The following is a 288,358-nucleotide window of genomic DNA, read 5'->3' as shown; positions in this document are numbered from 1 at the left end:
CCAAGCTCATAAATCCTAAAAGGATCTGTTCATACAAACACTTGGTTTCTCTTCACCTTTGCTGTTGCTCCTCAGTCTCACCCATCCATCCATCCACTTTCAAAAACCGTTTTGTCATTTTCGGGGTCACGGGGTTGCCAGAGCCTAACCCGGCTACACGTGGGCGAAGGCAGGGTACACCTTCGACAGGTTGCCAGTCTACTGCAGGGTCACAATAACACACCCACACACACTAGTCATGAACTGTATTTTCACTGTAATGTCACACTTTGCCAGATGATGGCGCTCTCTAATGGTAAGACATTAAATTCACCAGAGATTTTTTTTTTACGTTTTGATGTGAATGCGTAGCATTTTTCAATCACTTTTCCATTGAAAAACAATGTATCCAGGTTTATAGATGCCTCAAGTTTGAGGTTGCCGTGGCTACATTGTGAAGAGGCGGAGTCATAAGACATAAAACTACATTGCACTGAGGTTGTTGAGATTTTTTTCTCATGTGCTGCTTCAGGCATTAGTGTCTTTGAAGCAAACTAACTGTACAGTTCATTGTGCATCCACAAGAGCATCCCTCTGTTGGCCAGAGTTTAAAAATAGACCTTCAAATGCATCTCTTCATGGATTCCTCTTCTAACATTAAAAGCATACATTCATCTTTTTTGTGCAGAGCAACATATGAGCCAAGCAGCAGCTCGGACTCTCCTTCTGTGCCGCCACATGAGGCCCGCAGGCGCAGAACTGAGCCGTGGGTCAGCTGGGTCAGAGCCCAACATACACTCAATGCAGCTATAAAAAACATGTTAATATGCCGAAATACTTGACGAAAACGTGAACATTTATCTGTGCCCATTCAATCTTTTCAATTCATTTTATTCCATGATGTATTTTACAGAAATTACTGTTGACCACGTTCATCTGTAAAAGTGCTTTAAAGCTCACTGAATCTTAACCCTTGTGCTATCCTATGACTCCACCCTTACATTGACGTGTTATCCCATGTGCCACAACTCGCTTCTCTCCACTATATACCGACACGTTACAAAAAGCCCATCAGAGAAACAATACTAGGGCAAAAAGGAAGAATTGTAACGTTAAAAAGGAGCGGGTGTTTTCAGACAATGGTGTGGGTGACATGAATCCAACAATCCCAAAGCTCAAGCAGTGTTCCCACTCAGGGACTGATGGGTGTTCGGACTCCCTGCCGCGCAGAATGAGGGGGTGGATTAAAAAAAGCAGCAAAGGGCTAGAGGAGGATCAGCCGATTAGTATGTCTTGACAGAGAAAATGTGTCAGAGCCGTCCTCCTGTTGTGTTAATTTCTCTTGTAGTTTGTTAAACTGAACTTTTTGGACCATTTTTTCCCTTTAATAAAAATGCATCTTTGCAGATGACATTTCTCAGGTTTTTTTACAGAAAACTTCTGACTGCAATCTAGTTTTGGGGAAGAAATCGCAGAAAATACACTTTTATATCTACCTAATCTACCCTTCAAATTAAAAACAGATCATGACATTTTACTTTAACATTTTCTGAGATTTTCCTCAATCACTGTTTCTATTTCTTTCCTGGAGAAATAAACTTCCTTCCAGCATCAGGCCGCATAGGTGGCATTTACTGAAGCCGGGCTGTATGAAAAATTCATAACTCGATCACTGTCTGATTGCTCTGGACACAATTTTACAAGCACTGACGGGTTTCTGAGTTGAGCCATCCACATAGGAACAATTTCCATGCAGATTCTTCATGCATTTTTCCTGATCAGCCAACCTATGGCATGTCATGACATTCTGATTGTGATCGCTGTGCAGACAGATGGAAAACAGGTATTAGAGCAGCTCCATGCATACATAATCTCTGCTCGTCTGGAGTGCAATGATCTGTGAGCGATCCGCAAAAATCACCTGCAGATTTTCAAACGAAAACCTAAAATGATGACTCAAGATGACTAAATCCTGGATGAAGATGGACTTTCATTTAACACAGAGAAACAGAAACTGATGACTCAAAAGGATCTAAAAAATGATCTAGAAACATCAGTCACAACACTATTAGCCTATTAGAATAAGGAGTTTAACAATTAATTGATGTCTACTTGGTATTTACTTCATGAGCTATACTGTTCTTTGAATCCACTTAGACAAATACTGTACATACTTCTGAAGCTGAGGATTACCAGAGGGATGTTAGTGACTTACATTTAAAGTATATATTCTTATAGATGTGTGTTAGAGTCTAACAACTCTCATATGTGAAGGACTTTTCTCAGTTTTAGAAGGGGTTGTCTTTCAGTCGTGATCCGAATATATTAAAGGTTCTGAAGCTGAGAAAAGCAGCTAATGTTGCAGATCAGACCAAAGCTGCTTTGAAATCCGAGTTCAGAGAGCACCAACAATTCCAAGTCATCAATACAGTACACAGATTTATTTTTAGGGTAAAGGTCAACTTCCTAACAAAGCAGTCAATGGGAATTTTCTCCTTTGTAAAAAAAAAAAAAATCTGCCTCCAGTGGTCATCTGAGGAACTGCAACAGTTAAACGATTTTTTTTTTTTTCTTATTGACTTTGAATCTGGGTATGAAAGGAGGGTGACTGCTTGAAATGGATGAAAAATATTTAACTGTAAAGAAGTGAAATTCACACTCCGATCATCGTTTGACCTGTTGTGAAAGCGTTCCCAGTGGTCTGCGATTATGCCGTCTTTAGGTCAAATCAAAAAACCTGCGTCGTTTTCTAGGACATAGTTTCTGCAGAGTGGCAGTAGCCCTTGAGTTCTGGCACAGAAGTAAGCCTGCACTCATTTCCCATAATCCCTTTGTTTACACTCTCTCCCGCAGGCTTACAGCCTGCCACAATCCCAAACTAACTTTAGAGGGGCAACAACAACGACAAGCAATTTTAGAGATTTCCAGACGTACAGTTTGGAGCCAGATTCCAGTTCAGATGAGAAAAACACGTACATGGATCTATTTGTCCAAAAGTAGATGCAAAAATAACCCCTGATTACTTTTTTATTAACCGCTTAATTGTAAATCATATCATCCGAATAAGTCCAGATTCTCTTCCCAACATTTTAATCATGGTCTGTGTTTGGACTGAGGCCAGTCGCATCTGAGATGTAACTGAATGTTCTTCTGCTGTTGGTAAAATGTTGGATTAAGTTTACAATAATCTCCATTTACATAACTTTAAAAGGATTGGGGGCATTTTAGCACAAAAGCAAGGTCAATGACAGCCCCAACAAACCAAATGTGCTCCTGTTTTCGTTTCATGAAATGATACACTCATTCAGGTCAAATGATAATGAGCTTGGATTAACTTCCTGTTGGTCAACAGTGTTCAAGCTCTCACAACAGGACTACCAATGAAGAATTTTAATGAAACTGTTTATGGAACTGACCTTGAAACAGGGACTCTGATCTTTATACATCCCTGAGCTGCTTCAACTCAGTTCCGTCAAATCTTTGTTCCCATGATAAAACAGAGAGAATTTCCAAATCTAAGGCATAGCCCTCATGAAGGGCTTTATCTGAAAGTTAGACTGAACTGCAGATGACTGCCTCATCTTGACTGAACCCAATGCTCTCTCAGGCCTGTCAGTCTCTGTAATCGTCTGCAAAACTTGAGACATCTAAATTTAGAAAGTGTCGAGGCCAGTGGGTTTGCTGGCTGCACCAAAACAAAAGGTAGCTCAAAGCGAACACATTATGATATATGATGAATATGGATTGTTTTCCTAATACAACTGGAATCCTGTCATAATTTTACCTTTTCAAAATGAAAGCTTCTGTTTTACCTTCATGTGAAAAGGAATCAGCCTCTCTTCTGTGCTGCAGAGATGTTCTTTTACTCCAGACCAGTTCATGAGGGCTTGTGGGGGTCATTAGTCTATCATTATCTCTCTGATGGGTTTATCACCTTTTAATAAGTCCCTCTGTACTAAATACTTTGCTTTGCTGGAAGTCATTATCCTGCTTTATGACCCCATTCAGGCCAAACTGTCACTTTTTTTTATAAAAATGTTCTTCTTTTACAATTTTTTGCCAAGTCTCAAATCTGTGTAACATCTCCAACTTAATGTTAAGTCAATGTCCTGAAGGAGTTTGCATGTGGTATTTTATTTTGCTGCTCAATTCAACTCAAGTTTTTATGTCTTTTAGAAGCAGCTCCGAGTTAATCAGAGAAAATGTCAATGCAGTTCAACTAAAATGTATGTCAGGTATCAGATTCTAAGACAGTAAGTCCAGTCCTGAGTCACCTTGGTCCCAAGTCTCCTTGAGTGGACATACCTTTGACTGTATAGGACAACTGGAATTGGGTGTGATGTCACCCATAGAAGATGACTTACTTCCCGCTCCAATCAAACAAAGTCAAGGGACTCGCCATTCTTTCAGAATACGGACGGGGCTTTTTTGGAGCCAGACAACGTCAGAAAGCACTTGTTGGTCCGGAATCTGTCAATCAAACATGTAGCATGTTCAACTTAAGACCAGATACTTTTTATGAGGCATCTTATTGGTCAGTTTAAAGTTTTAGTTTTAAAAAATGTTGTAAAAAAAAATAGGAAAAAGCAAGAACATGTTAAAAAAAAGGTAGCAGAGCAACAATGGTGGTTCTGACAAAGAGAATGACTGAGCAATGTATGTTCTGCACTATAGGGCAATGAATGTTTTATATTCAAACTTATGTCATATATCAGGTGCATTAAGCAAGACAATAGAGTCAGAGAAGAATCTGTCATTCCATCTCACTTTATTAATTGCGTTCACAGCTGTTTGTAACATGCTACACGTTAGCCGCCTTAGCATATTTACAATACCTGTAACTCACAACCTTGTTTGCAACATGCAAAAAAAAAAACAGATTGATAAAAAGCAAAACAAATAGCATTGTGATCATGCTAACTCTCAACCGTGTTAGTAACTGGTAAAAAAAAAAAGGTCCAACACCGCTACACGTTAAACGTGTTAGCACGTTTACAACAACACCCGGCCTTGTTAACAATTCGTAAACAAAAACTGACATTTTGACAGAGCGCCGTGTTACTCTCAAAGTCGCTTCGACATCAGTAAACACAACCAATTTAAAAAGCACAAGTCATTTTTTTTTTAAATTAAGAATTTTAAATTAAGAAGTGTGCTTTTTAGTGCAGAAAATACAGTAATAGCTGTCTATGTGGTTTTGGCCTCTCGAAACAGGTACTTCCTGTTTGGATTGCGATGAGGGGTGGGGTCACTCAGTCCGGTTTTTACATAAAGCACAGACTCTTCCTGGACCCGATCGTTTTCGTGGATCAGGCAAGGCTAGTGTTTAGAGTGCAGGTTTCTAGAGGATGACTCAGAATGCGTGAACAGACTAAAACAACGCTTTGGGGTTGTTTTTTGTGGGTAATTTACATTATAATACACTTAAAAGCTCAAAAAGTTAATTTTGCACGATTTAGGCCCTTTAAAAGGTTTTTTGTTGGTAAACCAACTTTTTGTTAGCTTAATAACCATCTCTGGGTTTTTATTTTAACCATCTGACTTTCCATTGATGAGTGCATAGAAGCTGGCAGAGACAGGAATAATCTGCGGCTGCATGTTCCAGGGTCACGTCTGAACTGCGCTCACACAGCTGTTGCTTGAAAATTAGAATTCAGAGTTGTGGGTTAATAAGCAGTCAGTGATCAGTGTTGTGTGTTTAACATCCCAGCTGCTTCTGCAAAGCTTATGTAAGGGTTAAAAAAGACGTGCCCGGTGCAGATGAATGCATCTCCAGCACACTGGTGTGTGTCACAGAAATGTGTCTTTACATCTTTTTGTACACTTAGTTGATCATCTGTTCCTTGCGCGTGTTTGTATGTGTTTTGTGGCTCTTGTGTCTGTTGCTAGGCAAAAGTTTACAGCTGCAGCATGTCTACAGCCAGTGGTGACAGTCTAGGAAACTCTTGGACCAATGAGGCGGCTCAGAGTCCATACACGCCAATTATTTGACGGAGGCTGTTGAACATTTATAGTTTTCAGTGCCTTCATGCATTTTCTTGAAGTGCAGGTTTCTACCACGGCATTAATCGCTAACACTCATACCACAGTCTGCTTTATTTGACATGGCAGATCTGCCATCACTGTGCGCAAAGACACGAGGAAACATCTGTTGATATTTTTCCTCGCACAGCCCCATCACTGTACAACTCTGCTCAAACAGATCCAACGCTCGTTCTGGTTCCTTCAGAGGCAAACAAGAATTTGAGCTAAACCTGCTTTAAATATTCAACATATTATGTAAGATCATGCAAGAACCAGGGAGGGGGGGTTATTAGTGGGGAGGGGAGACACGCCAAACAATGAATATTTGACGAAGGCCTCACGCTTCGATGCTTTTTTCCTACATTTAGCTTTCACTTTGGTTTCATGAGAGAGGAGCAGTCACTGCCGGGAATGTTTAAGACGAGGGTCTAACTATCTGCTGCATGTTTTTTGAGGTCACCAGAGTTTTGTCGTTTTGTCCGTAACCACAAAACTCCAATTATCAGATTATTTCAATTATTGTTAAGGCCATTTTCTTCTTCTTTGTGGTGGTTGGTGACGTCGTTGCATTTGGATTCAGAAAACTTCTCAGAATTCGGATTTTATAAAAACCTGACCAGTGTCTTCAGATGTTATATTTGCCCAAAGTCATTAGTCTAACTTCTACAGTTTCAATGGATCCTGGAGTTGGATCTTCTGTGAAAAGGTGGATTGTTGTCTATGTAGTTGAGTTACTTTGTGTCTAAGTTTTGCAGTTTCAAAGGAGGTTTGACTTGTCGATTCTCCTCATCTGTTCCCTTTTTTTTTAATAGTTTCTGTTGGGCCGAATCCGAGTTGCTTACCTACCCCCTAAGGCTCTTCCCTCTTGCTCCAATTGTAGGGGTATTTGGAGTTGTGGTTGTGTCTGAACAGGTGTTTTTATGGAGGAGCCGTAGCAACTTAGGGCTGGATGTCCCTTCACCGGTAGGGGGATTCTTGTTGCGCTGCAGCGCAGAAGAGAAACGCATTTCTTCACGTAGGATGTGCTTTGTAGCACAAAATTTTCCATTAAAATGTGAGTATAGAGTTTTTGTTTTTGCATGACTTTTTAAAGTGATAAAACCAATTTATTTTCTGTGTGCTGGCAGCTACGGGCTAACGTAGATGACCAGCGACTATTGATGAAAGTTAAGCTGTTGTAACATCTCAAATTAAAAACATTCATTTTTCTATATCTTTCTGTTTGGAGGAATCAATGTAGGGAGAAGCTGTAGGGGTAGGGAAGCAATTCAAATTTGGCCTTAGAGCCTAGATTTACAGATTATCTTTGTCATTCTTTTTTCTTTCTTGTTTCTGGCTTTTGCAGTTTAGTTGAATTTTTTAAAGTGTTTGTCAAGTTTATGTTCGTCCAAGAAAGTTTCCAGTTCCCGCCACAAACCCGGTCTTTGGCTTCGGGTACCGCACCAATTCTGATATCAACTGTCATGTAACACAAGTGTTGAATTGTTGATGTATCAGACACACAAATGTCACATTTCACAACACAAAGGAAAAACACAAAGCCAAGCCACGTCTTGAAGTGTTTGAGGCGAAGAGTCTGTCCACATCTGTCAGTGAATCTGTGCACAAGAAGAGGACAAAACAGCCTTTAGGCTGAAACAAAGATGAGGTCAAGACAACAACAAGCCAAGATCAACATGAGGCCAAGAACAAGACAGTAGGAGAGACGACGCCTGGCTTCATGGGGTGTAACAAAAACAAAGAGCAATGAGCACAAACTATAAGAAAAAGAAAAGTAGACAGAGCAGTGAACCCTGTTGTCTCACTGATGGAAAGATAACATCCGACCCCTGTAGGAATAGCCAAATAGAAACATCCCATAAATTTATTGAGTCTTTAAATATAAAGTTATTTTTACCAGCCCTCCTTAACCCTGTATCACCAGACCTTTAGCTCCAGTCTTGACAGTCCTTTAACAACTAGAGCTATTCAATTGTGTATGAAATGAAACACATCCATAGCTCCCTCTCTTCGTCAGCCCGTGACCCTCCCCGGCAACCGCAAAACATTGAGACAGAGGACCGGGTAGGACCACATCACAGAGAAGGATAGGACCGCTCTAACAGTAATTCCTCACTCAGGTTTCAAAGTCATCGAGGGAAAGGTGGACACCCCATTGAGAGAAGCCGGCAGCTTGTTGATATGGGCGCAGAAAAAACCCTAAACTGTGAGACACAGAAGAACACAAACAGACTCGTTCAGATGTCCATGTAACACCAGGTGAAACAGCTCCATCAGAGACTGTTTGATAGAAAATGAAACTCTCTGTCTCTTTTTTTTTTTTTTACAACAATAGATTGTACTAGAACTCCAGCAGTTCTGATGAAATTGATGGCTCATCGTGGTGACAGCATTGTGCTTCTGTAATCACAGCCTGTCTGCATCTTTTGTTCTGATCCTCTACAAGAACCAGAGGAAGGACGTGTGATTAGACAGAAGAAGCAGGCAAAGACAAAAAGGTGTCTTTTTGATTGTTTTAAGCTGTCCGTGATGCAGCAGCGATGCAGCAGGGATGCAGCACATCATTCAGCGTAGACTCACCAATCTACCTTTATGGAGTTCAGTGCAAACTGGGATCATGCTAGGTCTGGAGGTTCTCTCATCGCTCAGAACCCCTTTTCCTCACTGTAATCTTTTCTCACCAAAGATTCAGTGTTGGTTCTGTGTTGGTGTCAGTCCGAGAGTTCAGAAAGCGTTTGTATGTCAAGTTATGCTTCTGACCTGGCGACATTCTCGTTCGGATCTTCTTCTTTCCCCTAGCTTGCAGTCTTCAGCTGACTCATTATGATTTGTCCCATTGTCAACCTTGGTTCTGTCCTTGACCAAGTTAGAACTTGGTCCAAATTCTTTAATCCTCCAGAAGCCTGAAGCTGTGTTCACTTTGAACTTGATTCGCGTGTCAGGAGCGGCCAATTTGAATTTTAAGTCAGTGGCACAGACGTGATCAGAGGCCGTACGGCACGGTTTAAGCATGCATTGGGCGAGATTTGAGCGGTGAGGAAGGATTTGAGCAGTGTGGGCAAAGCTCAAATATTTGAATCATTTTTCCATGCATTTTTTCAACCTGCTGTGTCCCTTTCAGATTAAATGAGTTTCTGGGGCCGTCCCGGCTACTGTTGGGAAAAGGCAGGCGCGCCCGTACAGTTTGTCAGTCGGTCGCAGCGTATTCGTCGCGCGGCGAAAGAGGGGCGGCTGACGTGAACTTGACACATGAATCAAGTTTGGTGTGAACACAGCTTTAGACACAACTGCCCTTACAGGTGGACATGGTCTGACTGCAGGCGTAACATGGGTCAACTTGTTCAGGTGGCCCGCAGGAAACCTTTCCTGCTGTGGGCTGCAAGTCGTAATTTACACTTAGACAACAAGTAAGAGGACGTAAGGGTGAAGTAGGTGAGACGCAGGTGTGTCGTAGGGATTTTACTTTTTTTGGTTCCTGCGAAACCCAGCGCAAGGAAGCCATTAGCGCTGTTCCGCTTATAAGTACACACTTCTTACACATAAACTAAACTCTGACTGTTAGAAATGAGGAAATTAAACAATCAGAGTTTAGGTTAAATGGACATCCTATGGACCTACGTACGGGTGTGCACTTCCGCATCACATGCACACCCTATGCATGCAGTATTTGTGTGCTGTCAGTAAGCAGTCAGTCACCCCTTATTAATGGCGGATGTGGTGTAAGGCCACTGTACCACAGCATCACCTGTATGGAAGTGTGTCCCACTTCCACTATCCAAACGGAAAAATTGAAGATACTCTTACCACAAACACAACAATGGTCCATTCAACTTTTATGCCACCCTTGAGGCGGCTGCAGGAGCCTCAGGAACTGTAAGAAAAACCTGTGTTCCCTTTATGATGCATCCGCTAATCTCCACAACCATCTGCAGACCCCAACAACCCAAAAGCCTGAAGCACCTGTACAAGTCAACCCTCCATACAAGTGCATGTGACAAAAGCTTTAACTGAATGCAATTTAACCCCTGTGCTATCTTAGATGACCCCACCCTTACACCGTGACAAAGGTGGATAAAGGTGGAAAGATTTCATGTAATCCATGGACACCAGTGAAGATCACAAATCATTGAAGAAAAAAGGTTCAGCGCACTGTCTAGTGGGTCTAGATGACCCAACTCCCAATGTTACAGTGCCTAGGATAGCACAAGGGTTACATAGACAAATCAGTAAAGCATTACTTAATGAGAGTTTCAAGCTGCTGTTGTTGGGAAAAAATTTAGGGTGCAGACTGGGAAAACCAAGACTACCTCATCTTCACCCTACATCACATGGACAGACTCCAGCAACCTGATGACCCAAAACAGGTTTTTTTTTCCCTTTCCACCTTTTGGGGTCGTCACAGCCTTCAATGATTCGCACAGGTGGTTTGGTAGAGAGTTTTTAATGCCAGATGCCCTTCCTGACACAACCCTGTATTTTTGAGGGAGACCCAAATAGGCAGCAGTGCAAAGGGAACCCACACTGGATTTTTACCTCATTGCACGCCCTAGTAATGGAACCCAGGTTTCCTGAGTGACAGCCAACTGAGCTATCCAGCCGCTTCAGAATAGGGTGGATGCTTTTTCCATGGACACCATGAGGATTCTCTGTGTCCCTTATCTAACCGCTCTGAGGTGGACGGAATTAATGAGTTACAAATGCCATTAAATAACATGAATCTCTCCATTTAGATGGAGTTTATGTTTAACGGCCCTTCCTCTGTGTGACAAAGGAAGAAAGAGGAACAGATCAATATTTGCTGTTTGACTGAACCTTTTCACATTTGTCCTTGTTCTTCTGCTCCCATCAATAGCTGGAAAACTGCAGGTCCTCAGAGGCAGCATGTAACAGTGAGTCAGTGTGTGAGTCAGAGGACCGGAATCAAACTTCTGGAAGATCCAAGGCCACATCTCCTGTTGATTGTTAGGCAACAGGAAAAACAATAATTCCAATCTGATGAGAACAGGGAAGTTTTTATCATGCTGCTGGTTATCATGGCGTCAAATGCCATAAAATAATCCCTTTCTTCTAATTTTTTAGTCAATCATTTAAATCATTGTTTGAAAACTAAAGTAAATGGAGCCAGATCAGTTTATTAATTAGCCACTTATTGCATCTCTTTTCACTCTTGTTAAAATAGACAAAAAAAATAAAATATAAAGTAAAATATCCACTTTGTTAAATTAATTTTTAACAAAATTGTGCTTGACATGAAAATGGTCTTTTGGCTGATGGGATTATTAAATGTTAAGCTTTTCAACTGTATTAACAAGTGTGTTAAAACAACTGATATCCATGTTGATCCCTCCATGTTTCCCCGCTTTTCTACCTTCCTCCGAGGCCCAAAGCGCTTTACAGTCACAAACCCGTTCCCTGTTCACATGCACATTCACGCGCTGGTGGCGGCTCAGCTGCCGAACACTAGCGCCAACCTTCCACCAGGTGGGGAGTGGGTGAGGTGGGAATCGAACATGCAATCTTCCAATCAGACGGCTTCTGCCCTTCCGCTGCACGTCTAAATGTTTTTAGAAGTGCGTTTAAATTGGCCAATAAGAACAAAAATTATTTCGGAAAGCATTTTCAACATATCTGTGTCAAACTAACATTGTTTAAGAAAAAGAACAGTCATGTATGGTGGAAGTAGTGTGATTATGTGGGATTGCTTGCCCTGATTGATTAAAGACGTAAATGAAATTTATGCTGATACCAGAAAATCCTGACAGAGAATGTCCTCCATACGTCAAAGATCCCAAACTCTAAGAGCAATTGGCTTTGATTATTGTGCAGAGGTGGAGTGCATGATTGCAGGTTCCCCTCCCGCCTGCGTTGAATTGTCCTTGGGTAAGACACAGAACCCCTCATTTCTCCTGGTGGTTGAGGTTGGTGCCAGCTGAGCCACCATCAGTGTGCGAATGAGACTGTGACCGTAAAGTGCTTTGGGGCCTTCAAGGAAGATTTTCACGGTTTTAGTTTCCTTGCTTTTGTGTTCTAGTTGTCTTTTGTTTCTGTCATGTTTTGAGTTCAGTTTCCTGTTTTATTTTGAAAGGTTTCCTGTGTTGCTGTTGTTTCGAGTTTTACTTTTGTCCCCATCTGCCCTCATTGTTTCCACCTGTGTCTGGTCAGTCCTGCATGTATTTAAGTCCTGTCTTCCCTTCCTCCTGTGCTGATCCATAGTCTCATGTTAGTTTGTTCTCGAGTTCCTGTGTCGTTGTAATCTAAGTCTTGAGTTTGCTTGCATGCTGCAGTGGAGGTTTGTTTACTTTTGGACTTTCAGTTATTAAAGACCCTTTTGCCTGGAACCTCCTGCCTCCTCCTCCTCCTCTCTGTGCCTGGGTGCTTCCCTCATTGCCCCTCGTAACAAAGATAGAAATGGGCCACATAACTAGACGCCGTTATCCAAAGTCACCAGCAGGGGAATTCTACGAGTTCTGGTCAAAAGTCTAGACGTAAATCTCAGATTCTGTTTTCTAACCAGAACAGCCACAAAAAAAACCAAAAACATCCCAAAACACGAACTTCTCAACAAACTGCTGCAGCTACTGTCACTGATCCCCAAACCGTGTATTATTGGGCTGCTTCTGAAGCCTGCATCTTTGGAGGATGTTTTAGTTTAGAAACACAGTTGCATAATAAAAGTGGTTTCAGGGTTGTAGTGGTTAGCGCTTTTGCCTCACATTTTGGACCTTTCTGCGTGGAGTTTGCATGTTCTTATTGTGCATGCGAGGGTTTTTTATCCAGGCACTTCAGCTCACTGTAAGAGTCCAAAAACATGCTTAATAAGTTGATTGATGATTCAAAATTGTCCCTAGGTGTGCATTTGAGAGTGTGTGGCCCTGTGACGGAGTGCCGACTATGTGTGTACCCCACCTTCACCCAACAGTAGCTGGGATAGGCTCCAGCAACCCCATGATCCTGAAAGGGACTAAGTGGGTTCTAAAGATGGATGGATGTTTTTGGATTTGAATCCGTGTTGGGCGTTGTTCAGTATTTGCATTATTTTCTATTTAACTCCTAAAAAAGAAACCACGTTTGCCTCAATTCTTCTCAGTTGATGCATTAACATCACTTTTTAAAATATTTATGAAAGATTTGAAAATGTGTTATCTGGTTATATTTAAAGCACTCATAAAAATGAGTGTTTGTGTCTCTTATGGGTGGAATAGCATGGAGCATCTCAGTCCTGGTGTCCATTTTCGGATCCAACTCTGAATTATTTTCTCTTTGTTCATGAAAAATAAAACTGACTCGCACAAGAATAACAGTTTCTTACATTTTATTACTGTTGCACCATTTATACAAGTACATATAATTTTGAATGCATCAAATTTCCATATCATCTTTTCTGTTTATTTGAACAAACGTGTTGTGTGGAAATAGCAGTGGTGAGACATGGAATGAAAATATCAACTGTAGTTTCCATGGATACAAACCGAGAAATTATTATTTACTCTTTTTTTTCTTTTCTTTTTTTTTTTACTTTTTTTTTCTCACTTGACCAAAAAGACAGGACGACAGGTTCACCCAACCACAGACATGCAATTTACCGAGTCAAGAGAGGAAGAAAAACTGAACGGAGAGACACACGGCGCTCCTCCAGTGATGCTCTGTTGGTTTCTGCTACGGTTTGACGAGTGCTGGGAGGAAGACGCCGTGAGTCGGATGGATGGATGGATGGATGGATGGATGGATGGATGGATGGATGGATGGATGGCTGGCATGACCACACGTATCTCTGCCTTGATACAAAGGTGGTAAAAGAGGAAAGTTGGTCTGGAATGGGGGTGGATTTTCCCTCAGGATTTTCCCTCAGGGTGAATCCGATTAGGGGAAAAGAATCATGGAACCATAATTTACACGACTTGCTGCAGATGTTGACCTTTACATCTAACTTTTTTCTACACACGATTCTGCCAACTCTAATTTATGTATTTTTAGACTCCAAAATGCAAAGCAAACACTTTCTCTTCGCCTGTACTTCTATGTAATTTCTGCAGTGGGGGGGGGGCTAAAGCAGGGGTGTCAAACGGGAGGCCTCGAAGGCCGGCTTCCTGCTGGTTTTCCAGAAATCATGACTTATCCGCTGCTGAAAACCTTGATCAGGTGTGTTTAGCTAAGACGGAGGTTTGTCAAACATGTCAAACCGACCTTCAAGGCCTGAAGTTTTTATAAACCCTGCCCTAAACTCTTTAGGCTGGGAAACTAAAGGGCTTTTGATGTGAACCGCACAGCACCAACACACGCTTCAATAGACACCGAGCTACAACGTTCTCGTTTCTGAAGTCCGTCTGCTCATCATTGGGTTCGGAAATAAGACTTTTCTACCAAAGTCTTGGATGTCTACAACCATGGTTTGGTCCCAAAACAGATGCTTTTGTGTTCTGCAGGGCGGGAAACACAAACCACAGAGTGAAGATGATCAGGAGGTATCTGAGTGCTGGTTCTGTTCACTATCTCATAGTTGGGATTGAGGATGAGAGATCTGCTTTCTAAGATCTTTCCAGCTGAAGTGTTTTGCAGATTCCATCTGTATTACAAACGTTTAAAAAAACCACTAGAATATATCTAAGGGTTCCAGTACAAAACGTAGAAGTCTATCTGAAAAAATCCCTACGACTGGAGGACATCTAAGAGTGTTTTGCTTTGCCAAGAAAGGCGGTTTTAATCCTGAAAGATCTAAGAAAAGCCTGAACTTCCTCCACTGAAATAAACACATATTTTCTCTGTTTCTAATGTTTCCAAAAGGAGGCAAAGAGGTGTTTGGACAGCAACAAAAGGGGGAATCACTGCACTGCATCAGAAAACAACACTCTCTAGAAGAGGATAAGGATTGGATGAAGCAAGGCTGAAGAGTGGACTGATGGAAGTCCAGCTGGTACTTAGACCCCTCCCCTGTCCTCAACCGTGGACATCCGAGGAGCGGGGAGGGTGAATGTGGGCCGGGAATGGGAACCTGGGCCGAGGTTCGGTGAGGATGGCGGAGGTGGGATGGCAACAAAGACTCGTATCAAAGTTCAAATACTACAGCAGAAAAAATAGAATAAAACATAACAATAATAATAGCAATAATCTTCTGCAGTGGCTCCAGTCCTCAACAAATCATCACCTTCATCATTTCAATTATTATTATTATTGTTATTATCATAATATTGGCGGGCTAGTAAATTCACCTTCTTGGTTTTTTTTCTTCTTCATGGTTGCTGAGTTAGATAATTTATTTCTTCATTTCCGAAAAGAAGCTGTCCATTAATCTTGAACTGCTACGGTTTGATCCTTGCTTGGTGCCTCTGTGGCGTTCGCTTCCTTGGCCGGGGGTTCGGCAGCTGGTGTAGAGCTAGGCGCAGCGGCGGCATCCTTTGCTGGGGCGAGAGCCTCCGTGGGTTTGGGCTCAGCAGCTGGGGGCACAGCTTTGGCTGCTGGTGCTGCGGGGGCCTCAGTCTTTTTGGCGTTGGCCTCACCTTTGTTCTCTGTCACCGGGGCGGGCGCCGCAGCCTTAGGCTCAGGCTCCTTGGCTGCGGGGGCTGACTCTTTGGCTGGGGCCGCAGCGGCTGGTTTCTCCTCGGCTTTGGCGGGCTCTGCTGACTTGGGGGACTCGGTTTTCGGCTCAGCGTTGGTGGCAGGTTTTTCAGACTCCTTTGCTGCGGGTGTTGCATTCTTTTCCCCATCTGCCGTGGCATCGGCGGCGGGTGGATCCTTGGCTGCCGTGTCGTTCACTGCCTCATTGGCGTCGGTGGCTGCTGAAGCCTCGTCTTTCTTGTCTTTCGGTACTTCGCTCTCCTCGGCAGAGGCGCCCTCTGCTTTGGCGTCCTTGTCTTTGGTCTTCTCATCGTTGACACTGTATCCCTTCTTCTTTTTGCTGAGCTTTCCTCCCATTTTGGATCTCTGGAAAAGAAGATAACAGTTTAGGAGTCTCATCAAATTTAGCTACAAAACGCTGTGTTGAGAAAACTTGACTTCCAACAATGACTCCTAAGTATTTGAGTATAGACATAAAGTATCCTTGGTAGGCCTGCATAGTAAATCGCAAATTTATCGTCATCACAACATCAGCCTGTGCGATACAAGTATCGCAAAAGTCCATATAGGCCGTAACAAATGGGTACCTTAAATGTTAACACACATGCTAAAACAATCTCATGGCAGCTTGAAGTATTTAACGAATCAAATGGAGGCGTTTATGCATTTGCTCATGCGGATGGAGCCCTTACATTGACAACAAATCAAATGGAGCCCTTTTATGTTAGATGTCTGCCCCCTCTGTAGACATGGGTCATTTGGAGTTCAATTTAAGTCATTCTGACTTTTATTTCAGCAAAACTGGTGAAAAAAATAATGTATTGGTTGTTTTTTGGATTGCAAGTCATATCGTCATTGCCATATTGATCACAAATAGTGCACGTCGCAAGTATTGCTTATATTGCGCAGCCCTAATCCAAAGGTGAAAATAAATATTTTCACAGGAAATCTTGAGTCGCTTGATAGAAGTGATCAACCCAGAAATGCTTTGAGTACTGGACTGAAATCCACCTCTAACATCTACAGATCATACAGCAACAAAAAATCAGAAAAAAACACAAATCTCGACAGTCTTTACATGTATTACTGAAGGAAAGTCAAGTTTATTCTTAAAGGGCCTTTATCACGCAAAGTCAACTTTTTGAACTTAGAGCTGTATCATAGTGTTAAATCTTGACCAAAGCCTTATTTTGATCCATTTAAACATTTCTGAGCATTCCTTTAAACCCTGCTCTCTGAGCACCAGACCCTCCCAACCCACAGAAATTAGCTTTTTTTTCACATCGTGACGTCGATCAGTGAGAACAGCCCCTTCCAAGAAGAGTCAAAACCAACAGCAGGCTTACAAACACACCCACTTTCTCCACGGAGCTAGCATTGATTAGCAAAATGCTTTCATTGCACAATATGCACATTCATCTTTGCAAAACTTTGGATGTTGTTCGTTTTCATGTGCGAAACACAGACCCGTAGCCGAGGCCGACTTTAGGGTGATGTCATGAAATGGCATCACCCTAAAGAGAGAGAGATCGAGTCGTTTTACCTCCTGGTAGGAAAATAAACTGCAAAAATAAAACATATTTTATTTAAACAATCTTTCTCTTGTGTGCCAAAGGTAATATATCATCATATATATGGATATAGTTTACTCTGAAAGGCTTAAGAAAAGCATGACATAGACTTTATACACAAGCTTTCAATTTAGCAAACAATAACATAAAGATTTTGCCAGAAACAACCAAAAGTCTTGACACACGCACAGCCCAACAGGATTTTTTGGTGTTCCTCAACAATGTCCAGTACTTTTTCTCCTTGTCTGGACTTTACTAGAATATCGAACTTGGTGCAGATACTTGTCTTTCTGCCCAAAGTCCCCTTCTGGCTCCTACCAACAATTTCTTCAATCTGTCTTTTACACTGTGTATTTGACAGCCAGAAAGCCCTATCAGTGAAATATTGATTTAAGTAATCTCTCATAAAACACATAAAACATGAAAAAACACATTTATTCATGTGCAGATACATGGAACACATCCAGTATTGAAACTCTTGAAGAATATAAACTTTTGTTTTATGCTGCTCATCTCCTGTAAATCTAACATCTCACTGGTGAGCATGTTAGAAAAGATCCCTGCAGGAATTCCTCTAAGTCCATAAGAAGTAAAACCACACGTGTTCAACTGAAAGTGGATTAATAGACTGTTTTTGACTTCCAAATAGAAGATAGAAGGTAATAAATCTTTTTGCTGATAAAAGCTCAATTCCAGGGGGATCTGGTTGATCTGCATTCAACAACTCTGCTTGATGTATTTTCAAAAAGACGTGAACTTGTACAGTATTTTGGGGTAATAAGTAACACTGGAAATGGCTGGTTGGCTCAGTTGGCTGCATGTAAGACTGACACATGGGAAACCAGGGTTCCTTTCCCAGGGGGAGGCATAAAAATCTCTGCCAAACCGCCTGTGTGAATCAGTGAAAGCTGATTCGCTGTGGCGACCCATGAAGGAATATGCTGAAAGGTGGACAATAAGTAATACTGAAAATATCCCAATGCAGAAGTTCTTAATCGTTTGCTGAACGATGGTGTTTGATGGCACCTGTCAAGATCTGGCCCCTCCCACCTGTAGATCAAGTCATCATTTCATTCACCTGTTGCCCTGATTGCTTTAAAACTTCCCTCTAGCATCTAGCGATGTCTAAAAAAAACTTTTAAGCACCTTTCATATTTACTGCTTCGTGGCTCCTTATGAATTCACTAGAATTAGGCCCCAGAAGCCAAACGTATTAGACTGGCACATGGGAATCTTGGGTTCGATCCCCAGCAATCCTCATCCAGTGCGGGTCCTTGAACAAGACTGTTTGCGCTATTGCCTAACTGTGAAGCAACAAGGGGCCTACATTGGGATCCCCCATAGAAAACATAAAAACAAAGGACAGATCGAGGTTTGACGTCACCCATAGAAATGGCCTTACCTCCAGCTCTCGCGAAATGAGGCAAAATCCCTCACCATTGCTTCCTGATAGAGGCGCCTCCATGTTGAAACCAGTCAACGGGGATCGGTCCGAGTCCTTCTAAGTCATCGTATCTATGAAAATGGCAACAGAAGTTGCCATATATAGGATGACTCAAAGCGAATAGGACGAATCACTGTTGACAGGTTTCAACATGGCGGCCCCCGAATCAGGAGGCAATGGTTCTTCTTATTTGAGAACACGAGAAGGGAGGGGTTGAGCTGTCCATTGTTTTTCCAGGCAATGAGATCCCCCTGTGCCGGTCCCCATACCAGATAAGACACAGGTTGTAAAAAAAAATCTCTGCCAACTCACTTGTGTTAGTCAGTAAAAGTTGATTCGCTGTGGCGACCCCTGATGGGATAAGCCGAAAGGTGAACAACAACATAGATTTCAAATAAGCAGCAAATACTTAAAAAGAGATTTAACCCTACAAAGCAAACAGATCTGCAAGGTCGCAGCCAACCCTGAAGGCCGTCTGCAAGCCCACTCCCAGGTCCACGTTCCCCAAACATGAGTGGAACCCACAGATTACTGGCATAGCCTCTAAGCTGGAGACCTTTGAGCAGAGAGATCACCATCTGTCCTCCTCGCAGGAACACGGCACACTCTGACTGTGATGGTGATGTACACGCAACAAATCGGCAAAGTCTCACAGTCTTTAGTTTTTACTGAACAACCTGCAACACTATTCCCTAACCAGTTTTCAATGGTTTTGTGCAACTGATACAGTTTTTAGGGTTAAGAAAAAGATATATGTTGTTACATAAATGTTGTCTATCAGTCAGCAAATTTGTATTAATAGGTCATAAGCTGTGTATCACATACTGCAATACTGTTACATTTGTGAGACACGTGCCTGTATCTCAGCTTGTAGACGGGAAACTGATTTTGGGTTGAGCTCTAAAGTTGACTTTATCATCATAAATGTCAAAGGGTGTGAGGACTTGGATCTCCGATTTGGAATTTTTGATTATACTTTCTTTGTTCTTGTCATGTTCTGTTTTCAGGTTTCCCACTCAGTCACACCGGGTCTAGGTCGCCAATCATCTATAGCTGTCTTTGTTAGTAATAATGATCCTAATTGAATCGCTTAATTCACAAGGGGCTCAAGTCAACAATTGTTCAAAATAGAGATATTATATGTTCTATGGTCTTCAAGGGAAAAGCTATCTGATTATGTACAAAAAAGTCTGTTGTAATGTATTGACTATACTTGACATTTAAAATGCATTAAGTGTAAAATTCCTGGACTTGCGTCTCTCTTGCATGGGTTTAGCTTTATCCCATAGATGGCAGCACTAGTTATTCAATATGGCAGCGCCCCTGTTTAATTCAAGAAGGGTCAAGTCCAGAGACTTTAGTTTGCCAGTCCTCTGAAATTATAAAAGTGAGGTGCTTCATATTATAGCATTTGTAAGCTATGAACTGGTGCTAAATCTGGGTAAAGTATTAAGCATTTGGTGTAGCCTCCCTTTAAGCCATGCAATTAAAATCATTTCCTGGAAAAACAAACCTCTTGGACTTCGGCCCCTTTTGAACTAACCGATTCAATTACAGTATAATGAATGGTTTCCCGTTCTAAAGCGTCAGACCCTCTGCTTTGTTACTCTTTAGTTGCTCCTTTGGTCTTGTCATGTCTAAGTTTGTTAATGTTAAGGTTTCTGCCACTAAGCCAAGCCAACCAAGCCTGCCTGGTCTTCTGCACTTCGAGGTTCTACCCCACCATTTCCTGACAAAGCGTACTTTCAGACCGAGGGAGTCCTTAAGACTTGAACTGCAAAATTTGTCAAAAAACTAATTTTTGACTTTCTTTTACATCTGCCGATTGGTTCATTGGTTGTCTGCCTGTAATTGTTCACGCTAGAGATGGAGTCACCTCGCCGCCACTGAGTGACTTCCTCCACTATCAATGCGGCACTCCCGTGAGAGTCCGGCGCTCGGTGTCTGCCTCATCTTTATACCAACCACAAAGAAGCTCTCTCTACTGCCTCGCACCATTTGACTCCCGGCTTGCGCTGCCAGGACAATGACTCACAATCGTATGTGCAGACAAAGGGGGATTGAACAAAAAGGCAGGCTTCTCGCCGCGAGCCGTGAGGTTTTAGTTGTTTGAAGAGCTGAGGCAGGGCCCAGACAACCTGGAGAAAATACTCCCCGCTGCACAAAAGCAACTGGCAGGCGGGTACATGGAATGGCAAGGAAGGAAGATAACGTAAGCTCACAGCAGGAAGCAATTCATTTACGTCCAGAAAAATGGGAGGAGCTTCATTAGACTGTATGGCAAGTTGTAGATACCCGTTTAGAAGACATAGTTTTCAAGATTTAAAGATGTAAAGATTCTGATTTTCTTTTGCTGAACTAAAAATATTTGTTCTTAAGCCATAGGTCTTTAGGGATCCACTTGGTGACAAATACGACACTGAGTGGGATTCCTATGATTTGTAGTTCCACCTACAAGGGAGACATTTTTGAATAGAAGTGCCTTTTAGCACAACTCAGATTTGTGGAACGTCCTTCTCTTTTGTTTATTACTATGCTACAACCCTACTGATTTAGAGCAACACACAGAAATTAGATCATACCTTTGTTACTTCAGGATTATTCTGCTGTAATAACTAATCATCTGGTGGTTCTTGGATTTGGCCTCAAATTGACCCATAATTCTGATGAGACTACAGGGTTTCATTCTTTAGGGTTAATACTTCTATAGTTACTTAAGGAAGCGGTCCCTAACCTTCAGGCCATGGACCGGTACCAGTCCATGAAACAGTTGGTATCGGGCTGCAAAAAAAAAAAAAAAAAAAAAAAACTCAATTTTTTCCGTTTTATTTATAACTTTATTTTGAAGGAAGTTTTATTTATCTATTTACTGAATTCTCCCTCAAAACATCTAATTCATTCTTGACCCATGTCAAGTCATGGAAAGTTTTGTTTTAAAGTAAAGGAGCCGTGAGGAAACAGAAGGAGAGCCTTTGACTTCAAAATAAAGGTATTCTCTATTTTAAAGATAAAAATCAAATCAAATTTAAAGCAGCTGCAGATATTTTATAGAAGATGAAGATAAACTTCATCCTCAAAATTGAAGGGAAACTGGAAACTATAGGAAAAAATCAGATGCACACTTCAGCCTCGTACGGACCGATTCATTAAAATATCGTCTGACAATAAACCGGTCCGTCACCTGAGAACCACTGACTTAAAGTACGCTGTCCTGCTTGTGTTTCAGCTCCTGTTCTCCTACCAACGCATGACAATCAGTCATCAGACAATCAGAAGATTCAGTGGCTGAGGTGGTCTTTTTGCACAGCGGACTATGCGTCTCTGCATTTCAGTGTATTCATCATTGCAACAGTTCTGTCTTTGGTCTTATCTTTTGATGTTTCTTTGTTTTTTGCATTTTTTTGTGTCTTTCCTGTCCCTTCTGATTTGGAATACTGGAGGTTGAAAGATAGAAATTTACTACAAATACCTTCTTTGACCCTTTTGGATGGAGGGTCACAGCTTGAAAATGCAGGACTAGCAGGATCATACCTTCATGAGCCTATTAAACCCACCAGGGTGCCTTTGAGCAAGGCCCCATCCTGTGTCAAAACTCAGAGAAATGTGCGAGACACTGTGATGGGGCACAGGTGAAATCCTCCTGGGCAGGTTGGAGGACAGTGAAGATGAAGATGAGGAAGAACGCTGGTCTAGAATGATCACTTTGTGTAAATGTGAAGCTAAAAATGAGCAGAAGTCTCTGGATGGACAGATGGCTCGGTTCTCTTCCGATTTTTCCTCCAACTCTCACCGTTTCTGGCGAGTCATCTGTCACGGGCCCCCGTGCCAACTGCTGCTCCGCTTCAACCTTCGAGTTGCCACACACCCCCACCACCACCTAGGAACAGATTCCACCCCATCTCTGCCTCACTTCATCTGCACTCATAGAAAGGACTTAAGGACTTCCAGTTCCTCGTGAAATGGTTTCCTCTATCCAGCAGATGGGGGGGGAGGTGTCTCCAGGAAGTCCGGGATCTCTGCAAATCCTCGGTCACTGAGCTGCTGTCAACCTGGCGAGCCCGGCAGGTTCTGCGTTCCCGCCGTTCAAGCTGACACCTTAAAGGTTAGGGCTGTCACCGCCCGCCCCCCCCCCGGTCCCACTCACACTCGCTGTGTTTCCACGCCGGCTGGGAAATCGAGGTGACAGGAGAAAACAGGAGGAGAAAAGCACAAAGCTTTTTTTCCCCTTTCATATATATATATATATTTATATATATTTGAAATCCTGTCAAAAGGATCTATTTTTGCTTCTGCATTTGCATGATTAGAACAGGAAGCCAGAAGCTCATTAGCACGAGCATCTCAAATCGGAATCTTTTCTGCTGTTTTCCTTCACAGCAGGATCCTGTTTTTCACCTGGAACATCTGCGGAAACTCTCCTTCCCTCCCACCCATCACCCCTTTTTTCTCTCTGCAAACTAAAACGTCAAATATTTTGCCCTGAACCGTATGAAAGCACATGGACACGCGCCGTCCAGCTGGCAGTTCTAATACGAGCTCCGTTTCGCCAAACTGCAGTAGGCCGGTGGGGGGGTGAGAGGATGGGCGGGACAACTGGAGCAGAAAATCTGGCCCTGCCAAACAAACACAAATAAGAAAACACTCTCTCTGCTCAGCACTGACATGGGAGAAAACATGGAGGTGAAGGATCCTGGGGGAGAAAATCCCCACGGAAGAATAGATTTAGTACATCTCCTGGTTCTGATGGAGGCTTCTTCTAGGACAGGTTCTGGCAGGAGTTCAATTTAAATTTGCCTCTGAGTTGCGGGCGGGAGTGCTGGCGCAAAAATATGATCTTTTTCCAGAAATCAGAAATGAAATTGTACGTTTAATTTTCTGTTATATAATGTTATATTATGGATGGGTTAAGACTCACTGCACTTGTCTCAGACAGAAATGAACATTTTCACACTTTTCTCTCTTTTAAACTGTCAAACTTCAAATCTCTATAGAAAAACATGTCCAGTATTATAGAACGAAAAGAAAGCTCTGCCAGCGATTAAAGGTTTATGTACAATTGCAAACTGCCCAAATTCTGTGCACGAGAAGAGATTGATTGACAATCAGGATGCAGAACACAATGCACTGTAAAAGAAAAATGTTTTTTCTTTTCTTTTTCATAAAGGATGCCAAATTGTACCAAAAAAACTCACGGAAAAGGTGAACCGTGATCCAGTGAGGGAAGGCTGTACACAGCTCTTTTGTGGAATTACAAACATGTTTCTTGTCTGACATTAAGTTTAAATAAATAGAAGATTTTAACAGTTTTAAGTTAAATAATGCATATAACCCCAGAAAAGATGCACATATATTCTTTATATTGTGTTCCCAGCACATTTTCATAAAGGTGAAGTAAAATAGGTTTGCCTTTTTCAAAAAATTTTATAGTTTTCCCAAAAACCAAAGAACAACACCTTATCCAAGCAGGGCCTTCATCAAATTCTGCACAAAAAAAGTATAAAGACTTTATAAAATCGCGAAAAAAGTTATTTACTTTTCTTCCTTTGTAAACTTTTTTTGATTTCCTTGACAGGAACATGTAGATGAAACCCCAAAAATACAGGTTCAAAGTTCAAATAAAACACAAAGTTCACCACAATGGCTTGACCGCTTTTGTTATTTTAGACCACTTGATGTCAAAGCAAATGAAGCTTCAAGAAGCTTTTCCCTTTAGTGAATCACTTTGACATTAAATTGATTTAAATGCTTCGTGAGGCTTCATCATTCTTGGTAAAGGCAAGATAACAGAAACTTTATCCAAACTGGAGCAGTTTTCAAAGGATACATTTTAAAAAACAACCAAGAACCTGCACTTAAAACAATTAAAAGAACTAACAATTTCAGGACAGAATCAATAAAGATCTGACTAGTAACAGCAAAAATCATGGACTTATATTGACTAGAATATGAATAAGACAGCAAAATCAGCAGAAAGGAACTAACGGGATAAAAGGCAAAGAAGAGGAAACAAAGTCCACTGGATTTTACCAGAACAGAAAACCCTTTTATTGTGAAAGTTGAGTGCTGAGTTACAGACAAAAGATGGTTTGCTTTCCACTCAATAGACTTTAGCGCCCTTGATTCTTTAAAAAAAATATTTAAAGTCAAGTATGCTTTCTACTTTTCCAGCTGTAAACTCCAAAATAAATAAATAAAAATAAAGCAGACAAACCGAAAGCAAAAACGATGCAAAGCTAGATCCCGATTCTCTGAGGCCCGCAGAGCTGTTTTTTGCACCTTCTTTGCATGATGTTTGCATGCTTTTCATATTGCTGTGTGGGTTTTTTCCCATGTTTTGGATTTGACTCCATGTTCATAACATGGAAATTGTCCTTTCATTGAGCCTTTTCTGAAAAAGGCTATTGAGGACTCTGACGTTTTTCAAAAGAAATGATTATAACAGATACCGCTTCCAATGCTAACAAGTGTTTCATCAGCCGTGCCGAGAAATTACCATAAACAGAATTTCATCTTATAGTGGTGAAGATCAGTTTATGAAAGGGCACGAGGCTAAATGCTAAAACACTGTTTTGTATAAATGTTTTCCCCATAGAATAAGAATTTGTGAGACGTTTAAATGCATGAACCCTAATTTCTCTAAACTTTAACAATGGACCATCAAGCCGTCCAGTATGTACAGATCCTGCATTTTGCACATCTTAATTATACGACGAATTTTCAGGAAAATACAGAACTTGAAGTCAATGGTGGGCTGACAGTCCAGCCTTAGGGAGGAGGGTACAGTTACATGTTTGCTAGACTTAACAAAACCTAGTCAATCTCCTTCAGGAATCTCAGTGTTGCTGGAGCCTATCCTATTGTTGAGCAAAGTCGGAGTACATCCTGGACTCTGTTGCATCGCTAACCCCATTCACATGAACACCTTGGTATTAACCCCTGTGCTATCTTAGATGACCCCACCCTTACACTGACGTGTTCTCCCTACCATGAAAAAGGTGGATAAAGGTGGAAAGATTTCATGTAATCCATGGACACCAGTGAAGATCACAAATCATTGAAGAAAAAAGGTTCAGGGCACTGTCTAGTGGGTCTAGATGACCTAACTCCCAATGTTAAAGTGCTTAAGATAGCACAAGGGTTACGGTAACAGGGGGGAAATCAACATTACAATAGAAGTGTCAGGTAAAGGTTTTATGGTTTGGGCTGTTTTCCCTCCCCAGGCTTTAACATCAAGCAGCTACATTTCGTAACCGGAACAGCATTTTGCTTTCGAGCCCTTCCTGGGTAACTGACTGCCTGTCAGCCTGCCCCCAAAGCAGAGAAAATCCCAAAGACGAGTGTGTTAGAAAAATTTCCACAAACATGCACACATGTGCATTGGTGTTTAAAGGATCAATTTTTAAATTGGCAGAGCTTGAAAAAACGCCTGCGCTGGAAATGGATATTGATCGGAGCGACGACAAAGAGACGCTGTGCCCTCAACTGCTGCTAACCAGTCAGAAGATGCCGGCAGCTTGGCTGAAAGCCAGCGGGGCTCTTTTCTGCTTTCGTCGAGACATTTAACGGCCAACAGAAAATCTTTTCCAATGCTTTGTTTGCTGGAGGAAACTGAAGGCAGACCAAACAAACGGAAACTGATTTTGAGCGTCTCTCTGGACCCGGTGACATTTTCATGTATTCTCCCCCCTCAGACAGGCACATGACCACCAAGTCTGCAAAGCTCTGAGGAAACTTCACAATTCAGACCTTATATGCAAACCAATTTACCAATATGTAAAGCATTGATTGGTTTTGATGCTTTTACTGGTGTGGACCAGCCACAAGTGTGACGTTAACAGCTTCAGTCTGCTAGAAGAAGATGCTTTTAAATAATATAACCTTTGTCACTGGACATCATCTGGTATTTAACCAAATTTCCCTGGGCTGGAATTAATGTAACAGTCACTGAACTGTTAATTTGATAATTCAGTAGCTATTATAAAATTCTGTCAATGGAGTTTGAATGGACATTTTAAGAACCAACTGTTTTTTTATTAGAGAACCTTTTTACAGGAGGACATGTGTTGGTCATGTTAACATCAGACATCAATCCTTTAACACCAGTGTTTACATTATTTATGGAGAAAGGTAGCTTTGGACATGCAACACTTGACATTGGTTGATCGCATTAACGGTCAAAGATGTAGCGCATGCGCAAAGAGCCTGTGTTCTTTGCGCACATTGCAAAACTGAGTCTAATTGTGTCACTGAGTTCTGAGACGGAGATGTTCATTCACAGTTTTATATCCTCCCGTCTCGATTATTGCAACTCCATCTTCACATGTTTAAGTAAAAAATCTCTAGAACGGCTCCAGGTTGTCCAGAACGCTGCTGCCAGGCTTTTAACCAAGTCATCCAAGTTCTCACACATCACCCCGTTGTTAAGGCAGCTGCACTGGCTCCCCATCCACTACAGAGTGGATTTTAAAATCCTGGTCTTAACATACAGAACTCTTAATGACCAAGCACCATTCTACATAAAAGACCTGGTGCAGCCATACACTCCCAGCAGGTCACTGAGGTCATGTGACCAGGGTCTGCTGGCTGTTAAGAGAACCCGGTTAAAAACTAAAGGAGACAGAGCCTTTGCCGCAGTGGCCCCATCCCTCTGGAACTCTCTTCCTCTCAGCCTCAGATCTGTGGACTCAGTGTTTTCTTTTAAAAAGCAGCTAAAAACATATCTTTTTAAAATAGCTTTTTCTTAATTTCTTTTTAACATGTGTTTTTACTGTGTTTTACTGTTGTTTTATCGTGTTGTACTGTGAAGCACTTTGTGATTTTTATCTGGAAAGGTGCTATACAAATAAAGTTTATTATTATTATTGTTATTTAGGTGTTGCAGGTGTTAAAGGGCTGAAATACTTTTCCATGTAGCAGTACAGTACACTTTGTACTAACGTCTGGATTTTTTTGTGAGCAATACTGCTTTTGCTTGTTGACTGTATTCTTTGTCGTTGTTCTTGCACAAATTATAAATAAAGTTGTATTGTCCATTATTGGAACTGGTCGGAACAGGACGTTGTGCTAGAAAAATACCGCAACCGCGTCTCATCTGACACTCCTCATAAGGAGGTGCAGGGATGTTGTTGTTGGTGCAACACGGGGAGCTGGCATTCTTTACAAACACCTGTTATCTGATCTATATCAACCTTCCTTTGTCCAAACCACAACCATGCAGCAGAATCTGCTACTTTTTTAGGAACAAGGGCTGCGGTTTGGGTTGACTGGTCATTTTGTTTGAACCAATTCAGGTTAAAAACGTGTCTGCTTCCTTCTTCCTTCCATGTAAACCTTCTGCACGTTTTACATTTTCATGTAAAATAGTACTGTAAAGCATAACTGTGACGTAAATGATGGATATTTTCAATCATCAATCCTTCAATCCAGCTTCAATTCGACAGGTATTTGTGTTCATTCCTAAAATGTATGTGTGTAGATCAGCTTTAATAAGAATAAAAGAAGGATAAAAGAATGAACTTTACATGAATTTCTGTTGGCTGATTTAACAAAGAATATTTGAAATAGCGGTAAAGGAAAACAGCCATTGCCTGTAGTTTCTTCCATGCAATGTGCTGCTCTATTGTTCCTGTTTAGTTGACTCAGCACGCAGTGAGATGCTTTGTTCTGCCTCTGCAGGTATCATTACAGTCCTGCATGAGGCGGCATGCGATGGTGCTGGTCTGAGGGCGGCTGCTAAGGCGTGGCTGTCTGTTTCTGGCTGCTGCTTGTAGCTGTGGCTGAATGCTGGAGACCATGTGACACGCCGGGGGCTTCTCTGTCTCCAGCCTTATCCGAGTCTCTTCTGTCTGGGAATAAAGAAAAAAGAGGAAAAAAAACAGAGCGAGCGGCCGGAGCGCCGAGCACGTCTGACAAATTCAATCAGTCACATTAAGTGCAGGGTGGAGGGGATCTGCTGTCTCTGCAAGAGGCCTCAGCGGACACCTCTGACGCGAGTGTTCGATACTTTTAGTCTGCCAGCAGCTTAATTAAGACCAAGATTTGTTTTTGCCATCTAGGTTTAACTGCTCGAAAGCCACGTTTAAAAAAAAAAAAGACTTATTCTCAATTCCACCTGCTTTTTGTGAGCGTATATTCAGCTTTGACAACCCAACTGCAGAAGCTCTTTCTTCTCTCCAACTTTCATCTTTTCATTGACATTTTCCTCACAAACGCACCCATCTGTGTGGATCCTATACTATCCATAAGCTGCTGCAGCTTCAGCCGCACCTACTCCATCACTTAAGTGAGCCTGAAAGGCTGACCCGGATGTGTCAGAAAACAACGGAGTCTTTCAGCCTTTTTTTTTGTTTTTTTTCCAGCAGAAACAGGGCCGCAGGCTTCGCTGCTTTTTTCAATAACTCAGGCAGAAATGACAAAATACTCCAGTCTGCTGCGCAAAGAGAGGAAATGTCTGTGACTGTTGGACTGCAGGAAGAAAAAACCCACAAAATAAATGCAACCCAACATGCAGCCGACTTCTGAATTCTGAACATCAGCGAGCATCCTTACTAACCATTTTTAAAAAACCTCTTCAAAACCAATTTTATGGCCAACTAGTAAACCCAGCAAGAGGCTCTGCTCTGGTGCACTGTTTTATTTTGCTTTTAAACTGTGTTACGTTTTTGCTATTTAAGCCTCTTATCCTCTCAATTGTTTTGGTGTTTGAGCTTTTAAAGTACGCTGTCTCCCTTGACTGAGGTCAGGTTAAGGCATCATTGACATAAACTGATCAGTTTCAGAGATGGCGTCAATATTTCCTGATCAAGAATAACTCCAATAGTTTCTGACAAAAGTCCAAAACTACGGTAGCTCTAATGGTCAGAAACAGCTGGAAGTGGGCCAACTGGGTCTGGAAATGGAGCCCCTTTTTAGAAATAATGTTTTATTTTCACTTAAGTCTTGAATTCTAATGTCAGAAGATGATGGTTTCTGTGAAATGCCTCAAAAGGGAGCTTCACTCATCAAATTTGAAAATGTTTTGTCTTTAACCCTTGTGCAATCCTAAGCACTTTAACTTTGGGAGTTGGGTCATCTAGACCCACTAGTCAGTGCTCTGAACCTTTTTTCTTCAATGATTTGTGATCTTCACTGGTGTCCATGGATTACATGAAATCTTTCCACCTTTATCCACCTTTGTCATGGTAGGGAGAACACGTCAATGTAAGGGTGGGGTCATCTAAGATAGCACAAAGCTGAAACTCGGATCAATGGTTAAGAAATCTTTTTTATCTGTTTTTACATAACAGGTGATTTAAGCCTAACAAAGGTGAAACTTTTGTTGATAAAAGTATTTAATGAGAAGCTATAAAAAATCTTTTTGTAACTAAAAAAAAGTGATCTAAATGAATTTACAAGACAATGAATGAGATATATAGATAGATTGGCTTTATTATTTATTTATTTATTTATTAATTTATTATTGAATTTGCTTTTTTTTTTTTTTTAACCCAGGCGTACTTGTGTGCATTGTTTTATACCAGTTTAATGATCCTTTGTTCTGTAATACAAACTATAAATTTTAAACGAATAAATCCAAAAACTCTTTAGGAGTCTTTAAAGAAAAAGCCTTTGTAGCTGAAAGTTTAAGATGTCTGGAACTCATGTACCCCTGATTTAGATCAGAGCAGTTTTCAACATCAAACTGTCTTTTCTTCAGAAAAGAAAAAATATAATTTCATTTTGTCGCTTCTATCTAGACTATAATAGCATGAGAGCGACAAAATGCTAACTTTTTTAGGAGGGAAGACCTAAAGAGTTTAGTTTTAGAATAAAAAATCCTTTTTGATGAAAAAACACCAAAACCGTGATTTAAGTTTTGAGAAAACTTGGCTTTTTGTTGCCTCTGGTCTGGCAGCTATGTTAGTACGGTTCTAACCACAGACATGTGTTCATTATGTTGCTAATCTCTGATGCCAAATTTACGATTCTGAAGAGAGAAGATAAAACCTAAAGTGGCTTCTTGAGTGTGTATTTTAAAGCAAAGACAACAAAGTTAACAATAAAAGAAAGAAATATTCTAATAACACATTAATAAAATAAAAACCAAAGTGCTCTCTTTTAAAAACTGCTTCTAGTGGTCATTTGAGGATTTGCCACATTAGGAACTACCTGGTTTGCCTTGAATTCTGGACTGAAAAAACATAGTTAGGATTTAACCTTTCTTTGTTGCCTCACTTAAATTTTAAACATGTTGAAAAAAATCAACACAAGGAAATTTGTCTCACAATATGATCACTGGTGTCTCAAACCCGTCTTAAACTTGTCTCAGCCTCATCTCAAAGGTGTCTTAAACTCACATTAAACCTGCCCTACACTCGTCTAAATTTCGTCTCAGACTGGCTTCCTGTAGGTTTACAAACATCAGAAAATGCTACCGAGGTGCAGGACTCACAACTTTGTTGCGTTAATGAAGGAGATGAGCAAACTTTAATTAGCACATCAAGACAACACCAACAAAAATAACCCTTTAGACTGTCGTGTGCAAATGCATTTTTTTCACCGGTGGTTACACACAAGTTTTATCAAATCTGAGTTGCAATTTTGCTAACATAGGGCTGCACGGTAGAGCAGTGCCTAGCGCCCTACCCTCACAGCAATAAGGCCGCACCTGGCGGGGACCCACGCATGGCATGTTCTCCCTGTGTATGTGTGGGTTTTCCCCAGGGACTCTGGTTTCATAGGTGAATTGACAACTCTAAATTGTCCTTATGTGTGAAAGTGTGTGTGTGTGCAAGGGTGTGTGATTGTATCCCTGTGACAGACTGGCGACCTGCCCAGGATGTACCCCAACTTTGACCTACAGTGGCCGAGTTAAGCTCGGGCAGCCCCGTGACCCTGCAAGGGTTAAGAAAATGCTAATCCAAAAATCCACACTCATGGACTGAATTTGAAAGAAGCTGTCTAGCATTTATTAACACTATAGCAAGTAACACAAAAAAATGTAACGTTTAAAACTTCACAGGCAGTTGTGTCTCTAAATGGTGGTGATCGGTTGATCAGTGACCCATGAGTTCCGTCTGAAAGTTTCCTGTTCAGATTTCTGCACAAATGATTTACAAATTATCAAAGCTGCTGGAGGAATCTTTACAATGTCCTCCAAAAAACCTCCAGTTTTCTGCAACATACATGAATATGACCCATACCTGAACTCTTGTCTGCTAAACACATTCCAGATGGTTGGAGTGGAGAAAAAGAAGCTAGGAGCACGCACCAAATCTTCTTGGAAGAAATCAAATATATGTGCAAAGCTTTGGTTTCAGAGTCAAGAGTTCAGCTCTGAGTTTCTCTCCCACGGGAGATGTTGAAGGAGGGAACACGGGTGAAGGTATGTGTGGAAGCTAGAACTGGAATCTTAACTGAATTCAGAAAGAGATTTATGAACGCTTGGTCTATGGAGGCTCTCCTCCTCAAGATCTGGACGTTTATGAAGACACCTCAACATGTAATCAGCAGATGTTTTCTTGAAACATGTCTGAAAAACCTCCTTCCTGCTCCAGACGGATCCTCGGGTTAGAACCAAGAACAGTCAAAAAGGCTTCTGACCCCAACGGTATCAAGAAAAGAATGAAAAGAACTTTTGAAGTAAATACCTTTAAGAGGCAAAGTTCATGAGCAAACAAGTCCAAGTTTCAAGAGTTTTTGATGTCTTGACACACATGAGAGGTGAGAACATCACACTTACCAACATGCCTGAAGGCCTTTACAGTTCATGTGGCTGAAACCGGACAACAGCCAGTTTTGTAGCATTGCTATAACTACTTAGGGAATGAGATAGACAATTTTAAATGAACAACTTGGGAAATCTCTACATAAAATCCTTAAATTAGATTTTTCTTTTGATGCCATATTCTTGTACTTGTGAAGCTCAAAACTGCTTTATCAGATTTTTCACTAGAGATTGGGTAAATAAATGTATTGGTCAAGGTTCGTTTAAATCTACTCAGAAGGAAACGAGTTATAATGATTTAGTGTTTACTAAGAAAAGGTGTTCTTTGAATGGAAATCTCATAAATGAAGTCAAAGTGATTCATTGCTGCATCTGTCTGTAATGACCCTCTGGTCACACATATGCAGAACATTTCCAATAACATCTTTCAACTCTTTTGGACGAATGGACATCACCTCCAGATCTGCTCCATTCCTACACAACTGCTGCTGAAACCAGCTAGGGCAGTGATTAGAAACACAGCTGCTTTGTGCTGATATGCAATACTTTACAGTAGTGAAGTACTTACGCAATCACCGGGAATCAGCTGATTTATGTTGATAACGTAAATGGTCAAAAAGCTTCACAGACACATTTGGGTGTTGCCGGTGACATCTCCGGTGTTAAAGGGTAAATAGAATCACTAAAGCTTAGGGTTTATTCAGACTAGAAAAATCCTCTGTTCCAGATCGAGTCCCAAACGTTTTGTTTGGTCTGTATTCAGACCGGCAGCAAGCGGACCATTCTGTTCGGGACCATAGCTTGTAAACAATACAACGTGACTAAAGATATCTTCAGTCATTGGCCAGGAACAAGACAAAGACGAATGCGCTGCGCTTTACAATTCTTATCGGGACAGTTAACTTATTCAAACTTTATATGTAAATTACCAGTTTTGCACGTCAGGAACTCAATATTTCACTTGTTACTTCGGCACAGCAGAGGCTGTAAGGCGGTTACTGGCAAGGTGACGTGCTGTGTGTGCTTTAACTCAGAGGTTACTAGCAACTGCAGTGATGAGGAGACGTCGGGTATGAAAGTATGCTGATGAGTGTTTATGACATATACTGTAGATTGTTCGGGAAAACAGGGAGAAGCAATTTGTTGTTTTGATGAGCCTACCTTCATCCAACCACAATTCTATGAGTTGCTGTGTCTCATCGTTGTGGTATTATGGAGTTATTTCGAGAGAAACACCTCCACAGATGGGTCGTGGTCCTGGACCAGGAACCGCTTGGCTGAAAATGTGTTCCGGATAATCAAGGGACACAAACTGTGGTTCACTTTCATTTTTCTGTTTTAATCCTCTCTGCTGTATTTCCTATAATCCTCTACGTCCCTCTAAAATAGTGTGGTCCTAGTCTTATTGATGCATTCACATGCAGTTTGGCCACAGCAACACGTCTCTGTCCGAGGGCTTTCTGGACAAATCTCCCCCACCGTTCTGTGCTTCTGTGCACAGGCATTAGGGTTGGGGGAATGGGAAGAATCAAAAAATGTCTGCTTATGTGGAACATTACTTCTTTAACTAACCCAAAAATGTACACTAATATCAAGAAGTTTCAGGTTAAAATGAGATAAAACAACATTCTATGCTAAGTGTCTGCTAATTTAAGTTTAAAATCTGTGTTTAACTGCAGCCCTAACAGTAATTTAGCTGTGAAATCGGTAGAAATCTACTTATGTTTATGTTGTTAGAAGATTTCTTTCTTTAAATAATGTTATGTACAACAGAAACCAGGAAATAAACTCCAGCCGGTTAGCCGACGTGACTGTCTTTGTGTTTCAATCATTAACGCCGTGTTTAGCGTCTCTAGCGTCTTGCATTGAGGCGCCACTTTCCTCAGTGGAGCTTTTTATTTTCATCTTCATGCCTGCGCTCGCTCTGTTGCCGCCTCATTCATCTCCTTGTGGTTTTGGACATCCTGCTGCAGCAGCATCTTTTCTCTTTAATGAAGCCGATTCCTTTCTGCGTTCACCTGCCCGCTTCCTGCTGAAGTCTGCATTTGGCTCTGCGGCATGAAAAGATCTCCAGTTTGGTCCCAGTTTCACAGAGAGGCAGTCTGACGTTTGAATAAAGATGAGTGGAGAAGCTTTCCATTGATAACAGACACAAAGATCCTGTTTCAAAAGGAGACGGATGAACTGCATCACCTACATGTACATATTTGGACTTTTTCACAAAAGATATTTGGTTTGTGTTTTTTTTAAAGTGGTCCTTTAAAATTCAAACTTATTAGCTACAACTTTCCAGCATAAATTTAGCTTATTTTAATAGAAACTCCTTTAACAGGCACCACTAAATCACTGCGTAATATTCAGTTTCAGCTTGACCTGCGGTGTGCTTCAGCCACAAACTGTAAAATATATATATTTTTAAATGTCCACCTCTAGCTCCTTTTAGCTGCACGTCCACTCTGTTGATGGAGTCAGATTTAATTTGATGCAATAAAGAGCCGCTCTTTGGCAGTCATCCATTTCCTGATAGGGCTGACAGAGAAGCGGCTGCTGCCAAAGCCCTAACACAATAAACACGGAACACACACAGAAAAATGACACAAAATGGTTTCCAAGGAGTGAGAAACTCTTCTGATCCGTGCATGAAAGAGGATCTGCAAAAACTCTGAAAGGAACACTGTAACTTTCAAATAATAAACTTTATTCTGTAAAGTTTTCAAAAAATGAAGCAGTGAAGTGCATTCAAACTCTACAGCCTAATTGTTTATTTGTTTTCTTGAATAGCAGACTTGGAGGTTCTTAATTTTTTACGTACTAAATTTATTATTTTTCAATAAAAAGAATCTTAAAAGGTAAGAAATGGATCATAGATGAGGAAGTGTTTTGTTTTAGTGATGTACAGACATTTTGATTGTTTTCTTTGGTATCTTTTAAACTGGATTTTAATCTGCTGGTTTAATAAAAGTGACACATAAAAGAGCATTTAAAGGTGTCCAAATACAGGCCTCAATGTGCCTGTATGTTTTCCAACCAACCTGCCATTGAAGCTCCTTCTTGGCTAAACACACCTGAACCAGGTAATCAGCAGCAGATAAAGCAGGACCTCTGGAAAACCAGCAGGAGGCCGGCCCTCGAGGGCAAAGTTATAATAGTTTCGGATTTTTTATTAGTTTTAGTTTTTATTTCGTTTTGAATTTTTGTTTTTAAATTTATTTAGTTTTAATTAGTTTTTAGAGGCAGTTACTAGTTTTACTTAGTTTTTATTTTTTGAAATTGCTTCGTTTTAGTTTAGTTTTTATTAGTTTTAGTGTTAGTTTTAGTTTTTTCTTTTTTTTTGTAAATTAGGATATTTGTCAGGTGCATGATGCAAAATCACCAGAATAAGTATTTTATAATAAAAACTCAATCAAAGATACATTTTGAAACAGTTATTCTTCAGAGGACACAAGGACAACCATCCTTAAATTAAAATACAACAGCCGATAACAGCATTACGTTACGTGCTCTCGCTTCTTTTTCGGGGGAGGGCGGGCGACAGGCTAGCTTGTTTAGGTACTGTTGATTTGCGTTTTTGTGTGCGCCTTTTAAGTGTACTTTTAGATTCGTAGGGTTTTTCCCTTTGAGGAGCGTTCCACAAATTTTGTCTCCTGCTTCGACTACAAGGCACTTACTTTAGTTTTCGACGCTGTTATATTCAAAAAAGTCCCAAATAGGACTCTGCCGCTTTCTCCCAACTTTCAATGCAGCCATCACGCTCATGTAAATGTCTATGACCACGCTAGCTGGCAGTATCTGACAGACATCATGTGACGTCACAGACTACGTGATGCCGTAGGGGTTAAATACACAGTAAAACTAGCAGCATGAAGTAAATAGATTTCATTTCAACCCAAAAGACTTATGTATTAACAAAGACGAAAACGAAGGATTTTTTGGGGTTAATATTAGTTAGTATCAGTTCGTTTTATACACACAAAAAACAGTTTTAGTTAGTTTTCGTTTTTTTTAAAACTCTAGTTTTTATTTTTATTTCAGTTAACGAAAAGGTTTTTTCAGTTCTAGTTTTAGTTTTTTCGTTCGTTTTCATTAACTATAATAACCTTGCTCGAGGGCCTGAAGGAGATCACATTACGTTAAATAAACAAAGAGGAAAGACCTCATAATAGTAAAGGCTTTTTATATAAGGGCTGTACAGTCCAGCTTAATAATGACATCCTCTTTATTGAGCCATAAAAAAGTAAAACAGCTAAATCAGCAAATAATGACCAAAAAATGAGATTAGGCAGCATCTAAACTGAAAAACAGTTTTGGTTTGATCTCACAGGAACATTCAGTACGAGCCGCGTCATTTAAAACTTGTTATGGATTAACTATTTCTCTAACAGGAAGTCTGATCTGATTCACCCACGAGTTTGATAAATGTTCCTGCCTTAGATCAACACCATAAATCAGTTACCAATGAGAAGCAGAGGCCAACTTCCCCACTGTGACCCGTTGCTGAAAAAACTTTAGACCATGGTCAAAAACCAAAGAGATCGGATGTAGTCTGATTCACCATCTTCTTTCCACAGATCACCATCTACCAAAACGTATGCGTCCCATGATATGATAAAGCACAAAGGGTTTGTGTTATTTAATACATTTATAGGCAATATTAATTGAACATGTGACTTTAATGTGATGGGACTGCCTGCTTATTTCCACAGACGTCACATACATCCCTGCGGCATCGTTATGCTGTATCGGTTCTGCTGAGTCCCAAAGACCGCCCATCCGTTGGGCGAAGGTGGGGTACACCCTTTGACTATAAGAGAGCTGGGACGAGCGAGTGTGGCGTCACCCACAACAATCCAATGAAATGAAGTAAATTCAGTCGCCGTTTTTCTCCGAATGCGGACACCCCCATTTGGAGCCAGACATGATTAGTGAGCAGTGATTAGTCTGAGTCTGTCTGAACCTGTATTTCTATGGTAACTACTGTGGCCAATCAGGAGTGAGCTTGTTGGAAGTGCCCAGCCCTTTCACTGAAAGCAGGCTTGAGGGAATCTGTCATCTGAGGTGGGGGCCAGCGTTACAGGATTAATAAACACCTCAAGGAAAAGTGTACTTTTTAAAAAAACTCATAGAAGGTCTTTTCAGAAGCACAACTGAGAGCTTAAGTGTGTGAAGACACACACACAGACACACAAACAGTTTACTATTGACAAATGAGCACAGTGTGTCTGAGAAATGTGCAACCTCTGACCAGACTGCAGTTTCGCTCTGGCTAAAGCACACAAACACACACATAGGCCTGAAGGTTGCCATTAAGAAAACAAAACAGGCTCTTCCTCACAAAACATAAACTTGAGCAGCCAGCCAGCACTGAGGAGAAAAGGGAAGCAGAGGTCCTCAGTCATTCCCAGATAAGACCTGGAAGTCTGTACCTGCAGCACAAACACACCAGAACGTTTCCAATGCCTTTCCTTCCAAACATTCAGTGTTACAAAAATGGTACAACTACTTTTAAACACTTTTTACAAAGTGAGTCATGACAGTATTTTGAAAACTTGGATTGACAAGGAGGGAATTATCTGAAAAACCAGAAGAACGGGAAAGTATCAGGTTACGTTTTGGTCAAAAGACAAATTACCAGAAAAGTTTCCATTGCATGAAATATTTGTAACTCTATATTTGGACCAATGATAAAACTTTGACCTTTAGCTCCTTTGTTGACATTCTAATAACTACTGTTCATACATTTAACAGAATTTCAGCACATTCTGATGCAGAGAAAAGCGCCCACTTCCAATGCTTCCACGTTCAAAACTCTCGTCTCCATGTGTAACCACACAAGTTCCTATGACCGATTTCAGGCTCGACGTACAAAACGTTTGGCCACTGAATGAAAGTTAAGCCAGGTCAAACTTTGACCAATCAGGGACTTGGATTTGGAAGGGACAAGTCAATGGCGTTCCTATCAAATCACGAAAATGTCAATTGTTTGAAAATTGATTATGGAGGACAAATTAGTAATTAGGGTTTGTGCCCAGCTGGAATTCTATGACACCAAGTCTTTCATATAATGGAATAGAGCCGTGAAAGCAAAGGCCTGGACCAAGATTCACCAGATTTGTACTACTTTGACATTTCCGACCAAACCTTTTTCTAACTATAGGGAGGGGTCATGCGGTAGTAAGCGGCTTTGGCTGCTTTTCCAGTGTGAACACCATGGGCTACACATGTATTCAAAAAAACCTGTGTGTAGCGGTTCCTTGAACGCGCATCAAATGTTGGGTGTGTCCATAGCTTTATAGAGGTAATTCTCATAATTGTAATGCTTTTTAAAGATGTAAGAACCATACTGAAAATGGAAAACCACAGTTTCCTGTGTTACTGTTTAGCTGTTCATCACAGTGTACATATTTTAACATATTCGTCAATTCATTGACTTTTTTTGTTAATCAACTCTGATGTTAAAGGATTCAGTTGATGAAATGGTTGAGCTTTAGCTCCTGGCAATAAGTGCTGTGAGGCTCATGGAAGAAAAGGTTTATTTTTAGGCTACTGTAAGGTTATTTTAAGACAAAGAGGATAATTAACTCAACTCAACTTTGTTTATATAGCACTTTTATACAACAGCAGTTGACACAAAGTGCGAAACACAAGAAATAAAAGAAAACAAACACTAAAACACGTTAAAACACAAGATTAATTATAAGGAGATGAAACAATAACAAGAAAACTAAAATAACAGAAGTCTTATGTTGGATTAAAAGCCAGAGCATAAAAATGCGTTTTCAAACAGGTTTTTAAAATGGGCACTGATGGAGCTTCTCTTATGGGCAGCAGCAAAGTGTTCCAAAGCTTTGGAGCAGCGACAGCAAAAGCTTTGCCCCCTCTGAGCTTCCGTCTGGACCTCGGTACCTCCAGAAGCAGCGGATCAGCTGATCTGAGGCACCGGGCTAGGAGGGCAACAATCCCTAAAATGCACAGGCAGCCAGTGGAGTGCTGCTAAAATCGGCATTATGTGGTCTCTCATACGTCCTCCAACCAGGAGACAGGCAGCTGCATTTTGAACATGTTGGAGAAGTGAGAGAGACGACTGGCTGAGTCCAAAATAAAGAGAATTACAGTAATCCATCTGGGACCTGATGAACTGGATTACCGTTTCAAAATGTGCAGCTGTTAAGAACGGTTTTACCTTTACAAGCAGCAAGCCTTGGCGAAGATTTAAAAAGCTTGACATCAGCATTGAGCTTATTTGCTGAGCCCGTTTAAAATCACTGTCCAATTTAAAACCCAAGTTAGAAACAGTTGGTTTTAAAAAGCCAGTCAAAGGACCCAAAACCACTGGGGACAGTCCACTAAAATCATTCGGTCCAAAAACTAAAACTTCACTTTTCTTACATCCTTAAAGTTGAAAAAGATTTAGAGAAAGAATAGATTGGGTTAACTGATGAAATACGGCAAGTAACTTAAATTTAAAAAGGCCTTTATGAGTCATAAGTTAAATGAAAAAACTCCAGAAATGAATGAAATCTCAACAAGTGGCCGATTTTTCTGTTGCTGAACCTCCTGATAATCCAAAGCCCCAGGTGGCTCTGAGTCATCACTTATTTAGAGGAACACCAGCAAAGAAGAACATGTTTAACCAGATGCCACAGGGAGGAAGTCCCTTCCAGTAAACAAGAAAAACTTACTTCTGGTTTCACTTATGAAGCAGCAGGTCATCTTCAATGACTCTTCAATGACTCGCCACTAAAAAAACTGAATAAGGAAGAGATGACAACTCATTCCTGTTCAGACCCTTCTTTTCTTTAAAAAGAAAAAAAAAGATCCAGCAAAAGTCTGACTCAGCAAATCTGATCATGAAGCCGCTTCAGGATTCGTTTAGGGGGTGATTTACTCATGATGAGAATCACCACGGATCTCATTGCTGTGTCCTGCAGACAGCTAGACAGCTGACTGCACAACTTCATGGGTGAGTCACAGCCAACGCAACACATCTAAGACACCCAGGAACTGATGAGCATGCCAAGTTTCCATGGTAACGGTGGGGGTCTGAATGAAGAAGATCTCCTTCTCTTTGGTCTTGGGTCTTATACACTCTACCTTCTACCTCTAGAAGCTCATCAAGAGAATGCCAAGAGTGTGCAAAGCAGTAATCAAAGCCAAAGGTGGCTACTTTGAAGAACCTACAATATGACATATTTTCAGTTGTTTCACACTTTTTTAATATGTATATAATTCCACGTGTTAATTCACAGTTTTGATGCCTTCAGTGTGAATCTACAATTTTCATAGTCATGAAAATAAAGAAAACTCTTTGAATGAGAAGGTGTGTCCAAACTACTTGCAGCTTAAATTACGAGGAGATCCTAAGGTACATTAATGCCAAATTTGGTACTACAAAATTAATAACCGGCTCCAATACTAGTGAGCAGAACACTGAGACAGCAGCCTTTCCTCCCACACATTTAACACATGATATTACGCTAAACATTCATTCATTCATTCATTCATTCATTCATTCATTATCCCCAGAACTTTATTCCAACATCTTTTTGCCATTCTGCTTTGGTCTAGAAAGGCTTTCCTTCGTCATCCACTCTATTCCCACTCACTATGTTTTTTTTTTTTTTTTTTTCTTTTCTTTTAAAGTAAATTTTACGTTGATTATTTCTATGATGTATTGTGATTTTAATGCATTTTTCTGTTTTGTGAAGCACCTTGAATTACTTTGTGTACGAATTGTGCTATACAAATAAACTTGCCTTGCCTATGTAAATGTCATACCATGACCACAACAGATCTGTACCACCTTTCAGGTTTGGGCTTTTAGTAACAGAGGGAAAACAGCTTTGTCTGCCAGCAGCAGTACAGAAAGTGGAGGTCAAACAATAATAAAAACCCCTAATGTGCTTGAGATGACTCAAAGACCTTGGCAAGATGAAAGACTTGGTACTCTACTGTCTTTGGCTTCCCACAGTTTGGAATTCTTTCCCTGAGTAAAGCAAAGATAAGCCAGGTCACTCTGAACCACAGAGATGACTAACGCTCTGCAGACATAGAAAAAAAACTGTAAAGTGAGGTTAGGTATCTCTTATGGTATTTTTTACCCAGACAAACAGAGAAGATAACCTCCCCAGTAAAAACAGACATTTGGTTAACCTTATTGCTAGCTTGATGGTACAAAAACAAACTTTTGTCTAATAAAACTATAGTTTAAGAGCTTAACCCATAAAATCAACAATGAAAATGTGTTTATATCATAGATGTCACCTCATTTATGAACTTTGAATGTAAATGCAAACACAGGAGGCAGTTGTTAAGCCACAGGTGGAACTAAAATTGTGTTTTGTTTCCTCTCTGCATGTTTTTGTGTTGCACACTATTGTATAGTTGTCCAATTGTTACATAAATAGCGTAGCTCAAATAAAAAGGTTCGAGGCCTTACAGTAAAGTGATTTTTTATGCTGTTGTGTTAGCGCGTTAACGCTAACAGGATTCTAGCTAGCTCCCGTCTGTTTATTTAAATATGAGAACCATTTCTCTTCTTTTTGTATACCCTAGAGCCATAAAGAATTGATATATTAACATGTTTAGAATTTAATACTATTTTCTATCTGAGTAAGACTAATTTGTTAAATTTAGATTTATTTGTGAAATTTTGGCCCTAAACTAATTTTGTTTGGTTTTAAATAAGCCAAGTCACCAATTTAAACTCGCATTAGTAACATTTATTTGGGTATTATTTGTTTATAAAGTCATTAAAAGATTTTCTTTCCAAAAAAAAAGAAAGAAAGTAAGGAAATCACCAAATAAATTAAAAGTGAAATTAATTTAGGAACTTGATAAATCGATGTTTTAAAAAATTAATCAATTTGACTAATTGTTGTCTTGCACCTAGCTGTATTGGATTTCTAAAGGTTACATAGATTTAAAATTAGATTTACAAAGTCATACAAGAAGGCAAATCAAAAGCTTATCCATACATATTAATGAAAGTGTGATTTTGCTAAAAACTCAACTGTTATAGAAAAAACATCAAAGAAAATGTCTCTCTGCTTCTTTTAAAGTTGATGTGGTTAAAAAAAATCAAAAATAGATATTTCCGAATAATTGTGTGTAATTATCTAATCCAAAATAGTAATAAATAAATTAAAATCACTGCATCTCATGAACACCTTTGGCTTGAAGACTTAAACTGATTAATGTTTTTCTTCAGAATTTGTGGATTTGCTAATTATGTCACATCGTTTTATTCTTAGGTAATGACAAGAATTCACCTACACAGAGCCTACACTGATATTTAGTGAGTTACGTTTTTTTAATTATAATTTTGTTTATTTTACACCTTGCAGGTTTATTCAGCTTTAACTGACCTTTGAATAAAGGTAGAACTGTTTTACAATGTCGGCCAACAGTAAGTAAGAAATCGTAAAAGTTATTTTTTAAATTAACTGAAAAGTTGAAAGTTGTTGTTTATAAATGTACAGATTTGCTGCACAGTAAAGCTGAATAAAAAAACTAAAATATACCAGTCTGAAAGTAGGTTGCAGCTGCATGCGTTCACTACTTCTTTATTAAAACTTCTACGTGCGTAACCCACCATCATTTCTTTCAGTTTTTATGTTTTCTTAGAACAGAAACAGTTGACAAAATATGCAACCATGATGAAGTGAATTCCAGCATCTGACATGCTTTAGTTTGAAAGCTGCTTGTCTTTGAGAGACGAAATAAAAAAATAAAAAAAAGTTTTTTTAAAAGAACTGCAAATTTCATGGGAATTTGACCAAAGGATGTTGGCTGCAGGCTTGTTGTCCATATTTCTCCACAAAAACTGGACATTTTCTTTCACAGAAATGCTCTCATCTATCTGTCCTCCCTGTGTGTTTCTTGCTGCATTTCACAAATGTAAAAGTCTTGACAATTTTAGCTTTTAAACTCCTGTACAAGGGAAATTTCAACGAAGGAAGTCTTCAACATCTTAACAGGAACATTGGTTCTCTTTATGGGATGAGCAATTGATGAAATTAGTGCGCAAAGCAAAAGAGCAGCTCAAATTAGCATTTTTCCACCCCCACGTGAAAATTCCACGTATCTGGATGCTCGCAAACCGCTGGTTCTGAAATAGCCGCAAAGCCTGCGGGAAATCACAGATCTCTGGGAATAGAAAGTGGATCCAGTTCATACAAAGTGGGAGGTTTTCTCCTGAAAACACAATCACTTATTACCAATAGGATTTTTCCACATGGAGCTTTTAAAAAAATCCATCAAACAAGCTCCTTTACTGGGTTTTTTTTTCTGACAGGAGACTCTTGTTTGTAAAGGTTTATTGAAAAAAGAATTTGGCTCTCATTTCACTAAGGCAAGAATCCCACAAAGTCTTAGATACTTGTTCTCTGCTGGGTTTCATCTACATACAAATTCTTACTTGTCTCCTATTGACATGACTTGCAGTATCATTAAGTTTACTTTTATCTAAAAAACATTGTTGCAGTGAATTGGAAATGATGCATTTGTTGTTTTGCTATTTGTTCATGTATCTGAAGTTATATCTTCTTTGCAATATTGCTCACTAATATCACACATTTTCTTCCTGCATTGTTGTTGTTTTCATCCACTTGGTGACAATTGTTCTTTAAAGGTGCAAAGGGCTGAGAGCTTTTTCTCTGATATTAAATGTTTGGATTCATCTGAAAAGGCTGAGGCCAGGGGTCTAAGCTGTGTTGGCTTTGGGACAACATTGAGCAACAGGAAGACACGCGTGTTATCGTAACTGCAGGGTCACACGTCACCGCGCTGAGCTACAGATTAAGAAACCAAGTTTGACGTGTCTGAAAAGCACCAACAACTTCATCTTGAACAGAGGAAGCTCTGTGAACCACAGCCACCACACACAGGAACCTCAGAGCATCAGATCGTCCCGGCGTGAAAAACAGAAACCCATCATTCACATCTGACCGCTGAAGGCCGCGGCGCAGGAAGAGGACATAAACAGGAGTGCTAAAGGCCGAGGATTTAGGACGCTGATAGATTTCCTCTTATCGAAAAAGTCATCGCTTCTTTATCTGAGGGTGCAAAAGTAGACGCTAGGATTTAAGAAGCAGTCGCTATGTGTGTATGGAGAAAAAAACTGCAAAACACCACCTTCTATTTGAGTTTTTATGAATCTAGCATGAACTCACATTTATGATACCAGATTCAAATAATAAACATGGCTATCAACTAAAAAACTAATAAATGAAAACTAAACATTGGACTAAATCAGGAGGAAAAGACCCAATGTGGGGTTGAGTGCTGTAGTTTTTGGTCTTGTTCTGTTTGCTGTTTTTTGTTTTTGTTTTGTGGAGCTTTGTATTTTTCAGCATTATCTGATGACGGGATTGTTTTCTAACATGAACATGATATTAAAGTCGGCCCCGTTCAGGACCTGAAAGATGATCACGTAACTTTATGAAATTTTGTTGCTCAGTAGTGTTTTAGAAACCTGATGGATGGAGATTCAGGAAAAGGACAAAATTCGCTCCAGTCAACCAGCATTAAGAACATAATTTTAGAAAAAAATGGCTAAAACTGACAAAAGTCTAACGTAAATGGTTAAAAGCATGTTCATCTCTATAGAGAATAAAAGTGAAAGAAAAATATCTACTTCTATTGAACCCATGAAATCACTAAATTTTGGGTGGGGATATTTATATCTTCTCATAGTCGCTTAAATACATTTTTCAAACTAATTCCTATTTTGTTGCTGCTGAAGACAAACAGCCCAAACAGACTTGTTCTTGGCTCCGTATCAGGCCTTTGGAGTTTTTTTTTTTTTTTTGGTTTTCAATTTGCTGCAGTTTTCCACTTGTGCAGTTACATGTCACAATTTCCTAAAAGCCGGAGCTTCTCAGTTCATAATCTAAGATTAGGAGCAATTACACATTTTTTATTTTTTTTTCAAAACAAAAGCAACAGAAGAAAAGCTTAGAAATGTTTATTTGAAGCTGACGTCTGGAGTGCAGAAAAATTTGGATAATACGTCTTTTAAACATCTAGCATTCATTTTTTTTACATTTTATTATTTGTAACAGAGACGTTAGCTATCAGGTATCAACAAAGCCCAAATTGTTGTAACTCCAGAACAAACCAGTATCAGACTAAAATCTGGATGGAGATCAGTGATGAACAGGGCAGGCTTATCCTTCGAGTGCTCTGGATGCTGCCAATCCCCTGAAAGCTCATGGAGGCCCTAAATCACGCTGTGCACTGCAGTCCACTCAGTCTGTCAAAGGCGCCCTGAATCATCTCAATTAGAAAAGCTACAGAAAACCGCCAAAACGCCACCGTGTTTTCATCCGGACGCATCTGCCAAAGCCATTTATTTATGAAACCAGTTATTAATGCAAGATCTCTGCTTCAAAGAGGAACAAAGCAGCCCACGATGAAGAGCGAGTCCACATCAACTGATGACGCCTCCAAGTGCTGGGAGCTCTCAGATCTACATCAATCATGAATTATTTGATGTACTTTTTAACAGAATGCGTTAGCTGAGATGGATTATATGGAATATCCTTCCGGATCTCAATGCAAATGGAAAACCACAAAACATTGAACGGAAATCAAGTCTTCAAAAATCTTCAGTTTGAGGATGTGCTGTAAAGCTTTAACAGTTTTCACAGCTGGGTTGTTCATTTCTGTCTTCAGACAGTCAGCTTTGTTCTTTGGTCCTGAAAGTCCTGATGTTTCTGCAATTGAACCCTGCTACAGTTTACTGCTGTGTGACTGCCAACTTAAACGTCATGCATTTTTAAGTGTGTATCGTCAAAAATAAAGAAAGAAAAGTGTAAAAAAAAAAAAAAGTTCATATCTGATGATGTTTATGGAGGCCGTGGTCAGTCGGACAGTTCTGGCAGGCCACAGCTCTTACAGTCTCATGACCAACCTCGCTAAGACCAAATGCGGGCCAGTCTAAGCTACATTTTCCTACAATGCACAACAAACCGCATATTTATCGTTATCGCCATATCAAGCTGTGCAATATGCACATATCACAAAACATGGTGGAAATTGTAATAAATGGTTACCTTAAATGTGCTAAAACAATCCTATGTTAGCTTGAAATATTTAACAAATCAATTAAATCCATTCAAGCATTTGACCAATCAATTGGACCCTTTCACGTTGTTGACCAATTGGATGGAGCTTTTTATGTTAGATGTTCGCCTCCTATGTGGACTAGGGTCAGTTGGAGTAGAACTTAAGTTGTTTAGACTCTTATTTAAATTCAACTGTCGCAGTTAAATGGAATTGATGTTTTTTGGTTGTTTTACTGTTTGCTCATGTCTCGCAAGTTATATCGCCATTGCAATATTGATCACTAATATCGCATATCGCAAGTTTTCCTCATATCGTGCAGCCCTACTTTCATATGTTTAGTATAAGGAAAAACCCTTAAATTTGCACACTAAACTGTCATGAATAGAAAAAAGAACCAGTTGCATTTATGACAATAGATTTGTTGCAAAAAGTATTGTCCATCTGTAAAAAGGTTTCGTGTACTTGTAATAAGAGATTTGTGTGTCTGTAAAACATTTTAGGATTTGTAGAGAAAAATTGTCCGTCCGTTAAAATGTTCTGTACCTGTAAAAAGAAATGTGTGTAAATGTGTGTATCTGTAAAGCCGTTTCATCACTGTAGAAAAACTGTTTAATGGAGTCACAATTTTCTTCTAAAACTACAAAATCTCTGTACAGACTGACAATTTCTTTTCTACAGATACAGAACATTTGTATATGCGCTAAACATGGGTTTTGTTTGCGCTTTTATCATATGGTGTTCACATTAGACTGTCGCTACCTTTGTGCAAAATGTCAAAATGGTGCAAATCTCACACATCTTGGCTCCGGCTTTTTTTTCTTTCAAAGCTCAATTACGATAAATGAAAGACTTGGTGTCCTTTAATTCTGGCACAAACTGCAAATATTAAATTCTCCTTCACGATGAATATTTAAACGGTTGGTACTTCCATGTTTTGAGAAGGACGCCATCCATATGCACTACCGAGTCCCTGACTGGTCCAAGTTCAATTGATTCAACTTTTGACGCCTGCACGGTCACCCCGCATTTTCTACGGAGAGCCCAAATTTGTGTAGTGGCGCTTGGACACGTGGGTTTTGAATGCAAAAGCCTGAAACCCGTATAAACATGCGTTAACGTGAACTTTTCATTGAAAGCGGTCAGTCAAATGTGCGTTTTCAGGCCAGGTGTGAGTGTAGCATTACAGGTAGTTCTACAACAGATCTAACCTCATCTGTACAAAAACAATCAATCATCAGAGTGATGCTACAGGTAGTCAAGTTCTTTCAACCTGTCAACTTCACCAGATTTTGCCAGAAAGTTGTTTGTTTTTATCTTTACATTTGGCATGACGTCTGGTAACAGTTTTTTTCATATATATATTATGCTGACCTCCATTCTTATTTTCAGAAGCATTTAATAAATTATTTCTTTAAGCAGTAAAGCATGAAAGCAGCGCCTGGCACTTCCTCGTCTCTTCCCTGCCCACATACTCAGGTATGTGTTTGTTCTGTGTGAGCAGCAAAATGCACCATAAAGGGAAAGTATTCAAATAATGTGCAGAACAAAGCCGCCGTACAGAAAATGCAAACACAGCTGAGCACACAAACCTCTGTCCTCCTGACGGCGGTCCAGTTGATGAAACACCCTTTAACGCTGGTGCTGTGTGCAAACATGACGTGATTTGACGTGCTGGATTCACTTTAGGGTGGGTTCCTCTGAAAACGTGCACCCGGACCCCCGCCTTTGAATTCTGCACCAGCGGGCAAGAGACGTCCATGACAGCCCCCCAAGCCTCTCGTCCTCACAGCATGTTTTGATGGATGCCGGGGAGGGGCGTAGGGTTTGTAAGGAGAGGAAGATGGAGGTGGCTGCCACGACAGTTTGGAGACGGAATGATTGGCACCTCCAGTCCATCCCATCCCTGCTCAGGGTTGGCGCTGGTTTGGCGTGTCATGGAGCGGCTTATCTCACGTGTGTGTCATGAATGTTGGAAATTTACAGCTCATCAGCGGGTGGAAGCCCGATTTACTGCACAGCGCATAAACAAAGGAAAATTAAAATCTGATAACGTATTTTTTTTTATGGCTGGAGGGCAGAATTAAAGCGCGATATGACTAAAGGCTTGGAGGAAAGTGTTGCTTTGACTCTGAAAACCTAGTTAGACTTGACTGACGTGAAGCTATCTGTCCTGAAAAAATGAAGGGAAATGGAGCCAGCATTAGAATGAATGTTTTATGGAGATGGAGGAAGTCAGTGCAGAAGCCGTCCCACACAGATGTCCTTGTCACTGCTGGTGCTGTACTAGAACTTTGTGTCTCACTCAAACTATACAAACTGATGTTGACTGGATCCAACGGTAAAACTTTATTTTAACCTCACATTGGTCATATTTATTTACTCAATGCACCTTTTGGATGACAAAGTATTCATTTAAGGAAAATAAATTTTAGTCAGAGTAGAGTCCAGACATTTCCAGAACACTCTGAAACCCATCCATCCATTTTTTTAACCCGCTTGTTCCTGGTCAAGAGTCGCTGGAGCCCATCACAGCTACTTTTTGGCAAAGGTGATTTTCAAAGGAGGATTTGCTGATGACTTTGGACTATGGTTCTGGTCTGATGAAGAACACTCATTCAGATTGTCCAGCAAAGAACAGAAATTACAGTTCTAGCCCCATACCATCATACTACCACCGTTTCTGCTAGTTGCTCTGACATTCTGTATTTTTGTCCTTCCAGTCTTCATGATTCTATTTTTTTTAGATTTCTACTGATCTAGTTTTCTCCGCACACCGATCGATGTCATTCATAAATTGAATCTGAAAGCGTCAAAACTTTCTTAAATCTAAACCAAAGTAGTCCAAATGTTTTGCTGGACGACACCGTGAGGTGTTGAATTCTGGAGGAACGAATTCCCTCCAAACAGAAACAAGAACACAACCCCAAAAGGGAGATTCCAGCTGACGTGGAGGTGTATTTACCCTTTATTGCTCAGCATTTTTTTTGCACCAATAATGTTAGGTTGGGGGTGTGAGGGTTGAAAGCTAGCGGGAGGGCACACTGGATGAATTTCTATGAAACTCCTGCTGCTCTGCAGAAACTATGTCCTAGAAAACGACACGTTTTTTGATTTTGTCAAGTAAAAAATGGCATAATCATGATTAAAAGACCACTGGAAACGCTTTTAAAAGAGATCAAAAGATGATCGGAGTGGGACTTTGAAATGACAGATGTTGCTTCCCACAGTGTCTGTTACCAATGATTCGCAGCCCTACATGTGTGCTGAACTTCCTCCTCCAGTTGACACATTCACTGAAACACTGGGATGTGTGAGTCGACATCGCTGACACTGGAGTAGCTCCTGATCAAGCGTGGATCTGTGTTTGCGCTCAGGCCTCACTCCCAGCAGGGGGTAATCGCATTAGCATTATCATTTCCCTGCGAACGGCAAACGCAGCACCAGAACACGACGTAATTACTTTTGTTCCTCACTTCATGTCTTTGGTTTGCATGATTGCCTGCTGCTGGTTCCCTCGCCTGCAGTGGTTTGGAACTCCGCCCCCATTGAGTGTTTTGTTTTATGTGGTTACAAACTCTTGACTGAACGTTTGCCGTCACAGAGGTTTAGTGTCTACGACTTTGACCTAATGGCTCAATGTGAGCAAGCAGGCGCCGGGAAAATGTCTCCAACAGTGAAAACAGGAGTGTTGATACGGCAGACGTTCCGGCAGACCGCAGTCCAAGTCTGTGACAGGTTGAGTAATTGAGGAAGGGTTCATTCTAATTACTGCTTAGCTGTTTCCTGGCGGAATTGTCCGACGACAGCAAGACCACTGCCGAGTAATCTGCCGATGTCAGGTGAGGATGTCAGCTTCACCTGGCCCCCCACCCAGCACCGCCCGAGGACGGTTCCTGAGCACAGTGTGTCTTTTCTCTCCGTCAGCTCGCCTTCTATCTCTCGTGTCAATCAATAGCACTGCAGTGCTGGGCCACCGCGAGCAGCTCTGCTCCTCCGGCGTCCCACACGACCTCCTTTCCATCTGTCTGCGTGGGTCCCTGAGGCCCCGAGCTGGAGCCAGACGCGGTCCAGCATCAATCAATATCTCAACAGAACGGGACTTTCGAAGCAGCTTGGAGCCAACTCATGTTCCCAGTTGCTCTTAGTTTCAATTAATTTCTGAATTTTGGCCAATTTGCCGCAAACAAGGATTTCCTACAGTAAGGACTTTATTCCTGAAATACCCACAAGCCCCATGGTAGAAATGGTAGTAATGTCTCGATTTGCAGACACTATTATTCCAAGACTCCCTGCTTGGAGGGCTAAATGGTGGCGGCATGGAGAGGGGCTGCGTTAAGGAATGAATTATGATCTGGCCTTGGAGTTAGGAAAACCAAACAGTAACTGAAGGTTTTGACCTTTGATTTAGCGCCACATGGCCTCAAACTCTTGGTGTCAATGACCCATGACGGTCATCTCCGCTGTGCTACAGTTTAACTAGACATTAAGCATGTCGTCTTGAATCAGTGAGAGGTGAGATCCAAGCTGTCTGCTCAAACCAGATCCTTCCCCTTCTTGCTTGTGAGCCCTGAGAATGGTGGGCAACAACCCTTTGCTGCTTCCTGGGGATTTTTGCTTGATGTTCATGATCCGCTTTTCCTCGTGAGATCCGACTGCGCATGAAAACGTAAAGTACCTCACCCAGAATCATCTTCCAAATCTTCTTCTCCCGTCAGTCGTGGTGCGTGAAGAAGGGCGAAGACTCTCTGAGACGTTTCAATGAGGCTGCAGATGAGCGTAGAAACAGCTCCGGCTGAGAGCTACTGCCCACGCCGAGCAGACAGGCAGCCCCCCCCCAGCTCTGCATTTCTCTCCTCAGAATATCTGTCCTCAAGTTCCTGCTGCCAGCAAACCCAGTGACTTCAGAGGCGCCAACACTCGGCAGCATACACACGCCAGAGCGTCTTTTGCTATTTGAAATAAAAGATCTTGCAGCTTTTTGCATCAAAGATTTGTGTCACAATTTTAATGTCATTTCTCTATTAATAGAAAAAATCAGTAAAGCTTTAGTCACATGCACTCTTTGAGCTTCTCCACCTGCAAGCCGCATCCCTGATGATCTATTGGTTCTTCATGAAGCCTTATGGCACATGTGTCAAACTCAAGGCCCGGGGGCCAAATGTGGCCCTCCATGTCATTTTATGTGGTCTGCAAGAGCATAAAAGATTTTATTTCTTAAAATAAAAAATAAAAAATTGGTGTGTATTTATTCATATCTAGGGGGAATTGGACTTGAAATATCGGATTGGGCAACTATACATTTGGACTTAAACACTGTCCATATAACCAAACCTGACAGAATCAAATTTAAAAGGATTTATGCTAGAATAACAAGCAAATATATGTTTTCTATGCAACTGTAATTGTCACTTTAAAAAGTTATAGTAAATAAATAATGAGTTATATAACATAAAGGAGTAGTTACATTTATTTTTCATTGCATTTAGTTACATGTATAAGTTATATCTGGCCCTTTGAGGACAGACACTATGCTGATGTGGCCCTCAGTGAAAATGAGTTTGACAGTCCTGCTTTAAGGGAACCCCGCTCCAAAAGAACGGTCATCTTCTGGACGAGTCTGTCTCGTCTGGATCGAGCAGCACCTCTCAGCGCTGCGTCTGACCCCTGACACCGGCACGTCTTCATCCCGCAGCCAGGATCTAAATTGGATGTGGCGGCCGTTTGCTGTCTCCAGCCAAAAAGTTAGCCTGGGAGGGTTAGACAGGAAGGGGTCGGCCATGCTGAGTGGCGGGCCAGGCGAGGACGTGGGACAAAGTGGACTGTGAACTCCCACTGACCCGGAAAAGGAGCCAGTGGGGAGAAGATGCAGGACAACGATTATTCAGCACAATAGAGGCAACAGCACGCTCATCGTTGGTCATTCTGCAACATCCCTTCACCTTTTTTTATTTTAGAATAAAATAAATCAATTCAGTAGATAAAAAACGTATTATAATTACAAATAAAAACTTGCCCGAGCTACCTACCGGATCCTGTCAAATATCAAATTTAAGAACACCAGCGTGTTCAGTTTTCAGGAAAACAGTTCATTACTGTAAGTGTGGGCTCAAAACCCGCCTATCCAGTGACTTCTCGCCATTGCACGCCGCCCACACACCGCTGAGTGTTTCTGACAGGCCCTTGATTACGCCTCACATTACAGGAGAGAAAAATCCAGCCAGAGATATTGTTGCAGTTCTGCTCCCCTCCTCAGTCTCTCCGTGTTGATGGGAGCTGACAGATCTGGGACTGCAGCACAAAGGCGGGCGAGGCCAAACACCTAAGAGTCCAAAACTCTGCTACAGCGCCTCGTTATTTCCAGACCAGTGTTGGTACCAATTTAGAGACAGGAGGAGGGAGAAAGCAAACGCACACAAAGAAAGATGTCTGAGACAAACACCATTGATGCTGGATTCTTCATAATCGAACCACAGAAGCAGGATTTCTAACCAAGATAGCTGAAGAACCGATGAGTTAGGAATCTGCAGGATTTTATTTTAAAAAATTTAGAGAAATTCATCCTCTTTTTTTGCCGCTGAACCAGAAAGAACCATAAAACCAGAATATAAAAATGTAGAAAGTTTTATTCAGATACCAATTATCATAATTAAAATGACCTATGTTAGATTCTAAAATTATTCTAAAATAGGTCATGATTAATACAATTTTGATCTATTTTAAAATCATTCTTAGTGGTCTTTTGATTAGGATTATGCTGCTGTTTTTCATCGTATTCAAAAACCTGTTGGCTTTTCTAGGACATAGTTTCTGCAGAGCGGCAGGAGTTCTTTCGAATTTCACCTCTGAGTTTTGTTGTGGCAAAGCAACCCTCTTTGACTCTTAGCTCTCTATTTACACTCACTCCCGTCTCTTGTTTTTTGGAAAAAAAAAAAAATACACTCTCTCCCACTAGCTTACAGCCCCTCCCACTCCAGCCTAACATTAGCGGTGCAACAAAAACGGCGAGCAACGTTGGAGCTGTACAGTTTGGAGCCAGATTCCAGCTCAGACGAGGAACACAGAGTCGGACATGGATCTAGTCGTGGACGCATCAGAATGGAGCGGAGCAGAGAGCTTGTGGCCCCGCCCAGCATATTTTCTACGTCACAAATACGATCTTTTTCCTACAGCCTTACGATTTAAATAAAGAAATATCCAAATATTAAGCTTAATTGTCTTTTTTTATTTCCTCTATCATTAGAAAAACAGCAAAAAACACTATTTTCAGCATCTTTAAATCTCTAAATGTAATTGGTGAGAGCTAGTTTACAAGTTGCTCCTCCCCTTGGCCTCCTTCAATTGGCTGCCACTGTTCAGCAGCTTTCTGATTGGATGATGCTCAAGGTGATGACAAAAAATGCAGATTTTTTATAATTACCGGTAAAGATAAAGACGTAAAAAACCTTTTTTTACTGCTTCTACATGCTTATGCAGTAGAACAGGTGAAATCTGTGATGTAGGGTTACAGATGTTTGACAGCTGGAAAACTCCTCAGTAGACACACTTTTCTCAGATAAACATTTTCACACTTTTTTTATTTCGTTTAAACTCTCAAAGTTCAAACTTTCGTAGAAAACTAAGTCCAGTATTGGAGAATATAAAACAAAGATTTGATCACAATTGAAGATTTGTGAGATTGATTGACAAGAACAAAATACAAGAACGCCCTGAAAAAAAATCTGTGAAACAGCGAGAATGCAAACGAGAATGCAAAAGTTGAACCGCAACATCGCGTGGGAACATTGCACTACATCGTCTATTGCATAAAACCTGTTCCAACTTTTTTATCTTTCTGTCAAATGAGAAACTAATTCCTTCACTGGTCACCTGGAAAAGCGGCGGAAACTCTGGGATTGGGCTGTGACTGGATCGTCTCCTGTGGAAACAAAATGGCTTTTCTGTCGTCTCTGTGAGCTGAGAAGAGCTTCCCTCTGATCTATAATTCACACTGCATCCCCAAATCCGAAAAACCTATGCTGTTAATAATTGAGTCCTGCATCTAACAGGAGAAATAACCTCAAAACACGATTGCCACAAATTTCTGTAGGTTTGAATGACGCTGAATCCCGAAAATGGGAATAAGAGGCTGAAATAGTCGTGTGCCAAAAGGCAGATATTTGCATAGATTTGGATTTGTGAGCAAAGCCTGGTGTGGATTGGCTGTGAAAAAGCCAGAACTGTGACCATCTGCTGCACATTCAGGAAGAAATCAGCCTCCTCCTCGAACACGGGGTCAGGCTATGGGGTCGCCCGTTATCTGCCCCAGCCAACTGATTAAAGGGCGACTGAGTGGATTTGGGATTCAGCGCAGAGGAGGAATGAGTTTTCTGAGTTCATTCCCTCCCCACCGCGGTACAGATCTGATAGTCATGTCGCTGTTGGTTTGAGCTGTAATTTTCTGGAAGACGAACGGCGATGTGACAGATTGTTCTGGCGATGGACGCGCCGCAGCGGCATCAAAGCGGACTCCACACTTCTACCTTCCTTTGCTGCAGAAGTAAAACTCTCAAAAAAAAGCTTTATGCTTGAGAAAAAAGTAGGGGTGACTCTTTTGAGCCAAGGGGGGGGCAAAAGAGGACTTCACTGAGGTGACTGTGACAGCTCTGGGTGAGAATGTGACAGCTTGAAAGACGATAAACGGGGTTGGATTGGTCACTTAAGGCCTTCTTCCTGATCCGTCTTTGTTCTGCTGCACTTTGACACCAAAATGAAGCCAAAAAAAAGAAGTTTAGAGTCATTTCAGACAAAGTCCGGCTTCCTCAGTGAGGAAAGTAAAACCTTTGACTTCCTCATTCCTGACATGGACAGTGAAAGATCAGTAAAGCCAGCAGCTTCGGCTAACCACATCTGAACGCCACAGATGTCAATCAGCTCCAGTTTCACCCCAGTTCGTCAAGAAATTTGAAGCAGAACAACATTTTCCTCTGCTGGTAGCCAAACTCTGAGCTGCTATGAATCCTTTTTTTAGCTTTTGCCGCTCAGGATGACTTCAAATAAACTTTACAAATAAAGATAAAAGCACACAAAAGGCTAGAGTAGCTAACATATCCTCTTTTCCCCCCCACAATGCATTTTTTTATTCCAACTTTTTTTTTAAATTAGTTCCTTATTTACCAATGTAAACAGGAAATGACTGAAAGAATCGCGCACATTAAATGTAATGTGGCTAAACTTTAATGATCGTCTTCAATGATCGTTAAATTGATTGCTAAATTATGGTATAGATCTTTTAACACCAGAGATGTCACCGGTGGCGTCTAAATAAGAAAGTCTCTTTGAAATACTGTACTTCTTTGACCATTCAGATCCACGTTAATCTGCTGATTCTGACGCAGAAACAAAGAGGCTCGTCGTATTAGCATTGTGCCAGTATGCAACACATTACAGTAAGAGTTGCATATAAAACACAAAGATGCTTTTCTCTGTGACAGGATCATTAGGTCTGTCCGAATTCCCACCCTAACCCCTACATAGTGCACTATATAGTGCATTCGCCATTTCTAGTGCTGTCTGGATCTACAATTCCAAAACCGAGTGCCATGGAAACCAGTGTGCATTGATGCACACTAGATCGGCGAATATAGACCACAATGCATTGTGTCAGAACATTTATTTTACCAAAAAAATGTATTTAAATGTATTATTATAATAAACCATCAACATTTTTATCTTCAAAAGAGAGAGGACTCATAAATGATCGTCGCAAAATACCCATATTGATTAGATTTTCACTTCATAAAATCGATGACGTCATATCCGCCATTTTAAAAAAAGAAGTAGTGAGCATGGAGTCCGAATTGCTTTTAAAATTCACGGCACTACATAGCGCCGCTCTATCTCGTTTTTTAGTAGTTAGGGGTCAGGGTGGAAATTCGGACACAACGATTGAATGTGTAAACCATTCACTGCTGTAAAGCGTTGCAAATCAACACAGAGCTGCTTATCTCCTCTCCAGAATCTGTTGGAATTATGGTAATTTGGTAGGCGGTTGAAGAGTCACGGTAGTCAAAAGAATGTTAGCTCTGGTGCTAAAAGGTTCCGTCATTTTGTAGCAAAGCCAACGCCAACTAGCCATTTTGGCTACATCTTGTTCTCGATAAAACTTTACTTCGAAAGCGAGGACGCTTGGGTTTTTTTGATTTTCTGAGACAAAGTTTTGGTGGTATATCTGTTTAAAATGAGCAACATTCGGCGAGAAGCAGAGTTGAGTCGCCAGCCAACATGGACTCAAGCTTTTTTTGGTCAAAGCAGAAATGTGAAGGCATTCATGAAGACTTCCTTTCACAGAGAAACTACTTCGTTACAAAGCTTAGTCCAATGCAAAGATGCTCTGATTATACGACATAAATAAGCTTACATCCTGGTTTCTCAAACATTTTTCACTCGCGGCATATCGGCGCAAACCCGCTTTTCTCCGTCTCGGAATATGTTGAAGGTCGGTTAATTGGGTAAAAAGCGGTCAAAGAGTTGCGATAGGTCAATGTGCGTTTTATAGGTGTTACCGGTGACGTTGCCATTGGTGACGGGTTAAAAACTGCACTGAAACGGACCCTTAACCATGGTGCTATCCTATGACACCACCCCCCCCCTTACATTGATGTTTTCTCCCTACCATGACAAAGGTGGATAAAGGTGGAAAGATTTCATGTAATCCATGGACACCAGTGAAGATCACAAATCATTGAAGAAAAAAGGTTCAGAGCACTGTCTAGTGGGTCTAGATGACCCAACTCCCAATGCTAAAGTGCCTAGGATAGCACAAGGGTTAACATATGATCATCCGTGTGTTTTCATTTTCCTGGTTTTCTTTTGCAGTTTGAGTGGCGAACATGTTTAATTAAAAACACTTGAACAACTAACTCTTCTTAATATCAAACACAAAAAACAATAGAGCAGTTTCATGGTTACTTTGTGCAACATTTGGTCCATTTCTGGACAATCCTCAGTAGATTTCAGCTCAATATGGACATGACAGTACTATAGAGAATATCACAACTGTGGAGAAATAACTTATAACAAACTGATGTCATTTCTCTGTGCTCGGACTTTAAAAACCTTAAACATTTTTTGGTGACAGAACGATGTTTTATTGTCGTGTGATGGAGGGTATAAATATTTTAGAGGAAGTACGTGTAACACTGGCTCAGTTACAGGAGAACAAGCTTTTTTTTTTTTTTAACCCTGAAAGCTGTTGCCTCGTGGCTTCTTTTAGCTAAAAGCATCTTGTGCATCATTTCACACCTTCAAATAGAGCAGGAAATGCTGCAAACTCACCAAAAATAGACTCAAATGTCCTGAGGTGACAAAAGCGTGTGTGGAACTTTAACATCATATTTTCCTTTTTGGGGGTGTTTGTATTAAAAAGTTACAGGTTAGCAGGTTGAATTGCCCCTATAAGGCTCTCACTTTGGCCCAGAGTTAAGGAGGTATGAGACGGGTGGAGGAAGGCGGAGGCGGAGCCTCGCTTTACCGCTGCTGCAGAAGCGATGAGTCACCGTCGAGACTCCTCATCAAGTTACTGTTAGTCTGTGTGCGGCCAGATGAATGAACTAGACCTAACACTGATCGCCATGCCAGAGTGGTTACCATGGCAACTATTTTAATAGACCATTACTGCAAAAAATTCAAAGAGCTGAAATCAGCAAAGGCGTCATTTATGGAGTTTTTATCAAGCTAAATGACCTGATAACGATGCTCAAGGATCAAATGATAGAAGTTCTGCCGCATGTGGAATTTAATACCAAAGTTCTACGTGGTTCTGTTGGAGCTGGCGGTCCAGAAATGAAAAGCTAACACTTTTTTCTTATGGTTTTCAGCACTTTTGTCAAAATCTTCCGACAAATCCCATTTATATGATCTATTAATACAATCTAAATCATCAGAAATTGTGATTTTTCTTTTTTTTTCTGTCTGAATGGAATAAACCACAAATACTTCCTGTTATATAAACCCATTGGTTCCAATTGAACATTTCAACCAAAAGTTCAGAAAAGTCACAACAGAATGATGAAATTCACCACACAGGTTCTAACCCACACTAACAAGTGGGACATAACAGCAAAAGAACTTTAGGCAGCTTTTCTGGAAGGATCACTTTCATTTCTGCTTTGGTCAGCTTCATCTACAGACACATAACATCAAAAAGTAATAAACTGAAGGAAGCTTTAGCAGATTTTTAGTGGTTATAAAAATATGATCTTCCACATGAAGCCAAAACCAAATCGTTCACATATTTTACGAAACACCAGTAAAACTGATCACAAAAACCATTTTTCTGGAATGCTAAAGGTTACAGCGTGCTGTTTTGTGGGAGGAACTCTTTCATTTGAACATGTAAAGAAAACCCAACCCTCCCAACCAACCAATCAGGAGGAAGTTTCTCTGCAACCACAGTTGGGATGAACAGGTTTTCTCTTAAATGAAGGAAAAACCCTGAAGAAATGGGTCAGAGGTCAAGCTGATGAGTTGATGCTTTACTGATCGATCAGCAGAAAAGCTGTTTGCTGCTTCTCTCACATCTCACTTTGCTGTATTTCCAGTTGGATCTTTGACTGTATAAGAGACCTGGAGCGAGTGAGTGTGATGTCACAGTAGATGTGAGTAAGCAGCGATTGGGCCGAGTCGTTCTGGAACAACCAATCAGGAGTGAGCTTGTTGGAAGTCCACACCCCTACCACTTAAAATCGGACTACACAAAATCTGTCAAAGGTTTCGAACGTTGGATGTGAAACCACATACTTTTATTGATGCATCTGATTGGTCAGTTTATAACTTAAGTAACTTTTACTACAGAAAAAAAATGTGAAAAAAATTAGGATAAGTTAAAAAAAAAGTGTCACAGCAAGAATGGTTAACAGAATGACTGAGTTATAGGCGTCTATGGCATTTTGGACTTTTGGAACCAGCGGGTACTTCCTGTTTGGAACATGCACATGGAGGGGTCACTCAGTCCGGTTCTCATGTACAGTCATTGATTGGACACAAGACTCCCAGATATAAAAACACCCAGCCTTATTTAAATCGGACAATTTTTAAGAGTTAAATAAAGTCATAAAAGGATCATGATCGCAAAATAGATTAGGTTAAGAATAAAATAGCAGAAAAAATAATAAAAATCAACCAAATGGCATCTTAAAATAATGTCCTAGAAATTTGATCAAATAAAAAATGCTACATTTTTCTAATGAGTCCTCCACTTTATATCATGCAAGGATCAACTCAGCAACAGTTATATGGGTTGAACATTTTCGATTTTAAGGAGCTTAATGCAAAAATGTTCATTTATAACAGCCTTATATAGGCAGACACAGGAATGCACTAATTCACTGAGGTTGTGGGGTGATTTAAAAAAAAAAAGAAATATAGATGTGCAAAAACCAAAGCAGATAATTTCTCACTTTATGGCTCTAACAGAGGAAAAAGCTACAGATGTCAATAAAAAAAGTAAATCTTTTGATTTATATAAAGTATCCTCCATAAATCATTTTAAATGCACCCCCACCGATACGTGCGCGCGTGCACGCACACAATAAATCTGACCAGGTTCATGCAGCGCTTGTGCACCAATTCAAAAAAATTCGCGCGCCAGGAGCATTTTATTATTGCTCATCTTTTTTTTTCATTTTGGAGTAAAATCCAGTTTACACTGAAATGAGCCTCTTCCATCCTGTTTTTTGTTCTCTCCTCCATCATTGATAGTCAAGGTGGCATCTCTCCCATCCACACCCTACAGCCAGTGCGCATGCGCCCCGCGGTGAACAAAGGACCGGACAATGAAGGTGTCGGAGGATGAAGAGGGGGAGAAAGATGAGGGTGGCTGATAAAGTTTGACTCCGCAGTAGGGGGAAAAATCTGTCTATGAGGAAAAGAAAAAAAACATAAATGAGCTCGAGGCGCGGGGCGAGAAAAAGAGGAGGGGAGAATGCACGTGCACCCTCGGTCCTCCATCACACCCCTTTCTCCTCCTCCTCCTCCTCCTCCTCCTCCTCCTCCTCTTGTCATCCCAAACTCCCCTTTTTCCCTCTTGGTTGCAATCGCAGAGAAAACATCAAAAAGAAATGATTAGATGTGAGAAATGACAGCTAGAAGAAGCCGCGTGGACTCAGGCGCGCTCCCGCCTTCTATGGATGAGAATTCTGACAAAACCCCATAAAAAGGGCTCCTCACACCCCCTCATCAGACGGGGAGCGCGCGGAAACTCTCTATCAGTGATCGATGATTGATGACAGCGTGCGTTAGGAAGTCAAAAGTCCTTTTTCTGAGGAAAAAGTGGGGAAAACGTGAGCGCGTGCACGCTAGCGGTACACACCCCTTTGTGAGCACGCGCTCAAAAGGAAAAATGGGTTGTTAAAATAAAATGGTGTTCTTTTTTCACATTTTGAAACCCTTTTAGTTGTTTTTTTTAACCTTAGAACATTTGTCTCGTGCCTCCATTCACGCGCGCGTTATAAACACACCAGCTCAAACAAAAAGAAAAACCTGTGTTTTTTAAAGAAAAGGAAGAAAGCAGTAAGAACATGAATGTAAAGAAGGAGCGCTCTTACCGTGCACACCAATTCCCTGCGCTCGCGCTGCTCTCCTCGCGGTCTCCACTCGCGGTGGCTGCGTTTCCCCCCCTTTTTTTGCGGCTCTTCCGCGCGCGCAGCAGCTCGTGCTTGCTTGACGGTGCGGCTCCGTGCACGCGCGGGCGCTGTGCTAAACACTGTTCCGGCGTGCGTGTTTGAGCGTGTCCGTGATTTCCTGAAGATGCTCGACAGATGCGTGGTGCGTTCAGGGTTTTCACGGCGGCATGTTCCTCTACCAACTCCTACCGAAAATAAATTCCTGGTTTTCAGTTTCATTAAAAAAAATTACACTTGTCATACAAAAAGTCCGGAAGTTGTTTCCCTTCATATTTTTCCGGACATAAACTGAGATCCTGACAGCGCGTTCGTTGCCTTCGCGCGCCCCCTGCCCCCCGCAGCCCGTCACTGGAGGACCTGTTGGTCTGTGATGCTTTGAGAGGAACTTATGAGAGGAAGTCATCTCGACGCCTTATATCCGACGCTACCTACAGATAGACGCTGAAAAAATGTTTCTGCTGCAAAAAAGAAAAGTCGATTTTTATTGTGTTGACATAAGCAGCAGAACAGGAAGCTGAGGTTGGTGTGACTGTAAGATGGAGACCAGAAGAACTGATCCAGCAGCCAGTGCAGAAACCTGATCATGTGTGTGACATGTGTGTTTTACAGTTAGCAGTGCAGAAAATTATCTGCAGGATCTTGATTCTCCAGGCTCGTAAAGCTGGTAATGAACCTCTGCAGGCAACTAAGATGTGACATTTTTTACACCCAAATTATAAAAACGTGGTTTTAAATTTAAAAGTCAATTACTTGTGATTTTCAAGACGTTTCTCATGAATTACAGATAATAATTTAGTTTGGGATTCCAGTTTTTTTCTTGTATGCAGTACCTACAGTTGGTCACTAGATGGCAATGTTTATAAATGAAACTCAATTTTTGCAGCAAGAATAGCCCTGAATGGCTTGAGTCTCCCCTTTTCATGAAACCTTTATAATGTCAATGTTTGTGGTTTCATAGTTTTAAATAATCTATAATTAAATTTATAATAATGGAGGTAGACGAAGATAACTTTACAAATAAAACCTAAAATAATTCTAGAGAAAGCCATTCATTCACCTTTTTTCTGAAGCTGCTTAATCCTTTTTGGTGTCATGGGGCTGCTGGAGCCTATCCCAGCTACTGTTGGGCGAAGGTGGGGTTCACACACTCACATGCAGACCTATTTGAATGGACTTAAGTGTTTTTGTCATTTTTAATCATCTTGTTGCATTTTTCTCATGGAGGACGTGTATATGAAGAAAGTAAGATTAAAAATGTAAGTATTTTTATTCAAATTTTGGTGCAGATCAATGCACCAAGGGCTTCCTCTTAACCAGGAAGAGAAACGCTTAAAAAAAATAAACAAGCAACAAATATGAAACTGTGAAATGCTGGACCGTGAGCTAAGACACAGCAAAATGGCAAAAAGTCTGAGGAACAGTCACTCCTGAATACTGTGGCTCACAGGTGGGCTGAATGACAGGTATTAGGAACACCAGGTGGAGAATGGAGAGCATGCAAAGTTTGCCATGACACCCATAGACGTCTATAGAGAAATAAACAGCTGTTTATTAGTTTTATTAGTCAGTATAACCATTGTTGTTCTACTACTCTTTTAAAGGGCCTATATCAAGCAGAACCAACTTTTTTGAGGTTTTGAGTGTATTATAATTTTAATTCTCACAAAAAACAACCCCAAAGTGGGGTCCTAGCCCCCCTGTAGCTCCACCCCTGGTCAAAGATAACATATTACTGTAGAAATGGATTTAGTTTACTCTGATCTTCTTGCTAATCCTAATTTTTTTTCTCATATTTGTTCTGTAGCTCAGGTTCTAAACTGACCAATCAGATGCTTTTATGTGGTTTCACGTCAAACATTTAAAACATTTGGTTGACAGATTCTCTGTAGTCTGCTTTCAGGTGGTAGGGGTGTGGCCTTCCAACGAGCTCACTCCTGATTGGTGAGTGGTCGATCCAGATCGACTCAGCCCACTCGCTGCTCACTCACGTCAACTGGATCCAACATGTTGGCATCCATGTCGCGAAAAAAATGGAGACTGAATTGACTTCATTTGGTTGGAGCCGGAGGAAAACCATTTTCTATGTGTGACATCACACTCACTCGATCCTGTGCTAGTATATTATCCCTTATGCTATCCAAGGCACACTAACGTTGGGAGTGGGGTCCTCTGGAACACACAAGACAGCGCGCTTTTTGAATTATCTTTACTGTTGTCCATGGCATGAAATTCTGTCCACCTTTGTCCAGGGAGGGATAACACATCAGTGTAAGGTGGTGGAAACAAGATAGCACAAATAGAGTCAATTGTGATAATAAAGTATCTATAAGTAGATCATTACTTTTGTTATTAATTTTTTTTTTCTTGTCACTGTGGTTGCTGTAAAAAATCAAATCCTGGTTGCTTTATTGGGCTGCATGCTCCTAAAATCTCAAGAGTTAAAAAAAAAACTTCTTTGAACCATCAAAGTGCCTTTCTGTTCTTTTCCCTCAACTTTTTTTCCAGGAACAGGTATTTGTGCCTTGAAAACGTGCACGTTTGGCTCGGCTGCTCTGTGGGATTAAGGCAGGAAGAAGGTGGGATCAAACAGAGGTCAGTTTGTTCTGGATGATGCTGCACCCTAACCTCGGCCGACCTCAGATGACCTCTGGGCCGCGTTGCTGATAAGTCCTGCATGGAAGCAGAGCCTTCAGATCCTTCAGAGCGTCTACAAACACTGTTTGCCTCAAAGGGTCGGGTCAGTCAAATGGAAATAAAGCTCAGCGAAGGTCGCACAGTTTTAGTGTTGGCCAGAAAAAACACTGACAGGAAGCAGGACTCGGCTGAAGATGAAACAAGATAAAGGTCATTGACTGCTGTTTGTTATAAACTGAACTCTCCAGTGTGAGTACACACTATAACCGTAACTGGGTTTTCTTTGGAGACCCACTACAATGAAAATCATGTTTTTGGAGTTTTTAACACATTCATGTAGTTTTGTTTCTCACGACGGAGGACTTTTATGAATATTAAAAATGTCTTTCTGAGTACTTCCTTATTTAAATTGTTGTGAATGAGGAGCAGAAATCATATGCCCTTTGAAAAAGATTGTATTTGTGGCGTAGAAAATATGGTGGGCGGGTCACAAGCATCATTCTGTACCCGACTTGTGTACGTACGTCTTTGTTTTCCTTGTCTGAACTAGCATCTGGCTCAAAATTTTACGGCTGGATAGCTCCAATTTGGTTGCAGCGGTAATGTTAGGTTGGGGGTGTTAGGGGCTGTAAGCCAGTGTTTCCCAACTCTGGTCCTCAGGGCACAGTGACCTGCATGTGTTCCATGTTGCCCTGCTTAACCCTTGTGCTATCTTAGATGACCCCACCCTTACATTGACGTGTTCTTCCTACCATGACAAAGGTGGATAAAGGTGGAAAGATTTCATGTAATCCATGGACACCAGTGAGGTTCTAAAATCATTGAAGAAAAAAGGTTCAGAGCACTGTTTAGTGGGTCTAAATGACCCAACCCTCAATGTTAACGTGCCTAGGATAGCATTAGGGTTACACACACCCGAGAATGGGAGTCATCAAAGGCAGATGTGCTTGAACAGGGTAGGATTGAAAAAAGGCAGAACAGTGTTCCACAAGCACAAGGTATAGGGAAGACTGTTAAATCTACATCCTGAAAACAACACAGTTTCTTTTTTAGTTGACCTAAAAGTGAAATAGTCATAATTAAAAGACCACCGGGAACGCTTCTATGATAGATGGTAAAGTGGGTCTCCAATCTCTATTTTTTGAAGGTAAAAAGTTTACAAACTGGACAAAAAGCTGTTTGCACTATAGTAATCGCTATCAGGAGACAATTTAACTCTAAAAGTTGTTTGTTTGTTTACTGAAAAACGTCTTTCGCAAAATTGAAGGAACAGTGTTATTTTCGCAGCTCTCCAGGTCCTTTTTGTCGATCACTACCAGGGAGAATCATAGTCTATATCCACCAGATCCAGCCAATCAGCAGCTAGAAGAGCAGAGATTTCTGGAATCAGGCAGCTCATCCAAACAAGGAGCAGAGACCACAGGGCTGTAGGAATCAGCTGAGTGACATTGACAAAGTTTGAGTGACTGCTGTGGCCAAGAGACCGCCTCAAGACTCATGTTGGCTCTTTCACGATCCCACAAGAGGAAGAGAGGCCGAACAGAGACAAAATGGTATCTTAGAAATATCTCAACGAAGCCCTAAATATTAGATAAAAATGCATTGAAGAATAGATAAAAAGTTGTTGGTTATTGTGAGGATTGTGAACTTTGGTTTGTTTTTTGTCTGTTATGTTGTTGGTCATGTTCTGTCTTGAATTACCCCTCAGTCACAAAAGTTTCTGGTTTTCATGTTTCACAGCTCTTTATTTTAGTTTATTATCCTCAGTCTAAAAACAGTCGAAAGTGTCTGGTTTTCAGTTCTTCCTTGTCAGGTCATCTGCTCTGTTCTGTTGAGTCACTTTTTTTGTCTTGCCATGGGTTTTTGTTTTTAAGTTGGTTAAATTTCTAACTTTCTGTCATCAAGCCTAGTGTCCTGCATTTTGGGTCCTTCACCACCAGTTCCAGAGCTGACCACCTTAGACCCAGCAGGTGAATGTCCTCCCAACTCGTTCCTGAGGGGGATGCTTCCTGTTCCTGTGAAGGGTCACGGGGGCCGCTCCACTGCATGTGTCTGTGCCTGTGGAGGGTCATCGGGGCCGCTCTACTTCACGTGTCTAATGCTGTGGAAGGGTCACCAGGTTGCTCTACTTCTTGTGTCTATTCTTGTGGAGGATCACCGGGGCGCTCCACTCTATGTGTCTATTCCTGTGGAGGGTCATCGGGGCCGCTCTACTTCACGTGTCTAATGCTGTGGAAGGGTCACCAGGTTGCTCTACTTCTTGTGTCTATTCTTGGGGAGGATCACCGGGGCGCTCCACTCTATGTGTCTATTCCTGTGGTGGGTCACCGGAGCCGCTCTACTTCACGTGTCTATTCCTGTGGTGGGTCACCGGAGCCGCTCTACTTCATGTGTCTATTCCTGTGGAGGGTCACTCTACTTCATGTGTCTATTCCTGTGGTGGGTCACCGGAGCCGCTCTACTTCACGTGTCTATTCCTGTGGTGGGTCACCGGAGCCGCTCTACTTCACGTGTCTATTCCTGTGGTGGGTCACCGGAGCCGCTCTACTTCACGTGTCTATTCCTGTGGAGGGTCACTCTACTTCATGTGTCTATTCTTGTGGAGGGTCATCGGGGCCGCTCTACTTCACGTGTCTATTGCTGTGGAAGGGTCACCAGGTTGCTCTACTTCTTGTGTCTATTCTTGTGGAGGATCACCGGGGCGCTCCACTCTATGTGTCTATTCCTGTGGTGGGTCACCGGAGCCGCTCTACTTCACGTGTCTATTCCTGTGGTGGGTCACCGGAGCCGCTCTACTTCACGTGTCTATTCCTGTGGTGGGTCACCGGAGCCGCTCTACTTCACGTGTCTATTCCTGTGGTGGGTCACCGGAGCCGCTCTACTTCACGTGTCTATTCCTGTGGAGGGTCACTCTACTTCATGTGTCTATTCTTGTGGAGAATCACCGGGGCGCTCTACTCTATGTGTCTATTTCTGTGGAGGGTCACCGGGGATGCTCAGGGTGAACTCTGGTCTGGTTTTTGTCGGTTAGTTATGTAATGGTTCTTGTCATGCTCTGTTTTGAATTGACCCTCAGTCACACCAGTTTCAGGTCCAGTTAAGTGTCTGGTTTTCCGTTCTTCCTTGTCAGTTCATCTGATCTGTTCTGTTGGGTCAACTTTTTGTCTTGCCATGAGTTTTTGACTCAAAATGTATTGATGTCTAAGTTTCCGTCACCAAGCCTGGTCTCCTTCATTTTGGGTACTTCGCCATTAGTTCTTGACAGTCATCTTAACTTTTTCTTTTTATTATCTTCATCAACTTCACTCCTGAATTATTGAAGATGTTATGTTAACTTCTCCTATCTCATCTTCTTCGAATGCTTCTCCTGTTCATGGTCACAGGGATGCTAGAGCCTTTACAAGATACTGGAGGGTGAAAGTGGGGTACACCCTGGACGGTTTGCCAGTCCACCATAGGACAACATAAAAACAAACAACCACGCACACTCACATTAACACCTGACGGATTTACCAACTGACCATGAAGCACGTTTCAGATTGTGGGAAGAAGCCAAAGGACACAGCTGGGAATTGAAACAGAGTCATCTCGCTGTGCAGCAAAGAAGGCCAAAACACCACCATGCAGCCCATTACGTCAGCAAAAAATCAGTTGTTTCAAAAGATGTAGGTGTTTAGGACAGATAGACCAAATTAACTAAAAAGTTTAAGTTTTTTGCAGCCACCCGTGGGAGGGGCTGAGTCATCTTCCAATGGAGAGAAATATCTATTTTTATCCAGATAGAAAAGTGTTACGGACCAGACCTTATCAACATGACTTGGAAATAACAGTCCATACTTCACAAAAAATGTAGTTGTCACTACAACTAGTGAGTCTCGAGCTTCAAGGTTCAAAGAAAGATGTAAAAAATTATGACATATTTACAGTTATAAATAAGACCAATGTTTTTCCATAATATAATTTTATTTTTACCAATGACAACAAATCATGAAGAAGAACACATCCGCTTGTCATTGCCAGAGTGTCTTTGCCACATTTAAGCCTTGGTTGAGATAAAGAACAGGATCAGGAACAGAAACAATTTAATGGCTGCTTTGAACCGTTAATTTTAAATTTGTTTTTGACAGCTCCGTTCATTTTCAATCGAAGATGTTCAAAACAAGCAGAGATCAAGCGGACCACAAACAACCGTTTTCTTCTCCTTCAGCCTTTTCATTTGCAGCAGCGTTTCCTCACCTTTGACCAAGAGGACTGCAACACAGCCAAAGCTCTTCTGAGGAAGACGAGGCCTGAGGTCACAGGAAGAAAAACGACCGCTTCAAACAACGCAGGTGATTTCAAGACAAGCTTTGAGGCTCGGAGTTCTGCTGATCCGGTGGAGACAAGTCAGGACAGACAGTTTACGCTGTTAAGAAGCTCTGATCTGGCAGCACAGGCTCTCCCAAACATCTGTCATGACCAATTTGACTGAAATAAGTTTTTAATCTGTTTCTCTTTAAAGAATTTTGTTATGTTTTTTATTCCAAGACTTTAGTGTTCGTTAATATGTAACGTGTCCTTTTCTCTTCCGTCCATGGCACAACAAAAGAGCTTGTTGGTGGGTGGTCAAGATTATCATCAACAGTAGGAGGCCGTTAGAGACCCTTTTGACTGAAAATCCCTTTATTTTGCATCTCCTGCCTTTTTCTTTTATTCTGAAGTCCACTGGGGTCCTTCAGAGGGGCCTGGAGTACCAGGGGGGGTTCCAGCTCCTGCTAATGAGGCTTCAGGGTTGCTGAAGGTATTTGGAGGAACAATTTGTCCAGGGGCTGACTCTACCTTTTATAGAGAGTAACTCCAAACTCAAAAGATGTTTCTGGAATCTGCAGATGAAGTCACTGTCTGTGGCGCTTCATCTGGAACAGTTTGGCAGCGGCGGCTGCATATATATGTGAGATCCTCCAGTGCACATGAGGAGTCGTCATAAAGGATTTGCAGTAAACTCTAAAAACTAATACTGCACATTACTTTATTAAAAAAGTGAGTTCAAACTGAGTAGATGCACCTCAAATACTGTGTAAACCACATAGAAAATATTTGCAGAAAGAATTGAAGGAATTGACTTGATCTAACTGAAACCATTCACAGGAGATAACTTAAAAAATGAGCTGACTATCAAGAAAATCTATTTAACACTTTAAAAAGTAATACTGCACATTATTTAATTAATTAAGTGAAGCATTTTTACACTTTAAAATATTGAGTAAATATACAAGCTCTTAAATCAGACAAAACACATGATTATTGAGTAAATTTGCTTAATATTTTCAATTCCATTTGCAATGAAGTCATTTGGCACCTCACTCATACTTGGTGATGACAGAGGCGTGGTGCCAGTTTGCACCTATGGTCCCTCTGGCCATCACAGGGACATTCGTTCCCACTCACACACCAGTGGAGCCACCTCGGAGGCAGAGAGGGTGAAGTGTCTAGCCCAAGGACACAACAACAATTGACTGAGGAGAGCTGGGATTGAACTCCCGACCCATGGTCATTGGACAACCTGCTCAGCCACTGCTGCCCAAATTAAATCATCTACCGGTACTTTCCTTAAGTGGTTATTTCTGCTGATGAAAAGCTCATTCTGAACACAGAGTGAATGCTCGAACTTATCTACACAACATGCCAGCATACATCAACCTAGAGGACAAGGTTCGGCCGGTACTTGTTGAGTCCGATGAGTTGGCGACTGTAAAAGTCATGATGGCCTAAAACTTTAAAGCTTTCCACGGGTGCTCCCACCTGGCGTGAGAATGGATTATGACTCTAGTCCCAAACCTGTCTCCAAAAAACGTCAAACAACATATTGAAATTATACAAAATATTCCAAGTGGCATAACCTGTAAAATAATTCTATTAGTAACATAAAGTAGCTGCTGCAATGTTAATACAATTCTATTCAATTCAATGTTATTTATAAACAATATTTAAAAACCTCAGTTAGCCAAAGTTCTGTACAGCATTAAACAGGAGAAATTCCAGACTGACATATAAAAACCAAAATAAATCAATTTTAGTGTTATTAATATAAAACATTACATAAAACATAACTATACAATTATAAAAGCAATTAAAACAACAACTTGTAATTTAGAATATTTAGAACTCAAATACAGAAATATATCATAATAAAATAAAATAAAAGCCAAAAATATAGCCAATAAGATAAAAGTAAACGTTAATCAGACAGGAAATTAACAAGCTAATGTAGTTTATGTTCGTGATAATCATATTTCTGAATTGATATTTTATGCTCACGCTTAGTTTCTTAAACTATGGAGGCTAATGCCAACATTACTTACCGTAGTATCAGGTTGACAGTTCTGTTCGAGGACCCGCCCATCCCGCTGTCAGTCAATCTGTCTCTGTCTCTGTCTGATGTGACTTCTGCTTGTTTGATTTAGATTATTTAAGTTTAGGTGGATTTCTAACAAAGTTGAGTTAAATTCTATAATAATTACAATTTTTTTTAACTAATTTAAGTTTGTAGTTCATTCTAAAAAAAGTTACTGAAAATTATATTTCAAATGAAAACATTTTAAATGATTCATTTTGTTACTTGAACATTTGTTTATTTTGAACACATCAACTTATTTATCACATGTTCATTTTACACAAATGCTCTTTTGTTGCAGGGAACTCAAATAGTCTTCACGCCGATATTCACCAATTTTATTATGAATTCATAACCATGTTTTTCTGCACCCTTGAAATGTTTCTTTTGGAGTGTATGTACCCTTACCTCCCTCTAGGTCAGGGGTGTCAAACATACGGCCCTCCCAGATGGTTTAATCTGGCCCAGTCATGAAGAGTAAAAATTATAAGGATGTTTTTAAAAAAAAAAACACGGACGTTTGCAGTTCATTCCTGCGGCGAGTTTTGATTTTTGTTTCACTTTAGACCATCAAGCTGAAAAACTATTCAATTTTTCCAGAGGCAAAGAAATCTTTGACATGCAACAAACATTTTATATATATACCGTGTATGTATATATATATATATATATATATATATATATATATATATATATATATATATATAGCATACCATGCACGTTTTTTTTAAACTTTAGAAAGAAAGAAAGTCCCACTATCTGTCACACACCTAGGTGTGTGAAATTTATTCTCTGCATTTGACCCATCCCCTGGGGGAGCAGTGAGCTGCAGACGAGCCGCACCCGAGAGTAAGCCACGTTAGGAGTCTCTCCCAAGGACCCGCACAGGGTGATGTTAATTGCTCCATTACCATTGTTCATTCCCCACCAGGAATCGAATCCTGGATTCCTGCGTGGCAGCCCTTTACCTCACCAACCGAGCCAGCCAGCCGCTTGGTCTGCATGGTCCACCTTAAAGTGTATAATAATGTTCATTCCTCACGAAAACAAAGCCCCAAAGCGGTATTTAAATGCACACTGTGCACATCAATCTTTGCAAAAGTTTGAATGTTGTTTGTCTTCGTTGGCAAAATGCAGGCACGCCGCCACGTCTGACTCTAGGTTGACGTCAGGAAATGAGCGGCACCCACAAGGAGCAAAAGGCGGTGCCTCAGAGATCAAGTCGTCTGACTTCCAGGCAGGAAAATGAGCTATAAAAATAACTGATATTTAATAAAAACGTTTTCTTTTGTGTGCAAAGGTAATACACCATCATATACATTGAAATAGTTTACAGTAATATAAAAGGGTTCAGAATAGCATGGTATAGGCCCTTTAATTAGATTTATTTTAATTAGTTTACCTCCATAATGTGTATTTTTTCTGTGGTGGGACGATTAACATATTAATTTATTTTTTTTGGTTAGTTCTTCTGCAAAACTCATTTTTTACAGGCCTACATCACACATCTAAAATTTTAATTAAAAATATAATTGAAATAAACACCATTGCAATAGGAGTCTAAAATGAACTTTAAATAAACAGAATTCCTGCAGAACAAGTTTTAGTTGTCAAATAAATTAGTATAAATGAATCTAAATCTTAAAACGTTGAATGTTTGCAAAAACTGACATTTATTTTTGATTATGAAAAAGGTGAGGAATGACAACTTGAAACAAACAGAGGATTTTGTATGTTTTTTTTTTTTTGGTCTGTTGTAATTTAGAGACTTTGTTAGGAAACAGCAGATTAAAAAACTTTTGGAAGAATCTATTGGTGATCAGTTGGACATAGCGCTGCAGTGGTTAACATATTGCATGTAACATTTAAAATTGCACACATAGCCGTGGGGAGAAATGAACAATGGTGGCATTCCGTCCAGCATTGATGGTGCAATAGTTGAAATGAGGACACGAACTGAATATTTTGCCTCTTGTAACCCTTGTACTATCCTAGGCACTTTTACATTGGGAGTTGGGTCATCTAGACCCACTAGACAGTGCCCTGAACCTTTTTTCCTTCAATGATTTGTGATCTTCACTGGTGTCCATGGATTACATGAAATCTTTCCACCTTTATCCACCTTTATCATGGTAGGGAGAACACATCAATGTAAGGGTGGGGTCATCTAAGATAGCACAAGGGTTAATAACAGGTTAAATTTAATAACAGAGTTAATCAAAGGAATGTTTGGTTTCAACGTATTCTATTCTTACTCTGCAAAAACAACAAGCAACTCCAAAATGAGTTTTAATCTTTGGACATGAATGGAGACAAACATGAACTTAGATGGAAACTCAGCACGCCGGGTAAAGCTCAGGATGAGGCGTGCAGATGGGAGCCTCACGCTAATGGTAGCTTTCCCGGCTCAGCACCAACATGTCAGCACCTCAGTTTTTGACACAAAAGGCCAGGGGCGGAGCAGCAATCCAGCTAATGTGAGTTTTAAAGAAGAGGTGGAGCTCATAGATTGAGGCTAAATGCAGTTTGGCCCCAATTATTTAATCTTAAATACAGATGAAGCATGGCTGACGGGGGAATGATACACACAGGGGTTGCACACCTGAGACAAACACTGACATTGGTGAAACTTCGCACATGCTCAGAACCAGACAAAAAGTGCATGTCAGTGGAAAGGAGACCTCCCTCTTAAAAAGTGCATCACCTGCAAATGCCACAGAGACAAAAGCTTTGAAACCTATCATTTCCTCTCAAATACACACTGAGGGTGAAGGTCAGAGGGCAGCTGGCTGCTCTGCTGATCTCCTTCAGGTCGAGCACTGAGTGCTGAAGACTGCAAGGGGAGGTCAGGGTCCAAAGCATCAGGGGTCAAACGTCTAATTGCACGGCAATGAATGAAGTCACACACACATGGATACACACACAAACACACACAAATAACTAGCTACAAAGAAGTTAGTGCAAGTAAGTAGTCTAAAACTAGCATGTTAATGTTTAACCATATAACTAAATAATAGATAATAAACGAAAAAAACATTTTTAATAAACATCTTGGCTTATAGTTTGACATAACTTTGCTGCTTTAGTTGTCTTACAATAGTCACAGAGTGCATGATTTAACATTTAAAAATGAAATACACTTTTTCCAACACAAAACCATCTTTTGCTCCTGATCTTAATATCATGTTTAACTTTTTTGATACACTCAGTGATATATTTACCGATTTTCAGCTTTTTTTATTTTTATTTTTCAATTAACAAACACATTAGCTGTTTGTGCCACCTTTCGAAAAACCTTTAAGCACAAAGTCAAAGTTGTGGAGATTGAATGTACTTTTTTGAGTTAGGATACAACTTTAGATGTTGTAGATTTTAAAGGTATTTAATGTATATTAGATTTACAAGTAGAAAAAAATATTATTATTTTTTTTAACTTGTCCTGTCCAACAGCTGAGCACACAGAGAGGAGCTAAAGGCCTCTTGTGTTGGACATATTTTAGAGTTACAACAGGGGGTTCTGGATTTTCTAACACACTAGGTGTTTATTTGTATAAACTCCTTTTGTAATTTAGGCTAAAGTCTATTTATATTGATTACATTTGTCTCCTTTTTTTTTTTTCGGACCGGACTGAAAAGAAGAAGCAGAGGAAAGAAGCGATGTTGGAGACAGGGGGTAAGGGCACAGAAGAAAGGGGGAAAAGGGGATTTAAGGAAATCTGGAGGAGGATTAGAGATGTGGTGGTGGTGGGGGGGTACAATCGTTAATCAACAAGACGTGTGTCCACGCACATATACTCAAATGTTACAAACGTACCTGTTGGCTCCAAAAATCTTCATGTACAATCATGTCAACATGTACTCAACACAACCACCGTTCATGCACATGTGTATACAAACCAACACAAAGCAAGAGAGCAAGGTTTTTGCCTTGTTTTTTTCTACCTGTGTCCTTTTTTAATTAGAAACTATATATTAAGCTTTTATGACTCTTTATTTTTTATGTATTTTATCAGTATAAACAAGTATTTAGCATCTTCTATTACAGTCCTTAGTACGACAGAGTTTTATGGCCACACAAATATTGCGAGATTTAAAGTCGTAAATTTACAAACTGAGAAATTGAATTTTAAGCTTAATTTCCTTTCCCATGGTTATGAGAAAAATGCCGGAAGAACATGTTAAAAACATCAGAAACAGCATTTGCATTGGAGTGCGCATGTGCGTCTGTTTTATCTATTCCTTGACCGTTATAGCAGGTTTATTTTAATGAAGAATCTGAGTGGAATTGATGTATTTCTGTCATGTTCGGGAGCTTCAGACCTCCACATGGTGACAGCAGGAGGAGTAAGTGAGACGGCATCAGAGGAGGAGGAGGAGGAGGAGGAGGAACGGGGGCAGGGGGCGGAGCTTGGGCAGCATTGTCCCGTTTGACTGACTGAGTCGTGCGGGTTTCCAAAGTTTCACCGGCGACTCTGTGGTGTGCTCGCTCGCCTGCGAAGGTTCGGCCCGCGGGTCCAGAGACACGGAGGTTCGGAGGCAGGCCCGGAGGAGGAGGAGGAGGAGGTCCAACCGCAGGAGGAGCCCGCATGCGTTAAAGGGGCTCCCAGGGTCCTTCCTGCTGGATGAGTGACTCAGGAGACAAAGACAGAGTAACTTCAGTCGTGTGCGCGTCTGCAGCGGTTGTCAGGAGGAAGAGGATGCGCTGAAGATCCCCTCTTGTTGACTTGGAATCGAACCGACAACTTATGCCTGCACGGGCGCGCGCCGTCCACGCAGCAGTCCTCCTGGATTAAACTCAGCCGGGGCGATGGATAACTTCTTCACGGAGGTAAGAAGCATGTTGCATCCCACGGGTATAATCACACCTATAGGTGTGACGCGTGCGCACTAGGGAGCAATGCTGTCGCTTCTGAATAGTAAAGCAGTCATAGAGGTCTCAGAGGAGGTCTGAGGTGCAACTCTGCAACATGAAACATCACAGGAACTTTTCCTGGTGGGGGTGTAGGGGGGGTCCCAGTGGAGCTGTGGTATTTCCGTACCTCTTTTTCTAGTTTCCTTCCAGAAAAAAAACATGTAAAGCTATTATTAGAGCTTTTTGGCAACATGGATGTTATCTCTGAGGACAGTCTGGATTGGGGCTGGGGGAGGAGTGGGGGTTAGTTCTGCTCATTTTACAGCTCAATCTTTGCTGTTTAAACTTGACAATAAAAAGCTTTTGATTTAAAGTCTTTTGGTGCAGAAACAAAACACACACTGTACAAATCAACAGGTAGGCTGGTGATTCTGTTGAAACTGTGCCTTTATTGTTCCAATAAACTTTATTGAGAGGTTACTGCTGCCAGAAGACTTGTAGACTTCACTCAGGTGATCACAGCTGACTCATTGGGGCTCCTGTCACTGCCCCCCGCTGACGTCTCAGGCTCAGGTTGGTTTGGCGCAGCGGTTTAAATCCAGTTTCTTCACCTTATTGGTTCTCCTGCTTTGTTGTTTATTTTTTATTTTTTCAAAAGCCTGCAGTGCTTCGGAGGAGCCGAAGGTCACTCGGCATCACGCCAGCTCACAGGAGCTGCAGAGTTTTCCCCTCCACGTGCCCGACCCATGATGAGCTTTCAGCACTTCTTGAAGTCAGTCTCTCCTCGGGAGCTGGAGATAGCTACCGCTCCCCAGAGCGAAGGAGGAAGCAGGCGGGCAATCAACTCAAATGTTGGCCTTCGTATCAGTCGGCTAATCACAGCTGGAACAAAGAGGCCAGTCTTCAAGGAAGAAAACGCTTGACGAGGAAGTAAAGCTGCGTCAGTCTGAGCAGAGAGGAAGCTGGAGTGTTGATAGTTGGAGTTAGGAGAGCTCTGGTCTGGGAAGCTCCATCAGAAGCCGTGGTCTTCTCCGTCATTCCAGCTCTGACTCTACGATCCGCACTAGATGGGATGCATTCGGGAGTAGCTGTTGTTGAGTAGAGGGGCCCTTTGCTTATGCAAGAGTCTAAATATTAACGTCTAATCTTGATGAGGATGCTGCTGCTGTGCTGTGGGTGCAAACAGAGCAAACATCTTCACGGTCTCTCCTGGGGTTTTGGTTTGGCTCATTAGGGCCTGATGCAACTTGCACTAGTAGGACTTCCCGTGTCCCAAGGCGTCTCTGGCGGTTATTGTTTTCTCTGCAGATAGGAAAGAAAAAAGACGTGAAGGATATCATGATATCGTCCAACCACTTCTCTCCATGCTTTCTTCTAGGCCAGTTCTGCTGGCAGCGCTGTCGGTGTATGTGTGTCATGACCGTGCTGGAATATTATGGATATCTGCCAGCGGCAAGCTGGTCAAGAGCATTTTCCTATTAGAAAAAGACAACCCGACTAAAGAAACTTGATGTAAAAAGTGGGAGGTGTCAGATAACACAAGTACAATGCAGGCTTTAAACCATGACGTTTGCGTTGGATACATTTCTACACCCCAGCTTAAAGCAAAGTGTTTTCAGGTGAAACATAGTCTGCCATCTGATGGCACTTTAGCAAAGAAGCACAACCAAAACAATATGGATTCAACTAAAACAGTAGAGTTACAACCATTGAGTGAGAACTGGACTCTCGCATTCAAAATGGGAAGTACCGTCCTGCCAGAATCCCATCCATAGAGAAATAAACAGCTATTATTAATCAGTCAATCTATTGGTTAGAAGAACAACCATTCTCAATCAGTTTATTCATGATTTTTTTTCTGTAGTGCAAAGTATTGAAGTTAAATACAGACCAGGTGCCTCAATAAAAGTACGTGGTCTCACAGCAAACGTTTAAAGCGTTTGATTGACAGATCCTCCAGAGTCCGGTTTCAAGTGGTTGGAGTGTGGCCTTCAGACAAGCTCACTCCTGATTGGAGACTCTGACTTATGGTTCCAACATGGCAAAGTCTGTGTGGCAAAACAATGATGACTGATTGAAACCGTTATTTTTAACGGTTGAAAGCAGAAGCAAGTTCTTTTCTATGGGGGACGTCACACTCACTCAGTCCAGTTCTCGCATACTGTCAATAGTCGGAACTAATTAGTTGTACCAGTTCCGGTTTCTTAATAAAGAGGATGATACTTTGTAAAAAAAAAATCTAAACAGAGTTGTAGACAGATATAGTCTTTTATAAATATTTATAAAGTAAGAACAATCATATTTCTGAGGAACACCACATGTTAGATGTTTTGTAGACAAATGCCGGGAAACCAGATTTAGATGGTTTGGACATGTTGACATGTTGAGAGGAGGAACAGTGATCATGTTGGTAAAAGGATCCTGAGGTTGAAGATAACAAGACAGAGGACGTTTACGGATGTAAGGAAGGGGAATGTGAGGATGATTGGTGCTAGCAAGGACGATGCAGAAAATAGGGTTAGATGGAGGCAGATTCACTGTAGTGACCACTAAAGGAAGCAAGAAGAAGACATTACATTTGCTGAAACTTTTTTACACACAGTTGGTTCCTCTAACAGACTACGACTGTCTAATAATCACATCCTGTTCTTCTGCCAGGATACGACTTTGTCTCACAGCACTAACCGAACATCGTCTGAAATTTCATGGCATTTGTTGATCACAACTCTGTCTACCTTGAACCCCTAACATTTATGGGTGTCATGACATCATAGTTTTGGGAGGGTATGACATGGTCTTTCAGCTGCCCAGTACAACTATAGACCAGCCTGAGCGATTCATAGGAGTTTTGGGTCATAAGGCTTGCTCAAAGGCATTGCAGTTGGGCCAAACACTCCCGAGCTTCTGCTGGTTCCATGGCTTGAACCAACAACCCTCCAGCTGGAGAGCTTTGTCCCTAAATGCTGGGCAACCACTGCTTACTACTGCCAAAATAGATCTGCAGCTGACCAAAGCCAAAGAGGCCTTCACAAGTAAACAGCAACACCTACTGCTAGGAACAATACGACACAGACACGGTGTCTTTCACTTTCCTCCACCAAGGTGTAATATCTGCAGACAGCAGAGAAGAGTCAAAGTCCGGACTGGAAAGTCGGGTTGGTGTGTTCATGCTAGATGTTATCAAACTCATTCCTCCTTGTTTTTCCGCATGACAACATTTCCGGTTGTTGCTTTTTTTTGAAATCTCACGAACACTCCTTAAAAATGAAAACCGACTTCAGCGCTTGAGTCCTTCTTTTACCGCCATTTTTCAAATGTGTTCATCAGACAGCAGAATCTACCCGCTCTTCCATTTCCCTTGTGTACCTTTGACTCTTCCACTCTGCTGACAACAGCAATAAGAATGTGCGAAGCCGCCCTCCGTGTTGTAGGGGGCGTGGTCTTCAAAGAAGCCGAAACACTTTGGGTATGATGTTCATCAGGTCAAAGCTGGACCTGGCAGCACTGCTAAGTCTCTTAAGGGTTTTGATGAAGAGTGGAGATGCTGCCTTCAACAGGAGCTTCCTGCTCTCTAATTATAGGGCTGCAGCCAAAACCGCTCCTCTAAATAAACTCAGACTGCTGCTTTTCACCACTCAGTCATTCTGGTGAAGCACGAGCCGGCCTTTCCCGTCCAGGGAATGCTTCACCTCTTATACCGTTTGGTCACTACGGGTCCAACTTGACCCAAAATGTGCTTGGGAGACCCGCAGCTCAACGTTTGTCTTGTTCAGTGTCCCGTGAAAAGCCTTGTTGTGGGAGACAGGAGGACCTGCAGAGCGTGTTTGTGTTGACACTGCGATCTCTGTCTGTGACGGTTGGAGGGTTTGTTTTTATTTGAATTGGAGGGTGTGGAGCGCAGCGAGCTTCACCTGCCCACCAATCGGAGAGCAGTTCTGCTTCTGTCGAGTCTTTGCAGTAAACGAAGCAGGTCAGAGATAAGTCGGGCTTCGGGAAGCTCACCTGCCCCGAGGGGTATTTAAAGTCAGGTTATTATGCCGGATCATGCCATGTAAATGTTTTCTCTACTTCCAGAGTTTATGTTGGTAGCGCTTCATTAAATCTGGAATCAAATTGACATTTACATGTTTGTATTGAAACTTAAAAATGGCTTTCCAAATTTTGAGCAAGTGCAGACTATTTCCTATTTTACTCACTAAAAACAGAAACAATCAAAGATCTGGGAAATTTTGAATAAATTCCTTGTTAATCTGATAAATCCCTAATTTTGGCCAATGTTTGTGCCAGATTTTCTCGCTCCAGCTTCTTGATTTAATTTCAAACCAGTCTTAAACAGGAAGTCAGTCAGTTGCCATATTTTCCACACTTAAAAGCCTGAATTTTCTTTCCAAAAAACAACAGTGCGCTTCTGTAATCCGGAGTCTGTAGATTAAATCTACTTGTTCTTACTGGTGTAAAGCAATTTTCAGAAGTACACGGCTCTCCGTAGAAATACTTGGTTGGGGATTATTGTGAATACGCTAAGGCACCTCACTTGTAGCGGCGGAGGACTGTTTAGTTTTAAGGCCCGTACACACCGGGACGAATATTCGCCAGGCGTTATTCGCCAGCGTTTTTCGCCACGTCTTTTGTGTTCACACCCAGGCGATTTTCGCTGACGATGAGCCGAGCGAACATGCAATTACCTTCCCTGACATTAGATGGCGCTTAATGTAAACAGAAATACTCCTGTACACAAGGTGGCGCTGCGCAACTTTACGCTTCTTAAAGTCGCTTTTCACTCAGAAGAAGAGAGCAAGTATTTACGCGCTTGTCAGAATCATACAAAGAAAACATGAATATTTCAAGCATCAGTAGCTCCAACTGGTACTTGGTAAGGGGATATTTAAGAATGTCCGTCATTATTTCTTCGCGGCAGTGTAGACGCTACATGGCCTCTAACTTCTTCGCTGGTATGTGTGCTCAGCAAGGCAGTTTTGTGTTTGAGCGCCCCCAAGTTGTGTTTTACTGTAACTTCAAAAGCTCCAGACACGTGTGCAAAAGCGCCATTCTCATTGGTCGAATAGATTTTGACGCGACGCGTCGAAAAAAAAAAAACGAACCCGAGGCGTTTTTTTTTTTGGGCGCTTGGCGTTTTTTCGCCTCTGTGTGCACACTCACATTGGTGCCCTTTGTTTAGTCACGAGGCGTTAAACGTCGGCGAAAATCGCCGGCGAAATTCGTCCCGGTGTGAACAGGCCTTTACGTGTTACTAACAAGAAGTCACAGTAACATTTGTTCAGTGGTATCAGTCTGTTATTTTACGTGTTGCAAACAAGGTCAGGAGTGATAAGTATTGCAAATATGCTAATGCATCTAACACTTCTAACGGGTAGCATGTTACATAAAGTTTTACAGTTACTATGAACACGGTTGAAAGGCCTATATATCATTCAAAATTAACTTTTTGAGCTTTTAGGTGTATTATAATGTTCATTCCTCTTTATAAACAACCCCAAATCGGTGTTTTGATCCATTCAGGCATTTCTGAATATTCCTCTAAAAACCTGATCTCTGAGCACCAGCCCCTCCAAATCCAGAAAAACAAGCATGTTCTTGAATTGTGATGAAGACAAGTGAAGAACTGCCCCTTCGAGGAAGTGTCTGCGCTGCCAGCACCGCCCACAGGCTAACTCACACACTCAAACACACTTTCTCCACAAAGCTAGCGGCTAACGCTTTCCTTTTAAATGCACAATTTGCACATCCATCTTTGCAAAATTTGGATGTTTTTTGTTTTGGTGGGAGAAAGGCAGCCGAGGTCGGCTCTAGGCTGACGTCATGAAATGGGCGTCACCCACATGGCGGTGGCTCAGAGATAGTGTCGTCTTACATCAGGATTGGAAAATTAACCCCGAAAATAACATGTATTTCATTCAAAATTTGTATAGTTTATTCTAAAAGGCTTACAGAAAAAAGGATATTGGCCCTTTAATAAATTTTGATCTACTGACTGACCTTTTTCGGACTATTTTGTCTCGCTTAATGGGCCTTATAATTCTGTGCGGCTAATATATGACATAATTTTGAAATTATACCCTTCATTGACGGTGTGCCTTATAATCTGGTGTGCCCCATAGTACGGAAAATACAATACTCTTGAGTAATTACATGAGTTTGGATGGGGAAAAATGTTCTACACATTTTTTTTGGAGGTTTAAATTCTTCTCCATTAAAGTTTTAGTTTTCATGAAGGTTGGACTTCCTGTGCTCAAATGTTAACAATTTCAGGTCTATATTCTGCCTTCAATGTCTGCATTTGTCATTTAAAAGCCATAAAAAGTAATTGCCCAATCATAGACTTTAGACGCCCATAACACAAAGTCCCACTCTATTTAACCTAGCAACAGTTTTATGATGATCATAAGCAGAGGAGGCTCATGCTTTCATTTCCTCCCTCAGTTTTCTCCTGGACTTGTTGAAATGCTGAAACTCGACACCCGTGGAGCTGGGGGGAGTTCAGACAGCCTGCAGATTTGTCGTTTGTTTGCCACAGACGGCCCCCGGGCCTTGATGTCATTTAAGAACCGCCGTGTTACACGTCCAAGGCAATGTTTTCTGTTCTCTAGAGTTTCCTTCAACAAGTCACCATTAGGAGTCGGGGGAATGCTGGAAAAACACCACTATCTGTGGTTTTCTTTACATGTCATGGTCACAGATTCCTGTCATTACAGGAATTTTCTCCTGGCATTCCAGTTTGTTTGTTAACGATACGACCCATTTTTACCAAGAACTAAAAACCTTCTTATAAACTTCAATGTTTACAACCTCCTAAACGTAAGTGCCACATGTGAACTTTATTCACAACTAACAAGTGGAGAAGGTCTTTAAAACTCCCCAGTTAGACCCAACAGAAACATACAGAGAAAAGGGAAGCAGGGACTCCTAACTGCTTGAGCCTTTAAAGTTGGGTTGATTTGTTGGATGAGAAAGTAATTTAAATATTAATTTATTTACTTTTTCCAGAGGAAAAGGACTGTACACACTGGTCACTTATTTATCGCGATGTTCTAAAAAATAACCGCGATATGTGAAATCTGCAAAGTAGGTTTTATAGGTGGTTTAAAATCCCTTAATAAACACTTTCTACACTTTTCTCAGACAGACTTGACATTTTCACACTTTTCTCACTTTTTCAAACTCTCAAAGTTCAAACCTTTGCAGAAAATGAAACAACTAATAACTGCTCGCAATCAACTCTGGCAAACTGAACGCACTCTGCACAGGAGACACAGCACGGAGGTAACTGATTGACAAGGTCAAAAGCCAATCAGAACACTGTATGTTGGACCAATATAACCAAATGGGAAATGATCTGTCTTTTTTCAAACACACAAGCACATTATCTGAAACAAAACAGTCATATAATATGCTTTGACTACACTACTCAGAATGCCCACTGGGGCCAAGAGGCAGGCAGTTGGTCAGATGGATTGTTGGGAAGTTTTTCTGTTGAACTGGGTTCATATTTACCTCCTTAATCTGCCTTTGCAAAGAGTGCCACCTTACAGATATGTCAAACGTTATGTAGATGAACTCCCAACATTGTTCACTTTTAACACATAAACGACAAAACGATACAAGACTTTTTTGGAATTCATTATATTGAAGCACAGAACCTGACTCCACAATGCTTCTATGGTAGCTGTAATGCTCCCAACAATTCATCAAGTGGTGCGACTTCGTAGTTCACTAAAGTTGTACTAAAACACTTTGATAGATTTTTGAGCGCCGAGTACCACAAAAAATCGGTTTCAGGTCAGTAAACACAACCAGAATTAAACGGATTCTTAAAACTGCCTCTGTCTTTAAAGGGCCTATGTCATGCTATTCTTAAGCCTTTCAAAGTAAACTATATTCATATATGTGATGATATATTACCTGTGGAACACGTAAGAAGAATTTTTAAAATGAAATATGAGTTATTTTGCTACCCGGAAGATTTCTGAGTTACCGCCTTGTGGGTGTTGCCCACTTCATGACCTCAACCTAGAGCTGGCCTCTGCTGCGTGTCCACGTTTCGCTCACTTAAAAAAACAACATTTGAACTTTTGCAAAGATGGATGTGGATATTGTCCATGTAAAATGAAAGCCTTTTGGCGATCACCGCTAGATAGTGTGTGTGTGTGTGTCAGCCTGGGGGCGGTACTTGCAGGGCAGACTCTTCCTGAAAAGGGCGGTTCTTCACTTTGTGACGTCACAATGTTAGAACCCGCTTGTTGTCGTGGATTGGGAGGGGCTGGTGCTCAGAGAGCAGGTTTGTGGAGGAAAACTCAGAAATGTGGGAACGGTATCAAAATACCGCTTTGGGGATGTTTTTTGTTTAAAATTAACATAATACACTTAAAAGCTCAAAAAGTTGATTTTGTCTGACAAAGGCCCTTTAAAACCTGATTGTATTTATTTCCCATTTGTTAAAAGATGTTTCTGAGTTTTTCCTTAAGTAGAAATGAGGTAACCACCAGGATCAAATGGCCGGACTAGACGTCTGTGGTTAATGGGTTCTTTGATATTTTGCAACAGTCCATGACTGTCCTGACTCGTAATACTTTCATTACCATGATGGACGAACCTTCATGGAACAAACCCGAACCCAAAGTCTTGCCTTATTGTAAACATTTGGTTGAATTTGGAACAAAAAATGTCTTTCCATATTCTCATGGTGACATACTTTTTCCCAGCATCACTTTGGTGTAGAAGGGAAGAAGAAGAAAAAAGGCCAAGAATAACTGCTAGCTGAGTTTAAATGTAGCTCCTGAGTTAACAGCTACTCGGAGTCTGGACATGAGCCAGAGCGGTCTGCACTCAGTCTGTAGCTTTTTCCTGCTCAGCTGGCAAAGTGCAGACGGGACAACTGGGACTGTGGGAAATCAAACAAAGCCAGAACTGCAGGTCCAGACAACAGGTCTCTTTATTTAAAATCCCTACATTTTCTCTCATTTATCTAGATTTTTTTTTTTTTTTTTTTTTTTTGGGGGGGGGGCTTATCAGGCTTTATATGAAAACAAGAGGAGGTGGTTGGTAAATCACAGCATTTAACTTCAGCTGAAATAAAAATCTTCAAAGAATCAGAATAAAAGCAACAAAAAATGTTTTAGTGTCGCCAAAGCACCATAAAATTGTGTAGCATAAGAAAAAAGGTCAGTTTGTTGGACAACTGTCCCAACATTTGGGAGGTTTTCTGTGATTTCCAGCATTTTTAAAACAAAAAAAGTGAATGCCACGTCATGGAGGCAGATTACCCCCCAGAAAATTGTTTTAAATCAAGATGGCTCAAACATTTTCTTACGAGTTTGGACAAATATTAGAGCTGCCACTGAAGATTAGTCTGGTGAAAAGTCCGTCCAAGCACAACTGGGAAGCCATTCATGCTGGATCCTGGAAGATTCTCTGGCATTCTGAGAAACAAATCAAAAATGACCCAAACTAAACAAACCTTACACCTTCATTCTGACCCCGCGGTCTCCAAATTCCAGAAGAAAGAGATCCCTACAGGAAGGGTCCGTGGGATGGCAGCCATCTGTGTGCCGGTTCATCGGATGTCAAGGTCAGAGTCGGCGTTGCACTCCAGGGTGGCATTAAGGCGCCTCTCACTCATCTTTTGACTGTAAACACAAGGGTGTGTAGATTAGGATTCGAGGATAAGAATTAAAATTGTCTTCCAGATAAACTGCTTAACCTGGTTAAGCTTCCTGAAGGGTTTATCTGCCAGTGCCTGAGGGAGCAGTGTCTGTTGGTCCTGCTGAAAAAAGGACCCGCATTGGGGGAATGGTCTCTTTTTGTGCTTTTTGCTTGTTCCTAAACATAAAAATACACGGATTGCCCTTTGACCAAAGAGATGGACATGTATTTTATGAAAATAGAAGTTTCAGATGAAAGCATTAGCGCTTCTAAAAAGTTGAATGGAAATTCGAGGCACCAGGTTATCACACAACAGATCAAGTCTCTCCTCCAGGCTGCTCCCTGTTCCCTTCTCTACCTCTGCCGGTTCCAAGCCCGGATAATTCTTCACTCTACTCGTCTGTTTTTGGTTTTTACTCTGAACTTTCTCACAGAGGTGCTGCAAGTCTGCACTCGCCTGAACAAGAACTCATTCACCTCATTAGCGTCTGGCGTGGATATTTGTGGTGAAACCTCCTGAATAGAAGTGAAAGTTTCTCGCCATAAGCAGAAAAAGGCGTCTAGATATTTGAGATGAGATGCTTGTTACCTGCTGTAATATACTTTCTACATTTCTCCACTGTGTACTTTCGGGTCTTCTATTCATATCCTGATTAGTCATTTTCTTCTTTATTTATATTTGTCTTTCACAAACCTGATCCTCAAGGCTCAACATGTTTTCTATATCACTATGTTGAAACACATTTGTGAGATTTTTCTAATGATGGAAGACATATCTCAAAAAAAGGAAGCTTGAAAATGTTTGCATTCCTGAGTAGTTATTATAATCTTTGTGAATAAGGGCAGACAAAAAAAATGCAGTTTGAAAACGATCATATTTGCGACGAGGAAAATACGCTGGTTGTGCCACAAGCTCCCTGCTCCGCTCCATTCTGATGCTGCTACTTGTAGACGAATAGATCCATTAACGCAATTTGTTTTCCTCGTCTGAGCTGGGATCTGGCTCATAACAGTACTGCTGGATAGCTTCAATATTATTCACCGTTTTTGTTGCGTGAGGGGCTGTTAGCTAGCAGAAGAGCATGTAAACAGAGACAAATTTCTAATGAACCACTGCCGCCCTCCAGAAACTATGTCCTAGAAAGCAACACCGGTTTAGGATTTTTTTCATCATATTTATAAGACGACTTTGGAAAAAGATCAAAAGATGATTCAAGTGGGACTTAAAATGTTGATTCTTTTTAAAATATTTTTTATTTATCTTACAAACCACTTTAATTTGGTCACGAAAAACTTTTTGCACATTTAGCGGTCGACCATCAGAAGGTTGCAGGTTCGATTCCTGCCTCGCCTGCCCATATGTTGGGCCAGACACTAACACCACCTTGCCTCTGGCGGAAGGTTGACGCCAGGATTCCGCAGCGGCGCCGCCATCAGTGTGTGAATGTGTGAATGGGACTGTGAAGGCCTTTGGCCTTTGAGGAAGGTAGAAAAAAACGCCATTGTTACAATGATCCTTTTTTTGTCATCAAAATAATCTAAAAGCTGTTTTTGCTAAAAAATAAATAAATAAATGAATCACTTAGTAAAGCTCAATTTGATTTTGATTAATCAATGTTTTTTAAACGTGATGTCATGTGACTAAAATGTGGTAAACTGCCGTCTCTCTACTAATTGATAATGACAGATGCTGTTTCCCAATAATTGATCAAATAATTGAAACACTGCAACGCAAAAGAAATAATGTTTTTACCAGGATTATTTTTTAAACTGTGCAAATTTTAAACTTGAAAAAAATTGAAAATGCAACTAATACATCAATCCTCTAAGGCAGTGGTTCCAGACCTCTTCTAGACTACGACCCCGGTTTGAAATTAGACAGTTCTTTTTATGGACTGTCCTGTATGTGCCTGAACTTTTTGTTAGCCTCCAGTTTCCCTCAACTTTTTGGGAGATTTTTCTGGTTAGGAGTTCTGTGCAGATTTTTCAGATACAGCATGTAGGACTAGAATCCGTGCTAAGATGTAGCTGCAGCTCAGTAGTACGATGTTTGTACCGTCATCATTCTCATGGAGGGTCTTCTGCGAACCTTCGCAGTAACACTGGAATCTGTGACTCGCCACATGGGGGCCATTTCATGGTTGGACAGAGGCTGGGGGTATAATAAAGAGGAAAAAAAAAACAGTAAAATGAGGAGTGGGGCCGGTTGGCTGAACTGACACTGATCCACTAATCCTAATTCGTCCTGTGGCTGCGTGGTTCCCTGCTGATGAAATGCTCAATTAAAACCTGCTGTCAAAGTTTGTGGATTACAACACATTTGACTGAACACTATGAAAATTTATTAAGGAAAAACAAAAAGTCTAAATATAACATTGTAATGGAGGGACAGGTTTGAGCAGGACGAGTCTGGATATGTTAGTTCTTACTTCCGCACGCCGGGTTTGCGTTCGTCCCAGCTGTCACTGATGAGAAATCTAGAGGAAGCGTTCCATTCAAGTTTGATTTCTCACCCCAGCATTTTTTATTTATTTTTTACGATGCATATCTGAAGGCGCTGTTCACTTGTACTCAGGTCGTACACACCTGACGCCCAAAACTAACCGCACATAAAATTGATTGATTTATGAATTGCGGCAGTAAATTAGCAGAGAAAACTGCAGGAAGGAAGCGATTTTCCACGTTTAGAGCAGAACAAAATGCCTTAAAGGCATGCCTGGGGCAGTTGTCAGGTCAAGCATAAGGAAATGTGGAGGAAGGTTCTTTCTGGGATTCAAGAGTGATGAATTTTCTTGACAAGTACAGCCTGTGTTCAGAACTCGTTGGTTCCCTAGTTTCTTGTGTTTCCTTAAAAAAACTGTTGCTTTAAAGGGCCTTTAATTTGGTGAGCTGTAAACTCTACATAACAGAGACAGTTAATCAATAGCTGCGTTTCCTTTGACTATAAATTTACACAAATTGAATGGAAATACAACAAGTTTGAAAAAAACTCGCATTAATCGGAAAAAGTTTTTGCTCTTAGAGGAGGTGGTTTTTGAGATGTATCGAAATTGACATATTTTGCAAATCTGCCATGGAAACACTTTATTCAAATTAAATGAGTCATGTGACCGGAAGACACCAGATGCACAGCGGGCGCCACAACAGCATCACACACCTCATCAGAAGTTTAGCGTGGCGTGCCAACCAACCATGATTTTCCGCAATCATCAGGAGCTCGCCGCTCCACGGCCTGAATAAGACGCCAACGTCTCCTTTGATAGATGATAATGAGTGCCAGTGGCGTGGCAGAAATGGGAAAGTACGTGCTTTAAATCACTGTTCACATCCATTACAATGCGTTTGGTTTATCGTCTGAGTTGGTTTGTGTTTATTCACATAATTGAGATTTAATGAAAACACTGTAATTGTGAAATTGTGTTTTTGCACATACATGTACTGGAAACACAGCTACTGACCAGGGAAGGACATTTTGTGGGATTTGTTTGCCTTTACAATGGTTCTTTATGGAATGCACACTAGAAAATCAAGCACTTGAAATGATTTAAATCTTTGGTCTTGTCCAAATTACTTTAAATCACTGTAAGTATTGTGAATTTGACTTGGGATTGAGTCTGTCTGTCTGTCTACAATAATTGTAAAAAAAACTTATAAGAAATCCTTAAAAAGAGCATCTGCTGAATGCTCTGGAAATTAATTATGAATATATTATATTGGGCATCCACATTTTTGCATCTCTGAATGTTTTCCTTAAAACATCGATTTCAATTTAATGCTACATTTACTGAATCTTGAAAGACCTTTTATCTTATGCTTTGATAAATGGCATATACTGTACATACCGCTTTTCTACCTTCGTAGAATGCCCAAAGTGGTTCACAGCTACATTTACCCATACACACAAACAGTTACACACTGATGGCAGCTTTGCTGCCGAACCCTGTCGCCAACCTATAACCAATGTGGGGTTCAGTGTCGTGACCAAGGACACTTCCATGCATGGGCCGGCAAGGTGCAGATGATATTCTAGTTTATCTATACCACTTCAAGTAAAATAATAAATAAGTAATATAACTTACCTTTAATGAAGAGTCATTGTTTGCTTTGTCATTACAGCGAAAGTTGATTATATGGCTAGTTCATGTCACATATATTTTTCAAATTTTGCCTAATCAGAAGCCTTATTCCTCTATCAGCTTTTAACTAATACATTTCTTTGCCCCTAATTTCCCACCACATTTTATGAGGGTCTGGTGTCTTCTAAAACTCTACAAAAAAATAGATTTGGAATTTCCCCCTGATGAATAAATGACTTGTGTTGTAGCAGTCATACACATCCTGAGTGGAGCATGGATTCAGCAGCAAAGAGAAAAGGGTTTCCACTTTCAAAACTGATCGTTAGAGCTTGAGTGGCTTCACTGTTTGTATGGATGAAGCATGTGGAGCTTTTGGGTTGTTCGGTTCTTTTTCAAATGCAAAATACACACACACACACACAATGCAACTGTGCTGACAAAGTTCAACCCCGAAAACGCCAAACCTCCTTTTTCCCTCATAAACTCGCTCTCGTGTAACGCTGCGAGCTTGTGAGAGTGCAGGTCTCATCTCTGAGCTCTAGTCATCTGCCTCATTGAACAAGATACAGTGTTTATTTAGACCAAGGCAAAGAATGTGTGTGACAAACTTAAAATAAAATCATTAAACAGTTTACTTATCAGTAATTTAAATATGAGACACATACTGGGTCCATTTCGTTTTATGTGGTTTTAATAACTTGGAGACTTTGGAAACCAGAAACGCTCTGCCTTCACTTTAGCACATGTTGATTCTATTGATCTTGTTGAGCAGAAAACTGGTTGGTATCTCAAATTCTCTTTCATTGTTACTTACAGTGGGACAGCAGTGGTCTATGTGTTTTTTTCCCCCTTTTTATTGTTATACCTCAGTGAAATATGTTCACTTTAACCCTTTAACATCAGGCATGTCACCAATGACACCTACCGTATTTTCCGGACTATAAGTCGCCCTTTTTTTCATAGTTTGGCAAGGGGTGCGACTTATACTCCGCAGCGACTTATATTAGAAATAAATTGAAATAAATACATTGTTAACCCTCCTGTTATGTACATTTATGAGGAACAGAGATGATGTTCCTGGGTCAATTTGATGTATGAGGTATGTTAAGTGTTAAGAGTATGTTAAGTGACTCAGAGAATCAGCAAACTTTTTTTTACAGTAAGATCTTGAAGGCTAAGGACATAATATTCTATTTTCCAATGATTGCATAGATTCAGAAATGCAATAAAAATGATTACATTCTACAAATACAGGAAAAAAACAGAGTATTAGTTGGCCAATGATGCTTCATGAAAGGAATAAATAAATAAGTTTGAGAAAAAATTACTGTGAAATTATTAGATAAACAGTCTGCTATGATTGTGTTATATAAGGTTGTGAAAGTTAAAATGCGACTTATAGTCCAGTGCGACTTATCTGTGTTTTTTTCTACTTTATAATGCATTTTTGGGCTGGTGCGACTTATACTCCGGTGCGACTTATAGTCCGGAAAATACGATATTCTCTTTGACGGACCGAAACTATTCGATTGTTCCAGCTCTCCCACAACTGCTTTATGCTTACAACCTAAATCAGGTGTGTTCAGTCAATCGGGATGTGGAATCAGTCAGCTAATCAGCAGCAAGCAGGTCAGGGAGGACTGGAGAACAGGCAGGGTTGAGGCTCTTCAGGACCAGGGTTGGCCGGCCCTTTCCACCAATAGCAATAAAAAGCCGCCTTTTCTCTACCACAGAACCAGCCGATTTACTTTGATTGTGTAAAACTCTTCATTAGTGTAGTGTAATGTGTAAAGCTGTTTTTCTTAGCTTCAGAATCCGCTGGAATTATGTTAATTGTGTGTTAAAGCGTTCTGGTAATTGACAAATTGACATTCTGAGCTGGTTTTTGCTGCCATTCCCTGATGGGATATGCTAAACGCCTTAGCTGTAACATTCATGTATGCTGTTCAAATAGGAAACCCGGGTGGATTTGCTGACAGAAGGATGTCAAAGTTTCACATGCCAGTTTCATGTCAGTCCTAGCCATGGGAAACGGGGAAAAACGCTGTTTAAGTGTCCTTGATTAATGCTTCCCTAAAGTTAAGCGGTTCGAAGTCTGAATAAGCTGACTGATCATTTAGGCAAACAGATTTACAGCTCTGTTCATTTTTTAACCCTTGTTTATATGTTTGCTCGGCTCATTGTGGCGTGAGAAAAGTTGATGGATGAATGAAACATTTGTTCCTGGTGGGCTTGCTGGTTTCAACTCTAAATTCCTAAGAGTTTGGACTTGTTTAGAGTTCATTCGGTGATGGGAAACTCTCCTGGTTTTTAGATTTTAATCAGATGGAGTCATACTTGAGATTTGGACACAAAAACAAACTTTAATTTTGATTTACGTCCTGGTCTACCAGTGAGATTCATCTCTACATAGCTTCCATTAAGTTCATATCATAATTTGAATATGGAAGTGTTTCATTTGGTATGGTTGTTTTCAGAGTGGATACTCCAAAGGCAAAATATTTTTTAATAAACACATATTTTTGTGGCTCAAAGCTCAGAAATCCTTGTTTTAAAGATGTTCCAGCAGCTGCTGAAGCTTTCAAACAGACTGACTATCAAACCTTCACAGGCCAAACCACCACAACCATCAGTCTTCCTCATGAGGATGTTTGGCGACTCAGAATCTGTTCCAGAAAGTCATGAGAAGAAGTAAAAGGCTCCCTGTGTTTATTTCTCACACAGAATCGTGCAAACACACCAAGACAGAACAAACAAGGTTATCTCTGGAGTTTAGTGGGTCAGGCTGCCTCAGAGGGATTTTATGATGGAAAAACTCAGGAACCTTTTTTTTTTTTTTGGTTAATGCCAAGCCTGTAATGAGAAATGGCTAACTCCCTTGTCAGAGGTGGGGGGTCAGCTGCAACTTCAGTTGCTGTTATGGGCTTGTCTTCAGAACATGGTGGCGTTAAAGGAGAAGAACAGCTTCTGTCATCTTATCGTGGACGTTTATTAAAAGTCCATGGATCTTTAATTTGTCTTTGAATGCTCACCTTCTGTCTATTAACTCCCAGTTATCTATTTCTGGGTCACGAGGGCGGCAATTTATTCAGAGGCCCAGTATCCTTTAGTGTGAGCTGTTGGGAAAGTTTTCTCTCACTCTTTATTACTTTAGCCACTTAAAAAAAATCTACCAAACTTTGATTTAAGGTCATGTGTTTTGTTTCATTTTCATAATCAGAAATCCAGAGAGACCTTCCACTCGGTTGTATGATTGCAGCCTTGGTTTGCGTAAGCCTCGTCCCATTACTGATGGAAAATAAAAACATTCAAGAGTGGTCCTCCCAAATAAAACCTGTGCCCAACCAAGACCCAAGCAAACCGCCACATTTTGCTTTAAACTTGAAGCAATTTCCGAATGTTGCAGTTTCTCCCCGAACCACAGGAGACTGGTTCAAAATTTCCCATTGACTCTAAAGCAGTACATAACACTTAAATACACGTTTAGGCACAGGCTTTTCCCTTCACTTTACTTCACACAAAATGACCTTTTTTCTGCTGGACAGAGTTGGGCGGTGTGAACTTTATGGCCACTCCACTTCATGCTTCGTATTTGCCTTTTTCTTAACCCCGTAATACTGGAACTCAAGCTTCAGTGTAGCCGTTCTTTGAAATACTGCAATAAATGTAATTCCAACTGATTCTGAACATCAGCATTGTGGTGATATGCAACACTGTACAGCAGTGAAGTGTTTACGTAAATTACAAATTCAGAATCCGTTAGAAGTACGGGATTTGGGTAAACAGTAAACTAACCCGCCAGCGACAGCTGTGGTATTAAAAGGTCAAAGTAGAAACAATTAAGATCGACACACACCAGCCTAACCGTAAGGACCCACTCCGAAACTCTTTTTATCAATTGTAAAAGCGTTCCCAGTGGGCTTAATCAGGATCATGCGGTAATTAGTCCAACACAAAACAAAAAACAGTTTTTCTAGGTCCGGCACTGGTTCATTAGAAATGCACCTCTGAATTGTGGGTGGGACAGTTAGTGCGATGTAAGCCTGCCCAAACTTCCCATCATCCCTTTGTTTAGGCCCTCTTCCACTACCCACAACAGTATTGGTGCAACAAAAATGGCGAGCAATATTGGAGCTATCCAGCCGTTTCGTTTTGGTCCAGATGTCAGATCAAACTAGGAAAAAAAAGACGCACATGATCCAGTCGTCTACAAGTTGATGCCTCAGAGTGGAGCGGAGCAAGGAGCCTGTGGCCCACCGATTGTCACACCTAGAGGCTTTTTCAAATGGCATGTTTTTTGTCTGCTCCTAATTCACAGTGATTTGAATAAAGAAGTACTCATAAATGCAATTTTCAGAATAATTTTCTTAATTTACGTCCTCCATCCTAAGACAAATGCTACAAGAACATCTTAAAACACCAAAAAGACTATTTTCATTGGAGTGCATCTTTAAATGCTCATAACTATAGATCACTATATGAACTATTTTGTTTATAATCTTCCAAGAAATGGAAAAAATGAAGTAAAAATATAAAAGTTTCTTTTTCGTTTTTCACTATAGTCTGTTCTGTAAAGCATGTAGTGGTTTGCAGTTTGGTTCATATGGTGATTTTATACTAAGTGACCTTTAGCCCCTGAAACTTGTTACCTAGTTGATGTCTCTAGCTCTTTGGAGAGCTGGCCTCATGTCAGTCCTGAGCACGATTACAGGATCCCACAAACCAAACAAAGCAGAGTTGGGAGTCAGATGTCTTCTGGTGTCAGAAGGCTTTTAATTTTGCTGAGAGTCCACAGGAATGCAGAATGTGACCCCATGTCTGTGAAGAAACGTCCACCGCACTCAAGGACAGAAGCAGATGTGCTAACCCAGATTTTCACCATTCCGACAAATTAGAAAACAAGCTGAGATGTTTCTGACGGAGCTTTGTTTGTGGTGACACTGCTTCACAATATACAGGCCATCAATTGTGGGATTTAACCAGCAGCTGAGGACATAAATGTCTGTTGGTGCTTTCAGGTCCCAGTGAGGTACTGCTTTAATTTCTGCAGCCACACAGTGACTTTTGAAGGATACAATTGCCTCGTTGCATACATGAGGTGCCTGTTCTTTGTCTCCGAAGAGAACCTGAGACAGGAAGACGGTGTTTATATTCCCACAGTTGCCGGTGCAGCCGGTCTGCCATGCCAGGCCGCTGCAGCTGGAACCCACATGGGTCCTGCCGTCCCGACTGGCCGCCTGCAGCTCCCAGGTTTCATACTAACATGTAGAAATACTCCTTGGAAGCTCGTGCGCCACTTTGTGTGCTTTGTTTTTATTTCTTTTATGTTTTTTTTTTGTCAGCCCCATTTTCACACACTTGTACAAACAGTTCAAACTGAAGGAATGACTGTGCGCACACAAACACAGGCAGAAAGTAGGTCAGGTGGGCTTTGGTGAATGAAGTTTGGACATCTCCTCTGACCCGAGCTCAGTTAGTTCAGCTTCGTCATTGTTGATCTTGAGCTGTTGAAAGGTCAAGAGGTTTTCCTCCTCTGACTTGAGATTTCTCCGCCTGTTTGAGTTTGGCTTTTGCTTCAGAGGCGCACAGAAATCCCTTCCTGATGGATGTTCCTAAAGACTCATGAGTCGCAGTCAAGACGTTTACTTTGTCTGTAGCAGCTCAATCTAATTTTCCTCTGATGGTTTCGGACTGTTTTATTGAGGGGTTTGATTCTTCCATGTTCTCAAACCGTCCTCCAGTTTGATTTCCAACATGAACACATGTACACCAACTCCTCTTTCCAGCCTGGCTTTGATCCGACTTTGTGTCAAAGTGCCTAAATGGGGAAAAACTGGCTATATTTAAACCAGAGCCCGGCTTCCTGTGGTCTGGTCTGACTTAGAAAAATCTGGAAAGCATAATCTGGATTGTTGGAGAGAGGAGACAATGCAGAAACACTGATCTTCATTCTTTGGGATGGGAAAACAGTGTGGAGATTCATTGCATTGATTGAATACTTCAACCAAGGTTCTAACTTCCCATTGGACCATATCCCACAAAAGAGAAAAACAGAAAGGATCCTGTGCAGTATGGTAGTTTTCAGTTAAAGACTCGCTCTGATCATCTTTTGATGTATTTTAAAAGCGTTCCCAGTGGCTTTTTCAGTTAAATAAAAAAAAACGTGTTGTTTTTGAGGACATAGTTTCTGTTTATGACCTGGAAAAGGGGAATTCCTATCATGGGAGTTTGGAATCACCTGATCCAACTAATCAGCAGAAAGTAGAGCTAAAAAAAAATCCTTCGCTGGGATAGAAAAAAAAAGAAGCTTTTTAATCAATATTTTATGTATGCCAAATCATTGAAGTAACTTCTCCTAAAAGATTCAGGAAAAACCAGGACCTTTGATGGCAGAACAGGAGAAAATTCTAATGATCCGTACTTGCAAACAAAAGCCCAGTTTTTGTGTGGACACTGCTTTTGTGAGTCAGCGAGGAGGAGAAAACCCAGAAGCTGTCCACAATTGTGATTAGGAGCTGAGCTTGTGGGCCTCACAAACACCCACCAAACCGTGAATTTACATCCAAACTGCATTCAAGCTGCCACCAACACTCCTAAGTGGACCAAAAGTTACCCCGGAAAAGCAGGAAGCTCATTAACAAAGATCCCAGTCCAGACAGGAAGTGTGATGGAATTTCTCCACCTCTTTTGAACGTGTTCCTCTCTTTGGCATGAAGAGAAAAGCGAGTTTACGTTGGATGGTTGGAAGCCTCTCGGCTTGTTTTATGTGGCTGCCTTGTAATGGGAAACCAGACTTCGTCAGCCGCCAGGTGCTGGCCCTAAATAACCAGGAAATTCAAAGAAAAGCAGTGAATGTGGAAAAGGTCACAGTGCACAGGTGCTCAGACTGCCACATAAAACCACTTTAGCTCTTTAGTTTTTTAGAAGCTTTTTCAGAGATCTGAAGGAGATGGATTAGTTGAACCAAGCGTCTTTACCTCCTTTTTTCTCTGAGTTTTTGTTTCATTCTAAAGAGAACAAAGGAGGCAAATCAAGTTACTACTTTAGCTGGTCTGTAACAGCGAAACAGTCAACAGGAATTCAGCAGTGACTTTCCAGAATGCCCAAAAGGCCACACAGTTGATGCTGGTGAATAAAGTTGTTACTGTTTTTGCTTCTCCAGCTTGGAAACTGAAAAGTGAAGCTAAATTACTTATTTGTGGTGAAGGTTTTGGGGTCATTCCAAGGTAAAACGTTTTCCTCACAGTTTTGTTATCCAGTGACAGTCCAGAGGAAACCCTTCAAAAGCACAGCAACTACACAGAAAAAGGTTGGCGATGGTTTTAAGAACACCGGCTGCTTTGCTTTGATTTGTACGATGGTTTTGTTTCCTAGTTTTTTGGCAAAAGCTTGGACGGCAAATAATTCCATCAGTTAGTTGAGTGTCTTTAATATTTTTAATAGGTCGACCAAAAGAAGTGGCAAATTTAAAAAGGTGGGAGGCCCCGCCTTAATAAGCGTCTGACATTATCCATTTTAATTAGAATTATGACACATAAAGCGCGATGCTATAGAAACGAATAAGCATTACACTAGGGGGCGCTGTTTTGCAATTTAAACTTTTTATTTTAATTAACCGAAAGCAAACCATATGTTAAATTGTTATTTTTTTAATATTGTGTAGTAAATTGCAAAATGGATTGTCATTTGAATTTTTCCATCAAAAACCCGTGACAATTTAAAATGTAATTGACTTTGTTTATATTAGATTTTTTTTTATTGTTTTATTAAAATGTAATTTGTAAGACTGAAATCTAAATTGCAAAATGTATTTTTATATTTCAAGCCTGAATTGCATATTACTTAGAATTATGACTCAAAAAACTATACATTTTTTTTCTTCTCCTGCTTCACCAGATTGGAATAAAGAAATACTGAGAAAAGAAAGTTTTAATTTTGAATTCTTTTATGTATGTCATCATGAGAAAAATGCTACAAGAACATGTTAAAATTACGATTTTCATTGGAGTCTGTCTTCATGTACATTTTAGTAAGTAAAGTTTCTGAGTCAAAATACTTTCATCTTTGTGAAAGTGCAAAAACATAGATTGACTGAGGCTTGAAAACATAAATGTATGCAGTCATGCAGAAATGAAGCTAATTTCAGTGTTTTTTCTGATAAACATCTCAAGCAATTTTTCAGGAAGGCAACAATAGCACTTTTACAACGCTTGGTTTGGTCTTAAAAAGCCTTAAATGTAACTTCCTGTAGACTCACTCTAAAAAGAGCTGCCGTTGGTATTTTGTAATAATTTTGTTCCATTTCCAAGACTTCAAGCTTCCAGTTCAGAACAGCTGTTTTCATCATCCACTCAAACTCGGCCCTTTTTGTTGCAGCCTTCCAGGGAATCACCAAGATTTCCTAATGTGGGAGCAAAGAAAGCTGCACGTTTCTTCTGTGTTGTGTTCAGTTCTGCAAAGACAACAGCACATCCTGTTTACTGGCATCCCAGGGAATGTCGCCCTCAGATTAGTCAGAACGCTCTGCTGTTCAGCATAAAGAGACCTGTTGAGACTGAAGAGATGCTGACCTGAACAAGAGGATGATGATGAGGATGGGAATGATGATGATGATGATGCTAACTGTGACTCAAGTGCAGACAAACAAAAGCTGGCAGTCATCTGGACTCTGTGAAGAAGCCCAAATGAGTCAAAATCAGCAATTTGTTTGTTAAATTCTGATAACTGGCTTCCTTCTTTTTCGCTGCATGATCTTTATGGCTTCACACTGCAGGGCTTAATGCTCCGATTTAAAAAAAAAAATTCGATTCTTTTGCAAGGCTGCTCACATTTCCAATTAAATGCGAACTTTTTTGATCTCCTGTGTGACCGTGAAATGACCCAGAAGTGACCCGCATGCGCAGAATAGTACTCAAGGGTGAACGACGTCACTGTTGTTTGCGGAAGTAGCTAACGGTAACAATGGATGTCACCAACAGTGTTGTCAAAGCGGAGCTCTTTTTGCATTATTAAATTCATTTTCACAAAGGAGCCAGCACAATTACGATCTTCTCATTTTAAGAAGGCATTGGAGCTGGGATAGTCTGTGCTGATATTTTTTCTAAATGATGGATTGTTTATTTATGATCTCATAAAGTGCAGCTGTTTTCCTGCATTACCTGCTGTCTTTATGTCAAATACTGACACCACCGCCCACTGTTAAATTTGCGCCCCGGACAATGGCCCGTATTACCTGTGGCTAAAACCGCTACTACTGCCCCCCCCCCCCCCCCCCCCCCCCCCCCCTGGCATCGCATCCACTATTTGAGAAGCACTGATTTAAAGGCACATTTCTTCAAAACCGCTCGCTTCAGACACAAGTCTGTAGGAGGAAAGACTTGATGGTTCAACGCCATTGAAGTCCAGATCTGGGAATTTCTTCATATCTAATCTTTTAATCATCTTTGTCAGTGACTCTGCTTCAGTGAAACTTCTTAATCCCAGCTGAGTCATCAAATCCCACCATTTCATCCAGAAGGCGTCCCTCACTCCGACATGCTTTGACAACTACCCAAAAAGAAAAGAAAACATTTTAAAATTGCGAAAGCACGTCTGGAAAGTGACAGTTTGACGGGATGTCGGCATGAAATTCCAGTATTCTCCCACACACGTGGAACAGCGGAACAGGCGTGTTACTAGTGGCGGTTCACGCAAGTTCCGGCGTCCGACAGGCTGGCAGAACACAGTTTGGGAAGTGCTGACTCATCAGATGATAAGCAGGTACAAGCCCTCATCCCAAGTCAAGGAAAACGGGAAAATCTGGATTATGAAAACATGGATAAATGGATTTTAAACACCTAGGAGTTCAACCACAACTTTACCCCTTGTGTATTGGGTGTTGGGTCATCTAGACCCACTAGACAGTGCGCTGAACCTTTTTCTTCAATGATTTGTGATCTTCACTGGTGTCCATGGATTACATGAAATCCTCTCCACCTTTATCCATCTTTGTCATGGTAGTAATAACACGTCAATGTAAGAGTGGGGTCATCTAAGATAGCACAAGGGTTAACAGAAATCTAAAATGTGTACAGCTCCATCCCCATAAGCCCTTGTGGTGTCTTTCTGAAGGTTTGGATTGAGTTTCAGTCACAACTGCCCTTATGGGGAAATATAGGCTGTCTAGAGGCAAATAAATGGTACGGGGTACGCAGGTGGCCTGCACAAAATATCAAGGCTGTAGACCGCTCATTGACCCTGTTAAGAGAAAATGTTCATGCACTTTTTTTTTCTCTGGGCAGGCTGGTAGCGACACGTCGTAGATAAAACATGTAGGGGTAAAGTAGGAGGAAATAGTTCAGATAGAACAGATTTTTTACTTTTTCAATTCCCCTATATCCTGTTAATGGCGCAAGGAGCCCATAAGGAGTTGGCACTCACACCTAGAGTGTGGCATACGACAGTCGTAAGTGCGTGTAACAAATACTTCACGAAACACTTAGCACACACAACACTGGTACGTTCCATTTTCAGCAAACCTCAGAGGAACTGCAAGACACAGCTGCACTCCCATTAAGATGTTCAACCGTCTGTCGTCTCTACAACCAGACGGCCTAAAAACCGACAGCACCCGTATAGCGGGTTGACCAGTGTGTGCATGCATTTTGCGAGATCTCACAAAATGGGATACAAGAAATAGCTTTTGCTTTGAGGGTTTGATGCCTCAGGAAAACAGTTTTTCAGACAGAAGTTGGGTAAAGTGAGACCAGATAGGAACAATGAACTGTCATGTGGAGCATGTAAACACGTCCATGAACACCAGTGTTTGCTGGCAAACTCTGCTCTGCGGTTCTGCTGTGTTTGAGGCTGTCGCTCTGAACTTTTGAAATGAAGTCTGCTGAAATGTCCAAGCAGACAGGCGTCCAAGCCTCTCCTAAGTCAGCTGCACGCTGACACGGATCCACCCTACAGCTGCTCGGCAGATCCACACAGACGCGCCTTCTAATTACCCCAAAGCAGCTGAGGAGAGTTTCATCTCAGCGAATTTCACGAGGTTTGAGGATTTAGTGTGGGAAAGTGCTGCTCTTTGGTTCAAGGCGTCCTGAAAGCATATCTGTGGAGCTCAGAGGTTTTTTCTTCCATCGCTGGATCCTCGCCGGGGCGTCATTGTTAAAATGCTTCTCCATAACATGATCGTTGACAACAGGGGGACGCTGAGCAGCTGCTTCCTGTAGTGCATCCACTCATCACTTTTGTCCCGCCCCCTCTCTGACACCGGAGTCCACCGCGACCTCTGACCTCCCCCGCCAACAACCGCTTTTGTTAATAATTCAGGCCCACCAGGTGTTATGGACTGGCAGGAGGTTTTTCCTTGCTTAGGGAGCAAACAAGAATAAACTTAGAGCCATCAGAGCTCAAAGTGTGTTATTGGAACGTCAAAAGACCAAATGATGAACAATAAACAGAGATAAAAGAACAATAAAAATGTATTAGAGCTTCAGTAAATAGGAAAGCTCCTTCCTGATGATTTGTCAAAAACCATCAACATCAGAGCTGCTCTATTGAGAGACTAATAAACCACAATAATCAGATGTTCTTTATCTGTGACAGCAATTTTAGATAGAAATTTACTACAAATATGATTATTATTTTTTCTTCTAAAGATCATTAGCTATAGAGTACATGCCAGGATTTTCCTTTGCACCTAAATGGGTTTAAAACCTTGCAGTCTGGACTAAAGTAGAGGATTTAGCTTGATGCCTTCAAGTCGCTCCTCTTTGATTCACGATCGGAGCAAACCGATCCTCCCTGACCTCGCGATGACACATCTAGAAAATAAAAACAACACTTGGACCGCACACTGGCCCTCTGACTGACAGCCATCTAAGAGCTGAGTCTGGACTCCGAATATATTCCGACCACAGATCCGAGCGGCTTTGGATGACGTCATCAGTGGAGAACGAAAGGCTGAGCCACAAAGTGGGAGAAGGTTCTTAAAAATGGAGAGTGTGGTCAGGGCTAGCTGGAAGGTCTGGATGAAAGAGATGTCTTTGTTCAAACGTGAACCTGAGCTGTTTTCTGTTGCCTGCTTTTCCCTGACAGTTAATGTAAGTCATACTAGAACCTGGAAGCACCTTAAAAAGCTTACCTTTAAGGGCCTGACATTTACCCTAAATGTAAATAAAGGCAACACTACAATGGCAGATTGCTGCTCAGAAGACTTGCTAGGCAAATTTTTCTGGGCCATTAAGGTGAGGCGGCCAACATCCTTCAGCTTTGCATAGTGTCATTTGATAGAATGGTAATGACGTTAAAGTGAGTCCATCTGTCATTCTGGTCCTTGTGGTTCGTAAAACCCAACCTGAACACGTTTGAGGGTCTTGGACCTGGAGGAAAAAGCACAAACCGAAATGGTGTTTCTCCTAACAAATTTGCTGTTTGACCATAGTTTTTTTTGTCTGGTGTGTTAAAAACGTTGTCAAATAATGACATTTGCTTCTATGTCAGCTTCTCATCATTAATGAACAACCCTGGGAGTATTTCAGGCAGGCAACTCTAGCAGTGCGTTTACCTGGTTCCTCCTCCCTGCTGGCGGTTCAGTCTAATCAACTCACCTGTTCAGCGTCCTACTTAAGTTCCAGGTGCGGTCCAATCCCTCTTCATCCATTTCCGCGAGCTCTGGGTTCGTCACCGCACCCTCCTCCCTGGCTTTCACCTGTGAGCTCCGTTAGGGGTATTTTAATACCCAAAGCTTTCTATGGAGATCTTTGTTTTATGAATCTGAACGGAGCCTTATGCCAAACTAAAAGAAGTATGGAAATACATTTTCTGTACCGCATGAGTTGTCTGACTAAAATGGTTATTGAGCAACTTTTCAGGAAGTTTACATTGTGTCATCTAAACAGCTTAATACCTGATCCCTTAGTCAAGGAAAATAAGACTTAAGGAAGCTGCTTTACACATAAGTCATCAAAGTATAGTTGGCTTCTTTTGACGCGGCTTAATTTGCTGCTCGTCCAAAAATGTGTTTATAAACCCAATTGTCTCCCCACATGTGGGAGGAGCTACTGTCAAAACATTTAACCTCATCACAACATGGAAGCAGTGACAGTATATGTCGCTTACAATGCATTAAAGACACAAAGAATGTTGAGAGATCAGGTTTATTTATTTTGAAGAGCTCTACAAAAGCATCAGTGATCACGTCTCCATGTCTGCATTCATGACGTCATTAAGAGATTCTCCCAGTACGGGGAGCTTCACCATCTAATGCAGGAACGCCGTCCTAATGACGGCCGATTTCAACGCTTCTTCTGTGACCCAGTTTGACAACACGCTGTCCCGCATTAGTCCTTATTATTTTTGCCGAGTTATTTTTCCTCATTTTCAATGCCTGCCTAACTCGTCCAGCCTCAGGAGACAACGGAGGACGCTGGACAGTCCCAATCATTTAACTTCTTTTATTTTCCACCAAGAATAGATGAGAGCTTGAAAACCTTAAAATAAACAAACATGATTAAACAGATAAGATAATACTGTGCCGTTTAACTACTTTTCTTGTTTTTTACTGTTCCATCAAATATCAGAAATTGAACTATACATACCAACGGCGTCCAGATGCCAAAAAAGTCATACAAGCATTGAAATGTTTGTCTCTCAGGAGCTCACCATGACTGCCAGACAAAACCCTCACCTGCACACTGTCACCTAATTTAAGCCTTCTTCTTACCTCCACCTACTGGGTAGGGGTCACACTCCCTCTACACTGCCCCCTGCAGCTGTGGAGGTGTACCCTACCTGGAACAAATATCTAACTCAATGTCAGGAGCAAAATAAAGAAAATAACAAAGGAGAATAGATAAATATTAATTGTCTTCATACTAATAAGACAAAGATTCTAAAGTTTAGGAGGAAAACAAACGGCCACAAACAGATTCTCCTCCATGTTTGTTTTGGACTCCACCCGCTGATTGCGTCATCAGCACGTCACTGGCCAAAACTGAGTTCCTGATTGGTTGACACTTCACAAATTCCTCACCAAATTCAGCTGTTTGGACTCTGGAAACTTTGTGAAACGAATCCGCTACACCACCACGCCTAACGCACAAAACGCACCACAGGACGTCTGGACACGTCTGTAAATTGACCTAACAATGAGCCTGGACACTCGGTATGAACGCAGCTTTAGCTCTTCATGTGAAGCTTGATGCCCTTATTAAGGATCGCGATGAGAATGTGTTTTGTGTCTGAAATTGGAATAAGAACAATTTCACCACAACATCCACAATTCCAGGAAAAGACTAAAAAACCCTTTTCCAATGCAACATTGGAGAGTTCAGTTTGTGTAATACCTAAATAACAGTCCAAAAAGCTGGGGGAAGGTTGTAGCAACACCAGCAGCTTCAGTCATGCAGGGGTGCAGGACCAGTGCTTCATCCGCACGCTTGTAACCGAGCCAGAGTATTGCAGCCCAAAGAAAACTATAATTGTAATTTAAATTTAGTTTAATCAGCAACTCAGCAGCCTCTGAGATGAGTTTATGTGCAATGCTGCAGCTGACCTGCGAGTTCCTGGAGTGGTAGGTCATCCACGTGCGCCCCTGCTGCATAAATGGGAGTTTCCATCTGCAAGTGTGCACTCCGGCATGAGTTCTCCCTTGTCCTTCATCGTCTTCATCAGTTTTCCCACAAAGGGCCTCTGCAATTCAACACTCTGGGAATGGCGAAGAGGAGTAAACAGGCATTTTGGAGAGGGTTACCGTTTCCCAACGTAAATCCATTTAATAAATCAAAACTGCTGCTGTGGTTATTCGAAGGCCCAACTGAGATTGGGCCTCAGAAATGATCCCTGCTGAACCTGTGGCATGTTTTAATAAAGAACAGAGAAGGGGAACTTGGTTCTGGATTATGGACAGATAGTCTGAATATTCAGAAGGAGCTGGATGTGGCTGCAGAAGCTTCACACTCACAGATGGTTTCATTTAACTCACGAAATAGCTGAGTTTAGCACTCTACTCCTAAACTAAAACACTAGAATTCAGTGATATATATTTTTTTTTAATTTCCTGATGGCCTGATGGGTTTCTTTGGGAGCAACAACTGCATATTAATTTCAGGGACATCATTTTTTTTTTTTTTTTTCAGGCGTTTGGGGCTGGCAGGCTCTCTGCTTTTAGAGCTGAGTGGTCGGTGGCGCTGCTCACCGATCTGGGTGGTTACCGGGTTTGTAACGTCTAATTAGGTACATTAAGGTCTGGAAATTCAATAAGCAGGAGCTGAAGTTTGGGCAGCACTTGTGATGACAAATGATGTGCACTCCGACATTGAAGCAAATGCTGTCTGGGACGCCATGGACCAACGGAGCACAGAGACAAACTCATGTTCCTTTTTTTCTTTCTTTTCCATTTTATCCAAAGCAGATGGCAGAACTTCCCAAAGAGAACTTAGTTTTCTGAGCAGAAGAATTCAGTTTGGGGTGAAGTTTTTATAAAGGATCTTTTCACAGTAGAGATACTTTTCGATAGATGCATAAAGGATTAAGAAGAGATGAAGATTTTAAGTGTCTCTTCAATGTTGGATGCTTTTGAGTGAATTACATTTTTCTCCGTGATTATAAAAAAAAAAACTTTTCGTGTTTTCCTTTTCCTCTGTTTCAAGTACTGGTATATTTTAAAATCTATACACTGGTTGGTTTTTATGTTTCATTTCTGCACTAGAAGCTTGATTTCTCGTAGTCAAGGACGACTCTGAACAGAGAATTTCAAACATGCTAACAGTATTTGATAGCAATTCAAGATCTGGAAATGTTTCAGGTAAGGGAAGAGATTCCTATGGGGGACATGAAGAAGAGAAAGTAGTGGAATTGTATTCCCTCATTGTCAAACTTTTGGTGTCTGTGCTAATAATTGACTGTATAAGAGAACTTGTGTAAGCGAGTGGGACGTCACTTACAGAAAACGCCTTACTTCCGGCTCCAACGAAATGGAGTCAATTCAGTCGCCATTTTTCTGCGATGCAGATGCCGCCAAACGATGTTAGTCAGTAGTGATTGGTCCGAGTCAGTCTGAGTCAATGCTTCTATGGGAACTACTATCGCCAATCAGGAGTGAGTTTGTTGGAAGTCCACACGGGAGAATCTGTCAATCAAACATTTTGGATGTTTGGGGTGGGGCCCAATGGGCGCCACTTGCTTTTATTGTGGGATTGAAATGGATGATTTGGGCAGTTTATAACTTGAATAACCTGCGACAAAGAAAAATATATAACGAAAAAACAAATAAAATTAGCAAAAACATGTTAAAAGCTGTTTACTTCTCTATAGAAGTCAATGGGATTTTGGCTTCTTGGAGCCGGGGAGTGCTTCCTGTTTGGAACGCGAGGGAGGAGGAGTTACTCAGTCCAGGTCTATCATACAGTCACTGGTGTTGATGTGTGTAATGATGTACGATACCCAAACTCTCAGAGTAGTAGTGAACATTTCCACTCCAGCTTCAGCAGTAGTGAAGTGAAAGTGCTGATGGCTCTCATGTTTGTTGATTCTTTCTCTTCAGCTTTTGTTTTGGATCACTCATTCTTGGCTCCTTTGACACCGTCACAGACTGTTCTCCGAGTCAACACAAGAACTAAAACCTGTCTCTGAAACTCCTGTCCTTCAAATTCCATATCCCTTCTCTGCATAACTGCAGCTGATTGCTTTCTCTGCAGACGTTCACAGTTATTCCTTTATTTCCTCTGGGCTCTGCATTTACCCAGCGAACCCCGGTTCTCTCATTATTCCTATTGTGTTATCACATGGAGGGGGTCTGAAAACATTTCCTCCAGTTAAAGAAAGACGCCTCAAACAGTCTGACGTCTTCTGTGAAACGACTAAATGCAGGAAGGAACATTTTTCACGTTTGGTTGAAGTCTTCTCTCTAAGAAAAGCCTGGAAATCAGTTTTTCTATTATGAAAACAGAAGTCTTATCAGACCCGCCCTTCTTAGCTGGATCTTTGTTCACTTTATTGTCCTATCAAACTTGATAGGTTCAGGCGAAATCATGCCGTCTTTAGCCTGGGAACTCCTTGTTTTTTTGTTAGTCGAAGTTTTCCCACATTTAAAGGAAAGCTCAAACTTTGACATTAATGTCTGTTGTCCAGATTTCCATAAACCCTGTGCTGTTTTCTTTTCTTATTGTGGTTCTAGCTTTAAGCTTTAGCAGTACAACATTTTAAACACGTGGATATGACACTTGTGGGTGTTTTAGCATTGTATACGATAGAGGAGACTGCATTGTTTCTTTGAAACATCTGCTTTGGACGGATTTGTTTGTTAAAGCAGAATGCAGAGGAGCTGACCTGTGATCAGTCGCTTCAGATTAAAAAAAAGAGCAAAGGCTTTTTTCAGACATAAAAAAAACAATGTTTGATGCTCCGTTTCTGAACCAGTGTTCACCTTTGTTCTTCTTAAAACACTTTAAATCACCCTTTTCTCCTCTCAGACATCCATGTTGAGCTTCTATAAACACGAAGTAGACGATTTGGTCTTTTTTGGTCTTCTGCAGGCGGGACGGATCATCATCTTCATCATTCAGCATTGTTGAGAAAGTGCAATTATTGTACAGCAGAGATGCCTGAAAGTCGTCGTCAAAACTCCAGTAGGTTGTGCTGAAATGATGAGAGGGCACTGGAATAAAACTCAAAAACAAAACATCAAGTCTCAAACTAGGTATCATCCTTTATGGCTTATGGGTGGATACAACTCTCTGCGGGAGGAAAATGGGCAAACCTGTACGAGACACGCAGAAAATATCTGTTTTATTCTACAGGTATTCTGTGGGCCACAGCTCAATGTACCTGTGGTAGAGTGTGCACCCTGAGATTAGAAGGATGTAAGTTCAAATCCACGACCGAGTCATACCAAAGAGTCTGAAAATGCCTCCCTGCTTGATTAAGGGGTTGGACTGGGAAGGCAAACCAGCAAATGATTCCCGATCATGGCTGTGTCTGCAACTCACCGCTCACCCGGGGGATGGTTCAAATGTGGAGAACAAATTTCAGACACCTAGGCGTGTGACAACCAATGGGACTTTGTCTGATCGTAGTGAACACTTGATATGCTACATACTATACGCAAAGGTGAAGTAGGTGGGACGCAGATGCATCGTACAGGTTTTTTACATTTCTCAACCGCCCTAAATCCTGTGGACTGTGCAAGGGTTCTTAGGTGCTTTTCATGTGATAAGTCTGTACTCCTTGCATACTACGAAGGATTGTCTTTTTCATTCCTTCCGACAGCCTATGTCTAGGGTTGTTGTGACAAATGTTGTACTAATGATTAGTCTTGCGTAAGGGCACAGTGTTTTCTATTGGCATGCTAGGATCGACAGTTCGTAGCAAACACTTACATGTATATAACATGCAAGACTAAAACAGGGAGAAGCAGGTCAGTCGCAGGAGTGTCGTACGGATTTTTCATTTCTCCTCACTACGACCCTTTATGCACCCGGAAAATCCAAAATCCCACAGTTCCCTTTCAGGTCAACCCCTGTATGGGTGCAGGTGACTATGAGATGAGATCATGTTTTTTTTTTTTTTTAGCCTCCTGATGACAAGACTCAACTTGTTAAGGAAACATCTTAGAATCATCCCCACTTTGTCTGTCATGGTTTGTACTTTGGGGTCAGATGTGCCCTGGTACAGAAGTACGGTGGCTTGTAAGTCAGTCCTAATTGCTGATTGTTGGGTTTTGTGTCTGATCAGAGCAGATCGCCCATGTTTTGTTTTCCTGTGATTTTCAACAGCTTTAAAATGGTTCATTTACTAAAACTTTAGCCAGAAAGTTCTTGCAAAATTTCAGTTTGAAGGCAGCAGCAGAGGGGCTGCAGCTGCTGGGGGAGAGAGCCTGCTTTGTTGCACAAGTGGTGCAGACGAGGTGAAAGGTCAGAACCTGCTGCTTGGATTATTGACGGAAAACAGCTGGACCTCTCCTGCTTCTTCACGTTTTCGCTCTGGCCAGGCTTTACATGCACTGGCTGCATGTTTCTCTCACAGGCGGTCACTGGGGGGGGGAGTGATGCTTGTTGGCTAGAGTGAGAATGCAACGTCAAACCCTCACAGACATTCCCATTGAGGGCTCTCATAGATGGCATGTCTATGGTGAAGAACAAGACTCAGTTTGTTGCACCAGAGGAAGTGGAATCTCTCAGACGAGACAGCTGCTCATTTCCAACCCCGATGGCGTACGAACGCCCCCCCCTGTCTTTGGCACCCTGCAGAGAGAGCTTCAGACGCTCGTGTAGAGGCTATGGAGACAGGTCAGTGCTTTCAGGTCAGGAGGTCTGTGTTTTGGTTCTACCTGGGAAGGGCTAACAAGCTGGAAATAAAGGCCAGGAAGAAGATTCCCTCTGGATAATGGATGCTGTTTGCCAAAGAACAGAATGATTGCAGAACCTGAGAAGCAACAGCAGATATGAGCTGCAGGAGCCATATCTCCTCTCCAGAGTCTTGAGCGTCTTCTGGTTTAAGTCTTGCTCGGATGAGCCTCCATTTGGTTTCACGTTAGTGTTGGGAAGTGAACTTCTTAGCAGGTGGATCTTAGAGGATCCTAAAATTGGGTTTTGATCTGAGAAATATGGAAAATGTTATAAGATAAAGGATCATTCATAGTTTCCTGTGACCTCACATTGTTACCGTGAGCGCCCCCTGAAGTCCAGAAAGCTGCAGCCCGCCGTCTGTTAGGGGTGGAGCCTGTCCATTTGTTCCTGCTACAGTAGTGGCTTGCCTGATAATAAAAACAAGACCTAATCATATATTAAAGTTGCACTTCAATCATTTTTTGATCTATTGTGAAAGTGTTGTGGTTACACTGTTTTTAGCCAAAATCAAAGAACCTTTGTCGTTTTCCAGATCATACACTGCATGTTTAAAAGGGCAATGTGATTGTCCAGTGAAATGAATAAAGAAACAAACAAAAAAGAAATCTAAACTGTCTGTTACTGTAGACACATAAGTATCGGTATCGGCAAATTTAGGCTATCGGCCACAGTTGCAGGGGAAATATTGGTTATTGGTATCGGCCAGAAAAAATTATTTCGGCCCATCCCTAGTTTTAAGCCTAAAGTTAAAAAAATCAAATAAACAATTTAATTTGGATCATCAAATTTCTCATATTGATGATTCTAAATTGTTTCTTGGGTGTAAGTGTGTGGCTGTGTTGGGTGCACCACACACCAGCTAGGATAGGCTCCAGCAACCCTGTGATCTGTGACCTAGAAAAGGATTGAATGTGTTGGTTGGATGGATGGATGGATGGGTGGATGGATGGGTGGATGGATGGATAAGTAGATAAATAAATGGATGGAAGATAATTAAATGGATGGATGGATGTATGGGTGGGAGGGTGGATGGATGGATGGATGGATGGGTGGGAAGGTGGATGGATGGATGGATGGATGGATGGGTGGGTGGATGGATGGATGGGTGGGAGGGTGGATGGATGGATGGATGGATGGATGTATGGGTGGGAGGGTGGATGGATGGATGGATGGATGGGTGGGAAGGTGGATGGATGGATGGATGGATGGATGGGTGGGTGGATGGATGGATGGGTGGGAGGGTGGATGGATGGATGGATGGATGGATGTATGGGTGGGAGGGTGGATGGATGGATGGATGGATGGGTGGGAGGGTGGATGGATGGATGGATGGATGGATGGATGGATGGGTGGGTGGGAGGGTGGATGGATGGATGGATGGATGGATGGATGGATGGATGGATGGATGGATGGATGGATGGATGGATGGATGGATGGATGGATGGGTGGGAGGGTGGATGGATGGATGGATGGATGGGTGGGAGGGTGGATGGATGGATGGATGGATGGATGGATGGATGGATGGATGGATGGATGGATGGATGGATGGATGGATGGTCTTGTCTTTGAATGTATCTGAAGAATCCCTTCTTTCAGTTCTGGTGTTGAATTCATGACGGGAGGTTTGGAAGGTTGTGGTCTTCATTTTCAGATGCTCTTAAGTTGGCTCCTTTACGACACTGATGCTGTTCGTCTGCATCCTCTCCACCTCGTGAGCGTGTCACCTGTCCTGTGTAATCATTTTTGTGTGGCCACGACTCATGCCCCTAAAGCGCACCTCCTTCCATTAACGGACATTTCAGTGTTTGTTTTCTTGAGTTTATCATTAACTACAGAGGAGTCCAGACAGTCAGCAGTGATGGATGAGGGGGAGTGGACGGGAAGGAGAGAGGGTGGGGGGGGCCTGAGAAGATTAGAGGAGAAGGGCACAATGAGAGCCTCCTCCTCGTCTGTCAGCACAAAGAGGCACACGCCGCCTGCAAACAACAGGAGTGTGCCCGCTTGTGCGATGGGGGGGGTCTTGTAAAGTGTGCCGAGGGGGAATCTGGATGGCGGCGGCAGATTCCTGCCGGAGCTGGAGCGCGGGAAGAATGTCCACAGAGCTCTGTGCTCGCCACAGTGGAGCATCTCCCTTTGTTTGCTCTCTTTTTGGAGCATCAAAGAGCCGAGGTCAGCCCTTCTGATGCCTCACTCGCAGTTTTCCTCTTTGTTCCACAAAACCAACAGCTTCACCTGACTGTCAGCATTAAAGGAGGGGCGGGAGGGGGGGCTACTCTGTGTCGCATTTTTTATCTCCTCAGGAGATCACAGAGGCTTTTAATCATGCCGCTAAACTCCACACATGGGGGGGGCAAACAGGCAGACTGATCCACTGCTGACTGTGCAGACCTGAGCTTTACTCCCACCTGTTTTCTGCCTGTCCACAATCATCCGTCCAGGTGGGATGTGTGTGTGTGTGTGTGTGTGGGGGGGGGCACTCCACTTCACTCCAGGGTTTTTCTTTGCGCATCACAAACAGTTCCACCACAAAATTCAGAAATCTGTGACAGCAAAGAAACACTTTTCAGTCAGACTGTCTCCTTAATTGTTGAAGCCTCTTCCTCTGCAAATGTGCAGCCTTTGACACAGTTGACCACTCTATCCTTTTAAACAGACTTCATGGTTGGAATTACTGGGACAGCTTTTAGTTGGTTTAAATCCTACCTCACAGATAGAGATTTTATTGTTAATTTAAATGATTTCTCATCTGAAAGGCACAAACTGACTTGTGGGGTGCCTCAAGGCTCCATCCTGGGTCCCACACTTTTTAATCTTTACATGCTTCCACTTGGTAATGTCATCAGTAGACACGGCATTAACTTTCATAGCTATGCTGATGACACTCAACTGTATGTAGCTGTGTCTCCTGATGACACTGGACCCCTGGATAACCTTTTAAACTGTATTTTAGATATTAAAATGTGGATGGGAGAGAACTTTTTGCGGCTCAATCAGGACAAGACTGAAGTCTTGGTTATCGGTTCTGAAGCTGAGAGAGATAGGGTCCAATTTTATCTGTCAACCCACTTTATGCACATATGTGATACAGTAAGGAACCTCGGTGTGATTTTAGATGCAGATCTTAGCTTTGAAAAACACGTCAATCAAGTAACTAAGACTGCATTTTACCATCTCAGAAATATCGCCCGAGTGAGACCCTTTCTCTCTAGAGCCAGTGCTGAAATCTTAATTCATGCTTTTATTTCATCAAGATTAGATTACTGTAATGCCCTCTTTTCTGGGGTAAAGAAAACCACTCTCAATCGCCTGCAGCTAGTCCAGAACTCTGCTGCACGCCTTTTAACGAGAACCAGGAAGAGGGAGCACATTACACCAATCTTAAAATCTTTGCACTGGCTCCCTATCGGCTTCATGATTTTTTAAGATTCCTTTAATAGTTTTTAAGACAGTCCATAAGCTTTTAGCTTATGAACCTCCTAGAGCCCTTAGATCCTCAGGTGCGGGCCTGCTGATGGTCCCTAGAGTCAAGACAAAAATCCATGGTGAGGCCTCGTTTAGACACTACGGACCTCGTCTGTGGAACAGCCTGCCTGAGGATGTGAGGGCCTCATCCTCTGTTGAGGTTTTTAAAAAGAAACTAAAGACTTATCTATTTAACTTAGCTTTTAATTAGATCTTATATGTGGTATCTTTACTCTTAAATTTTGTATGCTATTTTATCAAATATTTATTTGTTTAATGTCTTTTACTCCTTTTATATCTTAACTTATTCTAACTTATATTTTAGACTTTTTTTAAATTAATTAATTAATTTATTTATTTATTTTAGGCACTAAATCATCTTATCTTATTTTATTTTAAGTAATAGTTGCATATTTTAACCGTTTTTATATTTTAACTTTCTTATTTTATTATTTTTACATTTTAGACTGTTTGAGTGTTTTCTCACCCTTGGCCGGGGTGTTAGTGTTCGGGCTCCAAGAGATTTTGGCCATGCTTGTCCTCTGGCATCTCTTGTTCTGACTCCCCGGGCTGCCGGGCCTGGTGCGCCCATGTTTGGTGCTCTGGGCCTGGGGGTTGGGGGTCTCTGGGGCGTTGGGTGCTGGGGATGAGTTGTGCTCGTGTTGCATACATGCTGACACCCCGGCCAACAGGAGGACAGGGCGGACGGCGCCTTCTGGGTTCTCTTTTCTTAAGCTCTGTCATTTCTCTTTTACATGTGCTTGTTTTTGTGTGTTTTATTATGAGTGGCTTATTTAATGATTTTATTTCATATATGGGGTTTGTTTTTATTGTATTCTTGTTTTTTTTTTTTTTTTTATTGGAAAGCACTTTGAGCTGTCTGTTTGACATGAAAGGTGCTTTACAAATAAAATTAATTTGAATTTGAAATTAATTTGAAATGTCTGATGTACCGGTTAGTGATCTGGGGGGGTGGGGGTGCTCCTGTGTGGCCTCAGGCAGAGAGAAACCCGAAACTCCATCAGATTTGTTTGGATTGGAACAGATTCTCTGTTTTTGCTCAGAGAAAGGTCACTGCCTTGGTATTCCCATGGCAACCTCAGATGCAGGTTAACAGAATCCTGCAGCAGCTGGACGTGAATTCAATCTGATACGTTGTTATTTTCTCGCAGATTTGTTTGCTTCTGATCCCCCTTATTCTCGTTTTCTTCACTGTTGGCGGCGTGTAGTGACGTGTCTTCACTAACATGCTCTTCTCTCTCCTCAGGGTGACCGAGTGTGGTTACGGGAGGAGGAGCAGTACCTCCCCAGCACCGTGTCCTCCTGCTCCGGGGGGGTGGTTGTCTTTGCCACCGACTATGGCCAGGTAACCGATGGAACGAACGGTAGAAGATCATGTCTCCACAACTCTGAATTCACATTGCCTTCGTTAGATGATGTTGACCCGGTCAGGTACTGCAGGTTTTTGGGTTGTCCAGGCCTGTATAGGGATGGAGAGAGGAACGGCTGCATCTTTAGTGTGTCGATCAGTTCCCTTGAGGCTCATGCGGCCACCTTAAGGATGAAAATGGAACACATCATTGGTGTATTTTAAGTGTATCATGAAGTATTTGTAAGGATAATGTAAGCTGCACGCACTTATGGCTGTCTTACGGTGCTCTTACACCACACTTATAGTCAATTGAATGCTAAATGCTGAATGCAAGGGGTTTGTAGGTGATATATAAGAGCCCGTAGGATACCCACGCAAATCACACTCTGGTTTACTAGTTTCTAACAGTCAGGATGCATGCAAGGAGTCCACACTTATCATGGGGAAAGCGTTAATGGGCTCTTTGCACAGTCAGCCGAGTCTGGGTGAGGTCAAAAAATTGAAAAATCTATATGTCGTGCCTATGTCTCACCTACTTCCCCCCATGACCTGTCGTCTGCAGCATGCCCCTAGAAAAAAATGTCCATTCACCAAGCGGACTACGGCTTTGATATTCCGTGTGAGCCACCTGTGTCCCCCAAACAGGTTCACACATTTTTCACCTGCAGACAGCCCGCATCTACCTCTACGGGTATCTGTGACTCAGGCTCAAACAACATGATGATGTCCTTTTGACAAGGTCCTTCCAAAGACGGGAACGCCTCTTACTTATTTCTGCGCCTCAAAGGAGGATGCTTGTCCTCTACTCCTCGTCTCATGGTGAACAGAAAGCAAAGGCTTATAGAGATCTTCCCATAATTTGGGATCAGTTCAAGATGCTGCAAATCCCCTAAACCCCATCTGGTTCTGCATGACGTCTTTGATCCGCGTGTTGTCACAACAGAGAAACAAGAGGATTGGGGGGGGGAGTCAGATGGTGCTCGGGTCACCGTTGTTGCCATGTATGGTTAGGGTCGAGTCTCACAAATGAACTTGAATCCACTCATGCAGGACTTTCTGAGGTCAGTGGCTGGTGTTTACTTTCAGCTCCACATTTTTACATTTATTAGATTTTGGAATTCTGTTCACCTTTCAGCGTATCCCATCGGGGTCACCACAGCGAATCAGCTTTCCGTGATTCACACAGGTGGTTTGGCAGAGACTTTTACACCGGATGCCCTTCCTGACACAACCCTGTAGTTTATCTGGCGTGACGGAGGAGGAGGAGGGTCTCAGACAGTAAAGACCTTGAATGTTGGGGAAAACACACCAAAGAACACTGGTCTACCTTTCTGTTAGTACTGGCCCAAACTAATATGAACTGCAATCAAGATCAATGCAGGTAGTGTGTGCTTGGGCGTTTTTTTTTTAACAATATTTTTTCTGCTTGTGAAAGTATGCAAACGTTTATGGTAGCCTTTTATTGTGTTTTACGCCGTCTATTGTGATAAGCATCTTGCACAAGCTGATATTAAAGATTTTGAAACAAAGATTATTTGTTTAATACAAAAGAAAAATGACTTGACAATGGCATTTAGTCCCACCTTTTTGTGCCCCATAATGTTATTTTTACAGTGTTCATTATGGTAAGGCCATGTACACACTAGGCATGTGTGGCATGTTCAAGAACGCGCTGAATGTGGATTTTTAATGCGCTTTTAGCAGATGGTGTTCATGCTGGACTGTCGCTAATCTAAACTGAAATGTTGAAGTGGTGCAAATTTTGCCCCAGGGCTTTTATTTCGCCTGCATTCTGATATGTGGAAAAACTTGGTGTCATATAATTTTGGCTGGGCACAAACTGTAAGTAATTTCTCCTTCAAAATGAATTTCTAAATGGTTGGACAGCATTCATATGTCACTCCTAAACCTAACCCAAGGTCCTGATTGGTCAAAGTTAAACTGGTTTAACATTTGACGCTCGCATAACCGCCAAACGTTTTGTACATAGAGCCCAAAACAGATGACAAAAATCATGAAGCTACGCGTAAATGTGATTGTTTTAAACACGGAAGCCTAAAATGCGCATATACGTGCGTTTACATATACTTTTCATTGGAGGCAGTTGCTTGAACTGAACATTCGCAAGCCTGGTGCGACTTTAGATCAACACTTTATTTTAACCTTTTTAAGGGACAAAAGATTGACTTCCAAAATATCTTGATAAGTCTGTCCAACATATTGTTTTTTTCCAAAAAGTTTGTATCTATGAGTGCTTTCATTTTAAAGATGAAAAAAAATGTTTTGGCAGATCAAACAACTATTTTGACAACCGGCCACTTGTGGGCGAAGGCAAACAACTATCTATTGGAATAATATCTAAAAATCTGAAATTTGTGAAAGAATATGTTTTTTCTGGAAAAGTCAAATCATCAATTTTTCCATCTGTGTGACAAACACATCTCTAGAGGAACATGAAGTCATCAGCATTATGAGTGTACTTTAATCAAATAGGCTAAGCCTCAAATCCTATTTTAATTGTATTTAATACAGTTGTAGCTGTAACCAAAGCAGAAATGTCCACCCACATCCAGACTCCATCACTACCACATGGATCTTGAGAAAAAAAACAAGTTCTTCTCACACTTGTGGTGAGATCCAACGACCCCTGTGGAACCCGGGAAAGATTTCCTCTGAGTTCAGCCTTTTTGTCAGTTGTTCTGAGTTACACCACGGCCTTCCTGTGCTGACAGCTCCAACAAAGACTTCCTGTTTGGAAGTAGAAGGTTAGGGCCTGCGAATGTGGTCACTGGGGGATTTAGAGTCGTGTTGAGCTGGAATATTGTCCCCAAGATTTACAGATTACAGATTAAGTCATTCTTATCTTCTGGGTGGAGTTTACTGGAGTTTGTATAGGAAATATTTTCATTAGAGACTTTTATTTGATCAATTTCAATGATTGGTTGGGTTTACATTGATTAAACAGAGCAAACGGTTGACTTTTTCTGCTGCCAGACATCAGATAACTGGGGATTATAATCCTGTACGGCCACAGGAATTTAGCACCAGTTTGCTGAAAGAACGTGCTAATCTATCTGGTTGCATTGTATTGATCTGAACAGACGGTTTTGGGTTTATTTTTAAGGTTTTTGTTTTATTTCTCTAACTTCCTTCCTGTTGTCCTCAAAGCTTCAGTGAAAAAGAAATCAATCCAGAGTCATTGTTTTTGTGATTGACATTTAAATTATTATCTGTATTTTCTTTCTTCTGTTTAACCAAAAGATTTTCACTTAATCGTTTACAAAATAAAACAACCATATTAGAAGTCATTTTGTTTCTTTTTATGTTATTTTATTGACTTTTTTTTTATTCTAAATTCTGTGGATTATCCCTAAATGTTTATATTGATTTAAATTCAAGGTGCACTTCTGTGCTGAGTGTTGCTGCCAAACTACTGGACCCATTCGATTTTCATCCTCGAGTGTGTGATTGGATTCAGCTCAACATGAATCTTTTCCTCAAGCTTAGAGGTTGGACCATGAACTCTGTGGACTGAGTGAGTGAGACGTCACCCACGGAAAACAATTTACTTCCAGCTCCAACCACATGAAGTCAATTTGGTCGCCATTTTTACACGATACGGATTTCTGAACCAAAAAATTGTCGGTATGCAGTGATTTGTCCGAATCGATCTGAGTCATCATTTCTATGGCAACCGACGAGGCATCTGATTGATCTGTTTATGTCTTGAATAATTTGAATTGAAGAAAAATATAATTAAATAAATGAGGATTAGCAAGAACATGTTAAAAAAGTTGCAGAGTGAGGAGGGTTAGAGTAATAGCGGATTATTTCTCTCTGGCTTCTTGGGATGAGCAGGTTTTTTCTGTTTGGAACGCCGGGGGGGGAGGGGTCACTCAGTCCAGCTCTTTTATACAGTCAGTGGGTTGGACATAATCATGGTTTCACAACAGCAGGGCAGTGGCGGTGTTCTCTGCTGCTGTTTCTATGGAAACAGTAACTCTATGACCCTCTTGTGGTGTTGGAGACCACTGGTTCTGGTTTCAAGGGTGGGGGCAATGAACAGCTCATGGGTGCAGGTTCCTCTGGTGTTGCTCTGACTTTATTGTTTTTGACAGTGAAAACAGACCCCTTCCACCCCCATGACTCCAGGACAAAGCCAGAGATGAAAAGTATTCAAAGAGCACCTGTTGCTTTTAAAGATGACGGGGGGTGGGGAGATTACCTGCCTGTCAAGGGGAGTTTGTAGACATGCGAGAGGTGGAGATGCCTGAATCCAGCTAAAACTGTTAACGCTAATAGCTTCCATGATGTTAACACAACGAAAAACAAATGGAGGCTGAAGATTCACGATGACCCCGTTACCTGCATCCCACATTTTACTATCAACACATTACGACCTATCGCTTTGTCACAACTGCCCTTCTGGGTTTATACGGGCGGTTTGCGGATAAAAAATGAACAACCTTGGGAGAATCTCAGGCAGGAAGCTCAGCAGTGTGTTTACACCTACCTTGTGGACAGTTCAGCCCAATTAACTCACCTGTTCCGTGACCTACTTAACTCTTGTGCTATCTTATGTGGTCAAAATGACCCCACCCTTACATTGACATATTCTCCCTACCATGACAAAGGTGGATAAAGGTGAAGAGGATTTCCTGTAATCCATGGAAACCAGTGAAGATCACAAATCATTGAAGAAAAAAGGTTTTGTGGGGTCTAGATGACCCAACTCCCAATGTCAAAGTGCCTTGGACAGCACAAGGGCTAAAGAACCAGGTGTGTGCTCTACACCCTCTGTCATACATTTGTCGCCCCCCCTCTCCCACTTCCACCTGTGAGCTCCGTTAGGGGTAGTTTTATGGAAGATCTTGTTTTATTGTATCTGAACGGAGCCTTATGCCAAACTAAAAGAAAAATCTGGAAAATAAAGCTTTCTCTACTGCACGAGTTGTCTGACTGAAATGGGTAAGACTATAGGGGCCTCGCAGGTATCGCAAATATCAAGATCGTGGAGTACCTGTCGAGTCCATCGACTGAAAATATTCATCCACATTTTTTTATGGACATACCGCAGGTGGCAGGTTGTAGCCAACATTAACACAACATGCAAGTGTAACTAAGTGTGTCCTTGCTTGCCCTGTACAGGTTTGCCAATTTATCGGCCATGAATAGCCCATATCTAGCAGCAAGGATAGCAAAAAGGATTGTTTTCCACAGAATTAGACACCTGTCAACAAATTATTGGAATCCCTCGTCAGTTCGTTTATTTTACATGTTGTAGCCTCCAGCTGTTCTTCGAAAGTGTCCATCAACTTAACTGCATGATGGTCTTCCTATCCTATAACTTCGCTGCCTTTCGTCTTTGAATTTAGATATATCACACTCATGGCTGACTGGAAGGTTTTTTATCTTGGCGATGTGTTGTACATATTTAATTCTTTGTTCTAAGTCCAGAAGATCCTGAACTCTGTGGGTAAACTTCTCAAGATCTTCAGTTTGAAACACAAACAAACTTCAGAGGAGCAAACGGAGGTTGTTTTCCTCTCAGCACTAACATTTATCCGGAATGGGACAGGACTGAAGGTCATGGCATCAACAAGAACGTCCGTCCTGATATTCTACTCAGTGAAGACCAACTGATGGATAGATCAGGAGGAAATTCTCTGTTAAGGATTCAGTTTTCAGTCTGGTTTGAATTCACTTTCCTGGTCTGTGTGAGTGAGAACAGCAGGTTTTATCCTGACTAATCCAGGAACAGATCCTGTTGATCCAGAAGCCCCTGACCCCCCCATCTTCAGAGATTTACTCCTGCAGCATCTGCCGCTCCACTTATCGGCTGACCCCTGTAGTTTTGGTTTTGGGATGCCGGAACCCCATTCGTGTCTTCAAAGATGTAGTAATTATTTGAACATTTGCTCCTCCTGATTGGATTGAGCTAAAAAAGGAAAGAGTTTTTACTTTTGAGCCTCTTAGGTTGAAGAGAATGAAAAACTCCACAAACCACATTAAAGTCCCACTCCAATCATCTTTTGATCTATTGTAAAGCGTTCTCAGTATTCATGAGAATAAAATAAAGGTTTTGTTTTTCTGGGACGTAGTTTCTGCAGAGTAGCAGGAGTTTATCAGAAATTTGGCAGCAGATCAGGGCAGACTTGAGGTTTGGTAAATATGACTTTATGAGGAAAAGCAAACTTTGGAAGTGTAAGTTAAAAAAATATTAATTGAAGATTTTCTTTAAAAACGGAGTGGAAATTTGTGCTTAATTTCCAGATGTTCCACCACCCTTATTCTTTTAATTATAAATAGGAAAGATCTGTATAATTTTGCTGTTGTTTTAAGTCAAAATCTCCAATCTGTCTGCAAAGAATGTATGAAATTAACAACAATACAGATTAATGGTAATTTTACACCACTTTGGACAAAAATCACAGAAAATCTGCTAAGATTTACAGTTTTTGACAGTAATACTCTCTAAAAAATTGCTTAATTCCAGGACAGTTCTAGTTAAGGTATAAAACCAACAGCACTAAGGATCTAACTTTATTTTTCCTTATATTCAGTCAATTTGAGTTTGACTTGTTACACTTTGTTTGATTAAATATATATATTTTTTCTTTTAAATTGGTGGAAACATTTAAATGATTTCGGCTATTTGTGTCCAATAGGAAATTTCTAAACTGAACCAAAGTCCACAAATCATTGGGATAAAAAACAAACAAACAACTGATTTGTTCTTCTCTGCAACAAAGATTAGAACAGGAGGGTTCCTCTGATATTATTCCTGCTGCTCCAGCCTGAGGTGTTTTACTGCTGGCTGTAAATAAAGCCAACTACGGGGCTCGTCTAACAGGTCAGATCTGCGGTTTGCTGGTTCACCTCCGAGTCAAAGGAAACTCGGACTCGCTTCAGGTTTTATTTGCGAACATCCGTGTGTCTTTGTAGCGCTTTCACCTGGATGGGACAATGAATCTGTCAGGACGGGCGGGTCTTTCTACAGTCAGAGAAGCGTTGCTTCCTCCTGCGGTGTCACTGCGGGAGGAATGTGGGAAATGATGTCTGGCAGGATGCTGGGGGGCGTTTTGGGTGTTAATGTGTGAGGTCACATGTGAGCGACTCTTCACACAGAAGCCGCCTTTCTTTGGAGCTGCAGCTACAGCTGCTCCAGAAACCTCCAGGGTCACCTGATGAGGAACAGGCTCCATTTGAATTTCTCTCGTGGTTAAAAACCAGATTACTGATCCAAGAGAAGAACAAAAAAGAAATGCAGCAAACAGCAACACTTACATCCAAGACCAGAAATCGTAAAAATGTGCGATAAATGTGTTTAAAATGACCACAAAATGACTGAAACGTCTATTTGTTCATGGGAGAAATCATCTGTCCTTACATTTGATGGACTTGTTTAATGTCTCTTGAATAATGTGTATCAGAGAAAAATTGCAGCGATGTTCTGCAGGGTTTGATCATTTCTTATCGGTTCTGCAGAGCACCTAAAATCTTCTGAAGCCATTTTGCTAAACTTTTGCAGACCTGCTGCAGCTTTTATGCAGACTTTCTGCAACCTCACTGCAGACCTACAGTCCTACTACAGATCCTGTGTAGACCTCTTACAGATCCCTCCTAAATCTTCAACAGACATCCTGCAGACCCACTGTACCCTCTGCAGTGGAAACCACCTGATCTCCTCCTGCGGAGGCGGGATCAGGCGAGCTGTGCTTGGACCTTCCTGACCTTTCCCTATGAGCAGAGAGGTGTTGGCCAGTAACGAGCAGACAAATATTTGCAGGACAAACACGCCTCCTTGTGTGAACACAACACAAACTGCCATTACGTTTCCATACTTTTGTTGGAGACGCAGCCTCAGATCTAATTGTTTCTGTCTAGCATCTTTGTGTTTTGGGCTGTTTACTCTGGGCGGTCAAATGTGAACGTTAGAAAGCGAATGCTTAAAAGATCAGTAACTTTAAAATACTTCAGTTCCAGCTTACAGAAAATCTTAGTACTGATCCAAATCAGCTTAAAAGTTTATTTTTGAGGAAAGTGAATCATATTTTCAGGACTTTTTCTGCAGCAGCTTAGTTAGCAGTTCATCTCTGGCTTTATCTATGATAATTTACCTTAAGTCCAAAAGTTAGACTTTAGTTTTTTGAAGTAGTTAGTTCATAAATGACTGCTTACACAACACGCCTGCTTTTTTTTTTGTAGCTTCTTAATCAAATTGATGAAACAATTTATTACATTTTGATATTAGTGCTTCGTTTTTAAAATTAATTTGTGTTTCTGTGTGTTTTTTCCGTCAAAGTACAAAGACTAAAATAATCAATATGGGGTTGATATTTGGGGACTAAGATGTTTGATAATTATTACTTTTTAATACCTCTAACTAAAACTTATGGAAGTGCGATGGAGGGCTGTTTACTTCTTTTTTTAAATTATGACTTTAAAGTCCTAAATTTATGAGAAAAAAGGCATAACTAATAAAATAAATGACTTTTATGACTTTTTTCCTCCTAAATTTATGGCTTTAAAACACATACATTTACGAGAAAAAAAAGTCATAAATTGACGGGAAAAAACACCAAATTTGTCTGTTTATCTGAGTCGTGTTCGAAGATGAAAGCTGTGGAGAGTTTTGTGCAGCTTTATTTCTGGATAGGATTCAAAAACAAAGAAATTCTGGACCTTTCTGAACTCAAAATCAAGTTATTGTCAGTGAAGCGGCTTTCCAGGGTTCAGTGTTGGTAAAACTGAGTTTCATATGTGAAACAAGGAGCTCAGAGACACGTCTGGGTGTGGAGGACCTTACGTCATGAACCTGTCATGTGCAGAAGAAACACACGCCTACACACGCCTCCTCCTGCAGATAAAACATCTCGTTTCAACTTTTCAAACACAAAGATGAATGAAAGTAACCTTTAGTATTAGCATAAGAACATTGAAAATGCTAAAAGCTGGGCCTCCTCACACGGAAGCATCACACAGACTTGTGGGTGTGGTCAACTTTGTCAACTTCGCTAAAAAAATTCTGATCTTCGCTTAAATTTATTCTGTTGTTTCGTTTTTATACTTTTGTCTTGTTATAGACACAGACTCCGATCCATTTGTTTATGTTTTTGGCTGTTTACTCTGGTATAATAATCGCTACAATTCTCTTTTTTAGGACTATGACTGTTGTTGTCCTAAGTGAGGAGCTAAGGACGCGTCTACAAATTTGATTACTCAAACACACTGGTTCCCTCGAGAGAAAGAGTAATATTATCAGGGATTTCTGTGGAGTTTGTTTTAACAATCCTGAGTTCTTGGGATGTTTTTGAGATTATTTATTGTGTGTTATTGAGAAACAGTTATTATTTGTCTCGGGTGTTTTCGTCTACTTTTTTGACGGTCCCTGTCTCCGTCTGCAGGTTCACATCAATTCAAACTCCTTCTGTAACTCGTTTTCTGCATCACCACAGACAAAATTAACAGTTCATACTAATTAATAGAACTACATCCAATGTTTTACTCTGTGATGTTTGTTGATAAAGTCAATAGGGGAAAAAAGCAGACTGGCGATATCCGGAACAGCACATAAACAAAGCGAATCACGTCAATAGCCGCATTTCCACTAACTACGAAATTGTGCAAATTAGATTTCCAATAATAAATTACACAAATAAAAACACTACAATTTTGAAAAAACTTGCATTAATCCAAAAAAAAAAAAGCTTTGCTCTTGGAGGAGGTGGCTTTTGCGACGTATTGAAATTTCCACGCACAGGGATAGGTCCCTCAACATCACACAGCTCATCAAAAGTGAAGCGTGTCATGTGGAATTGTTGGATCCACAGGTCTTCTTTAAAACCACCTGCAACGATTTCCCAAAATGTTTTCATCCGTAGCCGCTCCCGGCCTGAATAAAGACGCAGACGTCTCCTTTGGTTGATGATGATGAGCACTAGTGATGTGGCAGAAATTTGAGTGTATCTGCTGTAAACAAAGTATTGTTCACATCCATTACCACGTTTTTGAAAGAATTATCGCGTGAGTTGGTTTGTGTTTATTTGCATAATTAGGATTTAATGGAAACAATGTAATTGGAAAATTGTGTTTTTTTGTCATGTCTAGAATTTCGATAAAGTTTTGTGCACATGTGTCATGGAAGCACAGCTGATGACACGAACACATTGAGGCTTTACTACTTCTAATTGCAGGTCATCTTACAGTTTCATGAGCACATGAGGTTAGTTAGTTTGTAGTTCTTTGCTTTTGTAGTACTTAAAATTATTAGAACAAAATCATAGAAAAAATTATTAACACACTAATAAATAAGAACGAAGATCATGCTTTGTTTTTTGTTTTTTTTGTTTTTTTATTGAATGCAACACGCTTCCCTAATAGCTGCATTCTCATGAAGTAAAAGACAACACTGTTTAAAGCAGAATCTTTTTATGAGTTTTTTTTTATTTTTTTTATCAGTGACGGGACCGTGGGTCAGGATTCACCCCAACATCCGAACCTCTCGTTTGAGTTCACTCATATGTTTCTTCTGCATGTCTAATCTTTAAATCATAAAAAAACAGGGTTTGAGTTCTGACCCTTCGACCTCTAACACGGAGCTGCATTCCTGCGTGAAAAAGTCCCAGCCTTCGCGCCTCCCTGCTTGTGTGGGGTCTATAAGTCAGACAAAGTTTTGAGATAACCGATGGGTCAGCTGTCCTCATGAGTCCTGCTAAAGGAAGTCCACGTGTTCCTGGTTTTAATGAGAACTCTCAGTGAATCCGTCAGTTTCCAGGGAAAGACAAAGAAGATAACATGGTCGTTTCCAGTTCTCTTGTTCCTGCCATTGATCATCATCAGTGTGACATTAGAACATGTGCGTTTCAAACTTTCCTTGTGCTTCCCTAGTTTTAATCAGAGTTTGATCCTGACAAAAGAAAAGTTAACTCTTTACTGAGCTTCCAGTTTGCGCCGTATCTGGGACATCTTTTGCTGTGAATCAGTGGTTCCATTTTTATCAGGAGCTGGGGAGAAGCTCTGATGAAGAGTTTGGATTCTGATGTTCTCTAAAGCCTTACTCCCAGCTACCCTTATGGTTGGATACAGGCTATCTGCGGGCAAAAAATGGGCAAACCTTAACATTATTAAGGTCGTAGACGTAGACTGCTCTGTGAACCCGTACAGCAAAAATGTTTATGCACATTTTCTCCACTCTTTATGTACTGCCCATCTGTACGCTTTTAGGATATGGTGTTCACACTGGACTGTTGCTACGCGATACGGGCTACAGTTGGAAGAGGCTTGGTGCAAAATTTTAAAGTGGTAGAAATCTGGTGAAGCTTAACTCAGGCTTTTTCTTTCACAGCTGTACTCCATTATATGAAAGACTTGATGTCATAGAATTCCAGTCAGGCATAATCCGTAATTATTCATTTCTCCTTCATGATCAATTTTGTAAAGGGTTGGTATTTCCGTGTTTTGGAAAGGACACCACCCATACGCCACTACCAAATCTGAGTCCCTGATTGGCCAAAGTTCAACTGGTATATATTTTAACACGCGTGTTAAAAAACACGGATGTGTTGTACCTAGAGCCCTAAATGGAACTAAAATATTACATTGAGACAAGTAAACATGAGAATGGATCAGCCTAAAACCTGCATTTATGCCATTTATGCACGTTAACATTGACCTTTGATTGAAAAGTGGTGGCTTGAACGGGCATTTCCCCACCCGGTGACAACGTAGCTTTACTTCATAAGTGTGTGCACTTTGCATTACCTTACAAATGCATCTCAATACACTACCATACACGTGACAATTGGACGTTCCATTTTCAACAAGCCTCAAGGGAACTTTGAGACATAACTGCTCTTCCCTAAAGATGCAGCCACTCCTCTCTATGACCCTTCCCTGACCCAGACAAACCAGAAACCCGCAGTACCCGTACGGGTCAACAGTTGTGCGCTTGCATGTGACTTAGGCTTTAGGTATGGATTTATTCTGTGCCAATATCAAACTGACCAATGGACTGGTGCTTCTGTGACCCATGGTTGGGGACCCCTATTCTTATTGATCTTGTGTAAACAGGAAGTGGACGTCCTTCAACTCACAGTGGAATGTTTCCTAAACTTTGACAGAAGAAAGTTCAAAATGAGTAAAAGCTAACTTGAAATGCTTCAAAATATTTGGGCTGAAACCTTTTTTTGTTCTCGGTGCTTTCTTTAGGTGTACACCTACAAGCAGAATGCACTGAGCTGGCAGAAGGTTCAACCCATGCACCACAGCAGCATCAGAGGCGTGGAGGACATGGCGACCCTCGAGGACCTCCACGATGGCGCCATCATGCACAACCTCTTCCTGCGTTACCAGCAGAGACAAATCTATGTAAGTGGCTTCCGGACTGGTCTCTGATTCAGGCTTGATTCCAGGAAGTGGGCCTGAAGTGTGACGGAGTGTTACGAGAATCCTGATCCGATCTGCCTTTCAGAGTGGGGTTTGCGTTGTCGCCGTCTGTTTGTCAGAGCCATACCGCAGTCACCTGTGAACAATTGCACTGGCTCAACCGTCGTGCAACCACAAGGAAGCCTGTGCGAGACAGTCCATGCTTTTTGACTAAAATAAATACTTTGGAAACTTTTAAAAGTAGAATAAAGAAGAAAAACCTCATTTCTGTCGTCTAACAAACGTCTGGCTTAGGTTATCACATTAACAAAGAGGCTCTGCTGACCTCAGTTTGAGTGAAATCGTGGAAGCTCTGCTTCACTGCCAAACAAAGGAATACGTGGAGCAAACGTCCCTGTCCCGTTTCAAACTCATGGATTAATGGACAAACCTGACCCGCCACATTCCTCTGGAGAAGCAGCCGGCGACAAAGGCGGCTTTGTGCTCTCTGCGCGCATCAGCCACACTAACCTTTGACAGATGCCATCTCGTTACTTTAATGACATCTGAATGCTCCCGTATGGTTGAAATTATCCAATCAGTTCATCACAGACGTCCATCTGCAGCCTGACTGCTCTCTTTACCAGAAAAACCAAGTGCAATACAACTGTAATTAGGGGAGAGTTTTGGTGCTAAATTTTAACAGAATTATTCACATTCCAGAACATTTTCCAAAAGGCCACTTTTAGCATACATGTCCACAAGCATGAATAGAGAGTAGTACTGGAAAACATGGAAAACATGGATGATGTTGAGCAAGTAGCATGGGTTTATATGTTTTGGAGAGCTCTACAGCGGTACTGGGAATCAAGTTGCCGTATGTGGGTTAACCAGATCCTTTAGAGACGCTACTTCCGTCTCTCTGTGGCCCAGTTTGAAGAAATTCTGTCCCGCATTAACCCGAGGGGGGAAAATAATTTCTAAAACTGGAGGATCTTCTTGTTCTGGCATCCATGAAAATAAGAAAAACATCATTAACCCGTGGAGCTGGAATGATCGCGCTTGCTACGACGGCACCCACGGAGACTCTGCGTCTACCAGGCGGCTGGTTACAAATCGGTCCGACTCCGTGGACCTTGTGACTGGAGAGCGACCTGTCCAGGCTACCCCGCCTTAGCCCAACAGTGGCTGAAATAGTCTCTGGCGATGCCGCGGGCCCAGCAGGTTGAGAAAATGGATAGGATGGATGGGATTAACCCACTGATCAAGTCACTAAAAACGTCTTTTGGCCACAGCTGAGTTCCTAATTGCCGCCCAAATCGCGCCTCAACGTCTGCCAGACTGACCTGCCACTTGTATCACGTTGCAGGACCTCAGATTGCGCCTTAACATTGAAACGTGACGCCTGTGACCCGCGAATCGCACAAGTGAATGAATCTTTAAAACTAAGTTCAGAAACACATGTTTTTATTGTTAAGAAATAAAAAGTAAAACTGTATTATTCATCCAGAGCCCTAGTTGACAATTCTCTGTCCCCCCATGCCTCCCTGCTCTCTGGCTTTGGGGGCCCCTGTGGCGGTCCTGCTGGCCCTGGCTTGTGTGGCGGGTGTAATTACCCGGCGGGCGGTTTTCTCTGTCTGCTACAGTGTGGGTGTTGGGGGGGGGGGGGGGGGGGGGGGTCCTGGCTGCTGTTGCTGCTGCTGCTGCGGTGGGGGTCTTGGTGTGGGGATGAGTGGGCACTTTCCCTCCTTCTTTTTGCATTCCATCATCCACCTTAGAAGAACAAAAATAACCACTCGAGCACAGGCGTTAGCTCACTTTTGCACAAACAGTTTACGTGGCTGAATGAAATGTTTCACACATGTTAGTCTGAATGCATAAGTATACGTGTGAACATTAGTTGTATTTTTTACATGTTGACTTGTTTGTATGTGAACATTTTTGGAGCAAACAGGTATGTTTATAGCATTTGAGTGTGTCAGGCCCCGCCTCTCTTAGATCTGTTATACATCTAAACTTGACAGTAATGATTATAAACATACAGCAACTTGTTGCTTTATGCTGCTTTATGATTTTACCCCCCGCCCTTCTATAACCACCCTCCTACCCCCCGTCTCTAACATCAGTCTCTCTTCTTCCCTCCTTTTCTTTCCGTCAGGTCCAACAAAAAACTGTTACAAATATAATTAGTATGAATAAAGTTTAGCCCCAAATTCAAAAGGGGTTTATTCAAATACACACATTGTGTGTCAGAAGATTCATAACCCTTTGTTGTTAAGTAAAATATGGCCAACACAAGAGGCCTTCAGCTCTCATCTGTTTGCTCAGCTGTCAGCTGTTGGACAGGACAAGTTAAAAAATATATATATATATATATATATAAATAAATAAATTACAAAAATGTGATACAGACCAGGAAGTACCAAAGAGTGCAGTTCCTCAAAAGACCACTAGAGGGGGGTTGCAACGGTCTCATTTTCCCATTGACTCCAATGTTAAAAATTTGAAATCATGCCAAGAATAAACCTATACAGTTTGTACACTCATTTAGGGACGTGTTGTTAAATGTCAAATGTTCAATGTTAAATGTCTTATATAGAGACACAGAAATTGATACTGATATTATTCAGCCATAGACATGAAAAAACAAATGATTTGTACAGACAAACAAACAAAAATTAATTGAGCCATTCTTATAGAGTGTGGTGCTAAAACAATGGTTGTATACAAATTCCCTCACTAGTTCACTAAAGAGGGCAGGACTGGCCGACCGTGGTCCTCAACAGCTTCAACCCTGCCTGGTTTCCAGCCCTCCCTGGACTGCTTGATGTGGACCTCAATCAGGATGTGGAATCACTTGAGTCAGCCATTCAGCAGAAAGATGGTCAAGGAGAACTGAAAACCTGGCAGGATTGTGGATCTTGAGGACCAGGGTTGGCCAGCGAAGTGTCTGAATCCACAATTCCAAAATCCAGTGCCCTGGAAATTCTCTGTGAAAAACTGGTCACCCACAATGCACTGTGTTTGAGTTAATTATTTATCAGCCAAGTTTTCATCAGCAGAACTCTGTCTTTGTTGCAGACATGGCGCACAGACATCATTAGCCGAGGTCTGAAACTGCAAGAAGCTCCGGTGCAACAGTTTTACAAATCTCAACACTTTTTTTATATCCTTTTGAAAATTAATTTAAAAATTACAGATTTTGTCTCGTTTTAAGCTCATGCTGCACACTGAACTGTTTATTCACAGGAAAAAGTTTTAACAAAATGTGCCACAGTTCTGAAGGCTTGTAGAATTTCAGTTTCCAGCTAATGATGTCTGGGCGCCATCTTGTCTGCAACCAGGTCCCCCTTGCTTTTTTGTGAAATGGATGACATCATATTTGGAATTTATGAAAAATTAAAAGCAGTTAGCATGTGTCCGAATTGAGTTAAAATCCAGAGCGTTGGATAGTCTCAACGCTATGGAGTCTTTCAGGGGTTAGGGAGTGGTGAGGGAACCTGGCCAGTGTGTAACGTCTTTCTACAGTCCAGCTCAGACAGACTGCAGAGGGCGCTGTTCATGAAATCTGAACACTGTGTGCAGCTTCCAGTTGTCGTTTTTTTTCTCCCTGTGAAAATATTGTGCTTGTCTAAAGTGCATTACAGCCACTTCACTTAAGCGCAGTTGAAATTCACCCCGGAGGCCGCGTTCAGCCCTCAGTTGCTGTGATTGTAACCAGCTGTGCCGTGGAACGGTGCACTCATTCGTCTCCCCCGGCAGATTCCAACAAATGAAGCCCCCCCATACCCATACCCACCCCCAGCTCCAGCACCCCCTCACTTCCAGCAGGGGGTCAGTCAGACCAAGAACTCCAAGAATTCCCACCACAGGAATTTTCATCCTGCATTTGAGCCACCATTAGTTATGTGTCACGTTTAAAAATAAGAGAATATTTAAAGGTGAGTTTAATTGTGAACAAAAACAATCTGTAAACACAGTTACAACTGACCAATGAAATATTAGAACCTTTTTGAAAACATTTAAAGTCCTTTTTTATTGCTTACAGTAAACGTAACAGTCCCAAATGTTGATATAAGTTGAGAACAGCGTTTAGCAACACTCCCACAGACGCAGAGAATCCATCTGAGAAATCCTAACTATGCTTGTTTCATGATCCCTTTCTGGGCAAGGCGACACGCGGCAGACATTTATGGGCTTGTTGGAGTTTCAGCTTGACTAATTCACCAAAACCTTCCTTTAGTTTCCAAAAAATCTGTCTCAACTTGAGGAGAAATGAACATGCAAATCCTGTCTCACTGAGATAAGAAACATCTCCATCCCCTTCACTGCAGACCCCCTTAACAGACGTTAACAGAGTGAGCCCCAAAGACCTGCTGTTAGCCCAGACACAAAGTGGAATCTTTGGGCCCCAAATATTTTCATAACTATGAGAGATGACAAAAACTGAAGAACATGGAAAGAAGTCCAGGCCTCACTTGTCTCCAGGAGTTTGGATCTTTCCTTCCCGCGTGTTTTGATACTCATCTCAATGCAGCGTCCATGAGTCAGCACATAAAAATACCAGCTCACTTTGTATTGATACAATACAGTCCAATGCTTTTACCTAAATGGATACAATTTAGATATTTAATATTCATTTGGTGTCTGAAACGATAAATGAAAATGTGTTTTAACAAAGAAACTTTTTTTGTTCTTACTGGCCCTTTTATCTCAAGCAATAAAAACAAAATGCCTATAGGACAAAACAGCTTCAGCAATGAAAACCTGGCATTTTGGGCCTATTAGATGGTTTTGTTCTTTGTAGTTAAATCATGTCATATTAAAATATTCAGGTATTGTTTGCAGTGCTGTGTTAAAAAGAGCTATCATAAGTTTAGTTCACATGACACCCTCACTGGGATTGACCCGACTTGGTAGACGCAAGCTGATTGGAAGTCTTTTTGCTTCCGTCAAATGTAAACAAAAAGACAAAACAGGAAGAGAGTTTGCCAAAACTGATCAATGTTAAACCATTTTTTTAGCTTGTCCTGTCCAACAGCTGGGCAAACAGATGAGAGCTGAAGGCCTCTTGTGTTGGACAGATTTTACTTTAACAACAGGGGTTATTAATCTTCTGACAAACCAGAGGTATGTCTGAATAAACCTCTTTTGTAATCGAGGCCAAACTTCATTTAATTTATTTTAATCATATTTCAAAAGAGGCTTTTGGGAGAATCGTAGAGATGTCCCTTATGGACACTGCAGACGTTGGCACACATGGTGAAACAGTCCAAGAGAACCAGCTGCTAGTTTTGGACCAGAATGTCTGGATTTCTGTTTGGCAGATTAAACCAGAATGGAGAGAAAATGCTGACATATGTTTGAGATCTTAGGAATATGAATAAAAAAAGATTTATTTGTGATACAAAATATGTGCATGAATTAATAAATAGTCTTTGGCAGTTTGGCTCTGGGCCGATCACGTCTGTCATGCTGGTGGGATAAGCTCGGACCATAAATAAAAGTCAAAAAGTTAGGTAAAACCTAGTTGTGTGACATTTGTTCTCCCCATCCCCTGGGGTAGCGGTGAGCTGCAGTCGCGCTCAGGAACTATTTGGTGTTTTAACCCTTCCCAGTCCAATCCCTTAATGCTGCGGGTCAAAGTGGATCCCATTTTTAGAGTCTTTGGAATGAATCTGCCGTGGATATGAACTCACAACTTTCCAGTTTCAGGGGGGACACTCTACCACAGGGGCGCCCAAATCCAGGCCTCAAGGGGCCTACATGTTTTCTTACCATAAAGCTCATTATTGGCTCATCTGTTGTTGATGACCTGATCCAGCAGATAAGGCTGGGTTTCTGTAAAACCTGCTAACTTTACTCACACTTTATTAAATAATGAAGGGAACTATTCTCCAGGTTGGTGGAGCTTATTTGGGATTAAAAAAATCTATGCTGCTGCCTTTTGTCTTTTTACTCCCAGATGTTGAAGGAGATCGTCATTCCTCAGGGTGACATTGTCTCAAAGTTGTGTCTGAATTCTTTCGCCACTTATCTTAGTGGTTTAATCGGTCCATATTGCGACCTTTTCTTTTCACTTTTTGCCTGGTTTTAGCGGCTCAGCTCACAAACTCAGCTGTGGGTGCTCTGAATCCCAGATTTCTTTCCTGATCTTCCGTTGCAGCACAGCGGTTTGGCAACAAAACCACAGACACAGACTCTTGTAGACACTCTCAGATCAAAAAGCAGCTTGTGGAAAACGAATTTACATTTCGGGTTTTGGACAAAGCTGCCTTTTAGCTAAAAGTTTTGATTATTCACAGATGTACAGCAGGAGCTCTCTGTTTTTTCACAGATCTAATCCTGATGTCACTTCCTGTAAAGAATTTTACTCTTCCTGTCAGAAATGCGTATAAATGCACGGAACAAGTGGTGCGAGTGGAGTTTTTAGTGATTCCTTGCATTCTCTGGTTTCTAAATAGGCCTGGCAGAGCCTCCATGTCCATCTGGTGGCGGTTCAGTGATCGTTTTGTCAGGAAGACAGATTTGTCAGGAATCTGGTGGACAGATTGCTTCAAGCTCATTTGATAAGACTTTAAATTGGAGGCTTTTATATTTTTTTAGCTGCTGTTGGGGTGTTGGGTGTGTTTTCTATTTGACCTTTATGGGCAATTGTATCTCAACTTAAAGAAATAAAAAGGTTTTTTTTTCCCAAACACCGCTCCTGCTTTCAGTGAGATGGCCTTTGTTTTTATTTTTTTGTTGTTTTTTTTAAAATGCATTGTGATTGGCTGTATACAATTGTCAATCAATCCCCTCTATCCCGTGTTTCTTATACAGAATCCATTCAGTTTGGCAGCCCCTCCCAACCCAAAAAAACGAGCAGTTCCGCACATTGTGATGTCATAAACTGAGAACCGCCCCTTCAAGGAGGATTCTGCACTGCCAGCATCTTCCCCATTCTAACACACACCTAATTTCTCATTCAAGCTAGCAGTGATCACCAAAACGCTTTCATTTTATGTGCAGAATAATCACAAATGATGTTTTGATGTTTCATCTTTGGATGTGCATATTGGATGAAAATGTGCATATCATTCAGATGTGAATGGCCGACTGTAGCTTGACATCATGAAATGGGTGTCACCCACACGGCGGTGCGTCCGAAATCCATTAGTCTTACTTCCGGATTGGAAAAACTAGGAAAAGAGCTAATTTTTTTTTTTTTAATCGTTCTTTAGTGAGCCAAAGGTAATATATGATCATATACATGGATATAGTTTACTCTGATAGGCTTGAGAAAAACATGATAGATTTAAGAGTTGTTTTATATTAAGTCAACCGTCATACCATGCACCAGTGCTTAAATACTCTTGTGGGATCCCGTTTTCCAAATACTTCTTCTGGCCCTTTTTGTTTTAGAGGGATGTGACCTTTTATTAGTACTTCTCCAAATCTCAAGACAAAATTCCAGGTAAGGCAAAGTCAATGAGGAGTACAAATAATTCCTGTAGGGAACGGAGAGAAATTGCGTGATCATTTGTGCCCGCAGACGGCCCATATCCACCCACTAGAGCAGTTGTGAGTACGGCTTTGAACAGTTTTCACTTTCACACTAGAGCTATAAAGTATCTTGTTGCGCTTATTGTGCGATGAAGCGTTTAGTTTGCCAACAACGGTGTCCAAACGTCCTCATGTTACAACACCAGAGGACATTCCAGAGAGAGAGGAGAACCTCCACCTCTCACACCTGCAGGGATATGAAAACCAAACAGCAGACTGAGCTCAGCTCACTTTAATCACAATCTACATCAAATGTGCAGAAATGTATCGCTGCTGCATACCCCCCCCCACCACCACCACACACACACACACACACACTCCGCACCCCCCTTTACATTTCCTGCCATCAGTCCGTCAGGTTAGTCGGCTCTTTTCTTCTACCGCCGTTGTGTTTTTCCTCCATCTGGTCTTCATTTCCCTCACGGTGAGATTTGCTGCCAGAGATTTTCTCCCCCAGCTCTGCAGTTCCACCATCAGCATCGGCTGGTGCCGTTCTATAAACAGTCAGGAACCTAAACATTTGACTGTGTCAGCTTAACAGCAGGACCTCCTTCCAGAGGTTTCTTCATAGAGACACCCTAATGCTCGCTTTACCAGAACCTTTGTTTTATCGTGGCTGCTTGAACTCAATCAGTCACAGAGTCAGGAAAGCCTTGAAAGCCACAAGCGGTGTTGTACGGCCCACAGGCGCTACCCTCTCCCACCCTCACTGGCTACTACCCACCCCTCACTTTCGCCTTTTGCCCCGTCTACCCTGATCAAAGTTGACAAATTCAAGAAAACACAGCTTTCTCCAAAATGGCGGCTTTTCTGTTGCTTTTATCACCATAGCAACCATTTTATTTTTTTGATTGCCTGGGGTGACAGGTTCATGTAATTTTTAGAAGATTTGGCAAAGGTAAAATTTGGAATTTCCTCGGCAACAGAGGTTCTTTGGTAACCACGCCCACATTTGTAATATGTTGATATCATATGTTACATCATTTCATTGAGCTTCAGCCAACGATTTATGTTATACGTTTTTCAAAATATAAAAATCTGTGAGCAACAAGGAAACGCCACCTTTGCCAGCTCGCCATGCTAACTCTGTTGGCAATGCACAATTTCCAGATCAACATTCTTTTCCTTCAGTAGCTTCCAGATGATGCTCAGGGAGTTAGGAGGTGATGGAATAAATTTCCCTAAACGTTTAAATTTGTATGTGAGCCTAAATGTGACTTTGGTTTTTTATTCATGATGGCAGCCTTTTCCTTGGGTCAACAATCAGGGACACCTGGTTGTGGTTTTGGACTTTAGCCGTCGTTTACTATTTTAAATAATCTGTTTCACCAGGAACTTAGCGCATGCACATTTTGATGAGTGTTTTGCTCAAAGGAGCAGCAAGAAAGAGGAATTGCCGAAACAACAATGTCCTTGCAGTCCAGCCAAAAGGAAACCTGCCGACTTTGAAGCGGCCGTGCTCGCCGGTCAGGTGACCGTGAATCTGGATGCTTTTAAGTGTTTGTGTTGAGAATTTGAGCCTTCTGCCACAGAAACCATGTAAGAGGGAGAAAAAAAAAACACTTTTCTCTGTTTAGCTGGATAATCTCAAGGAGGATTGTGGTGAGGTGCCTTACAAACCCCTCAGGCTGAAAAGGTCTAACAAGTCCTGAATAAAGTGGGTATTTCATTACTTATGTCACCTCTGCGGCACGATCGGGTGTATTTTGATCAGGTTTGGGGTTGTTTGGTGGAGGTGAGTGAAAGGATTTAGCTCTAAGTCGACCGACCAAACGAGTCCTCCAAAGCACAACATTATCCTAAGGAATTTTCCCATGTGAAGAATTCCTCCAGCTCCTGTTGATTTTCCTGATGATGCTTTTCGTGATGGCCTGGAGCATTCTGGGAAATGCAGATAAGTTTTCTCTTTCATTTGTCACGAGGCTGTGGGCCATGTGAAAGGATGGTGGAAGTGCCGCAGGAGAAGCAGGCAGTGTTGAGTTTCACGCAGAGCCGACGTGGAGTTTCTTTAAAGCAGTAGTATTTGGTGTCTCCAGTTTTATTTTTATTAAGTCTGGGACAGGGCAGGTGTCTTTTTTTTCCTTCTAATTGGGAATTGGGTGCACCAATCCAGTCCAGGCTCATGCACATGATATTCTGCCCAAAACCCAAAACTAAGGCAACACACCAACAAGGGACTTGACCTGAGGTCCAAGAACAGGACTGGGATCAACATCAGCAGGCAGAAACATCAACTTGAAATACCTTCCTCGAGGGAAGAGAACACAACAAACTGGCAGAGTGTAGGTGAAGGCATGGAGCTTAAATACACCAGGATCCAGCTGCAATGAAGGATCAATCTAATTCTGGAGGAGTCTGGAGGCTGAGCAGGTATGGCAAGCCATGAAGGCCAAAAAAGGCCCCTAGATCCTGACACTTAATAGTCTTTTCTCTGACAGACATGAAAACAGACCGATTTTAATACTCGTCTGTCTCTTCAAACACTCTCAAAGTTCAAACCTTCATAGAAAAATGAGTCCAGTTTTATAGAAAGACGCCAAAAACCTGCTAGCAAATGAATATGGATCGGGAAAGCTGAATGCATTTCACCACGAGAGCCCAGAAGATCATCGGCTGCCCTCTCCCATCCCTGGAAGAACTGTACATTTCCCGCTCCCTAAAAAAGGTTCCGAAAATTCTGCGGGATCAATCACACCACGGACATTCTCTGTTTGAACTGCTGCCTTCAGGCAGAAGATATAGGACGATTAAAACAAGGACAAACAGATTAAAAAATAGCTTCTATCCAAGAGCCATCGTGGTCTTAAATGCTGCTAAATAAAGTTAATTTATTAGGGAAGCGTGCAATACCTTGACAAGATGTAACCTCCTTTTTATATTTTTGTATCTTATATTGCCTTATTTCCCAGTTTTAGTTTTTTTATTTTAATTTGACTTTTTTATTATTCCACCGGAAAAAATTGCACTGTAATTTTGTTGTACATGTACAATGACAATAAAGATATTACTATTTCTATTTCTACAAGAGACAGTGCGCTGTAAAAAACAAAACAGGAGTATTCAAAAACTGGACTTAAATAAATATTTAAAGTTATGAATATTTCTTGTTTTTAAAGTTGTGCATGAAACTCTTTATTAACATAAATTCAGTAGACATCAGAAAGCTAACCAATCACAGCTCTTTGTGGCTCCAGGCTTCAGTACTTTGAGGCCTAACTCATCCAGAAAAGTTAGTATTGTCTAAGTTAAGACTTTACTAATGATAAAGGTAGCAGGTAAGTCTTTATTATATATTTTATCTAAAAAGAATGTTTATTCCCTGAACTCATAGCCAATAATTGACTTTTGTCTTGTGTTTATATCATTATCTGCTCAGAGGGATTTGTATAATTGGCGTGAAAAATGCAGCAGCTTCTGCCTTCAGTTAGCAGAAAATGTTTCCATTTGGTTTTCTGTCCTCATGGATTGTTATCCCCAAAACAAAGTGGCGCTCTGCAAAAAAAGCACGGAATTAGCACCGTGATCTCCCAGCTCTGCGCTTAATCGTTGCTTACACGGCTGTGATTCGAGTTCTTAGAGCGTGGTTTTTGCTCAGACACGACACAGAGTCCCAGGCAGAAATATTCACCCTATTTTCTTTTTCTGTTCTCCCACATCCAACTAGACTTTTTCACCAAGACACTGAGCCTCCTGCTTTTAATTTCTATGCTTGTTTTAGCAAGACGCGACCTGGAATCTCTGCTCCGATTTAATAAAGTTGAATAGCAGTTTGACTAACTGTATTAGAGGTAATGAAATGATAATAAACAGAGAAAAAATGATGGAGAATATTCAAACGGAAAAATACAGAGAAGTGTATGTTTTCATGGGTCAGCGGGTGGGATTAGCAGGATCACAGAGTCGAGTGGTTTTGACCACAGAAAACAGACGCTCTGCAGACCAGAATGTCCCACCCGCCCTCCCCTTTTATTGTATCTCTTCTCCTGCTGGAGGCGACGGCCTAATGTGCAGCTTTGGGAACAGTGTGCACAGCGTTAACGAGATTTTTGCTCTCAGTCGAAGGTGTACGGACAAAATTTGTAAAGAATTCAATTTAAGAGGAAAAAAAAACATCTGGATTTGTGGTTATTAAGGCCTTTTCAGAACTCTTTCTTTCAAGCTCAATCCTGAATAAAACTTGATCTGCTGTTAAGTTTTTATTTTTGTTTTTTGCTTAGTTCTTGGAAAATATCTGGCTTTTTAATGCTCCATTAAACTTTGCTTTGTATCGTTCCTGATTTTATCCTTGAGAAATTACTGCAAATTATGTTTTTCTGTCGACTAACCAACTTCCCCAAGTCCAGCCTGGAACTCTTTAGTTCAAATTATAATCATCTGCAGTTATACTTGCAGTTTATAGTAATTATATGTGGCTGTGCGGCGCTGTTCTTGGGACCTCCTTGGAGAGCAGCAACAGCGTTACAAAACAAAGCAACAGACACAACGTGGGGGAAGGCGGAAAGGGCAGAGGTGCTGGGGTGGGACTGGGGCATCGGGGTCACATATGAATCACAAAAGTTGCAGGCTCTCGCCTCTGCCTGTAATCACACCCAACACAGCAGACCACAACAACAATCAATCAGTGTCAGACTTGGATCGTGGTTACAGTAGTTTCAATAGTAGTGGCTACAATAGTGTTGAATTAAAATAGGAACCTCCGTAGAAGTTTTTGGACCATGACAACCATAACATTTTTATCATGTTTTGGGCTGAAAAGAAATGTGTTGTCAGTTTTGTGTCTCTATGAGGAAGTATTTTTTAAAATTTCCATAGCAACCGATTTTTAAACTCATTGTGGTAATGTTATTTAAATAATCATTACGACAGCCTTATAAGTAACACTTTCCCTGTCCACCCAACATCAAACTGCACAGAGCCATGCATGTTAGAAAACAAACTCCTCCATGAGTCATTATAATTGAGCATCTAAGCATGTAACAAGACTGGTTGCTAAGGAAAGTTAGAAAAATGACATGCCTATAGGAACATATAAATCTGTAGACATGTTCAACACTGTGAGATGGGAAAAAAGTCATATGGTTGCTATGACCTGTCACCTTCACAAAGGCCACCATTGACTTGTTTATACTCTTCCAAAATGCCTTTTTTTCTCCTGCTAGTGTTGTAAAGCAGCTTCACACTGTTTTCCTGGTTTGAAATGAGTCTTAAGCTAAATTCACAGCACCCTCTGCTACGTGTGTTGAACCAACCACTCTTAATAACAAAGTCTATGCAAACGTACAAAACTCTTGCGTTGGCACATTACTATGCAAGTTCAATGACCGTTTCCTGGCTCTACTGTACGTACAAAGCGCACACCCATTGAACGTGCGTTGAAAGTTAGATCAGTTAAATTCTAATGAATCAGGGACTGTAATTTGGTAGTGATGTTTCAATGGCGCCCTTTTTTTCACGGAAGTGCCAGCAGTTTAAAAATTGATCATAGAGGAGAAATTATATGACGCAAAGTCTTTCATATATCCGAATAGAGCTGTGACAGAAAAACATTTCACACCAAGCCTCTTCCACCTGTAGGTGGTGGACATTAGCTAGTAAAGAATAGAAAAAGAAACAGGAGAATCCCCTCCTTGTCCAGTGTAAACACCAAATGCTAACATGTCCGGTCTGAACGCAGCATCAGACGATCTACCAGCTTTTCATCGCCATGGTTTTCCTGTAAAGAGGGTGTGAAAGCGTCACCAGAAACAGCCTGACAAAGTGATGACGAGCTCTTTCTTCAGCAGCCGTTCTGAGGCACAGTCGACTCCCATAGACAAGTGCTGATGTGCTCCATTCTCCCCCCCTGAGTATTAGTGGATACGTCACTGAAGAGCAGCCAAGATGCCTTTTGGATTTGCAAACGTTCTTCTTCAGCAGTTTGGTTTGTTTCCCTTTGAAAACCGAAGTCTGAAGCTGGTTTTAACCAGAAGCTGCTGCTGAGCTTTCTCGCAAAGTTTTATTAAACTGTTGATGATATGCCACTTCTCCTTAAAAAAGGTTTCATGGTCCTCGGTTTTGCCTGAACAATTAGATTATCTTTTGTGTATTTGGCTCATTTCAACCGTTGTTTTCTCTTCCGCAGCAAATATATTTGCTTATGATTGAGTTTATTTGAGAAAAGTAATTTAAACAGTTCCAGTCATCTAAAGGTGTGTTTTATCATCTGTCCTGCTCTGTAGACGTACATCGGCTCCATCCTGGCCGCAGTTAACCCTTACCAGCTGCTACCTGGTCTGTACGACCGACAGGCCATGGAGATGTACAGCCGCCACCACCTTGGCGAGATCACCCCGCACATCTTTGCAGTCGCCAACGAATGCTACCGGTCGCTGTGGAAGAGGCAACAGAACCAATGCATCCTGATCAGGTGTGTTTTATGTGTTTCCTCTTCTTCTAGAAAGCCCCAACTGTGTTTTTTTTTTTTGTTCTCTAAGGGGCAGCAGAGTCCAAAATGTGCCCGGAACACAACACATTTGACTTTGTCCTTTAAAGTTTTTCTTCTTTATCTCCTTGAAAGTTCCTATTAAGGATATCTGCTCCTCTGCTTTCAGGGCTCGCGATTGAGCCATCAACCATATCTGCCCCCTTTGAATCAACCTTTGTGGTCTTTAGTGTTGATCCAACACTTTGATCAAGTTTCCTGGTTTCTTTGGCTGCACCTCTGACAATCTCTACTCTGCACAGAATCTCTAATCTGTCTCCATCCTCTGTCGGCTGAGTTCCTTCCTCACATCCTTCCTCTTTGCTTTTCAAGTCTGCCTTCAAGCCATTGTTTCATCTGACTTTCAAAACTGCTTCAAAATGATAACATTCAGCCTCCCAGTTTAGCAAAGGCCGGAAACCGGAGAGATTCTTGTGTTTTAGTGTGGGACAACTGCTGGTTTTGTGGTTGTCGAGGTATCCTGAGGACGTGCCTGCTTTGCATTGTTTACGTGTGGTCAGAAGTATTGTTTTCACAAAGAAGTATCCGCAGAGGAAGCTTAACCATGTAGCAACTGTGGTATCTTCTTCACGGGACACATAATTGTGTTCAAAAATATGTGTTTACACGATGTTTCTTATCTTCTCTATGGAAGCCTAAAATAACCGATTATTCCAAAGTTTGCTGGGCAGAGATACAGTAGATCTCCCCTTTTTATGGGAAGTTTGCTAGATGTTATGCACCTTTTAGCATAGGTGAGCCACAGCGAATCAGCTTTCACGGATTCGCACAGGTAGATTTTTATGCTGGATGCCCTTCCTGACACCACCCTGTAATTTATCTGGGCTGGTGACCGGCACTGGGGGACACAGACTTGGGCCCCCTGGAGCGTGAAGGGTCTCGCCCAAGGACCCACACTGGATGAAGCTCATCACGACCCCTGGGAATCGAACCTGGATTTCCCATGTGCCAGGGCTGTGCTTAACCAACTAGTGAGTCTCACAGCTCGAAGTCGCCATGGCAACACTGCTAGTCAGTGGGTAAGTGCCTTAAGCGGCCTTAAAGTGACAGAAGAAACTTTTATAATCCTCAATATGATGCCCCCTCTCCCTCCAGTGGAGTTAGTCACAGTGGTCACAGGTTGTCCACGGGCAGCAAATACGGTAACCTGTAAGGGGCATAAAGTTGGCCTGCACCGTATAGCTAATCGTAGACCCCTGGGTGAACCCGTAGTGCGAAAATGTTCATTCACATTATTTTCTATAGGCATGCTGCGAGCAGCAGGTCATAGCAAAAACCTAAACAACACGTTAGGGCGAATGTTTTTTTTCAATGTACAAAAGAAGAATTAAGAGTAGAACTAGTGATAGACAGTAAAATAATTACTTTTTCAAATTCTTTACAAATTGGGAGGATCAGGCATATAATGAAATGTGAGCAACGTTTTGCATTATTGTGTGTTCTTACAGATCAGTGTGTTGTAGTTGTGAGTCTTAGTCATTTCAAAGAGTTACAGTGACATGGAGCAACAAGTAAATGTGTGTTTGTGTTAGCTGAGGTCAGTGAGAGTAAATCCTAGAAATCACCAGCGAACCTGAATGCAGCAATAGTGAGCTCTTAATGAAAGCACATAAGTGCAGAAATTCCATGCAGCCACTGAATGCATTGCTTGCTGCGACGTAAGTATAAAATCTTCACAATAAAGTCCAAATTAAATGTTTGAACCAACTCTGGGATGATTGTTTGTGGTAGCATTTTTTTGTTCTTTTTTCGGGGGGACAGACACTTAAAAGTCATGGTTGTGAGTTTGAGCCCCCTCTCAAAGACGATGAGCAATGCCTCACCTGCCAAAGTGGCTAGTGACATTGTTTTTCTACCAGCCAAGTTAAAGTCTCTGCAACCCTCACGGGCCTGGACAGCCCAAATGGCCGCGGTACCCTTAGGGGTCAACTTCATACGGGTTCATCTTACTAAGACTTAAGGCCAGGTCCATCCGTGTGTGGAATGTGCTGCCAAATTCTCGGAAACGCCTTTGGAGACGGCTTATGGTGGAGAAGTGGACATTCAATTCCCTAGCAACAGCTCTGGTGGACCTTCCTGATATCAGCATGCCAATTGCACGCTCCCTCAAAACATGCGACATCTGTGGCATTGTGCTGTGTGATACAACTGAAGATTTCAGAGTGGCCTTTTCTTGTGGCCAGTCTAAGGCACACCTGTGCAATAATCATGCTGTCTAATCAGCATCTTGATATGGCACACCTGTGAGGTGGGATGGAATGTCTTGGCAAAGGAGAAGTGCTCACTATCACAGATTTAGACAGATTTGTGAACAATATTTCAGAGAACTGGTTATTTTGTGTATGTGGAAAATGTTTCACATCTTTGAGTTCATACCATAAAAAATGGGAGCAATAACAAAAGTGTTGCGTTTATTTTTTTGGTCAGTGTAGTTACCCTGGGCCTAACAGTCGCACCAAGGCTGCTGCTTTAAACCAACTTCCCATGCTGCACTGCTGCTTTTTACAGCGTGCTGAAGATCACTCTGGGAACCAGCTTTTCTAACCATTAGCTGACACTTCACAAACTCATTTGGGCCTTTTTATTGACACTGGGGATAACAGCACTCACATGCCCCCTTTAAACGCACTAAACTCACTTTATGGGGAGGAAACGCTCTGCTCTCCTGCTCTCCTTTTTACATCCACTGGGTCGCCCAATTCCCTAAATTGTTCATTTATACCCGGACATTTTCAAAAGCCAAAATGTGAGTGGCTTTCTACAACTCATCTCATCCTCATGAAAGGTGGCGTGACACAAATGACTTGATTAAGACTGAAGGACAGATAAAGTTGTTTCTGTCTCACCAGGGTATGAGCCAAAGAGGGTTCTGTTTTCAGGAAGGTTCTCTGAAGCTCTGTGGATTCATTTGGTTTGTTGAACAATAAAAAACTGAAAGCCCCCCCCAAAAATCCTACTGTAAACAATTGGAGGTTATACCGTGATATGGGACTGTATTGCGGGAAAGTCATGCTGGATCTGTGTCAGGATCTGTAAACAGGTTTGCTGGGACGAATATTCTTTTGATTTTTTTTTAACAATTTAAAAGAAAAGTAGAGGTCCGTCTTTTCACTGTTAATGTTGCAGGATTGTTTTTTTCTTGATGACCATTCTTGAGCTCCATCAGCACTGAAACTGAAGGGATTTGCCTCCATGGTTCACATTTACTGTGACGTAAACAAAGATTTCACGCATTCTTTTTTCTGGGATGGCTCGCTTCATGCTCCTCACCGGGACAGAACGGCTCTTTTGTTAGGCTGGACGTTAGACAGAGTGAGGAATATGTAAACACGTAAACACAAACTTGTCCTGATGTGGCGGCGAAGACCTCGATCCACAATGAGGCGTTTTGTTTGCTTAGAAGGATCGTTGCGGGACAAATGGGTCTGTTCCTTCCCGGATCTTTCGAAGGGCTTCTGCAGCCTCCTGCTACTTTTCAGGGATGTCCTTCAGCCAATTTTCCCACCTGTTCCTGAAGCCGCTTAAAAACGAACCGCTTTTGTGTTCAGCGTGTGGATGGCCGCAACAATGCAAATCACAGAGGACAAACCCACCTCTGCCGCCACGCGTTACTTCAAGCACCACAGTGAAAAACACTGTTTTGCTCCCTGAGACTTTTACTGCCTCTGAGCCGTTAATAAGCTGCTAATTGTTGCCTTGAAGCAAAGTGCTAAAACCTCCAGCTGGAGCAGCACCAAACAGCAGCAGATGACGTGCAGATCCCTCTTGAGGGTGGATCTAAACCTAACCCTAACCCTGATTCAGTTTGCTAAACATTCACTTAAGAACACAAAGAATAATCATATTTATTTCAAATGTTTTGGGAGCAACATGAAATTAGTCATCAATGATGGTTTACTGCCAAAATCCGGCATGACTAAAACTAGAGTGATCGAATAAGGTGACAGCATTTTAATAAGGCGAGATCTTAGGAGTTCATAGTCATTGGTGGTCCTTTCAACATCTTTGTGTGCTTGGACATAGACAAATAAACCCCCTAGACTGATACTGGTGAACCTGTACTTTTTTTCTGTGTGAGTTTTCAACTTTTCTTTGGTAAAAAGTAGCAAATTCATGATTTTCCTCTTCAAGTACACGGGAAAGCGGCAGGTGAGGCAGCGTCCGCCACAACCAGCCTGCGCCGCACAAACTGACAGAGCTGCAGCTGAGCCGCGCTTTACTGTTTTGTCTTTCTATCATCACCAAAAATGTGTGTGCCTTTGCCTGAAGGCAGAGGGCACTGGTGTTCCAGAGAATATGACAAGAATAATGGAATTAGTGATAGCAAGTCAAGTGCAACCGTCCAGTTATCCTTCAAAATTGATTCTAAATGGAGGATTACGTGTCTATACTCAGGAACTCGGTCAGACATGTCACTGGTAGTGATCTCCATTGAGACATTGAGACTTTTAAAAGGGCCTATATCATGGAAAATCCATTTTTTGAGCTTTCAAGAGTATCCTAATGTTCATGGCTAGACCATGCTAAAACATTGGTCCATGTGGAGAACAGGTTGGCAAACCATCTAGAATACAGAGAGATCCATGACTTTAAGGATGCTGAGCAACATTATGCAATGAACAACAGTTTTTCTCCCCGTCAGAATCAGCTGATTAATGTTTATCACATAAACAGTCGAATAGTTACAGCATTTCACAAAGCATGTGTCATTTTCCGTCGTCGGCGACATCTCCAGCGTTACAGGGTTAATTAAATTTGCCAAAACGTCACTACAGAACCCTAAATCCTAAAGGAGTAGTATTGTAGTCAATGACAGGAGTCTTGACAAACACGTCGACCATTTTCATGGATCATACCATTGTATCCAGCTCGCACGGGCTTTACCCATCCCGTAAATCCGTGTCTTTTCCAACCGTGACTCTATAGGAAGACGGGCTTTCTCACTGATGCAGCTGATTGGATGTTTTGTGTTTATGTTTGAGGGAATAAATGTTAGAACCTTACATACTTTGCGGCTTCTTAACAATAGAAGCAGATGGACCTGACCTGGTTTGTTTACTCACCACATTTATGAAGTGTGATGAAGGGTTTTTTCGGGACACCCTGAACTAAGGGATCATTCGGAGGGAAGCCCTGCACAGCTGCCGGCGTACGTGGACGGAGTCACAATGACCCACAACGCTCACGGCAAAAGAGAACAAAAAAACAAGCTCTCGTAAAACGCCAAGCACGGCAGCGGCCGACGCGCGCACAAAGGCGGCGCCTCTTGCCATAAATTGCAAGCTGGCACTTTGAGGCCAGGCAGGAAGCTTTCTTGTCGGATTTAAGGGATTGTGGGAAATCAGAGCCAGGCAGGAGTAGGTGAAGGAAACAGTAGCTGGTGAAAAAAGAGAAGGAGGGAGAACCCAGCTCCAATACAAGACCATCTGCTCATTAGGGGATCCCACTGGAGCAGGTACCTGCCCGCGTTCAAACACGCTGCCTTCATGGAGATCCCCCACATGGTTGAGAGCACACATCCGAGCAGTATTCCAAACCACCTACAATGAAGCTCTTGGAAGGCCTCCTGACTTTCATTCATCTCAGTAACTACGAAGAATAAACTGAAGTTTCAAACCTTGAACCTTTCCTGGTTCTGTTGGTTCGGAAGACAAACCATCATACGGTCTTTCACTGCATGATCTAAACGCCTTAGGCCCCGCCCCTTTCAGTTGAACTAATACATCCACTGTTGGACGGCCACATTAGTGTGGCACCTCTGTAATGCTCCCATTCCTATAGTCCGTTTCCAACATCTGGTGGAAAGGCGGGAAGCTGGACGGAGACTGTTGGAGGTTCAACCTCAGTCACTGAAACATGACCAATCACCGGATTGTTTGTTTATTTGTTTGTTTTACATTTTCCAGTTGTTGTCAGTCCACACGTTTTTTGAGAACTAAGAACTCTGGAAGTGCATATTGTCCTCTGTAGAAGCCCAATCCTGCATTTCCGATCCCCTTGTGTCTTGACATGACAATCTTTTCTATTATAACTCACAAAATATTGAGCTGCTTGTTTTAGAATTGAGAACTTCTCCTCAAAGAAAGTCCCAAAGTTTCTGACACTTTCACATTAAATTCAGCCATGTCCAAAGTCCGGCCCGTGGGCAAAATGTGGCCCGCGTTCAAATTTCCCCTGGCCTGCAGGCTCCTGTCATAAAATCAATAACCCTAACCCTAACCCAGCACGTTGATTGGATAAATTCTGTTAGAAGTCATAAACCTGTGGCAACAGCATGCAGTGGGACTTTTCTGTGACACTTTCTAGCTCATTTTTAAAACATTGACTGTAAATAAAATAAACAGATGTGTTTCTCTGATCACAACTGCAGTGTTTTATACTTTGTGTTATTATATATGAGTGGGTGTTTAGTAATGATTAATATATAACATATATGAACCCAGACTTAATGGAGACTAAAGTGTTTTTTTCCAGACTGACTTTTTCTTCATTTCCTTTCTGGTCTTCAAATCTGAAATTCACAGAAGAAGAAAAAAGTTCATTCATCAGTTCATTAGCGTTCAATGTTCAAAGGCTGCAGGTAAATTGGTTGGCCCCGAGAGATTTTCACTTCACCAAATCTGGCCCTCTTTGTGTATACTTTGGACACCTCTGCATTAAATCCATCTTTTTCCCCACATCTCCTGGCGGTAAACATGTAAAACAAACCTTACATCTCTGTCTCGAAGGTTTACAGTTTTCCACAGCATAAAGGCTTAAATCCACCTTTACTGGGGATTTCCACACTCAGGTTTGAAGTGGACTGGAGGAATATTTTAAGGTGCAACACCTTTGTGTCGAACACAGAGACCATCGTCTGGAGGAAATGACCAATCTCATCAGAATAAGCAGAACAATCTGAAGTAACATTTTGAAACATTCAAAAAATATACCCCTGGCAATCAGTATCTTTTTTACTGCACGAGAAAGCAAATGTGTGATTATAGTTGCCATGGCAACAGGATAACTATGTTGCCATCGGATCGTCCCCTCACGTCTTCAATCATATCATATTAAAGTTCATCATTCATTCATAAGAATTGCACTTTCTGGGAAATATTTCTTTTTGTTGCAATAATACAACGTCAGATCTACTGATCAATAAATTCTGTGGGGATTTTTTGCAATAAAAAACAGGTTTTAGTTCATTTTTATAATATGGGATTTGATATTTTTATGAATGAATGTTTCACTGTTTTCCGTTTATATCACTAGTTATGTAGAAATTGATTTCATTTACAAAAAAAATAGACAAATGTTGAAAGAAAAAAACATCTTTGAGTAAATAGAATAGAATTTTGAACTTTTAGATGAAAATCAAATGACTCCAGTGTTTATTACCACCATATTCTTTTAAAGACATTGAACGTGTTTCTCTCAGTTTTCAAAGAATGAACAGTTGTAATCAAAAAAGTGTCACCACTCAGACCCCTCAGTCCCTGACCTCCTGACTCTTTGGATGGGTGGGGGTTAAATGCCACCCTCTCCAGTCTTGTTAATTACTCAGGCATGTGGGGTCACTAAAAGCCCGGCAGCAAAACCTTAAAAAAACAAAACCAAGAGTCTTTCCTCCAGGGATTCTGACAGAATCAATTCGGGTCGCCTCTCAGTTTAGCTTTTGAGATGTTAAATGAGGCATATTGTTGTCCAACACCGCAGCCGCTTTTCATCTGTGTTTACAATCAGTTTGGGACTTAAAGTATTGAAGCTATTTTTTAATCTATAAAAAAATGAATTTATTTTCAATTAGTCCTTTCTTTTGTTTGAAATACTTGTAGAGGCATATATTTATTCATCTTTTTCACACCTCTGGGTAATTTAGAGTTGCCAATTCACCTATGAAGCATGTTTTTGGACGGTGGGAGGAAGCAGAAGATCCCGTAGAAAACCCACGCATGCACGGGGAGAACATGCAAACTTCACACAGAAAGGTCCCCCACTGATGTTCTGGTTCGGGTCCCCCAGCCGCGACTTCAACCGGGGACCTTCTTGCTGTGGCGCAAAAGCGCTAACCACTGCACCACCGTGCAGCTTTTTAGAGGCGTATAAAAATGTTTTAGTTTGCAGAGCATAGCAGATCTGAAGCTTTTTGTTACATTTTCCAAAGAAGGTTTGAAGTAAACCTTGATTTTTTTTTTTAAAAAAGCTGCTGTTATAGGAGTACGGCAGACACTGAGGGTCATTTCTGTTGTAGTTGAACCCTCACAAACAGGATCTGTTGCAGATTTTAAACTCCTACACTAATTATCTTTTGATCTGTTTTCAAAATCGTGTCCAGTGATCTTTCAACCACGATGATGCCATTTTTTAGCCTAAATCCTAAACCTTTGTCTTTTTCTAGGACATAGTTTCTGCAGAGCGACGGTAGATCATTAGAAATCCACCTCTGAGCCGTGGGCCGGACCATTGGCACAAAGCAGCCCTATGTAAATGCTCTTCCACTAGCCTCACACGATCAACCTAACAATACTACCTAATACCTAAACAATACCTAACAGAAATGAGCAATATGGTAGCTATCCAGCTGTACAGTTTTGACTCAGATAACAGATCAGATGAGGAAAACAGAGACGCTCATGGATCTATGTGTCTGCAGGTGGATGCATCAGAATGGAGCAGAGCAGGGGGCTGGTGGCCCGCCCAGTGTATTTTCACAAATAAGTGCTTTTTCAAGCAGCATTTTTTCATCTGCTCCTGATTCACAAGAATTTGAAATGCAGTTTTGAGCTTAATTTTCATTTATATATGTCCTCCATCATCAGAAAAATGCCACAAGAGCATGTTAGAAACGCAGTTTGGCTCTTTAAGCCCAAAATCTATGGTTTTATTTAACAGCGGAGGCTTTAGTTTCATGATATCATGGACCGGTTTTCTTGCAAACACCTTCTCGGTGCTTAGTAGTGTGAGGTTGAATTAAGTGTGGAAGGATTTTTCTCCGTTTCTCCTCCATTGTCAGAAGTCCTGCACTTGAGCAGAGAACACAGGCCTCGGCTTCTCTGGGTGAGCTCCAGCACCGCCGAGGTATTTTGTCCAACCCGCTCAGTTACCCGTCTGTGTGTATCGGGATGGGGGGGGTACCTTGGGTGGCAGCAGCATGTAGAGAGCCAGCGATTAGTAGAACGGCTGACTGCTGATTTAGCTCCATCTGAATGTGTGTGTTCTAGTTTGTGCCGGCTGGCCGGCTGCCCGGGGTCTTTTAACTTCAATTTAACAGCCTTTTCAGACGCAGTCTCATCAGAGTCTGAGCTTTTTAAAATGAGCCGCACACACGAAGTGCTCAGTGCTCCCTGTTGGGCAACAAACAGGGCAGATTCACAACCAGAAATTATTCTTTCAAAATAAAACTTTGTTTAAAAGTCAACCTCTTAAACTGACTGAACTTTCATGAAACGTGCCAGGTCTGTAGTAGGGCAAAAGCAATAAAATCCGGTTTTAAAGCGTCAGCTGAAAAAAAAATAAAAATAAAAGGAAAGTGCAGAAAGAAACTAAACCCACCAATATAATCCATAGTAACCCGTCTGCGGAGAAAAAACTGGTTCAAATTTCAAGGATCCGGAGAACTCAATGAGTCCCTTAGTCTGGATCATAAAACGTTTTATTCCCACAGTCATTGTTATGAATGCTTCACTTTTAAAAGTCTTTGTACTGCATAGTTCTCCTAATAAACCCTTTCTGTCCCAGAGCAGCTGAGAAAGAATCAACCTCACCGGCATTTTCCTGTCCAGTGTCCTGGAAGAAAAAGAACGGTGCTCCTACCAGAAGGAGGGGGGGATAGACTTTCAAGTCTTGTAGCAAAATCTGGAGTATTAGAAAATAATCTTTTTTAAAATAGTCTTTTTACCTTTTTACCCTCAAACGGAAGAATATCAAGGTCATAGACGGCACGGTGAGCCCGTACAGTGATATTGTGCATGAGCAGTTTTTCCATGGGCGTGCTGCTAGCAACAGGTGGTAGCAAACACTTAAACCACACACAGGGTAAAGTGAGGGTGAAGTAGGTGAGACACATGCATGTTATACTTTTTTTTTTCAAGCCCTTCCCCCAAATCCTGGGGACTGTCTCTCCTGGGGAGCCCCCAAAATCCTAGGAGCCCGTAAGTGCTATTTACGTGATAAGTGTCCACTCCTTGTGTGCCCCTTTTGCCCATTCTTTGCCCACAGACTGCTCTTATCTAGCCATAAGGGCAGCTGTGACTAAGACCTTACTAATGTCTAGAGTGTGGCGTAAGGCCGTATGACAGCATCACCCGTACATCATTAGTGCGTTCAATTTACATTACGAAACGTTCATGATGCACTTATGCTATGTTCCATTTTCATTGAGTCTAAACTCTAAAGGGAACTGCGAGACACACCTGCGCTCAACTTACAATGCGGTAAGGTTTCTCTACGACCCTCAAAAACACACAGCACACGTACGGGTCAACCCCCCCGGGTCAACAGTAACATAAGAACTGGAGTGAGCACGTCACGTTCCAAATAGGAAGTACCCGCCGGCCCCAAATAGCCGAAATCTTATAAACTTCTATTGAGAAATAAACAGCTGTTACTCAGAATAACCATTCTTGCTTTGATAATTTTTATTGACATCTTCTCGTTAGTCCTAATGTGGACTAGATTAGAGACAGTGGTCGCCATAGAAATGTAGACGGACCAATCACGGCCTACTGACGACATCTGGTTCCAACATGGTGGCGGACATGTCGCGGAAAAATGGCGACTGAATTGACTTCATTTGGGTGGAACCGGAACCTGAATGTGTGGGATATTAGCTTCAATAAAACACATGATCAGGTTTTTCAGAGTAGCTTCAAATCCCGACTTCCAAATAGAAAAAAACAAATGCAGTTGTGTTGTGCAAAGCAACTTGCACATATTTGAACCCATCAATTGGAACTCTGGAAGTGTTTTTTCTAAACACAGATGACCAGGTATTTTACCCCCAACCAAGAGACTGGCAGGCAGCAGCTCTTCCTCTTGAGCTTCAGCCACAGTCTTGTTGAACGCTTGGTTTCATGATGGGAACATTGCACTGAAGTGGTTCCAAACTGAACTGTTCTGATCCAAGCTGATGTGCTGCTTGGCGTTAAAAAAGTTTTCTTTGTGAAACCAAGTGAAGCTCAGATGAAGGTGAGGTCCACGCCGTACTTTGGTACCTACAACTCTGATAGGCTTGTTTCTCTCATCCACCATGTCCACCTACAAACATCTGGGCTGTAGTTTCTTTGTTCAGTCTTAAAATGCTTCATAAATAGAGTTCATCAATAAAGCGGCGCTCCAGAGGGGAAAAAACAGAGTGTCCCAGAGGTTTCCAGTGCTTCCACATACCTGTCAGTCCTGTCATAACATCCGTGCGCTCGCATCTCAAACTGGTTTCTGTCATGTGCGGCTCTGTCCTGCGTCTCCTGCCTTAAGGGAAATCCTCTCCCTGCCACTCAGTCAGTGTGTGAAAGTTCAGCTGGTTTTACAACATCTGATGGTCCGCGCATGAAAAACATCTGAATTTACAAGTTTTGTTCATCTCCAGGACAACCAGACTCTCAGTCCCTCTTTGAGCTGTCAGAGCGGTCAGGGCAACATGCACGCTTGGTTCCAGTTACACACAAGTGACCGTCGCAGCATATGAACTCATTTCTGTCTGCATGCCGCCAGTTTTATAAATGGAAGGCACCAAAAGATCGCACACTCCTGCCAACTGAGTGTTTCTTTTTTCACTAACGTACCCTCAACCACATGATTTTGTAACCCCGATGGGGCCGGCGTGAAGTTCGATTACCTTGGATGGCAGCCACGTGAAAATCACACACTTTATCTGTGCACATGCTCAGAGCATCTGACAGGGGACGGTTTTTAAACCAGCAGCTTTAAAGGGTGGTTCTTATCTCTGACTTTCATGAAAATGAGAAAAGTTTTTGGAAAAGGAAATGTTTACACAAAATATTGAGAGGAAGTGTCACATGTAGAAAGTGCAGTAAGTGATGTGCATCAAAGAGTTTCCTCCAGCTGGTCCAAAACACGTTTCTGAGCTTAATTCTAAAGGTGTGAGTGTGTGTGTGGCTGTGTGTCTCATTGTGTTACCCCGTGACGGACAGGTGACCCGTCCAGGGTGAACCCCGCCTTCGCTCAAACAGGAAAGTGGCAGATTTCAAGGATGGATGGATGGAATTTTGGGTCACAACTTCTATTCTTTTTTAATGTTTTAGTAACTCAGATTGCAAACCTGTTCATCCAGCTGCTGCACTGTGTGTTTGTGTGTGGGGGGGGGGGTGCCAGTGATATCCGTACTCAGGTCATTATGGCGCAATGGACAGGCAAGGGTCGCACTGCATTTGGGTGGGTCTTACTCTATCTCAGGGGTCCCCAAATCCAGGCATTAAGGGCCGTTGTCCTGCTGGTTTTCCAGAAAATCTACTTTATTTGCTGCTAGTTACCTGAATCAGGTGTGTTTAGCCAATAAAGAGCTCCAATGGCAGGTTGGTTGAAAAACATGTAGGACACCGGCCCTCAAGGCCTGGATTTGGGGACCCCTGTGCTTGAACTCAATAGAACCAAAAAAACAAAAAAAACAGTGGGACACTACAGAAGAATAACTTTCATGTTGGGTGTCAGAACCTGTACTTTACCACTCACCGGAGCTGGGCTGGACGGCGCAGAGGAATGGTGTCTGATAGTTTCTCTCATGGTTCTGGAAAGGCTTCCTGTGGAGATTCATTTCAGAGGTTTTGGTTGGAGTGTCGCTGCAAAGGGGTTCTAATTAACACAACTTGTCAGACGCTCACTGTGCTCCTGTGGGATGCCGGGTTCATGCTAAATGTCACTGTGGGTAAAGAGGGAGGGTCCCTGCAGGGCCTTCACTCTGTCCAGCCTAACATTTACGGATGTCCAACTAATTGCAGCTCGGGTTCTTGATCGTCTGCCAACCGGCTGAGACTGCAGCAAAGTTCTGGTCACTGATCAAAGCGATAAAGTCAAAGAGCTGACAGGGCTTTCCCAGGTCCAGAATCCAGGTCAGGTCTTTGTCCGCAACAGCGTGAGATGACAAATGGAAATGTGAGTCCTGACTGAAGGAAGTTCAGTCGATGATGTTTTATACCTTTTTAATGTTCCGGTTCTGGTTAGAGGAAAATATTGAAAGACTCCTGATAGTTCTTCTCTTTGCAGTTCAAGTTTTGATGTTGGTCATTTAATAAAAAAAAGGTCCAAATTTTAGAATATTGTGTTGAAACATGAAAAGTCAGATCAAAAATATAACCAGAGTGACATAAAAAAATCCTTCTAAAGAAACAAAGTAAGACACAAAATATTAATCTAATGTGCCTAAATCTGTAAAGAAACATAGTTGCTTTGCTAAAAATTTTGTTTCTCTTATATTTTACTTTTTATTTTCTTCCCAATTTTTGAAATATGTCTGAATTTAAAGAAACAATTAGAACCTTTGTATTTTTTATATTTTGGTGATTTGTTACCTATTCTTTAGAGATTACTTCATAAAGATTCTTTGAACTACGTATAAATGTTTTTCAATTATTATTCAGACGTTTTATCCATTTTTTTATCGTCTTTCGTAAATATTTTCCCAACAGTTTCTGTCTGATTTTTATTCTTGTGTTTTTCTAAATGTTCTTTTTCTTGTTAGGAAAAGAAAAATGTTTTGATGTTTGCTGTTAAAAGTCAGATGGTTCACTTGTTGGACATTGTTTGAATTTCTTCCTTTGACTCAAACTTGTGCATCTATCCATTCTAAATGTGCAGAGTGCCACCTAGTGGTCGTTGTGGATAGTTTCCACAGCTCATACGCTCAAGTTTTAGAGTTTAAACACAAATATTGTAAATGCATCAACCTGTATCTATTCTTTTTTTCTTCTCAGTGGAGAAAGTGGAGCCGGCAAAACGGAAAGCACCAAGCTGATCTTGAAGTTTCTCTCCGCCATGAGCCAGCACTCCCTAGAGGTCTCCTGCAGAGACAGAGCTTCCCACGTGGAGGAGGCGCTGCTGGAGAGCAGGTGAGTCTTCATCCCACCAGAAGCCGCCTGGTTAGATAACAGAAGAGCTGACGGCCGACCGCTGCCCCACAGCCCCATCATGGAGGCGTTTGGAAACGCCAAAACCATCTACAACAACAACTCCAGCCGCTTCGGGAAGTTCGTCCAGCTGCATTTCAGCCAGAAGGGCAACATCCAGGGTGGCAGGATAGTGGACTGTATCCTTCTGAACCCTGAAACCCCTCCCTGTGAAAGCAGCCTTCGCTTAACGTCTCCCAAAACCTCATTTCTGAGCAGGAATGAAGTGTTCCAAAGAAAATCCAGATTCATACGTTATTTATGGAAGCCTGACAGCAGCGTTTTCAATTGTGCATTCAAATAAACGAATAACAACTAAAATGGAAAACAAAATTTCTATAATAAATATTATATAATATATATTATTTACCTAAAATAAAACATTCTCTTAGTTATAAAATCACTATTATGTAAATCTTACAGAAAGACTGAATAAAAAAATCAAACGAACAAAATAACAAATTATCCTTAATGATTGCAATTTATTATTTGAGCCGGTTTAGCCCGTGCTGGTTTGCGGCGCGTTCCATCTGTGAAAACAGGGTTCAAATCCAGGCTGCTCCCTATCCCCTTATCTGCTTCTGTGCCGGTCCCCAGCCCAGATAAATTGAGAGGGTTGTGTCAGGAAGGGCATCCAGTGTAAAACATTGCCAAGTTAACCATGCGTCATCCTTGAAGAATGAGTCGCTGTGGCAACCCCTGATGGGAAAAAAGCCAAAAGAGAAAGAAGATTGCAATTTAATATTTGCAAAAATCTTTGACCTAAAAATGTAGGTTACTATTTTTTATTTAAAAAGTGTAATATTGTGATATTTATTTAAAGTCCCACTCCGATCATCTTTTAATTTATTGCTAAAGAGTTCCAAGTGGTTTTTTCGTTATGATTATTTTATGATTTTTTTGCCAAAATCCAAAAACCTGTCGGTTTTTAAAACATAGTTCCTGCAGAGCAGCAGGAGATCATTTGAAATTCACCTCTGAGTTGTGGGCGGGACCACAGGCGTGGAGCAACCCCGCTCCCCTTCCTGTTACCCATAACTGAGAGCTCTTCGTTTACAGCTCCTTCCAACTACTTTAATGTATGATAATAAAGAACATATCTTCTCATTTATATTTACATTCAAATCTGTTGAAATGGATTTACAAAATATTATATTTGAATCGTTATTCTGTGCTTCAGTTGGTTCCATCTTTTTGTTGAATTTGATCAGTTGAATTCCTAAAGTAACACTTTAAGTGTTTTGCTTTAATAAAGTAAATTTGGTTTAATTTGGTCACGTTTAATGCTCTACAGCTCATGTTTAGGCCAAATGTTAGCCGTTTCTGTGTGTCGCTGCAGGTAAAGTGCTTGAAATAAATAGGACGAGTGAAAAAAATGACCTTTTTACGGTTTGTTTCTCTCAAATCACCTGTTTGGTTTTTCTCTTGACTCGTTCGTTTTCCACAACAGACCTCTTGGAAAAGGTAAGTGTGTTTTTTTTGTCTCTCAGTTGCAGGCCTTTCCTAGAAAAAAATTAAAAAAACATCTACAAACACGTTTCTTCTGCAGAACCGAGTCGTGCGTCAGAATCCAGAGGAGAGGAACTACCACATCTTCTACGCCATCTTGGCTGGAGCCAACAGCCAGCAGAGAGGTGAAGCGAAAACCACAGACCCCGCCTTTTCCACCTTAAGAGGGAAACTTTCCTTCAGTGAAGCGCAAAACTTTGGCATTGAAGGAAATCATAATATATATGTTTTGTCTAAAAAAATAAAAAATAAAAATATGCATCAAATCACTTCTGTTCCAAAATTACCTTCATTTAGCATCTAAATGTAAGCAAAAAAGTCTGTTTTTTCTATAGCTGGCAATAGATTCAGGTGTCAAGAGGTTAAAGTACATGTAAAAGTACTACGTATATGAAACCTGTGTAGAAAAAATACAGTTTTTTTGAAAGCAGAAAGCACAGTGGAGGAGGGATGATAATTTGGGCATAATATCTTTTTTTTAATCATATCCCAGAATTGTCCACATTCTGATGTAAGTTAATGTGTCCAACACCTATGGAGAGGTTTGAAACATAACAGAGAACGATGGGATGTGATACCATTTTAACTCTAACCTGGGGTAGAAGTTTAACCCCAGGTAATAGTGATATTGTAATAAAAAAGTAATAGAGTTGTTATTGTGATGCATATATGTGGCAATTTTTCATTTTTAAAAACTAAACTGATGAAAAAATTCAATATATTTTAACTGGAGGTTTTAGTGTCAGTTGGGCTAAGCTAGATGTGTATATTATTTTCTTCATTTACTGTATCCGGTTAGTTGATAAGATGTGCATGGATGAATGATGGGGCGTATTACAGATTTTGAGTGTGTGTTGTTGTGTTTGTGTGGTTACTGTATGTGTGCATTTTTGTGTGTTTGCAGAGGCGTTCGGGTTAACCCACCCTGACAATTATCACTACCTGAGACAGTCCAGCTGCCTCAGTGAGAAGACAATCAACGACAAAGGCACTTTTCAGGAGGTTCTGGTAAATGACAAAGACTTGATTTATGTATTTATTTTTTTCTAACTTGTTCTGTCCAACAACTGAACAAACAGATGAGAGCTGAAGGCCTTTTGTGTTGGACAGGTTTTACTATCCCAAAAAGGGGTTATGAATCTTCAGATAGCCAGTGTGTAAATTTGTATGAACCCCTTTCTGTTCTTTATTTTTTTTTAATTATTTTTTATTTATTTATTACAGTTTGTGTTTTAAGTGTATATACATGTTCTTTTTATTAGGGGAGGAAGAGTGGGAAAGTGTCTGTGTGGGGGTGGGGAGGTAGAAGAAAAAGAAATAAAGAGAGAGGGGGAGACAAGTGTCGAGTTGCTTATTTGAATAGGTTATTATTTGAAGCTGTGAAATATTTATGCTAGATCTGCTGGAAAGACAAATTATTACATCCAAAAGTGAAATTCTGACACTAAGATCAGCGGAAGACATTTGTCCATCGACACACTGTGGAGAGATAAAGCAGACGGAGAGCAGTGTAAGTGGAAGATATCTTCCGTAAATGTCAAATACTAAATGGAAACTAGGAACTGCTTTCTTTTCTCTCACTTTTGTTATCACGTTTGGTCCTTTTGAGCAGCAACTCCTCCCCTTCACCTAAAGGTTTACTTTCCATCCAAACCTCAGAGAGCTCTCTGAAGATCAAAACCTGCTCCAAATGAGAAATGACAACATCTGCTTTTGCTGTTTCACCCAAATGAAAGAAAAACAGAGAAAACTGTCGTTTCTCGTGGTTTCCAGAACGCCATGCGCACGATGCAGTTCACCGAGGAGAACATCAGTGACATCCTGCGCCTCCTGGCCGGGATCCTCCACACGGGGAACATGGAGTTCATGACGGCAGGGGGGGCGCAAATCTCCTCCAAGACAGGTTCGAGCGAACTTCTTTTCTTTTGTTTTTGTTCTTGGAGTTTTGCTCTCTGGAAAGTACGGCAAGCCAGAAGTGACAAACCGTGGTTGTAAAATGCTCCTTTAACCTTCCATAGAATAAAACTATAATGTAGACTAGATAAAGCAGAGTATTTAAAGGTGTCTGTGAAGCAGCAGGACTCATGAATTGCGTTCATGCAGCTCTCAGCTGGACGGCAGAACTTCTCGGGTTGAACTCGGATCAGCTCGCCGAGGTCCTGACCCACCGTTCCATGATCCTCCGGGGCGAGGAGATCTCTACACCTCTTACTGTGGAACAGGTTTGCCTTAAGGACTTTGGAAAAATCCTTTTCTTTTTTTTTTTCTTCATTTGGAAAACGCAAATCTCTAAAACTTTGATCTGTCGTGCCGGCAGGCGGTGGACTCCAGAGACTCCATGGCAATGGCACTTTATTCTCAGTGTTTCAACTGGATCATCCACCAGCTCAACAACCGCATCAGGGGCAAAGAAGACTTCAAATCCATCAGCATCCTGGACATTTTTGGGTTTGAGAACTTTGAGGTTCGTTCCAACTAAAGAAAATTACCTGATTTATTCAAAGAAATCACATTTTGTCTTAAATATTTTGCAGGGCGTGAAAATAAGTCAAATATTTGACAGCGGTGGCCATGTTTTCCTTCCCACAGGTCAACCGCTTTGAGCAGTTCAACATCAACTATGCAAACGAGAAGCTGCAGGAATATTTCAACAAGCACATTTTCTCCTTAGAGCAGCTTGAATACAATAAGTACGTATTTTTCTGGTCATTTTTTCTCTCAAAAATCTTTTAAAAAGTCCAGCTGGTTTACAAAATGTAAGTGTTAACAAGACTTTTCCTTTAGTGTGACCTTTTTGTTTATTGGCCTCAAATGTAATTCAGATATATTGCACACATTTCCACCACTGTCCCAATATCAAGTTGTGTCAATTGTTAAATGAAAAATGTCAAGTGTAAATTGACCACAAAACACAACTTTGCTCAACAAAGATTCCCTAGAACTATGTTTATGGCTCTGCGTTGAAGTTATTTGCGTTTTTAGCTCAGTTGCAAAAGAGCTAAAAACACTTTTGTTCAGCTTCGGTCTAAAACAGACAGGTGTAATACATTTTTAAAAAATAATGACTTTAAAGTCCCAAAATTCATTGCTGTTAAATTATGAGAATAAAGTCATATATTTATGACTTTTAAATTCATAGGCCATAGGCATATAACTTTTTTCTCCTAAATTTACAGGTTTTGTATATTTATGGCTTTAAACACATACATTTCGAGACAAAAAATCTAATTATTTATGACAAAAAAAGTCACACATGTACAATAAAAATAGTCATACATTTACAAGAAAAAGCACCAAAGTCGTCTCTTTATCGGAGTTGTACTCTAAGATGAAAGTTGTGGAGCGTTTTGTGAAGCTTTATTTCTGGATAGGTTTCAAAAACTCAACCTTTTAGTGACTTAGAATCAAATCATTATGGTAAGTGGAGCCGGCTTTCCGGGGTTCGGTGTCGGTAAAGCGGAGTTTCATATGTGAAATAAAGGCTCTGAGACACTTTGCTACTTTATTCTCCTTTTCATTCATATACCAAGAAGTCCGTTTGTCTCATTACGTCATGTAACTCTCATGCGCACAAGAAAACGCCAAAGGGGAATGAAAATAGTGTTACATTCATCCCCTCCTCCATGAAACGCCTTGTTTTAACACAAAACAACAAACCCAGACAGCAAGGCCAAGTGCTGCCATTTGGCTCAAAACTGCACAGCTGGATAGCTCTGAGGTTTTGGGTTTTACTATTCTAATGTTAGCTAGGGGAGGGAATGTACACAAAGGGATTCTGGGATATCTACGTAGGGTTACTTCTACGCCATAACCCAGAGGTGAATTTCTAATGAGCTCCTGCTGCTCTGCAGAAAATATGTCTTTTAAAAAATGACCCAAGCTTTTTGTTTTTTGATAAAAACTGCATCATCATGATTAAAAGACCACTTTTGATCACTCATCTTGCTCTTGACATGTAATTTTAAATCCATTAAACCTGAAAAACCTTGAATGTTTTTCCATGCAGGGAGGGCCTGGTCTGGGTGGACATTAACTGGATGGACAATGGAGAGTGTCTGGATTTGATAGAGAAGGTAGGAACCTGTTTTGTTTATGACTTTAGTATTTAAACCAAAGAAGAAAAAAATGTCGCAGATAAATTTAAAATAAAGTTCAGTCTGCAGTTCCCCATAGACGTGTTAAATATCCATTTGTTACTTTAAAAATTTGAAGAAGAAGAAAAAAAAACGCTAGTTATACCGAGCAATGATTGTAGTTTTGTTCAAAATCCAAAGTTTTATTTTGATGGTTTTGATGTTTCTGCAGAAACTGGGTTTGCTGGCGCTGCTGAACGAGGAGAGCCACTTCCCCAAAGCAACGGATGACACTTTACTGGAGAAACTCCACAGCCAGCACTCAGTAGGTCTAAGCCTCTATGACAGAGTTACAGCTGGCTTAAGGATCATATAAATACTTCATACTATTATTTTATTTCCTAAGTGTTACTTAAACTATTTTAAGTCAGGACACTTTCTAGGTTTTCAGCTCTACAAAAATTTCACCCTTTATTAAGCAATTTTTGCAATTGATGTTGCATTTTCTGTTTAATTATTTTGGCTTTTTAATGTATATTTTTACGTAGCATTGCTCTTTCTTTGGTTTATATTTAACTAATCTAGTATGGTGTTTCCCATTTTTCTAATACATGTTAGTTTTTGCCGTTTTAAAGTTTAATTAGCTTCTTTTTGATCTGCCTCACATTTATTACAGGTTTTTATCCTAAGCTGCGTCAGCAATGATTTCAGCAAAAAACTAAACTTTCGGCCTCGTCACTTTTCTTTGCCAAAATGGTTTTAAGTTGTGTTTTTTTATTCCAAAAAATTGAATTCTTTAGTTATTCATCTTCAAATTAAAGCTGGTAATTGAGGAAGTTGTCCATTGGGTCATAAACTTACAGTTGAGCCACAAAAGACTTTAGTAATTTTCTGTAAAACACAATTGTGTTTACTCTTTGGCTTTTTTGATCTGTTGCTAACACGGTTATAAAATGAACAGTTTCCATGTTTAATGTGAAATTTCTCACATTTCTTTGATTTGATTCTGCAGAAAAACCCGTTTTATGTGAAACCTCGCGTCGCCGTGCACTACTTTGGAGTCAAGCACTATGCAGGGGAGGTATGGAGGCTTCAGACGGCCGCTTCGCCTCAGCCGGCCTGTGTGCCCGGGTGTGTGACGCCCCCTTGCTGCTGTTTGCAGGTGGTGTACGATGTGAGGGGGATGCTGGAGAAGAACAGAGATACTTTCAGAGATGACATCCTGAACATGCTGAGGGAGAGCAGGTGGGCTCAGCGGAGGTTTTCAGATCAAATAGTGGGAGGAGTGGGGAGCCTTTTGGAGAAACCTCCAATGCAGAGGTTTCTCCTGTGACATCAGAGCTCAGGAAGAACTCTTTCTTCTTTACAACATGTTTGTACAGCGGTCCTTAGTTCGTCATAGGACTAAAGATAACCAGCAGCAGACAAAATCCACAAAGAGGTTTCTTCTTTTTACATCTGTCTCATAATTAGGATTATGCTGTTTTAAGCCAAAACCAAAATCGTGAGCCGTTCCTGCAGATTGGCAGTAGTTTGCTCCTGCTGGCGTGGAGAAAGCCTGCCCTGGCTTCCCATCATCCCTTTGTTTACACTCTCTTCTGCTGACTTACAGCCCTTCACCCCTCTAAACTAACATTACCAACAATTTTTTTTCTGCTCCCAATTCAAAACGATTTCAACAAAAAAAAGCTTGAGCTTAATTTTCTCAATACTTCCTCCATCATTTGAGAAATGCTAATGTTAAAAACACCAAAAACTCAACTTTTGGTGAGTCTTTAAGGCTGTACAACTTCTCACTACATACGTGATACACTTTTTTCAGACAGATATGGACCTTTTGACATTGTTTTCTTTTGTTTAAACTCTCAGAATTGAATCCTTTATAGAAAAATGAGACTAGTATTGCAGAAGGAAAACAAAGTTCTGCTCACGATCAAAGATTCCTGCTGAGTTGGCAAATTGAAAGCTTTCTGTACAGGAGACACAGCACGGATAAAGAACAAAATCCTACAAATTTGCACACACAAAAATCTAGACGAACACTGTATTCAAATTTTGACTAAATATAGCTCTGAAAAAACAAAGATGTAGAGAACTGAAAAACAGGCTTAACTTTTTTGGGGCTTTTTTTTGCTGCAAATTCTCTTTCTAATGGCTCTGTGCTTATCAGGTTGGACTTTGTCTACGATCTGTTTGAGCATGTTCTGAGCCGCAACAAGCAGGACACGCTGAAGAGCAGCTCCAAGCGCCGACGGCCCACCGTCAGCTCCCAGTTCAAGGTAAAATGTCCGAAAAAGCTGCATGCGCACCACAAAACCGCCATCTGCAAAAGAGGTGACAGCGGTTCACCACGTGTCGATTAAGTAAAAAGATAACAAGGACGTCAATATGCGAAACTGTTTTTTCTTGCATTTTTGATGACAGACAGGGGAAAGCCTTTATGTGAAGGAATTTTAAAAAAAGTGGAGTTTTATTTTTGAATTTTCTTTTTCCCACATTCCCAGTAAGCATTTTGTGTTAGCATTAGCATTTGTTAGCCTTTATTCGATTTTTGTATTTTATTTTGAAAATAAATCATCTTCGTCACGAAGCTTTTAAGATGAAAGGCACACTTATTTTATTAATCATTTAGTATTTATCATTTAACAGATTTGCCACTGGTTTAGTATGTACAGGCAGGTTTTTGTTCTGCTAAAAAATTTTTGCTTTTTCTGTCTTTGTAGCATATTTTTGGTAAAACAACATTCATGTTTTAATGTAAATTTGATCTATGGTTCTTTGTTTTTAGATGGTAGACTTTCTTGAGATATCTTTTTCTTTGTTTTTGTGGATCTGATCCATCTGAAAATTAGGGCTAAGAGCTTGAAACTCTTTTCTTAGAACTTCTTGAATCTTTGAATCTTGAACTGTTTTATAAAATAAAAGTGCAGCTGAAGTTTTGGACTTTAACGACAGCTGTGTCTAAATTCCCTCCTAACTCCATAAACCCTAAAAGACTATAAAGCCCTGAGTTTTAACTCAATTCTGACACCATCCTCACTACTTTAGTAAAAAAATAAAATAAAAAATATCAACACCAACTATGACGTCACAAATTTCCCAAAGTAAAAACCTAAAATGTATAAACATTTATGAAGATTATTATGAATCTATTGATGTAAACTTAGATGGTTTTTTAGAAAAACTGTATCAGCTTCATTTTCAAATGACAATTGTTCAAACGCAATGCATTGTGGTATGTTTTTGTCTAGTGAGCATCGATGCACACTGGTTTTTCACAGAGACTTCTGGGAAATTTCCAAGGCATTGGATTTTTGAATTGTAGATTCTGATTGGCCAAAAAGAAATGGTGAATGAACTATATAGTTTATATAGGGCACTATGTAGTCAAGAAAGTGGACATCAGTGCTCACTAGATTGGCAAATACAGACCACAATTCATTGCATTTGAACAATTTTTAATGTGAAAATGTATTTTTTTTTATAAACCACCCATGTTTTAATCTTTACAACAATGTAGATTCATAAATATTTTTTGTAAAACGCTTGTGTTTATTAAGTTTTTACTTCGGGAAATCTGCGATGTCACATTTGCCACTTAAAAAAATAAAAAGTAATAAAAAAGTAGTGAGCATGGTGTCCAAGTTGCTTTTTCAAAATCCAAGGCATTAAATAGTCCTGCACTATAATGTTTGTTGGTAGTTAGTGAATTAAGACATGACCTCAGTCTTCTGTAGCCGTTTTGTCGGCCATTTTTCTGCTGTTTATGTAGAGTATCAGCACTGATCAGATCCAGTTTTTGTGGTTTCAGAATGAAGCCTTTTGGCTTTTACTGCCAAAAATACGGTGTTATTTCTATGTTTTCACTGTGCTTTGGCGTGCTTGTCTCCTTTTCAGGTCTCTTTGCACTCCCTGATGGCCACGCTGAGCACATCCAACCCGTACTTCATCCGATGCATCAAACCCAACACACACAAGGTGCGTAACGCCCCGACATGCATGGCCCTGCACGCCGGCCTGCCTTCGGCAAATATTAGCCAGCTGTGATGCAGGAGCACAGAAAATGTCAGTCCCAGGAAAGATTAAAAGCGTCTGGCCCTGCCTCTGACCTTTAACCCCAGGTCACATGGCAACAGACAGGAATCTAAGGGAATGTAAATGATGCAGAAGAGAGAGATTTTCTATTTTCAATCACTCAGTTCTTCTTTTAAGAGTTTGTTCAACTTTGGATTTGTTTTAAGAAAATGTTTTTTATTTTATTTAGGATGCTACAAATCAGGGCTGCCTAAGGGTGGAGCGATTAGCACTCGCACCTCACAGAGAGACGTGGTCCTGCTTAGACCTTTCTGTGTGGAATTAGCATGTTCTTCTAGTGCACATGTGTGCTTTCTCATGCTTATAGGTTAATTGATGGCCCTAAATTGTCCCTGGGTGTGAATGTGAGTGTGTGTGGTTGTGTGACCTTCAATGCACTGGCGACTTGTTCAGGGTGAACCCCGCCTTCACCTGACAGAAGCCAGGATAGATTTCAGTGATGCTGAACTGGAATGGCGTGTTTGGAAAATGAATGGATTCAACAGATCAATGGCTGGGATTATAAAACAACGTGGTTACATAATAGACCTGCGACTGCTGATCTGTTCAGGGTAAACCCCGCCTTCGCCTGACAGTAGCTGGTATAGGCTCCAGCAACCATGTTAAAAATGAATGGAGGCATTCTATAAATGAAGAAAACAACCCCAGATGAACATTTCAGAATATATTGAAATGATGATTCATACATAATATTATGTTCCTGTTAGCCCTGACTGTGAACGTTTCTTTTCTTGTTAAAGCATCAATCTCTGTATCAAAAATCCTCTTCGCTTTCATGCAGATCATTTTCTTGGAGATATAATAATACATGTTCAAACTAGTTCTTCTAAAACATCGCTCACTTTCTTTGCACTTCCACCAGGAAAGCTGGTTTGCTTGTTTCTCCTTTTTCTTCTCAGAGTCATCCATCTGTCATTCAGCCATTCTCTGAAACGTTTGGGACCCACCCAAAAATGTCGTGCAGATTCCTCACCAGAATGTTCTTTGACGTGTGCCACCGCATGAAGTTTAGACACTAAATCAAATGAGTGTTTCTTGGCCATCGCTATTTTGGCTCACAACACAAAAAACTCTGCTCTGACCCCCGGCATCTGCACGACCCAGTGAAGATGGGTGGATCTTAAAGGAGCCCAGCCACTATTAGAGACCTGCTGCTTACTGTAACAAGCACCTCTTAGACCTGAAGTCAATAGGGGCACAATTGGAAGATGAATGGTATGCAAAGCTAAAGATGACTTCTCACACGGGTCTTAAACGGTTTAAAAACTCTCACCATACATAGATATAGATGGAGCTTTTGGATCGAGGGGAAGGGGGGGTATTTTGGAGGGGGTTTTGTGACGGAGTCTGAGCGACAGTGGAAGATGTGTGACGCAGATGAACTGCAGCTGTGCCGTCAGTGAGAGCAGGCCGGACTCTGCCCCGGGGTTTCTGGACTCACACACAGGGTCTTTCTGTTCGTCGCATTCAGGGGGGGAAATGTCGGTGCTTCCTGTTTCAGCAGTGCACGATAAAAGATAGATACATTTTCATTACTTTTTTTTCTTTTTTCGTCTTTTCTTATAAAAAATACTCATTCTGAATTTTCACTCTCCTCAGGAGACAGTTCAAACTTCAAGATTTAGGGATTTAAACACAGAGAAACTTGGTTTTGTGTTTTGAAACTCATCTTGAGTAATTCCCGTGGCCTGCATTCGCCAAAGTTCTTGACTTTTTACCTCAAAACAACCAACATTTATTTAAAGAATGTTACGGTACTCTAGTCTTTTTCTTCTTTAACTGGAATAAATATCACAGGTCCACAGCTTTTTAAAACATGTCAGAGACAATATCTGCAGAGAATTCTGGGAAATGTCCAGGGCTCTCGATTTGGGAATTGTAGATTCAGACAGCACTACAAAATGGCGAACGCACTATATTGTGCACTATGTAGGGGTTAGGGTGGGAATTTGGACATAGCCACTCTCTTTGACCGATGTAGCTGTTGGTCACTTTAGCTAGGACTTTAACATACTGAACCATAGAATTTCATCACAAACACACACGTGGGTGTTTCAGGGTTCTTTAGGAGGACCAGCTGGACCCTCTGCTGCTCTTTAGAAGACAGAACGAGGCCGTCTGGTCCCCTGCCTCCATTCAGATTGAATGTAAACTCGGCTGGATGATGACTTTTGAGTGGAGCTTAATGCAGTGCAGGATGAGGGTGTCAGTGGCTCCCTGGGGAGAGGCTGGGGTCAGGGCGACACGGCACGTGGCTTTAAGAGTCCCCCAGAGACATCTCTGTCATCTGCCCGTGTAAACCAGAGCTACCATGAAGGGACAGCATGACAGCGTAATTAACCCTTTTAGGAAGGATTCAAACAGTTGTTTCAAATGACGAGACAGTTAAAGAAAAGGATGTGTTGTGTTTATTATATCCTTTTGTTAACCGACAGTTAAATGTTTCATTTAAAAGAGTAAAGTACTGATTATTTCAGCTGAATTATTGTTGGGTCAAAGGTGCTGCCTGGTAGAGTGGGACACATGTATGGGGGCGGGGCCTCAACGTTGTGCTTTAGCCTGGAGGGTCATGGGTACTCTGCAGATGGCATGTGCATTGTCTGTGGAAATATCAATATATTGGCAGGATGCGTAATAGCAAAACTGTCTGCGATGAGGAATGAGGACGTTTTTGTGTTTTTGTTTATCTGCAAATGCGACATGAGTTCACACAGACATCAAAAGGCTTTTCGGAAAATTGCTCTTGATGAGTCAACCAACATTTTTTTTTTCAAGTGGATGCATGAATTTGTCCAAACAAATACTTGCTTAGTTTATTCTTACAGCACAGCAGTTTTTTTTATTTTTATAAATGAACTGCAAATGGGTTTATTGAGCCTGCAAACTGTAAATACAGAAAAAGATAGTTAGATGCAGACTTAGGCAGGTAAATGCTTAAAAAGTAGGTAAGTGCAGAGAAACATATAGAGGGGAAAAATCGTATTCAGTCATCCATGTATTCTGCAGGTTCTCCCACTTAAAAAGATTAGAGAGGCCTGTAATTTGTATCATATGTATACCTCAACTATAAGAGACAAAATAAATCCTTAAAATCACATTATTTGTAAAATTATGGTGGAAAATAAATGTTTGGTCACCTGCAAACAAGCAATATTTCTGGCTCTCACAGACCTGTAACTTCTTCTGTAAGAGGATCCTCTGTCCTTCACTCCTCATCTGTATTAATGGCACCTGTTTGAACTGGTTATCTATATAAAAGACACCTGTCCACAACCTCAAACAGTGACACTCCATACTCCACTATGGTCAAGACCAAAGAGCTGTCTAAGGACACCAGAAAAAAAGTGTTGACCTGCACCAGGCTGGGAACACTGAATCTGCAATAGGCAAGCAGCTTGGTGTGAAGAAATCAACTGTGGGAGCAAATATTAGGAAATGGAAGACATGCAAGACCACTGATACAAGACCAAGATCTCACCCCATGTGGTCAAAATGTTCACAAGAATGGTGGGCAAAAATCCCAGAACCACACGGGGCACCTGGTGAATGACCTGCAGAGAGCTGGGACCAAAGGAACAAAGGCTACCATCAGTAACACACTACGCCGCCATGGACTCAAATCCTGCAGCGCCAGACGGGTCGCCCTGCTAAAACTAGTACATATGCAGGACCGTCTAAAGTTTCCTAGAGAGCATTTGGATGATCCAGAAGAGGATTGGGAGAATGTCCTATGGTCAGATGAAACCAAAATGAGACTTTTGGTAAGAACTCTACTCATCGTGTTTGGAGGAGAAGGAATGCTGAGTTGTAAACAAAGAACACCGTACTTACTGTAAAGCATGGGGGTGGAAACATCATGTTTTTAGGCTGTTTTTCAGCAAAGGGACTATGGAAAGCATGAATGGGGCCATGTATCATCAGATTTTAAGTGAAAACCTCCTTCCATCAGCAAGGGTGTTGAAGGTGACACGTGGCTGGGTCTTTCAGCATGACAACGATCCAAAACACGCTGCCTGGATAACAAAGGAGTGGCTTCAAAAGAAGTATTTCAAGGTCCAGGAGTGGCCTAGCCAGTCTCCAGAACTCAACCCCATAGAAAACCTTTGGAGGGAGTTGAAAGTCTGTGTGCCCCACAATATCTTAGAACATCACTGCTCTAGAGGAGATCTGCATGGAGGAATGGGCCAAAATACCAGACACAGCTTGTGAAAACTTTGTTGAGACTTGCAGAAAACCTTTGACTGCTGTCATTGCCAACAAAGTGTATACAACAGAGTATTGAGTTGAACTTTTCTTATTGACCAAATACTTATTTTCCACCATCATTTACAAATAAATTCTTTAAAAATCAGACAAAGTAATTTTCTGGATTTCTTTTCTCATTTGGTCAGTCATAGTTGAGGTATAGCTATGATGAAAATGACAGGCCTCTCTCATCTTTTTAAGTGAAACTTGCATAACTGGTGGCTGACTGAATACTTTTTTGCTCTGTTGTAAAGAATCAGGTATATGCAAAAAGATGCAGTAAGTGTATAACTGGCCCTGAAACTATTTAATGCCAAAAGAAACAGATGCATGCAGAGGAAGAGGAAGGCAGATAAAGAGAGAAACTGGAGGAGACATGAAGAAACGAGTAGATGCAGAAAGTCAGCAGTCGCTGTGGTAAACTGCCATGTTTGAATGTAAACAGCCGAGTGGTTTTCACACAAACGGACACCGTGAGTGGCCGGCACAAATTAGCCCCGGCAGCAGATGCATCTCCATGGCAACCACAGCCCTCCCTCTCCGCTCTCACTCACACTGACAGGGAAGTGGGGAGTGGAGTTGTGGCTTTGAAAGCCTTTGTCTGGCTGTGACAGAGCGTGAGAGGGATTGTGTCAGTCCGAGCTCAGCAGCGGCTGCGAGCCTCACACCGCACTTCTTGGAAGTTTGGTCGTCTTTCTCCCTGACCTGTTGAGTCTGCAGCTGCCATGCAAGGTGAGACCTGATGCATGCTCGCCGGTGCCTGCATGGTGCACGGGGGGTTAAATTCCCTCTGGGGCTGACGTTGTTGTGGTACGACTCCGGGGGATTCAGCAGTTTGCAGTCAGACAGCAGCCAAAGCAGGTTTTTCTGTGTTGATCTTTGATTGACAAGAAGGATCTGCAGGACCAGACCAGGCTTCAGAGCTGCAGGAGGCATTCAGCTTCATCCACAATAATGTTATAGATCCCCATCAAATGTGGGGGCACTTTTCAAAAAGGGGGTGCAGTTGAACTGTGTTAGCTTCCCTGATGAAACACAAGCTTTTATTTTTAAACTGGGACATGACCCACAATGCTCTGCTTATCTTCGCCTTAATTGGACTTGAAGGATTTCAGTCCAGAAAGAAATCCCGATAAATTTAAAGAGGCAGAAGCGACGGAGCCGATGAGGATTGTCATCCAGCCTGGGGGAGTGTGGGGGGGCAGCATTTATTCAGCTCTGCAAAAAAAAGCTGTTTTCTTTTTAATTGGATTACATTTCCGCTTCAGGGTTTTCATTAGAAAGAAAGAAATGTGACACGAGTGTGACTTTAGACTGATTAGTAGCAAATAACCTATACTCAAAATACTAAAGTGTTTATATGAAATCTTCACATTATCCTTTTTATACCTTTTTTTAATTTTTTAGTTTTGTTTCGTTTCAAGTAAATTTAACTATATTTAGTTTGAAATTCTTGCTGACATTAAAACTCAGGATTCCCTCTTCAAACTGGGCAATCCTTGAATCCAAAATGCTTTGGAGTTGGATTTCCAAGCAGAATGTTCCGGGGAGTCCCTCCTAACTTTGTGGAGGAGCCCCAGTAATACTCCCTGCAGAACCCCACCTTTAACCCACAAACCCAAGCAGATTCTGGAATCTAGCCAGATGTCAGCGGAGCCCTTCAGCTGCAAAGGGGTTTTTCAAACTCCAGACCAGTTCACTCTTCTCGGGAGAGTGAAAATGTCAACTGAAAAATGTCAGAAGTTCTTTAGATTTTTGAAAGAAAGAAGTTCTTTCAGTCAGAAGAATCATCGTCAGTTTTTGTTTCCTATCAAAACTCCCTGTGTGACTGAAAAACCTCTACAGCATCAGGACCGGTCATTTCCAAACCATCAAACTTCAAGACCTGCTCAGATGAAAATGATGTTTTTAGTGCTTTTAACATGTTCTTGTGGCATTTTTCTGACGATGGAGGACGTATTTAAAAAAATATAGCTCAAAATTGCATCTGAAATTGTTGTGGATCAGGAGCAGATGAAAAAATGAAGTTGGAAAAGGAGTTTATTTGTGACGTAGAAAATCCACCAGGCGGGCCACAAGCTCCCTGCTTATTCTTAAATCAGAATAAACTAATGCAGCTCTGCAGAAACCATGTTCTAAAAGAACAACAACTGCATCATTAGAAGACTACTGAGAACTTTTAAAATAGATCATATTGATTGACAGTAAAAGTGTTTTTTAGTTTTAAATGAATAAAAATGATTTTCTAAATGGTTCATATCCCCAATTATCAAACCAAACTAAAGAGAAATGTTCACCTTTATACACAGAAAACATCCTGTAAAAGTTCAGCTCTGCATGATTATGTATATGGTAAAGTAGTTTAAACAGTGGTTTGATTCCCCAAAGGCTCAGATTTGTGTGGTCCACCCCCACTCCCACCCCCCACTGGGTGTGCAGAGTTTAGTTGCCGTTTCATTGTGAGTCTGTTTTCTTTTACCCCTGACAGCTGCCTCCCCCTTCTAGGAAAAGATTACCATACCCCCACCCCACCCCACCCACCCACCACCACCTTTGTGTTCCTTAAAGGGCCCCGCCCCCTCTGAATGTGTTAACTGGACATTGGGCCTCTATAGTTGGTTGGTCTGCCTGTGGATGGGAGAGCATCTTCTCAGGGACACGCCCACAATCAGAGGTTTGGCTTTTAGAAGAAACGTTCTGACGTTCTTTGAATGTTCTCTTCTCCAGCTTTGACCTTTTTTTTATTCATGACATAAAGCTTGAAGTAGGAGGGGAAAGTTGATAGGACAACAGGTTTCTAGGAATGTATTTGTTTTTTTGCCTCAAAGTCGGACTTTTGGACCCAAGGGTTTGGTCTTCAGTCTTCAGCTCCAGAGTGTGTGAAAACACACCTTCACCAGGTGAGGTGTGAACATGTCTGAACCCTACCTGTAGGGTTTCTATTGGGTTTATGAGCGCTGAAAACACTTCCTGGGTGCTTCGGTTCCTGACTGGGGTTGAACCTTTTTGCCTCTTTGAGGATGCAAAAGGAGACGGCGTGAGAAAATGTGGTAAACATGCCACCCACACATTGTGTTACTGTCCAGTTTGTGGGCAGGAGTGTGCGTCTGTGACACTCCTTCCAACTGGTCTTCACTTCCTTCAGCTGGAATGAGGAGAAGCTTCCAAACAGACTTGCTGGGTCAGGGCCAGCTTCCGGACACTGCCGGCCCTTGTGCCGCCGCCTCGTGTCCTCATGCAAATTCAAATGAAGCCGACGAGGTCTCCTCTGCGGCCGGTTGGGGGGTGAAAGGCCCCCATTCAGTGGTTCAGTCAAGACCTGCCGGGGAATCAGCCTCCATTCTTCTCAAGCGGTCCATCAATGGACTATCATGGAAGATGGGCCTGATAAAAGCAGCATTACCATCAGGAATAAAAGCCCCCTCTCTGGTTTGAAGCTCCGCCCCCGCAAATGCCCACAGAGGTTAGGGGTCGTGAGGGTCCCCTGGAGAAGGGCTTTAACTCTTCTGTGGAGATAACAGTGATTCAGTGCGGAGTGTTGGGGGGGTAAGGGCGGGTCCTTTCAGCCCTGTCATGGCATGGGTTTTGGGATGCTAGTTTTCAGAATAATAATCATAAACATGAACTTTATTCTATAAAATGGTTTCAGGACTCTAAGATTTGAGGGTGAGGATTTAAATCCGCAAAGTCTGCAGGAGACTTTGAGCTGGAAGGTCATGGACTAAAAATGACAGATCTGCAGGTCTTTGAGGATCAGCTGTTTAAGACTAGTCCCCCGTCACACGTACAGGGTTGACCCATGGAGGGTCGTAGAGAGGAGGGGCCGTGGGTCTTGGAGTTGCCTTAAGGCCACCTTTATGTACGTCCTGAAAATGGAGCGTACCATTGTCGTGCATGTGTTCTAAATGTATCATGAAGTATTCATAATGACGTGCAGATGATGCTGTCATAGTGTGCTCTTATGCCAGACTCCAGTCATTACCTCACCTACTTTACTCGCAGTAGAAAATGTATAGGAACATTTTCGCTCTACTGAATGGTGCATCTTAATTATTTTTTTGCAAGGCCTTCCTAGGAAAAAGAAAATGTTTCGCGTCCCAGCACCCCCCCCCCCCCTTACACACACACACACAGCGACAATATATATTAGGTAAGTATTTATAAAAATTGTGTAAGTATACCTAAAATTCTTTCTTCTAACATTTACGAAAGAAAAACAATAGAAATCCATTTTCAACAAATATTACATTTATTTAGCCACAGAAACCCTGTTCTAGTCTAAAACAGAAAAGAAGCTTAAAGTGCCTGAAACAAAAAAATCTGTTAGTTCTTATTTACTAGAAACATTTTGACCAACTTGAACCATTTGATGCTGAGAAAAATAATTCAATCAATAAATATTAAATGTAATTGATCTAAAACATTAACACAGCAGCACCAAAATATTTAACTTTTTTAGTCGTTTTTCGGTAAAAAACATTGTGCTGATTTTTTTCTAAATGATGGATTGTTAATTTATGATCTCCTAAAGTGCAGCTGTTTTCCTGTATTACCTGCTGCCTTTCGGTCAAATACTGACACCAACTAAATGACAGGCGGACAAAAAATACATTGATGGAAAATAAAAACACGTCATCAAAATGTCTACAATAGTTCATAAAGAATGACATTATTAGCATGAGCTGAGTCATCTACAGGCATGCGGTGATCCTGGTGGTGCACAACAGGCAGCGCTCCACGTGCACGTTCCACCTGCAGCTTGAGCCCACTATCCCTCCCCTTTCCGTCTCACAGGAGCAGTGTGACAGGAGCAGCTGCAGGGACGGCAGTTCACAGTTTCAGGCTGTTGCAAACCCTGTCATATAACAGATAATAGGAAACCAATAGTGACGCAGATTTTTTCCAAGCCCTGAGCCGCTGTCACCACCGACCCCCGTTGAATTTACGCCCCGGACATTTGCCCATATTACCTTTGCCTAAAACCGCTACTACTGCGCGCCCCCCTGGCATCGAATCGGGGCGCGCCCAACTATTTGAGAAGCACTGGTCTACGGCCATGATATCTTTCTGTGTGACCTGCGTAAAGGTTTGTCCAGTTTTTCGCTCGCAGACAGCCTAAGGCAGGTGTGCCTGAGGCCTTACTGAGGGCCGGGGGTATCAGAACCATTACCCAACGCTGCAGAAGGTTCTTGATTCTGACTCTGTTCTCCAGATGCCTGACCACTTCGACCAGACCGTGGTTCTGAACCAGCTCAGATACTCGGGCATGTTGGAAACCGTCAAGATCCGCCGCACCGGCTTTCCCATCCGGAGGCCCTTCCAGGACTTTTGCTCCAGGTTTGTGCCTCAGAAAGACGCTCTGCTGCTGCAAATGCTGGTTATACTCCATATCTTCATCATGAACCACAGGAAGTCCACAGCTGGGTCGTACCTAAAACTTTCAAAATAAAATCCAATTAATTGGAGCATCAAAGCTGGGAGGTTCGGGCTTCATCTGAAGGGACGGTTCAAGTCTGTCTTCTGTGCTGTGGCGTGGTTAAAAACAGAAGTGTGCCAGCGCAGACTCAGATATGTTTGATCTGCTAGATCACAGTTCTTGAAAGTTGTGATATGTCAGTTGTTCTGAACTCCTCTTTTCTAATTTTTCAGGTATAAGGTGCTCATGAGAGGTGTGCTGGTGCCGGATGACCCCAGGGGGCGCTGCATGCAGCTGCTGCACCTCTACGACAGCAGCAGTGTAAGCTGGCAGCTGGGCCGGACCAAGGTGAGTGTCACTGCTTTTATGATCCCTCTCAAGGCAAACGTTGGTAGGTATAACCTATTTACTATTGATATAAAAAGTTGAGGAAAGGAGAGGAAGAACCCATTTTCCCTGTGGGATTACCTGAAAGTGCGCCTCAGGTGCTGATTCTCTGAAAGAACAGATTTGCATTTGTCTGTCGGCACTGAGGCTTCCAGCTAAACCTCCCCGTCTCTCTGCCTGGGGCTAAAGCTGCTGGATCTGCATTCTCCTCCATGACCTTCGTCACTGCCGGTGGATGCCACTTCATTTTGACTGTGGCGCTCTGACCTTTCTGGCCTTGTGTGTCTTCTGCTGACGGACAGAGGGGTGACATCCAGAGATTTTTGGGTTTGCCCTTTTATCTGGAAGGGTTGGGGCCTTCCAACTAGCTCACACCTGTTTAGCGAGAGTGGTTGCCATAGAAACGCTGACTCAGACCGACGCGGACCAATCACTGACGACGTCTGGGTCCAACATGGCGGCAACCGTTAAGTGAAAAAATTGACGACTGAATTGACTTTGGTTAGGACTTGGAGTAAAGCATTTTTAATGGATAGAGTCACACTCAGTCCAGATCTTTTATACAGTCAGTGGGTGTCAGGAGGGACAGATCAGGTCTTTAGGACTGTCAAATGAGATGCCACGCCCACACATTGGCGTTGTATCAGTCAAATCTAATTATTTTAAAGCGCCTATATAATGCTTTCGTCAAGCATTTCAGAGTAAACTATATCCATATAAGAAGTGGCACATGAAGGAATGTTTTTTTATATAAAATATGAGTTATTTTCGCAGCTCATTTTCCTATCTTGAAGTAAGACGACTAGATCTCTGACACCGCCTTTCACTCCGTGTGGGCGCCGCCCATTTCATGATGTCAACCTAGAGCTGGCCTTGGCAGCGTCGTCGAAAAACTTAAAATGAAACTAAAAGGAAGGTGTTTTTGCCGATCACAGCTAGCTCCGCAGAGAAAGTGGGTGTGTCAGTTAGCCTGGGGACGGTGCTGGCAGCGCAGACTCTTCCTGGAAGGGGCTGTTCTCACTTTGTGATGTCACAATGTGAGAACCCCCTCGATTTATTGGAGTGGGAGGGGCTGGTGCTCATTTTGCAGGTCTTCAGAGGAATACTCAGAAATTGATGAATGGATCAAAATACCACTATGGGATTGTTTATAGTGAGGAATGAACATTATAATACACTTTAAAACATTAAAAAAAACTTCCTGCTCAAGAAATATTTCAACTCTTTCCATATTTGCTCGTTCAAAGCAAACACTTCTTTCCACAAAATGTTCACACTTTTAGTCAAGGTCAGTAGACATCTCTGGAAGGCAGACTTGCAGAGGTATAGAAGGTAGATAAAAGTTCACGTTAGCAAAAGTCCTAAAGAGTCCAGAGTTTCCTCCAGTAATGCAGCAGGTTTCGACCTTTAGCCTTTGCTGATCTGTCACTTTTTTTTGCTTCTATTTAATCAAAACACTGCAGTTCTTTGTTATATAAACAGGAATATGTAGAAAACAAGTGTGTATCGTGACTGCCGTCCGCTCTTTACCTTCCAGACTGTCGACAATTGGCCGTTAGCCAACTAACATGGCATGTAAACCCCTAAATCAATTCTCCGCCCTCAGAGGTGTTTGTGGGTATCAGTCAGCTCATTCACACGCGCCGCGTTCAGTGCTGGCGTCCTCTCGGCACGGCCTGACCTGCGCCTGCAGGAGCAGCACGGAGGATCAGAGGGGATCAGACCGAGCTCATTAGCATTTTAATGATTAAAAGGATCAGAGGTTTGCTCTGGTTCAGGAGCTGTTGATGCTTCACTGCAGCTCCTAAACCCTAAAGCGCAAAGAAAACCGCGGTTTCATTCCTTTGTGTCTTTCAGCAGAACCACAACACAAAAAAAAAATTATTCATCGTTTTTAAGCCAAAAACAACACGAGAAAACAATGGAAGTTCAGAATTTTTGTTTTCTTGTACAATTGAAAGGAAAGCAGCTTCTAAAAAACATTTAAAGATATTTAAAGACGAAACTGACCGTCCTTCTGTATTTATAGGAAATAAACATTTAATCATTTAAAAAAGCTGCTTGGTTTTCCTTGGAACATATTGAAGATCTGCATCCCATCAGCCAGAAAAGCAGCTGTTAACCAAAAACTAGTAAATAATCCTGAAGACTCATGAGGTCAAAGGTGAAGGAAAGCTGCAGTCTAAAGCTGGAAAAGTCAGTAAATCAGGAGAAAAGACAAACAATTGAGGCTCACATCCAATCTTTTTTTAGTTGCATCTAAATGTAAATTTTCTGTCATTTGCTCTAATTTGAATTTTCACGACTTTCTTCTGCATGAAAGCTTCTGGCTCTGAGGTTTTTAGTTGAATTGAAACACAAACATTGTGAAAAGCAAACCTCTTTCTTTTCTCTGTTGCTATGGTGACACATCATTCAAAATGGACCAGATCCTTCCTGCTTTGGTTTTAAGACCAACGCTGTTCCAAATATAAAGGAGTTGAAATATAGACAAAAATTCAGTAAATGTTGTCCATAAATCAGGATCCTCTTTATTAGTTTGTACTTTCAAAGGTTCTTTGGAGCCTATGGAAGCTTAACGCTGGCGTGATGTTTGCCTCTGGAGCGGATGCAGTTAAGCTTCAGGCTTCACACCTGAATGTGTGAAAAGCAGCGTTTGATGCTGAAGGTCAAACGGGAAGAAAGAACTGATCCAAAAACCGTTTTATTTTTGCCTCCTCTCCACCCTTAACCATCGTTTTTTCTCTCTCTCGTGTAACCAGATTTAGTTTTATTGTGAATAAAAGTGGACTTTTATTAATAAATGAATGCTTACCTAAAAACTAACAACAAATTTGGATTTGATGGATCGTTATTTCATCCTGGAACTCATCGTCAGTGCAGACGCTGCTTCGCTGTGTCCGCTCATGTGAGGCGGGACCATTGATTGTATAACAGAACTGGACCGAGTGAGCGTGACCTCAACTACAGAAAAGGACTTACTTCCAGCTCCAACCAAATACAGGTCATTCAGGCGCCATTTTGAAATCGACACTCAGCACTGGTTTGTCCGAGTCGGATTGATTCAACGTTTCTATGGGAACCACTCTCACCAATCAGGGGTGAACTTGTTGGAAGGCCACACCCCTTCCACTTGAAAGCAGGCTCTGGAGAATCTGTCAATCAAATGGTCTCATGTGCGGCACCTGATTTCTATCAGTTTATAACTTGAATAACTTACCCTACAGAAAGAAAATATTTGGATTAGCAAGAAAATGAAAAATAGTTATTCTGACCAATAGAATGACTGAGTACAGCTGTTTGTTTCTCTATAGAAGTCTTTGGGATTTTGGCTTCTCTGCAGCAGGTTCTTCCTGATGGAATGCCAGGTGGGAGGGGTCACTCTGTCCAGTTCTCATATACAGTCAATGGGCGGGACTCCTACTTATTTATCCTGCTCCTAAGTGACAAGTTAACCCGTGACGAACTGCTTAGCGCCGTAACTTCCGTGGCGCCTCTCACTCTCCTCCTCCCTCCTAATCGGATTAACCCCAGCGGCCTCCAGAGGGCCCGGCTCCCGCATCAGTGGAGCCCCGTTCGGCTCCTGCAGCGGTGCTGGGAAGTGGGTTCTTTTCTTTAACTCAGGGATGTGGCTGAGTACCCCCCCCCCCCCCCCCCCCCCCCATCTGCAGAAATCTGCAGTCTTTAGCAGCGGGAACAAAAGGAGAGGAGGATTTGGATTTGTTCATTTCTGTTCTTCCTCTGGAAGGCTGTGTCGGACGTTTCATTACATTTCTTTTTTTAAAACAGCACACAGGCCCTTTTTTAAAATTCTAATGGGGTTGTTAATCTTTTATTCCCACTGTGGCTGGAACAGGCGTGAAGCTGAAGGCTGTGTGGGATTCACTCCAGCACATTGGTGTTATGATGAAGAGACTGTGTACCACAGCGGTAGCATCCATTTTTTAAATGTCGGAGAAGAAAATAAAACTGTCAAACATCCAGGTTTTTCTGAGACCGCTGATGCTGCCACCCTAATACTTACAATACTGCTGTTAAGGCCACATGTACCGATACGGGGCGGTTGTGGGTGCTGGGGGGGTTTTGGGCGGTAGAGAGGAGCAGCCACATCTTAAGGGGGCGCAGGTGTGTCTCGCAGTTTCCCTGATGCTCGTACCTTATAGACCCATTCAGATGAAAATGGTGTTTTTAGCTTGTTCTTGTTCTCATGAAAGGAGGACATTTATTAAGAAAAAGTCAAATTAAACCTGCATTTCTGAGTATGTCTTTATTCATATACTTGTAGATTAGGAGCAGACAAAAAAATGGCGTTGGAAAAAGCTTGTAGCAGTGACATAGAGTCTACGGAAAAATCGTCTCTTCATTCTGATGCATATACTTCTACACGACTAGAGCCGTGTACGTCTTTGTTTTCCTCGTCTGAGCTGATATCTGGCTTAAAACTACACGGCTGGATGGCTCCCAGATTGCTCGCCATTTTTGTTGCACCGGTAATGTTAGCTTGGGGTTGTGAAGGGTTGTACACTAGTGAGAGAGAAAGTGCAAACAAAGGCATGATGGGAAATGAGTGCTGGCTTACTCCCCATGGACAGTCTCACCCACAACTCAGAGGTGAATTTCTAATGGACTACAGCAAAACCATCTTTGGTCAGTCTACATCAGGGGTCGGCAACCTGAACCTCTCAAAGAGACATTTGGATCAGTTTCCCACAGAAATGAAAGCACAGGGAGCCGCAACACTAGGTGTGTTGGAAAAAATGTTTTTGCCGACATATCGCGATACTTCATTTGGCAATACTTGTATTGATTCAAAATGCTGTCAGGATATTAATTTAATCTAATTATTTCAATTCTTTATGAGTGTGATGTTTCCTTTGATCTTTTTTCCATTTTCCACAACTTTGAATGGACTTTTCCGTCTGTCAAACACCCAGAGTTCAGATGAATGAGATGATGGAAACAAATTCACTTTGATGCAGACTCATTTCTATTTATTCATTTTCTTTAAATCCAGTAAACCCAATAAATTATATTCATTTAATGGATGACAACAATTTTTGTTAGGAAGCCGCTGTTAGTGTGTCTGGAATCAGAAGCAGTGAGTCTAAGCCCCGCCCCCACCTCTCTACCTGTTTGCTGTTTTTCCCTGTGTGCAACCCCCCCCCCCAGCACTTACCACACAGACAGCGCAACATACGGACATCATAGCAGCAAGGTGACTGGATAGTAGGGGCGCCCTAGAGAAAATTTAAATTATTTTACACGGAAATGGGTGGTTTTGGTCTGGGGAGGGGGGGATTTGGGGGGGGGGGCATTCATGTGTCCCCCTATGATGAGATTATCACTGACTCTATCCAGAAAAACTTTCCATCCCATAACAGACTCTGGTCGGCGTTCACAGCTGCAGACACGCCCCCTCCGCGCGTTCACGCTGCTGTCTCCCTCCTGCCCGCTCGCTCTAAATGACGGTGTTAAAGGCACCACGACAATCTGAGAACATGATAGTTCATTCATCTTCAGCCGTTTTATCCCTTTCGGGGTCACGGGGCTGCCGGAGCCTATCCTAGCCACTTATGGGCGAAGGCAGGGGGCGCCCTGGACAGTTCGCCAGTCTGTATAAATAACATGATAGTTATTTTACAAAAACACAGAGAGCCGCAGCACAGGAATGAAAGCTCCGGAGTAGCCGGTTGCCGACCCCTGGTCTAGTTAGTTGGATCGATTGTGGTGAGTTAGCGTGGCGTGACTGTCAGGAGTGATTTTAGCTTCGAGGCGATCAGAATTAGGTCCCGCCCCAGTCCATGGTTTTAAGTTTTCATTAAAAAAAAAACCATAAAGCTAAAAGGCTGAAGATGCCTTCTTATGAGGGCTTCTTCAGCTCCGTTGGGAATCGTTCTCACCAACCCTGCTGCTGAGGATGCAGCTGTGACAAAGTCAAGCACAACAACAGATCAGGTCAGCTGGGAGCAGGGTAACAACCAAGCGTGTGACAACGATTCAATTCACTGGCGTGGTTGACGATTTGATTCACTTTGGATTTTGGGTTCTTTTAAATGATCCGATTCACTGACTTAAAATCAATCCAGGACATCTTTAGCCAAAACTTCAACCAGTGAGATAAATTCCTGGTACTGAACAGATCAGGTGACCTTTTACCAGATTTTGCATTTCTCGCACAATAATCAAGTGTAAATTAAATATGTGTACAAACAAACATTATAGGGAACATGATTAGAACATTCTAGCACACTGTATGGTCACATGACTGCTAAAGTCAAAGTGTTCCTTTTTTTGTCTTGGGGTGTGTTGTCTGCTGTGATGCATTTAGTCGTTTTTACATTATAATCATAGAAACCTACAATGTCTCACTCCAAATGGTATTTTCCAGTTTGGATTTGATTATTGATTGATCTCATTTTTAATGGTATTGGTTGATACATTCTGCCTCAGACAGATTGATCTGGTTTCATCCTAGGAACAAAAATCGATTCATCGCCATGCCCCTAATGAAAGCCTGGCCAGGCTCGATAGAGGGAGAACAGCTTATAATGTACAATTTGCCACACATTCCTCTGCCGTTGGAGTCCGAGGTTCTGTCAAGCACGTGGAGTCCTTCATCTGTTCAAAATAACCAGAGACCCAAATACAAATCAATAAAAGCTCTACTAAAAACAATAAAACATGCAAACTCCACTAAACAGGCCCTGGAGATAAAGACAAATGCTCCTCCAAAAGGTAATAACGATCCTTTTTAGCACTTTTTGGCTTCATAAAAAGGGTAAGTGGGGGTTCTAAGCTCAGAGAGGGGTGTTTTGCGACCACACTCCTCCGCTGATCCATCTCCCTTTCCCTTTTTTTGATGACTAAGCGTCGTGCTTGGTCGTCCAGTTTCACGGTCCAGAATCTTCCGTTTTTACTCCAGGAAGGGGGCCTCGGGGTGCAGATCTGGAGGACGGGTCACTCCCATATTCTTTTCATCTTCATCGGAAGGAGGCTGCCCACACCCTGGTCCTGGGGTAGCACAGATCCAGGAGGCGTATTACCTCCATCCTGGTCGTAACCTCATTCCTGTCCTCCATGGACATATAAAAGCCAGTAGCTGCCAGGCGCCTGTTGCCTGTTCTGGAATAACATCTGCGAGGAGTTCAAGTATCTCTGAATTTCTGCTCATAGTCCCCCCTTCTAGAGGAAGAAGCCCAAAATTACACAAACAAAGACCCAAACTGGGTTCCCACTTCAGACGGAATCCTGATGAGTTTCTCACCTTCATCTGCTTTGGTTTCATTCACATGTATGGAAAAACTTAAAAGTAGAAGGGTTTAGTTTGGATTATTGGTATCCTTTGGTCTCAGGTGTTCCTGCAGGAGTCTCTGGAGCACCGTCTGGAGAAGCAGAGGGAGGTGGAGGTTCTGAAAGCAGCCATGATCATCCAGGCGCACGTCATGGGCTATGTGGCCAGGTACGGCTCCGTGTCCGCACTCGGACTCGCCATCTGACTCAGGAAAGCCTCCAACACTGCTGTCACCCACGCAGGAAGCAGTACAGGAAGCTGCTGCAGTGCATTGTGGTCATTCAGAAGAACTACAGGGCTTTCTACTGGAGGCGGAGGTTCCTGCTCCTCCGCTGGGCGGCGCTCACCTTCCAGAAGCGTCTGCGGGGACAGCTCGCCCGCCGGGCCTACAGCCAGCTGCTGGAGGAGAGGAGGAGGAGGGAGGAGGAGAAGCGCCGCAGGAGGATGGAGGAAGAGCTGGAGAGGTGGGAAGTTCAGGATTGTGTTCATAGAAAATCTGTCTCTTCACCATTTAACCTGCACATTTTTCCAATGCAGAAGTCTGTTTTCTGCTTTGTGGTTTGAAGATGTTCCCACTGAGGGCAGAAACGTCTTCCATGAATTTTGGAAACTTTTCTGACGTTTGGCTGTGGTTTGATTCTGTGTGTGCAGGGAGAGACAGAAGCTGGAGGCCGAGAGACTCAGCAGAGAGGTATGGAGACCCTGCATCCTCTCCAGGCTCACGCCTGAGTCTGACGGAGGAACCGTCAGAACACGACAGCCAGCCACGGTGTTAAAGCAGGAAACCTAATAGAGGAAAAGCTCAAGCTAGTTGAACAGGGAGCTTGTGCAACATTAAGGTCCCACTCGGATCATATTTTATATAATTTCAAAGCGTTGCCAAAAGGCTTTTAATTATGATTTTGTCATTTTTAGATAGAAAACCAACATATTTTCTAGGACATAGTTTCTGCAGAGCAGCAGTAGTTCATTAGAAATTCACCTCTGAGCTGTGGGCGGGACCGTTGGCATGGACCTCCTTCATTCCTTCAAAGTTTGGCATTTAAATAAAACATGGTATCGTGAACAAACATCCAGACTGACTGAAAGAGTCAAACATATTAGCTTAATGATGCTAGCTGGTTTTTTGGTTTCATGCTAAAGAATTGGCCTCAAATTAGCTTCTTCAAACTGATTGCTAATGTCGAATCATGCTAGCAAAGCTGAGCTGAAATCTCTAAAGCAGTTTGATTTGTGTTTTTCTGCTTTCAGGCTGAAGAAGCCAGAAGACGAGAGGAGTTGGCGTCTTCGGCTTCATCTCAGGCTCCCGTTGAAGAAGCAGCGGCGTCCCCGCAGATCCTGGAGGAGCTGGCATCAGGAGACACCTTGGAGGAGGCGTCTGCTGAGGAAGCGATCCGCCCTCACGAAGCGTCTCAGGTGGAGGAGATCCTGCGGCTAGAGCGGGAGATCCAGGCCCTGCAGAGACAGAAGGAGCAGCAGGAGCTGTCCCTGACAGAGGCCTCCCTGAATCGGCTCCAGCGCCTCCGCGACCAGGAGCTCCGGCGGCTGGAGGACGAAGCCTGCAAAGCGGCGCAACAGTTCCTGGACTCGCTGAACTTTGACGAGATCGACGAATGTGTGAGGAACATTGAGAGCTCTTTGGGTGTGGGAGAAGAAGATGCGAAGCAGAATGGAACAAGGAGGAGGACCGACGAAGAGGAGGTGGATGAGGGCTTCGGGGCGGATGATGAGGCGTTCAAAGACTCGCCAAACCCCAGCGAGCACGGCCATTCGGACGGCCAGCGGACCAGCGGGATCCGAACCAGCGACGACTCCTCTGAGGAAGACCCATACGCCAACGAGGCTGCGATCCCGGCCCTGCCCCCCACCACCCTGCTCCATCAGCCGATGCCCCCACCCGCCGGCCCCCCGGCCTGCCACAGCGTCTCATCCAGCGGGGATTCGGCCTACGGACACCCCAAGGCCGAGTCGGAGGCGCCGTCCGACGACCTGGTGGAGCTGATTCCACCGGACGAGGACTCCGACTACGACCAGGACGACTATGACGAGGGCGCCATCGTCTCCAGCGGCAGCATGGCCTTCTCCAACCCCCGCAGCGAACAGTGGTCCCCCGATTATCGCGGCTCTGTTGGGACGTACAACAGCTCGGGGGCGTACCGCTTCAGCTCAGAGGGGGCTCAGTCATCGGTCAGTTTTTAGGGGATTAGTCTCTATTTCACTCATGTAGACTGGAGCTGCAGGGCTCTGATGAAAATACAGTGGATAAGGTTTAAAAAAATATATCAGTTTCCACTGAATTTACCAAATACTAATCTGATTCTGGTAAATTTAGCAAATAAAATGAACTACATGTGTAAACATTGCAGCTCAGTGGGCTTGTGGTTAGAGTATCTGCCCTGTAACTGGAAGGTTGTGAGTTCAAATCCAGGTCAAGTTATACCAAAGACTCTAGAAGTGAGATCCACTGCCTCCCTGCTTGACATTCAGCATTAAGGGTTTGGATTTGGGGGGTTATACCCCCAAGCACGATGGCATTTGCGGATAACAAATCATGGGACTGTAACTTTAAGTGCATGCTCTTTTTGTGCAGCCTGACTGTTAGAAATTAGCAAATGATTCGTAGTTTTTAGCATTTGCGCGCAATCAGTAAGAACCCACTACTTCCACCTTACTAACAAAAATGCCTGTACGATTGCGTCACTCATACGTCATAAATAAGTACAACTTCCATTATCCCTACAAGTACTTACCACACGCATAACAATGGTACGTTCCAGTTTCATGACGTACCTTAAGGTGGTCATACAAGCCTCAAGTGAACTACAAGACACCCCTGTCCTCCAGGGGCCTGGACAACCAAAAACCTGTGACCAGTGCATAAGATACAGCAAAGGATGGTTGACCAAAGGGTATTTAAGTATGAGGTGGATCCCAACCATTATCCATTTCCTGTAAAATTTAAGTCATAAACTCATTTACCTTGTAAACCCAGCAGGTTGTTGTTGACCCACTGTATTTTCTACCAATCAATCAAAGTTTATTCAGTGGCAATGTGATCCAAACCTGACAGTTATTTGTGACCCTGACTCTTCAGATCAATTAAACATTAGTAGCATTTCAGTTTTCTTAGGCTTGAATCTTTTTCTGTCCAGTTTGAGGACAGCGAGGACGACTTCGACAGGTTCGACACGGATGACGAGCTATCATATCGCCGCGACTCCGTCTACAGCTGCGTCACTCTGCCGTACTTCCACAGCTTCCTGCACATCAAAGGTAAGGCGGATGTCCCGTAAGACAACCTGTACTCCCAGGCCTCTGATGAATGTCGCTGATGGGACTTGGAGTCATTTTAAAGAGCATCAATGAAATGGACACAACCAGAAAAATAGAGATTTTGAGGGAATTTCCTTTAAGAGGATAGAGATTGTTGATGCTTAAAGAAACAAAAGAAAGTCTTAAGCCAGCTGTTCAACACGGAGGTGGAAGGTTTATAATGTGGGTCTGAAGAAGGGTCGAATCATACGATCATGCGCCAGGATAATGATCCAAGGCAGCATCAAATCCACAACCGTGGTAGTCCAGTCCAAGTTCCACGTGTTCTTTGCTCACATGAGTCTGGGGTCCTGGTTCCCGCAGGCGGACTGATGAACACCTGGAAGCGGCGCTGGTGCGTGCTGAAGGATGAGACCTTCCTGTGGTTCCGGGCCAAGCAGGAGGCTCTGAAGCAGGGCTGGCTGCACAAGAAGGGCGGGGGCTCGTCCACGCTGTCCCGCCGCAACTGGAGGCGGCGCTGGTTCGTGCTGCGGCAGAGCAAGCTCATGTACTTCGAGAACGACAGCGAGGAGAAGATGAAGGGGGTTCTGGACATCCACGACGCCAAGTAAGCCGGCCGTGAGATGTCTGAACAGCGAATGTTCCTGGTCGTGAAAAGACGGATCTTTTTCGGAACAACAAGAATTCTTGGTTCTTTTCCAGAGAAATTATAGATAACACGGGCAAAGAGAACGGCATCGACATAGTGATGCCAGAGAGGACCTACCACCTGATTGCAGAGTCTGCAGAGGATGCCAGGTGAGTTTCCACTCCTAAATAAAAGCTGCTATTCAAGCATCTTTAATGCCCCACTCTGATTAAAAAATGCTGTTTTGGGTGTTTTTAACATGTTCTTGTGGCATTTTTCTCATATAAAGGAAAAGTCAAATTAAAATGGGTAAATTTCTGGGTATTTCTTTTATTTAAATCATTGTGAATAATGGGCAGACGAAAAAAATGCAGTTGAAAAAAGCTTGTGGGTGGAGCATAGAAGCTATGATCGGCGAGCCACAAGCTCCCTGCAATGTCATGCGTCCACATGTAGACAAATAGATCCATTTCCTTCGTCTGAGCTGGCATCTGACTCAAAACTGTACGGCTGGTTTGCTCCGATATTGCTCGCCATTTTTGTTGGCATTTTGTTTCACCAGAAACTTCATCCGATTTCTGATCAATCTTGAAGGTCTGTTTGGATAAACGCTGAACCGGAGCTTTTTTAGAGCAGTTTTATCCACGAGTTTCCCAGGGAACAAATGCTTAAACTGGATGTTGTCTCCATGGTTACAGTCAGTGGTTCAGCGTGCTGAGTCAGGTCCACGGCTCCACGGAGCAAGAGATCAGGGAGATGAACGACGAGCAGGCCAACCCCCAGAACGCCGTGGTGAGTACGCACAGACTCAAAGCATTCTGGGAAATGAAGCTGCGACATTGTAGCCTGTTTTATATTATGTTTCCAGCTTTGTGATGGACCTAAACTGTTTTTTTTTCTAAATTGAGAAGATATGTGATAAAAATATGGGTTTTCCTCCCACTCTATGTCTTCCTGTGAGCAGAAATGATTCCACATCTTGACTAGCAGACCTTGCATTATCCCTGCAGGAGGCTGGTGGCTGTTAAAAATGATGAGGAAACTGATTTCCTTTTAGATTTCCACCTGATGTAATTCTGTTCTGCAGACTCGTCTGTGGGAGGACAGGTTGTCAGGGCGCCGACGAAAGGTCAAAGTCATTAAGCACCTCCGGCCCCGTCACCCATTCCTCTCTTATCTGTGTCTCCTCAGGGGACGCTGGATGTGGGGATGATCGATTCGGTTTGTGCGTCAGACAATCCAGAGCGGTGAGCAGAAAAGCCTTCTGGGAAAAACTTTTATGTTTGTAGAAATAAAAACAGTAAATCTGGATATTGTATTCCATAAGTAGTTATTCTGCATCAGAGTTTAGACTTGTCTTCTTCTACTGCAATTCTTCTACAAAAACCTTGATGAACTTGCTCTGGAGCTGCAGGATTTGTCTTTATCTTTTAGCCAAAAGGAACTTTTATCTGAAAAGTTCATCTCTGGAGCTACAACAGCTTCGTTAAACTCTATATTATGTAACTCGACTGTCTCCTCGCAGCCCAAACTCCTTCGTCATGATCACGGCCAACCGCGTGCTGCACTGCAACGCCGACACGCCGGAGGAGATGCACCACTGGATCACGCTGCTGCAGCGCTCCAAAGGAGACGCACGCGTGGACGGACAGGAGTTCATCATCCGAGGTTGGACTCCTGCCACTGTTGCATCTCTGGAGGGGGCGGGGCGCGTCTTGACCACTGCTTGTTCCTCCATTAGGCTGGCTTCACAAAGAGATGAAGAACAGCACCAAAGCATCGCTCAAGCTCAAGAAGCGCTGGTTCCTACTGACCCACAACTCCCTGGACTACTACAAGAGCTCGGAGCGCAGCGCCCTGAAGCTGGGGACGCTGGTGCTGAACAGCCTGTGCTCGGTGGTTCAGCCGGACGAGAAGGTCTTCAGGGAGACCGGTGAGGACCATCCAAGCCACCGCGTAAGCGCCTTGCATCATGCGCGTCTGTTAAGCTGACTCTGCTCCCAAACAGGGTACTGGAACGTGATAGTCTACGGGCGCAAACACTCGTACCGCCTCTACTGTAAGCTGATGACCGAAGCGACGCGTTGGGCCAACGCCATCCAGAACGTCATCGACACCAAAGCTCCCATTGACACGCCCACCCAGCAGCTCATCCTGGACATCCGGGTAAGAACAACCAGAGAGGAAGCAGGAGAGACACCCACATAACAGGAAAACTGATGTCGCGCTCCTCCGCCTGCAGGAAAACTGCCTGAACTCTGAGGTGGTGGAGCAGATCTACAAGAGGAACCCCATCCTTCGCCATAGCAACCACCCACTGCATTCCCCACTGCTGCCGCTGCCCTACGGAGACATCCACCTCACCGGTGAGTCGCACAGATCTACTCGTGAATGAGCTGAACTCCCACTAACCCCCTCATTGGTCTGCTCAGCCCCCCGGAGCAGGAGCTACACCACCCTGCAGGAGGAAGCCCTCAAGGTCTTCAGCTCTCTCCAGCATCTGGACGGGGTGGCAGACCCCATCCCCATCATCCAGGGCATCCTGCAGACGGGCCAGGAGCTCAAACCCCTGCGGGACGAGCTCTACTGTCAGCTGATCAAGCAGACGGCCCGGCCGCCGCAGCCCGACAGCGCCGGCAACCTCTGCAAGTGGAAGATCCTGGCCTGCATGTCCTGCACCTTCGTCCCCAGCAGGAGCATCCTCAGATATCTGAAGTTCCACCTGCGGAGGTGAGCGTGTTTGCTAAAGAGGGGTGGGAAGGGCAAATGAGAGGCTTCGGCGTCAGATGGAAACATCTGTGGTGTGACGTCCGCAGGACGCGGGAGCTCTTCCCCGGAACAGAGATGGATCGTTACGCCGCGTTCGCCTTGGACTCTCTGAAGAAGACTCGGTGCAGGGAGAACGTGCCGTCCCACGAGGAGATCCGCTGCATCGTGGCGCGACACGACATGAGCACCACCGTTCACTGCCACGGAGGAGGCTCCTGCAAGATCACCATCAACTCTCACACCACTGCCGGAGAGGTGGGCGGGGCCTAATCGTCTCTGTCGGGGGCCGGGCGGGTCATCGGGGGGTTTGACCAAAGAGCCGTCAGGAAATGAATCTGTTCAGTCTTAAGTGAAAAAGAGGTCACCAACTCCAACAGAGCCAAAGGTCACATCACTGCCAGGACGTACAAATACGAAAATAAGAATATAAAAAAAAAAGCACCCCTGCTGCTCATCCGCCTTCCTTCAAATTTATAGATTTGTGCTGTAAATACAAAGGAATTTGAAGAATAAGCAGACAATCTTTTCACAAATTTGAGCTTTCTTAGTGTGAACCTTTTTATTTCTATTTTACAATTTGTTCTGTTACTTCATCCTTAAACCCTTAATGTCGAATGTTTCTAATTTGCGACATACTTTTTATTCCAGAAGTCTACCTAGTTTAGCATCACGTTGAACGGAAAAATACGAAAGAATATTTTTGTTATATCACTGGAAATAAATTCAGGCATGAAGGGGTTAAAACCGTTTTTTGTGGCAATGGTTGATTTGGTTTCATTATACAGTATTACACAATAATTGCACGGTGAACCTGAAACAATGTAAAAACACAATCCAGAGTAATACATTTAGTCTTTTTTTACTGCAAAACCCCCCAAAATTGAGATCTAACAACCAAATAAATATATAAAAAAACAAACCAAAAACAAGGTCTAAATAATATTTGATTTTTACATTATGATTCATTATAAACACTTGTGTGGTGTTTTAGGACATAGTTTGTGCAGAGCGGCAGGAGTTCATTAGAAATCTACCTCTGAGTTGTGGGTGGGACTGTAGGTGTGGAACAGCCCAACCCCCCTTCCCCTCCCCACTTCTGAGAGCTCTCTGTTTACACACTCTCCTTCTAGTTTGCAGCATTATTTGGTCTGAATGTGGATGAAAGTGGATTCATCAGAGCGGAGTGGAGAGCTGTTGTTACATAGTTTCTATGTAACATCAGCTCCTTCTCTGCTCCTGATCCACAACGATTTCAATAAAGAAAGACTCAGAAATGGACTTTTGAGCTAAATGTTGTCCTCCATCATCAGATAAACATGTCCTAAACACCATTTTTCTCTATGTGGGGGTTTTACTTTGTTGTAAAAATGTTCCGATGTGTGGTAGCAGTGATGTTTTGTGATCGCTGTTCTTCATGGAGGTGGTGGAGAAGCTGATCCGAGGTCTGGCCATGGAGAACAGCAGGAACATGTTCGCTCTGTTCGAGCACAACGACGCCACGGAAAAAGCCATTGAGAGCCGAACCGTCGTGGCCGACGTGCTCGCCAAGTTCGAAAAGTAAGTGGCCCCGCCTCTTTGTTCTGGAGTCGGAGGCAAGCGTCTGAACGTTAACCTGAACGTTCTGCGGTCTCCAGACTGTCTGCGAGCCCGGAGGAAAACAACACCGGCTGGAAGTTCTATTTCAAGCTCTACTGCTTCTTAGACACGGAAAGTGTTCCCAAAGACAGCGTGGAGTTCGCCTTCATGTTCGAGCAGGTAGAAAAGTTGGATCAATTCTGGGCTGGCTTTGTCCATGTACACCAAAGGTTCTGAAGTTGAGCGTGCATTTTGTTGAGTGTTTTCTGCCTCCTTCAGGCTCATGAGGCGGTCATCCGTGCTCAGTATCCGGCCCCAGAGGAGACTCTGCAGTTCCTGGCTGCCCTCAGGCTCCAGTACCTCCTGGGAGACCACAACCCCCAGGTCAGCTTCCCTGAGATGTCGCAGGTGTTCCCCATGGCGCGCCTACGGGCCCGGGTTCAGAACTCAGCCAAATCCTTCGCCTCGGGAACCGGTTCGGTGGCTGAGCGGTCGGGGACGTCCGAGAGAAAGCGCTCCAGCTTCCTGGAGGGAACTCTGAGGCGGAGCTTCAGGAGCGGCTCCATGAGTCGGCAGAAGCTGGAGGAGGAGAACAGCTTGGAGGCGTGGATGAGAGAAGAGACGGCGGCGGTGAAGACCAGCGTGGTGGACAAGTGGAAGAAACTGCAGGGCATGAACCAGGAGCAGGCCATGGTCAAGTACATGGGTCTGGTGAAGGAGTGGCAGGGATACGGATCCACACTGTTCAACGTTGAGGTGAGCTGGATTTACCTTCACTTTTTTCACTTTTCTTCACTTAAATACAGAACTGTCTTCACTTAAAAGACAATTTCCGAATGGTTCATTTTTGTGATCACTACGTGTTTTTGTATCACAACACAAGTGTAAGTAGTGACTGAAGAAACACTTGTAAACCTTATGTAGGCTAGTAGTTGAAATAATATCCTGAAAGTCTAAAACTACGCTCACACCAAACGTGAATCACGTGTCAAATTTGGGTCTGCTGCCTCTCTTTTGGCGCGTGTCAAATTCACTGCTCGACGCTTGTCTAAAAATACGTTCATAAACCTGATGCTCCTGACACGTGTGGGAGGAGCTACCATCTGTATTTGTAGACGTGTCGTGCATGGAAGACATGTATGATGCTGAGAGATCAGGCCATCTACTGCGGGAGCGGCGCTTTCAGCGGTACGTCCGTGTCCCTGCGACCCAGTTTGTCCCACATTAGTCCTAGGAGGATAAAATATGAATAAGAATAAAATTAGAGGACCTTTTTGTGGTTGTCTAAGGAGGAGAACGATCAGGTTCTCCTTCATGTTGGGTTTGGACTGCAACCAATGACTGAGTCCGTATGACGCCATGTGTCTCCTTTGCCAAAGTTGCAACATTTGAACTCTGAAAACATCACGCCACACCGCCTGAAACACGCTATTGGCAGACCGCCGTGCCACGCCCAACGCTCCAAACGCGACCCAAGACCTCTAATGGTGTTTGTGCGTTGACTTAGCATTGAAACTGTACACCCCTACCGCGTTCAGTGTGAACGTAGCTTAAGACAGCTGAAATGTCAATAATGAAGATGCAAAAGGATGCCTCACATTATCACAGCTACAATGAAAATGAGATTTACAAAAAAAAGAATTCTTTGTAAGAAGCAAAATTACCTGAAAAATTTTAAGGCAGCCGGAAAAAGATTCCTAAAACAGACAAAAGTTCATAAGATGAATCAGATAAAACTGTCAATTTATACATTCAGGCTAAAAAAGTTGCTAAATTCTCTTGCATGGTTTAATGTCCCTTAAATAAAGCTAAAATGCTGAAAAAGCTAAATGTGATGTTGAAAAGAATAAAATGACCAATTTTTTTTGGTTAAATAAAAAAACAAAGATCTCTGAATCCCAAATGTTTGTAATAAGTGAGGTCTAGGTTGCCATTTGAACCCTCGACCTATTCTAAAAACAGCTGCTCAGTGTTTTAGCGACGGATTGAAAAGTTTGCTCATTTTGAAAATACGCTTAGCTAGCCGAAAAAATGAAAAGCAACAGAAAATAAGTCGGATTACGCTTACGGACGTTAAAACAGCTGAAAAAATTAACTTATTGCATTCTCTGTTTCTTATACTCTTTTTTATTTACTACATTTTTTGTTTATATACGTCAAAGTAAGAACTTGGCTTCACTGTTGCTTATGATATTAAACACTTTGAATCTTGAAAAGTAATTTTCCTGAACAAAGTAAATTTTACAAATAACAGGCAGATCGTAGAGGTCGCTGTAGATTTCAGGAGAAATTTGTAGCTTTAGTGCAAAATAATAAAAGCATGGCTTCAGGATCAGAAACAACCTTTTCCTGTTGTTGTCCGGCAGTGTGGGGACGGCTCGTTCCCCTCTGAGCTGTGGCTGGGTGTGAGTCGAGAGGCCATTTCAGTGTACAAGCGGGGCGAGCCGTGGCCTCTGGAGGTGTTCCCGTACGAGCAGATCCTCTCCTTTGGAGCGCCGCTGCCCAACGTCTACAAGATCACAGTGGAGGGTCGAGAGCTGCTCTTTGAAACCCAAATGGTTGGTGGCGAACGACTCTTCCCCTTCCAGCCGGCGTGTTTCCTCTGACGCCATCCTCATAACGGTCTTGGTTTCTCCTACAGGTCATGGACATCGCCAAGCTCATGAAGGCCTACATCAGCATGATTGTGAAGAAGCGCTACAGTAACTGTCAGTCTGTCAGCAGTCACGAGAGCCACTGCAGCGCCTGGTGAAGTCAGCCTTTGAATCGGTGCCGAAGCAGCTTCATCAGGAAACCATGAACTCCAGCTTTTGTTTTGAAAAACTGATCAACGCCTCCCGCAAAGAATGTACCTAGGATGAAGGATCAAAGATCCTGCCTAAAACTCTCAAAATATATATTTACAGTAAGCTCTCAAGGCAAATTCGACTTTTAAAAAGTGTCTTATTTTTTGGAGGAAAGCCACATTTTGAGGTTCTGATTGTATTTTGTCAAAAAAAAAAAGAAAATACAAGAACTTAGGTTGCTCTGATGTTAAAAAAAAATCTCTTGAAGCTCCTCCGAAGCTTTTTCAAAACATGACAGACCGTCTCTAAAGGATCAGGGCTTCACAAGTGCCTGGTCTTGTATTGACAAAGCAACTCAGTTGTGTGTTACGTGACCTAAACAGTGCTCCCATGTTCCCTTTAATGTATTAGCGCACCGCAGAACCCGTCCTCCTGTACAAGTTATTCAAGCTGTGGAACTCTAATCTGTTACATCAGTAAAAAGAACTTGTTTTTGCTTCTCTGTTGATGTAACTTGACTTTCTAGAAGAAAACAGATCTTTTGCAGAAGCTGGAATGTCATGTTTTTTGGGATTACATGAAGCCGTAGAGGAAAAATGTGGAATTTGGTCCGATCTGTACGTTTCAGCATGGATAACTTGTTCGGCCGGACTGTTTGTGGTGAAACATTCCTGCAACATTTCCCTGGAGCTCCGCAGGCGGCAGGTCCATCCAAAGATGCATGTGCAGGTGTTCTTCCACAGTGCCTTCCTGTAAATTGTGTACTTATATTGGTATAATGTGCAATGACATATATAGAATCAAATGGCTGTACATTTCATACTGGAAGTCTTTGCCTTCTGATTGATTATTTCATGATAATTTTTTGGTAACTTTTACATTCATGTTAGCTGTATTTTGTGTTGATCTGAGGATTTTAACAATAAAGTTATGTAATTGGACAGTGGTGTGTGTATGACAAATACAAAAATAATCTCAAAATAAAATGTGCTGTCCAAAAAAAGAAATAGATAAACAAACGAGTTTAGCATGGTATATGCTAATTTAGCTAATAATGTTGCAGCATGTAGCTAACCTTTGCTAATTGAAAAAAAACTAAAAGTTATATACCCTAAGAAACTTTAAAAATAACTGAAAAGTTTACGTGGAATAAAGTTTCAAAAACTTATGAAGGAATTATGCTGAGTACTAGAAATCAGAACATCACATGCAAAAAACAAAATTACCCCCCAAAAAAGTGCAGAATTCTAATGTATCTTTATTAGAATTCTGTATTATCTTATACTAAGTAAAAACATATTTAATTAGCCGGAAAATGTTCAAAAGATCTAAAAATTGCTGAGTAACACAGTTATGATGTGATACATTTGTAAAGAGCATCTGCAAAAATGCTAATGTATGCGCTAAAATAAAGCTAAAAAAGCTCAAATTGACTGAATATAAACCAATTTCAGAATATATACACAAAACCTCAAAAGAACAAAATAAGTTGAATTTTTGTAAGGAAATAGCTGCAGCTCACCTAACAACAGGTTAAATGTTGGACAGTGTAAAATTATAATTTATGCCAAATTATCTTAAAAAGATACAAAAATGATTAGCCAGATTGGCTAATAAAAATGCATTTATATTAATGAAGTGCAAAATGAAATAATACCTTTACTGTAGAAAGTGTGAGAGAGCTGAGAAGATCATTTTCAAACAATACCAGAAATTCAAGCTACAAGCATTACCCTTGTTCTATCCTAGGCATTTTAACATTGGGAGTGGGGTCATCTAGACCCACTAGACAGTGCTCTGAACCTTTTTTCTTCAATGATTTGTGATCTTCACTGGTGTCCATGGATTACATGAAATCTTTCCACCTTTATCCACCTTTGTCATGGTAGGGAGAACACATCAATGTAAGGGTGGGGTCATCTAAGATAGCACAAGGGTTAAACGCTACACAAAGTAAAAAAGTGCGAACAACGAAGAAAACCCCAACAGTCTTTCAAAATAAAAGTGTGAAATGAAACCTTATTCTAATATTCTAGATTAGGAACCTCTGAAAGGAAGCTATAAAATATATAAATTGATTAAAATTGAGTAAATGAATGAATCCTTTTTTATTTGTGACATTAATCTGAACTTTCAGGGTTCATTTTAAAAAGATTAAAAAAGGCTCCACATGGTGCATTGTGCAATATTCTCCAAATAAAAAGATGTTTCTTGTCTGACTGAAGTAAAAGAAAAAATACAAATTTGATCCATTTGTATAAATAATCTTTATACATTACAGTTGAGTTACATTCAAAACAAAGAGGAAAACAGCAAAGACACATTCAAGTAATTTTCGTGCATTGAGACGTCTTCAGCCTCTTAAGGCACCAAAAAAAATTTAAAAAACCCAAAAGAGGCCAAGTCCAAAAATCTGTTCAAAACCCTGCAAACCCACAGACGTAAACTGGAAGCTCCACAGAACACTGTAAAAAAGAATCCCAAAGCTGTGCTTACTCCAGGCCCAGGAACTGATGCCGATGAGACAAACCAGGAAGAGAAGGCTCAAACAAAGACACAGTATGACTGGAAATGATGCAGCGACTTCTGCAGCTTCTCCTTTGTGCATTTAGAAATGTCTGTCACTCCTTTGGAAGTATTTTTCCTTTTTCTGATTTTTCGATCGGATCAGCAGCCAAATTGTGCAAACAGTCTGTATTACAAATACAAATCGGGATAAACCTGTTGAACTTTAACTAGCTGAAGGTAAGGCTGGTGCCCTTAAATGAGAGAAAAACTAGCTATGCTAGCTTTTCTCTCTGTTTCAGATGAGGAATAAAAACTACACGAAAAAAGAAGCAGCAATTCATTTATCCAACTTATTCTTAAACTAAAGTTTAAATAAAAGAAATATAAACCGTTCAAGCTGTCAGGCTTCTGTCGGCATTTAGAAATTATACAATTCCTTCTTAATCTGGCGTAATATAAAAAAAATGAGTTCAAGTAGCTTATTGTACTTCAACACCTAAATGTTAAGAATGAATCTGCATTACATACAGACAACAACATGTTTAAGTTAACATGAGTGACTAGATTTATGAGACTGCATCAAATAACTTTGAAACTTTGGTCCGACTGTTTATCGTTTCAGCTTTTGTAACCTTGTGATTATTGCTTTAGCCTTCAAAAATACGTCTTCAACCAAAATAAAGCTTGATAGCTAACGATAGCTCGCTAGACAGTGTGGGTCAACCATTGACTGCATATGAGACCTGGAATGAGTGACCCCTCCCCCCTCGTGTCCCAAACAGGAAGTACCTGCCGGCTCCAAGAAGCCAAAATCTCATAGACTTCTATTGAGAAATAAACAGCTGTTATTCAGTCATTTTATTTGTCAGAATAACCATTCTTGCGCTACTACTTTTTTTAACTTGTTCTTTAAAATCTTTTTTTTTTCCTTCTGTTTTTTTCTATAGAAGTTTTTCAAGTTATAAACTGACCAATCAAATGCCTCGATAAAAGTATCCCAAAAAATGGCAACCTAACTGATTACATTTTTTTTATGGGTGACGTCACACTCACTCGGTCCAGTTTATGTATACAATCAATGGTGTTAATTAAGGTCAACTTTAAAAAAGCTTCATGCTAACGTAGAACCATCAATCTGCAGTTAACATGACTCGGCAAAAACCAATGAACACATTCAGAGTCCAGACAGAAGAATCCAATTTCAAATCCAAGACTTGGCGAACAAAAAGTGATCAACTTGGTTGCATTTAGTCTGAATTCCACACAGCTTTGGATGCAGCGCTTCGCCGTCGGACTGATGGGTGGATGAAGCCCAAACTCAAACCTTTATGCGTTTGAAAAGCAGTGAGGTGGGTTTGAGGGCCGGCCCCCAGACAGAGAAAAAACAACTCACTTTAAAAAAAAGATTTGGCAACAAGAAAAGTCAAAAAGAGATTCAAACTGCAGCTGTTGGAGTTCTACACAGATGTCACACGAATCACGACCTCTCCAGAGCCCGCGTCCTGGCTCGGGTCATTCCGGGGCAACAGTCTGGGGCAGAACGGGGCCAAGCAGAGGCAGTTCCATGGATGGGGCCCGATCTGGGCGGAATGGACGGGGCTGCTGGGCCCCATAGTGGCCAGAGGCAACCAAAGCGTCCTAGGGGCCACAGATGGGGGGCCAGTGCTGATCTCCTCCATGTCCTTGGCTTTGTCATAACTCTGAACATCCCAGTGAAGATTGACAGCCCGCCAGCGCAAGAAGACGTTGTACACTGCTGCCCCCTCATGGACAATCAGACCTGTTACAATCCAAACATGGAACAAGCAACTCTTTTAAATGTTTTGAAATTTACCTGGACTTTGTAATCTGTATTTAAAAGACTACACCCGCTGGTTTTGCTGCTTTACGTGTTTATATTTTGTAATTTAAAGTTAAAAACTGTTAAAAACTTAAAAAGCCAATTATTAAACCGAAAAACAACGTTGGGATGCTTCTACTTTCATGAGGATTGGTTACGAACTTAAGAGTTTGATTTAATTCCAGTGCTGAGGAGCTCACCAACGCAGACCAGGTCCATGAAGCCGTACATGGCGTAGCAGATCTGGAAGAGGACGTCGCGGCGCTGCCAAATGGCCTGAGGGCTCAGCGCTGACCAGAAGAGCCAGGAGATGCTGGCCACCAGGAAGAGGGAGCCGAGGAGCACGGCGATGATCTGCACCTTCTCCACCAGGGTGATGGTGATGGACTGCCACTGAGGAGACCGGGAAACACCTCAGCTCCAACACAGAGGAGGCAACAAAAACAATTGAAAAATGAAAAGAGACGAGTCTTTCTCACTACATTTAGAAGTGGAGAAAAGAACTAAATCTATGAGTTTAAATTTAGCAGGTTTGTGGAAAACCAAACTAACTTCAGCTGGAAGAGAACTTTGTTGAGTGGAAACCTTTTCATGGTGAAAAGAGTTAGGACCTCTTTGAGGGAGAGAAAAGGTCAAGCCAATAATTAGTGTACAGGGCTCTGGATTTTCAAAATAAAACGCCTCACATGGACCGCTCTCTGAACAGCCACGCCTCTGTTTGGTGGGACCTGCAGTCAGAGGACGGTAACCCAGTGTAAAGAGAGCCGTCTGTGTAAAGCAGGTACATCTACGCTTAGGCTCGGATCATGAGGAAAAGTGAACGCTAGTCGGGCAGAAGTCTGATTAGGGCATTGACCTCAAGTTCAAAACAGGAAGTACACCTGGCTCTAAGAAGCCAAAATCCCAGAGACTTCTATAGAGAAATAAAAAGCTATTAGTCAGAAAAAACATTCTAGCTTTGCTAATGAAAAAAAAATTTCTTTATAATCCTTTAAAAAAGAAAAACTTTTTTTTAATCCAATTTATTCAAGTTATAAACTGACCCATTGGATTCCTCAGTAAAAGAGGTGGTCTCACGTCAAACGTTCGGCACATTTGATTGACGGATGTACGCTTTGCAATGGTGGGAGTGTGGCCTTCCAACAAGCTCACTAGTGATTGTTGAGAGTGGTTGCCATAGAAACATGGACCCAGACCATTGACTGTATATGACAAATGGACTGTGTCATATGCAGTGTGACATGACCCACAGAAAATGGCTTCCCTCCGATTCCAACCAAATGAAGTCAATTCAATCGCCATTATTTTGTGATATTCCACGTTGGAATCAGAAATTGTCAGTATAACTAAGGTCACATTTCCCATAATGCCACTGCCCGGTGACCTAAATGCCAGTTGTTCAGCAAATGTTATCAAAAACTTTTTTTTTTTAAAGTCACGCGGTGGCATGAAATCTTGAAGATTCTGCCGATGCCTCCCCATTGAACGGTGGCAGTTGAATTTGTGACCGTAGCATAAGCAGAGATAGGTCCAAATCGATCTGGCAACCACTCTATCCAATAATTCTATGAACGTTCTGGAATGCGGTGCACGTAGGATTTACAACAGGATGGTACAGAAAGGAGAAACCCTGATTTGGGTTTCATTTAGGACCTGCTTGTGAAGTAAACTGTGAATGTCAGACTTGTGGAGAAAGGGATCCTTTTCCTTACATTCTGCACCAAAGGCTCCTCCCACTTCAGATAAGCCTAAAACGCATCTACAGAAAAGGTGGTTTTTCATTTCATTCTGCAGAAGAAGTGATGCATTTGGCCGTTTCACCTGCCACGGCCTCTTCATGTTGATGGCGATGACCTGGAAGCGGTAGCAGCAGAGCTCGCAGGTCCAGCAGCCGCGCTCACTGATCCACTTCAGCAGGCACTGCTGGTGGGTGTACCTGACGGAGCCGTCGCAGCGGCACGGGTTCATCAGGTCGCCCTGAACAGCACAGACAAAGACGGAGCTTCAGCCATGGATGTTTGTGATGACCAGAAGGTTCGGGTGGAGGATTCTCCGCCCTGCTTCAGTAGCTTCACAAACCAAATGGGCTTTGACCTCTGACCCTAGAGGTTTGCTGCTTTGGGTTTCAGTCTTCAACATGAATCGCATTGTGTCCACCGACCTACTCATGTGTGATGACGTCAACGTGTCAACATGTCAACGTGAGATGACTGACTGGAGAAGAAAAGCTCACATTTTTTTAAAAGATTTCATTTGCTGCGGTTTTATTCAAGTTTGTTCCTTTTTCCAAGCCAGAGGTTGTGCGGATGTACTGACTGCATGAACTGTCATCTTTGTAGTCTGTGTTGTGTTTTTCGTCTGGAACAGATGCTGCATGAACAAAACTTATGTCAAAATCTAAACAACAAAAACACATATTTTATGCATTTATACATTTTATAGATAACCTCTGCAAGGACACCCCCCTCCCCCCATGGCTACACAAAGCACCTCAGATTAGAAATCAAATCTCAAATTACATTCACTGCAGGTTTGAATGTAATGTAATCTGAAAGTAATCCCTTTATTACATTACTAATGTGCTGCATAATTCCTGCATTACTTAGATATAGTTTCAGGATTACTTATAATCTAGATTATTTTGGTTTGCGTAAAAGCAGCAGACAAACTTTTGGAGCTTTGGTTGGTTTAGTCCATAAGAATGAAAATATAATTGATTCACTTTGGAATTACAGAAAACAGAGCAGTTGAGACCCGCGTCTGTCAGAAAGACTCCAAGTGGAAATATTACCAAGATAAAAGAAGATTAGACCCAGAGAACCTAAGAACTATTTTCTTAGAGCTAATTGGAAAAAAAAGGTTAAGTTTATTTTGGGTAAAACAAATAACAAAGCCAAAAAAAAGGAAATAAAGTAACATAAAATAAAGATGAAAATTGACCAAAAAAAATTAAATTAACCTCTTGACACCCAAATAAAAAATATGTATTAAAGAAAATCACTTATGATTTGGCTTTCAAGCAGGTGCTAAGTTAGATTAAATTTGGAGCCGAAGTGGTTTAATAAGAGTCAAGGGGTTAAAAATGTAATAAGAAAGTATGTGAATGAATGAATGAATGAATGAATGAATGAATGAATGAATGAATGAATGAATGAATGAATGAATGAATGAATGAATGAATGAATGAATGAATGAATGAATGAATGAATGAAATTAACCAGGGGCCAACATTGACCTTGTTGTGTTCTCCAGGAGTACTATCACTTCAGTTAACCTCCAACAACAGGCCAGACACATGTTGACTCTTTGTTGAAAGCAGTATATTCATAAAACAAAAAATGTCTCAGTAATTTGTAAAAAAAAAAAAAAAAAAAAGAGTAGAAATTTCCAAAAAGGATTTAATTTATTGATGTTTTTTCTTGTCTTAAAGCCTTGTGTTTTCACTGCATTGAACATTTTAATGCCAAGTTAACTGAACCTGGAACCTGTAACACACTGTATGCCTCTAAGTAAATCAGTAAAGCCTTAGACCTAGTGCAGGCCTAAGGGGTTCATCTTTGGGCATATCCCTTCAGCTTTGCCATAGCGAATGAGCTTATGGTAAATGGTAAATGGCATATACTTATGTAGCGCCTTTCTTCCTACAAGGACAAAGCGCTTTACAGTCACAGACCCATTCACCCAGTCACACACACATTCACTCACACATTCAGACACTGGTGGTGGCTTAAACTGATGTACACGTGAGGTTTGGCAGAGAGTTTTGTTTTATTGTATTTTATTTATACCGGATGCCCTTGCTGACATAACCCTGTATTTTATCCAGGCTGGGGACAGGTACAGGGAGACCCATACCCAGGTCCCCTCATGGCTAGAGGATTGCGTAGTAGTCAGTCAAAAATGCCTTTTTAAGCTTAAATGTATTTAATATATATCCTCCATCATCAGAAAATGCTACAAGAACATTTTAAAAACATGTAGCTTCCTTTCCTCCGCTCAGGAATTTTTTTTAGTTAAACTGGGTTATAAAAGTTTTGACCTCAGTTTGATGTTTTTCTCCGCATTGCGCCGCTTTATAAAAGAAGCACCACAATCTGGACACGGCCTAAAAACACAAACGCCTGTGTGATGACAATCTCCCAGGATGCATCACTTTTTGACACAAATGGATCTTTAATGATTACAAGCAAACCACGTTTCCAGAACTGCCAAGAGAAAACGGATGCAAATGAACTGCTTTAGCTCTAAAACGTCTCCAGATGGTTCAATTCCTTCCAGCCTTCACCTCACTGCTTCCAGAAGGAAAAAGCAGGAAAAATCAACACGCCGGCTGTTTCTGCGTCTTTGATTCATCTCTGCCACAGCAGCTATAGATTATCCCTCAGTCAGCTCAGGATTACATAGAAACTCCGTTTCTGGATCAATGTTGAACCCTGGATTCACATCACATCCTTTTTTATCGATACCCCTTCACAACTTTCCAATCATGGAAAAGTTTTTGTTCTTCCCTCTTGGTCAAACCCTTCCAGCGGGTCATGCATCAAAGAGAACCGAGGATTTGTCCACCAGCGCCATCGCTCACATCAGCGATCATTTCTCCAACAGCAGGAAGAGACGCAACATTAATCACGGCGCCGCCTCCTTCCTCCCTGCTAGCGCTCCACAGCAGACTTCCCTGCTGCTCCGACCTGCCAGCTGAGCTGCGAGCGGCATATTAATAGCAGCTTGAGGTCAGTGGTCAGAGAGGTCATTTTTCCCTCTGCCGCGTTGACCTCGTGGGTTTAAAAGGACCTTGGAGGCTTTCAACTGAATGAACACGTCAGTTATTCACTGAAGCTAGACTGAACCAAACCCAAAGACTGGTTCCACAAGTCCTAAAAACAAGTTACTGAAGCCTAAGTCATGAAAACTCCGGACGGACAAATGATTGTTGAGGTCAAAACAGCAACTTTAAAAAAAAGGTTTGAAAAAAAAGGCTTTGCAACACAGGCGCAGGCCTCAAATAAGGGTAATAACTTCACTCTCTGTTTGATGTTGCCATGGCAACAGCATCCAGTTTGGGTCCACTGAGCTTCTGAAATCAGTCATAAAAGTTCCTGCACGAGTCCTTTAAATATCAGAATTTGGATGAAAGTAACTTAAAAGAAATTATGTTCTCCCCCATGTGTTGTTTGTTTAACCCTTGTGCTATCCTAGGCACTTTAACGTTGGGAGTTGGGTCACCTAGACCCACTAGACAGTGCTCTGAACCTTTTTTCTTCAATGATTTGTGATCTTCACTATGGTGTCCATGGATTACATGAAATCTTTCCTGCTTTTATCCACCTTTGTCATGGTAGGGAGAACACGTCAATGTAAGGTCGGGGTCATCTAAGATAGCACAAGGGTTAAAGAAATGCAATTCAATACAGTTTCGTGAACTAAAATGTAAAAAAAAAAACCACTTATAAATCTTTATATACTTCATCTGATCATCTATTATTCAACAAATATAGAAAATAGCAGACAGAACGATTCCAATGACTCATACATTTCCTAATTGCATAACTTCACAGCGTCGTCATCTGATCACAAAGTGAAGAAGAGAAAAATGTTTCTGTTGTTTTCCAAAAAAGGGCTGTTAAAGATTCAAACTAGGACTTTACCTTTCATGGAAAAGATGCAGTGGAGTTTTGGAATTCCATCAGGATCTACTCAAAGTTTTCCTCCTTTAGCCCTTGTGCCATCCTATGACCCCCCCCCCCCCCCTTACATTGACGTGCTCATATCAATAAAGTTTAGTATAAGTTACAAAAGGGGTTTATTGAAATATACACACTGTGTCAGAAAAATCCTAACCTCATGTTGTAACAGTAAAATATGTCCAACACACTTTTGTCCAGCCTGCAGCTTTGGACCTGAATCAGATAGCAGTCTGGACCCGGAGGCAGAGTCATTCGATTAGCTTTGCTAACAGGCTCGGAGAACAGGATATTCACTTATGCGTCCACCGCCCCGACTCCTCTTTCTCTAAAGCTCCGGCTGGGATCAGTCGTCCCTCCCCGTTTGGCTGTCACGAGCCAAACGGGCCTGCAGAGTGTCAGATTTCAGAGATGGATGGATGGAGTGTTGATTTGTCCCTGCTGGTCCACATCTGCAAGCGTTCTTCTGGGAAGACCTGCAGACAGGCGGACGCTTCGCTCGGGAGCCACGCTCTAAGTGGATTCTATTCCGACATTCCCTCCAAAGTGACGGATGGGAATTCATTCACAAGCAGAATTAAAAAAATGTACTTTTGTGATTTTAGAGGACTAAGTACAAGGGATCCTTATTTTGTGATAAAAAGTTATTAAGTTATTATTGTTTTTGTCTGTTTAAAAAACATAAATCCAGCCTGGCTTCTACCTCACCAAATACTTTACTCCAAGTTCATTTACAGAAAAATTCAAATGCAAACTGGATTACTAAAATCAAATGCCAGAACCACAGATCATGAAAAAGAATGTCACAGTTGCTGTATTTTCCTTCTAGGGGTTGAGTCTCATCTGAATCAAAAGTCTAACAAAAAGCATAAATTGTGATTATAGTTGTGTTTTCATATTTCTTGTGTCAAATTTTAGTGCCTGAATATTTATTTATTTGTTTGTTTTCATCTGGACAGTGTTTTATAGCATGAATAGCGCTTTTTTATAAATAAAATTTGATTTGATATTTTCTAAAAAGTAAAACGTCTTAAACATTAACTGATATTATTTTGTAAGCTTAGTTTTATGTTGCAGAATTTCTTTTACTTTACTCAAAAAAGAGCGGATAAATGTTGCAGAAGGTTTGTTCTCCAGAGATAACTACTATACCTCCAACAGTATTTTTCTTAAAGAAATGTAAGTTTGGAATAAAAAAAATAGATTTTTACATCTTGCAGTGTTTATTTGTAAAATAATGTATTTACAATATTTCTAGAGTCATTTTAGAAGCTGAGTGTTACGGGGTGGCGGCATTATGTTTTGCCCAAACCCCCCAAATTTGTTTGAAACGCCCCTGTCTATGAAAAAACAACAACATTATCTTAAATGAACATGATTCCTGTAGATTTGTTGCGCTGATATGCTTACAGCCATGACGCGCACCTGTCACCTGTCAGAGGGCGGCACCTCACCTGCTCTGCGCCCTGGAAGCAGATCCGGCAGCTGGGGGTGGGGATGCAGGTGTCGCTGCTGCTGTTGGAGGGCATCCCCTGCGCTTTGCAGGACGTGCCCCCTTCCTCGCCGGAGAAAGGCCCCCCGCGGGCCTCCGCAGCTGCGTCCCCGCAGCCGCGGGCCTCCTCCTCCTCGTCTCCGCCATCGGGGTTTTTGGGGCCTCGGGAGCCGAGCACCTCGCTTTCCTCCCGGGTGTGGCGCTGGCTCGAGCCTCCACCCGCCTCCGTCTCCGCCGCGCTCATAATTCCCTGACGCGTGCAGACAGAGGTGCGTCCACGCCGCCTTCAGGCTCCCGGATCCGCAACCGCCTCGCGCGCTCCGGAGTCCCGGGGAGCGTCTCCGCGCAGCTGCCGCGCATCGTCGGTGCGCGCCGGGCGGATCCTCTGCAGTCCCGCGGCTGCCGCTCCTCTGGGCGCAGAGGGGAAACCCGGACCCCCGCAGGGTTCTCTCAGGAGGCTGCGAGGAGCTTCTCCCCGAGGAGGAGCAGAGCCATCAATGTGGAGGAGCAGCCAGAGCAGCCAGAACAGAGGAGCGGCGGGCTCCTGCTCCGGAGCCTCAGGATTCACCTGCTGGGTTAAAGGAGACGCGCTGTCACGGTCAGGGGTGGAGACTGCAGTTCACTCAGTCTGAATGGAGCATCTGTTTACACCAAACCCTTCAAGACAACAAACCAGATAAATAATAATTATTGCTGCCATATTGTCTGGTTTCTAAAAAGGATCCCAAAAAAGACTTTGGTAATGTAAAACACTTAAGTACATTCTAGCAAAAACAAAAATAAAGTATTTTATCCCACATTAGAGGGTGTTTTAAAGAAATGTAGTCCCAAAAATACATTTTTGTTAACTAGTAATTAATATTTATAATTCTGAAATCATTCTACAACCAAACATTTCAAGGAAAAGTACTGGTATTGACACTAGCCCTGTAAGTACTTGGTATTGGATCAATATCCAAATTCCCAGCATCCCTACGGTCAAGTTATTAGACATGGATGAAACATTAAAATGGTTGTTTTCTAGTTACATTTAAAATGAACTAAAATTTATTTTTTTTGGTGTGTGTTTCTTGTATAAAACAAATGAATTCATGACAACTCAGATCGAATCGGCTTCAGGTAAGGAATAGTTCTTGAAGATCTCTTTTGAACGGTTCCAATTCTTGCATTTATGCACCTACGCCCTTCAATTTAAGGCTGAAAGGTATAAGAAGCATAAGCTGTAGTGGTGTCCCAAAGTGTATTTTCCAAGGGGGAGCCTTAGGGACCCACAACTGATGATCCCTCCGCCCCACCATGTGTCTTCACGTTGCTGTGCTCTGAAGCACAGAGGTTTACATTTAAATTGAAGTAATGAGTGAGTTTTTTTTGATTTTTTAGAGTAAAACCGATGTAACATATTCTCAAAGCGCTGGCAGCTAAGCGCTAACGTAAATGACAGGCAACTACTGATGACATCATCACGCAGTAGGAACGTCTTAATTTGAAGTCAGTATTTTTTCCATACGTCTCTGCTTGCTTAGGGAGAAGCTGTAGGGGTAGTGATGTTTTTGGCAAGTTTGGTCACCTTAACTTCTGTCTGGGCCCCGCCAGGCCTCACACTTTAATCTAAAGCATTACTTGGATATCTTTTTCTGTAGTGGCGTCATAAAAATACCAGTTTTATGGTTAGAAGCCTCACCTTCCACACTTTCCCAATCCTCTGTTCTACATAAAAGCACAAAAGGTTTGTGTTTCCCAAGTTCAACCCATCCAAATGGGTTATTCTTAGAATGAGAATAATGAACAAATTGGTTGCTAAGGGAGATTAACATTTGACTTCCATGGAGAAAGTTTACATTTAGCGCACATTTTTGCCACTTCAAGATATAAATAAATAAATAAAAACCTGAGGGGTTTCTATGGAGCAATATCTTTCATAAAGGCCACTCTATGATTCAAAGTGCAGCTTCAACTTCCGTTCTGATGCTAGAAATAAAACAGTTACTCAGGTACTTTAAGGTCAAACAGCTGCTTTAACAGCATCCGGACGGCGTGGAGGCGGGAGCTAATCAAAGCTGCGGTTATCAGCTCCTAAACCCTGTTAGGAAAGGAAGCAGTGAAGGCTGAGTGGAAAGGTCAGCCGTGAACGGAGGGAAAACCTGCATTCAGGTGTCCTTGTTTCTGTGTCTGGACACTTTAACGGTCTGTAGAAGCCTGCCTGCAGGTTGAAAGTAGGCAAAAGGAGTTGGGGCTCCTTTCCTGATCAGGCCTCTAACGTGTCTTTATCAGGGTAGAAGGACTGAGAATGAGCCTTTTGAAGCAGCACCAGCACATCCTTTCTGCTGTTTTATAGCATCCAGTCATCCTTCCCCAGATCGACGTGATAATGAACTTCCTCCCAAGGATCTTCTGCTGGATGTGTTTCCAAGAAGAATCTCCTCTTTTTGCTATCGTTTCAGAGGATGTCCATAAGTTTCCGGAGAGCGGAATTGGAGTAATGGACTCTAATGCAGCAAAGGAAATGATCCACTCATGTCCAATCGCTACCTACGAGGCACCAATCAATAGTGGATCCCCCAGGGCTCGGAGAGAACAGGATCGTGATGAGAGGAAGGGAGCGCCGTCCGACTGACAGACCTCTGAAAGTCTGCTTTGATTCACCAAACAGACTTTAAAGACCCCCGTGGATGTCTGCAGTCCTTCATGTTACACACAACAAACTGTAACAGGAGTCGATGGAGATACATGAAGGAGTCCCTGTATGCCTGTAAGAATAAAGCAGTAAACTAGCTTCTCATCCAGGAATTGGCTTTTTATTCCTACAAGCCATTAGTTCAACAATGGAACAGACCACAAACTAAAAGATTTAATAGTTTATGAATTAGTCAAGCAAATAGTGGGACATTCTCCCATTTTTACAGTAGAAACACTCATGAAATATTTATATTATCTTCACAAATTTGTAAAAAGTCAGTTTTAACCCTTGTGCTATCTTAGATGACCCCACCCTTACATTGGCGTGTTCTCCCTACCATGACAAAGGTGGATAAAGGCGGAAAGATTTCATGTAATCCATGGACACCAGTGAAGATCACAAATCATTGAAGAAAAGAGATTCAGAGCACTGTCTAGTGGGTCTAGATGACCCAACTCCCAATGTTAAAGTGCTTAGGATTGCACAAGGGTTACACCTGACAACAATATTTTTTTGAACTTTCTAATTGACATTCTTGATTCAAACTTTTATTTACTTGTATTTTTAATGTTTGTGTTTGATTAGACTCAATAATATTTTTTCACCAAAATGCATCAATTTCTAACAGAAAATTAAGTTTAATCACCTTTACTTTAAAATTAAAAAATGTTGACAGCTTTCTCAGCCTTTACTATTCATTTTTAGATTTACAATCAAATTGAGTCGTTTTTTTCTTTCTTTCATTTTTCTTCAGGAACATTTCATTGTGTCAGTGTGGAATTTGGGTATGTTAGACTTTCTAAGATTCTCTCTGATCATCTTTTGATCTGTTTTCAAAGCGTTCCCAGTCTTTGGATTATGGTTATGCCAAAATCCAAAAACCTGTGTCGTTTTCCATGACATGGTTTCTGTAGAGCGGCAGTATTTTATTACACTTTGCCTCTGAGTTGTGGATGGAACTGTTAGTGCGGAATCCGCTTTCCACCATCCGTCTGTTTACTCTCTCTCCTGCTATCTCACAAACCCAAAGGTGCAATTCAAATGGCGAGAAAGATTGGAGCTATCCAGCCGTCCAGTTTCGATCCAGATCCAGCTCAGATGAGGAAAACAAAGACAAACATGGATCTAGTCATCTGCAGGAGGATGCATCAGAATGAGGCGGAGCAGCATTTCATTCGTCTGCTCTGATTAACAAAGATATGAGGACAGAAATGCTCAGATTCTTTGTATGCAACCTCCCTCGTGACAAAAATGCCATAAAAACATGTTAAAAAAACCAAATTACAGATTTTCAACACAGTGGGGCTTAGAGGATGTTTATTATATCATTTTAATGCCAATTTTTTTGTCAAAACACACCTGAACAAATGCAATATGGAGGAACGGTTTTATTAAGTTGAAATTAAGATAATTCAAATATAAATCTTGGCGACATTTTTTTTCCAAAGTTAGTTTTGTTTTAATGGTTGACCCATAACTGATCCTAATCAGCATCATAAGGAGGAAAGTTTGATTGTATCTCCAACAAAAACCTCGGATTCCTGTGTCTGAATGCAGAAAGTTCCATGTTCCTACCTTAGAAATGGTTTGTCCACGTTATGATGGTTACCATGGTAACATAAGATTTTAAAAGCATGTGACTTGGTTTAAGAAGAGCATTGTTCCTGCTGCAGGTTTGCTTCTTTTCTGGCTTGAAAACTTCTACTTCCTAAAAACATTCAATAACTCTACAGCTTTGAACTTGATATGTTTTTGGATTAAACTAAAGCACAAATGAAATTCCCGTTTACAGAACATGAGAGAACATAAACTACTTGTAAACTTGTGCTTTTTATTGTTTATGTGAGAAAACAAATATTTCGGCCCTCTGGAGACTTTTATTCTTTCAGCAGCTGGATGTGGTTGCCATGGCAGCACCTTTCTTTCCAGGCTTTCAGTGTGTTCCAGTTGGGATGCTTCTGCACTCCAAACACACACAGAGTGGAAACGTAAAAAGGTTCACGAAGAGTGAAAAGTATTCACGGCTCAGGTGACGCATCAGAAGCATGGAGTTTTTGTTAACATGTCATTGAACCTGTGAGCGGCGTTTTATGACCTGCAGGAGCTGCCCGCCATCACTGCCCCCTGTGAGCCAGCCTGTCAGGCTGAGTGGCTGCTGCAGGCGCCTTCTCGCCAGCTCCCCACGCCACCCCTGTCAGAGCTACACGTGACAAATTGATCAAAATGGTGGCTTTTCTGTTGGTTTTAGCTCCATAGCAACCATGTCGGGGGGGGGGGGGTCTATATAATTGGTCTGTATAATTTGGGTCTGTATAATTTGTAGAAGAACTTCCAAAAAATAAACTTTTGGATTTTCTTAGTAACTGAGGTTATTAATGAGCCACGCCCACTCTCCTAATACTTTCATATCATATTTAATTTCATTCAGCTCGAGCCAAGGATTCATGTGTTACATTTTCACAAGATTCCAGAACAAAAATGTGTGGGCAACAGGGAAACGCCACTGCTACGTCACAATTTCAATCTTACCCAAAAAGCCTTTTTTCCAGCTCGCCATGCTAACGCCGTTCAAAGTCTACAACTTCTAAACCCAGAATTTTTTATCCAGGTAGCTTCTAAATGAAGCTGAAGGAGGCAGAAGGAGATGGATCAAAACCCCTAGGAGGAGTTTCATCCTGTTGCTGGTACTAAAGGTGTTTGTTTTTTTTGTCAACATGGCAGCTGAGGTCAAAGGTCAACGCTAATTCGGTTATGGTTGTGGACGTAACTTGGTGTGTGAAATTTCTCAAACAGAAGTTTGTTTCCCAATTTGTGGAAAAATGTCAAATTTCACTCTTTGCCACACAAGCTTTGGGTTCCGTGGCCATCCCATAATAATATTAAAACTTCTTTTAGATATCCCGACACGTGTTTTGGTTTTATTAGTCGAGTTTTTAGCTTTATGAGATTTTGGCTCCATTCCTTTCTGGTCAGTTTTATCTGCTGTCATCTCTTTTTTCTTGTCGTTTCCTTTACCCAGAATTCCTTTTCCCTGGTTACTAAGCGCATGCAAATTTAGATGAGCTTTTGAGCATCTTTGGGAAATTTGGACTCAAAGGTGCAGTGAAATAGAGGAAACCATCTGGTCCTTGCACGACAGAATGACATCCAAAAATGAATTTACTAAGGAATAGTTGGGATTCTGAGGACCATGATGCTCTTTTTCAGAAAAAAAACTTCCTCTCAAAGTGCTGCAGTGACCCCATTTTCTATACCGGCCTTTGGACTCTGAGGACGAGCAGAAACGGAGACAAAGACACGAAGGCCGTAGGTTAAAGGCTGGGTGAGAACAGGACCGACCCGGCTCCAGCATCACTCCGCCTCCTGCCTGACCTCCACGGCGCTAATGCCTCCCAGCCATCCCTCGTCCTCATCAATTAGTGTCCTCGCCGTCGGCCTGTCTGCGCCGCCCCTCCTGCTCCGCTCTTCCTGTTGACGCCGTCCTACAGCGGCGTGCCCTAAACCTCTGAAACCATCGCGCCGCAAACACACTCTGGGCCTGCAAACAGGAAGCGGACAGGCTGCCAAAGATAAAGTGGAGGACCACAAACAAATGGGAGTAACTGAGCTCGCTAATGTGGCGGTGCGGTGGGTCGGCTTCCTGCCCGAGGACCATCAGTTTCCATGACATCACCTCTGAGAGTCAGACTCACTGAGGCCCGACGTTCACCAGACGAGAAGAAGAAAACTAAAGAGGTCCACGTCACTGCAGCACCAAGGACAGAGGCCAAAGAACGACGATGGAAAAACATTTACAGAAGCTTTACGGTGAGATGTGAGCAATAGTTTAATAAAAATAAAAGTTTTCATAGTCAAAGTCAGCTGATATGGTTCCGATTTCTTTTAGAACGAGCCGATTCACCGACTGGAAACTAATTTAAGAGATCTTTAACCAAAACTTCAACCAGTCTGACTCAGAAATACCTGAATCACAAACAGAGAAGGTGAACTTTTCCAGATTCATCCGATTTCATGCAACAGAATCAAAGTAAATTAAATATGTGAACAAACAGACAAGTAAAAAAGGATGAATGTCGTATCCATCCACATCTTAGTTTCCTGAAGTTCAGCCCGCTGTTGTTTTTCCACATCACAATAATCCAAAGGGAACATTATTAGACATTATCACACGGTGTGGTCACATGACTTTGTGTTTCCACACACTGGACTTTAATGATGGACGGATCGTCTCACGCTGGCCTGTCTGCTGTGTCAGGTCAGTTTTACATTATAGTAAAATAAACCATCAAGTCTCAATCCAAATGGTATTTTCCATAATCAATATAATGGAATTTTTCATTTTAAAATGATTGGTATAGATCAATTCACAGCTTCCCTCAGACTGATGGATCTGGTCATAGGAATATAAATCGATCCATAGATCAAGTTGATTCATCAATACACCCAACTGAACACCGACCAGAGTCTGGGACTCGGATCTGAGCCCCCTGAACGTCAGCAGACCTGAACCTAGACTTAAAGGAAACCACGACCACAAACCTCCCCGCTGTCCTCCAGGCTCCGCCCTCTCCTCTGCAGGTGTCTTGCTTTAGAAATTCAGCTGATTTTTCCTAAATTCTTTCCTTTATTGCATTTTTTATTCAGTGAAGCAAACTGGAGTTTGTACAGCGTGAGGTTTTGGAATCATGCAGACAAATCAAAGCGAAAACTGGGTTGAAAGGAGGAAGCCCGGTTTCTGAAGAACTCCAGTTCTGATGGGTTTTGGGGAGCAACAGAAGTGGAGCTGTGGGCTTCAGAAATCTGATTTTGACCACAGATGACATTAAAGCTGGTGGTAGATCACACGTTAGCCATGTCCCGATCACGTGAGACCTTCAGCGGTCGACTCAAACCTCAGCGTGGAGGCCCGTTCAGAGTCCTGCTGGTTCCGCTCGGGTCGCCTTTTAGAACATGACTTGGGCTCTGAAGTGCTTCTGCAGGTTGGCGTTGTTGCTCATCCCCATCTTCAGCATCCACCTGGACTTCATCCTCTGGACAAACTGCATGTCTCTTTGCCTCTGAAGAGCAGAGCTGCTGCCTAAAATGATACAGAATCCAGCAGAGATTGGTTTTTCATTTTTTTAACGATGTCACAATCAAAAATTCTAGAATCTTAACCCTTTAACCCCAGAGTTTTAGCTCCAGTGCTGACATTCTTTTGACTACTTCAACCTTTTATGCGATGAATGTCATTCTAGTGGATCCTAAAGCGGAGAAAAACAGCTTTTCTAACCAAATGTCATTCATATCTTCCTTAAAACTAAAAATTATTGATGACTCTGTAGTTCCATGAATATGATGCCAAGTATTCATGACGAGTTGATTTCATTAGAATCATTTATTTGTTTTTAAATTGATGGGATTGGAAATATTTCCATTTTAAATTAAATTCTATTACAACTAGTTATCTACATTTTAAGTTCCACTCTATTCTCCAAGTCCTCTCAGTGGTCTTTTACTTGTGATTATGTCATTTATAGGTAAAATCCTGCATTCCAGATCCATCTGACTGACTTCATTTATTGCTCTCATCAATGTTAACTTCCATCTTGGTGAAACTTTGAACACTGAGAACAAAGTGAGAACAAGGTGAACGCCGTCCAAGCGCTTTATGCAGCAGCGAGTCTGTGCTAATCCTGTGAGCACATCTATGGGGATTTCCATTGAAGGTTAGCCTGAAGCTAACGCAGAAAGCTGCTCGCTTCTCCGGTTCACAGGTGTCTGCCTCACCTGCGTCGCCTCCCCAGCCCAGCGCCTTGTATTGCCGGAGGACTCTGCCCACCGCCTTGGTGTTGTGGGTCAGAACCAGCGCTCGCTGCGTCCCAAAGCGCTGCTTGTAGTACCTCACGAGGGAGCGGTGGCCGACCTTTGCACCTGCACAGACAGATCCTCGTCACACGTGGAACGCCTCAAAACTCGCCAGGGTGAGATCTACAGAAACGCTCTTTGACCCAGATTTCTGGATCATGTGATCTGCAGATGCTGATTGACGTCGACAGTCTAAAAACAATGTGAACATGAATAATTTAAAAAGCTCTTTGAACTGCAATAAATGTAGAGAGTTGAAATTTACTAAATGCTAGAAAGCAGAGAAATAAAACAAGGTTGGAAAAACAAAAAGAGATTTTTATGTGCATCTTTTACCCCTTTATTCATTTGGATTTGAGGATCACAGTGATCCTCTGGTGATCCTCAAGTGATCCTCTGTGAGCTCGTGTGTTTGCACAGACACATGAAACAGAGAGTGTTAGCCCGAGGGTCTACGGCGGCTGGGATCGCCCTGTCGTGTCATCGGTGAGGCCCCGGCTTATGCTGACAGCCTGTCGATGCCTGCGCTGCTACAGGACAATTTTTAACAGTCAGACAGGGTCAGGACGCCAGCAGGGGGGCAGGGGGGTGGCAGTCTGAAATCAGCCGATCTTCAGACGATTTTGAGACCTCAGAGACCCTCCCATCAGTCAATTATCGCGCTGCTGTCTTCCTGCGACTGAATTCAATGTGAACTTTTCCTTAAAACGTCGGCATGTGAAAATGCTGAAAAACTGCCGTTTAGTCCGCCGCGCTGCAGCATTTTGGTATTTGTGAGCGTAGTCTTAGCTGAGGGTTCTGCTGAGTAAACCAGCAAAGCAGCAGCAGCTCCGCCCCCAAACATCAGGGGAGTCTAGAGATTTCAAATACGGCAGCAACCTCTTCCAACGGCAAACAGACATTTTACAAAGAGCCGACTCAGAGCGACGGTTCAAAACTCATCTCTGGAACTCCCCCCATGGAATCACCTGATGGGAGAGTCAGCTCCAGCGTGTCCTCATCGTACTCCAGGTTCCCGTCATCAGGCAGCTCTTCCTCCGCCTCCTCCTCCTCCTCTCCCTCCTTCCTGTCAGGGTAGCTGCTCCTGTTTGCACAAACATTCAAAACCTTTTCTTCCAGCTGCACCCTAAGGCGTTTGGCTCATCGGTTAAAGCGGATCACCTGAAGTCGTAGAAGTCTGCGAACTCCAGCGCGGCGTCTCCGTCTGTGAAGAGCTTGCAGTGGCTTTTGTCGGTCATGTGACTCTGAACGGCTTCTGTGGAGTAGAACGAGCGGCCCTTCTCGTTGCACCACAAACACACGTTCCCGGCGCCAACCTTCTCTCCTGTGGAAGAACGGCAGGAAGCTTCAGCAGAAGCTGAAGCTGGGTCAGAGCTCTGAAGCCCGGCTGGACTCACCCAGGTACCGGATGAGGCCCCTGAGGTCCACCAGGAACTCCACGTCCGGGAGGAAGAAGCCGTGGACTTTGGTCATGTGGGCCACGTTCTTCAGGAGAGACTTGGAGTGGTGCGGGCAGAACAGGCAGTCGGTGACGGGGAGGGAGCCAGGCAGGGGGGCGGAGCCTGATGGATCCACAGAGTCACCTTCCTTCTGATCCGCCGCTTCCTCTTCATCTTCGTCCATGTCTTCCTCCTCCTCCTCCATGTCCTCCCACTCCTCTGGAAGATTTGCAGTCAAACAACAACAACTTTAACGGCGGCCTCCACCGACGAGGTTCTGCTGTTTAGGATTCTAGACTTCTTTGGAGGAGGAGAAGCCAAAACAGGAAGGAACTCTTCATGTCAGACTTAAAGGACCGTTTTAGGGTTTCAGCTAAGCCAACATGCTGGTGGTTGGGACTCCAGCTTCTAAAGGCAGATCGTTTAAACCTGTGTAGCACATCGTTCACACAGAGCCTTTAGCACCACACAGAGGAAAGCAATAATCCCATCCATCCAATCCCCCCCCGCCCACTTCCTCCCTCCCCCTGCTCACTTCCTCCACCTCTTTTAGGGAGTTTCTAAGGCCTTCCCAGGCCAGCTGAGGGACTTAGGCTGTGTCCGCATTCCTATGGTTTTGTTGATATTATTATATTTTTATTCTACGTTTATTTTTTTTCAATTTAGTTTTGCTTTACATCATATTTAATTGATTGTTTTTCTGCTTTAACTGTATTGTGTTTTTTATTGTTCAGCGCTTTGTGATTTTATCTGTGAAAGGCGCTATATAAATAAAACTAACTTACTTAAATACATAGTGTGGTCGCCATTTTGTAGTGCTGTCCAAATCTACGGTTCCCAAATCCAGTGCCCTAGAAATTTCCGAGAAGTCTCTGCGAAAAACCAGTATGCTCACTAGAACTGCCAATAAAGACCACGATGCATTGCATTGCATTTAAATTTTTTTAATAAAATATCCATGTTTTTATCTTCAGAACGCTGTGTCTGATCAATAAATGATCGTCGCAAAACGCTCTTTTCAGTGAGATTTTAATTTTATGAAATCTGCGATGTCATATTTGCCGTTTAAAAAAATAAAATAAAGTAGTGAGTGAGGCGTCTGAATTGCTTTCAAAATTCAGGGCACTACCATAGTGCAGCACTATATAGGAGGGATTGGGAGGGAATTCAGATACCCTGCCGGACACACGCGTGTCCTGGGGCTTCCCCAGACGGGGGCTCCGCCCAGTGGGACATGACTGGAACACCTTCCCGAGGAGGAGGTGTTCTGAGGGTCTGGGAGGCATCCGGACCATCCGAACTTTGTGCATTTAACTTCCAATGAGGATTCCATGTAAATGCACATTTTTCTATTTTTCCAAGCAGCAGAGAACTCTACACTTTCGGGTCACGGTTTGTGTCTCTGCGCAGACGTCACATCAGCACCACCTTTTAAAGGACTATGATTTATGAGGAGAAGGGACCAGTTTCATCTCCTTACCCTCCTCAGCTGGTGCTCCTTCCTCCCTGTCTCTCCTCTTCACCTGCTCCTCCAGCCACAGGCTCCTGGGCGGCTGCTCACACCGCTCCGCTCTCCGCTTGGAGGCTCCTTGGGACGGCTGGCCCCCCGTCTGCTTGGCGGGACTGGGCCTCTGCTGCTCTTTGAGGGCCTGCTGCAGCGCCTGGTTCCTCGTGTCGTGATCCACCTTCTCCTCGCCGAGCCCCTTCTCCAGGTTCTTCTCGTTCATCTTCTCCACCTTCCTCTGGGCGGCGAGCAGGGCCTGCTTCTCCGCCTGCTGGTGCTTGTGGGACTGCAGGTGGTTCTGGTGAGCGTTTGCGCTGGAGAACCTCTTGTTGCAGACGCCGCAGACCTCTGTGGCGGTGGACTCGCTCAGCTGCTGCTCGGCGACAGCCCTCTGCAGCAGGACCCGCTCCTGGAAGTTCTCGGCGGTGACGGGCGGCATGTCGGCCACTTTCCGCTTCAGGTTGTACCGGTGCCAGTCGGTTTTGTAGTGCGCCCGCTGGACCTCGCCATCGGCAAAGGTCACTCGGCAGCTGATGCAGGTGTAGGAGGCCATGGACACCTGGAGACCCAAAAGGAGAAAACCGTTTGCTGCCGGGTCACAATAAATACAGAAGTCTTCTGTTTGAAATCAATAAAGGGAAAAGCATAGATCAAAAGCTGTAGAATACAGAGTTAAAAGCAAATGAGGCAAAAAGGTTCAGGACAACTGTAAAAAAAACAAAGACATATAAATATAACAAAAACACATTTTCCCACTGCAGTCATCTTTTGGAAAAGCCTTTCCCGCTGTCTTTTACTTATGATTGTGGCGTTTAAGTCAAAAATCAAGAAACCTGTGTCGTTTTCTAGGACATAGTTTCTGCAGAGTGGCAGTAGTTCTATAGAAATTTACCTATTAAGTTATTGCCCCCCCCCCCCCCCCCCCCATTCCCGTCACCCATAACTGTTTACACTTTTTCCAGCTAGCTTACAGCCTCTCTCCCCCAACTAAACATTAGTGGTGTAATTAAAAAATGGAGAGCAATATTGAAGCCATCCAGCCGTACAGTTTAGATCCAGATGTCAGCTCAGATGAGGAAAACAGAGACGGACACAGATCTAGACGTCTAAGTGGATCCATCAGAATGGAGCGGATCAGAGAGCTCGTGGCTCGCCAACTGCTTCTACGTCACAATCTTTTCCCAAATAATTTATTTCATTTGATCCTGATTCACAAAGATTTGATTATATAATTACTCACAAATGCAAATTTCAGCTAAATTTCATCCTTTATGATTAAAAATCCACAAGAACATTTTTAAAACGCTAAATATGCAAAAAAAAAAAAAGTTAATTTTCCTAATAGATATCATTCACCGTCATTTTAAATCTGCTTTTCGATTTAGATTTCCTTCATTTTAACCTTTCTCGATTTTCCCAGGGGAAAATAAAATCAAAATTAAACTGAAATGAACGTCAGTTGTCAATCATCAAAAGAAACAGAAATAGTTATGGGTTTGTGAAATACTGTATTTAGTTAGAAAACAGGTTGTTTTCAGCAAAAGGAAAAAATTAAATAAAAATGTGGATTAAAATCATAGAAACAGCACCACAAGCAGAGGTTAATCATTTGATTTTCTTTGGCTACAGTTGAATTTTTACAGACTTTAAGCAAGCTAAGCGTCGCCATGAGGAACGAACGGTAGTTAAATAAATCACTAATTTTCACCAAAACAACAACTGTGATATGTACGTATACTTGAAGACTTTATTTGGACATTTACTTACCAACTGTGCCCACTATCAACTTCAAAAGGAACTTTAAATCGATCAAACGTTGATAATTTCCAAGTTTCTGAGCACGAACCACACCAGACCAACATAAAGGTTTCTTCTTTATGCGATTTTAACACAAGGTTTGGATCGATTAGCGCCACCTGCGGTATCGGAGTGTTATATCTTTACAATTTAAAAGGAAATAATTGCGTAAACAGAGCAGACAGTTCATTTATGAAAGAACATTGACTTTAATTCTGAACTTTGAACTTATTGCTCAACTTTTCATGCTGGAATCAATCAGAGAAGCACCAAGATTTCCTCAGTTTTAGTAGAAAAGAGAGATTAGAATCCTGGTTCCTGATCCTCTCCAGTAGATGGCAGTAATGCAGCATTCCTTTGTTTTCTGCAGCTGCTTGAAACTCATGAATTTAAAGCCCCAAAGCCTGAAAACAGGACTTTCTGAAAAGAAGATCAGAATGATCAGAATCTAAAGATTGTCTTTCAGCTTCAGTCCAGTTCAGTGTTCTGTCTGAGCAGCTGATTACACTGAAAACCAGACCTTTGGTGTTTTCAGCTTTTGAATCAAAGTAAAAAAAACTTTTGGATCAAATCTTGAGGAAAACTTCTCATTTGACTGGAATGAAACTGTTTTACTGCAGAAAGTCAAAAGGACACAGACTGACTGACAGAGATGTTTCTGCTCTAAACATGATCTGTGTCATTTCTGGAGTTCCAGGAAAACTGCCTCAGTTCTTCCCTCATATTTTCTTCATCAGATTTCACACAAACTCTGGAATGAAGACAAAAGAATCAGGATGTTTTTATTGTCAGATGATGAGAAACAACTTTTCTCTGAAGAACAAAGAAATGAAAACACAAATCTTCAATCCAAAGTGGAAATGAAGCAAAAAGAAAGAAAACAAAGTTGTAAATGTTCTTCTTTCTACAAACACAATCTTCTCCTTCAGTTTCTTCTCTTGTTGTGTTACAGCTTCCTTCAGTTATAATAATAATAATTAATGGATTAGATTTATCTGCTTTTCCAGACGCTCAAACTTACTGTGTGTCCATTATCCATTCACTCCTCATTCATACTTGGTGATGAATGATGAGTTCACATAACAACAACACAAAAACAGGAACAAAACATTTGTGTGAAATTTGAATTCAAACAGTCAAATCCCAAAGTTCAAAGAAACAACAAGAAAACAGATTTTACTCCAGAAAGTTTGAGATTCATGTTCAAAAATGTCTCAAATCCACATTCTAGGGATTTTTCATTTCTCTCTTTATTTCTGACTACAAACATTACTCCACAGAATATTAACAGTTAAAACGTTTAGTTCAAAATGATCCAAAGCAGAGAAATCACTACAAACAAACATTTCACTTCAACATTTCATAACACACTGAACTTTAAGAACTATTTGAGTTTACAGAACTCTGCTGTGGCTCCATAACCCATCCCCAGTCCAGCATGAAGTGGCTGAGTAAATGTGGTCTGGACTCTGTGGAGGAGAGTCATGCTTTCAGAGACGCTGTAGAAGGACAGAACACCTGCTCTGTGATCCAGGTACACTCCTACTCTGAAGGAAACAGGAGCTGAGATGGAGGTTTTTGTTCTGTTGTGGTTAAACGAGAATCTGTCTGGAGAAGTAAACAATGACCAAGATTTATCATCACAACCAAATGCACTTTCATTTCCAGATCTGCTGATGTTCTTGTATGCGACTCCTACACAAACAAAAAAACCTCTCCTCTCCACCTCCCAGTAACAACGTCCAGTCAGACTCTCTCTACTCAGAACCTGAAATCGATCAGTAAATCTGTCTGGATGATCAGAATCAGACTGAGGTTTTTCCATAAATGTCACTTTTCTGTTTTCCTCTGACAGTAACAGTTGTCTGTGTGCTGTGTTTGGATCCAGTGTGATGTGACATGAATATTTGAAGAAGTCAGCTCTGCTCTTTGGTTCTGGTTCTGGTTCTGGCAGTAAAACATCCACATGAGTGACTGTCAGTGAGATGTTTGTCCATTCCTCTCTCAGAATGTCCTGCAGTTTGTCTCTGAGCTCTGACACAGCTGCTGTCACATCCTCAAAGTATCTCAGAGGACGGACATTGATGCTGGATGAGTGTGTGGACTCACTGAGTGGTGGCAGTGAGGGGTAGTTGAGCAGAAACTGGCTGTGATCCTCTGTGAGTGAGAGCTGCTTCAGCTCAGCGTCTCTCCTCTTCAGCTCAGTGATCTCCTGCTCCAGCTCCTCCTGAAGATCTTTGACTCGACTCACTTCAGTTTGCTGCTGGGATCTGATCTGCTGCTTCACATCACAGCTTCTTTTCTGGATGAGACGGATCATCTCAGTGAAGATCTTCTCACTGTCCTTCACTGTTTGATCAGCAGAGTGATTGATGGCCTCCACCTCCTGTTGAAGCAGCTTCACCTCCTTCTCTCTGTCCTGGATTCTCTGCTGGATTTGTTGTTGACTCTCCTCCAGCTCTCTCTGCCTCTCAGTCCTTTCTGCTGCAGCTGAGACTGTGTCGTGGCCTCTATGTTCATCCACAGAGCAGAGATAACAGATACACTTCTGATCAGTGCGACAGAACATCTTCATCACCTCATCATGACGGGAGCAGATGTTCTCCTGCAGGTTCTTGGAGGGTTCCACCAGCTTGTGTTTCTTGAATGCAGCTGCATCCAAATGAGGCTGAAGGTGTTTCTCACAGTAAGAGGCCAGACAGATCAAACAGGACTTGACGGCTTTCAGTTTTCTTCCAGTGCAGACATCACAGACCACATCTACAGGTCCAGCATAGCAGAGATCAGCAGGAGCAGCTTGGAGTCCAGTCTTCCTCAGCTTCTCTATTATATTTGCTAACATGGTGTTTTTCTTCAGAACAGGTCTCGGTATGAAGGTCTTCCTGCACTGAGGACAGCTGGGGATTCTCTCCTCTTCATCTCAGAATCCTTGAATACACTTCATGCAGTAGCTGTGTCCACAGGGAATAGTCACCGGATCCTTCAGCAGATCCAGACAGATGGAACAGCTGAAGGTTTCTTGATCCAGATCAACTCCTTTCTGCGCCATTTCTCCTCTCAGACACAAAGACTGTGAGAGTTTCACTTCCTCAGAAATCAGTATGATCCTCCCATCAGATGGTTTCACCGTGAGTTCAGCCAATCAGCTTCTTTCTTCTCTTCCTGTTAGTTACGCCCATCATGACAGAGGAGGAACTGCAGTTCTTTCTGCAGTGAAGGTTTCCTCACAGCTCGTTTCCCTTCATGACTTTCAACTTTCAAATATTCTGTCATTAGGAGGATGGATTTCAGGATCAGATTCCAGTTTTTGGTTTCCCAGAAGACTTTATTGCAACTCATAAACATTTATTGGTTTTACCGTCAGTCAAAGATCATAAAAGAGACAAAGTACAAAGTTCTTCATGGTTATCAACAAAACTTCTGTTTACTAATTTGGAAATAGAAATAATTCATCTTCTAGTGAGATTTTATTTGAGGCTGAAAATTTATTAACATATTATAAAGTTTAGTTTTTACTTTTGTTTTTGATGCAGTTTATTTAAACAGTTTATATCTTCTGGTTTAAATGGTCAAAAAACATATGTTAATGAAGGCAAATATAACAAATGAAGCAGAAACACAACAAAATAACAGAAATATAATGAAGAAATTTAAATTCGTTGATCATTTTCTTCAACCAGTTACAGTTTATTATATTACAGTTTAATAGAAAACTTTTTCTAAGTTTTCCTAAAAGTGCTAACATTGTGATTAGCATCATCAAGTGATTCAGGAAAACACATTATTAAAATGCTAATTACTCTAACTATGCTAGCTACGCTAATGTGGCTAAAAGTGCTAACATTGCGATCATCAACTGACTCAGAAAAACACATTACCTAAAATGTTAATCATGCTAACTATGCTAGCTATGCTAATGTAGCTAAAAGTGCTAGCACAGCGATCAGCATCATCAACTGACTCAGAAAAACACATTATCTAAAATGCTAATTATGCTAACTCTGCTAGCTATGCTAATTTGGCTAAAAGTGCTAGCACAGCGATCAGCATCATTAACTTACTCAGAAAAACACATTGCTCCATTGGTGAAAGCCATATGTCATGAGTTGATAAAAAAAACACTTTTTTTCAAAATGGCGGCTTTTCTGTTGATTTTATCTGCATAGCAACCGTTTTATGTTTTGTTCCCCTCGGGAGGACGAACAGATTGATGTCAGTTTCACACGAATTGGAAAAAGTAAACTTTTTGTTGTCCTTAGCAACAGTGGTTTTATGCTTACCACGCCCACATTCCTTATATGTCAATGTCCAGCGTTTTTCATTATGTTCAGTTCCTTACATGGATGCATTCATTCAAATTTCACTGTATTGCATTGAAAGGCATGGGAGTTATAACAGTACGCCACTTTGCTAGCTCGCCACGAGCACGCCGTTCAAAATCTACAACTTATAATTCCAACATTTTTTTCAAAGTAGCTAGCCATTGATGCCCAAAAATTTTCGAGACGATCGATGAAAATTCCAACGACAAGTTCACGTTTGAATCTGGTGGTAAAGGTGTTTTTTATAGAAAATTCAAGATGGCGGCCTTTTCCAGAGGTCAAAGTTTGACGAAACTCCAGAGCTGATTGCAGACTTATACTAGGGACAAGTGTGTCAAATTTCGTGAAAATCCCTCAGAAAAAAGTTCATTTTCCCATATTGTGTTAAAACGCGAAAAACGCAAAATGGCAAATTTTGGCACAAAACGGCCGCCAAACCGTTGGTCATGACGGCAACACGTAATGATTTCAAAACTTTGTTTGGATATGCCCGACAAAGTTATCTGGGTTTCGTTAGCCGATTCTTTAAAAAAAAATCAGAATTTTTGTTTTTTAGCCGAGTCATCACTTTTTTTGCGATGGTTTTTTGTTTACCACGCCCACATTCCTTTATCGATTTTGTCGTATGTGACATCATTTTGTTCAGTGTGGGCCAGGGAACCGCATATATCAGTTTCAGGAAATTCTGATAAAATATGTGCAAGCTAGCTAAAATCGCAACAGTTGCGAATTCGCCACGCGCACGCCTTTCAAGATCTACAACTTCTAATTCCAACATTTTATCCACAGTACCTTGCCATTGATGCCCGAGAAGTTTTCAAAAAGATCGATAAAAATCCCTAGGACGAGTTTTCGTTTGTATCCATTACTAAAGGTGCTTTTTTTGAAAATTCAAGATGGCCGCCCCTTCCCAAGGTCAAAGGTAAACGAAACTTCTCTGGTAGTTGTAGAATCAAGCTGGTGGCACGTGTGTGCAATTTCGTAAAAATCGCTCAAACAAAAGTGTTGTTTTCCCATATTGTCAAAAAACACGAAAATCACCATTTCTCTGTGTTCGCCACAAAATGGCCGCCAAGCCGCAGGTCGTGTGGCCATCCCATAATGATTTCATAACTTCTTTGGGATATCTCCAACACGTGTGTTTTGGTTTTGTTACTGTACTTCAAAATATTTATGGCCCGCAGCAGCAGTCACTAACTGCAAGGACCATATTGTTTTCGCAGTTGGAACGACAACTTCGCCGCCTTTCAGCGAGAATGTGACCCCCGCCGCATGCTCGAAAAGTCACCAAAACGTGCACACATCTGGGATAAATTGCGAATGAATTTTCCACAAAGTCAACGTCACCCCCCCGAAGACGATGACATCACGGCCAGCGATCCCGTCAAAAAAATGAATGGGCCGAAAATTGCATATGGGGCCGAACAAAATGTAGTTCAGAATACAGTTGCGAAACCCAAACACACGTGTTGGGGATATCCCAAAGAAGTTTTGAAATCATTACGGGTCGGCCACACGACCTACGGCCTGGCGGCCATTTTGTGGCGAACTCTGAGAATTGCTGATTTTTGTGTTTTCCCACGATATGGCAAAACAACACTTTTTTTTGAGCGATTTTCATGCAATTGCACACACTTGCTGCCAGCTCCAGTCTACAAACGGCACAGAAGTGTTGTTGACCTTTGACCTTGGGAAAAGGCCGCCATCCTGCATTTAAAAAAAAAAGCCCCTTTAGCGCCACATAAAAACGAAAACTCGTCCTAGGGATTTTTTGCCATTGTCTCGTAACTTCTTTGGCATCCATAGCAAGGTGATCAGGACAAAATATTGGAATTAGAAGTTGTATATTTTGAACGGCGTGCGCGTGGCGGATTCGCAACCGTTGCCATCTTAGCTAGCTCACACATTTTTTAATCGGAATGTCGTAAAGAGGAAATATGCGATTCCCTGGCACACGCTGAACAAAACGATGTCGATAAAGGAATGTGGGGTGGTAAGCAAAAAACCGTCGACAAAAAGACTCGGTCTTTTTGCCGACTCGGCAAAAAGAAAAAAAATCCGGATTTTTTTTAAAGAATCGGCTAACAAAACCCAGATAACTTTGTCCGGTATATCCAAACAAAGTTTTGAAATCATTACGTGTAGGTGACACGACATATGGTTTGGCGGCCATTTTGTGCCAAAATTTGCCATTTGGAGATTTTCGCGTTTTTACACACTATGGAAAAAGGAACTTTTTCCCGAGCGATTTTCATAAAATTTGACTCGCGTGTCCCTAGCCTAAGTCTACAATAACCTCTGGAGTTTCGTCAACCTTTGACCTCGGGAAAAGACCGCCATCTTGAATTTTTCTATAAAAAACACCTTTACCACCGGATTCAAACGTAAACTTGTCGTTGGAATTTTTATCAATCGTCTCGAAAATTTTTGGGCATCAATGGCAAGCTATTCTGAAAAAAATGTTGGACATAGAAGTTGTAGATTTTGAACGGCGTGCGCGTGGCAAGCTAGCAAAGTGGCGCACTCTTATAACTCCCATGCATTTCAATACAATACAGTGAAAATTGAACGCATGCATTCATGCCTGAAACTGCATACATTGAAAAAGACTGGAAATGGACATATAAGGAATGTGGGCGTGGTTAGTATGAAACTGACATCGATCTGTTCGTCATCAAAAGGTGATCAAAACACAAAATGGTTGCTATGGAGATAAAATCAACACAAAAGCCGTCATTTTGAAAAAAAGTGTTTTTTTTTATCAACACATGACATATAGCTTTCACCAATGGAGCAATGTGTTTTTCTAAGTAAGTTAATGATGCTGATCACTATGCTAGCACTTTTAGCTTTGTTAGCATAACTAGCACAGTTAGCATAATTTTCATCTTAAACAATGTGTTTTTCTGAGTCAGTTGATGATGCTGATCGTTATGCTAGCACTTTTAGCCACATTAGCATAGCTAGCAGAGTTAGCATTATTAGCATTTTAGACAATGTGTTTTTCTGAGAGAGTTGATGATGCTGATCGCAATGCTAGCATTTTTAGCCACATTAGCATAGTTAGCATAGTTTACATAATTAGCAAATGCAGCCTCGACTAGTTTTTAATTTGTGGGCAGTGAGGGCAGTGAGGGCAGTGAGGGCGGTGAGGGCGGTGGGGGTGGCGGTGGTGTGTAGAGTTGGGCGTGGAAGGCGGGTTGCGTCAGGGGGCCATACAACGGCGCTTGCGGCTTTAATTTTTTTGGCCCCATAAGCAATTTTCGGCACATTCATTTTTTTTACAGGAACGCTCGCCTTGATGTTATCGTCGGGGAGGGGTGACGTTCTCTTTGCCGAAAATTCATTTTCAATTTATCCCAGGTGTGTGCCAATTTTGGTGAGTTTTCGGGTATGTGGCGGGGGTCAAATTTGAGCTCAAAATGTCCGTAGGAAACAGGAAATGTGATAATGAAACAAAGCAGAAACAATATAGAAGTTTTTGCGGTTAGGATTTCCTATGTATTTCAATGCGGCCTGTCTTTTACTATAGGCTGGGCATGTCTTTTTTGGCTTTAAATCCGTCTTTTGAGGGCTTTTTGGGGCTTTTCCGTGTTTTTGTCGTTGTTTTGCGATTACAATTTTTACATTTTTTCGTTGGTGTTGTGTGTGTGTGTGTGTGTGTTTTTGTTGCGTTACACAATTGTCGTGTCGTTGTGTGCTCTGGGCGACTTTTGACACCATTTTTTGGCGTTTTGACGCGTTTCTTTGACGTTTTGGACTTTTTGAGTGTTCGACACTCGTAGCAGTTACAATATGGTCCTTGCAGTCTGTGACTGCTGCGGGCCATAATAAAACAGTGTTTGTTAAGTAAGACAGAAATATTTGATTTGAATTTAAGATAAATCAAATTTATCTTTTAAAGCCTTTTTTCTTTGAACAGTCTGTAATGTGAACCAATTTCATGTGAACGAAATCTGACAGCTATTTTCCAATTGGAGATAAGGTGTTGGACGCCATCGTGCTGGAGATTCAGTGTTGTCATCCAAATGTTGGCTGCAGGATCATGATGGAACATCTACCATCCAGAAGGTACACATTCAAAGGAAGGCTGGACCTCCAGACAAAATAACATCATGGTAGAGAAACAGCAATGGGAGGGCAAAAAAAAAGAAAAAAGATTAATCCTTGAGGACTGGGGTTGGAGACCTCAGTCCTCCATTCAGATTGCAAGACGGCGTCAGTACAGTGAACCAGCACCCAATCACCTCTGACGTATTGATGGGAGTCAGAGATATTCAGTCAATAATCTCTTTGACAGATGAATTTATTTTCAAATATATTTGGATTTATATTTAATGTATAGGAATGTCATATTACTGTTGGGAAAATAGACAGTAATTGCTTTCCAAATTAGCCACGAGTGACGTCACTCAGTGATGTAATTTCTTGGTGAGCGTAATCCAGTGCGGATCGTTGCTTGACTGCTTGCTCTTGTTTGGCATCAGCCTGATTACTATAGCCTTACTTTAGTGTTATCTGGTTTAATATTCACATTTAGCATTTCTTAGTACACTAGGATATACATTACTGTGTTAGCCGCTTGGAGTCCATTTTACTCTTAATTTGCAAAATAAACTGCTTCTCCTTAGCTCAAAAACCGCTAGCCGTAGCTCATCACTTAACAGGGCTTCCACTTCTTCTGCTTTCCTTTCCTGCCCCATGTGCCATATGTTTAGTGAGGATCTTGCCTCCTTTAGTGAAGATAGTGGTAGATGTGCTAAGTGTAGTCTTGTGTTAGACTTGGAGGCCAGGCTAGAGCAGTTAGAAGCGCGGCTCTGCACAGTGGAAGCTAAGCCGGCTAGCCATGTTGTTACTCGTAGCACGGGCCGCGCTGCCAGGGATAACCCAGTTAGCACCCCAGCGCCTTCCCAGCAGCCGGGAAATATATAGGGGTTTGCACCGGTTGGGAGGAAACATAGTGCTAAACTCAAAAACGAGACTCCACGTCAGTAATAGGTTCTCCCCCCTAAGCGACACACCCGCTGAACCCTCGACTCTGGTCATTGGCTCTTCTGAAGTTAGAATCGTGGAGTTCCCAGCGGCTACAGTCAGATGTTCTCCAGGGGCCAAAGTTGGTGACATTGAGGGAAACCTTAGGATGGTAGCTCAGAGTAAGTCCAGGTTCCGTCGAGTCGTGATTCACGCAGGCGGTAATGATGAGACAATCAGAGGTGGTTAAGTTAAACGTAGCTTCGGTGTGTAAACTTGGTAAGTCAATGTCAGAAACTGTCATTTTCTCTGGCCCCCTGCCAAACTTAGTCAATGATGAAATGTACAACAGGTTTTCATCACTTAACCGCTGGCTTTCTTGATGGTGCCCAGAAAACGGCGTTGGTTTTGTGGATAATTGGAGCGCGTTTTGGGGGAAGCCCGGTCTCATGCGGAGAGATGCCGTCCATCCTACTCTGGACGGTGCCGCTCTTCTTTCTAGGAACATTTCTGTTAGCCTTAGTCTGTTAACCTGACAATCCAGAGACGAGACCCGGGCACAGAGCAGCAGTGTAAAACTCTCCTCTGAGCCTCCCTTAGGGTTAGTGCTGGTGCAAAACCCATGAAAGTCAAGCAGGTCCTATTTTTAGCTTATGTGCTGAAAGACAAGTGAAAGGAGTGAGACACAGAAACCTTACAGTGACAGACACCAGTTCTCTATGACCTCTCAATAACAAGAGGCAGAATTATGATGTAATTAAATGTGATTTATTAAACATTAGATCAATTTCCTCTAAGTTCAGGAAACACAGCATTCATTTTCACTGTTATGTAGATGATACGTAGTTGTATTTCTCCATGAAGCCTGACCAGAATGACCAGATAGAGAAACTGAATGCCTGCATCAGAGACATCAAGACCTGGATGACAATTAATTACCTCCTCCTGAACCCAGAAAAAACTGAGGTCATTATACTAAAAACCTCAGAGATGCTACGTCTGATCAGATAGTCTTACTGGATGGCATATGTATAGCCCCCAATTCCACAGTTAGAAACCTAGGGGTTTTATTTGACCAGGATTTATCATTCAAGGCTCACACATCTCAGGCGTGTAGAACTGCTTTTTTTCACCTCCGGAATGTTGCTAAGATCAGAAATATACTTTCTAAGAGTGGTGCTGAAAAACCCATCCATGCATTTGTTACGTCGAGGCTGGATTACTGTAACTCCTTGTTAGCAGCGTGTCCTAAGAGTTCCTTAAGAAGTCTCCACCTTGTTCAGAACACAGCAGCTAGATTGTTAGCAGGAACTAACAGCAGAGATCACATCACTGCTGTGTTAGTTTCGCTCCATTGGCTCCCAGTTGATTTCTAGAATCAAGTTCAAGATCCTCCTGTTAACCCATAAGGCCTTACACGTTATGGCCCCGTCCTATATCAAAGACCTCACAGTGCCTTACCATCCAATAAGAACACTTCGTTCGCAAAATGCAGGACTGCTTGCGGTTCCTAGAATTAGTTAAAGTACGGTTGGAGGTAGAGCGTTTAGCCACCAAGCCCCTGTTTTATGGAATAAACTCCCAGCTCATGTAAAAGAGGCAGACACAGTTTCTACATTCAAAGTTAGACTGAAAACATTCCTCTTTGGACAGGCTTATTGTCAGACTGGCTATTGTTCAGAGAATATTTACCCTACTGTTAATTTGTTTAAATTAAACTTAACAATAACAATAAAGTTGTTAGTGGGGTGCTAGAAGTTTAAAGCTTGGGAAACCATGGTGCACTGGGGTTCTGTCTTCTATTTTTGTCTACTTCTCCTCTTCTTCTCTCCTCTATTCTTGATAATTTATTTATCATTTTGTTCTCCAAGCCTCTGTTTGGTGCAGTGCGATTCATGTACTGTCCCTCTTTCCCACTCCCCAACGGGGGAGTTCTGTCCTGTGGGAGTGCTTCCAGATCCCAGTTGGCTCATGCGTGCTCCTGTACCTGACTGTGTACCTCGTCTGTGGCTCGCCTCTACTACTACTCCTACACCTTGTTGTGCCCAGTTTAGTTTAGTCTATTTAGTCAATGTTTTAGTATTATCCTATTGAATTCTATGCATTTATGATCCTTTTTGATTGTATGTCTACCTTACGAACCCCACTGAGACGACTGTTGTTCTGAATTTGGGCCATCTAAATAAAATTGAATTGTATCGAATACAAACTCCCACTGTCTACCTTTAAGGCCAAAACAATCTTATGGCAACTTGGCGCATTTAACAAATCAAACAAATGACTCCTCTCCTATGTCGACAAGAGACATTTGGAGTATAATTTTTAAAACCGTTGCAATGACTCTTTTCACTATTTGTTTAAATACAGCAAATTATATTGTTTTAATCACTAAAATTGCATATCACGGGTTTTCCTCATATCGTGCAGCCCTATTTATGAGCTACATGTAATAAATGAGTGAGTTAAAGGCCACAAAGTTCAAAATAAAGGTTTTTTTTTTTAAGCAGTGAGGACTGAGGAGGGACTCTGGAGCTTGCTGGGATTTGGTCACTAAGAAACTGGACCAAATGACTCTCTTAGTTCTAACAGTAGCAGACCCCTGAACTATGCTTTTTGTTGCATACACACTCCTTACCACACCATACTTTATACTCTAATACATATATAAAAAACTTGCCCCTATCACCCTTTCGTGGGTGGTTTCTCACTCAAGCTCGGGTCCTCTACCAGAGGCCTGGGATCTTGAGGGTTCTGCGCAGTATCTTAGCTGTTCCTAGCACTGCGCTTTTCTGGATTGAGATGTCTGAGATCTTTCCAGGTATCTGTTGCAGCCACTCCTCCAGCTTGGGGGTTACTGCCCCGAGTGCTCCAATTACCACAGGCACCACTGTCACCTTCACTTTCCAGGCTTTCTCCAGTTCTTCTCTGAGTCCCTGGTATTTCTCCAGTTTCTCATGTTCCTTCCTCCTGATGTTCCCATCGCTTGGCACTGCCACATCCACCACAACGGCTTTCCTCTGTTCTTTGTCCACCACTACAATGTCTGGTTGGTTCGCCATTACCATCCTATCAGTCTGGATCTGGAAGTCCCACAGAATCTTTGATCTCATTCTCTACCACCTTCGGAGGTGTTTCCCATTTTGACCTTGGGGTTTCCAGTTCATATTCTGCACACATGTTCCTGTATATTATTCCAGCCACTTGATTGTGGCGCTCCATGTATGCTTTACCTGCCAGCATCTTACACCTTGCAGTTATGTGCTGGATTGTTTCAGGCGCCTCTGTGCACAGCCTACACCTTGGGTCTTGTCTGGTGTGGTAGATCTGAGCCTCTATTGTTCTGGTGCTCAGGGCTTGTTCCTGAGCTGCCAGGATGAGTGCTTCAGTGCTGTCCTGTAGGCCAGCCCTTTCTAGCCATTGGTAGGACTTCTTGAAATCAGCCACATCAGTTATGGTCCGGTGGGACATCCCATGCAGGGGTTTGTCCTCCCATGAGGATCTGTCCTCCAGCACTGCATCCTGTGCTCTCTATTGCCTCGGACATTCACTGAGCACACTGTCAGTTGGGGCCTTAAGCTTGATGTAATCATGCATCTTGGATGTTTCATCCAGGAAAGTGGCTTCTACACTCACTAGTCCTTGGCCTCCTTCCTTGCGTCTAGCATACAGTCTCAGGGTGCTGGATTTGTGATGGAACCCTCCATGCATAGTGAGGAGCTTTCGTGTTTTAACATCCGTGGTCTGTATCTCTTCCTTTGGCCATCTTATTATTCCTGCAGGATATTTGATAACGGGCAGTGCATAGCTATTTATGGCCCTGGTCTTGTTGTAGCCATTGAGCTGGCTTCTCATGACTTGCCTTACTCATTGGAGGTATTTAGCTGTTGCAGCTTTCCTTGTTGCCTGCTCCAGGTTGCCATTTGCCTGCGGAATTCCAAGGTACTTGTAACTGTCCTCAATGTCTGCTATTGTTCCTTCTGTGAGTGAGACCCCTCCTGTGTGGACAACCGTGCCTCTCTTTGTCACCATCCGGCTACATTTCTTGAGCCCGAATGACATCCCAATGTCAGTACTGTAGATCCTGGTGGTGTGGATCAGGGAGTCAATGTCACGTTCGCTCTTAGCATATAGCTTGATGTCATCCATGTAGAGGAGGTGACTGATGTTTGCCCCATTTCTGAGTCGGTATCCATAGCCAGTCTTGTTGATTATTTGGCTGAGGGGGTTCAGACCTATGCAGAACAGCAGTGGGGACAGAGCATCACCTTGGTATATCCCACATTTGATGGACACTTGTGCAAGTGGCTTCCCATTGGCTTCAAGGGTGGTTTTCCACAGCTTCATTGAGTTTCCTATGAAGGCTCTTAGAGTCCTGTTGATGTTGTACATCTCCAAGCATTCAGTGATCCATGTGTGTGGCATTGAGTCATAGGCTTTCTTGTAATCAATCCAGGCTGTGCACAGGTTGGTGTGTCGTGACTTGCAGTCTTGAGCGACTGTTCTGTCAACCAGGAGTTGGTGTTTGGCTCCTCTGGAGTCTCTACCAATGCCCTTCTGTGTGTCACTCATGAATTGATCCATGTGCCTATTTATCTTGGTTGCAATGATGCCTGACATGAGCTTCCATGTTGTGGAGAGACAGGTTATTGGCCGGTAGTTGGATGGGACTGCACCCTTTGAGGGATCCTTCTGGATCAGGATCGTTCGCCCTTCTGTTAGCCATTCGGGGTGAGTTCCATCTCTTAGCAGCTGGTTTATTTGTGCTGCCAGGCGCTCGTGGAGTGCAGTGAGCTTCTTTAGCCAGTAGGCATGTATCATGTCAGGGCCCGGTGCTGTCCAGTTCTTCATACCTGAGACTCTTTCTTGGATGTCTGCCACTGTGATGGTTACTGGATTCTGTTCAGGGAGGTTGCTATGTTCTTCTCTCAGAGAGACCAGCCACTGGGCATTGCTGTTATGTGCTGTCTCTTTCTCCCATATACTTTTCCAGTACTGTTCAGTTTCTAGCCTTGGTGGGTCTGCTCGGCTGTTTTGACCCTGCCACTGAGCGTACACTTTCGCAGGTTGAGTTGCGAACAGCCTGTTTATCCGTCTGGCTTCATTGTCTCTTGTGTACCTCTTTAGGCGGCTGCTCAAGGCTAGGAGCCTTTGTTTGGCAGTTTCCAGTGCTTCAGGTATGGGCATCTGGCTGTATCTCTTAGGTACTTGCTTTCTCATTGTACCTCTTTGAGCCTCTGTCAGCTTACTCACATCCTTCCGAGTTGCCTTGATTTTGGCCTCTAACCGTTGCTTCCATGGTGGGTATTGTTTTCTCCCATGGTTACTCTTATAGCCAAGCATCTCAAGGATCACTGCTGCTGAAGTGTAAACCAGTTCATTGGTTTCTGTGATGGTTGTGGTAGGAATTGCCCTCAATGCTTCATTCACAGTTTCCAGTAGACTTTCAGGCGGTACATCACTTAACCGTTGTAGCTGGTGTCGGGGTTGCCAAGTGTTCATTCTAGACATGATCTTGTCTTTCAGGTCAGTTGCTGCCTCGCTCAGCGTAACTGTGGTTGTTGGGGCTGTGTACCCAATCTCAGGGTGGGAGTGTAGTATAGCCTCCTCTCTGACCTGTTGTTCTGGCTCTCCCGGGGTATTGCCATTGTATTGTATCGCTTCAATCTCAAGTTGTGATAGGAGTTGCCGTTTGTGGATGTTAGAGCATTGGGCTACCAGTTGTTTGGCAGTTAGCCTTGATTGTGGGTTTTGAAGCATCCATTCATTCCACATTCTCTGCATGTAACCACGCTGGTTGGGATTACTTGAGTAGTAGCATTCTAACAGAACCTTGTTCTCGCATCTAGTCCATTTCCGTCTTGTTCCAGTAGCCCACTTTCCATCAGAGTGCTCTGGTCCCCCAGCACCTGACGCAGACCTTGTTTGGCCGGGCGACGTCTGAGCCGGCATGACATGTGGTTCATTGTCTCTCATGTTTGTGAGGTAGGCTGTAGCGTAAAGGGTCTTGCCCAAGGACCCTCACTGGGTGATGTTAATTGCTCGCCATTGTTATGGTAATTGCCCCATTTCCATTGTTATGGTAATTGCCCCCATTTACCATTGCCATTATATTGTTCATTCCGCCCCTGGGAATCGAACCAAGGTTTCCTGCGTGACAGTCCTGTACCTTACCAACTGAGCTACCCATATATATATATATATATATATATATATATATATATATATATATATATATATATATATATATATATATATATATTCAAACAAGAAAGGTGGTGGCCTGTGGTCTTCTGTCTAGCGGTGGGCGATAATGGGGATTTGGGTATCAATCTGATACCAAATAATTACAGGGCTAGGATCACTGCTATTGATACTGATACTGTTTCTTTTAATGTTGTTAGAATAATTTCAGAAATACACAATTGTTTGGTAATTAAATGCATGATAAGAGAATACAGGACAGACACCTTTGGCAAATAAAAACGTTACTGAACTAATTATAACAATCTGAACTGAACATACATCAAATATAGAACATTTATAGTAATAATAGCATAATAAGAAGAAAACAGTAGCTAGTGAGAAACAAAGAAAAGCAAAAATCTAAGTAAAACAGCATCACAAACATACATTGTCAGTTTGTTCATTTATAAACTGACAATGTTGCCAGATTGTGTCAGGATTCAGAGACAGATCCAGACGCTGGAACCCGGAAGGAAACACACAGGTAAGTGAATTGGTAAGTAGTGTTTATTTCTCCGTTGAGGGCTTCTGGTGAAGGGTGAGTTTTTGGGCGTGATGAAGCTGGAGATTTTTTTTTTTTTTTTTTTTTAATTTTTTTTAACTTGTCCTGTCCAACAGCTAGGCAAACAGATGAGAGCTGAGGGCCCCTTGTGTTGGACATATTTTATTTTAACAAGAGGGATTATTAATCTTCAGACAAACCAAAAGTATGTCTGAATAAACCCCTTTTGTAATTGAGGCCAAACTTTATTAATTTCAATCATGTTTGAAAATCTTTGGTGTTGGACCGGACGGAAAAGGAAAGAGGGGAAGAAGAGAGAGGGACGCTAGAGAGAGGGGGGGGTAGGGGGTGATAATAGGAGGGGAAGGGGGGTAAGACCATGAAGCAGCATAGAGCAGACAGGTTTACTGGTTGTTTATCATTACGGTACAGTTCAAATGTAGTACAAAAAGGGCGGGGCCTGTTCACACACACTCAAATATTATCAACACACCTGCTAGATGCAAAAATGTCCACATGTCAACATGTACACAAAACAGATAGTGTTCACGAACGCATACCTATGCCTTTAAACCAACTAGTGTGAAATCTTTCATTCATTCAATCATGCAAACTATTAGTGCAAAGGTGAGCTAACACCTGTGCTCAAGTGAGTGTTTATGTTCTTCTAAAATGGATGGTGGAATGTGTAAAGAAGGAGGAGGAGCGCCCAGCCACCCCCACACCCAGACCCCCGCCGCAGCAGCAGCGGCGGCAGCCGGAATTCCCCCAACGCCATACGGGAACAGGCAGGGAACAACCGCCCCCCGGGCGACCAAGACCGCCACCCAGGCCAGGGCCAGCAGGACCGCCGCGAGGCCCCCAGAGCCAGAGAGCAGGGAGGCGCGGAGGGAAAGAGAGCGCCCCCCCAGCCCAGCCAGGAAAGCAGCCCCCCCGCCGCGCCGGAAGAGCCCAACGCAGGGCCCCACCGGAGAGGGACGCCCACAGCCCCAGACGAGCACCCCACCACCACCCAGGAGTTCCGGGCATCCCCCCGCCCCGACCCCAGGTACGAGCCAGGACCCCCCAAGGGAGACCCGCTCCACACAGGCTGGAGATTTTGACACTGCGTGGCTGGAGGTCTTGACGAGGCGTGGCAACCTCAGGAAGCTTCAGAAAGGCTGGAGCTGCTCGTGGTGACTTCCACTAGGGTGACACTTGTGGTGTGCGGGTCCTGAGACAGGGAAACAAGATTAGTAGGGTTCGAGGCAACAAAGACCAAAGCATGAACTTAGACTGGACCAAGTTTAGTCGCCATAAGGAACCAAGGCGTTGAATGCTGGAGCTGAGCTTGATTGAAGTGAGTGGTAACAGCTGGTGGAGTCAGGAGCAGAGCAGAGCAGAGCAGAGGGGGAGGAGAACTGACAGAGGCACCATGACAGATTGGTCAGTTTTTTACCCAATCTGGCAACACTGAAGACAGATTGATGCTTTGCTTGTAATTAAATTCAAATTTTAAATCACTACTTTTCACCTAAAAAACAACTGTAATATCTACGTTTACTTAAAGAGTTTATTTGGACATTTATCCAATCCAATCCACTTTATTTATATAGCACATTTCTCAAACAGGCGGTTTCCAAAGTGCTCTACAGTGACCAAAAACCAGACAAAAGATTCCCATCAAAATAAAAACAAAGTACACCAGTGAAATGAATAAACATAAAATAAAAATAAAAACAGGATAACAACACTGATAAAAACAAAGAGGACCACACAACTCACGCGGTGTTAAAAGCTACAGAATAAAAAATGTTTTACAGTTTTTCTCCAAAGGTTTGGCTCATTTCTTGAAACAGAAATTATATTCTCAAAACAATATGGACAAACCTTCAAACCACTTGGCAATTGTTCACTACAGAATGGCATTTTTCATTAGTTTCATCAAATTGCAAATGTCTTAGTTCATGTCTCAATGTCTCAGTACATCTTTGCAAATGATTGAGTACAGGTAGCCTTCATTTAGCACAATTTCCAAGTGAATAGATCTTGTTGTTCTAAACTGATTGTTGATTCTCAGTCTAATGGTTGTTGGCTCCAAAATGAGTTCATTGTGTAAGTCATCACATGCACAATAGTCTGTTCAATTGTCAAAATCAGTCAAGAACATAATACCATGAATACGATATATGAATCACTTGGAACATTTGATACATTTATTACAGCAATTGACAGTTAGGTGAAACTAGAAATTGACTAACGAAGGAGGATGTCCCAGGCCAGCGAAGGGGCAATATAACTATGTGTGCTGCCATATCTGAGAATGGTGTGGCCACTCACACCATTCTCAGGGTCCCAGCGAGCCAGCCCCCAGGTCGGTCCTACCCATGCACTCACACACACATACTCACAATCATCTGGTTACCCTCCCTACCCCCGCCGCCAAGCAGTAACCCCCCCCCCAGCCGGCCGACCCCCAGCGCCGCATGCCCGCCCCTTCCCGCAGCCGACAGGATACCCATAAGCCCGGCCGCCCTGAGAGGACCAGGCGGGTGAAGACCGGCCGCCCCCCCCGACCCCACCCATGTATGGAGGTGTGGGAGTGCTGTGTGTGTGCTGCAGGTAAAATAGGAGGTCACCAGTGTGGGGGGCTCCACAGCTGCCAAGCCGCAAAGCCCCCCACTCCGGAGTCCCTCTGTGAGTGGTGTGTATTTGCTGTGTGTGTGCTGCTAGCATGCAGTGTGTGTGTCTACAGAGGAAGTTAAAATTGTGGAGGGGGCCAGCGAAAGGTGAGCACGGATGTTTCACCGTGCCCCCCTCCACCAGACCCTCTCCACAAGGCCCTAGATGAATCAGAGTGTCTAATATGCAAGTAAAAAGCGGGGAGGAGGGCGGGTGCCAACGAGAACCCAGAGAGGGGGATCCCCAGTGAGCCCCGCCAGCATACCCCTCCCATCCAGATCCCGGGGCCCTATGTGCCTGTGTGCAATATTTGTTTGGGTGAGAGCGGGGAGGAGCGGGCGGATGGGCACAATCGGGGAGAAGGCTCCCCCGAGCGACCGGCCCCCCAGCCGGCCGCGGTAGGCGACCCCCCTCCCAGAGCGGCCGGGCAGCCAGAAACGCCAAGCCAGCCGCAGTTGGAGGCCAGAACCTCGCGGCGCCGAGAGACAGCCAGCAAGGAAGGGTCCCGGTGCCAGAACAGGGGGGCAGGGGGTCCAGCCCCACCATTCATACCCTGGCCCCCCTAACGACTAGCACACTGCCCCCCCAGGCCCCCCCCAAAAAATAAATAAATAATAAAATAATAATAATATTAATAATAATAATAAAATAATTAATATAGTAATAATAATAATAATAATAATAATAATAATAATAATAATAATAATAATAATAATAATAATAATAATAATAATGAAATAAACCCACCCAAGTGAACCCATTAACCCCTGCTGTGACTGCGGCGTCGACCCCCGGGGGGCCAGGCCACGCGCCAACTACCGGCCACGGGCGAAACACCGGCCACGGGCAGACGACCCCAGAGACCCAAGCCCCCCCCCCAGCCCCCGCCACGGCGACCAGCCACCCAGCACGGCACCCGGCCGCCGTTCCCGGTCAGCCGCACTGCCTACCCTGCGCCCAGAAGGCACCCGCCCAGGAACCCCTGCCAAGTTGCCGGCAGAGTGTGCGCCCCCACCACCACCCCACCCTGGCAACCAGAGCCCCGAGCCGGGAGAACGACAGGCCCGGCAGAGCCCACCCCCCCAAACCCACCCCGGCCCACCCAACCAGCCAGGACCCGGCTCAACCTATCACCATCCCACCCCCACTAGGTGATGTGACTAACCAGCTGGAGCCAGGGAAAGTCTGAAGCCGAAGCATTACGATATCTAAATCAACTAATCTGGTAAGAAGCCGTTGTCCATCTGAACGCGGACGGAGCGTCACCGGCTCAACAAATATTTGACACTGCTTTGTCCTGAGAGACAAAGAAACTTTAAAGAACTGCGTGTAAGTAATATAAAGACTGGGTGTATTTGGGTGGTGGTTTCTGCTAAGGGTGATGTTGTATAATATGTGTATATTTCAAAATAACAAATTAACTGTGTCGTGTTGGAGTTGTTTGGTGTAAATAGAGGAAAAGAAACAAGTACATATGGTGAAGAAAGAAAGAGATCTGTAGATTTCTCTCAAATCTGGATATGTTTGTGTGAGTCAAGGATCACACTAGATGGAGCTTTAACACTGCCTTTATCATCTAAAATGCAGTTATTTTACATCAGACCTTTCAGCTCGCTCCAACATCCAAAAACTAAACTTCCTTTCTACGATGTCCTGTAAGGGTTTTAAGAATATAGACATTCTATCGAATGATCTACATCCCTTCTGGTTAGCTCAAGCCTTCCACCGTTATAAAACAAAATGTCACAAATTGCTTGATGGCTCCAACTTAAAGTAATACATCTTACTGACTTGAAAATATTTAACAGCAAAACAAACATTAACATGTTTTAGCTAGCAATAACATTTGTTTATGTTCAAAACACTTAAACGAAACATTGCTTGTGACAGAACAATACAGACCTAACAGCCTTTAAACAGCTCTTTTTTTTCTGTTCCTTTTAAACACTCATATATCTGGGGTTAGGCTTGCAGTCACGCCCAGAATGTGTTATGTAGTTATCACCTGATGAGTCCTTCGGAGGTGATGTATTGGGCGTGAACTCTGTGAGTGGTTGGCATTGTGACAGAAGTGTGAGCGTTTTCCTTATTCGCTTTGGAGTCAGCTTGAGTTGCATTGTCCGAGTTGTCTGTGAGGTGCGTTGGGTGCAGCTGTTCTGGCACCGGAAGGATGTGGCACCGGTTCCTCCTTTATTCTTTTCCTTATGACTGTATGATGTAGGACAGAACTGGCCAACCGTGGACCTCAAGAGCCTCAACCCTGCCTGTTTTCCTGCTCTCCCTGGACGCTTTCATGCTGACTACCTAAATAAGATGTGTTCAGTCAATCAGGATGCAGAATCACTCTAATCAGCCACAAGGTGGTCAGGGAGGATTGCAAAACAGACAGGGTTGTGGCTCTTGGGGACCAGGGTTGGCCAGCCTGGATGTAGGATCTTGGTTCTGAACAGATGCTTCTTACGACCCCTAGCTTGTCATGACCATGTCTACATCTGAACTGCTTGCCCTTCTGGCAGAGGTGGAAGTGGGTAACTTGACTTGTTGTGACGCTTAAGACTTAGACTGTAGTGCAGGAGTGGCGAACAAGTTTGACACCAAGAGCCGAAGTTTTTCACTGTGAGAGTCAAAGAGCCACACCACACACTGACCTGCCAAGACGTACACACAAAAACACGCAATTAAAGCCATGTTATTTTCCATAAAACACTCCTCTCCCTACAATACAACAGCAAGTATTGTACTTGTGTGCATTTCAAGGAAAGTGTCCACCTTCAATACACACAAGCACCTCTCTCTCATCTCATAAACACACACAAACACAAAAATAGCAAATTAAAATATTCACACAAGCATGCTCAGTCAGGTGTGTTTTCCAAACTACATCTCAGAATTTCTTACCTTGCTGGAGTGATGGGATGATGATCTCAGTGGGATTTCTCTTGTTTCTTGTAATCCTCAACAGATCAGGTTTATATTTAGTTGTAGCCTCTCTGAGCAGCTCCTTTACGTGAGCGTCAGTCAGAACGGACCGATGCTTTGTTTTCACGTGTTTCAAGGTAATAAACAGGGACTGGCAGACATATTGAGGAGAACATAAACAGCAGCTTGAGAGCAGCTCTTTTACACGCGGGTATTTCTCCATTCTCCAAAACGTAACAGGGCCTTCTTTCAAAGAGATTTCCGCTCAATCATCTCAGGTTTGCTCGCTGCCTCATCAGTGACAAGCGGGGATCTCAGGCAGTCAGTCTCTGCATTAAAGGATCCATGAGAAAAGTGATCTTCGGTCGTTTCTGCTGCAGGTCCTCAAACCGCAAAGTAAAGTTTCCGTCCAGCAAGCAGCATCACGTTCTGCTTTATTCATTTGGATTGCAGCCTTCTGCTGTGAGCTCCTCAAAGAAGGAAAGTGGGATGATTGCCGTTTTGAATGTGCACTTTGAAAAGCTCCAACTTGTTGATAAAGGAGGCAATTAGTGTCAGATCAGGAAGAGTTTTTATTTTTTCCCTGGGATACGTTTTGTTCTTTTCTGCCATTAACTATTTTACTGCTTCCAAAAGCTCATAATAATTAACATAGTGACTTGCCATTCCGTTCAGTAAAAAAGTAAGAATGTTCCCATTCTGCCTGTGTTTATTTTTATACTCTGAATATGATGAAACGCAAGAGCCGCATGCTTATTGTCGCGTGTTCGCCACCCCTGCTGTAGTGGTTGAGGTGTTAGGAGTGAAGTGCTTACCGGCAAGGCTATACGGGTCTGTCTGGACATTATTTGTTGAGCCGGAGAGCAAAGTGTTGAGTCACGGGAAGTGCTTCTCATGTTAAGAAGATTGAGGAACACACCAGTCCTGTCTCTATGAGACTTTTCCATGAGTGGTTTTGCACTGAATACTGCCTTCTCAGCAAGACCATTAAATTGTGGATATTTAGGACTGCTTCTGACATGAAGGGTTACATGAGGGATTTTCAATCCCAATGCTTTGCAAAATCCTTGAACATCTGGCTTGTGTTTTGAGTTCCATTGTCTGTGAGAAGAACATGAAAACCATGAACAGCAAAATGTCTCTTTAACTTGCTGATGGCACTGGATGATTTCAAGTCACTCAAAATGTCAACTTTGAACCAGCCTGAGTACGAATCGACAAGCACATGGTAGTGTTTACCATGCCATTCAAAAATGTCAGCTGCCACTGTGGACCAGGGGAGTTTTGGAACTGGGTGTAGGAGAAGTGGCTCCTTTTGCTGTTGTTTCTTTGTGCTGTTGCACACTGCACATAAGAGATACTCCTCTATTATGTCTTAAGATAAGATAAGATATTCCTTTATTAGTCCCACGATGGGGAAAACGCAGAGCCAAGGATGTTCCTGGCTCTGCGTTTTGTCACTTCTATTCCTGGGTGTCCTGCATCCACTAATTTTATTCTCTGCGCAGGGACTTTGGAACAACTGTTTTGTGGCCTTTTAAAACAATGTCATATTCTACTGTGAGTTCATCCCGGTATGGAAAAAAGGGTCAAAGGGCAGGGTCTAACTGTCTTTCCTTCCCTGTTTGATCACAGTGCTCAGAGCTTTGAGCTCCAGATCTTCCTTCGTGTGCTTTCTCATTTTCTCCAGGCGGTTGGTGGAGATGTAGCTGACGGACATGACGTAGAAAGCACAAACAAAGAGCCAGAAGGTCCTTCTTGATCAGTGCATAGCGTCTGTCTGTACCCGCATTTACATGGGCAAAAGTAATCGGAAAGAACGCCTGATTGGAAAGAATATGCGTCATGTAAACACGCTGTTCGGAATACTCTGCCCCGATCAGCCTCGTTCGGATCAAACTTTCTTTACGATCGAGATAGGTGGGTTATGCCGATTGTTGATCCGATCGTTGTGCATGTAAACGGTTCATTCCGATCGTGTGTGACTTCTGCTCTGGTTTACGTCATGCATAGATGGTGTTTCGCTCAGAAAGCTTTGGAGCTCATACAGGACAGACCAGCTGCTCTGCTGAGGCCCTGTGAAAAGCGCAGCTCCGCTCTCGCCCCCTGGCTCTCCCCTCTCTTTCACCCCTCACAAGGGAGATACGGAGGGTATGCGTGTCCACGGACGTATTGACCCGGCACCTGAGCTCTGCGTTCGGGCTCCGGTGCCAGTGGACCGAGTGAACCTCTCTGAGCAGAGCAGCCGGATTTATTAATATGTGTTTGAGGGGAGGGTGCTTTGTTATGTGTGCGTTTTGTTGTTTTGTTATGTGTGAGACTTCGGACTGCGAGCCGAACCGCCGCTCTGGGTTAGCGGCTGCCGGACTCACGAGAACCGAGCAGCGCTTGAACCGCCAGCTCATTAAGCGGCTTTGGGGCAGTGTGTGAGCGCCTTTTCAGAGCAGAAATGCCGCACAGTCCTTAGAAACAGTTTGAAAGATCACATGGAACTGTGTTTACAGTTGTGCCCCGACAAAATAAAGGCTGATGTTATTCCCAGACATTTACGTGCAGCCAAGCTGCAGATTGCAGCGTTTCCCGCATGGTCCTGGATTTTGTGTCCATCCAAAGGCTAATGTTGTTAGCGCGTGTTAGCCTGTCCTAACACTGGGTTCTCCTTCCAGCTCCGTTCTTCCACAAAAAAAGCACTGACCACACGGATTCAATATAAAATGATGAGCGAACAGGCACTTCATAATACTCATGACATTAATAAAAGCCGGTTTGAAAGATCGTCTCGTATATTACCGAGCTGCTGCATAAATATATGTGGCAGCAAAGGTTTGTTTACAACGGGACACATTTTTCTTCCGGTATTTTCGACAGTACTGCGTATGCCCAAATGATTTATTCCGACCGAAAGTGTGACCCATGTGAACGTTTCTTCTAATCGGAAAAAGGTTTTCTGATCCCATGTGCACGGGTAAATTTTAACCCGACCATCGATCCGATCAAGATATTCTGCCCATGTAACCGCGGCTACTGTTAAGGGGAATCAGGACGACCCAAATGCAGGAGCAAGGAGGCAAGTGGAATGAGGAGAATAATTTAATTTAGCCAGAGGTTCAACTCCAAACATAACAAGATATATTTTAGCCAAGCCAAGAACATGAAGAACCAACAGAAAACGACACTGGAGTACAGAATCAGGTGAGCCTAAAAAGAACAAACAAATTAACTAAAGTGCAGGCTGTGCACACTTTAGGTAAGACAGGAGAAGGGGCGGAGCCCTCCAGGAGCCACAGCCAACCTGCACAAGAAACAAAGGAGAGAGAACAAAAAACAAAACAAAAGAAAACTCCCTGCTCTCAGACAAGGTCCTTCTTTACGCCTCCTTTGTCGTCCTGAACTTATGCTTCAAAGTTTTCAGTTCCTGTCTTCTATTTTCTAAAATTACAACATTTAAAGAAAAAGTGTCTGTATCTTGGCCCATATGTCCTGGTAAAACCACCCGAGCCCGTGGTCCAGTTAAACATCTTTAGGCCCAACCTGAAAGAGGTCAAAGAAGCAATGAAGCTGCTAGATCATGCTCCTCCCCAGGTCCCAGTAAACTACCCTACAGAGTCTATAAGCAGTGCCCCAAACTCCTTCAGCCACTCTGGAGGACTCTGGCTGCAGAGGGAGTCTGGATTGTAGAAAAAGAGAAGCCAATAACATCATGCAGTTTTGTATAATCTTCCTGTATGGCCATTCAACCATGCTGCAGCTTCCGATCAGTGGCCTTTCAGACAAGTTTAAGGTCACATGAGCCAGGGAGCTGATGATATACTCCTCTGACACAAAAGTTGCTGCAGCACTCACCACCACACAAGACTGGAAACACCAAGTCAACCTGGGAAGACAACTCAAGTTCCCAGAAAACATCTCTGCCATTTCACTCCGCCCAGACATGGTGTTAGCATCAGAGTCATCAAGGCAAGTGGTCCTGGTTGAACACACTGTTCCCTGAAGAGACAGAATAGAGGAGGCCAACAAACGCAAGCAGGTAAAATTCCATCAACCTAGTGTCAGAATGCCGTTTCATCAGGGGTGTTAGAATCATTTCATCTACACGTCAGAGAGATTGATAAAAAGTGATGAAGTAGATGGAAAGTATCAACGTATTTGTCCTAATGAATCTGCAGTCTGTGTGACTATGTTTGATTAAGACAAGTTTTTCCCTCAAGGACAATTTCAAAGTAAAAGCTGAGGAAGGCAGCAGCACAGAGAAGTTTTCCAGAAACAACATGGTTTCAAGAACCCGTCTCTCTGAAACCCTCATGAACTTTCACCTTCAAACATCATTTAAATGTAATTAATCTGTCCGTTCAGTCGAAAAACATTTACTGTATTTTCACGACCATAGAGCGCACTGGGTTAAAGAGGGTTTTAGAGTAAGTCTTAAGGCGTGGACACGTTAAATCATACCGGTAAATCATGCATGCTAGTGTGTGTTTAAAAAAGGCAGCGGGAGCATAAATGAGTTGGTTGTAATTTATTTTTAATTTTTTGAGTCATCAATCAGCTTTCAAAAATCCATCAAAGTCCTCATCCTCTGTATCTGAGATGAACAGCTGGGGTAAATTTCTATCAAAAACACCAATTCAAATCAATTTTATTTATATAGCCCAAATTCACACTGCACTGACGTCAGCCACATGCATCAAGGCAGATCAGGATAGCAGACTTTGCTTTATGCGTCCATTGTCAGGCCTTCAGGTCCCGCATGCAGCTTTCCGGTCAGCCCCGGCGTCCCTCCGCATGGTCGACGCCCCTGTCTCACAAGGCTCCCACTGCATCCTAAATGTCAGCGTCGAGCTGGCGATCAGCTGGTCTGCCCTTCCTCTGCTCTCACCCAGAGTTTCCTTCCTTATGAAACGCTTCAGCTGCGCTGCGCGCGTCTATCTCAGGTGCTTGTTCGTTTCACTCCAGGGCAACTGCTCCGAGTTCCCTATAAGCAGTGGTGAGGAGTTCTGCCCAATGAGGTCCAGGTGTGTGCTATCAGGTCCATGATCCAAACAATTAAACCGCATGCAAGAGTAAGAAAAACTCAAAACAGCACAACACACAAAACCACCCAACACCAAAAAGAAATACCAAGGATCAGCACAAAAATCAAACACATTCCAATCCACCTTTGACAAAAGTCAGCAGCGCTTTGTCCATGTTAGTGACGTGGCAGATAAATCCCTAAAAACAAACATTTCACTTCTTTCAGGAACTATTTGAGTTTACAGAACTCTGCTGTGTCTCCAAAATAATCCAACCTCAGTCCAGCATGGAGCGTCTGAGTGAATGTGGTCTGGACTCTGTGGAGGAGAGTCATGCTTTTAGAGACGCTGTAGAAGGACAGAACACCTGCTCTGTGATCCAGGTACACTCCTACTCTGGAGGAAACAGGAGTAGAGATGGAGGTTTTTATGTTGTTGTGGTAAAATGAGAAACTGTGTGGAGAACAAACTAATGACCAAGATATATCATTATAACCATATCCACTTTCATCTCCAGATCTGCTGATGTTCTTGTATGCGACTGCTACATCAACATATTCCCCTCTCCACTCCACCTCCCAGTAACAACGTCCAGTCAGACTCTCTCTACTCAGAACCTGGAAACAATCAGTAAATCTGTCTGGATGATCAGAATCAGACTGAGGTTTTTCCATCACTGTCACCTTTCTGTTCTCCTCTGACAGTAACAGTCGTCTGTGTGCTGTGTTTGGATCCAGTGTGATTTGACGTGAATATTTGAAGAAGTCAGCTCTGCTCTTTGGTTCTGGTTCTGACAGTAAAACTCCACATGAGTGACTGTCAGTGAGATGTTTGTCCATTCCTCTCTCAGAATGTCCTGCAGTTTGTCTCTGAGCTCTGACACAGCTGCTGTCACATTCTCAAAGTATCTCAGAGGACGGACATTGATGCTGGATGAGTGTGTGGACTCACTGAGTGGTGGCAGTGAGGGGTAGTTGAGCAGAAACTGGCTGTGATCCTCTGTGAGTGAGAGCTGCTTCAGCTCAGCGTCTCTCCTCTTCAGCTCAGTGATCTCCTGCTCCAGCTCCTCCTGAAGATCATTGACTCGACTCACTTCAGTTAGACGCTGGGATCTGATCTGTTTCTTCACATCAAAGCTTCTTTTCTGGATGAAACGGATCAACTGAGTGAAGATCTTCTCACTGTCCTTCACTGTTTGATCAGCAAAGTGATTGATGGCCTCCACCTCCTGTTGAAGCAGCTTCACCTCCTTCTCTCTGTCCTGGATTCTCTGCTGGATTTGTTGTTGACTCTCCTCCAGCTCTCTCTGCCTCTCAGTCCTTTCTGCTGCAGCTGAGACTGTGTCGTGGCCTCTATGTTCTTCCACAGAGCAGAGATAACAGATACACTTCTGATCAGTGCGACAGAACATCTTCATCACCTCATCATGACGGGAGCAGATGTTCTCCTGCAGGTTCTTGGAGGGTTCCACCAGCTTGTGTTTCTTGAATGCAGCTGCATCCAAATGAGGCTGAAGGTGTTTCTCACAGTAAGAGGCCAGACAGATCAAACAGGACTTGATGGCTTTCCGGTTTCTTCCAGTGCAGACATCACAGACCACATCTTCAGGTCCAGCATAGCAGAGATCAGCAGGAGCAGCTTGGAGTCCAGTCTTCTTCAGTTGATCCACTAAAGCAGCAAACATGAAGTTTTTCACCAGAACAGGCCTCGGTATGAAGGTCTCCCTGCACTGAGGACAGCTGGGGAATTTGTCCTCTTCATCCCAGAATCCTTGAATACACTTCATGCAGTAGCTGTGTCCACAGGGAATAGTCACCGGATCCTTCAGCAGATCCAGACAGATGGAACAGCAGAAGGTTTCTTGATCCAGATCAATTCCTTTCTGTGCCATTTCTCCTCTCAGACACAAAGACTGTGAGAGTTTCACTTCCTCAGAAATCAGTATGACTCTGACCCTCCCATCAGGTGTTTTCACTGTGAGTTCAGCCAATCAGCTTCTTTCTTCTCTTCCTGTTGGTTACGCCCATCATGACAGAGGAGGAGCTGCAGTTCTTTCTGCAGAGAAGGTTTCCTCACAGCTCGTTTCCCTTCATGACTATTAATTTTCTAATGTTTTATAATCATGAGGATTTCAGGATCAGATTCCACTTTTTGGTTTCCCAGAAGACTTTAATGCAACTCATAAACATTTATTGGTTTTACTGTCAGTCAAAGATCATAAAAGAGACAAAGTACAAAGTTAATCATGGTTATCAACAAAACCTCTGGTTACTAATTTGGAAATAGAAATAATTTATCTTTTAGCGAGATTTCATTTCAAATGAGGCTTAAACTTTATTAACATATTATAAAGTCGTCGCTGCTCCTTGCCCTTCTGCCGTGGTTCGGGGTGGGGGTCGGGGCCTCCGGTGCCTGGCGGGGGGTGGTGGGGCGGCGCTGGATGGGCTGGCCATCTGCACCTGGGGCTGGGATCGGCCTTTCCCTGGCTCTGGGACGGGGCGGGACAACCCTCTCGGGGCCCCCGGTCGCTCTGGGTGTCATCCGCTTTGGCTGCGGGGTCTGGGGTGGGGTGGGGGGCTTGTCTGCCCTTTCTTGTGGGGGGGCGTTCTGGGGGGGAAGGGGGGCCCACTATTGGTACGGGGCGGGGGGGGTTGACGGGTCGGGTCTCCGCTGAGGCAATTGGCAATTGTTCGTGTCCCTGGGGGGTGGGTCCTGGTCCTTGCCCCTGAGCGCCGGGCCCCGCCAAATTTCCAACTGTGGCCGAACCTGGTCGGGCCATATTTACAACACACCTTGTGGGCCCCCTTTTTTCCTCGGGGTTCCCCCCTCCTGGGCGGGGGCGGCGGGCCCCTGCCTTGCTCCTCCCTGGACCAACCGTGGGCCGGGTGGGTGGCTGCCTGGAGTGCGGAGCGGGTTTCCCTTGGGGGGTCCTGGCTCGTACCTGGGGTTGGGGCGGGGGGATGCCCGGAACTCCTGGGTGGTGATGGGGTGCTCGTCTGGAGCTGTGGGCGTCGTTCTCCGGTGGGACCCTGCGTTGGGCTCTCCCGGCGCGGTGGGGGGGCTGTTCTCCTGGTTGGGCTGGGGCGCCGCTCTCTCTGCTCTGCTCTGTGCTCTCTCTGCTCTGCTCCCTGCTCTCTGGCTCTGGGGGCCTCGCGGCGGTCCGGCTGGCCCTGGCCTGGGTGGCGGTCTTGGTCGCCCGGGGGGCGGTTGTTCCCTGCCTGTTCCCGTGTGGCGTTGGGGGGGTTCCGGCTGCCGCTGCTGCTGCGGCGGGGGTCTTGGTGTGGGGATGGCTGGGCACTCTCCCTCCTTCTTTTCACGTTCCACCATCCATTTTAGAAGAACATAAACACTCACCTGAGCACAGGTGTTAGTTCACCTTTGCACTAACAGTTTGCATGGTTTAATGACTGAAATATTTCACACTAGTTGGTTTTAAGGCATGGGTGTGCGTGTGAACACTATCTGTTTTGTGTACATGTCGACATGTGGACATTTTTGCGGCTAGCAGGTGTGTTGGTAACGTTTGGGTGTGTGTGTGGACAGGCCCTGCCCTTTTTGTACTACATTTGAACCTTACCGTAACGATAAACAACCAGTAAACTTGTTGCTTTATGCTGCTTCATGGTCTTATCCCCCTCCCCTCCTATTATCACCCTCTTACCCCCCTCTCTCTCTAACATCCCTCCCTTTTCTTCCCTTTTTTTCTTTTCCGTCCGGTCCAACACCCAAGATTTTCAAACATGGTTGAAATTAATAAAGTTTGGCCTCAATTACAAAAGGGGTTCATTAAGACATACCTCTGGTTTGTATGAAGACTAATAACCCCTATTGTTAAAGTAAAACATGTCCAACACAAGAGGCCCTCAGCTCTCATCTGTCTGCCCAGCTGTTGGACAGGACAAAAAAAAAACATATTATAAAGTTTAGTTTTTACTTTTGTTTTTGATGCAGTTTATTGAAACAGTTTATATCTTCTGGTATAAATGGTCAAAAACATCTTTTAATGAAGGTAAATATCAAAGATGAAGCAGAAACGCCACAAAATAACAGAAACATTATGAAGAAATTTAAATTTGTTGATCATCTTCTTCAACCAGCTACAGTTTGTTACATTGCAGTTGAATGGAAAACTTGATCTCACTGTGGTCTTGGTTCTATCTAAACAGATGAAAACTTTTTATGTTTTAGTTTCATCATTTACATGAGAGAACAATAAGAAATAATAAAACAGTGTTTTGTAAGTGAGAGAAGTAATTGATCATTTGAAACAAAAATCTGATTTATGTTTTAAAGCCTTTTTTCTATGAACAGTCTGTAATGTGAACCAATTACATGTGAAGGAAATGTGACAGCTATTCTTCAGTTGGAGATGAAGAGTTGGACGCCATCGTGCTGGAGATTCAGCGTTGTCACCCAAATGCTGGCTGCAGGATCATGATGGAACATCTACCATTCAAAAGAAGGCTGGACCTCCAGACAAGATAACATCATGGTAGAGAAACAGCAATGGCAGGACAGAGAATAAAGAAACTAAAGATTGGTCCTTGAGGACTGGAGTTGGAGACCTCAGTCACCCATTCAGATTGCAAGACGCCGTCAGTACAGTGAACCGGCACCCAATCACCTCTGAATATTGATGGGATTCACAGATATTAAGTCAAAATTCTCTTTGACAGAAGAAGTTCTATTCAAATATATTTGGATTAATGTTCATTCATTCATCTTCTTAACCATTTTATCCCTTTCTGGGTTTCATGGCTGACAGAGCCTATCCGGCCACTCGAGGGCGAAGGCTGGGGATATCCTGGACAGGTCGCCAGTCTTTTGCAGGGCCACAAACACACCCCCATGCAGACTCACATTCACACCTAGGGGCAATTCAGATTAACCAACTAACCTATGACGCATGTTTTTGGACAGTGGGAAGAAGCCGTTTTCCCAGAGAAAACCCACACATGCATTGGGAGAACATGAAAACTGTCATGGTTTGGGTTTCTTTTGTCTTGGTTTTTGATTTATTTCTTGTTCTGTCATGTTTGGTTCCGTTTCCTGTTTTATTTTGAAAGGTGTTCTGTTTGGTCATGTTCCTGAGTTTTACTTCCTTGTCCCTATCTGTCCTGATCATGTTCACCTGTGTCTTGTCTGCCCTGTCTGTATTTAAGTCTCGTCTCTCCCTTCCTCTTGTGCTGGTCCATTAACATCTCTAACGTCTTCATGTCATAGCGTCATTTAGTCCTTGGATGTTTCATGCCACGCCACAGTAAGTCTAGTTTTGTTGTTGTTATCCTGTTCGGCAGCGCCTTTTGTTTGCAATAAACCCACTTGCCTTGGAACCGTGTGCCTCCTGCCTCTGCGTCTGGGTCCTACCTGCTCTCCTGCCTCCCATACCCTGACAAAAACTCCATTTTGTGTTTGGCTTACTGTGAATGTTTTAAAGGCTAAACACTGGTTTGTTGTCGGCTGTTTCACGCTTTGTCATTTCCTCCCGTTGTGGTAACTTATTTTTTGCACCATGAGTTCGGGCGGGAGGGTTTAGTGATGATGACCACGGTTTATGTGGTCAAAGATCCTCCTGTCTTGTGTCTCTGCCTCTTTCATCACAGTTGGTCTGATCAGCTGGATCTCATCAACAACCATTCTAAACATTTTAAATGGAAAAATAAGTGTCCATCTCTCAGTTATTCTGTTCAGGTAGCAGAACATGACACCAATACTGTTGTCACCTGTCAGTTTAAATCATTCAAATTGGATATAGATTGCTTAACATTGTTCTAATTTTTGTTTTTGTCTAAACAATCATTGAATGATAAATACATGTTGTTTTTTTGGATCTTACCTGCCATCAGAAACATGTGGTTCTCTAACAAGGTTTGGGAAGGGGGAGGAGTCAGATGTTCTGTTCACCATCAAACAGTCTTGTAACATCTGTGTTTCCTAAACAGAGAAAATCTGAATTACCATGAAAGGAAAATCTTCAGGTGAGAATTATTTTACTTTAACATATTTATCTGTTCTTTCATTAATACTGAAAACAGGAAGTTAAATTTTTTTTTCCCAGCTTTATACAACGGCATATTAACTTACAAAGCACAGCATTAAGGAATCAAGAGGACATCAATAATAATCAATTCCAAATATATTCTAATAAAGTAAGTAATAAACATGGCAGGAACATATCAAAAATAAATCTGATAGATCTAGAATAATTTGCTTAAAACATATAAAAAAAGCTTACAAAAAATACATTACATAACAGTTTTCTGAGAGGACTATTTATCAAACAACAAAGCAGAAATTGTTCCAGTGTTAGTCGCCTTGGGTGTGTTAATCTTTTTGATGTATTCATAATAAATTGGAAGAAGAATAAAATTGGATGAACTGATTCAGGGAAATTATTAAAAAACTAAAATTATTTTCTATATTTGAGAATTTAGATATAAACATATTTCTGGGGTAAATGTTATGTAGATTTTTTTATGTGACAGGAAGTTACATTCTGTAATGGATGCAGCAGGTTTGTGATGTCATGGATGGTCCTTTACTGCCACTATGTGGACAAAGATTGGAATTCCTACTCTTGGCTGATCGACAGCTGAAAAAAAACATGACCTGCAGTTTTTCCATTTTATTAATCATTTCCCTTTTGAAGGAAGTTTTATTTTAGAAAACTACTGGGTTCTACCCACAACATCCCACTCATTCTTGATCAATCCAGTACTTCAAGGGTGTCTAAATTCAGTGCTCGAGGACCGACCTCCTGCTGGTTTTCCAGAAGTCCTGCCTTATCTGCTGTCGATTACCTGGATCAGGTGTGTTTAGCCAATAAGGAGCTTCAATGGCAGGATTATTGGAAAACAGGTCAGACACCTGTCATCAAGGCCTAGCGGTGGACACCCCTACACTATTTTCTTAAAGAGGATAACCGCTAAACTTAAACCTCCAAGCTAGCAGAGTTAAGAAAAAACAGACATGTTTGGAAAAAGAAATCTGCATTCAACACACAAAAACCAGGAATCTTTACTCCAAATATAGATTTATTGTTTCCACAGACCATAATAATAATGCAAAATAATCAATAAACCACTGTCTAATGTTATAAAGAGGCTGCTCATAAAGTTGTTCAAACAGGGATTCATGTTTATTATTATGTTTAGTATTTACCACTTTTAGTGACTTTTTTGTAAATGTAACCGTCGTACCGTAAAAGTTGGATGAGACTGAAGTTGACATTTGATTTTTTGGTTTTTATTTTGACAGTTATGGGTTAAAGGGATAATCTAGATCAGTGGTCCCCAACCACCGGGCCGCGGACCGGGGAAATTTTGGCACCGGGACGCACAGAACAAATAATTTCCATTTTATTGTTTTTTTTTCGCAAAAACGTTTTATTTTGAAAATTGACCGTTTTTTCTCTGTTACATCCGTTACACTTAACGCACGTCAAAGTTGCGACACCAAACATCACGTGATACACCCCGCTAAAATTAAACCCAAACAACCAAAATGAGCAAAAAACAAACTTCGGCTGGAATTGTGGCTCGACTGGAATTGTGGCTTGGCAGGAATTTAACTGGAGACGTGACTTCGAGATAGAGAGAGAACCCAGGTCGGCACTTATGATGATGTGAGGATCCTGCAGGAGGTAGATCGAAAGCTTTGATTAAACTAAGTTCAATGCGAGGTAGATCCAGAATAGACAAGTAAACATAAGACCAAACACTGCACCATAGAGGGCAACGAACTGGCGATGAATATTGGAAGGCGGCCACCATATATACTGGAGCAGGAGATGAGGTAATTGCAGACAGCTGGGTTCAATCTGTGGAGGAAGCAGAGAATGGAGGAGGGGGGACTCCTGGACACACCATGACAAAAACATTATTTTTCTTCAACGTCTTTGAAAATGTTTCATTATTTAAACAATCTATAAGTCCAGTCTGGTTGGTTTTACAACAGCTCTACCAGACCTGGTTCTGGGGGTACATGTTCGTTCAGATGAGTTCTGGAACAGTGACTCTGGTGGTTGTTGTTCTGGAGCACAACCTGAAACCAGTTGCTCTGTGTTGCTCTGGCTCTGTTCGGGTAAAGTCTTCATGACAACAAGGTGACGTCGATTTCTCCTTACTGTCCCATGAGGTCCTTCAACCATGTTTGAGTGAGGGGTTGTGAGTCTGCTCACCACAGCTCCCCTTGATCCTAGATCTGGTATCCACACTTCTTTTCCTGGAACAAGTTGGTCAATGTTCCGTGCTCGATGGCCCTGATTGAACAGCTGTCCATCTTTCATCCTCCTCTTGTTCTCCTTATGTGAAACAGCTTCCATGTCAGGAAGAGCAGGTTGTAGAAGAGCTGGAAATGTTGGCACCGTGGTGCGAAGCCTCCTCCCCACTAGAAGCTGAAGCAGGGCTGTATCCCTTCTGCAGTGGAGTGGCTCTGTATGCAAGCAGGGCAAGATAGGGATCAGCAGCTTTCTTCAGGAGATCTTTTATGGTCTTGACTGCTCTTTCAACTTCACCATTACTCTGAGGGTGTTTGGGACTGCTGGGGATGTGATGGAAGCCATGAGATTGTGCAAACTCTGAAAAAATTGCTCCAGAGAATTGAGGTCCATTGTCTGTCACCAGCTGCTCTGGAATGCCGTGGCGTGCAAAGATAGATTTTAAGTGGTGAATCACGTTTGCATACTTTGTGGTTGCACTGCAAAAAACCACCATCTTAATTCAAGAAAAAAGTACTTGTTTTTAGTAGAAATTGACTAGAAATAAGTCAAATTATCTGTCCATGCAGCTGGTAAATTTTACTTAACAAGATGTCTTGATTTAAGTAAAAATATCGAAGCCATAGTAAATCGGTTAAATCTTGAAATTAGGCAAAAACACTTATTTTAAGCAGTAATTTAAGACAAAAAAACTAGAAACTAGGATATAGGAGCTTGATTAAAATTTATTGCCTACTAAAATTCAGAAAATACATCTTGAAACAAGCTGTTGCAAAAGATATTTTTTCTTGTTTCAATACTAAAAAGAATGAAAACAAATTCACTTTTCGATTCTTTTATTCAACTTACAAACTGAGATTTGTGATACAAATTTACCCAAAGGCACTAGGAATACAACTATTTCTTTAACAACACAATTAGAATACTATTCTAAAGAACAGACATAAACATTGAACTGCAAAAGCAGTTTATCTTCCAACAAATTCTTTACTTTAATGCTCTTTCATGTGGTGGTGATGTCCCACTTGTGAATTGTATCCTGAAGGATCTCTGTCTGAATGACAGAAGGGTGGCCACGCAATTTGTGTAGGTCAGATGTAGTGTGTAATAATATGCCATTTAGAAAATCAGACCCTCGTGAAGCTTTTCTTTTTCAAACGTCACTGGCATCAAACCAATAGCAACGATTCATCTGCTGCCATCGAACACCAAGACTGGACTTGACAGGCCTCTCTTCTGGATGAAGACGTTTGGATCTTTTGTTGACTATAAAGCAGAAAAAACGTTTTTCCTTTAGTATCTCCAATGTAGTAATTTCTTTATGTATCTGCTTAGGGCAAAAATAAAAATTTACCTCCTGAACATGCAGTAAAGCTTCACTAGCACACCCCAGTTTCTTTGATGGAGGTGCCACTGGGGGAAAGAGAATGGGAAGGGCCTTCACCAGAGCAAAGTTGGCTTCCACTGAAACACAATAAATTAAATTTTACTTCTTGAAGAAGAAACACATAGAACCTAGAATTTTCTGAGAAGAAGCATTCACGCATCTAACTACATGTATCAAAAAGGCATAAACTTACTTTTATCCCTGTTGATTGGTGGCTTTATTGCCTTCTTTCATACTCTGTAAAATGACCCTGGTGCAGCAATCCTCCCATCACATTCTGACTTCCTCAATGAATTCATCATAGTGGGGAGCAAGGACTCTATGCATTTCTCTAGGCACCTGCAATGACAAACCAAGTGATGAAAAATATATATACATTTAAAATTTTACTTTATACTTTTTACATAATACTTATATGATGCAGTTCTCTGGATAAACATCCACGATGGATGAAGCTCTGGTATCTCCTCTTATGGCTCCACAATCAATGTAAGCTCGTTTGGCCTGAAACTCCAGATCAAAAAACTGTTAAGATCAGCTTGGGCTTCTACTTTTTGTACATTTCCTGCAGAGTTTTATAATGCTTAGCTTGTACTTGCATACTATCCTTATTCACCAAAAGTGATCAAAAATTGTGTTTTAATTTCTGCCAACAATAGTAACTCTCAAACTTAAAAATGTTAAAGTCACAATTTTTAATAACAGCAAGTTTTCATTCTAACTTTAAGATCATCAAGCATACATGACAAACAGTCTTTCAAACTGGCCGATTTGGGTGGGAAACTGCCCAATCTAGCAACCCTAGCATAAAACTGAGTTACAGTTGAGCAGTATTGGGCTAGCAATAACTCAAGTTAGCTTACTACAATAGCATACTTCTTAACACTGAAATACATTTTTACTAAACAAAAAATTAATTTAACATATTTAAACAGAACCAAAATCTCATTAATTGTATTTTAAAGTATATTTATGATGTATACAGGATACTTACAAAAAAGTGACGGAGTAGCTAAAATAGTGCTAGCGCACGCTAGCTAGTTGCTCCGTTAGCCTGCTTCTCAAGATGTTTAAACCCACTTTATAATCTTTACCAGCTGCGTGGAGCGTAATGGTGATTTATTCTATGTCATATAATTTAATATAGCTTACCTCCTTTTATCTTGTCTGTAGTATCAGGTGACACAAAGGGGTAGGAACCTTTGTATGGGTGGATTTGTACCTGGAGGGAAGAGCAATAAAAGCGGAACCTGTGTGAAGCTACCAGCGTGTCTCGTGTGTTGGTGATATAAAAATATATAAAACTCAGCCACTTGAACATGGTGTCAGAAGTGAACCCAGGAGGGGTTTGAACTGAAGAACTCAGGATAAAAATAATAGTGTGGATTTTGCCGCTCGTAGTCGCCATCGAAGTCCGGGACGGCCGCCATGAGTCGATTCCAGGTACCCCCACCTCAGAAGTTTTCCTTCAAGGCAGATGACTGGCCTAAGTGGATAAAGCGTTTTGAAAGGTTCCGGATTGCGTCTGGTTTGGAGACTCAAGCCGAGGAGAACCAAGTGAATGCGCTGATTTATTCCATGGGGGCGGAAGCCGAGGATATTCTGGTCTCGCTGCACCTGAGTCCGGAGGAGGCAGTCGACTTCCACACAGTCAAGACAAGGCTGGACACTCATTTCGTGGCTCGCAGAAATATAATTTTTGAAAGAGCAAAGTTCAACCAACGACAGCAGGAGATGGAAGAGACGGTCGACAGCTTCCACACTGCGCTGCAATGCCTGGCGGAGCACTGCGGCTACGGCGCTCTTCACAGCGAGATGGTGAGAGACAGATTTGTTGTGGGTTTGAAAGACGAACGGTTATCGGAACAACTACAGATGGATCCAAAGCTGACTTTAGAAAAAGCAGTTAATAGAGCACGACAGAGTGAGCAGGTTAAAAGGCAGCAAGAGATGCTTCACAGTAACTTCAGAGCGGATGTGCAAGTGGATGGCGTGCACGCGCGTCAACACGGCGGCGCGCGAGCGAAGACAAGAGCACCGCCACACCGCCAAAAAGTAATGACACACACACAGGACACAGTAATTCAGTGCACAAGATGTGGAGATTCAAGAGGACATAGCATGCAGCAATGCCCAGCACGTGAAGCAGTGTGCAATCAGTGCAGGAAAAAGGGACATTATGCAAGAGTCTGCAGAACCAAACAGAGGAAAGACATGAAAATTGCTATGGTGACAGAGGACTCAAATGATGGATTTGCTTTTTTAGGTTCAATGTCTGATAAAAACACAATAAGTCCTTGGATCACAGAAGTGGATGTGAACAGCCATAGCACAGTGTTTAAAATTGACACTGGAGCTGATGTGACTGCAGTTTCAGAGACGTTGTACAAAGAAGGACAGTTTGGCAAGCTGGAGAAGCCAACAAAAGTCTTACGAGGACCAGGAGGTTCACGGTTACAAGTCCAAGGTATGTTCACAGCTAACCTTCACAAAAATAACAAAAACACGAAGGAGGACATCTATGTTGTGAAAGGTTTGAGTATGCCGCTCCTGAGTGGGACAGCAGCTATTGCTCTACAGCTGGTTGCCAGAGTAGAGAACATCATTCTGGACTCCACAGCGACTGTTAAAAGGGAGTTCCCTAGGCTTTTCAGTGGACTCGGAAAAATGGAGGGAGAGTACAACATTGTGCTGTAACCGAACGCTCAGCCTTTCTCTCTGTCCACACCAAGACGCATATCTCTTCCCCTTATGCCAAAGGTTAAGGAGGAGCTGACCCGAATGGAGCAGCAAGGGGTCATCTCAAAAGTGGACCAGCCAACTGAGTGGTGTGCACCCATGGTGGTGGTGCCAAAACGCACAGGCAGGGTGAGGATCTGCACTGACCTAACTGAACTGAATAAATCTGTGTTAAGAGAAAAACATCCTCTTCCGTCTGTTGAAAACACATTAGGGCAGCTGGCTGGAGCCAAAGTATTTTCAAAGTTGGATGCTAATGCTGGATTCTGGCAGATTCCACTATCTAAAGACTCTTCTCTGTTGACTACCTTTATAACTCCTTTTGGACGATACTGCTACAATCGTCTGTGTTTTGGGATCTCGTCTGCACCCGAGCACTTCCAGAAACGAATGTCACGTATCCTGGAGGGTCTCGAAGGAGTTTTGTGTCAGATGGATGACGTTCTCATCTGGGGAACCACACAAGAAGAACATGATGAGAGACTGAGAAGAGCATTATCTCGTCTCCAAGAGGCAGGTGTCACGTTAAATGACAAATGTGAGTTTTCAAAAAGCAGGATTAAATTCTTGGGTCAGATTATTGAAGGATCAGGAGTCAGCCCAGACCCTGAAAAGGTTAAAGCCATCACAGGCATGCAGGAGCCTAACAATGTGAGCGAGGTGAGACGTTTTCTTGGAATGGCAAATCACCTTGGAAAGTTTTTGCCTCACCTAGCAGAAAAGACACGCCCTCTGAGAGACCTGCTGAGGAAGTCTAACATGTGGAACTGGGGTTCACAGCAGCAGAAAGCCTTTGAGAGTATCAGAGCTGATCTGACGACACCCCCGGGACTCGCTCTGTATAACCCAAATGCTGAAACGCTGGTGTCTGCAGATTCTTCTTCCTATGGGATGGGCGCGGTTCTCCTCCAAAAACAAGAAAATGGAGGATGGAAACCGGTCGCGTATGCGTCCAGAGCTTTGAGCGAGACAGAGCAGCGCTACGCCCAAATTGAGAAGGAGGCGTTGGCCTTGACATGGGCATGTGAGAGGTTTCAAGAGTTTCTCATCGGGAAATGTTTTCACATGGAAACGGATCACAAACCGTTAGTCCCACTGCTGGGATCAAAGAGATTGGATGAGCTGCCACCCCGCATACAACGCTTACGTATGAGACTGATGAGGTTTTCTTTTACCATCTCTCATGTCGCAGGCAAAAACATCGCAACGGCAGACGTTCTGTCAAGAGCTCCTGTTGGAGGGAATGATTCTGACTTATCGGAGGAAGATATCAACCTGTATGTGGACGCGGTCATAAGCAGCCTACCAGCTACTGAGAGCAGGCTTCAGCAAATTAAGACTCATCAGGAGAATGACGTCATGGTTCAGCAACTCAAAAAGTGCTGCGTGGAAGGATGGCCAGATAAGTTCTCAGCTGACAGATCCCTGCAGCCTTACTTGCAGTACTCAGGAGATCTCTCAGTTCACAGCAGTTTGCTACTTTACGGTAGCAGAATAGTGATTCCTGCATCACTGAAGAAGGACATTCTTTCAAAGCTGCATGAAGGACATCTGGGGATAACCAAATGCAGAGCAAGAGCCAAGCAGTCAGTTTGGTGGCCAGGTCTCAGTAAAGAGTTAACAGAAATGATAGAAAAAATGTGATGTCTGTGCTCGTGAGAGAACAAACCTGAGGGAAACTTTGATTCCTACTGAGTTTCCTACAAGACCATGGTCCACAGTAGGAGCAGACCTGTTTCAGTTTGGTTCACAGCATTACTTGATTGTGGTGGACTATCATTCCAGGTATTTTGAGGTGGCCAAGCTGACATCTACAACATCTGAAGGTGTTATTGAACACTTTAAATCTGTGTTTGCACGACACGGCATTCCGGATGAGGTGCGCACGGATAATGGACCACAATTTAGTTCTGAGCACTTCCGTAATTTTGTGCGCTGCTGGAACTTCAAACACGTGACTTCAAGCCCGCATTTCCCACAGAGCAACGGTGAGGCGGAACGAGCTGTGAGGACGGTAAAGAATCTTCTCAAGAAGTCTGGGGATCCATATCTTGCTCTCATGGCTTATCGTTCTGCGCCTCTAGCAAATGGATACAGCCCTGCAGAACTTCTGATGGGCAGAAGGATAAGGACGACTGTTCCTATGATTTCTTCTCAGCTTACTCCAGAAGGTGCGGATATGAAGCGGCTGAGGAAGATTGAGCAGAAGTACAGACAAAAGCTTCAGCTAGATTATAACAGCAGACACAGAGCACATGATTTGTCTCAGTTACAGCCTGGAGATCATGTGTGGGTTAAAGGTCTGCAGGAGAGGGGCACGGTTGTTTCGGCTGCAAATACTCCAAGGTCGTACGTCATAGATACACCAAAGGGGGTCCTGCGGAGGAACAGATACCACCTTTCACCAACTCCTGTGGCTCCAGAAACACCTGCTCTTTCTCCCCCGCAAGATACGAGAGGAAGTGTGGCCCCTGAAGAAAACGAGTTGGAACAGGAGACTTCAGTGTCTGGAGACGGTTTCCAGTAAGATTCAAGAGATTCAAGAGGTTTTTATTGCCATATTCTGTGTAGCTACACAGAGTAGGAATTTGTTTCGGTGCAAATGTGCAACATAAAACAGAAGAACAGTAAACAACAAAAAATTTTACGCAATGGACAGAACAAAAATATAAATAGAGTCAGTAGTGCAAGGAGTGACAAAACAGTGCAAACTGAGAATGTTCAAGGTGCAGGTAGTGGGCTGGTGACTGATTGGACATTGAAGTGAAATTTGGGGGGGGGGGGGTTACAGGGCGTTTAAGAGTCTGACTGCAGAGGGAAAGAAACTGTTCTTGTGTCTGGAGGTTCTGGTCCTGATGGACCTTAGCCTCCTGCCTGAAGGGAGTAGTCTCAGTAGGTAATGTCCAGGGTGAGAAGGGTCGGCAGCTATCCGGCCTGCACGTCCCCGGGTTCTGGAGACATATAGTTCCTGGACAGATGGGAGGCTGCAGCCGATCACCTTCTCTGCTGAGCGCACAATACGCTGTAGCCTGTTAATGTCTCTGGTTGTGGCACTAGTGTACCACACGGTGATGGACGAGGTGAGGATGGACTCAATGATGGCCGTGTAGAACTGCACCATCATCTGGGCCGGCAGCCGGGCTTTCTTCAACTGCCACAGGAAATACATCCTCTGCTGGGCCTTTTTGAGGAGAGAGCAGATGGATGGCTCCCACTTGAGGTCCTGCGTGATGGTGGTGCCGAGGAAACGCACAGAGTCCACTAGGGTGATGGGAGAGTCTGACAGGGTGAGAGGGGGTGAGGGGGCTGTGACTTTCCTGAAGTCCACTATCATCTCCACTGTCTTCTGGGTGTTCAGCTCCAGGTTGTTGATGCTGCACCACGACACCAGCCGGTCCAGCTCCCCCCTATAGGCAGACTCATCATCATTAGAGATGAGTCCGATGAGAATGGTGTCATCTGCAAACTTGATCAGTTTGACAGAGTCATGGCTGGAGGTGCAGCAGTTAGTGTACAGGGAGAAGAGCAGAGGGGAAAGTACACAGCCCTGTGGAGATCCTGTGCTGATGCATTGGGTGGTGGAGACATTCTTCCCCAGCCGCACACACTGCCTCCGGTCTATTAGGAAGTCAGAGATCCACCTGCAGGTGGAGTCAGGCACGTTGAGCTGGAGGAGCTTTTCCTGGAGCAGAGAAGGGAGGATAGTATTGAACGCAGAGCTGAAGTCCACGAACAGGATCCTAGCATAGGTTCCCGGGGAGTCCAGGTGCTGCAGGATGAAGTGTAGGGCCAGGTTGATAGCATCGTCTACAGACCTATTGGCTCTGTAGGCGAACTGTAGAGGGTCCAGGAGGGGGGAGGTGAAGGACTTGAGGTGGGGGAGGACCAGACGCTCGAATGACTTCATGACTACAGACGTGAGTGCCACAGGCCTGTAGTCATTGAGGCCAGTTATGCGGGGCTTCTTGGGGACAGGGACGATGGTGGACAGTTTGAAGCAGGCCGGGACGTGGCAGGACTCCAGGGCGCCGCCAGCGTACCTAAAGGACTACGTTTGTTCAAACAATAGGAACTGAGTGAGTTCTGGGGCAGAATAATCCCCACACTCAGATTGAGGATCTGAGTAGTCTATCTCATTCCTCATAGATAGAAGTTTGTGGTTTTATGTGAAATGCATGGAGTTGTTAATGGTTTCACTAGGATGTGCACTTCATGTTGGTTATGTGTATGAACACTTTACAGAGGAGCAGTGCAGTGTTACTGATGAGAAATCTTTTTGTTATGTTACCCTGACGTTCTTCATTTAAGAAAGGGGGATGTAGTATCAGGTGACACAAAGGGGTAGGAACCTTTGTATGGGTGGATTTGTACCTGGAGGGAAGAGCAATAAAAGCGGAACCTGTGTGAAGCTACCAGCGTGTCTCGTGTGTTGGTGATATAAAAATATATAAAACTCAGCCACTTGAACATTGTCCGCCGAATATTATATTCCTAATTGTTTTTCCTGTTCGTTCTCGTCATGTTCTGGATCATCAGATGTACGTCGCAAATGTGACAAGATGGCGCTGGGTCGGTCACAATATGAAAATACTCAAAGGGTATCCCAAAATTGCAATAAATAGAATTAATTTTTTTGTGTTACACTTCCTTATGCCATCATTATGAAAATAAATAAGTTATAAAACAGCATATAACGTGTTGGCTCTACTAGTTTATCTTAAGCAAGTCTTCTGAACATATTAATCCCGCTTCATTTGGTCACAATGGACTTTTCCATTTTTGATTGTGCCTGCCGGAATGTTCCATTGAAAAATTACGACAAAACATGAAAAATACATATTTTAAAAGATCAACTATTCTACGTAAACCTTGGTTGATATAACAAATAACTTCTTTGATTAAGGAAGATAATCATTGTCTGATTTGTACAATCTTTCGATTCAAAATAGATCTTTGCACAAAATATTGAGTTGGTATTGCCCAAACCAAGCGCGGTAGAATTATGATTGCATCATCTGTGGATTGCAAAGTACTGTTTATAATTTAAATTTAAATCAGATAACCATGCTGTTAGAGTGAAGTGGCTTGTTCTCAATATTAACAAATATGTATGTGAAAGGTCACTAATTATCATTTCTGCGAATAAAACAATACTTACTTTTGGACCTACACAAAAGATTTTGTGGTAACAATGGATTGTTGACAAGACAGACAACATTGTATTGAAGCCAGGTTTACGAAACACTGTTTTAACAGAGACCTTCTTGCTTATGAACTAGCTATACCTAATCTTGCTTACGTTTATAAATGCTGAAAACAAGCTTGGTTATCATATCATTTCAAAATCAGTGTTTTGATCAAATATAATGTTGATGATGATATTGCAGTAAAAAACAAAAATACTTATCTATTGTTTATCCTATAAATATTGGATGAGCTATTGAACATCAGTATTCAAGTACATTTTTGGATATCAGATAATATGGTTACATCTAAAATAAACTTAAGACCTTAACCTGTGCTTAAATCAGGCCTGCAGTATTTTTTCTTGTTTTGCATGGAAAATGATTAATTTCTAAACTGATCAAGAAAGGTAATGCATATTTTTGTCTTAAAACAAGTTTAATAAACTTAAATTAGGACGTTTTCCTGTCCTTAAATCAGGCTTCCAGTGTTTTTTTTCTTGTTTTGCATGTAAAATGACTACTTTCTAGATTTACAAACTGATCAAGACAGGTAATGCATATTTTTCTTAAAACAAGTGTAATAATCTTACACGTGCTGCTGTTTTTATCTAAAATTAAGATCAATAAGATTTTACAGCTAGTTTTAAGATTGATAATCTTAGGTAGATTGACAAAATTTGCAGTGTGTAAGCAAAGCGATTTCAACAAATCTGGATGCATAATCTACTACTAGCAGGTAAGTTTTGGCTCCCAGCATGAAAAAATCTGCTCCCAGTTTTTGCCACGGTCTTCCTGGGTTGGCAACAACGGCTCTGCAGGATTATGCCTCTCTTTACTGCAGATCCGGCAGTAGAGAACTAACTCATTTATCTGCTGGCTTAATCCAGGCCACCACACCAACTGCTGTGCACGTTTCCTGCATTTCACGACTCCTTGGTGACCTTCATGCAGAGTTGTGAGCACTCCGTTTCTCATTGAAGAAGGGATATAAGCCTGTCACCCTTGAGCAGCAGTCCATCATGTACTGAGAGTGATGCTCGTTCCGCCCAGTAGGGTCTGGTTGCTGGTTCACTGTTGTAGTGAGTCGGCCATCCTTGCTCACAGAGTTGCATCACAGGTGCACACACACTGTCCAGTTGCAGCTCTTGTTTCAGGTGCTCCAAATAGAAGGTGATTGCTGGTAAGTTCTCCATTATCCTGTCCACATGTAGAATTGTGTCCTCCAGCAACTCCTTGCCATCCGGTGTTTCATTATTCAACAGGGGAGCACGTGATAGCATGTCTGCCGTCCACAAGCTCTTTCCTGGCACATGCCATATGGAGTAGGAATAACGCATAAGGCACATTTTAAACCGTTGAATGCATGGAGGAAGGGCATCCAGTTGCTGGGACCCTAACAAACTCCGGAGAGGTTTGTGGTCAGTCTCCATCTGGAAGTGCTTGCCTATGAGGAAGTTTCTGAACCTTTCACCAGCCCAAGTGAGTGCTAAGGCTTCTTTTTCTATGTGGGCGTATCTCTGCTCTGTTTGCGTGCATTTGTGCAGCAGTTCATTTATTCATTCTTTGGTTGAATATGATTTGTCGCTGTTGGGCCACCTGAAATTTTCTATGTGCATTATTCCCACGGTAATCCATTCATCTTGTTTTTTGTTCTGGGTAGTTTGATCCTGGGCCCCTGTGTCCCTGTTTTTCTGGTTATTTATGTCTTGCGTTTCTGGCCTTTCCTTCTCGATGCTTGGAGTGGTTTCGTTATGATGATGAATGTCGTGTCTTCGGTCTCCCACTTGTTTTCTGAGTCTGCCCCCTCTGGTTTTGGGGGAGAAAATCTATGAAGAGTGGTTTGTAAATGTCCGGCCGCCGAGGATTTAGAACATTAAGCCCAAATCCTCAGCTCTAATGGTCCTTTAACGGATCATGTGGTTATGAAGGAATTCAGCTGTGGAGATTATACTAAGGTCGTTTCAAGAAGTGAGAGGATAATCTTATGTGTCATCGGTGCACTTGTGTTTAAATAACACTACGAGCAAATTTGAACATTAACCGTAGAAACTATATCACTGACACTCTCTAGCTTAGTTCCAAGAATTAAATTTTGTGTCCACAAGCCAGTCTTCTATTTTCCCTGCTTATGCAGATGACTCTCGGCTAGAAGCATCTCCATTTAGAGACTTGTTGTACTCCGCCTCTAAATGCATGAGGTTCAGCCAAGCTAAAAATTCTACCAAAACCTACGATCCCTCATGGATCTCAAGTTCTTCCTTTGCAGTATCCAGAAGCCCTTGGCTAATTAAAATTTCAGTAGTCTGTGCTTTTGTTGTCCACCTATTTGAGAACCACTGATATCAAATACAAAGCATCAAATCCAGCCGAGCTGCAGTCCATTGCTATGTGAGATGCAGACCTTCCTCATCTACGAATCTCATTGGTCCTTGGATACCCTGCCATTAGCCTCCTCCTCAATGACTTTCTAAAGGTGCCTCCCTCCGGAAATGACAGAAGGTTACTTCTCTCTTAACATTGGTGTGTAAAAAAAAAAATGGTGTTAAGATTACGTGCAGGTTCTATATTTCACTATCATTTCTCTGTTGGAATCTGTGATTCTGGTTGTCTTCTATGGTGCGATGAATCCACAAATAGGACTTTCCTTAACTCACTACTTGATGTCATTTTCACAGATTTGTTCTTTAAAAGCACTGTTATTCCATTTATCTCAAGCAATCTAAAATTGATCAGTTTCTAAGTTATTAATCTTTGCCATGAATAATACTGCTTTTGTCTTTATCTATGCATCGCTTCTTGACCCTGCAAACCCTACTTTCCGGTCAGCACTTCAGTTTCTGACGGATGATATTGTCGCCCCTGCATTCTTTGATCTGGTGCCGCAACGACGACTGCACTCCATGTACTGAAAGTGATGGGGCGGTAAAATTCCTCAGAGTTTCAATGAGTTTCTTATGTGAATCAACAAATACGTTAGCATCAGAATGGCATACAAAATCTTGGATTATAGATGCTTTTTATATGTATGTGTGTTTCTATAAAAAAAATTGAACATGTTTAAATAAAGTGTTCAAAAATAAAGAGTCAAAAGGACAAAGACTAACTGACAGATGTTTCTGCCTTGAACATGAACTGTCATTTCTGGAGTTCCAGGAAAACTGCCTCAGTTCTTCCCTCATATTATTCCCACTTTTCTTCATCATATTTCACACAAACTCTGGAATGAAGACAAAAGAATCAGGATATTTTCATTGTCAAATGATCAGAAACAACTTTTCTCTGAAAAAACAAAGAAGTGAAAACGCAAATCTTCAATCCAAAATTGTAAAATGAAACAAATAGAAAGAAAACCAAGTTGTAAATGTTCTTCTTTCTACAACAACACAAAAACATGAACAAAACATTTGTGTGAAATTTGAATTCAAACAGTAAAATCCCAAAGTTCAAAGAAACAGGAAGAAAACAGATTTTACTCAAACGTTTGAGATTTATGTTCAAAAATGTCTCAAATCCACATTCTAGAGATTTTTCATTTCACTCTATATTTCTGACAACAAACATTACTCCACAGAATATTAACAGTTAACCCTTGTGCTATCCTAGGCACTTTAACGTTGGGAGTTGGGTCATCTAGACCCACTAGACAGTGCGCTGAACCTTTTTTCTTCAATGATTTGTGTACCTCACTGGTGTCCATGAATTACATGAAATCTTTCCACCTTTATCCACCTTTATCATGGCAGGGAGAACACGTCAATGTAAAGGTGGGGTCATCTAAGATAGCACAAGGGTTAAAAAGTTTAGTTCAAAATGATCTAAAGCAGAGAAATCACTCAAAACAAACATTTCACTTCTTTCAGGAACTATTTGAGTTTACAGAACTCTGCTGTGGCTCCAACACAACCAAAACCCAACCTTAGTCCAGCATGGAGCGTCTGAGTGAATGTGGTCTGGACTCTGTGGAGGAGAGTCATGCTTTCAGAGACGCTGTAGAAGGACAGAACACCTGCTCTGTGATCCAGGTACACTCCTACTCTGGAGGAAACAGGAGCTGAGATGGAGGTTTTTATGCTGTTGTGGTAAAATGAGAAACTATCTTGAAAACAATCTAATGACCAAGATTTATCACTAAAGCCAAATTCACTTTCATCTCCAGATCTGCTGATGTTCTTGTATGCAACTGCTACACAAACATATTCCCCTCTCCACTCCACCTCCCAGTAACAACGTCCAGTCAGACTCTCTCTACTCAGAACCTGAAAAAAATAAAGAAATGTGTCTGGATAATAAAAATCAGACTGAGGTTTTTCCATAAATGTCACTTTTCTGTTCTCCTCTGACAGTAACAGTTGTCTGTTTGCTGTGTTGGGATCCAGTGTGATTTGACATGAATATTTGAGGAAGTCAGCTCTGCTCTTTGGTTCTGGTTCTGGCAGTAAAACATCCACATGAGTGACTGTCAGTGAGATGTTTGTCCATTCCTCTCTCAGAATGTCCTGCAGTTTGTCTCTGAGCTCTGACACAGCTGCTGTCACATCCTCAAAGTATCTCAGAGGACGGACATTGATGCTGGATGAGTGTGTGGACTCACTGAGTGGTGGCAGTGAGGGGTAGTTGAGCAGAAACTGGCTGTGATCCTCTGTGAGTGAGAGCTGCTTCAGCTCAGCGTCTCTCCTCTTCAGCTCAGTGATCTCCTGCTCCAGCTCCTCCTGAAGATCTTTGACTCGTCTCACTTCAGTTAGACGCTGGGATCTGATCTGTTTCTTCACATCACAGATTCTTTTCTGGATGAGACGGATCATCTCAGTGAAGATCTTCTCACTGTCCTTCACTGTTTGATCAGCAGAGTGATTGATGGCCTCCACCTCCTGTTGAAGCAGCTTCACCTCCTTCTCTCTGTCCTGGATTCTCTGCTGGATTTGTTGTTGACTCTCCTCCAGCTCTCTCTGCCTCTCAGTCCTTTCTGCTGCAGCTGAGACTGTGTCGTGGCCTCTATGTTCTTCCACAGAGCAGAGATAACAGATACACTTCTGATCAGTGCGACAGAACATCTTCATCACCTCATCATGATGGGAGCAGATGTTCTCCTGCAGGTTCTTGGAGGGTTCCACCAGCTTGTGTTTCTTGAATGCAGCTGCATCCAAATGAGGCTTAAGGTGTTTCTCACAGTAAGAGGCCAGACAGATCAAACAGGACTTGATGGCTTTCAGTTTTCTTCCAGTGCAGACATCACAGACCACATCTTCAGGTCCAGCATAGCAGAGATCAGCAGGAGCAGCTTGGAGTCCAGTCTTCCTCAGCTTCTCTATTATATTTGCTAACAAGGTGCTTTTCACCAGAACAGGTCTCGGTATGAAGGTCTTCCTGCACTGAGGACAGCTGGGGGTTTTATCCTCTTCATCCCAGAATCCTTGAATACACTTCATGCAGTAGCTGTGTCCACAGGGAATAGTCACCGGATCCTTCAGCAGATCCAGACAGATGGAACAGCGGAGAGTTTCTTGATCCAGATCAACTCCTTTCTGCGCCATTTCTCCTCTCAGACACAAAGACTGTGAGAGTTTCACTTCCTCAGAAACCAGTTTGACTCTGATCCTCCCATCAGGTGTTGTCACTGAGTTCAACCAATCAGCTTCTTTCTTCTCTTCCTGTTGGTTACGCCGATCATGACAGAGGAGGAGCTGCAGATCCGGAAGAGAAAGAAAGAGAGGGCAATACTCAAGCAAAAGGCACCATTAGTTACAGTATTTCAGGCTTTTGATCTATTAATCTTTTAAGATGAGATATTTATAAGATTGATAGATTATAAATCAGTTAATTTGAAAGATGGCTTATTAACTGTGGATTTTATATATGTAAATTTTCAATTGGAGAAGTAACAGATTAATACCATTTTCTAACTTTTTATCATCAGATTTTAATATGTAAGAATTAGTTTGACATTAATCATAGCATTATTGTTTAATTTGGAGCTTATAAATCTTTTGTAATTGGATCCAGAATTTAATTACAATGAAAAGAAGAATAACTAATTCAAGAAAATCATTTCAAAAACTGCAGATACGGTCTTTATTTGAGAATTTGGATATTGTTTGATATTACATATTTGTGGGATACATTTTATGTTAAATTATTCTTTAAAATGTATTTAATTTTGCTATTTTTACATATGTGGCTGTAACCATGCTATTTTCCTCTTCTTTTTATTTAGATTGTTCAATTACGGCTATGAATCCGGAGGGGGGGATCTGTGGAGTGGTGGGGCCACTTGAACACAAGTCGGGGGATGATCACCCCGGTCGGGTTTGCCTGAGCGAGGGGTTTGATGATTAAAGACCTGAAACACCCTATGACCTTGGGTCTATCACTGATGATGTGTCCAAGTAGCAGACAGTTGTCTGCACAGAAAGACGATAACCGGGGCAACAAGGGCCATCGCCCCAAACTGCAGTTCCTGTGAAGAAGAAACCTAAAGCAAGCTACAGAGAACCCTTCTGAACTATACCCGCAGGGGTTCCCGAGAGGCGGGGAGAATGAGAATCTGAAACGGACAGATCTATCGGCAAAGACATCAGCTAACGGTCAACCTAGAAAGAGAACGGTCTGTACCTGCGGCAAGGTGTGCAAAACCTTGACAGGTCTCAAAATCCACCAGACCAAGATGAGCTGCCTGAAGGGAGGAAGAGTAAAACACAGGGGCAATGGCCAGCACTATAGATAGATGAAGATTATAGATGAAGTTCTCATCACAGACCCTGGTCAGATTAAGGAGGACCCAGGCCCAGAGTCCCCCCACAGTAGCGGGAAGCTTCTTTCTATTTCGGCTTTTCCCATCAGGGGTCACCACAGCGAATCATCCTTTTCCACCTCACTCTATCATGAACATCTTCTGATGTTGTGATGGAGAGGAGGTCACTGAACAGACTCCTTTCAATCATGGACAACCCATGATTCCTCTCCACCCTGTTCTGGACAAACAGCGTAGCTCCTTTTCGAGAAGGCTCAGATAGCTCCGGTCCAAAACTGCCCTGTACCAAAAATCCTTCATACCCAATGCAATAACCCTGTACAACAACTCACAATGCAAAAGATAACCTTTGCACATTTTTATTATCTATTTTATTAGTTTTTTTTCTATTTTGCACATTTCTTTTGCACATCTTTTTTCCTGCACTGTTCTTTAAATAGCTTTTTAAATTATGCTACCTTGATGTCTGCATTTATGCTACATTTTCTTTGTTCTTGTTTTTTTTTTTTAATTTCATTCTAAGTCTTTTTTTCCCTCTGCTGTCAGTTGCTATGGTGACAAACAAATTTCCCACGTGTGGGATCAATAAAGTATTTCTGATTCTACCCTAACATTAGCCAACTTCATGTTCTCTGTTAAGACATCCATATATCTCCTCTTTGGCCGTCCTCTTGCCCTCCGGCCAGGCAGCTCCATCTCCAACATTCTTCTACCAATATATCCACTATCCCTCCTCTGAACATGTCCAAACCATCTCAGTCTGGCTTCTCTGACTTTGTCGCTAATACAGGCAACATGAGCCGTCCCTCTGATGTACTCGTTCCTTATCCTGTCTAACCTGGTCACTCCTAAGGAGAACCTCAACATCTTCATCTCTGCTACCTCCATCTCAGCCTCTTGTCTCTGTCTCACTGCTACCGCCTCTAACCCATAGAGCAGAGCTGGTCTCACCACTGTCTTGTACACCTTTCCTTTGAGTCAGAGAGAAAAACCAGAACATCATCAGGTGAAGTGGCCTGCCACCAACAACAAGGAGTTAGACGAGGACATATATAAGATTATGGAGATAACATCAAAGGGCGGACCACAAACTCCAGGCCATATTCACCTTCATAATAAACATTGGCCCAGAGCGGTTTGGGGTGAAAGAAAGGCCAAAGAGTAGCAAACCAGCAAGACCCAACAGGCGAGAGCATGAGATCGGTCAGCTGAGGCAGGAAAACCCTGAAACGCATGTTCAAGACAAAAAAGGAAGAGGAAAGAAGCGCCTTGTCTGAGATCAGGGAGATTTTGAGAAGAAAGCTCTTCAAACTAAGATGAGCTGAGCAGAAGGAAAGAAAAAGAGAGGGCAAGAAAAGTGTTATCAAACAACTACTGGGACATTCGGGAATACGCAGAGCTAGTGTCAGAATGCCGGTTCAACTGTGTGTTAGGATCATTTCATCTACATGTCAGAGAGTTTGATAAAAGTGATGAAGTACATGGAAAGTATCAAAGTATTTTTAATAATGAATCTGCAGTCTGTGTGACTGTGACAAGAAAAGACAAGTTTTCCCTCAAGGACAATTTCAAAATAAAAGCTGTGGAAGGCAGCAGCACAGAGCAGTTTTCCAGAAACAACATGGTTTCAAGAACCCGTCTCTCTTGAACCCTCATGAACCTTCACCTTTAAACATCATCTTAATGTATCAAAGCTGTTAGTTCAGCAGAAAAACATCTAACTGTTGGGTCTTGTGAAGCTGCAATCTGCCAACATTCCTTTCTACCTTTATCCACCTTTGTCATGGTAGGGAGAACACGTCAATGTAAGGGTGAGGTCATCTAAGATAGCACAAGAGTGACGCACAAACGTTCCAATTTAGAGTCAACAAATCCCAGCCTGTCACACTCTTCCACACAAGGACGAAAAGAAAAAGAAGCACTATTGTTGTCAAATTTGTTAGCAGACAGCACAAAGTAGAAATCTTCAAGCAGGCTCAGGAATTTTAGAGTACTGGGCTCTACTTAAATGAACATCTGACAAAGAAACAAGCTGACATTGTCTGGAACAGTCGGATCCTTGGAAAGCAAAAGAAAATTCCTCCAACCTGAAGCAGAGATGGAAAAGTGTCCGTAGGGTTAAATGGACCATCAGAACATCCAAACATTTACAAGATTTGGATGTTCAGATTATGCTGATTATGATTTTGAACATGATATGTATCCAGATCTTCATGTTTTTAATCATATCAAAGACTCTTGTAGATAGTAGATATTACACATAAGAACAACTTAAAATTTGGTCTAGATGAGACATTTTCACATATTCATTTCAACTGCAGACGTCTATCTAAAAATGTTGACAAAATCACTGATTGACAAACTAAAAAGTAGATTCATGTTTTATCTGAGACACTGATGTACAATAACAAGTATCAGCAGTCCTTTTGTTCACATGAAGCCATGTGGAGATTTTTAGTTCCTTCTTTGTTCTCCTCACTTCCAAGTTTTAGGAGCAGAACATCTGTGCTGCTGTCAGAAATATCTAATTTGATTTCAGAAGATCAAAAAGGTCCAAAGATGTTTCTCATGATCTAAAAAATCTTTATCTTTGATCACAACTGACTTGTAGATCACGTTTAAATGTTTGACCACCAGAGGGCAGCACTGAAACACTCAGCTCATTTATAAACAAACAACTTTGTTTTAAAAAACAATTTTTTTTGAAGAAATAAAATGTAGTGTATGTTTGAGTTTCACTTGTTTTTACTTTTATTTTTGGAATTTCGTTTATTTGAGACTTTTTTCTTTACAGCCAGTCAAACACCAGGTACAGTATTTTACCTTTCCTCCTGTAGTTTTATACCTGAAACCACGTGGTTTAGTGAAAAGTTTGTTCATTTAGATTTTAAACTTCTTCAAGTTTGAAAACTGACATAAACTGACAAATAGTAAACTCATTTTGAGACCTAAAAGAGTTCAAATCTTTGATTTTTCTGACTAAAACTCCTTTATCTTTCATCAGAGTTCATAAAGAAACTGTTCTTTTCAGTTTCAGACCAGAAAATCCTTTTCTGCAGGTTTTTAAGTTCATTCTTTTGGCAATAGCAATGAGGAAGAGACGGGGAAGGAGAAATGGCGCTGAGATTAGGAAGGTGCTATTCAACGCGATACTCAGCTAAGTAAAGAAATGTGGGCACTATTGAACTCTGGAGAGAGAGTGGACAGCAGTGTTGTATTTCTAAAAGTAAAGACCTACTTTTCACTTCCCCAGCGACGCAAGAGGAGACACGCGGCACCTGCATGGAATGATTCAATTCAATTCAATTTTATTTGTTTAGCCCAAATTCCCAACAGCAGTGTGATCTCTGCTCCCATCAGATCCTTCACTTTTTTTGAGTCAAGATATTATTTTATAGACTTAGACTAACAACCCAGCTGCATTTTTTTATGTGAGCAGGACCACCAAACTGTTTAGAAATGGATGCTAGTCAGCAAGGTTTGAGCTTGGCAGTTGCTGCACAGTTTGTTATGCCATGGTTTATGGCAGGGGTGGGCAAACTAGGGCCCGCGGGCTGGATCCGGCCCGCCTCCATGTTTGGTCCGTCCCACTGAACAATATCAGTGTTTTTCATTTTTATCTGGCCACACGATCAAGACCCACATAGAACGTGAAATTTTATTCCACCCCTCTGCAGTCTGTACTCCAATCTGAAACGCTCTAAAATCCCTGTCAAATAGAACAGAAGACAGTCTTCGCTTTCTACATAGCAGTTCATCTTTCCAAGTTTAGCTCATTCTTTTAGAACGATTATGCTCCTTTTTTTAAACAGCGCACTTGTTCTGTGTCCTGATTGGCTGGAGACCTTGTCAATCAATCTCCTAAGTCCGTGCCGTGTCTTCTGTACAGAAACGCGGAGCTCTTCAGATCTACAGAAATCTCTGATCGCAATCAGATCTTTGTTTTCCTTCGCAGATCCTGGACCTAATTTCTATGAAGGTTTGAGAATTTAAACAAGTGAAAAGGGAAAAAATGTTCATGTCTGTCTGCGAAAAGTGTATTTAGGCAGTGAGGAGTTTTACTGCCATAAACGTCTGTAATCAGACTCGGTGGATTTCACCAATCACGGTTATTTTTAGAACGAAACTCCTGCAATAAACAAGGGAACTCTGTACTGGTGAAAAGGTAACGTAGATATATATGCATAGCTGCAGCAGAAAACATAGAAATTTGCTTTTTTTCATCATGAGAAACAGACGCGCAGGGCGCAGCGCAGCTGCTCAGTTTTAGCTCAAACTGTGAGACGTGAGAAGCTGCAGTGATCTAAGTCTCAGCAGGACAAAGACAGGAGAGCATCCAACATTCATTGTTTTATCTTTTTAATGTATCAGTAAATTTTTTCCTGACTTTTTGTCTCTGAAAAATCACAGTTATTTGGTCATTTTTTATTTCAGAAATAGTGTTATTTGTTTTATTAAAAGGATCATGAATAAATACAACTTTATTTTAGGGCTTTACAATAAAAGAAAGATAAAAGAAGTTAAAAGAAAAAGAGTTATTGTGGCCCTCACAAGAAAAACTCTAAAATGCTCTTGTCATGGCTAGCAGGCTAAGGCAGACTCAAGTGCTGGAACCCGGAAGGACACAAGGCAGGCAGAAAGGTAAGTGGTAACTGGTTTTAATACAGCAGAGAGGATGAAACTGAGTCCCAGGTATCCTGTGGTAGACAGCGGAGGTGGTTGGAGGGTCTTGTCGTCAGATGAGACGACAGGACTGTTGTGTATTGAAGTTAGTAATGTTGAACTCCATTACCCAGCATGCATGTGTTACCCAGAATGCTTAGAGAATGGTCACGTGAGAGTGCACTGAGCAGAGAGCTAGGAAGCGGTTGATAGCCATGCACTGTGTAGTACGTTGAAAGAGACTGTTAAATAAAAGGTCATAGAAACCCAGCGACTGACTTGGCTTACTTTAAGATAAGCAAGACAACACAAGGACTAAATGACTTTCAAAGCCATGTGTATAGAAGCCCAGGCCCTAGCACAAGAACTACACAAGGATGAGGAGGCTGCTCTGTCAAATAGTCACCTATAACCCCCAGAACCAGGATGCTATTAAACCAGAACATCGCAAGAATCACTTAAAGGGCGAACTGAAAGAGGAACTGTTGGGTGAGATAAAAACAGGGATAAATGAGCAACTGAAAGAGCTTTCAGCCGATCTTACAACAAAGATGAGGCACCAGCTTTCCAACCATCAGCAGCCCACTCTGACCTCTTTATCCAATTGGGCTAGACCACAAAGCCATACCCCCACCACTTCCCACCAGTGGGATTCAGACGAGAGACCTATATGCTGGAGTTGTGGAGTGGCGCTGCACCCAGCGATCATCAACGTCTCAGGATTTTTAACTTCCCCTACAGTATTACAGGCTACTGTGCAACTGGAGCGAAGATCCGCCCTGCCTGGGGAATGCCCCAAGGTTTTACTTAAAATAAACAACCAGCCTATCCCCTTAATACTAGATAGAGGGTCACAGGTCACAATGCTTAGTCAGAGCTTATTCGACAAACATCTGAGACACTCTGCCTTGGCTGACCCTACGAGCTGCTAACAGACTGTGAATTCCCTACAGAGGCTACACTATTGTGGACTGTTTTGTACGCAGTATGGAGGTCACTGGAAAAGGTATTATTGTTGTGGATGATGATTGCCTTTGCCCAGATAAAGGGATTCCAGGTATGAACATTAATAAACCTGTTTGATCCATCCTCAAACGGGGGAGCCACCCAGGACTATGGGCATTCAAAACCATCATGATCTCTGTTGCAGGGAAGGCATGGTCAAGAGGATTTGCAGTATGCAAACGGGCCACCACGGAGGCTCCTATCCCATCCTATGAAGAAGTTGCTAAGTTGCTCCAACAGTCACCTATCATCATTCCATTGCAATCTAAGATCGTCCTGTGGATGCAGGTACCGGCAGCCCAATCATCTCAGCCTGTACTGTGGTTGTGAAGCATTTTCCAGACAATGACACAGAATGGCACATAGGACGAACCTTTGCTTCAGTGGTTGGTGGACATGTCCCCTGTAAAGTTTGCAATCCTAACCCATACCCTGTCGAGGTATCACAGTGCCAGACTCTGGCCCAAGTAACTGAGGTAGTAACTGCTGATATACAGGGTGAACATGAACTTGAACTTAACTCAGTGGCCCCAGATGTGGTGGAGGTGGCAGTGAGACGAGTGGGTGTTGTGGATGGTGAGAAAGAGGATGCAAATCCTGTATTTGCCTTACAGGGAGATGGCCGTACTCCAGACTCACAGAAGGAGATGACCAGTCTCTTGCATAAATGGAGGAGAGTTTTCTCATGCCATGAAGATGATTTTGGCAGAACAGGAGTTGTAAAACATCAGATACCCACCACCTCTGCACCCCCTGGTCATGAGCGGCCAGCTTACACCAAGAACTACAGGCGCTGTTAAAAACATGTTGGGAAGCGGAGTGGTGAAAGAAAGCTCTAGACCTGTGTTTCCCAACGCTGGTCCTCGGGGCACACTGTCCTGCATTTTTTCAATCCAACCATGCTCAAACACACCTGCCTTTGATGACTATCATCGTCAGGCTTCACAGGGCCTGATGATGAGTTGAATCAGGTGTGCAGAAGCAGGGCAACATGGAAAACATGCAGGACAGTGTGCCCTGAGGACCAGGGTTGGGGAAACACTGCTCTAGTCCATGGGCACCACCAATCGTGCTGGTAAAGAAGAAAGATGGCAGCTTGAGATTTTTTGTTTAATATAGGAGATTGAATGCCCTCACCCATAAGGACATCTATCCCCTACCTTGCATGTAAGATTCCCTGACAGGACTGGAGGCAGCTAAATGGTATTCCACCTTGGATTTGACTAGTGGAAACTGGCAGATGGATCCTGTCGATAGGAAGAAGACAGTGTTTACAACACCCTTTGGCCTGTATGAATTTGAGCGAATGCCATTCAGCCTCTGCAATGCAATAGCAACCTTCCAGTGGGTTATGCAGCGATGCTAGGGTAATTTGGTCAAAGGCTCTCTCTTGATTTATTTGGATGATGTTGTTATTTTCTCCACAGATTTCAATGGCCATGTCAAACACGTGGAAGAGGTGTTAGAAAGATTGGATCAGCATGACTTAAAGCTGCAGCCCAAGAAATGTAACTAGTTCCAGTGCAGGGTGATTTATTTGAGGCACACCATTAGCAAAGGAGAAATATCCACTGACCCCACTAAGACGATGGCAGTGAGGGAATGGCCAGTGCCTCAGACTGCAGGCTATTACAAAAGGTTTATACCTCTCTTTTCCAAAACTGCAACACCCCTAACAATGCTGACCCGCAACACCTTTGGAAAGAAATCCACTCCAGTGACTTGGAATGAGCAATGCCAGCAAGCTTTTGACAAACCACAGCAAGCCTTTGCTAAGTGCTCCTGTTTTGGGTTATGCTGATTATGCTTATAGCCTGGGAGCAGCACTGACACATATTCAAGATGGGAAGGAAAGTGACATGGTACCTCCGGGAGTCCTCTCCTCCCACTCTGCTTAATTCGCAGATTGGACCCAGCTGTTGGCACTTACCTCATCTCCTGCTCCAGTATTTATGGTGGCCGTATTCTAGTATTCATCGCGAGTTCGTTGCCCTCTATGGTGCAGTACCTGGTCTAACGTTATCTCGTTTCCTCTAAAATAATCTCGTCTTGAAATTATTCTCATCCAAGTTTTAATCTGCCTACAGGACTTCTACACCTCGAGTGCCGACCTGGGTTCATTCACAAGTTCCACTTCTACCAGACCACCTTGCCTGCCACGACTCCAGCCAAGCCCAATCACCAAAGAAAGACTCACCTTCATGCCCACGCCTCGGCGTATCTCCGGTGACGACATCATGAACTCATTGCAATTTCCACAAACTTTAATAAATCCTTACTCGCCAAGCTCTGTGCATCTCTTCCTGGGTTCCAGCGTTTGCATCTGTTGACGTTGCAGCCGATCATGACAGAAAGAGTTATCGCATATGCAAGCAGAAGCCTTCAGCCCTTCAGAATACAATGACCAGAACTGTAGCTTATTGAAGCTAGAGCTGCTGGCTTTAAAGTGGGCAGTAGCAGAAAAATTTAACAATGAGGGGTGGCCCAGGTTGCAAATTTCAGGTACACTATTAAATATCAAAACAAAAATGTGTATGCGCTTTCCAGGATCCCAGTGCAGAAACCAGATGCATCTGCATGGGTGGTGCGGGCAGGTTAAGATGAGACCTGGCAGGAGCGACAGGCAAAGGACCAGGGTCTGTCACAAATCTACGAACAAAAGAAACAGAGACTCCCCAGACCTATGGTGTGTGCTGATACCTCCCTGTATCTCAAGGAAGTAATAAAGGAATGGGGCAAAGTTTTAAAAAGGGACGGTATCAAGGGAAGAGAATGGAAGGAGCCAGGTTCTGGGTTTGCCATCTTCCAGGTATTTGTCTCCAAAAAGGAGACAAGGGACGTATGGGGGACGTATCACGAAGAGATGGGCCATCCCATAAGCGAGAGAACAGGCATGGCCATCTGACAATGTTGCTGCTGGCCAGGGATTTCACGGGAAATCGGGATGTGGACAGATTCCTGTACTCAATCTATTGTCAATAAAGCTGGACCATCTGGGTGGGCGCCACTCCACCCTATCTGCACATCATATCCATTTGAGGTTGTTGGTGTGGACTACCTCTCTGGGACGTCCAAATGACAAGTACAATACATCCTGGTAATCACAGACCTGTTTTCAAAGTATGCTATTTCAGTGCCCACCAAAGAACAGTCCACGGACACTACGTGCAGGCCTATATAACCACTTGATCCATACCTTTGGTTGCCCAGAATGCAACTTAACAGAAAGTTGTGCTGCCTTCGAGTCTTCACTAATGAGCCAACTGAGCCAGCTCTATGGATGTCAAACAAGCCATACCACATCGTACCACCCGCAAGGTAATGGATTTGTGAGAAGTTCAACCAGACGCTGATAAGACTGTTAAAATCTTTGGCTGAGATGCAGCAGCTAGAGTGGCACAGCAAATTGTCCGCTTTGGTTGAACCATACAATGACACAGTCCATAGGACCACTGGGATGACTCCACACTTTGTCGTGTTTGGAAGGCACGCTAGATTACCAGTGTGGACAACCGGCCTCCGCCCCACCGTTGAGAGAAACACCTTGGACGGTTGGGTAAAGCAGCATACGTAACTTCCACGGGAAGGCCAGGGGGAAGTTAAAGCCAAAGTGGACCCCCCAATGCCATTTGTTGTGGTGAACCAACTGAGAGAATATCACCCAGTATACCTTCTTCACCCAGAGGGTTAGGAAGCTCCCACACGCACAGTTCACCAAAACAATCTAGTTTGTACCCTGTTGACATGGTGCAGGAAAACCAAGTACTCCAGGAGAGAAGGAAGAAGAGATTGAGACGTGACATGCTGTGTGGAAGGAATTCAACGCAATACTCAGCTAAGTAATAGAACATGGCACTGTTGAACTCTGGAGAGAGTGTGGACAACATTGTTTTAGTGCTGAGAGTAAAGACCTAGTGTATTTTACACTTCCCCAGCAACGCAAGGGCAAAGGCTATAGAAAGGAGACATGTGGCGCCATCCTGGCTGATATCTGCTCCCATCAGATCCTTCTCTTTTTTTTGATCCAAGATATTATTTTATGGACTTAGGCTAACAATCCAGCTGCATTTTTATCTGTTTTACTTTGATGATCTTAGATTTTTAAGATTGGGCAATTGTGCTGTTTAAAATTTTTTATTTCCTACTTCCTGTTTGGCATCTTCATTTCTGAATATTTGGTGTCTCTGAGAACCTAATACTGATACCTTGATTAAAAGCTGTTTATGACATTTATCCTGCAAGGACACCTTCACAGAAGAACTAAAGAAGCTGGAAATCAAACCAGCATCAGCAACCAGCAGTTTCCTGTTCTGCACAGTTTGTCTTTGTTGAATGGTTTGGATGAGTGGAGCTGAAATACACTGAAGAGCTCCTTCTAGGTCAATATTGTTTACTTCCTGTTGCATATTTTTGAAAATGTTTTCAGTTAACTTAGTGTGTTTGTCAGCTGATAGTTGCAGACTTTGTCAGATGTTACAGCGCCCCCTGTCAGTCTCTGTTTGGATGTATTAGCTCAGTGTTTGGAATTGAACAGAGAAAATCTGCATCACATTCAGAGCAAGAAACTATGTTTTCATCTGAAAGAAGGAAACATTCAAAACAGTTGAAACTGAAGTCAAGAGTAAAAATCAAACCTACAGAAACTTTTCCTCAGATTTCTGACAAGTTGGAACAAAGTTGCTCTCAGCTGCTCTAAACTAGACTCTGGTTGAGATTCTTGGAGACACTGTTGACCTGTGTGAGCAGACAGTTCATTCATTGAGGAACATTTGATTGGAAAGAGTTTTGAACTTTTCATGCTTGAACGAAACAGAGAAGCAGCAATATTTCCTCCATTTTAGTAGAAAGTAGAGCAAAGAATCCTGGTTCCTGCTTCTCTCCAGTAGACGGCAGTAATGCAGCGTTCCTTTGTTTTTTCAGCTGCTGGAATCTCATGGATTTAAAGACCCAGACAAAAGAGTCAGGATGTTTTATTGTCAAATGTTTAGAAACAACTTTTCTCTGAAGAACAAAGAAATGAAAACACAAATCTTAAATCAAAAGTGTTTAATGGTGATGTCACTGATTCCATTTGTGTTGCTGCTTCCTTCAGTTTACATGACAACACAAAAACATGAACAAAACATTTTTGTGAAATTTGAATTCAAACAGTCAAATCCCAAAGTTCAAAGAAACAAGAAAACAGATTTTACTCCAAAAAGTTTGAGATTCATGTTCAAAAATGTCTTAAATCCACATTCTAGAGATTTTTCATTTCTCTATTTATTTCTGACTACAAACATTACTCCACAGAATATTAACAGTTAAAATGTTTAATTCAAAATAATCCAAAGCAGAGAAATCACTAAAAAACAAGCATTTCACTTCTTTCAGGAACTATTTGAGTTTACAAAACTTTGCTGTGGCTCCATCATCACCAAACAACCTCAGTCCAGCATGGAGCGTCTGAGTGAATGTGGTCTGGACTCTGTGGAGGAGAGTCATGCTTTCAGAGACGCTGTAGAAGGACAGGACACCTGCTCTGTGATCCAGGTACACTCCTACTCTGGAGGGACCAGGAGCTGAGATGGAGGTTTTTGTTCTGTTGTGGTAAAATGAGAATCTACCAGGAGAGCAATCTAATGACCAAGATTTGTCATTTAAACCAAATAAACTTTCATCTCCAGATCTGCTGATGTTCTTGTATGCGACTGCTATACAAACAAAGTCTCCTTTCCACTCCACCAGTAACAACGTCCAGTCAGACTCTCTCTACTCAGAACCTGAAACCAATCAGTAAAACTTTCTGGATGATCAGAATAAGACTGAGGTTGTCCCATCACTGTCACCTTTCTTTTTTTCTCAGACAATAACAGTCGTCTGTGTTAAGTATTGAATGTAAACTATTTCACTCTTACTCTTTCTACTCCATTTCCCATGAGTCACTTCTGTTCCCATGAGTCATTGTTGTGGTATCTCTGTGTCGATGGTTGATGACATCACTCGCTAAATGAATGAGCTCTGATGTACCAGAGAGACGAATTTGTTCCGTGCTCAATGGTTAATAAATATGCCTAGAGGAGGCTAAAGTTGATCCTGTCCCGGAGTCTTCTTCGTCTATCCACTACGCGGATGAAAGATCGGAGCTGCGCTCAACAGGTTATGGGCCCAGAGAGCAACGGACGCAAGTGAGTTTGAACAGAAGAAAAAGGCGCGAAGAATAACGCGAAGCTTCTGCTACTTATGAACCAGCTCGGAGACGAACCGAAGTTATTGTCGGGACAGTCTACATGCGACGTATTACGCATCACAGAATAAAGTTACTGACAGTTGAAGGAAAGAAAAAGAACAATTGAAAGAGCGACGTGAACTATGGCGGGCAGATCAATGACGGGAATCATGGCGGCACCGCAGCTTTTCTTCGACGGATCCGAAGACAAGTATGATCTGTGGGAAACAAGATTTCTGGGTCACCTACACAGCCTAAAGCTTAAAGAGACTATTTTACGAGCACCTGTTGGCGCCAACGCGGAACAACTTGCGGCAGATGGCAGAAAGAACGCTGACTGCTACGCGGAGCTTATAAGGCTGGTCGATGACAAAAGCCTGTCTTTGATACGACATGAAGCAGCAGATGATGGCAGAAAAGCCCTTGGGATTTTAAAAGAACATTATTCTGGAAAAAGCAAGCCACGAATAATAAATATGTACACATCTTTAACCAAGCTACGCATGACGGAAAAAGAGAGTGTAACAGACTATATAATAAGAGCAGAGAACATCATCGCAGCATTAAGAGATGCAGGTGAAACGATGAGCGACGGACTAATCATAGCCGTGATACTAGCAGGACTGCCAGATTCATTCAAGCCCCTAGCCATTCATGTTACACAAAATGAAGATTCAATCACATTTACAGACTTTAAAAGAAGACTGAGAGTCTATGAGGAGTCAGAGAAAATGAGCAGAACAGAAGCTGACAACGTGATGAAAATGCATGTGAAACAGAGACAAAGCACTCACAAAACTCAAGCCACGTACAAGAAAGATGAAAGTACCACTGTGATATGCTACAAGTGTGGAATAAGGGCACAAGGCAAGAGACTGCTTTAGAAAAGTCTGGTGTAATTTTTGCAAAAGCAATACACACCAAGAGTCCATGTGCAAGAAAAAGGGGAGACGAGATGAAACCAGAAAAGTTGCTGTTGAACAAGAAAGCAATCAAGATCACTTCTTCAAAGCAAAGTACAACATGCAAGAAAGCATCCCGAACAACGTGAAGATGAAAGGCATCATGGTGGACGCAGGAGCCACATCCCACATTGTAAACGACTTCAAGAAATTTGAAAGCTTCGACGACTCGTTTCAGGCTGAGACTCATTCAGTGGAGTTAGCAGATGGAACCAAGTGCAGTGGAATGGCGGAAGGAAGTGGGACAGCAACGATCTACATACTAGACAACGCTGAAAATCAACACAGAGCCCAACTACAAAATGCACTCTTTATGCCATCATATCCGCATGTCATCTTTTCGGTGGCAAGGGCAGCCAATGGAGGAGCAACAATCACCTTCAAAAGAGGGGAGAGCACCATGGTCACCAAAGATGGTAGCAGGTTTGATATCCATGAAAATGGAAACTTGTACTACTTACCGACTGTTGAAGTAAGTCCTGATGATCAGTGTAAAGTGTGTCATGACATTCAAACCTGGCATGAGATCTTGGGTCATTGTAACTATGATGATGTACGGAAGTTACAAGGTGTTGTAAAAGGTATGGAAATCAAAGGGAGTTTAGGAAAACCAGATCAGCTGTGTGAAGTGTGTACACAAGGGAAATGTACAGAAACCAGGAACAGAGAGCCAGATGCAAAGGCCAAGCAACCTTTAGAATTAGTCCATACTGATTTAACTGGTCCGATGCACACACCAAGCATGGAAGGACACAAATATACGCAATCTTTTACTGACGACTATTCAGGCACCATATTTGTATATTTTCTCAAGTCGAAGAGCGACACAGTGACAGCTACTGAAAGATTTTTAGCCGATGTTGCACCTTACGGAGAAGTTAAGTGCATTCGTTCAGATAACGGCACCGAGTTTACCAGCAGAGATTTCCAAACTCTGTTAACCAAGAACAGAATCAGACATGAAACATCTGCACCCTACTCACCTCACCAGAATGGAACAGCAGAAAGAGGTTGGAGAACACTATTTGACATGAGTAGATGTTTACTGATAGAGAACAAACTACCGGATCAGTTGTGGAACTATGCGATACAGACATCAGCTTATGTAAGAAACAGGTGCTACAACAGACGCACAAAGAAAACAGCATATGAACTGTTTACAGGCAAGGAACCAAACGTATCCAAACTACAAAAATTCGGATCTGAATGTTTGGCTTACAAACAAGAAAAGAGAAAACTCGATTCAAAATGTGAACCAGGCATTTTCGTCGGATATGACAAAAACAGTCCAGCTCTTCTTGTGTATTATCCGGAAAGAGAAAAGATTCAGAAACACAGGTTAGTGAAATTCACTACAAAAACTACCAGAGAAAAAGAAACTCAGACACCAGAGAAGTACACAGAACATGATGTTGGATACATACATCCCCAGGTTCCTGAAAATGGATGGAGATACAGAAAACAAACCAAGTCGGGATGATGTTTCTGAAACTTTACCTCAACAGAGTCAACGTGCACAACCAGGTGAAATCAGTGAGACTGTAGGCAGAAGGAACCCACCCAGAATCAGAAAGAAACCGGTTCATCTGCAGGATTTTGAGACTGATAAGACAGTGGACAAAATGCAGGTATGCATAGACTACTGTTATAGAGCAGTTTGTGACATTCCCCAAAACTTCAGAGAGGCAGTAACATCCAAAAACTCAAAACAGTGGAAAAACGCAATGGATGAAGAGATGCGATCACTCACTGAGAACGACACTTTTAAACTCACTCACTTACCAACAGGCAAACAGACAGTGGGGGGTAGATGGGTATATGCGCGTAAAAGAAACATTGATGGATCAGAAAAATACAAAGCAAGATTTGTTGCAAAAGGTTACAGCCAGAGACCAGAAATTGATTATGAAGAGACATTCTCTCCAACAGCAGACATGACGAGTGTTAGAGTACTTATGCAGAAAGCGGCACAGGAAAAACTCATTCTTCATCAGATGGACGTCAAAACAGCCTATTTACTCGCACCCATAGACTGTGAAATATATATGGAACAGCCAGAGGGTTATGAGAAAAAGTCGGAGACTGTTGAAAAACTTGTGTGTATGTTGCAAAAATCTCTTTATGGTTTAAAACAATCAGGGAGAAACTAGAATGCAATGTTACATGCATGTTTTTTTTTTTTTTTTTTTTTTTTTTTTTTTAACTTGTCCTGTCCAACAGCTAGGCAAACAGATGAGAGCTGAGGGCCTCTTGTGTTGGACATATTTTATTCTAACAAGAGGGGTTATTCATCTTCAGACAAACCAAAGGTATGTCTGAATAAACCCCTTTTGTAATTGAGGCCAAACTTTATTAATTTCAATCATGTTTGAAAATCTTTGGTGTTGGACCGGACGGAAAAGGAAAGAGGGGAACAAGAGAGAGGGACGTTAGAGAGAGGGGGGGGTAGGAGGGTGATAATAGGAGGGGAAGGGGGGTAAGACCATGAAGCAGCATAGAGCAGACAGGTTTACTGGTTGTTTATCGTTACGGTACGGTTCAAATGTAGTACAAAAAGGGCGGGGCCTGTTCACACACACTCAAATATTATCAACACACCTGCTAGCCGCAGAAATGTCCACATGTCAGCATGCACACAAAACAGATAGTGTTCACGAACGCATACCTATGCCTTTAAACCAACTAGTGTGAAATCTTTCATTCATTCAATCATGCAAACTATTAGTGCAAAGGTGAGCTAACACCTGTGCTCAGGTGAGTGTTTATGTTCTTCTAAAATGGATGGTGGAATGTGAAAAGAAGGAGGAGGAGCGCCCAGCCACCCCCACACCCATACCCCCGCCGCAGCAGCAGCGGCAGCCGGAATTCCCCCAGCGCCACACGGGAACAGGCAGGGAACAACCGCCCCCCGGGCGACCAAGACCGCCACCCAGGCCAGGGCCAGCAGGACCGCCGCGAGGCCCCCAGAGCCAGAGAGCAGGGAGGCGCAGAGGGAAAGAGAGCGCCGCCCCAGCCCAGCCAGGAAAGCAGCCCCCCGCCGCGCCGGAAGAGCCCAACGCAGGGCCCCACCGGAGAGGGACGCCCACAGCCCCAGACGAGCACCCCACCACCACCCAGGAGTTCCGGGCATCCCCCCGCCCCGACCCCAGGTACGAGCCAGGACCCCCCAAGGGAGACCCGCTCCGCACTCCAGGCAGCCACCCACCCGGCCCACGGTTGGTCCAGGTAGGAGCAAGGCAGGGGCCCGCCGCCCCCGCCCAGGAGGGGGGAACCCCGGGGAAAAAAGGGCGGCCCATAAGGGATGTTATAAATATGGCCCGACCAGGCTCGGCCATGTTGGAAGTTTGGCGGGGCCCAGCGCCCAGGGGCAAGGACCAGGACCCACCCCCCAGGGACACGAACACCCCCGGCTCAGGTGTAATATGAACCCCCCCACCGCGCGGAGAGAGCACCGCCGGGCCCAGGGAGCCGGCACCCAAGGGACACGGCCGCCATCGCCAAGAGGCCCGCACCCCCCACCAGGGACGGGGTAGGGGACAGATGGACCCAGGTCCCACCTTCCTTGTAAAATGTGTGTGCGTGTATGGGTGTTTGAGAGGGTGTTTGTGTGCATGTGTGTGTGTTTATGTTTGAATGTATATATTGAAGGGGGAGGGGTGTGTGTACTAAGGGGGGTGCAGTTAAAATTGGCGAGTAGGGCACTAAGGGGACATCTCCTGATTACTCACAGTGATGTCCCCTCACCCTCCACACCAAGGGGCCCTAAATGTCTAAGGTGCGGTTAAAATTGGCGGGTAGGGTGCCAGGAGGACATCTGCTGCTTGCTTGCAGTGATGTCCAGGCACCCCCCCTACCAACATGCATGTTTAACCGAGAATGGATTTGAACAAAATTCAGCCGATAACTGTGTGTATTCAAAACAGAAAAAGGATGAAAAGGTCATTCTTCTAATATGGGTTGATGATCTAATTTTGGCAGCAAACGAAGAGAGTGTTCTGGAAAGTGTGAAAACGATGCTAACTGAGAGGTTTAAGATGAAGGACATGGGAAGACTGAAACATTTCCTAGGAATAGATTTTGAGCAGACAGACAGTGAAGTCAAAATGTCACAGGAAATGTATGTAAATAAACTACTGGAAAGGTTTGAAATGAAAGACTGTAAACCAAGAGAAACCCCATGTGAGTCAAAACTTGTATTTTCAGAAAATGCTGAAAAAATGAAAGATGCAAGAAAATACAGAGAAGCAGTGCGAAGCTTAATATACTTATCCACTTGTACTAGACCTGATCTTAGTTTTGTGGTCAGTAAGCTATCCCAGCATTTTTCTGAGCCAACAGAACAACACTGGAACACAGTGAAACACGTGTTCAGATACCTTAAAGGTACAGCAAAACATGGATTGTGTTTCAAACAAAATGCAGAAAATTTAGGATTGAAGGCATACAGTGATGCAGATTGGGCGTCAGATACTGCAGACAGACGCAGCACATCTGGATACTGCATCAGCCTTGGTGATGGAAGCTCTTTCATCTCATGGAAGACCAGAAAACAACCCACAGTGGCATTATCCACCTGTGAAGCTGAATATATGGCTTTAGCATCAGCCATACAGGAATGCATTTACCTGGAGCATTTGCTAAATGGTATAGATAAATATCAGTACAATCAGACAAAAGTGTTTGAGGACAACACTGGTACTATGCCCTAGCAAAAAACCCAGTAAACAGACAGAGGTGTAAACATATCGACATAAAGTATCATTTCATTGTAAAGATAACTTTACAATATTGCCCTACAGAGCAAATGGTAGCTGATGTAATGACAAAACCAACCACCAAATCAAAACTGAGGAGATTTGCGCAAGACATGTTTGGCACCTAGACGTGCAAAAGTTCTTTAAGATGTTTTCCAAGAAAAGAGGAAACTGTTTTATGTTTGTGGTTAATATGAAGAGTTAAGAGCGAGTGGGGGTGTTAAGTATTGAATGTAAACTATTTCACTCTTACTCTTTCTACTCCATTTCCCATGAGTCACTTCTGTTCCCATGAGTCATTGTTGTGGTATCTCTGTGTCGATGGTTGATGACATCACTCGCTAAATGAATGAGCTCTGATGTACGAGAGAGACGAATTTGTTCCGTGCTCAATAGTTAATAAATATGCCTAGAGGAGGCTAAAGTTGATCCTGTCCCGGAGTCTTCTTCGTCTATCCACTACGCGGATGAAAGATCGGAGCTGCGCTCAACAGTCTGTGTGCTTTGGTTCTGGTTCTGGCAGTAAAACATCCACATGAGTGACTGTCAGTGAGATGTTTGTCCATTCCTCTCTCAGAATGTCCTGCAGTTTGTCTCTGAGCTCTGACACAGCTGCTGTCACATCCTCAAAGTATCTCAGAGGACGGACATTGATGCTGGATGAGTGTGTGGACTCACTGAGTGGTGGCAGTGAGGGGTAGTTGAGTAGAAACTGGCTGTGATCCTCTGTGAGTGAGAGCTGCTTCAGCTCAGCGTCTCTCCTCTTCAGCTCAGTGATCTCCTGCTCCAGCTCCTCCTGAAGATCTTTGACTCGACTCACTTCAGTTAGACGGTGGGATCTGATCTGCTGCTTCACATCACAGCTTCTTTTCTGGATGAGACGGATCATCTCAGTGAAGATCTTCTCACTGTCCTTCACTGTTTGATCAGCAGAGTGATTGATGGCCTCCACCTCCTGTTGAAGCAGCTTCACCTCCTTCTCTCTGTCCTGGATTCTCTGCTGGATTTGTTGTTGACTCTCCTCCAGCTCTCTCTGCCTCTCAGTCCTTTCTGCTGCAGCTGAGACTGTGTCGTGGCCTCTATGTTCATCCACAGAGCAGAGATAACAGATACACTTCTGATCAGTGCGACAGAACATCTTCATCACCTCATCATGACGGGAGCAGATGTTCTCCTGCAGGTTCTTGGAGGGTTCCACCAGCTTGTGTTTCTTGAATGCAGCTGCATCCAAATGAGGCTGAAGGTGTTTCTCACAGTAAGAGGCCAGACAGATCAAACAGGACTTGATGGCTTTCAGTTTTCTTCCAGTGCAGACATCACAGACCACATCTTCAGGTCCAGCATAGCAGAGATCAGCAGGAGCAGCTTGGAGTCCAGTCTTCTTCAGCTTCTCTATTATATTTGCTAACATTGTGTTTTTCACCAGATCAGGCCTCGGTATGAAGGTCTTCCTGCACTGAGGACAGCTGGGGTTTTTTCCCCTCTTCATTCCAGAATCCTTGAATACACTTCATGCAGTAGCTGTGTCCACAGGGAATAGTCACCGGATCCTTCAGCAGATCCAGACAGATGGAACAGCAGAAGGTTTCTTGATCCAGATCGATTCCTTTCTGCGCCATTTCTCCTCTCAGACACAAAGACTGTGAGAGTTTCACTTCCTCACAAACCAGTTTGACTCTGATACTTCAATCAGGTGGTTTCACTGAGTTCAGCCAATCAGCTTATTTCTTCTCTTCCTGTTGGTTACACCCATCACGGCAGAGGAGGAGCTGCAGATCAGGCAGAGGAGAACTGAAGAGAAGGTGGATATTTAACTTTTTTTTAAAAAAATCATCAAAACTTTTGTTCTTCAGCAGATCTAGAGCTTGTGAGAGGTTCAACCAGACGTTGATAACACTGTTAAAATCCTTGGCTGAGATGCAGCAGCTAGAGTGGCACAGCCAGTTGTCCGCTTTGCTTCAACCATACAATAATACAGTCCATAGGATCACTGGGATGACTCCACACTTGGATATACTAATAATCTCATAAATATTTATTTGTTTTACTGTCAGTCAAATGTCATGACAGAAACAAAGTACAAAGTTCTTTAATTTGAAAATAGAAAGCCATATATCTTCTAGTGAGATTTCATTTTAAATTAGCCTGACACTTTATTAACATATAATGAAGTTTAGTTTTTACTTGTAAGCAGTTTATTTAAACAGTTTGTATTATATTGTTTAAATGGTCAAAATATCTTTTAACCCTTGTGCTTTTAACCCTTGGATTACTTCCGGTTCCGGGTTACACAGCAGGACGCGTGGCGTGCCTCTCTGCGATTACAACTATCTTCAAATTACTTAAAAAGTTGATTTTTCTCCAAAAAAGAGAGCTGACCATGCCCCCGAAGAAACCCCAGGAATATGAAGAACTCAAAAAGTCTCTTGACATTATTCAAGAAACGCTGAAAAGTTTTATGGATCAAGTGTCGGCTAAGCTAACCCCACTGTGGGATATGATGAAAAAGTGTCGAAGATTTCGGGCTCAAAACGAGCAGCGAGAAAATCAGGTCGAGATTCTGGAGAAAAGACTGGACGATGTGGAACAGCAAGTAAGGATGAATAATGTCATTCTCACTGGAGTACCAATCAAGCCTCGAGCAAAGCTGAATGCAGCAGGAGCTAGCACTGCTAATGCTAGCGCTAGCGTAGCTGGCAGTGCTAATACGGAGGTCGGTGGAGAGTCTCTGGAACAGCAAATACATTCATTTCTCACATCTAAAGGGATTTCCCTGGATCTCAATACCATCAAGACCTGCCACCTGCTCCCCAGGAGAAAGGAGACGGATAAACCAGCGATCCTCATCAGGTTTGTGAATCACAAACACAAACTAGCTCTGATGAATCAACGCAAAAATCTCAGAGGATCTGCTGTTTATCTGAATGACCATCTGACCAGAAGAAATGCTGAAATCTCAAAACATGCACTGCTTCTCAGGAAGCGTAAGCAGATTGAGAACACTGGGGTTTAAAGGCTGCAGGATTTACGTCAAACCGCTCGGTCCAGATGACCGGACCAAGGTTCTGGTCGTGAACACCATGAAGGACTTTGAGAAGTGCTTGATTACGGTTGTCTGAAACAACGTGGAGTAATAAACCAAAGAGCCAAATAATTTCAAGAAATATGACACCAGGAATCATCACTTTCTCCATCGTCTGACGTCACCTGAATAACAGCAGAGTTCTGACCTGCAGACAACTTGACCTCAACTTTCACCGCAGCTGATATCAGCTGAAGAAGGATATGGACCTGAATCTAATGTCTGCAGACATAACATCGAAGAGAACTATAAACTCTCTTTTGAACCCAGGAGATCAGCTGTTATCAGTAAAAGAAGAAATAACAACCTTGGACAATTCGACAGTTTATGGACCCTTTTTATTTTTCCCCAACAGCATTACTTTATTATAAAAAAAAAAAATATATATATATATATATATATATATATATATATATATATATATATATATATATATATATATATATATATATATATATATATATATATACAGTGATCCCTTGCTATATCACGGTTTACTTTTCACGGTTTCGCTACTTCACGGATTTGGATTGTGCATTGTGTTCTGCATTCTGATTGGCTAAAAAGTCACTCAGCGAGTAGCTCAAGAATGGGACCCTTTGATGAGCCGTTCATTACAGTTCTCCAACATAATCGATGGTGGCATGTCGGTGTATAAGGATCTTTAGCAAAGAAGAAAAAAGAGCGACAAC

At 42.4% G+C, this 288,358-nt stretch overlaps 7 protein-coding genes, 1 long non-coding RNA gene and 2 pseudogenes across 9 annotated transcripts; 2 read left to right on the top strand and 8 right to left on the bottom strand.

Moving 5' to 3' along the window:
• Nucleotides 1-13,298: 13,298 nt before the first annotated feature.
• On the bottom strand, nt 13,299-61,056 carry basp1 (brain abundant, membrane attached signal protein 1). Its single transcript, XM_078934409.1, has 2 exons — nt 60,925-61,056; nt 13,299-15,919 (listed from the first exon to the last, which is right to left on the bottom strand). Exon 2 carries the CDS (start codon nt 15,910-15,912, stop codon nt 15,286-15,288), a length of 627 nt encoding a protein of 208 aa, XP_078790535.1. The 5' UTR covers nt 15,913-15,919; nt 60,925-61,056; the 3' UTR covers nt 13,299-15,285.
• A 13,371-nt stretch (nt 61,057-74,427) lies between these two features.
• Nucleotides 74,428-192,241, top strand: myo10 (myosin X). Its single transcript, XM_011486183.3, has 41 exons — nt 74,428-74,837; nt 112,658-112,756; nt 124,973-125,131; nt 138,892-139,079; nt 153,062-153,196; nt 153,269-153,393; nt 154,704-154,717; nt 154,803-154,887; nt 155,667-155,770; nt 156,536-156,665; nt 156,866-156,984; nt 157,080-157,226; nt 157,352-157,452; nt 158,769-158,835; nt 159,068-159,160; nt 159,848-159,916; nt 159,998-160,080; nt 161,006-161,114; nt 162,733-162,813; nt 172,388-172,512; nt 172,825-172,939; nt 180,331-180,437; nt 180,512-180,733; nt 180,921-180,960; nt 181,521-182,456; nt 183,422-183,542; nt 183,906-184,149; nt 184,245-184,340; nt 184,869-184,962; nt 185,362-185,417; nt 185,696-185,838; nt 185,912-186,103; nt 186,179-186,336; nt 186,413-186,536; nt 186,603-186,900; nt 186,987-187,194; nt 188,360-188,496; nt 188,574-188,694; nt 188,794-189,270; nt 190,881-191,072; nt 191,156-192,241. The coding sequence occupies exons 1-41, from the start codon at nt 74,817-74,819 to the stop codon at nt 191,264-191,266; spliced, it is 6,246 nt and encodes a 2,081-aa protein (XP_011484485.1). The 5' UTR covers nt 74,428-74,816; the 3' UTR covers nt 191,267-192,241.
• Nucleotides 192,242-193,543: 1,302 nt separating this feature from the next.
• Nucleotides 193,544-205,269, bottom strand: marchf11 (membrane-associated ring finger (C3HC4) 11). Its single transcript, XM_023965397.2, has 4 exons — nt 202,784-205,269; nt 197,470-197,625; nt 195,849-196,041; nt 193,544-195,588 (listed from the first exon to the last, which is right to left on the bottom strand). The coding sequence occupies exons 1-4, from the start codon at nt 203,063-203,065 to the stop codon at nt 195,266-195,268; spliced, it is 954 nt and encodes a 317-aa protein (XP_023821165.1). The 5' UTR covers nt 203,066-205,269; the 3' UTR covers nt 193,544-195,265.
• A 4,037-nt stretch (nt 205,270-209,306) lies between these two features.
• On the bottom strand, nt 209,307-216,196 carry znf622 (zinc finger protein 622). The gene is made up of 7 exons (XM_004078751.5): nt 216,056-216,196; nt 214,265-214,847; nt 212,743-213,003; nt 212,507-212,669; nt 212,314-212,429; nt 211,268-211,411; nt 209,307-210,575 (listed from the first exon to the last, which is right to left on the bottom strand). The coding sequence occupies exons 2-7, from the start codon at nt 214,839-214,841 to the stop codon at nt 210,442-210,444; spliced, it is 1,395 nt and encodes a 464-aa protein (XP_004078799.1). The 5' UTR covers nt 214,842-214,847; nt 216,056-216,196; the 3' UTR covers nt 209,307-210,441.
• A 646-nt stretch (nt 216,197-216,842) lies between these two features.
• LOC101159852 (tripartite motif-containing protein 16) lies at nt 216,843-219,320 on the bottom strand. Its single transcript, XM_023965385.2, is given in 1 exon segment — nt 216,843-219,320. A coding segment is annotated over 1 exon segment (1,665 nt). The 5' UTR covers nt 219,135-219,320; the 3' UTR covers nt 216,843-217,469.
• Nucleotides 219,321-242,204: 22,884 nt separating this feature from the next.
• LOC111949094 (tripartite motif-containing protein 16-like) lies at nt 242,205-244,651 on the bottom strand (annotated as a pseudogene).
• Nucleotides 244,652-251,752: 7,101 nt separating this feature from the next.
• On the bottom strand, nt 251,753-253,365 carry LOC111949047 (uncharacterized). The gene is made up of 3 exons (XR_002875070.2): nt 252,514-253,365; nt 252,288-252,397; nt 251,753-252,199 (listed from the first exon to the last, which is right to left on the bottom strand). It is a non-coding gene; the product is annotated as an uncharacterized LOC111949047 (long non-coding RNA).
• A 10,103-nt stretch (nt 253,366-263,468) lies between these two features.
• LOC111949046 (tripartite motif-containing protein 16-like) lies at nt 263,469-265,969 on the bottom strand. Its single transcript, XM_023965055.2, has one exon. It carries the CDS (start codon nt 265,774-265,776, stop codon nt 264,109-264,111), a length of 1,668 nt encoding a protein of 555 aa, XP_023820823.1. The 5' UTR covers nt 265,777-265,969; the 3' UTR covers nt 263,469-264,108.
• A 4,715-nt stretch (nt 265,970-270,684) lies between these two features.
• Nucleotides 270,685-277,678, top strand: LOC144986677 (uncharacterized). The gene is made up of 5 exons (XM_078934407.1): nt 270,685-270,972; nt 271,579-271,634; nt 272,609-272,712; nt 272,806-272,948; nt 274,748-277,678. Exons 1-5 carry the CDS (start codon nt 270,967-270,969, stop codon nt 274,988-274,990), a joined length of 552 nt encoding a protein of 183 aa, XP_078790533.1. The 5' UTR covers nt 270,685-270,966; the 3' UTR covers nt 274,991-277,678.
• Nucleotides 277,679-277,693: 15 nt separating this feature from the next.
• On the bottom strand, nt 277,694-286,347 carry LOC101160049 (E3 ubiquitin/ISG15 ligase TRIM25-like; annotated as a pseudogene). Its single transcript, XR_013650524.1, has 2 exons — nt 285,048-286,347; nt 277,694-278,542 (listed from the first exon to the last, which is right to left on the bottom strand). The product of XR_013650524.1 is annotated as an E3 ubiquitin/ISG15 ligase TRIM25-like (transcript).
• Between the last annotated feature and the right edge of the window lie 2,011 nt (nt 286,348-288,358).

Source organism: Oryzias latipes, chromosome 17 (assembly GCF_053564925.1).
Source record: "Oryzias latipes strain Hd-rR chromosome 17, Olatipes_Hd-rR_3.1".
Taxonomy (NCBI): domain Eukaryota; kingdom Metazoa; phylum Chordata; class Actinopteri; order Beloniformes; family Adrianichthyidae; genus Oryzias; species Oryzias latipes.
Note: the sequence above shows the minus strand (reverse complement) of the source record. Positions and strands in the feature narration are given on the sequence as shown.

Coding starts and splice junctions, on each gene's coding strand:
- marchf11 (XM_023965397.2), bottom strand. CDS start 203,065: ATGAGCGCGGCGGAGACGGAGGCGGGTGGAGGCTCGAGCCAGCGCCAC. Junction 197,626..202,783: donor GCTTCCAGGGCGCAGAGCAG/GTGAGGTGCCGC, acceptor TGTGCTGTTCAG/GGCGACCTGATGAACCCGTG. Junction 195,589..195,848: donor CATGGACCTGGTCTGCGTTG/GTGAGCTCCTCA, acceptor GGATTGTAACAG/GTCTGATTGTCCATGAGGGG.
- LOC144986677 (XM_078934407.1), top strand. Junction 271,635..272,608: donor GACACAAGGCAGGCAGAAAG/GTAAGTGGTAAC, acceptor AATTCCCTACAG/AGGCTACACTATTGTGGACT. Junction 272,949..274,747: donor AGATCGTCCTGTGGATGCAG/GTACCGGCAGCC, acceptor ATCTGCCTACAG/GACTTCTACACCTCGAGTGC.
- basp1 (XM_078934409.1), bottom strand. CDS start 15,912: ATGGGAGGAAAGCTCAGCAAAAAGAAGAAGGGATACAGTGTCAACGAT.
- LOC111949046 (XM_023965055.2), bottom strand. CDS start 265,776: ATGGCGCAGAAAGGAGTTGATCTGGATCAAGAAACTCTCCGCTGTTCC.
- znf622 (XM_004078751.5), bottom strand. CDS start 214,841: ATGGCCTCCTACACCTGCATCAGCTGCCGAGTGACCTTTGCCGATGGC. Junction 213,004..214,264: donor AGGAGCACCAGCTGAGGAGG/GTAAGGAGATGA, acceptor CAAATCTTCCAG/AGGAGTGGGAGGACATGGAG. Junction 211,412..212,313: donor GGAGCTGACTCTCCCATCAG/GTGATTCCATGG, acceptor CTGTCTGTGCAG/GTGCAAAGGTCGGCCACCGC.
- myo10 (XM_011486183.3), top strand. CDS start 74,817: ATGGATAACTTCTTCACGGAG. Junction 172,513..172,824: donor TTCCAGGACTTTTGCTCCAG/GTTTGTGCCTCA, acceptor CTAATTTTTCAG/GTATAAGGTGCTCATGAGAG. Junction 185,418..185,695: donor GCGTCAGACAATCCAGAGCG/GTGAGCAGAAAA, acceptor GTCTCCTCGCAG/CCCAAACTCCTTCGTCATGA.